Source organism: Amphichorda felina (assembly GCF_050947745.1).
Source record: "Amphichorda felina strain 45539 chromosome Unknown scaffold_8, whole genome shotgun sequence".
Taxonomy (NCBI): Eukaryota; Fungi; Ascomycota; class Sordariomycetes; order Hypocreales; family Bionectriaceae; genus Amphichorda; species Amphichorda felina.
Window position 1 is genome coordinate 303,376 of NW_028145042.1, and position 226,904 is coordinate 530,279.

The 226,904-nt window shown below is 54.8% G+C and overlaps 72 protein-coding genes and 1 non-coding gene across 73 annotated transcripts; 38 read left to right on the plus strand and 35 right to left on the minus strand.

Moving 5' to 3' along the window:
- Positions 1 to 1,787: 1,787 nt before the first annotated feature.
- Positions 1,788 to 3,742, minus strand: MgPP2CL-1 (phosphatase 2C-like domain-containing protein; the record flags this gene model as incomplete). Its single annotated transcript, XM_083197142.1, has 2 exons — positions 1,788 to 2,348; positions 2,408 to 3,742. 2 exons carry the CDS (start codon positions 3,740 to 3,742, stop codon positions 1,788 to 1,790), a joined length of 1,896 nt encoding a protein of 631 aa, XP_083046610.1.
- A 2,100-nt stretch (positions 3,743 to 5,842) lies between these two features.
- On the minus strand, positions 5,843 to 7,321 carry ACO1O0_007775 (uncharacterized protein; the record flags this gene model as incomplete). The annotated part of the gene is made up of 1 exon (XM_083197143.1): positions 5,843 to 7,321. The coding sequence occupies one exon, from the start codon at positions 7,319 to 7,321 to the stop codon at positions 5,843 to 5,845; it is 1,479 nt and encodes a 492-aa protein (XP_083046611.1).
- A 959-nt stretch (positions 7,322 to 8,280) lies between these two features.
- On the minus strand, positions 8,281 to 9,140 carry DID4 (ESCRT-III subunit protein DID4; the record flags this gene model as incomplete). Its single annotated transcript, XM_083197144.1, has 4 exons — positions 8,281 to 8,424; positions 8,477 to 8,734; positions 8,804 to 9,079; positions 9,135 to 9,140. The coding sequence occupies 4 exons, from the start codon at positions 9,138 to 9,140 to the stop codon at positions 8,281 to 8,283; spliced, it is 684 nt and encodes a 227-aa protein (XP_083046612.1).
- Positions 9,141 to 9,609: 469 nt separating this feature from the next.
- On the plus strand, positions 9,610 to 12,339 carry FZO1 (mitofusin; the record flags this gene model as incomplete). The annotated part of the gene is made up of 2 exons (XM_083197145.1): positions 9,610 to 11,941; positions 11,993 to 12,339. 2 exons carry the CDS (start codon positions 9,610 to 9,612, stop codon positions 12,337 to 12,339), a joined length of 2,679 nt encoding a protein of 892 aa, XP_083046613.1.
- Positions 12,340 to 12,775: 436 nt separating this feature from the next.
- Positions 12,776 to 14,009, minus strand: ACO1O0_007778 (uncharacterized protein; the record flags this gene model as incomplete). Its single annotated transcript, XM_083197146.1, has 4 exons — positions 12,776 to 12,946; positions 13,042 to 13,711; positions 13,777 to 13,916; positions 13,980 to 14,009. The coding sequence occupies 4 exons, from the start codon at positions 14,007 to 14,009 to the stop codon at positions 12,776 to 12,778; spliced, it is 1,011 nt and encodes a 336-aa protein (XP_083046614.1).
- Positions 14,010 to 14,643: 634 nt separating this feature from the next.
- Positions 14,644 to 15,193, minus strand: tom22 (mitochondrial outer membrane translocase complex, subunit Tom22; the record flags this gene model as incomplete). The annotated part of the gene is made up of 2 exons (XM_083197147.1): positions 14,644 to 15,023; positions 15,106 to 15,193. 2 exons carry the CDS (start codon positions 15,191 to 15,193, stop codon positions 14,644 to 14,646), a joined length of 468 nt encoding a protein of 155 aa, XP_083046615.1.
- A 5,996-nt stretch (positions 15,194 to 21,189) lies between these two features.
- GDH2 (glutamate dehydrogenase (NAD(+))) lies at positions 21,190 to 24,606 on the plus strand (the record flags this gene model as incomplete). Its single annotated transcript, XM_083197148.1, has 3 exons — positions 21,190 to 21,493; positions 21,547 to 24,469; positions 24,528 to 24,606. 3 exons carry the CDS (start codon positions 21,190 to 21,192, stop codon positions 24,604 to 24,606), a joined length of 3,306 nt encoding a protein of 1,101 aa, XP_083046616.1.
- A 1,598-nt stretch (positions 24,607 to 26,204) lies between these two features.
- Positions 26,205 to 29,616, plus strand: BUD14 (SH3 domain-containing protein; the record flags this gene model as incomplete). The annotated part of the gene is made up of 6 exons (XM_083197149.1): positions 26,205 to 26,232; positions 26,484 to 27,181; positions 27,236 to 27,674; positions 27,725 to 27,798; positions 27,846 to 29,501; positions 29,554 to 29,616. 6 exons carry the CDS (start codon positions 26,205 to 26,207, stop codon positions 29,614 to 29,616), a joined length of 2,958 nt encoding a protein of 985 aa, XP_083046617.1.
- Positions 29,617 to 30,885: 1,269 nt separating this feature from the next.
- RPL32 (60S ribosomal protein eL32) lies at positions 30,886 to 31,604 on the minus strand (the record flags this gene model as incomplete). Its single annotated transcript, XM_083197150.1, has 4 exons — positions 30,886 to 30,994; positions 31,071 to 31,192; positions 31,271 to 31,395; positions 31,565 to 31,604. 4 exons carry the CDS (start codon positions 31,602 to 31,604, stop codon positions 30,886 to 30,888), a joined length of 396 nt encoding a protein of 131 aa, XP_083046618.1.
- Positions 31,605 to 32,114: 510 nt separating this feature from the next.
- Positions 32,115 to 32,785, plus strand: RPS16 (40S ribosomal protein uS9; the record flags this gene model as incomplete). Its single annotated transcript, XM_083197151.1, has 3 exons — positions 32,115 to 32,186; positions 32,273 to 32,344; positions 32,495 to 32,785. The coding sequence occupies 3 exons, from the start codon at positions 32,115 to 32,117 to the stop codon at positions 32,783 to 32,785; spliced, it is 435 nt and encodes a 144-aa protein (XP_083046619.1).
- A 2,985-nt stretch (positions 32,786 to 35,770) lies between these two features.
- On the minus strand, positions 35,771 to 36,346 carry ACO1O0_007784 (uncharacterized protein; the record flags this gene model as incomplete). The annotated part of the gene is made up of 2 exons (XM_083197152.1): positions 35,771 to 36,105; positions 36,148 to 36,346. 2 exons carry the CDS (start codon positions 36,344 to 36,346, stop codon positions 35,771 to 35,773), a joined length of 534 nt encoding a protein of 177 aa, XP_083046620.1.
- A 1,499-nt stretch (positions 36,347 to 37,845) lies between these two features.
- On the plus strand, positions 37,846 to 38,599 carry ACO1O0_007785 (C-terminal helicase domain-containing protein; the record flags this gene model as incomplete). Its single annotated transcript, XM_083197153.1, has 2 exons — positions 37,846 to 38,354; positions 38,410 to 38,599. The coding sequence occupies 2 exons, from the start codon at positions 37,846 to 37,848 to the stop codon at positions 38,597 to 38,599; spliced, it is 699 nt and encodes a 232-aa protein (XP_083046621.1).
- An 877-nt stretch (positions 38,600 to 39,476) lies between these two features.
- ACO1O0_007786 (AAR2 protein-domain-containing protein) lies at positions 39,477 to 40,772 on the minus strand (the record flags this gene model as incomplete). The annotated part of the gene is made up of 1 exon (XM_083197154.1): positions 39,477 to 40,772. One exon carries the CDS (start codon positions 40,770 to 40,772, stop codon positions 39,477 to 39,479), a length of 1,296 nt encoding a protein of 431 aa, XP_083046622.1.
- A 3,396-nt stretch (positions 40,773 to 44,168) lies between these two features.
- ACO1O0_007787 (uncharacterized protein) lies at positions 44,169 to 45,770 on the minus strand (the record flags this gene model as incomplete). Its single annotated transcript, XM_083197155.1, has 5 exons — positions 44,169 to 44,197; positions 44,262 to 44,600; positions 44,753 to 44,984; positions 45,183 to 45,409; positions 45,512 to 45,770. The coding sequence occupies 5 exons, from the start codon at positions 45,768 to 45,770 to the stop codon at positions 44,169 to 44,171; spliced, it is 1,086 nt and encodes a 361-aa protein (XP_083046623.1).
- Positions 45,771 to 57,410: 11,640 nt separating this feature from the next.
- On the minus strand, positions 57,411 to 59,760 carry DBP2 (DEAD-box ATP-dependent RNA helicase DBP2 domain-containing protein; the record flags this gene model as incomplete). The annotated part of the gene is made up of 6 exons (XM_083197156.1): positions 57,411 to 57,574; positions 57,626 to 57,754; positions 58,205 to 58,312; positions 58,363 to 59,331; positions 59,386 to 59,507; positions 59,606 to 59,760. The coding sequence occupies 6 exons, from the start codon at positions 59,758 to 59,760 to the stop codon at positions 57,411 to 57,413; spliced, it is 1,647 nt and encodes a 548-aa protein (XP_083046624.1).
- A 967-nt stretch (positions 59,761 to 60,727) lies between these two features.
- Positions 60,728 to 62,608, minus strand: NDE1_2 (uncharacterized protein; the record flags this gene model as incomplete). The annotated part of the gene is made up of 3 exons (XM_083197157.1): positions 60,728 to 60,801; positions 60,860 to 62,170; positions 62,239 to 62,608. 3 exons carry the CDS (start codon positions 62,606 to 62,608, stop codon positions 60,728 to 60,730), a joined length of 1,755 nt encoding a protein of 584 aa, XP_083046625.1.
- A 2,527-nt stretch (positions 62,609 to 65,135) lies between these two features.
- On the plus strand, positions 65,136 to 66,599 carry ACO1O0_007790 (uncharacterized protein; the record flags this gene model as incomplete). The annotated part of the gene is made up of 4 exons (XM_083197158.1): positions 65,136 to 65,480; positions 65,544 to 65,811; positions 65,872 to 65,891; positions 65,946 to 66,599. 4 exons carry the CDS (start codon positions 65,136 to 65,138, stop codon positions 66,597 to 66,599), a joined length of 1,287 nt encoding a protein of 428 aa, XP_083046626.1.
- Positions 66,600 to 66,774: 175 nt separating this feature from the next.
- On the minus strand, positions 66,775 to 69,079 carry THI20 (trifunctional hydroxymethylpyrimidine kinase/phosphomethylpyrimidine kinase/thiaminase; the record flags this gene model as incomplete). Its single annotated transcript, XM_083197159.1, has 11 exons — positions 66,775 to 66,813; positions 66,874 to 66,953; positions 67,040 to 67,252; positions 67,344 to 67,452; positions 67,512 to 67,577; positions 67,639 to 67,789; positions 67,855 to 68,014; positions 68,092 to 68,488; positions 68,565 to 68,647; positions 68,739 to 68,923; positions 69,027 to 69,079. 11 exons carry the CDS (start codon positions 69,077 to 69,079, stop codon positions 66,775 to 66,777), a joined length of 1,536 nt encoding a protein of 511 aa, XP_083046627.1.
- Positions 69,080 to 69,598: 519 nt separating this feature from the next.
- On the minus strand, positions 69,599 to 73,919 carry ACO1O0_007792 (RICTOR family protein; the record flags this gene model as incomplete). Its single annotated transcript, XM_083197160.1, has 3 exons — positions 69,599 to 71,359; positions 71,411 to 72,911; positions 72,967 to 73,919. The coding sequence occupies 3 exons, from the start codon at positions 73,917 to 73,919 to the stop codon at positions 69,599 to 69,601; spliced, it is 4,215 nt and encodes a 1,404-aa protein (XP_083046628.1).
- Positions 73,920 to 75,297: 1,378 nt separating this feature from the next.
- Positions 75,298 to 76,245, plus strand: ACO1O0_007793 (urate oxidase; the record flags this gene model as incomplete). The annotated part of the gene is made up of 2 exons (XM_083197161.1): positions 75,298 to 76,081; positions 76,139 to 76,245. The coding sequence occupies 2 exons, from the start codon at positions 75,298 to 75,300 to the stop codon at positions 76,243 to 76,245; spliced, it is 891 nt and encodes a 296-aa protein (XP_083046629.1).
- Positions 76,246 to 76,655: 410 nt separating this feature from the next.
- Positions 76,656 to 77,272, minus strand: MRPL23 (mitochondrial 54S ribosomal protein uL13m; the record flags this gene model as incomplete). The annotated part of the gene is made up of 2 exons (XM_083197162.1): positions 76,656 to 77,180; positions 77,252 to 77,272. 2 exons carry the CDS (start codon positions 77,270 to 77,272, stop codon positions 76,656 to 76,658), a joined length of 546 nt encoding a protein of 181 aa, XP_083046630.1.
- A 516-nt stretch (positions 77,273 to 77,788) lies between these two features.
- CCS1 (copper chaperone CCS1) lies at positions 77,789 to 78,729 on the plus strand (the record flags this gene model as incomplete). Its single annotated transcript, XM_083197163.1, has 4 exons — positions 77,789 to 77,794; positions 77,864 to 77,993; positions 78,052 to 78,129; positions 78,203 to 78,729. The coding sequence occupies 4 exons, from the start codon at positions 77,789 to 77,791 to the stop codon at positions 78,727 to 78,729; spliced, it is 741 nt and encodes a 246-aa protein (XP_083046631.1).
- Positions 78,730 to 81,666: 2,937 nt separating this feature from the next.
- On the plus strand, positions 81,667 to 83,529 carry ACO1O0_007796 (uncharacterized protein; the record flags this gene model as incomplete). Its single annotated transcript, XM_083197164.1, has 4 exons — positions 81,667 to 81,681; positions 81,739 to 81,888; positions 81,956 to 83,443; positions 83,509 to 83,529. 4 exons carry the CDS (start codon positions 81,667 to 81,669, stop codon positions 83,527 to 83,529), a joined length of 1,674 nt encoding a protein of 557 aa, XP_083046632.1.
- Positions 83,530 to 84,020: 491 nt separating this feature from the next.
- MSE1 (glutamate--tRNA ligase MSE1) lies at positions 84,021 to 86,080 on the minus strand (the record flags this gene model as incomplete). Its single annotated transcript, XM_083197165.1, has 5 exons — positions 84,021 to 84,911; positions 84,975 to 85,235; positions 85,290 to 85,679; positions 85,735 to 85,845; positions 85,901 to 86,080. 5 exons carry the CDS (start codon positions 86,078 to 86,080, stop codon positions 84,021 to 84,023), a joined length of 1,833 nt encoding a protein of 610 aa, XP_083046633.1.
- A 1,379-nt stretch (positions 86,081 to 87,459) lies between these two features.
- On the plus strand, positions 87,460 to 88,919 carry XDJ1 (uncharacterized protein; the record flags this gene model as incomplete). The annotated part of the gene is made up of 4 exons (XM_083197166.1): positions 87,460 to 87,499; positions 87,560 to 87,618; positions 87,688 to 88,776; positions 88,827 to 88,919. 4 exons carry the CDS (start codon positions 87,460 to 87,462, stop codon positions 88,917 to 88,919), a joined length of 1,281 nt encoding a protein of 426 aa, XP_083046634.1.
- A 405-nt stretch (positions 88,920 to 89,324) lies between these two features.
- On the plus strand, positions 89,325 to 90,119 carry dot2 (ESCRT-II subunit protein SNF8; the record flags this gene model as incomplete). Its single annotated transcript, XM_083197167.1, has 1 exon — positions 89,325 to 90,119. One exon carries the CDS (start codon positions 89,325 to 89,327, stop codon positions 90,117 to 90,119), a length of 795 nt encoding a protein of 264 aa, XP_083046635.1.
- A 613-nt stretch (positions 90,120 to 90,732) lies between these two features.
- Positions 90,733 to 91,617, minus strand: ACO1O0_007800 (Mpv17/PMP22 family protein; the record flags this gene model as incomplete). The annotated part of the gene is made up of 2 exons (XM_083197168.1): positions 90,733 to 91,110; positions 91,174 to 91,617. 2 exons carry the CDS (start codon positions 91,615 to 91,617, stop codon positions 90,733 to 90,735), a joined length of 822 nt encoding a protein of 273 aa, XP_083046636.1.
- An 877-nt stretch (positions 91,618 to 92,494) lies between these two features.
- Positions 92,495 to 94,405, minus strand: ACO1O0_007801 (uncharacterized protein; the record flags this gene model as incomplete). The annotated part of the gene is made up of 4 exons (XM_083197169.1): positions 92,495 to 93,221; positions 93,281 to 94,057; positions 94,114 to 94,192; positions 94,345 to 94,405. 4 exons carry the CDS (start codon positions 94,403 to 94,405, stop codon positions 92,495 to 92,497), a joined length of 1,644 nt encoding a protein of 547 aa, XP_083046637.1.
- A 650-nt stretch (positions 94,406 to 95,055) lies between these two features.
- Positions 95,056 to 96,787, plus strand: ACO1O0_007802 (glycoside hydrolase family 47 protein; the record flags this gene model as incomplete). The annotated part of the gene is made up of 3 exons (XM_083197170.1): positions 95,056 to 95,062; positions 95,150 to 96,612; positions 96,668 to 96,787. 3 exons carry the CDS (start codon positions 95,056 to 95,058, stop codon positions 96,785 to 96,787), a joined length of 1,590 nt encoding a protein of 529 aa, XP_083046638.1.
- Positions 96,788 to 100,440: 3,653 nt separating this feature from the next.
- On the minus strand, positions 100,441 to 102,276 carry TYR1 (prephenate dehydrogenase (NADP(+)); the record flags this gene model as incomplete). The annotated part of the gene is made up of 4 exons (XM_083197171.1): positions 100,441 to 101,486; positions 101,567 to 101,678; positions 101,743 to 101,803; positions 102,155 to 102,276. The coding sequence occupies 4 exons, from the start codon at positions 102,274 to 102,276 to the stop codon at positions 100,441 to 100,443; spliced, it is 1,341 nt and encodes a 446-aa protein (XP_083046639.1).
- A 383-nt stretch (positions 102,277 to 102,659) lies between these two features.
- Positions 102,660 to 103,748, plus strand: ATS1 (regulator of chromosome condensation 1/beta-lactamase-inhibitor protein II; the record flags this gene model as incomplete). The annotated part of the gene is made up of 1 exon (XM_083197172.1): positions 102,660 to 103,748. One exon carries the CDS (start codon positions 102,660 to 102,662, stop codon positions 103,746 to 103,748), a length of 1,089 nt encoding a protein of 362 aa, XP_083046640.1.
- Positions 103,749 to 103,808: 60 nt separating this feature from the next.
- ACO1O0_007805 (Rad9-domain-containing protein) lies at positions 103,809 to 105,406 on the minus strand (the record flags this gene model as incomplete). Its single annotated transcript, XM_083197173.1, has 5 exons — positions 103,809 to 103,961; positions 104,013 to 104,626; positions 104,682 to 105,045; positions 105,097 to 105,234; positions 105,293 to 105,406. The coding sequence occupies 5 exons, from the start codon at positions 105,404 to 105,406 to the stop codon at positions 103,809 to 103,811; spliced, it is 1,383 nt and encodes a 460-aa protein (XP_083046641.1).
- Positions 105,407 to 106,861: 1,455 nt separating this feature from the next.
- Positions 106,862 to 108,074, minus strand: ACO1O0_007806 (glycoside hydrolase superfamily; the record flags this gene model as incomplete). The annotated part of the gene is made up of 4 exons (XM_083197174.1): positions 106,862 to 107,538; positions 107,590 to 107,821; positions 107,874 to 107,898; positions 107,959 to 108,074. The coding sequence occupies 4 exons, from the start codon at positions 108,072 to 108,074 to the stop codon at positions 106,862 to 106,864; spliced, it is 1,050 nt and encodes a 349-aa protein (XP_083046642.1).
- Positions 108,075 to 108,786: 712 nt separating this feature from the next.
- ACO1O0_007807 (nucleotide sugar dehydrogenase) lies at positions 108,787 to 110,199 on the minus strand (the record flags this gene model as incomplete). Its single annotated transcript, XM_083197175.1, has 2 exons — positions 108,787 to 109,560; positions 109,612 to 110,199. The coding sequence occupies 2 exons, from the start codon at positions 110,197 to 110,199 to the stop codon at positions 108,787 to 108,789; spliced, it is 1,362 nt and encodes a 453-aa protein (XP_083046643.1).
- Positions 110,200 to 114,415: 4,216 nt separating this feature from the next.
- ACO1O0_007808 (chitin synthase-domain-containing protein) lies at positions 114,416 to 117,100 on the plus strand (the record flags this gene model as incomplete). Its single annotated transcript, XM_083197176.1, has 4 exons — positions 114,416 to 114,496; positions 114,562 to 115,208; positions 115,285 to 116,287; positions 116,402 to 117,100. The coding sequence occupies 4 exons, from the start codon at positions 114,416 to 114,418 to the stop codon at positions 117,098 to 117,100; spliced, it is 2,430 nt and encodes an 809-aa protein (XP_083046644.1).
- A 2,060-nt stretch (positions 117,101 to 119,160) lies between these two features.
- On the plus strand, positions 119,161 to 120,803 carry ACO1O0_007809 (chitin deacetylase; the record flags this gene model as incomplete). The annotated part of the gene is made up of 6 exons (XM_083197177.1): positions 119,161 to 119,342; positions 119,392 to 119,456; positions 119,515 to 120,183; positions 120,264 to 120,438; positions 120,495 to 120,668; positions 120,737 to 120,803. 6 exons carry the CDS (start codon positions 119,161 to 119,163, stop codon positions 120,801 to 120,803), a joined length of 1,332 nt encoding a protein of 443 aa, XP_083046645.1.
- Positions 120,804 to 121,435: 632 nt separating this feature from the next.
- On the minus strand, positions 121,436 to 126,551 carry ACO1O0_007810 (uncharacterized protein; the record flags this gene model as incomplete). The annotated part of the gene is made up of 5 exons (XM_083197178.1): positions 121,436 to 124,944; positions 125,010 to 125,253; positions 125,318 to 125,476; positions 126,017 to 126,026; positions 126,085 to 126,551. 5 exons carry the CDS (start codon positions 126,549 to 126,551, stop codon positions 121,436 to 121,438), a joined length of 4,389 nt encoding a protein of 1,462 aa, XP_083046646.1.
- Positions 126,552 to 127,852: 1,301 nt separating this feature from the next.
- ACO1O0_007811 (uncharacterized protein) lies at positions 127,853 to 128,869 on the plus strand (the record flags this gene model as incomplete). The annotated part of the gene is made up of 1 exon (XM_083197179.1): positions 127,853 to 128,869. The coding sequence occupies one exon, from the start codon at positions 127,853 to 127,855 to the stop codon at positions 128,867 to 128,869; it is 1,017 nt and encodes a 338-aa protein (XP_083046647.1).
- A 240-nt stretch (positions 128,870 to 129,109) lies between these two features.
- Positions 129,110 to 130,608, minus strand: ACO1O0_007812 (uncharacterized protein; the record flags this gene model as incomplete). Its single annotated transcript, XM_083197180.1, has 4 exons — positions 129,110 to 129,987; positions 130,130 to 130,299; positions 130,360 to 130,477; positions 130,551 to 130,608. 4 exons carry the CDS (start codon positions 130,606 to 130,608, stop codon positions 129,110 to 129,112), a joined length of 1,224 nt encoding a protein of 407 aa, XP_083046648.1.
- Positions 130,609 to 131,966: 1,358 nt separating this feature from the next.
- On the plus strand, positions 131,967 to 132,563 carry ACO1O0_007813 (uncharacterized protein; the record flags this gene model as incomplete). The annotated part of the gene is made up of 1 exon (XM_083197181.1): positions 131,967 to 132,563. One exon carries the CDS (start codon positions 131,967 to 131,969, stop codon positions 132,561 to 132,563), a length of 597 nt encoding a protein of 198 aa, XP_083046649.1.
- A 343-nt stretch (positions 132,564 to 132,906) lies between these two features.
- On the minus strand, positions 132,907 to 133,006 carry ACO1O0_007814. Its single transcript has one exon. It is a non-coding gene; the product is annotated as a tRNA-Ser (tRNA).
- Positions 133,007 to 133,209: 203 nt separating this feature from the next.
- Positions 133,210 to 134,190, plus strand: ACO1O0_007815 (ketopantoate reductase family protein; the record flags this gene model as incomplete). Its single annotated transcript, XM_083197182.1, has 1 exon — positions 133,210 to 134,190. The coding sequence occupies one exon, from the start codon at positions 133,210 to 133,212 to the stop codon at positions 134,188 to 134,190; it is 981 nt and encodes a 326-aa protein (XP_083046650.1).
- Positions 134,191 to 136,381: 2,191 nt separating this feature from the next.
- On the minus strand, positions 136,382 to 137,005 carry ACO1O0_007816 (uncharacterized protein; the record flags this gene model as incomplete). The annotated part of the gene is made up of 1 exon (XM_083197183.1): positions 136,382 to 137,005. One exon carries the CDS (start codon positions 137,003 to 137,005, stop codon positions 136,382 to 136,384), a length of 624 nt encoding a protein of 207 aa, XP_083046651.1.
- A 1,034-nt stretch (positions 137,006 to 138,039) lies between these two features.
- Positions 138,040 to 138,522, plus strand: ACO1O0_007817 (uncharacterized protein; the record flags this gene model as incomplete). Its single annotated transcript, XM_083197184.1, is given in 2 exon segments — positions 138,040 to 138,116; positions 138,135 to 138,522. 2 exon segments carry the CDS (start codon positions 138,040 to 138,042, stop codon positions 138,520 to 138,522), a joined length of 465 nt encoding a protein of 154 aa, XP_083046652.1.
- A 635-nt stretch (positions 138,523 to 139,157) lies between these two features.
- RPL34B (60S ribosomal protein eL34) lies at positions 139,158 to 139,819 on the plus strand (the record flags this gene model as incomplete). The annotated part of the gene is made up of 3 exons (XM_083197185.1): positions 139,158 to 139,195; positions 139,300 to 139,423; positions 139,631 to 139,819. 3 exons carry the CDS (start codon positions 139,158 to 139,160, stop codon positions 139,817 to 139,819), a joined length of 351 nt encoding a protein of 116 aa, XP_083046653.1.
- A 626-nt stretch (positions 139,820 to 140,445) lies between these two features.
- On the plus strand, positions 140,446 to 141,170 carry ACO1O0_007819 (NADH dehydrogenase 1 alpha subcomplex assembly factor 3; the record flags this gene model as incomplete). Its single annotated transcript, XM_083197186.1, has 2 exons — positions 140,446 to 140,899; positions 140,962 to 141,170. The coding sequence occupies 2 exons, from the start codon at positions 140,446 to 140,448 to the stop codon at positions 141,168 to 141,170; spliced, it is 663 nt and encodes a 220-aa protein (XP_083046654.1).
- Positions 141,171 to 148,078: 6,908 nt separating this feature from the next.
- On the plus strand, positions 148,079 to 150,131 carry ACO1O0_007820 (uncharacterized protein; the record flags this gene model as incomplete). The annotated part of the gene is made up of 6 exons (XM_083197187.1): positions 148,079 to 148,357; positions 148,438 to 148,636; positions 148,700 to 148,738; positions 149,342 to 149,785; positions 149,928 to 150,072; positions 150,128 to 150,131. 6 exons carry the CDS (start codon positions 148,079 to 148,081, stop codon positions 150,129 to 150,131), a joined length of 1,110 nt encoding a protein of 369 aa, XP_083046655.1.
- A 4,673-nt stretch (positions 150,132 to 154,804) lies between these two features.
- ACO1O0_007821 (uncharacterized protein) lies at positions 154,805 to 156,187 on the minus strand (the record flags this gene model as incomplete). Its single annotated transcript, XM_083197188.1, has 1 exon — positions 154,805 to 156,187. One exon carries the CDS (start codon positions 156,185 to 156,187, stop codon positions 154,805 to 154,807), a length of 1,383 nt encoding a protein of 460 aa, XP_083046656.1.
- Positions 156,188 to 157,441: 1,254 nt separating this feature from the next.
- On the plus strand, positions 157,442 to 158,758 carry ACO1O0_007822 (Alpha/Beta hydrolase protein; the record flags this gene model as incomplete). The annotated part of the gene is made up of 1 exon (XM_083197189.1): positions 157,442 to 158,758. One exon carries the CDS (start codon positions 157,442 to 157,444, stop codon positions 158,756 to 158,758), a length of 1,317 nt encoding a protein of 438 aa, XP_083046657.1.
- Positions 158,759 to 160,354: 1,596 nt separating this feature from the next.
- Positions 160,355 to 162,281, minus strand: ACO1O0_007823 (multicopper oxidase-domain-containing protein; the record flags this gene model as incomplete). Its single annotated transcript, XM_083197190.1, has 3 exons — positions 160,355 to 160,474; positions 160,558 to 161,286; positions 161,355 to 162,281. 3 exons carry the CDS (start codon positions 162,279 to 162,281, stop codon positions 160,355 to 160,357), a joined length of 1,776 nt encoding a protein of 591 aa, XP_083046658.1.
- A 1,122-nt stretch (positions 162,282 to 163,403) lies between these two features.
- Positions 163,404 to 165,749, plus strand: ACO1O0_007824 (Cupredoxin; the record flags this gene model as incomplete). The annotated part of the gene is made up of 6 exons (XM_083197191.1): positions 163,404 to 163,683; positions 163,768 to 163,900; positions 163,979 to 164,364; positions 164,436 to 164,572; positions 164,641 to 164,919; positions 165,003 to 165,749. 6 exons carry the CDS (start codon positions 163,404 to 163,406, stop codon positions 165,747 to 165,749), a joined length of 1,962 nt encoding a protein of 653 aa, XP_083046659.1.
- Positions 165,750 to 166,993: 1,244 nt separating this feature from the next.
- On the minus strand, positions 166,994 to 168,165 carry ACO1O0_007825 (uncharacterized protein; the record flags this gene model as incomplete). The annotated part of the gene is made up of 4 exons (XM_083197192.1): positions 166,994 to 167,072; positions 167,184 to 167,567; positions 167,650 to 167,936; positions 167,992 to 168,165. 4 exons carry the CDS (start codon positions 168,163 to 168,165, stop codon positions 166,994 to 166,996), a joined length of 924 nt encoding a protein of 307 aa, XP_083046660.1.
- A 4,386-nt stretch (positions 168,166 to 172,551) lies between these two features.
- On the plus strand, positions 172,552 to 174,159 carry ACO1O0_007826 (ankyrin repeat domain-containing protein; the record flags this gene model as incomplete). The annotated part of the gene is made up of 4 exons (XM_083197193.1): positions 172,552 to 173,043; positions 173,098 to 173,183; positions 173,247 to 174,055; positions 174,113 to 174,159. The coding sequence occupies 4 exons, from the start codon at positions 172,552 to 172,554 to the stop codon at positions 174,157 to 174,159; spliced, it is 1,434 nt and encodes a 477-aa protein (XP_083046661.1).
- A 1,023-nt stretch (positions 174,160 to 175,182) lies between these two features.
- ACO1O0_007827 (triacylglycerol lipase) lies at positions 175,183 to 177,048 on the plus strand (the record flags this gene model as incomplete). The annotated part of the gene is made up of 1 exon (XM_083197194.1): positions 175,183 to 177,048. One exon carries the CDS (start codon positions 175,183 to 175,185, stop codon positions 177,046 to 177,048), a length of 1,866 nt encoding a protein of 621 aa, XP_083046662.1.
- Positions 177,049 to 177,368: 320 nt separating this feature from the next.
- Positions 177,369 to 179,110, minus strand: PHO8 (alkaline phosphatase; the record flags this gene model as incomplete). Its single annotated transcript, XM_083197195.1, has 2 exons — positions 177,369 to 179,030; positions 179,108 to 179,110. The coding sequence occupies 2 exons, from the start codon at positions 179,108 to 179,110 to the stop codon at positions 177,369 to 177,371; spliced, it is 1,665 nt and encodes a 554-aa protein (XP_083046663.1).
- Positions 179,111 to 181,394: 2,284 nt separating this feature from the next.
- Positions 181,395 to 182,788, plus strand: ACO1O0_007829 (RICIN domain-containing protein; the record flags this gene model as incomplete). The annotated part of the gene is made up of 2 exons (XM_083197196.1): positions 181,395 to 182,559; positions 182,616 to 182,788. The coding sequence occupies 2 exons, from the start codon at positions 181,395 to 181,397 to the stop codon at positions 182,786 to 182,788; spliced, it is 1,338 nt and encodes a 445-aa protein (XP_083046664.1).
- A 534-nt stretch (positions 182,789 to 183,322) lies between these two features.
- ACO1O0_007830 (uncharacterized protein) lies at positions 183,323 to 185,275 on the plus strand (the record flags this gene model as incomplete). Its single annotated transcript, XM_083197197.1, has 2 exons — positions 183,323 to 185,025; positions 185,104 to 185,275. The coding sequence occupies 2 exons, from the start codon at positions 183,323 to 183,325 to the stop codon at positions 185,273 to 185,275; spliced, it is 1,875 nt and encodes a 624-aa protein (XP_083046665.1).
- Positions 185,276 to 186,310: 1,035 nt separating this feature from the next.
- ACO1O0_007831 (uncharacterized protein) lies at positions 186,311 to 186,835 on the minus strand (the record flags this gene model as incomplete). The annotated part of the gene is made up of 2 exons (XM_083197198.1): positions 186,311 to 186,735; positions 186,784 to 186,835. 2 exons carry the CDS (start codon positions 186,833 to 186,835, stop codon positions 186,311 to 186,313), a joined length of 477 nt encoding a protein of 158 aa, XP_083046666.1.
- Positions 186,836 to 186,955: 120 nt separating this feature from the next.
- ACO1O0_007832 (uncharacterized protein) lies at positions 186,956 to 187,348 on the minus strand (the record flags this gene model as incomplete). The annotated part of the gene is made up of 1 exon (XM_083197199.1): positions 186,956 to 187,348. One exon carries the CDS (start codon positions 187,346 to 187,348, stop codon positions 186,956 to 186,958), a length of 393 nt encoding a protein of 130 aa, XP_083046667.1.
- Positions 187,349 to 188,198: 850 nt separating this feature from the next.
- Positions 188,199 to 188,792, plus strand: ACO1O0_007833 (uncharacterized protein; the record flags this gene model as incomplete). The annotated part of the gene is made up of 1 exon (XM_083197200.1): positions 188,199 to 188,792. One exon carries the CDS (start codon positions 188,199 to 188,201, stop codon positions 188,790 to 188,792), a length of 594 nt encoding a protein of 197 aa, XP_083046668.1.
- Positions 188,793 to 189,329: 537 nt separating this feature from the next.
- Positions 189,330 to 190,988, plus strand: ACO1O0_007834 (amidohydrolase 3; the record flags this gene model as incomplete). Its single annotated transcript, XM_083197201.1, has 1 exon — positions 189,330 to 190,988. One exon carries the CDS (start codon positions 189,330 to 189,332, stop codon positions 190,986 to 190,988), a length of 1,659 nt encoding a protein of 552 aa, XP_083046669.1.
- An 888-nt stretch (positions 190,989 to 191,876) lies between these two features.
- LIG4 (uncharacterized protein) lies at positions 191,877 to 194,897 on the plus strand (the record flags this gene model as incomplete). Its single annotated transcript, XM_083197202.1, has 2 exons — positions 191,877 to 191,980; positions 192,041 to 194,897. The coding sequence occupies 2 exons, from the start codon at positions 191,877 to 191,879 to the stop codon at positions 194,895 to 194,897; spliced, it is 2,961 nt and encodes a 986-aa protein (XP_083046670.1).
- Positions 194,898 to 195,021: 124 nt separating this feature from the next.
- On the minus strand, positions 195,022 to 195,499 carry ACO1O0_007836 (uracil phosphoribosyltransferase; the record flags this gene model as incomplete). Its single annotated transcript, XM_083197203.1, has 2 exons — positions 195,022 to 195,428; positions 195,490 to 195,499. The coding sequence occupies 2 exons, from the start codon at positions 195,497 to 195,499 to the stop codon at positions 195,022 to 195,024; spliced, it is 417 nt and encodes a 138-aa protein (XP_083046671.1).
- Positions 195,500 to 196,600: 1,101 nt separating this feature from the next.
- On the plus strand, positions 196,601 to 199,883 carry ACO1O0_007837 (CrcB-like protein-domain-containing protein; the record flags this gene model as incomplete). The annotated part of the gene is made up of 4 exons (XM_083197204.1): positions 196,601 to 197,734; positions 198,668 to 198,866; positions 198,918 to 199,518; positions 199,586 to 199,883. 4 exons carry the CDS (start codon positions 196,601 to 196,603, stop codon positions 199,881 to 199,883), a joined length of 2,232 nt encoding a protein of 743 aa, XP_083046672.1.
- A 142-nt stretch (positions 199,884 to 200,025) lies between these two features.
- Positions 200,026 to 201,036, plus strand: ACO1O0_007838 (uncharacterized protein; the record flags this gene model as incomplete). Its single annotated transcript, XM_083197205.1, has 2 exons — positions 200,026 to 200,219; positions 200,505 to 201,036. The coding sequence occupies 2 exons, from the start codon at positions 200,026 to 200,028 to the stop codon at positions 201,034 to 201,036; spliced, it is 726 nt and encodes a 241-aa protein (XP_083046673.1).
- Positions 201,037 to 207,646: 6,610 nt separating this feature from the next.
- Positions 207,647 to 208,555, plus strand: ACO1O0_007839 (class II aldolase/adducin N-terminal; the record flags this gene model as incomplete). The annotated part of the gene is made up of 1 exon (XM_083197206.1): positions 207,647 to 208,555. One exon carries the CDS (start codon positions 207,647 to 207,649, stop codon positions 208,553 to 208,555), a length of 909 nt encoding a protein of 302 aa, XP_083046674.1.
- A 203-nt stretch (positions 208,556 to 208,758) lies between these two features.
- ACO1O0_007840 (Zn(II)2Cys6 transcription factor) lies at positions 208,759 to 210,972 on the minus strand (the record flags this gene model as incomplete). The annotated part of the gene is made up of 3 exons (XM_083197207.1): positions 208,759 to 209,730; positions 209,790 to 210,601; positions 210,693 to 210,972. 3 exons carry the CDS (start codon positions 210,970 to 210,972, stop codon positions 208,759 to 208,761), a joined length of 2,064 nt encoding a protein of 687 aa, XP_083046675.1.
- Positions 210,973 to 211,638: 666 nt separating this feature from the next.
- On the plus strand, positions 211,639 to 213,212 carry ACO1O0_007841 (major facilitator superfamily domain-containing protein; the record flags this gene model as incomplete). The annotated part of the gene is made up of 2 exons (XM_083197208.1): positions 211,639 to 211,780; positions 211,849 to 213,212. The coding sequence occupies 2 exons, from the start codon at positions 211,639 to 211,641 to the stop codon at positions 213,210 to 213,212; spliced, it is 1,506 nt and encodes a 501-aa protein (XP_083046676.1).
- An 865-nt stretch (positions 213,213 to 214,077) lies between these two features.
- Positions 214,078 to 215,100, plus strand: ACO1O0_007842 (uncharacterized protein; the record flags this gene model as incomplete). The annotated part of the gene is made up of 1 exon (XM_083197209.1): positions 214,078 to 215,100. One exon carries the CDS (start codon positions 214,078 to 214,080, stop codon positions 215,098 to 215,100), a length of 1,023 nt encoding a protein of 340 aa, XP_083046677.1.
- Positions 215,101 to 215,330: 230 nt separating this feature from the next.
- On the minus strand, positions 215,331 to 217,251 carry ACO1O0_007843 (uncharacterized protein; the record flags this gene model as incomplete). Its single annotated transcript, XM_083197210.1, has 8 exons — positions 215,331 to 215,534; positions 215,594 to 215,702; positions 216,067 to 216,202; positions 216,266 to 216,390; positions 216,447 to 216,644; positions 216,715 to 216,844; positions 216,905 to 217,035; positions 217,097 to 217,251. The coding sequence occupies 8 exons, from the start codon at positions 217,249 to 217,251 to the stop codon at positions 215,331 to 215,333; spliced, it is 1,188 nt and encodes a 395-aa protein (XP_083046678.1).
- A 714-nt stretch (positions 217,252 to 217,965) lies between these two features.
- ACO1O0_007844 (uncharacterized protein) lies at positions 217,966 to 218,696 on the minus strand (the record flags this gene model as incomplete). Its single annotated transcript, XM_083197211.1, has 2 exons — positions 217,966 to 218,444; positions 218,516 to 218,696. 2 exons carry the CDS (start codon positions 218,694 to 218,696, stop codon positions 217,966 to 217,968), a joined length of 660 nt encoding a protein of 219 aa, XP_083046679.1.
- Positions 218,697 to 219,221: 525 nt separating this feature from the next.
- On the plus strand, positions 219,222 to 221,279 carry ACO1O0_007845 (uncharacterized protein; the record flags this gene model as incomplete). Its single annotated transcript, XM_083197212.1, has 1 exon — positions 219,222 to 221,279. The coding sequence occupies one exon, from the start codon at positions 219,222 to 219,224 to the stop codon at positions 221,277 to 221,279; it is 2,058 nt and encodes a 685-aa protein (XP_083046680.1).
- Positions 221,280 to 221,706: 427 nt separating this feature from the next.
- Positions 221,707 to 222,638, plus strand: ACO1O0_007846 (fungal specific transcription factor domain-containing protein; the record flags this gene model as incomplete). Its single annotated transcript, XM_083197213.1, is given in 2 exon segments — positions 221,707 to 221,715; positions 221,730 to 222,638. Coding segments are annotated over 2 exon segments (918 nt in total), but the record flags the coding sequence as incomplete, so codon positions are not given.
- Between the last annotated feature and the right edge of the window lie 4,266 nt (positions 222,639 to 226,904).

The following is a 226,904-nucleotide window of genomic DNA, read 5'->3' on the forward strand; positions in this document are numbered from 1 at the left end:
GTGTGAAAGAGAGAAAATAGCAATCGAGCTGAGCTCGTTCACGGGAGGGGGAGGGGGGTTTTCGAAACAGAAGCACAAGAGAGCGGGTGTGAGCGAGAAGTGCGGGATGGCAGCGACTGCTGAGACGGGACCCTCGACAACCCCCAGGACCTTGAAGCGAGCAGCCCGGCAAAAAATCCCAATTGAAGGTGGTTTTCTGCAGATCGACACCGAGCGTCGGGCTCTGTTCCACAGCGAGCTGCAAGGGTCAGACGTTGGAGAATGAAGGCTAAGGAAGGTAGGCAACAGAAAAAAAAATGAGCGACTGAGTGGCTCGGCCAGCGGTTCAAAGCAAGAGAATATCCCACCAGCAGCAGGAACTACAGCAATTGACCAAGCAGACTTCTGGATGCCGAAAGAATGAATTTGCAATTGGGAGTTGAGTGTTCGAGTTCAGCTGCTCAAGGATCCATGGATGGTTCTTCGCGTTAGGGGCTCGGGGCCTCACTACCCATTGCCCACCTGCAGTGGCGTTGCCCAAGTACAGCACTATGTGCAGCTATCCACAGGTGCTGTAGCGCAGGTGGGCTGCTAGTGCTGCGGCACTGTAACGGTGCAACCAACTCACTGTGAGACCCGAGTGTGAGACCCGTCACCCAACTGTGAGCACTGAGAGCTGGACGTTAGCCTCGTTAGGTAGTGTAGGCTCATACTACTATAATAGTACTCGTAGTATCCGTACTAATAGGTGGCAATACCTCCGTACCTACGGTAGCAGCGGGGACGCCCGGCCGAGCTCTTGGCGTCCCAGCCCCCAGCTCAGGGGTCTGATCACACTTCACACCACCACCAGTCCACCACCAGTCCACCACCACCACATGCAGTTGTCAATTTGAAATGAATCCAATTCGGATTTACATATGACCTGCCCTACCAAGAGCATCAAAGGGAATTGCCCTTGGGCCCAATAGCGTCAAGCCCACCCGTCTCGCAGATTTGCCTGTGCTAGGTGGTCTCTTCTCCGGGCCTCCTCTAGTACCGCCAATGACACAGAATATTCGTACTAGTACTCCGTATTCCCACGATCGATCTCGAGTGTGAGATCACATCTCCCTGCTCCAACTTTGCTTCTTCCACAGTCACACACTGTCACTCCCCGTTGCATCCGTAGTTCCGCACCCGCCCCGGGACGGATGCCCGAGTCCGTGTCCCCCCTGCCTCCCTGTCTCCCTGTCACGCTGTCTGGCCCTGAAATCGAGAGTCAAAGCGCCCCGTCAAACCCACGCACCACCAGTGACCACAGCAGCCAGCGAAACAGCCCACTGCATGATGCAATGCATCTCACACATATCAGCCAACACACACACACATCTCAGTTAAGCATCACAAACGCACCATCTTGGTCAATTCATACCCTGCGTGTCTATACTTCGTACACAGCCCAGAAACGTAGCTACCAAGTGGTGCTAAGTAGTACTACCAAGGGCAAAACAGATCAGAATGCAGATCCTTCCGTATCCCATACAACTGGCGAGCCAAAACGGCTGTCTACTGATGAACCAGCCAGCAAAAAAAAACAAAAAAACACAGAATACTTTGAAACCACGCAATAACAGAAACAATAGTATGTAGTAGCAGCAACTCAATTCGTCAGAGGCCATATTTTGTTCGTGCGCGATCCTTTAACCCCCTCTTATGCTAGCCTGCTTGTGTTGTTTAACCCCCTCCAAAAGACAAGGCACATCCTGGCAGATGATGCGAATAACAAAAGAATTTCATACGTGGCACACAGCGAGCAAAGGAATTGCTTACGACTCCTTTGTCTTCTCTGCAGCCTCTTCTTTCTCCGTCCCGGGCTTCAAAGTGTCCTTGTTCTTCGCCTCGGTGTCCAGCGCGGGCTGCTTCGCCTTGTTGCTCTCCTCGGGCTTGTCCTCATCCTCCTCCTCCTCCTCCTCCTCCTCCTCCTCGTCAGAGATAGTGCTAGGCTCCTCCTCCAACACGGCTCCGTCAAGAGTCGTTGGGATAAACTCCTCCTCGCCTACCGGTATAGGATCGTGCCCGCGTCCGCTATTGCTGGGTGATACGCCTACCGCGGGGGCGCTGCCGTCGGCAATCTTTTGCTTAGTCTCGCTGACGAGCTTGTCCACCTCGCTGACCTTGGCCGACCCATTCTCCGACTCCACGCCCCTGTCTCTGTTGTTCTGGCTCTGAATCGTAGCTTCCTTCTCAAACCGGACGACCATGCACGACAGGTTGTCCGTGCTGAAGCGGCTGAGCGCGTGCTCCACGAGAAGTTTCGCGGCAGCCACAGGATCCTGGATATTCCGTACTAGGTCAACGGCTTCCTGGTCGCTACATACGTCCCAAATCTAGCCCCCTCTGTTAGCATAGAAGCCCTCAGTACAAAGTAGCATGCAAAAGCACTTACACCGTCGCAAGCAATAATGACAAACTCGTCACTGTCGGGCTGAATGACCGTCTCTGTCGTGTAGGGATGTCCTGTGACGAGGTCCTTCATATAGGCATCGCCAAGCGCTCTTGTAACAGCCAAGACTCCATTCACGCGGTTGTTCAGTATCAGACCGCCGGCATTAGCAATACGCCGTCCCTCGTTCTCGTCGCTACCCTTATGATCGTATGACAGGCGCAGAGCCTTTCCAGAGCGGCACAAGATGATGCGTGCGTCTCCAACATTGGCCGTGTACAGGACCCTCTGACGGGTCGCAGTGGGCTTTAACCGAGCGTGAGCCGCCTCCGCAGATGGTGCGCTGGCGGCTTCAGGGCCGGTGGGCGTCGCATCCTTGTCCTTGTCCTTCTCAGACTGTTTGTCGTCTTCGGACTTGGAGCTCTTGGAGGCTTTGGAGGCGGCAGCGGCAGCGGGTGCAATGGGCTGAGAGCCGGTCGCAGATCTATCACTAGGCACGCGATCTTCCCAACGCAGGACAGCAATGGCCGCCGTGCAGCCGCTATTCTTCACCGGCAGCTTCTCCAGCTGGGCGTCGACGGCGGTGAACGTCTGGTCCAGGAGTTCAGGCATCGGGGTGTTGGGGTTTTTCCTGACAGTGTCCTCTAGGATGACATGCACCTTCTTGCCGCACCAATCGGCGGCAAAGGTCCCTGCGTGCCCGTCAAAGATGGCAAAGTAGCCATTGTCCGACTCGACTATGTCCTGCTGCGTCGAGTCGGCATCGTCGGACTTGTCGGACTTATCATTGCTCGACCCGTCGGTTGCGGGGGCGGGGGTGGGAAGGAAATTGTAGAGGAACGCATGCGTGTCCTCCATCGTCCGGCGGCATTTCTTGTTCCTATCCTCCCAGACGCCGACGCGGAAGGTCGATTTCGGACCGGGCACGGACTCGCCGGCCGAGTTGTTGTGGGAGCCCTGTGGCACGGCCAGAGCGGGATCATGCTTACCCAGCTTCTGGATGGGGGTCTGGGCGCTCAGATCCGAGTTGCTGCGGCCGACCTGGGCGAAATTGAGCGTGTTCTTAGCTGAGGCGAGGAGGCTGCTGGCCTTGCTGCTAACGCCGCTACTCCTGCGCTTCTTGTCGTTGGAGCTGCCATTGTCGTTGCGGCTGGGGGGACTGCCGTTGCCACTGCGCTTCTCACCGCTGGCGGCCTGGTCGGTCGTCTTGATCTGGGCCGGGGCACTGTTGGGGCTCGAGTCGGGGGGCGGGGACCTGGGCTTGGAGTCGGGCTTGTTGGGATCGGACTCGGCCTTGGAACCGGGGGAGGAGGTGGAGTTGGAGCCGCCGCCAAACATCCTATTCAGCAGACTTCCTCCTTGGGAGGAGAGACTGCGACGCTTGCTGCCTGCCAGTTTGTGGATCGGGGACGGGAGCACGCAGGGCAGAGGGAGACCGACGACTAGGGTCGATGATGGTGCAGGTCACACTATCCGATCGGTCGAGGTCGAGTCAGTGACGGAGGGCGCAGATGGCGGACGTTGGAACGTCGAGCCGGCGATTGGGGGGAGGCCTGGAAACGTGGTGTGTTGTCGCTTAATTGCCACAGGGGTGGGAAACAGGGGAGAAATGGGGATTGGAGATGATGCGGTAGGTGGTCTGTCGTATGTAGTCAGTATGTGGGTGGTGTCGCAGGTGGTGGTCGTGGCCGTGGACGTGCAGTAGCTGGATGAATTGTCAGGTGGGAGACTGGGAGCATGGGCGGGAGCTGTGGGGTAGCGGGCCAGTCGCCAGCCGTGGGCGCGTGGCTCATCAGTCGCCAGGCTGTTGAACAGTGAACGGGCTTGAGGCGGTGGCCATCCTGGATGCTACACCCCACTGTAGCACGGGTGGCGGAGAGCACTCAAGCGGGTGACGTAGGGCGTGGTAAGGCTGCCGAAAAAAAGGACAGGACTCATTAGTACTATGCTTTGTGCAGGCACCCAACCTTCTATTGCTTTTCGTGCACCTATTGATTTATTCGTTGCATAATTCGAGGTCTGTTCCTTGTATAAGTACGAATACTAGGTTACCTCCTTGGTGTTTGAGCCGTTATTTTCTCTATACTATTCGATAGGTTTTTCCCCTTGCATCAGAGACACCCATTCACCTCCACCAAGACCACGTCCGCCCGATCCATTCGGCATCTCCAGGCCACCTAAGTAGTGCGAGTACTCTAAGTTAGCTTCCTGATTACCAAGCAGGTCCCTGCTTGTCTGGCATTCTCCTCCGTCGTTTGATTGATTCGCTTGGGTATGTGCCTTGCCTGCCTGCCGCCTGCCACAGCGCCAACTGTACTTGTACTCCGCACCTTCATCCGTCTCTGTTCAAGCAAGCAGCCGGAAAAAATAACCGAGACACAAATGGTGATAACTAACTTAGTTCAGCGTCCGCTATATTAGGAATAGCGCCCCCGCCGCTTTGCTCAGGTCCTCACCCTGAGCACCACCAGCAAAACAAGACATCTACTAATTAGCTATAATACATACGGTACCTCTATTGGGAAGCACACGCACATGCCATATGATCCTCCACTATATCCGCATAACGACTAATAAAATAGGTATTCGATCTTGCTTTTCATTACCCTTTGACATAGACAAAGCAGAGGTCAAAACTAGGCGTAAATCTTAAGCCGTTACTATTCGCTTTTCGAACGCCCAACTTGAGCCAAGTTCAAGTTCTTCTACTAACTCGGGAACCCACAAGGTTCTTACCTAGGTAGGTAATAAAGCTAAATATCATTAGCCTACAGTGCTGCCCCAAGACAAACGGTGCAGTCAGAATCCTAGTAAACAACAACACTACACAGCCAGCGCAACAGTGGCCACGATCTTCACCCGCTTCCTAGTCAAAGTCGTGGTCTCAAGGATGGTGAGCGACGCCTCGCCCGGCCGCGCAGAGGCACTGTACGGACGTAACGGACGTGACCACCGTGACCTAGGTCTCATGCGCGCCAGAGTTGACACCTCCCCACATGTCCGGGCACGTTGTTCGCGTTCCGCTCTTGGGCCATGATCCGAAACCCCTCATGGCGCTGATTTCTCGCCCAAAAGAAGCAGTTGCGGGCCCCAGGAAGGCCTGCGTCTAGCTAGAAGTCAGTCTAGCCGCCAAGGACCTTGTCGATGGACCAGCGCTGATTGTCGCACAACTCGTCCCAACCCATGTTGCAGAAGCACGTGTACGTGATAGCGCAGTCGCAAGTTGCCCCCGTCGCCTCCGTCATAGTCCACGCCGCCGCCGAAGATCCAGCCGATCAAGCCGCAGATCAGGCCGGCGATGAAGCCGGCCGCGGTGGCGGCGCAGATGCCTCTGCCATAGCTTAGCTATCTCCTGCTGGTCCTATTATTGAGGGTTTATCTCACTCAACTGCTTACCTCGAGAAAAGAAAAGAAGAAGTTGTTTTGAATCCACCACGATCACCAGCTCGACGGGATTGCATAATCCGCCCAATCCATCGTAGCATCCTTAAACACCTCGATTGAGCCCTGCACCCCGTGCGGCCCGACAGACCAGACCTCCCGCTCGACCAGGTTTGCCCAGTGGTCCAGCAGCCGCTCCAGGCGCTGGGGCCGGTTTGGGTCTCCCCCAAAAGGCTTGAATCCATGCTGGAACAGCTCATCCGCTGCCCTACCCTTCATTTCATCCCCGCTACTGGAGCGCGCGCCGTACAGGTTAAAGGGCAGCGGCAGCCGGAACGCCTCCTCGGTCACCTCGGGCTCGGACCGGACGACGCACTCGCTGTAGACACCTGGCGGCACGCGGGACGGGAATGTGATGCCGCCTGGTACTGTGCGGTGCCCGTCGTCCCAGTAGTAGCGGAACGAGGACCTCCAGCCTGAAACGTCGACCTGCGGAGCGCCCGCCTCGCTGAAGAAGATGTACACGGGCGGCACGATCCCCTCCCGCTCTGTGCCGTCCCACTGGGGGACGCGCCGGGGCAGGTGGGTGAAGGACTGGGCGGCGGTGAAAGCGGCCGCGTCCGCGGGGGGGATGGAGAGCCCCGGTGCGATCTGTCGGATGTGCCGGGGACGGTGCGCGAGGCCCAGGAAGGCGCGTGCAAAAGAGGGATCCGTGATTTTAGCTGCGTCCATGGCCGCGGGCGTGAGCAAGGGCTCACTGGGACGGCTCATGTTGTCATCGTCGACCGTGGCGCCGCTGTTCTGCCGACGACGTACCTCTATGGCGTCGCAGAGCCGATCCCACGCCGCGACGCACCCCGTTATCTGGCCATGGCCATACGGCCGCCACTCCCAATTCCCGATCCTGACGCTGCCGTATAGGGTCGGTTCGTCGGCGGAAGAGGCGACGACCTTGCCGAGGCGGATCAGGGCTATCCAGTTGGAGAGGATGGTCTCCAGGGGATGCCAGCTCTGTGGGTGCTCATCCACTGGAAACGCACACTCCGTGTCGTCTGGGTGCACAAAGAAGGAGGCGAGGTGGCGGCCCTGGTGGTAGAGCATGCCGCCGCCTGACTTGCCGCCGCAGGCGTCCATGTGGGAGACGTACAGACGCACGATGGAGTCCTGGGGCTCGTCCTCATCGTCGGCCGTGTTGTTGTCGAAGAGGCCATAGAAGTCGCTGTCTGGGCCTGGCATGCCTTGAACAAAGAAGAAGAGAGGGGTATCGGGAGTGCGTGCTATAGCGAGGAAGGCGGCCAGGGAGGGATGCAGTCTTGGACGGACGGCCTCAGCCGCGTCGCCGTGCGTGCTGAAGTAGGTGGCGCGGCTGCCCTCAGCGGCTGGGTCGAGCCGGCCATCGGCCGCAAGGCAGTAGTCAACGAGGTAATTATGGAGGGCGGCGCATCGCTCGTGGTCCATGCCATCAAGATCTGTCCTCGGTGGATTGTCGGGCGTGACGAGCTGGTCGTCGATACTAGAGAGCTGGAACTCCGGCATGGCGACGTTGGACAGCTTCTGCCTTCTTCTATTGTTGGGAAATTGTGTTATGAAAGGGGATACCCATATATACTATACCTCTACTCCGTAGGGTCGGGAGATATCGTAATTATATACTATTTGAACCACCGGGATATGCGATGACATATTAGGTCAAGAGCTCACTGAGATTGGGTTTATTTCTGGACTCGCTTATGCTCAGTCTAAAAGCGGCGTTGCCTGGGTCCCGATTGAATAAAATAAAATCGCTGGTCAAATCCATGGTCAAATCCATCTACGTGGTTACTGGGCCGCCTTCGATATACAGCTGGTGTGAGCGCGGCAACGTCCCTCCAAGTGGGATTTGATAGATGTGTCTGTCCCGCCTACTTAATACCTAACCAGACTGCCATATATCACATCGCCCTCTAGTAATACAAAATCAGTGCGTGGAGTACTCGCCGAGACATAGAAATCCCAGGCGGCCTGTCTCAGACTAGTCAAACAATGAAGAATAATCTGCCTATTACTACGGAGTAGTATCTCTGCGAAGTGTTATCTTCTAGAAACTTCGGCCCTCACGATGTATTGGCTGACCAGGAAAGCGATGCAACCCTAAGGTACCTGGTAGTTCGGCCTCAAGGGCCAGGCTTCAGCCAAGGAGCCCTGGTGCTTAAACATGGGCACTGCTTAATATAACAGGTTTTTGCTTGAAATCGTCCAATATACTGTCGCTAGACCTATACTCCTGGTAGTTCAAAGTGTACGTCAGTGCCCAAACGCCCCATATCGCCATCTTCTACTGTTGCTCTCCTGCAATGCCTCGACAAGCTCACCAATAGCATGTCCGATCTCCTCTATTCCACATATCCCACTGATCGAGGGCAATCAATGAGTCCAGACTCTATTAGCACATTGGTCACTCTGTGGCCTCCAAAGCTCATCGACCAAAACATGAGCTGCCCGCCTAACCCAAACATCTACTTCCTCAGACTGTCCAGCCGAGCCTGGAGGTCGTCGTCGACGGGATCGCCTCCACTTGGGCCTCCACCTCCACCAACTGCTTGGGCAATCGGGCCCTCCGCCCTCGTTTCGGCGCCTATTGCTGTGGGCGTCTCTCCGAGCTACAACCGCCTTGTTAGCTCTCCTCATCACACGGTGAACAAGTTGACTCACCTGTTGATTGAAATCAACACCAATCTCTTCCAAGACCTGCTCAACCACCTCATCTCCTTCCTCCTCAACACCCACATCCATGGCATCGTCGACAGCATCATCCATCATCTCCTGCCTCTGTTCCATGATGTCGTTCTCGCGCTCAAACTCCATGGCTATCCGCTGGAGCTGCGGGAGATTCATCGACTTGTTCATACTCCCTAGTGCCATCGTAGCGCCTTTCATGGCCTGCATCATCTGCTCGTTCGTCCGGTACGTCTAGATTGCTCCCATGTCAGCCCCGCGAACCCTCCACGGCGCACACGATTCAAGGGCGGCGCCTCTTACCTGAAGACGAAGAGAGATCTTCTGCAACTGGCTCCGCATGCCGTAAAACTTCTCAATGTACCGCCGCGTGCGTACCAAGTCCTTAGCCTGTATCTTGCATGCTCCCATCTGCCCGTTCTTGGCGCTCGTCTTTATTTGTTGGATCAGGGTCTTCTCCTGCTTCTCCAGTTTGACACGGGTCTGGTCTAGCTCCCGGATGGCCTTGTCGAGCATGCGCTGGTTCTTGCGCAGACGCTCAGCAGGCGTCATGCGCTTCCCAAACGCCCATTCTAAGATCTGATGTCGATCAGCATTGGGGGCTATGGGACAGGTGTAACAGAGACACCCTTACATTCATGATGCTCGGCAGAAATACAATGCGTCGTCGGAGAGATGGTATGTGGTTGGATCGAGGGAGTGGCTATCGTGGGAGTGATCGTATGTTCGGGGCGTGGCCACGGAGTCAGAGAGTTGAGGGCGGTGCCTGGCAGGTCGGTCCAACGCCCAAGAATGCGCGACGTGCAACCCACTACGTAATTGTCGGGCAGGCTTCCTTTCACGGGCGATTCAACCGCTTGGCGCTGCCCTCACATGATAAGATGATAGCGCCGTTTCCGACCTTTTGCCGGCGACACAATTGGTGTCTCACCCCATCTCAACCAATCAAGACTGGCGGCCAAAATCGGGGCCGCGGTCGCAATGGAGACGTCAATTTGCCTCTGTTGCCCCGAAATCATGCCACGGTGATTACCAAGGCAACCAACCTTCAACTTTTTGTCCTACAACCCACCTCCCACGACCATGCCGCTCGAACAACCCACTTCATCATGAGCGAGGACGACTTCTCCGGTAAGGGCAAGGCCCCCATACGGCCGGAATCCAACGACGCCGGTGCACCAAGCGACTCGAACTCCTCGGCTTCGAGAATGAGATACGTGACGGTCGGCAACGGCACCACCTCCGAACACGCGGCGCGGCTGCAGAACATGCTCGACGTCGATTCAGGATACGGAGGAAGCATAGGGGATGAGGACCACCCGGGCATGGCCGCCGCTGCCGCCGGTGGCCACTATACCCGACCCCAGTCTGGCGCCATTCACCAGATGTGGTACAACTCTCAACGGGCGAAGCTGGGACGGTCCATCAACAGGGTGCTAGAGCTCCTGGAGGGACTTCAGGATATGAACACGGCGTGGCCGGCGCACTATCCCTCCATCCAGCGGGCTGGAACTTCATCGCCCGAGCGGCCAACTTCGCGCCCTGGACTACAGCATTCCAACACATTTATGGGGGATGTCGACACCCGCAGTATCGAAGCCGCTCCCCCGACCCTCCGGCGATCTATGACTTGTGCTGAGGATAGCACCGCCGAATCTAGCCGTGCTGCCGAGAACCGTCCGGCTCCAGAACCACGCTTGGTCACCCCCCAAATCGCCCAAGAGTTCTCCATTCTCAAACTAGACTTGAAGCTGGGCGCTCTGAGCCAGGCTGAATTAGTACACTCTCTGGAGAAGAGCTCTATAGCGTCACTTTTGGATGGAAAGATCAGCACAAGCATCAAGCACCTACTCTCCTTGCGGGAACGGATCACCGACACCTCCAGTAAGGTCTTGATCACGGGCGACCTCAACGCCGGCAAGTCCACGTTTTGTAACGCCCTACTCCGCCGCAAGATTCTACCTGAAGATCAGCAGCCATGTACTGCCATATTCTGCGAGGTGTTGGATGCGAGAGAGAACTCGGGCATTGAGGAAGTCCACGCCGTCCACATGGACACTGTCTACAACCGCAACGACGAGTCAACCTACGAAGTTTTTCCTTTGAAAGAGTTGGAAAATATTGTCATTGATAACGAAAAGTATACTCAGTGCAAGATTTATGTGAAGGATACGCGGACGATAGACGAGTCACTACTAAACAATGGCGTGGTGGATATTGCTCTCATTGACGCCCCGGGTCTCAACTCAGATACAACGAAGACAACAGCCATCTTTTCTCGGCAGGAGGAGATTGACGTCGTCGTTTTCGTGGTATCTGCTGCCAACCATTTTACGCAGTCTGCCAGGGAGTTCATCTGGGCGGCCGCAGCCGAGAAGGCCTATCTCTTCATCGTTGTAAACGGATTCGACGGTATCCGCGACCAGGGCCGGTGCAAGGAGAAAATCTTGGATCAAGTCTCGGGGCTCAGTCCAAGGACCCACAAAGAATCGTCAGAGCTCGTCCACTTCGTGTCCAGCAACGCCGTCCCCGTCGGCCCATCGCCTCCGGGCGGACCTAGCGGTAGCGGAAGCAGTAGTGGCGGTGGCGGAGACTCCGACCCTGGCGATGACGGTGGCAAGGGCAAGGGCAAGGATCTGGATAAGGTCCGCGACTTCGAGGCTCTAGAGCAATCCCTACGCAGATTTGTCCTAGAAAAGAGAGCTCGGTCAAAACTTGCCCCGGCGCGGACATACCTTCTCAACATCCTTAACGACGTCAACACACTCGCGACGGTCAACCGGGAAGTGGCGCAGTCGGAATTCGAGCGTGTAACCCGGGAGCTCAAGGAGCTGGAACCTCAAATCGAGTCGAGCAGGAAGGCGAGGTCAGAAGTCGGCGACCAGATTGACCACAACATAGAGAACACATGCAAGGAGGTGTACGACCACACCCGGAGAGAGCTGACATCCGCCATCGACTATTCTGGCAGTGCCCACTACGATGTCCCCTACCCTGGCGTCTTCGGGGCGTTCCAGTACGCCGAGGACTTGAAGGAGGCGATGCTATCTCACATTGCCGAGTCGGTCGACCAGTGCGAAGAGTTTGCCCGTGCCAAGTCGGTGCAGGGCGTCAACATGATCAAGCAACTCGGTATTCTACATGTCGGCGATGAGTTTAACAACCTCACATTCCGGCCGGACGTCATGTTCCGACGGAAGCGCGATGCGCTTGCCCGCCAGGTGGATATTCCCACCGAGCTCTGGGATTTCGTCGACTGGTCGACGCTCATTCAGCGGCAAGAGAAGTATGCGGGGACTGGCATGGCCCTAACAGTGGCCACAGCCGTGGTGCCTCGGATGATTGGGATGAGCACTTGGGTGGACCAGGCTATGGCGGCAACTCGACTGCTGGGCAACGACGGCCTACGGCACTTGATTCTGCCCGGCATTTTCGCGGCTAGTGAGTGACGGAGATTCTCAATTGAAATAAATCGGGCTAACATTTTTACAGTCTTTGCCGCTTCTGCATATATCATCCAGCAAATACCAAACTCACTGCCCCATCGTCTCGCCACCAAGATATCGACACAGCTCGCCGAGCTCGATTATGTCCACGGCAACTCATCCCGCATCGCATCATCCGTGCGCCGCGTGCTGCGCGTCCCTGCCGACAATCTCCGCGTCGGCCTCGACCAAAGCGTCAAGGAACTGGGCACCCGCCGCGAGGAGACAACCAAGGTCAAGGGCGAGAGCGACCGGGCGTCCAAGTACTTTACGCGACTCGTGAGAGACAGCGAGGAGCAGCGCAATATGGTCATGGGGGTAGATCTGGATAACCCTCCGCAGGGGTCGGTATAAATGACGTGATGTGGACTGGTATGGCGTTGCAGCGGGTGGCTTGGATGTTTTTTTATACGGGTATCTCACAGTAAGGCCCAAGGCGGCCACTTATTCTCCCCTAGGTTCATTGTACATAGTTGGCACATATGGTTAAGACGAGGTTACCCCTCCAATCCCGAAACTATTTGAAACAAACAAATGCTTGCTCGTATATCATCTATCAGTGTACCATCATCTATCAGTGTACCATCATCTATCAGTGTACCATCATCTATCAGTGTACCATCATCTATCAGTGTACCATCATCTATCAGTGTACCATCATCTATCAGTGTACCATCATCTATCAGTGTACCATCATCTATCAGTGTACCATCATCTATCAGTGTACCATCATCTATCAGTGTACCATCATCTATCAGTGTACCATCATCTATCAGTGTACCATCATCAATCATGACCACATTATATCCCTAAGTCGTTGCTTCTCCTCTTCCCCTCCAAAGATTGCATCAATGCTCTGTCTCGCGAGTGAGTTGACCTCCGCCTTGTCCAGCTTGAAGTGCTGAGCAACGAGGCGATACTCTTCCGACAAGGGGCTCCCAAAGACGCCCACATCATCCGTCTGGCAAACAGGGTCAGCTCATCGTCCCATCACTCACTCACTCATTCACATACACACACACACACACACACACCGCACGGAGAAAATCAACTCACCCCCAGTGATATCCTCGGCCCCTCAACCCCCCTCCACTCGCCAAAGTGATGCCCCTCAAACCCACCCTTCACCATCCCCGCCTGCACGTTGCAGCTCAGGCACAGCTCGAGACACAGGCCCCTCTCGGCAATGACCCGCCGCGCCGCCTCGTCCTCCCAGATGACGTGGCCCAGCCGGTCGGGCCGCCACGACAGCAGCTCGTCCAGCTCCGCCCGCGACCCGCTGGCCTCGGCCTCGGCGAAGTGCACCGTGATGCCCAGCCCCTCCCCGCGGGCGCGCCGGAAGACGGGCGTGAAGAGGGCGACCTCGCCGCCGGGCCGGGCCGTGGGGTCGCCGCATAGGTCGATGCCTGCGACGCGGCCGCGGTGGCGGAGGGCGAGGTCAAGGACGGACGTCGCGGTGGGGAGGTCGTGGCGGCGGTCAATCGAGAGGATGAGCCGGGTGTGCAGGGTGGAGTGGCTGTCGGCCTCGAAGGCGGCGATGGTGTCCAGCAGGATAGAGACGTACTCGTCGGCGGAGAGATGGGGCGTGGAGCGCGGGGTGGTGCGCAGCTCGAGGTAGACGACGCCGTCGCTGGCGAAGTCGCGGAGAACCGAGGTGGTGGCGTAGCGGATAGAGGGCGCGTCGGTAAGGAGGTTGTAGATGTAGCTGCTAAAGAGGGGGAAGAAGCTGACGTGGTGTTAGTTAGATGCGTCTACCTCCAGATCTGCTGCGAATGTGATAAGTGGGCGCACGTCTTGAGATCGTAGTCATGTTTGCCCTCAGGCATGACGATGAGGGGATCCTCAAGATCTGTCTCACCGGCTGCCTTCTTCTTGAGCCATATCTCATGGAGGCTGCGTCTGGAGACGCTGCCCGTAAGATGAGCGTGTAACTAAGATACCATTAGTTTTTCTTTTCCTGCCCAGAGAAATAGTCATTTTGAGGAATTCCTCACTTCGATTTTCGGGAGTGCTATAAAGTCCATTTTAGTTCATACTATGTATGTAACTTGGGGTTGGGTAGGGTTGGGCATACAGAAACCAAGTGAGGTTCGTTGAGATGAAACACCGTTCCACTCGACAACTGCTACCCTACAGCACGGCGTGCTCAACTTTGGTTTAGAACTACGACAACCACACGTGGAATGAATAACTTTTGTAGTTGACCTCTACAGTGAGTTGCTCTCATAGATTTGCGTTAGTGTTTGCCAATTTGTTGTTTATTCCGTGTTACTTTCTATTAAGGGGCATACCACTAGCGATATCGAGGACCCCTGGAACTGAAGTGAGATACAGTTCAGTCCAAGCACAAAGACTTTAGCACGAAGATTTGACAAGACCCAGATTCACTGCCAAAATGAATTGAAGTCTAGGATGACAAAATACATGAGAAGACACCATTTCTGGAGATGAGATCGCATACACCGGGCCTCCTACAGCCTCATTTACCCGCGTTCATCCCCATAATTCGTCAAGCGGTGCCGCCGGCCAATATTTCCAGCCATGCCATTATTATACAAGCGTCTTGGGGCGAACTGTACCCTTCAACGCAGTGAGAGTGCAGAGACCAGCCCCTCACCACCACCACCCTCGCCCTCCTTCAGCACATATATTTCTGATTTACAGGGCAGGCTTGGCCTGGCCGTCACCAATCGCCGCGCCGACCTTGTCCGCCGTGGTCTGGTCGCCCTCAGAGCCGGCCGTCAGCAGCTCGCTGCCCTGCTGGCGCATGTTATACTCCTGCTCCATGGCGGTGAGCTGCTGGTCCTCGGAAAAGGACAGCGCAAAGGGCACGCCGAAGAAGAGTGCCGACGTGGTGATGACCCACGAGGCTTTGCCGCTAAACGACAGGGCCGTCCATGCGGCGCTCGAGACGGTGTTGAACTTGCCCGAGACCCAGCTGCGCGTCGTGGGTGGGATGATGTCGCGTAGGGCGTATAGGCGCTCGGCGAGCGTCTCTTCGGTGGGGTCGTACTCGGACTCGTTGGAGATCTCGGAGTCTGCAGGTGCGGAGGTTAGAGACGCGGCCGGGCAATCAGGAGTGTGAGAAGAAGCGCATTCTGCGTGCGGCGGCTGACGTACCAGTATCGGTGAAGTCTTCCTCATCAACATCGGGTCCAGGCTGGTTGCCCTGGAAGTGCTCGTCCTCAACCTCGGTGAGAGTGACCATGTTGGCGGTTGGTAGGTAGTTAGGATGTGAAGAGTCGGTAGGAGGAACTGCGCTGGGTTCTGCGCAGTTATTTGGCAAGCCGGAGCTGTTTCGCTGGGGTCGATGCCGAGTTGAGTGGCGTTGAAGCTGGTCTCAGCTGTCCAAGCTCAGTGTCCGAACTGGGCCGTGTCGTCGAAAATTAGAGCGTCGCGAGTATTCTGCCGCTGTCTCTATAGCACAGGAGGCTTGGGAAGGACTGGAACCTGATGGTGTCGTGGGTTAGAGGTTGATAGGGGGGAATGGATGGTTTGGAGCTGCGTCACGATACGTCGGCTCGAGGCTCAAAAATTTTGGGCTGGTCCTGCCGACCGCGCCAGAGACCCACGATAGTGTTTAGCCGAGCTTTCTACGTCGATCACGTGCACGCATTACGATGATGATACTGGGCGAGCACCTATTCTTCAACGACTCTCAAACATCTTTGCTTACCAAATCTTCTTCAGTACGGTAAAGGTATCTCCGCAATTGTGGTCTATCCTTCCTGTCATCTACCTCTTGAGGGATCCTTAGGCTCTTGGGTTGGCTCCCCCAGAAAGTCACACCTTGTTGGTAGGAACCAGAGGGCGATGCCAAGACACAGCTGAGTGAAAAGAAAGCTGCACAGCAATACTTCGCGTATTCAAATCCCACGGGGCTGCATCAGATCTGTTTACAATGCAGGTGCAGGAAACATTTTGCGATTAGTTATGGGGTCTTTGCCGGGTCTTCACTCATTTAATAGGTAGCGAGTGAGCTTTGCCAAGCATTTCCCGTTTGCCCGTCTTAGGGTCCGCATAAGTCTCTTCCAGTTGGCCTGCTGCATAATAGTACGGGCCACCTGCGAAGCTACTACCTACATACGCATGTATTCGTACATGTACTACGTATTTGTACGTACCTGCAAAATTATCAATCCCCAAAACGCCTTATCTGCAGAGACCCCGTCTACATGCCAGCCAACGCCTCTTCGCGAGCTGCTGGCACGCAATCCCGGTCAGACCGTTCCCTCTCCCCCCCAGCTAACGAGTACGATATTACCTTGCATTGGCGTTGGGCTCATGTACATGGAAAATGGTGCAATACAGATATCCATCCGAACAACGAAAAAGGTCTATCCCGTCATTATGATGACCACGTGGCGGAGACAATTTTCTATGAACGTTCTGTCGGGCCAACCTCCGCTTGTCAGTCGTCACCCAATGTTGGGTCATATGCCTCTTAAGAGGGGGAAAAGAAGCCGGAAATCATAAAAAAAGGTATACTACTTATATAAGCTTGGAAAAATAGGTATTCTATATTATCATATGTTAATATGGTTAAAAGTTATATTAAATCAATCAATATGGGATGGAAGGCGTTGAATTGCATTGGATTGTACGAAGTACTCCGTATTGGGATTGAATAGTGCATTGTGCCTAACATTATCATCACCTGACGACTGGTCGTTGGACCAACGTGGCTGGGGGTGACGGCTCACCGGGTCTGTTAAGATGACCAAGTCGGTGAGGTTCGGTCTAGCACGAACCACCAGTACTCGTACTCCGTACCTACCCCGTAAACTACTGTAAGACACGGTCCTGGTGACCTGAAAATTTGGGAACAAACTAGTCGACAATACCAATAGAAAGGAATGCGCGTCCTACAATCTGTGGAGTTCGGTGAATGTCCGTTCTCGACTCCAGTAGGGCGCATTGGCGGTGGTGGCGGTGCGCTTCGTGTTTTAGCGCCAGTGGACCTGGAAGGGGCAAAAATAGAAGCAACTAGACATGAATGCGAAGTGCAAACTCGGCCATCCGGAGCCCCCAGGAGGACCAACAGCAACAAACTTTGGACGTCCCAGAATGTTTGTGCCCAGCAAGGTTCCTGAATAATTATGTAACAAGTTGGAAGCGCCAAAAGGGGGGGGGCGCGTGACGAATTGCATACATAAGCAGTAATCACAATTGCATGCTCTCGACGGCATGAGAATCAGGCACCGACACGCCCCCCGGTGAAGAATGGGAATGCCAGATCTGAACATAAAAAAAAAAGTCTCTGCCGTCCTCGTGATGCAGTGCCGGCGTTTAGACTGGGCCATTTCTGGGGACGACTGTTTTGTCGATGCGGGGTGCAGGGGGGCCGGGTATCTTACCTAAGGGGAAGGATTTGGTAATGGCGTGCCTCTGGCTGCCAATGCCCAGGTGCAGCGGCATCGCCGGGCGGAGCAGTGGGGTGGTGTGACCTGCAAAATAATTCCATCATGCTAGTCACATACATCTAGTACGTACGAGTACGAGTACATACGTGATACGCAAGAAACATTGTGGAAATTTGCCCAGGAGTTTTCCTTCTCCCAGGGCAAGGGCTAGGCTGGCCAGGCGGGGTGAGGGGGCCGTAAGTGGTCGACGCTCGGGGTTCTTGGCCTGGGGTAGCACTGGAGCGGTACGAGCAACGTATATTACGGTGTGTTGCTGCACAATCATGTAACCTGGGGGTAATGGAAACGGGCCGGGGAGAAAGCTGGGGGTAATGGAAATCCGATTTGGGAAACCGGGCGGCGCGGATGACTATTGACTTACTGTAGGGTTGACGCCGTGATCTGGTCAGGCCAGCACGCCTTGCCGGCCGAGTCGCCCGGACGGTGGGGCCCGTGAGCTCCGGCCAGGGCGGAGGAAGGGTGCGATGGTGCGGGACTGCGGGTACAGAGACACCGCTGTGGCCAAGGTACCGGTACGTATACGGCATGGCACCACTTTGCCGACGGCCGCCGACTTCATGCAAAGAAGAAGGAAAAAAAAGAGAAGTCTCGGCTTTCGTGATGGTGGGTTCGCTACCCCAGGTCATACTGCTACTCTCCTACGAGCGTAGCGCTCTGGCAATCTGGTTCCTGCTTCCGCAAGCGGGATTGCATTGATCATGGGAGCCCGGCTGGCGGGTCTATCCGGCAACGCCAAGTTCAAACGGGCCAGAGAATCTGGGGAAATCCTACACTGCAGCAGTGCAGGCGAATAGACGGTGAGGGTAGACAGGTCACCCGACCCTGAGACGGACGTGGCAGAAAGGGGTGGGCTGGTCTCGAATGGTTTGTCTGGGAGGAAGCCCGTCGATCTCAATGGGTTTGGTGTTATTACAATGTAGCATGGCTCGGTCATGGTGCCCGTCTACGAGTACGACCCATGAACATCGGATCCTCCATCCGAGACGCACGGATCTGGCGGACGGCTGGACGCAGCATCCTGACGGGTCGACTTGTTCACAATCACTACTGTGGCTACGAGCACGGGACAGCGGGTAGGGATGGCGAGATGGTGAACCTGTTGGGATGTTGCACAGGAGAGCCTTGGCTGGAGGGAACGCGTAACCACACTGAAAAAGGGTCTTGCAGATGCTCTTGACACGAACTGCCCTCGTACTTGTAGTGATATGTCCGGGTTTCAAGTGTCTCACAACTTGGCACCAGCTGCTCGCGATGACTTGCAGATGGAAACGTGAGGGCCGGCCAACCAGCTAATTGGGAGCAGCCACGGGGTCTCCACGACGAATGCAGGGAGAGACAAGTAAGAACGGAGAACAAGAGCATTGGAGGCCTGGAGGGCCTCCGGTGACGCCGCAAGAACGGGTCTAGAAAAAGAGTGCTTGCGTGGAAATGCTGTGTAGTATGTACATTTACCTACCTTTACCATGTAATCCTAGTACATGAGCCTCGAATAGCCGTCTGCAATTGAGGCCCAACACGCCCGGCCAGGAGGTGTAGCACTGCAGCTGAGGGCGGTTCCTGAGTGGTGATCGGCCAGGAACCAGACGCTCGGGCCAGGCGAGGGGCTGCATGATTGCTACTTGGGGTATAGCGGTATGTTGTCATTTGGTAATAATGGTCTCGTTGACATTGAATTTTTCAAGTCTTGTGAGATCATGATCACGATTGGATCCCCGCCTTTTTTTATCCCCTCTGCAATAACCTGGAAACTGGGCGATCTGGAAGTATTAGCTGTCTCTCAAGGGGGCGTCTCTCTTTTTTTTTTTTTTTTTTTCCCCCCCTCCGTGTACCGTATCTGGGGATGCAACGGCCTGGACTGCCTGAGCTGGATTATTGGTAGTAGAACGTGCCGTTGGTGGTTGGGGTTTGAGAATGTTCATAATGGGGAGGGGTCTTGGGCGTCTGTCAAGTAACGACTAGGATGAGGTATGGAAGGGTTGAGTTGTGACTGGCATATCCAAGTTGGAGGGTTTTCGATGCCAGGTTCCTGTCAGGATCGAGTTTGTGGTACGTACTATGTACTCATGTACTACTGGTCGCGGCCCACCAAGGCGAGCCTTCCCCATGATCATTGATGACTCGAAACCAGGCAAGTGCCAAGTGGTACCTGGCTGGACGAGGCGGGTACGTATCGTGGAGTACCTCGACCTTTAGTTTTGCGGAGAGAAGGTGCAATCAAGTTGCGGACGACCTGAAGGGAATCAAGTTGGGCGCACTACTTAAAGGGAGGCCAGCCGCTACTAAGATGCTCGTGCCTGAATCTGCCTGCCACAAGTCCCTCGAGTTGACAATCATCCCCATCTATCACCATTCAATGGATCTATGATCTCTACTGTCACTGGCCTTACTGCCATGGAATCATCACCCTCGTCACAATCCCCATCAACCTATCTGTAAAGCCTGCTGCTTGCTGATTGCCAGCATCTCACTCATCCGTTCTACACCTTCACCCGTCTGGCACTATTCTCGGCGCTCATCTATTCTCCGTCTTGCATCTCAGCCTCACTGCAGGAGCCCGCCCTTCCGCCTTTTCGCTTCGACCTATTGACTTCATCGGCATCCGAAGCCGAGAGATAAGACTAAAAACACGCACTCGTATCTCTCTCAAAGGTACGGTTACAGTCCTCTCTGCCCGTAGCCGCTCTCAGCCGAGGCCTCCTACCAGTGGGCCGCCTCTGCCAGTGTTCTGGAACCGTTGTGGAAGCTTCGGGGCTGACGAGTCCACTGGATTGGCCTGGGCCGAATGGCAGTGCTGCACTACTCCCAGCCTGGCAGCGCTGAGCTTGGGCAAAGCCGAGTGTGAGAAGCGTGCTAATCGAATCCAGGCCATTACTCGCTTTTCGCCTCCCTAGGATCCAATTGATCTAGGAATACAAAAAACACTCCCTCCGACCGCAAACATCCCTCCTTGGTCCCTTATCTCACTCTACGTTGCTTTTTATTTGACCTCGAGTCTTTGTTCCGTTTGCGGCAACCCTGGAGCAGAAGTAAACCCTGAATTTCTGCGCCGCCACTACCAATTCAGCCGCCGTCCAACTTACATTGGACGACGCTCCAATTCTGATTGAACGGCCCGTTTCAGTCTGATCGACAGATCGGAGGAACAGCAAGCGCTCTATAGAAAAGACCAAAAAGGAGCACAGCAGCTTCTACGCACGGTATGTACCCACTGTTTTGTCTCCGGAGCTGGGCTTTCCATCAATGCCATCGTCCATCCTTATCAGTCGGTGATGGTGGTGATACGAGATGGGCGCGGCGGTGAAAGCCTCCTTCAGCGGGCGCCCCGGGCTCTCTACCCGAGATAACGCCCGCCCTTTTTGACCTGCTGTTGGGGATTTGCCTGCCACCATCTCTGTCGCCACTGCACCGGTTTGTCGGATTACAGCCGCGTTGGGCCACTTTACCACTGCCGCAAGTGTGGCGCCGTCAGATCGCCATGCCCCCCCCTGGGATCGGATGCGCGGACCCTCGTCTGGGGGATCCGTCACTCAGGCCGTGCGGCCGTCAACAACACGTTGACTCACCCTGGCGTGAACTTGGATGACTCCTAGCTCGACCGCCATTGTCCGACAGTCTTATCTGACCCTCGGGTGCTGGACAACTGGCTCGTCTGCAATATATAGCACCGTCATTAGCATGGCCCGTTCCCTTTCGTCGTTACCTTCCCCTTGAGAGGCATCATTGCTTCTCGTCCTTCGTCGCTTATACCACTTCAACCGGGGCATCTCCGCTAGCCGGCAGGATGCTGGCCCTTTCCATTGACACGGCTAACCTGCCTCGCATCGATAGGTTCCCGGAATACGTTGACCCCTTTGACTTTGAGGAACCAGCTCCCATCATGGCGGCCACCAGCTCCCCGAAGCCCAAAGCCCTGGCTAGGCTCCAGTCCGACTCCGAGTCGAGTCGTGGCCCTTCTCCCCAGCCGACGCACTTTAGCGTCCCACTGAAGTCTCACAACCACCACAATGGTCACCGAGTTCTGCGGTCGGCCACTGTTGGCTACATTGCTCCTGAGTTCCAGGGCAAGGTGGAACAGATGAAAGCTGGTATGCTTAAGCTGGCCCACCTCGCAACTCGTCACCTACTTACCACCTTACAGTCAAGGAGATTATCCTGCAGGCGGCCTGGATCCCCGAATCTCTCGTCGATGAGCAGATCCGGTGGTTTTATGAGAAGCTTGGCATCGACGATGTCTACTTCGAGATTGAAACCCCCCTGGTCATTGCTAACCAGATCACCTCCCTTTATGCGGCCAAGATTGCCGCCTCGGTCCGCGAGGACAAACAGGAGGAGATCCGTCTTGACATGGAGGCCAGCGACCATGCCATCTACATTGACACGAGCGAGCCGGGTAGGGCCCGGGTAGGAGGTCCCCGGTACGAGCAGCGCCTTGAGGCCAAGTATCTTGACCACCAGGGCAAGACAAAGTACCGCGTTGAGACGTTCCGTTCACCTGCTGTCATTGGCGATAGCCCGTCCTCCAAGTCTACTCTCCGTTGCTACTTCGTCTACCAGTGTCTCTTCAAGCAGAAGCCCGAGGAGACGGATCCTAACGAGACTCGCCTCGAAGTCATTGCCGACCATGGGTTCTGGCAGAAGGCTACCTCCAATACCAAGCAGATCTACCAAGAGATTATCGAGCTGGCAGTAAATAGGGCCGGACCTGTCATTGAGGTCTTTGACATTGAGGGCATGGCCGAGAAGCGCCTGGTCGTCGCCTTCCGGTCGCGTACTGCTCGCGGTATGTTCTCGGCTCTCAGTGATCTGTATCACTACTACGGCGTCACCAGCTCCCGCAAGTACGTGGAGCAGTTCGCCAACGGCATCACCGTCATGAGTGTGTACCTTCGACCGGCTATGAACATTGAGGGCAACTACCCGCACCTGGATGAGTCGATCCACCAGATCACCAAGGAAATCTCCCTCTTGTACTGCATTCCCCAGAACAAGTTCCACAACCTGTTCCTCACGGGAGAACTGAGCATTCAGGAATCTGTTTATGCTCATGCCTCCTGGGTGTTTGTGCAGCACTTCCTCAACCGCCTTGGACCCGAGTACGCGTCACTGTCGGAGCTACTCAGCACCGACAACCCGCAGGCTGCCCTTCTTCTGTCTAAGCTGAAGCGCCGTCTGCGTACCGAGACATTCACTCCGGATTACATTCTGGAAATCATCCAGGCCTATCCTGGCCTAGTCCGCGCGCTGTACGCCTCCTTCGCTCACATTCACCTCGCCGTGGGGCCTGAATTCGACCAGCACTTTATTGCCCCTACGCCCGCCATCGAGGTCCTGTCGGACGAGAAGCTGCAGGACAAGATCTCCAAGACCGTGTCTAACGAACACGACGAGATGGTCATGACGGCCTTCCACGTGTTCAACAAGGCTATCCTCAAGACCAACTACTTCACGCCCACCAAGGTGGCGCTCAGCTTCCGCCTCGACCCGTCCTTCCTCCCTGCTGCTGAGTACCCCAAGCCCCTATATGGCATGTTCCTGGTCATGGGTGCCGAATTCCGAGGTTTCCACCTGCGGTTCAGGGATATCTCCCGTGGTGGTATCCGCATCGTCAAGTCCCGCAGCAAGGAGGCTTACGCCATCAATGCCAGGAACCTGTTTGACGAGAACTATGGCTTGGCCAACACGCAGCAGCGCAAGAACAAGGACATCCCTGAAGGTGGCTCCAAGGGCGTGATTCTTCTGGACCCCAAGCAGCAGGACAAGCAGCGCGAGGCTTTCGAGAAGTATATTGATAGCATTCTGGACTTGCTTCTGCCGGCACAGACACCCGGAATCAAGAACCCTCTTGTTGATCTCCATGGTAAGGAGGAGATTCTCTTCATGGGTCCTGATGAGAACACAGCCGACCTGGTGAACTGGGCGACGGAACACGCCCGTACCCGTGGAGCACCCTGGTGGAAGTCGTTCTTCACTGGCAAGTCGCAAAAGCTGGGCGGCATCCCGCACGACAAGTACGGCATGACGACGCTGTCAGTCCGTGAGTATGTCAAGGGCATCTACCGCAAGCTCGATCTGGACCCTTCGCAGGTCAGAAAGATGCAGACTGGCGGCCCCGACGGCGACCTGGGCAGCAATGAGATTCTTCTGGGCAACGAGAAGTGGACAGCTATTGTGGATGGCTCTGGTGTCCTGGCCGACCCGAACGGCCTGGACAAGGAGGAGCTCGTCCGCCTGGCCAAGAAGCGGGCAATGATCTCCCACTATGACATGAGCAAGCTGTCCAAGGATGGTTACCGGGTGCTGTGCGAGGACAACAACGTGACGCTTCCCAACGGCGAGATTGTGTCCAACGGCACCTCATTCCGCAACACGTATCACTTGCGGGACACTGGCATGACAGACGCCTTTGTGCCGTGCGGAGGTCGCCCCGAGTCCATCGACCTCATCTCGGTCAGCAAGTTGATCAAGGACGGCAAGTCGACCATCCCATACATTGTCGAGGGCGCCAACCTTTTCATCACCCAGGACGCCAAGCTGCGTCTGGAGGCCGCCGGGTGCATCTTATACAAGGACGCGTCTGCCAACAAGGGCGGTGTCACGTCGTCATCGCTCGAGGTGCTCGCCTCGCTGTCGTTTGACGACGAGGGGTTCCAGGCCAACATGTGTTGCGACGCGAAGACGAGCGAACCCCCGCAGTTTTACAAGGACTATGTCAAGGAGGTCCAGGCCAAGATCCAGGAGAACGCGCGGCTCGAGTTCGAAGCTATTTGGCGGGAGCACGAGAAGACGGGCATTCCGCGATCTATCCTGTCGGATCAACTGTCGTGGGCCATTACGGACCTGGACGAGGAACTCCAGAAATCGGAGCTGTGGTCTAACGAGACGATCCGGCACGGCATTCTCCGGGACGCGCTTCCGCGACTGCTGCTGGAGAAGATTGGGCTGGATACGATTATCAGCCGTGTGCCGGAGAGCTACCTGCGGGCCATCTTTGGTAGCTACCTGGCAAGCCGATTCGTGTACGAGTTTGGCGGCCAGCCCAGCCAGTTTGCCTTCTTTGATTTGTGAGTTTGATTCTTGTTATGACACTCACTTGACCCTCTTTAGCTAACAATTTTGCAGCATGTCGCAGCGCATGGCGAAGATCTCAGGCATGCAGAATGGGACTGAGCAGGTCCGCAGGATGTCCGTTAGCGGCTAGATGACCTGTCTCGTGGCTGTCTCTGGATTGGCAGATTCGGGCCGCCCCTGTTTTTAATTTGCTTTTGAGTGACATGATCTGGCGTCTACGAGTAGAATTGGGGACTATTACATTTATTATTACATCGTCTATGGATGCATTCGAGCAGGTAGAAAAAAAGAGTACGCCTACGGTGGCGGAAAAGGATTGGGGTTATGACAACACCAACGATTATTCCAAAAGGATTGATACTATTGGAAGAAGATATAGGATATAGCATAATAGCATGAGCAATGGCGCCACTGCGAATTGAGTGGCTCGGCTTGACTTGATGAATGAATCTGTTTACGCGGGTTTGTGATGATATATTGAGTACCTCGTAACCGTATCTTCTCAACAAAAGCCACAGCGCCAGCGGATGGCGGGTTGATGGCTGGCCGGGTTGAAGACAAGATGGTGAAGACGCGGCAGCGCCAAAGCGCGTAAAGGAGGCTGAATGATGGAGAATTGCTTGTGGTTCTCTCAATGGAGATGATGGCACGCCTTCCAGGGGCGGGCCAATCAGGAGATGCCGGGATGGGCGAAAGGGAAGGGGCCGCCTTCGTCTCATTCCAGAGAGATTCCCGCGGTTTCATCCCCCTGCTGGGCAGCCACGGCGACGGGATGCCTTGCGCTATGCTAGTTCTGGATGTCTGTTCACGGGGACAATTTTCAATTTTCAATTTTCAACGATCGTGGAATTGGCGATGGGCCAATTGGTGAAGGTCGGTGTACGAATGGCTACCTAACGTACCCGTATACACAATCGTGTATGGATTGTTCATTACATGCTTGGGCGCCAAAGCATGTTGGGGATGGAGGAGAGGGCAACATTGGGCGCTGCCAGAGGACGGCATGGCTATATGGGCAGACATGCACGCAGCATGGATGGCGATGGAGATGGAGGACGACACCCTGGGCAGCCCTGATTGTGTCCTGATTGTGTCCTGATTGCCGATGCGAGACCACCTCTCTCACCTCGGTCTAATGCGCCCTAGAGCAAGCTGCATTGCCAAAACCGCGCGGATAAGCAGATCGAAGGCCACGTATCCGGATATGTATCACCAATTGAACGGCAGTGTGTCTGAGAGCAGCAGACAGTGGGGAAGCTGACGGGAAGCGGGAGGGACTGGGAAGAAGCTGGAGGGGAAAGGGAGGAGCTGGAGAAGATGGAGTGCCACTGTGTCAGTGGCCCAGCGCGCCAGGCCTGGGCAGCCACCAGGAACCTGAGGTGGCCAGTGCCCAGTATTAGGTGCCCAGTGCAGGACTCAGCGAGGTGCCATTCGCTCCACCAAAATTCCCAAACCCCAGTCGAAGCCACCCAAGACTCTAGGCACGGCCGCTCGAGCGCCAATGCCCAACAGGGGGAGACGGGAGCTGGCTAGAGTGACTGGACTCCAACTCTGAACTTTTTGGAACCTCAACGACGCCGACGCCAGCGAACGGGGTACCGAGTGCCGAGTACCACGCGATACAACGGTCCAAGAGAGGGGTGCAGAGGCCTTATGCTCTGCCCTCTGGTGCATTGCTTTGTTCTGACCGTCTCTCTGCCCGACGCTTGACCTCCTCCTCCGGCAACCATGACGAGACCCTCCATTGTCCGCGCCGGTATGTACCTCGCTCCATCCGTACCTTATTACCTACATCTTGGCCGCAATGATTACGCCCGTCGGGCCGCTCATTAAATTTCCCTGACTCTGCCTGCACTGACCGTGTCTGTGCCCGTGCCTGGCCGTGGCTTGTGCCAAGTCATCCAGCCGAACCTCACATCTTTTCCCTGTCTCTCCATAACCCCTGGCCCTGGCCCAGCCTCCCCCGACACGACGTCGACGGGCAAAACAAAGCTGACACCCCGCGAGACACAATCGACCTCCAGGACCACGACGCCCCCTCCGCCAAAGACCACCGCCAGAGCCACCGTCCCACCGGCGCCCACCAGGCCGAGACACTGCGCGAGGTTGCCCACGAGTCCGCCGAGGAGCACGCGCGCAGCCCCCGTCTGTCCTGGAACGACGCCGCTGCCGCCGACAACAACACACGCCCCCAGGAGGCCCACGGCCAAGACGACCTCGCCGCGGGCGTGAGCAGCAGGATGCACCAACAACAGCAGCAGCAGCAGCAGCAGCAGGCCAACCAGCAAGAGCAGCAGCAGCAGCAGGAGCAGCAGCAGCAGGAAGATGACCTCGCCGTGTCACAGAATGGCGGCATCAGCTCGTCCGACGAGGGGGACCTTGACGGGGACGACCTCGACGACGATATGATGGACAGGATATCGAGCTCGCCCTCGATTGAAGATGGTGCGTACAACAACCCTTCGACCTTGCAGGCCACGCGAGTGCCGTCCTTGCCGTTGCACCTCCCCGACAGGAGGCCTAGTAGTTCTGGGTCATCATCCTCATACCTTGACGCGCCCGAGTATCTTCCCCTGGGGGCAGAGGAGCAGGATAGCAACAGTCATCATCTTCTGCGCCGTGAGCGTGACGAGAACGAGAACGAGACGAACAACAACGACGACGACGACGACGAAAGCTGGTTATATGGAGCTACCACTGGTCTGGTAGGCGCTGCTGGTGATGGGGAGCTGGAGTTGCATCTTGCGCCACACGGTTAGGAGCCTGCGGTCGAGGACAGGCTTCTCGCTGGGGAGATGAAGGAGGACGCGGTGAGGGCTCACGACGATGGGACGACTCTCGACGCCCACACATACGGCTCGAGCGACTATAGCTGCCCGGACGATGGTACGCAAGAAACTAACGACGATCATGATGGCGCGCCGCTCATGATCCCCTACGAACCGTTCTCCGATGCAGATGATGATGACAGCGACTACTCCTTCCCTGACGATCCTCGCTACATTGACTCTGGCTTGGCCGCGGACTGCTTACATGATGCTTCAGAGGATATCGATTTCGAGTTTGTCTACGCTCTTCACACGTTTGTTGCCACCGTCGAGGGCCAGGCCAATGCCACCAAGGGTGACACTATGGTCCTTCTTGATGACAGCAACAGCTACTGGTGGCTGGTCAGGGTTGTCAAGGATAGTAGCATTGGTACGTTTCGCTATTGGCATCTAGTGGACCACACTCACAAATATCATTAGGCTACCTACCGGCCGAGCATATCGAGACTCCGACTGAGAGGCTGGCGCGACTAAACAAGCATAGGAATGTCGATGTAGGTATCGTCCACGCATCTTGCTGCCCCCCCACTAACCCACCTAGTTATCACAAACCATGCTGGGCGACCAGGCTGCCAAGTCCAAGAACTCGTTCAAATCGATACGGAAACGCTGGAAGTCGGTCACCTTTGCCGAACCCACGTATGTGGATTACACTACAGGCGATTACTCGAGCGACGAGGAGGACATCGAGGACCTATTTGGCCAGGACATTTCGGTGCAGAAGGAGGACCAGCAGGACCAGCAAGAACAGCAGGCGACACAGCAGACTGGTGGCGACGCTGGAATTACGGATGAGGGTGCCAACGTGGAGCCCCTGCGGACGCGATCCTCCAAAGAGACCAAGGAAGAACCTAAAGAGGACACCATCGAGGAAGTCGATGAGAGAAGTAGCGAAGAAATCATGGACGGTAGGACCGAAGGCCAGAGCAGGTCGAGAAACGGCACACTGCGCAATACCGACTCCTTCTTCAAGGACGACACTGTTGAGACTAAGAAGATCTCCCTCACGCCTAACCTGCTCCGGGATGATGGTGCTCCTCGGCCCTCCACCGACTCGATCACATCTAAAGATACCAAGTCGCGTCCCAGCCTGGATTGTAAGATCGAGAAGGAGCTCGTGGCCGACAAGGACAAGAAGAAGAGCAAAGACAAAGATAAGGATAAGAAGGAGAAGGATAAGAAACCGAGCGCTATCCGAAACTTTTTCTCTAGAAAGGATAAGAGGAGGACATCGGAGGACGACGACGGGGAGTCCTTTGGCAAGCGCTCGATGGATGTGGGATCAGATCCCCGCGAAAGCGAGGACCCGGCAGCAGACGAGGTGCAGTCGCCAGACAAGACCCCAAGTCGCAGCCCGAGTAAGCTGCAGAAGCAGCAGCCGCGGACGGAACCATCGCCCTCGCATAGGAACTCGATGGTGAAGAAGCCGCCCCAGTCTGACATCTCATCCCACTATGTCGAGACCCGGACCAACGATGTTTCCAACGTGCCTCCGGCCTCGATGCGCATTGTGGACCCGGAGACACAGGAGACCAGGGAGGTACCATCCAACCAGCAACAGTCGTCGACCCACGACGACTCAGGGATGGGTGGGCTTGCCAACTCGTTGCTGCCAAAATCTGGCGCTTCTGGCACTGCACCTAAGCCGCAGAAGTCGGCCATGGCCAGGGCGCGGCTGGAGCTGGACGAGTCGGACAGCTCCGATGTCGAGGAGGCTATTCTACAGTCCGCAGCACCAGGGGCTGCCGAGGAGAAGGCGCTTCGGCCACAGCTGCCGGGAGCTTTCCCCGACAGCTACCAGACGACGACGAGTGTGTCGACCGACAGGACCATCACGCAAGACCGGAGGCAAGGCGGGGAACGCTTGTCCGAGTCACCTGTCGAGGTGTCGCCGGTGTCACCGGTATCACCTGGCAATGCGTCACAACCCCCTGGCCTCATGGCAGACTCTCCCTCACGCGATGACCCGCCATCTCCAGACTTGGGGCAGACCAATGGGACACCCAAGGACGAGAAGGAGGGGCAGCATTCGTGGGACGACACCAAGCTGCGTGCCTTCTTCGACGCGGGCGACCACGTCAAGAACCTGCTGGCGGTCGTCTATGATACGTCAGATATAGATCACACCGGCCACGATCATCCCATGGTCAACGGTCTCTTCCGCGAGCAGAATGCCAAGTTGGCCGAGATAACGACGGTAGGCTATGACAACCTAAGAACCTAAGAAACTGAATAGCTAACTTTGACAGCAACTCGACAACATGCTCGGCGACTGGCTCGCGAGGAAGCAGCGCTCGAGGGGCACTTTGTAACGGCACTGACGATGACGATTTGGATCTTTAACTCTTCTCCCTTTCAACCCCTTGTTTTACTTGGCATGATTGGCGATAGAATTGAAAAGAAAAGAAGAGGGCCAAGTCTCCTGGGGAGTCTTCCCATCTTTTTCTTCTTCTTCACACCTTGATATGTTTGGCTTGGCGTCTGGGCTACACGACTTGACGGAGGGCCATTCTTGGTACTTGTCTGTTTGAAACTCCAATTTCGTTCTGGGAGGATATGTTTTTTTTGCTATGGGTATGGGTTATGATGAAGCAGCTATTACAAGAAGAGGGAATTGATCGATGGTCGTTGCATTACGCTACAGAATGCCTACTCGCACGAGGAGCAGCCCCAATATCGTTGCCCCACCGTCCCAATAACAGCCATTGAGAGTATTCCTTAGGGCAATAAGGCAACCAATGTTAACTGCCCACCCCAGAAGGTATAGAAACGTGAAGTCGAGAGTAAAAGACGATGAATGGGTTGTAGCAGGTTACCTACCTGGGCGTGGAAATGGCATGGCAAAGCGGCCAATGATACATACAAAGTATTATACGCCAAGCATGTCATTGGATCCTTCCGGCATGGAAACCGTTGTCCTGTACAATAAACCGCCGAAAGACTCCCCCCCTTTGTCCTGTTTGAGACCAATGGTGCCGATGAGTACCAGAAAAGCTGCTATGTTGGGCATTGGGACTGGAGGAGACGCGCAGGTACGAAGGGCTGTGACGGAGCTCTGGACGGGACAAAGAGTGGGGGAGGAACGAAGCGAGGTGCCTGGAGATGCAGATGGCGGAATCATATGCCAAACGTGCCAGTTTGCACGACGAGCCAAGTTGCGAGGTGCCCAGGGATGATATGAGGATCGAGTATCCTGACCTTGTGGCAAGCCTGATCCGGAATGAACAGCCAGATGGACGTCATGCTGCCCGTATTCTCTCACAATGCCCTCATCGACCAGTCACATAAATCACCATCAGAGCTCATCGGTGCCATTTCATCGGCGGTGCGACTTTTTATTTTCCTCTCTAGCACAGAGCCAGGCAAAAAGCCACGCAAAACCTGATGCACCGTACGCGCGCAAAAGCATTTCGCCCCAGTTCCGTTTCGTGTCCCAACCGGAAAGTGTGTTGTGTTTTGTGTGTAAAACCCGTGAAACTGCCCTTCCCGCATACAAAAAGCCCAACGAGGTCTTCCCTGTTGGGGCCTTTTTCCTTCTTCCCCAGTGCCTCCCCCACCGACGTAGCACGTTCGAACTTCGTTTACACCTCGGTGGTGACCTTGGCCTTGGCGTTCGTGACCTTGACGCCTAATTGCTTCGCGCGGGCAATGATGTCGATGCGCTTGCGGGACGAGACGTTGTGGGCGATCCTGGGCGGCCATGTTAGCTTTTAAGTCGCGTGGAGACAGCCCCAAGCTGATGGGTTTGGGTTTCAGCGGAACGTACTCGGCGGCGTAGGAGCGGTTGTGCATGAGCAGCAGCTCGACGTCCTTGACATTGCTGACGAGGAAAGCCTTGTGGCCGGAGGGCATCATGAAGCGGGTCTTCTTGTTGGTGCGGAAGCCGATCTGCAGGTCACGTCTTGGTCAGCTAAACTGCTCCCCCTCCCCGATGTTTCACACATGACGTTGGATGGTGGAACGTACGCTGGGCATGACCATGGTTCCGCGGAAGCGTCTCCGGACACGGTTGTCGATACCCTTAGGCTTGCGCCAGCTGGGGTCGACGCACTTGAACCGGTCACTCTGGTGACGGGCGAAGCGCTTCGTGCCTGCACCACAAGACCAGTCAACATTTCCATTCGGTCAGAACTTCCCCATGCCACTCCTCCCTCTCACGTCATCCAGTCGCCTCGTCGTCTCGTCGGCAAGAGGGATGAGGAGGAGCAATTCCTCCTGCGTGGCATCGTCGACCGGGGAGGGGCACAAGGTTGAACGTACGCTTCTTCACGATGGGGACGTGCTTCTTGGCGGAAACCATCTGCAGAGCCGTAAAATTAGCAACGTCTTCAATTAAATTCCTTCGTCGTTTTCGATCTTGCAACGTACCTTGACGGCGAGATTGTCGTGGGTCGGATGGTTGTCGAATTTGTCGGGGGATCGGGGCGTTGAGGTTCGTCGACTTCCAAGGCGAAATTTTGGGCAGAACGACCAAGGCCCGCGCACGCGCTAATTGGGGGTGCTGCAAGGGCTTAGGGCTTCTCCCCTCGGAAGCAAAGTCACGTGGTATGACAAGCACAACTTTTTTCCACGCCAGGCAGGCGCGCAAGTTTGGGTGGGAGGTGCGAGTGGGGGACCCACCGCTGCCCGTCCCCTTCCCCCAATGGGGGATGGCGCCTGCAGAGGGCACAAACCCTTCCTCTGGCAAAAACTCGTGCAACACCCTCGCAACTTGTTGTTGAAGCGCCCCTACGACGACGACCCCGACCGCCCCAACCAGCTGCTAATCCTAACCCTCGACAATCCCCGGATCCAAAGCAGGACAGCAACCATGTCGACGACACCGCAGCGCGTGCAATGCTTCGGCAAGAAGAAGACGGCTACTGCCGTCGCCCAGTGCAAGGTCCGTCCACCAAGAAAAAAAAAAGATGCCTTCGACCATGGCGATATGAGGGGAATGGGGACATTGGGCTAACGTGTTTATGACAGGCTGGTAAGGGCCTCATCAAGGTCAACGGCCGCCCTCTGCAGCTGGTCCAGCCCGAGATCCTGCGCTTCAAGGTACGACACAATCAACCTTCCCCCCGAACGAGACCTTCCCAACAACTCCCGACTTTTGGTGATGGAGCCTGTTTGAGATTGTCCCTCGTGGGATGAAGGGGGGAAACACTGGGGTTATAGAGATCCTATGCTAAAGATCCCTCACCACAGGTCTACGAGCCCCTCCTCGTTGTCGGCCTTGACAAGTTCGCCAACCTCGACATCCGCGTCCGCGTCACCGGTGGTGGTCACACCTCGCAGATCTACGCCATCCGCCAAGCCATTGCCAAGTCCCTCATCGCCTACTACCAGAAGTTCGTCGACGAGCACTCCAAGAACCTGCTCAAGCAGGCCCTCGTCCAGTTCGACCGCACCCTCCTCGTCGCCGACAACCGCCGCTGCGAGCCCAAGAAGTTCGGTGGTCCCGGTGCCCGCGCGCGCTTCCAGAAGTCCTACCGTTAAAGGATTCTTTTGGGCGCAAGGGAAGGCAGGAGAGTGGTGTGTGTGGTTGTGGTGGAACAGCATCAACAAGACACGCGCTTACGTGGGCGGTTTGTCATGGCAGGCGCGGGCAAAAACGGGATCGGAGTCTACATATCTCCTGGCCAGGGGATGGGTTACCCATTGGCATTTGCGTGGCCTTGCTTTTGGCGGATTGTAAAGGGTCTGACATGCAAATGAAAATCTTCAAAGTTCACGACATGATGTGATACCGCAATTCGTGCCGATAGAGGGAGCCCATGCGCTACACGATGACTTAACCAGTGCCACAATTGATTATCTAGAAAGGAAGCAAGCTGAGCATTGGATTCCAGGTCCCTTACTTTTGTACGGGCAGTGCCACCACAATCACGTGCAATGTGATAATGCCCGTCTTGGGGCTGACTGTAGACCGATGGTAAAATATGATAAAAATCGCAGGGTTTATTCTAATTATTCTTAAAGTACGGAGTATGGAAGCTATTGATAGAAGTGCATGGCCAAATTCTGGTCATAATAGGATGATGCGCCGAAATCGTGGGAGTTGTTCCCTTCATCGTTAGAGTCAGAGACGAAGGGTGGGATGGAACGGACGAGTTCGCTCTGATCATGGTTACTGGTAAAAGGCATGATGGAATCGGAGCCTTCTGAAACCCAAGGATCCTGCGTAAAGGTTGTCAGCGCCTGTATGACTCGAACCGCGAGAAGTAGAAACGTACATGTTGGCTATGGTCGATGGCCCGCCCTGGTTCGAGTTAGAGTCGTCCCGAGGAACTGAAGGTGTAATAATATTCCCGTCATCATTCTGCCCCGGTGTCCTGATAAAGTTTGGTTCTCGTCGAAGCTCGGTGTCAGGGTTGCTATGATGTCTTCTCTGGTGGTCCTGGAGATTCCTAACAGAGGGATAGCCGACATCGTTATATATGCAACGCTCCCAATAGCATTTCAACGCTTTACAATGACGTGCTTTCTTATGATCCTCAAGTTTGGCATGGGAGCTATATCCAGATCGGAAACGCCCACAGCGTCTGATGGGGCATACGAATGCAGTGGGTCCGTAGTCTGAGCGAAAGGCAAGCAGTTCTTCTTGGCTTAGGCCTTGGTAGGAGTTATTCTAAGAAAGATAACGGACATATTTCTTATAGTGTGCATCTGCTTGCGAGAATAGAGTTCTATCCAATCCCAAGGGATTGACACCTGTAAGTAGTAGGGAAAGAGTCAGTTAACGTTGCGGGCCGCAAGAAAGTTACTTACCTGGTCTATTCTTGGTTTGTTGATCTTCCAACGTTTTGCGGAAATTGAGGAATTGGCGGACCAGATGCTGGATTTCCGGCATGGAATCTACTCTACCAAGACGTAGGCCCAAATCGATAGACGGATCTTGCAAATGAGCCGATGGAGTGGCGTTGTGAGACTGCACAAGTTGGGAATGCTTTGCACACAATTGCAATGCTTGTCTCACTACTGAATCCCGAGTTCTAAACGGCAACGAAGTGCCGTCTTCGAACATCTCGAGTAAATGATGTATCCAATGCTCATTTGCATAGGCTTGAAGACTAAAAATTTCGAGGCCAGTCCAGATCACCAAGTCCGAGCGTGGGATATCATCACCAACATAATCCAGGGCCTCTATCAGCTGCGAGATGCAAGCAAAAGCGATGTCCTAATGGGCGGTAAGACTCGATATGAAAGGTCCGCCAGCGTTGCTCAATAAGTGCCTTATTAGGGGGTGTCAGTCTCAGTAGTGATGCAACTTGGGCCGAAATACTCACTGAGCTACTGTGGAGTGTATCATTGACACAGTACCCCGTGGGCCATCTTCTATCAAGGGTTTGCAGATTTCGAGGGCGTTGGGGAAAGGGCGATTGTCTCTATTGAGGCTCTCTGATCCCTCATGGAGGCTCGTTCCGATGAGAACTTCATACTTCATGATGCTGCTTCCTTGATTTGAAAAGAGTAGCCACCCAAAGATGCGCCTAACTCTCGCAAGGCTGCTTGGGGAGCATCGGTCCCGGATACTGTTCAGGACTTTCTCATATCTAAAGTAAAATAAATATCCACAAAACTGTATTGATAGGAATTTTGTACATACAGTGCCCCCAGATCCTTGGGTAAGGAGTCGATAGTTGCTCGCAACTCTGCCATGCTGGCGGAGGAATTAAGCAGTGATAGAACAAGGCGGACCCAGAGGAGCATGCCTGATCAACCGGTTCAACTAGTTAGATCAGGACAAAGATAGAAGCGATGTTGAAATTACCTCACCTTCGGATTTTTGCAATATCTTGTTCCGCAGTTCCTCTATGACGGGAGGACCTATGGCGATGCCAATGTTTTCATCCAGGTCTCTCAACGGGCTCGTGACAATGACCCCCACATCCTTCTCTATCGCGCCCCTTGCGTCTCCAAGGAATAGTGTACTTTTTTTTTTTTTTTTTTTTTTTTTTTTTTTTTTGGAGAGAAGTTGGCGGATATGAGGGAGGTCTTGGCCTGATATCAATAGCTTGCAGGGGCGATAATTGGATGCCTCTGTCAGGTGTATGAGCTCGTTGATTAGGGGCTTGTGTTCACTTTCTGGAAGTTCATCAATGCCGTCCACTAGGAGACGGATATTATGGAATCCCGCCAGAATTTGGGCAAGTGCATCTTTCAGGACCGAGGCTGAAGGTCGCCGACCTTTGGCGAGATACTCATCGTAGAAAAAGGGTATCGTCTCTGGGGCAATTCCCATGACCTGTGCGGCAAAGGCCCTGAAGATGCGAGCTGTGATTGCATGGGGCTTTGGGTGTTGATCGCAGAAGAAGAACAAGACTTGGGTTATTTTCTCCGACCGAAGAAAAGATATGATCTTTGAGACCAGGACCGATTTGCCTTTAGCGGTGAGTTATTGGGCTTTTGTGACGATTTGTTCTTGTACTCACCAGAACCTGGTTTCCCATATAACCACATGACAGGGCTTAACCGGCCGATTTAGAGCCACGATCTGAATTTGTCATTCTCAGTGATCCAGTGGCCAGTTCCAGGGCAGCAGCGCTCCTTGAGCCATTCGAACTTGAGGTCTTGGTCGTCGTCGCCAGTCTCAAGCCATCTCATCAGGGCTTGAGTCTGCTCCAATTTCCACTGTTCCTCTCGGACAGCGGACTTCTCTAGGGCCATTCGTATCCATATGCTTGCATCTTGAATATCAAGGGATGCGGCTTCCCTGTCGATCAGCGCACCAACTCGTGATGCTTTCGATAAGATCGCCGAAACGACTTTCAAATCACCCCCATGCGCAGGAGAAGAAGATTTTCCACGCTGCTTATCTTAGCTAGTCATAGCACTAACGTTGTGACTTGAATACTCACTTGGTTGCCGAATGAGAGCATATACCTTGCGGTGGAACTCCGCGATGTCTTCATATAGAAAGCCGAACAGCTGCTGGAAGTCGTGATCTTCGCGAAAGGAGTCGCCTAGACTATACAGCCGTGGCAGGGAGTTTCCTATCTGGGCGTATGCGGAGAGTATCTTGTCTAGAATCTGCGTGTGCTCAGAGACAGCCTGCATGAGAAGTATTAGAGTTGCTAGACCAGTACTAGCCAGGGGCAGGTACTATAGACTGACGATAAGGATGAATTTGACGGGCACCTACTCATGAAAGAACCAGGTCAATTAAAATACCCGAGGACATGCAATTCGGTAAAGAAGATCTCGAATGCTTACCCAGATATATGGCATAAGTGGTACGCCATTGCACAGGGGATCGATTGCCTTTGAGTAGCACTCGACGGCGCTCTTGTCTCCTCGCATTTTTGGACAGCCTCGACGATTCACGAGTATAACCTTCCAAGCTCCCAAGCCACCGCACCATTTCCGTTTGGGCCGTTGGCTTTAATTGTTGCTACTTTGTCCGCAATGCCGCCACCAGATCGTCGTCCAGCTAAGAGGATACGATTAGAGGACTCGAGCTCTTTCACCCCCTCGCACGATCCGACTCCGAACACAGATCCAATCTGCGCTCCTATTGCACGCGAAAATACCGTTGGGACCGTTTGTTTCGGAACTGCATGAGATATCCCTTCACACCAGATCCACACAGAATGGTCTGACCCGAAAAGTTGACCGCGTTGGCTGCCCGTGCCATGACTAAAGCCACCGATGGACAGCCTTGCTTTATCAGGACACCGCTCAAACTGGGTCTCGATGGCGCACTCTAGTCCTTGGAATCTCACCCTACCTACGGTACCTTGGAGACCTGCGATGCCTAATTGCTGGAGTTATTCAATCACGGGGAAATCGAATTCGAGATCCTGTGGATGCTCGAGCGACCACGGAAAAGTGCCGATGCCAAAGACAAAGTTGCAGTTTGGGCTACCCTTTATGGACCCCTAGACCTTGCCCGGGACCTTTGTGAGGCCCTCAAAAAACTTCATCTTTACTTGTAAGACCCAATACACGCGATAAGAGACTCCGCGTACTTCAATCCGTAGCGTTTCTTCAATGAGCCTGGCACCAGAACCACCAATCTCTACGCCACCTCTTCGGATTGTGAGCAGCGATCTGCTGTCAGAGATGAGCACTTTGTGGCCACAAACCTGCTAGATAGACTCATTGCCGATTCCACTTTGCATGAGACCCCAGGATCGCCGTATCTTTTAACTGAACTGAAGAAGTAAAGAGAGCCGAATCATATCCCCGCCTGTGATATATAAGCTGACAGCACTCAGGCACCAGAAGCAAGGTCTCACTTTTAGGATCCGCCGAGAGTCAGGCTGGAGACTGCACCCAAAAGGCCAGGACGTCTGGTCTCAAGGCAATGACCAAGTTGGACGTACGGTGCAAGTACCCATGTCCAGTGAACCTAGGCGCAATGAACTCATGGGTCTAGGTACATCAACAATGTTGACTCATCCTCGCATTACCAGGAGCCTTCAAACTTTAGAGGAGGGATCATTGCTGATCTTATGAGACTTGGAAAGACACTTAGCATAATTTTACTCATAGCTCATGACAAAGTCCTAGAGGGGGAGTCAGGACTCAGAAACCCAAGTGGCGAGATGTTAGCCATGCTACGACGGGCCAAGAACACGGTTACGCTACCGCACCGAGAGGACCGTCGGCGATTTCTCAAACTCAGTGTCCAGGAACAACATGCCTATGATGTTGCGAAGCAGAACGCCATTGAATATCTCGAAGATGTCCTTGCCTCCAGCAAGCCCCAGGAAGGCTACAGCAATGCACTTCAGAAAATCAATGCCCTCCGACTCATCTGTGAGCAAGGTTGTTCGCCCTCCATTAATGCAGAAAACGCGCCCCTGCTAGCGTCCGGAACACCAGATGCATCCTCGACACCAAATACCACGATGGGCGATGCCGAGGGCGACAGATGCGGTTTGGAGACGGAGGAGGGCTCCTCCAGCGACATATCCCCCCATCTTCAAGAATACTCTATACCTGGCCCCAGTCCATGTTCCTGGAGCCCAGAAGCCAAGCCGCCACACCCCGTTGGGCAGCGGCCGACAAAGATTCAAGCTCTGGTTGAGGATCTCCAAGGGTGCGCTTCTGGGACAAAAAGGTATGTGCCCATGTGCTAGTCATGATGGCCTTTTCCACTTGACTTACAATCTCAGCGTTGTCTTTTCATATCGCACAGCGGTCCTCAACCTCGCCAACGCGGCTCTCAGCAACACCGGCATTAGCTGTGTCCAGATCGATGGCAAGTCCAACCCCAAAATGCGAAGCCAGGCCATCAGTGTCTTCTCAAAGAACGAGACAACGCAGGTGCTTCTTTTATCCTTGGGCTGCGGTGCAGTTGGGTAAGCCCATGCCATCTCATCACATTGATCAGAATGAGCGGATAAGCTAACTTTTGCGTTGATTGACCTCTTACTGCGGCATCGAGGGCATATCTCCTGGAGCCACAGTGGAATCCATCCATAGAAGAGCAAGCACTTGCCAGGATCCACCGCATTGGACAGACTAAAGACGTGACAGCGATCCGTTTTGTGATAAGCGAGTCAATTGAGGAGGTAGGATACATGGACTTTTGATACGGGAGGATACTAATGTGGTACAAAAAGCATGTTCTGAATATACAAGATGGAAAACAGGACCTCACAGAGCTCCTCAGTCCCATGCCCGCCAATGGTGGCCGAAGCACAACCAAACTGCAGGTACTGTGACCATAGCATTGTTGTCATAAGAGCTCCCGTCGCTAACAGATCAACGTAGCAACTGCGGCAGCTCTTACGCTGAGCCCCGTGGCTACGACAATTACTACTGCCACGAATAATACACCACCCGCCTCTCTGATATCGAAGGCATCGTGGTTTTGAGGAATGGCACGTGGGCCAACGAGAAAGACGGACCCTCGACGAGGCTAACAACTAGCAAGCACTATATCTACCTAGATAGCCCTCTAGTATATAGACAACAGCTGAGCCACAAGAAAGGCTCAGAGTAAGTAACGTCAAGGTGAGAATGCCTAATTGTTCCACAGTTTGATCATTTATACTTTCCCGGTCCGTAGACCGTAAGGATCGTTTCTCCTAGTACCAAACTATGCTATTGATACTAATATATACAATGCATCATTTCAAGTCTCTCAGTCCAGAGGATTTCTCTCCTTGGTCCTCCGTAGCCTCCCATCTCCTTCCCCGGTCTTCTTCCTCCTCAGCCAACGCACCGCGCTCCGCATCTAGTCGGTCCACGAGACGAGCCCTTTCTCCTTGCCAGTATCGTCCAGCTCCACAACCTCGGGCGCCCACTCACCCCTCTCATCTTCGGCAGCGAGCTCCGTCATCTCTACTTCCACCTCTTCGCCGTCCTCCGTCATCACCATGCCCCTACGTACGTAATTCTCCTCATGAAGGTCCCAGTCCAGCGGGGGCCCGGCTACCACAGCCTCGATATGAGCGAAAGCCAGGCTGACGCGCATTGGATCCTCGGGCAGATCATCAAGACGCCGCTTGTAGACTGTGAGAGCGAGGCGCAGATCGCGTGCCTGGGCATCGCTGTAGTCTAGAACGGAGCTCTCGAGGTAATGGAGGTTGTGGGAGAGCTGAGCGGCGATTGTACGGAAGAGAGTTGCAGCGAGGGAGGGTCGTAAAGTAGGAAGAGTGTAGGCCCGGAGGATGATCTTGAGGAGCGTATACCACCACTGCTGCATGCAGGCGTCGTTGCCTAGGTGTGTGCCCACAAGATAGGCTAACTGAAACTCTCCAACGAGGTCGTCCTCGGTGAGTCCCTTAGCGAGGTCGTCCAGCAGAGAGAGGATATACGTGGTCGAGTCAGTTGCCTCGAGGGTGCGTTCTGCACCGGTTGCGTTGGTCGAGTAGGTCTTGGAGAGTTGGGAAAAGGTAAAATCAAGCTCCCGGCCATGGAGAAATGGGTTGGTTATGCGCTTGTCCAGCTCAACCTCGGCGGCCATGAGAGTGGTACCCTTGACGCGATCGCCTGTATGAGTGAACCAGTCGCCGTGGTGCTGCCCAGTGATGCGATTTAGAACTTTCGCTGTGACGCAACCGCTTAGCTGGTTCCAGATCCTTTCGTTGCCAGCCGCTGTCGGACCATGGATATGACCTCGCGGTACTTCATTGACAGCCGTGGGATCCGCGTAGGGCACGAGCTTTGAATGAATCGCACTGACATTGTCGGCCTGGATTCGGGCCTCTGATCTGGTTGGTTCTCCAAGCACCTCGTTGAACCTGTCCCACTGCAGCACGTGGACCTGGTTCTGGGTGGTGCTGGCAATCCAGGCGCCACAGCGTGTCGACCCGGCGTTCGGATGAGCTACCCAGATAAAGTGTGCGCCAGGAGGGATGTCTCTCAGGCCACCAAAGTGCTTCGCAGTAAATGAGATGCAGTCGTAGCCGATGTTGAAAACCTCGGGTAGGTCCAGGACCAGGACAACGTCTCCTCCACCCATGGCGTGGGTAAGCATGGCGGGGGCATCATAAGACTCATCGCCCTCTAACGGAGGTGGCTCATCCATGGTATCTTCTTCACCTCCCTGGTGAACCTTCAAGCTCCCAAGAGGATGTGGCCCGACGGCGGGGACAGAGGCGTGGGATGTGGTCGAGTGAGCGTCGGTCGAGTCAGACTGATTCAGGCCGCGACGATTCCCCTGTAGCGATATACTTCTGGTCTCCATTAATGCGTAGTACAAACAATATGATGTCTAGAGATACAACGCGATGGATGATTTGTGCGTGTTTTTCCCAACCGAGCTTGAGTTGGTCGAGACAGGCGGGCCGGATGTTGTCTCCAAATTCGAGTTTTGGTGGCGAGAACAACTTGAGACAAAAGCACCACCACAGCTGCCATCAACTGCCGATTGAGCCTTCCATTTTTTTTGTCGACCAAGATGCCGAAATATTGCTGCCAGGTGCTACCCAGGTGAATTCTGAACCTTCCAAGTTCTAGGTTGCGTCATGAGGGTATGCCGTTGAGGTAAGGTCACGTGACACTCTAATGAGCTGCTTCGATTCCATTACACAGTTGCTTGTCTCCAGGTGGTAGTGGACAGGTTTAAACAGCATGGTGGATGTTAGTTATTCTGGCTTCTACAATCTTGTAAATTGCTGCTGTGTGCATAGCGCAAACACTTTACAAACCTCACACATAACGGCCCAAGCAAGACATCCTCCAGTCTTCATAACTGTCAAAGTTGGTTGTCCAATCTGATAGCAGCACAAAATCTTACTCTGGTCTTATGGGCATAAGCCCCTTCCCCAGCAGCTTTGTCAAACACAAGCACAGCCTCCACCAAGGCCTTCAACAATATACCGTCCTCGTCATCGTATTGGAACTCATCTTCATGTGAGAGACCCCGCGCCACAGACAAGATGAAACAGACCAAACCAGAGGAGGAAAAGAGGCTGTACATGAGAACTCATGTAAGTCAACCGAGGACAAGACATGAAGTTGAATCAAAGTTGTGCCATGCCGCCGCAGCGTACGTCATCCCCAGATTTGGCTTCCCCAAACCGACAAGAACCCTGAAACCCCCCCAACGTACGTCCCCTCGCTCGGCAATGCCGACGCCATGCTCGGAGTCCCCGATGGAAGTTACAGAAAGGTACGCCCCGGGGAGCCCCACAAAGGCAGACGACCGGAGGCGGAGGGCTAGAATACCGCCAGCCTTACGACGGCTGCTTCCACGTATGGCCGCCGGCAGGGAAAGCCTCATTTGCCCCCCCATAGAAGCAGATGCGGCGAAATAATCTCGGCAGATAGCAAAGTTTGCGTTGGGAGTCAACGCACCTTGAGAGACAAAGTCGGGTCCTTTTCTCGGGGGTCTTCCCCTCCCATGGAAGGCCCAAAGACAGATGTGTAAGTTTGTCGTCCTGGAGGCTCAAGCCGAGGAAAAGCCCTAGGTGAGACGGCCATGCCGTGAGGCTTTGTCATGCGATAGTACCGAAGGTCGTCCTGCCCAGTGGGGTATTAATGCAATGCGCCCGACGTTGTTGGCAGCCAACATGCATGAAGAGGGTGAGGTGGACAAAAATAAAGCGGCACCCGGCCCCCCCGAGCCCGTCGCTAGCTGCTGGGCCACCAGCAGGGGGAGCAGCACTACCGCTGCCCAGCTAACCTGGCGTGGTTATTTTTTTTTAGTGGAGGGGGCGTTGCAACCACCCTTTTCCACATCGTCGGGAATACAGGCCTGGCCCAACGTGCTCCGATCGGACGGGTCGCGCTAGGGGCTTTTTTTTAGACTGCGTCGGCAGCGTCGCAGCTGGGTTGCTGTAGCCTGTCTCGGCGATCGCCTCGGCTGGTAGCGCATCGGTCGTGCAGATGCTATCTGTGCTGGTTGTGGTGCATGGGATTTGGTGGCGTATTGGAGGTTGACAAACACCTAGGTGATGCGAATAGATGGTAGACCACAACGGGATACTATTCGTACCCGGTAGCAATTGATTCATCGTCGCCAGTGGTGCTGGATAAATAGACTAATAATGCGAGGAATTGATTGGACCAATTTTAAACAAAGGTTCAAAAGGAAAAAGCAAGTTGCCCAGTTCTCATTGATGCACATAATAATGCTCAATAGTACTATGTGCGAATACGGATGCTTACTGCTCAATTAACTCGCACCATGGTGATACCACTACCGCTCTACATACATAATACCTAGTACACATCCAGCGACCACTCAACTCCACACAACTCACCCCAGATCGACACATTATATGGCTCCCCAGCGGCGCCAAACCCGACACCATTCACGGTGCCCCCAGCTCGCCTGCACGGCTCGTCGCTAGCCCGGATCTAATCTAGCACCCGTCGTGACACAAGCCCCCCCCCCCCCCCAAATTACCGACGCTATGGGACGGCCTAAAACAAGGGCCCTAAAGCAAGACGGTTCAGATCGTCAGCTTGGTGCTGGCCCTGCTGGGCGGGTTCCCTGGCCGGCGCTCAACCGAGATGCTAAAATAGTGTCCCGGCCTGTCTCAAAAGACTCGATCAATTCCACTCCCTCGGGCCTCGATAGTCCATACGCTTGGCTCATGTGTCACGTCATCATGGAGGGGTTGCCGTCGTATATATGCAAAAGTATAGAGTACTGTACGATATTGACCCTGCGTACTCCTGAAAGACTGTGGTAATTGAATCTAACTACATACCACGTTTGTGCAACATCGTACATTTTTTTTTTTGCAAAACGACTGGCTGGGCCACCGCTCACTCGGCGGGCTCCCTCCATGCTTCTCCCCCCATCTCCCCGACTCCCGGTTCCCTGACGCAGTGACAGCTCGTGATACGACCCCACGCTCCCATTCTGCTGTGCCTAGGAAAAAAAGAGAACGGTTGCAAGTTAAAAACAAAACTTGCCTCAGCAAGATATGCATGAACCATTTTGGGCTATCCTTGCCGCCCTCAACATCATCGCGCCGCGGGGCGCATCCGGGCCAAGATCGAGTCTCGAATGAAAATCAACTCCAAACCGACTCCGCCTCCCCTTGAAACCGAACAAGGCAAAAAAGACACCCTTCCCCCGGTGAACCTTTCCGCGCAGATGCAAGTCTCCCCATTGCTCCCCAAAATGCAAGACCATGAAAAAAAAAGTTAAAGTAAGTAAGTCGGATCATATCTTCAAAGAATCGACTCCGAGCCACCCTAGACCGGAAGGCGGATACCATGGTAGTGTATGCCATCACGGCCCTGCCAAACTCAGCAAGGCTTTGTGGTCGACAGAAAGCAAGGAGCAGTTTGTCATCGGGAGTTGTGTCGTGTCTAATAACGGTCATCAAGTGCCGGCCTTGACCTCAGTCGAGCAGTGCAAGACGGCAATGCAGTAAACTCCAGTATGATACAACAAGGTTCCGTTCGGTGATGGGCCATCTTCTGACGTTCCTCCTCTAAATCGGGGGATTGACTTCGAGACCCTTTAGTGGCTGTGAGGCTGCCCACCATTCGCTGCTCCCAGGTCAGCTAAGTTATCCCCAAAAACGCATCTCACCAAAATATGAGCCCAACTCACCTTGATTATACATGCCCTGTTGCGGCTGCCCATACGGGGAATGCGGGGGAGGGTAGTTGGGATACATGTGACCCTGGTAGTCCGCCAGGCCCTGCTGAGGTACACTGCCCGATGGCGGCGCAGGGTATTGAGTCGGCTGGTATCCGATCGGGGGGAGGGTAACGGGTCGGTTGGTAGGATAGGTCGAAGTCGGCGTCCCGTCAGCAGCTTGAGGGTCTTGCCCGCCATTCTGTGCCGCGGCCGCCTGAGCTGCTTGACGCTGACGTTCCTCCTCAGCTTTACGCTGGTTTTCCTCCTCCTTCTTTCGGGCCTTCCACTCCTTTCGGATTTCTTTGAATTCTGTGCAGTGATGTTAGCTACATAATCCTCCAAATTTCACTGAAATCCCCCTAGCTCCAAGCGATAAGCTAGTCCGCTAGCTACTCCGATATGGGGGTATCCGAGCCGCTTCCGGAAAAGTAAAAATAAAATAAAAAATAGTTGGGGCGTACCTTCAGGAGTTCGCTTAGGTCCATGCGACTGCATGGTAACGTGGGCATTGAGGTGGTTCAGAGTACCGTATGCTTTTTCGCAGCCATTCCATCCGCACTTGTACATCCGCTCAATCTCCTCGTAGCGTCTACGAGGTCGCTTGTGTTGCTGTGCGCCGGGGATCGGAACAAACGAGTACACCTTGTGAACGATGTCAGCGGTGTGATTCCCTGTGTAATCCGTTTCGAGAAGCTCTTGACTTGTCGGGGCACACCATGCAGGCGATATAGTCGTCTGACCCCCTTCCTCTGGATGTTATCGGCATGCACCGGTGAATCGGTGGCGATGATTGGATGTTCCGTTACAATGCCAGAGGGCAAGGGTCAGGCGGGCCGCATCTGCCAACGCCGCTGCGCAACAACATAACACTGGGATATGATTTAAACTCACCTGGCTAGGGCGCTGCTGCGGTGCCGAAGCAGGGTTGTGGGCGTAGACGGGGTGGCCCGGAGTCAATGGGGGAGCTCCATGCCCACCGTAACCTCCCCAATCCGGACGAGGCTGCGCGTACATGCCGCCACTAGGGTGGGAGTAGCCGTGCGCCATATCTGGATTCGGGGCGTACGACGGCTGCTGCCCGTAGGGGTAGGAAGGACTCGGCGCCGCGATGGACGGATCTATAGGTGCATTGTTGTCAGATCTAACCGCGGGGGGTTGATGATGGCTTCGCCCATCTGGCTGGGGCATAGACGGACTGTTTGGTTGCTGCTGCGCCATACCTCCGCTGCTAGCGCTGCCGGCTGGATGGTATGGACGGTGCAGTTGTTCTGGGAAGGATCCTGATCTGCCCGACGGGAGGTAGACACCGTACTCGGACGTGGGAGTCGCGGAGGTCGGGTAGTTAACTTCCTGCTTGACCGGCTGTTGCGCAGCAGACGCGTGATCTGCCGTGGAGCTCTCAGAATTGGTGTCGCCGGGGTTGCTGGGATAGGGCGAGGGCAAACCTGACTGCGAGTACTCGTTTGCGCCTCGGTCCATAGGGTTGCGGGGGTCGAGGAGCGTGTCGATGACGGCGAGCTTCGCGGGAGCCCAGGTCAACGTTAGGAGCGATGTGACGATAAGCTGCTGCTGTCAACCAAGCTGTGATGCGAGTGTCGACTTGGCGCCAGGAACATGCCCACAGATCGACTCAACGGGGGGTAGGGCGGTGGTAGGGCGGTGGCCGGCCAGGTTTAGCTCCCAAGACCGCGTCAAGCTGGTGTTTCGTCCAAAAGCCTTGATAATAATGCGAGAAAAGAGTATGGCTGAGCGCTCGGCAGACTTGCGGCCGCGCGGTGGTATATGTTGTGGGCGGCGCCGACGGCGGCAGCGGTAGCGCGGATCCAGAGGCCAGGGCTCCCGACTGTCGGTTTGTGGTCCGGGTCTATGGTCCTGTGGATGGACACTGGGGCAGTGGACACCAGGAGCTAGGCCGAGTCCTTGGGCGCGGATCTTGCTGGGGGGTGGGACGGCAAGGATGATGACTGCACTGGGCCACTGGACTTCGATCACAGGAAGTCGAGGGGCTAAAATCGCCTGGTGCAGAATGGGGAGCGCGAGACTAATATAGTGCGGTATAGGCTGGAGTCTGGTTGGTGTGGCTCTGCCGAGGGTCCAGGGCCAAGGGAGTCTAGCGCGCTGGCTCCGAGATGGACCTAAAATGGAGGGGAGGGGTGTGTGCCAGACTCGAGCCACTGCCCACAGTTGACTCGCCAGGCGTCCCGATCGGCCTTGGGAAGGGGGGTGTCGGTTGTGGAAAGCTTCTGCTTGCGCGAGGTGGATGGACGACGACGGGGAGTGCGGTGTGCGGGGAGCCGGAAGCAGCTGAATTTTCATGCGATTTTGGATGGACGAGATTGGTTCCGGATTCCAGCGAGAGTCAGTGAGCCTCTAACGCGCACAGCGCATTCGCAAATGGGAAATTTGTGACCGAATGCCACCGACAATGGCGGCGCCGCAATGAGAATGGGAGAGATGTGAGAGCGGCGGTGAGACGTGGGCAAAAAGGTGAGGTAAGAGTGAGCTTGGACTGAGCAACTCCCGGAGGCCAAATCCCAGCTGGGGGTCTTTGCCTCGTTGCCTTCTTGGGGGGGGAACCCAAGCACCGCCGACCGCTGCACCAGGCCAGGGCCACCACTGTGGTGGGATTTTGCGCTTATCGAAGCGATGGTATGATTGATGAATGAGTTCCAGGTTCGCAGAGGGGGGCGTGTGAATCGGGTTATTTCCGTGGTACCAGACCCAGAAAGCCCCAAGCGCAATGGTGGGCGTTTCCACTCGTTCACACACAAGGATGTCGCTGTTTGGTTTATCCTGACTCCTATACGGATACAGTCGATCGCCTCTCCACGGCGCGCTTCTCCTTCTGGTGCCGGATCTGCCGCTTGACTCGCGCAACCCACTGATACGAGCGATAAAATATCCGCCTCGGTGGAACTGGGGAGTCTGGATGGAAACAGTCCCTGGTGGCCTGGTGACTCTGAGACTCTGAGACTGTGAGAGACTGACGAGCGTTGAATGAGACGACAGCGCGAAGGACTGTGTGGGGAGGAAGGAACAGAAGGCAACGGGCTTTCCAGCTGGCTGGCTACCTACCTACTTTACGACTCGTAGGTACTGCTGATTTCCTGGCAGAAATTTGAGGGCCTTCATCAGGTGCACACGGAAGATGGGGAGCGCGAGACAAAAAAGAACCCTGGCCCCTGCCGACTCGTTGCAACTTGCATCTGCGAGCAGCTGCTGCTGGGCACGCCGCACGTCCGTGCGGAGTACGTAACTCACGATTCCCTCCCCTGCCCCCAAATCAAGTCACCGGCACACTGCAACTTTGTTGGAGTGCTGGTCAGATTGGGTCCAGGAGACGGGCAAAAGGAAAAGGCAGAGATCATTGTGGTGGCCTGCTGTTGGCCTCATAACGTGGCTAATAGGTACAAGCTGAGCCCTGGAGTTGGAAGTCCGCCGACTGTTCAAGATAGGTTGCCAAATGTCAGACGACTTGGCCGCTGTGACCCCCGCTGGACCCGCGAAACGCGTGCCCATGTCCCCGAAGCCTCCCACGTTTCTCTCGTGGAGGCGACAGGAACGAGATACTCCACACATGGTCGGAGCAGACGCCGGCAGACGCAGCGTGTCCTCATCGCCTCGAGTTGCGTTGGCAGTGTCGAAATTTGGCGTCGGGGCCATGAAAGGCAGGGGTATGGCAGCTGATTTTGCCAGCCGCGAGAGCCTGCGACACGATGTCCGAATTTTTGGGCCGCAAGAGGTGGATACGGAGCTGGTGATGTCGGTAGCCACGGCCCACGATGTCGGGTGTGAGCTGAGACTCGCAAACTGGGAGGCCTGGGTCGCGGAATTGGTACAAGCAAAATTCCCAGGGTTGTGCTCCGCACGCGGCGCACAGTGTGGTCGAGGATCCCATGCCGTGACAGATCTGCGTGCATTCTGACAAATTAGCCAATCACGTTCTGCAGTGGCTGGTTCCACTGGTCCAGGGTGCCAGTGAGAATGTCACTGAGCGGACTCGGGCGGAGCAGGAGTAAGTCTTGGCAATACAGGTGGACATCTAGACATTGCTCAAGGGGTGTTAAGAGAACGAATTGCAGAATAGCTTCCCTGGTCTGCCAAGTTCTCATTGCGCGTCATGCTTTGCCGTAAATCGACATGAAAGGCGCAAAGACAGCGTGCCACCAGGGTGGCAGGGTAGCAGATGAACTTCGAAAACAATGGAACATGCGAATATGTTCGGAGTATCTGGTCTTGGGAGGCTAGTGAGGGGAGCAGACATCCATCCGGGTGTCTTCCTCACCGACAGATGACAGGCCGCCATGGAAATTGCCGCAGAACCAGGGGAGTAGGAGGGAAACAATCCGTGCTCGTTCGCCGTCCCCTCAACCCGTTTGGGGATGATGGTCCAACTTGTGATGAGGTGATGAGGATCAACGGCGCTGATGTGACCTCTTCATTCACTCACCATCGCCGTGCCGAGCTCGGACGGACACATCGCAGTCAACTACCGTCGCATACTGTATACGAGTAGCACTCGTAGCTATTACTATTGTGCATATCAATATATATTATACGCCGTATGTAGTTGAGTAATTGTAAAGTAGAGGTGCAAACGGTCCCAGCATCGTGGTTCAAAAGGCTGCGCTAAAAATTGTAGTGGCACGCGAGCGCTTGTTGAGAAGGATAAAAACACAAGCATCAATTCCCCGTAGAAAACACATCTGAGCGACAACGACAGTATCCATTGGTGTGCCGTAGAGGCTTGAGGTTTCGTCTAATAACCTCCGTTTTTGCGATAGTATTAATTGACGACTCGACGGTGAAGAGGAAATTGGGGACGAACAGCTCCTTCAAGACGGCGGTGGAGACGTCGGATCGGATTGACAGAGGGCGCGCGTTCATGGTTCGACTCTCGACATTTGACAGCTGTACTATGTAGCATCTTAGAGACCTGTTGTTCAAACTGGTAGCGTACATTGACGCGCACAATCTTTCAACGACAGCCCATCGCCAGGTTTGGTCGCGAAATCGCGTTTCCTAATGTACTCGTACTTCGTACTCACATGATTGCATCCCGTCGGCAAGATCCAGCGGTGACACAGGAACGGGACTGCAAGACCAGGGTCTGGCCAGAGGGAGGGGACGGCTGGGCGGCGGTTCCTGCCAACTTAGGTGTCGGGTTGACAACTTGGATGTTGAGCTGGGTATTGAGGAGGTGGGGGGCAGCCACCGTAAGTCGACAAGATCGCCACCTCCAAGTGCACTGCAGAGTACGTACAGACCAGGTGATCAGCTGCATTCTGTGGCCAACGCAGCACATCACGGTGCGGCAGGAGAAGAAGCAAAACAAGACAGAATCCCGTAATGGGAGCCATACATTGTGAGGGTGAAGACTTGGCCACTCGGCACCGTGGGATCGTCATGTCACTTCTGCATGTTGCAGCGCAACCGAGAATCTCTTTTTTTACGGGCACCTCATGAACAGCGATTGTTATTACGACGCCGGCCCTTCCTACCTTTCAAGCAAGGTGCATACGTAGGTCCCTGTAGGAATACCCATGTTCCTTCTGCTTATGTATCAGTTGCCACTGCTAGCCAGTGGGAAAAAACCTCCTGCCTCCCATTGCAGACGAAAGACCATGCCTGGCGGACCCTTAACCCAACGGCTTTGCTGATGCCCGCTTACGAATACCATGCCTACCTACCTAAGGTATGTACCTACAAATAGCAAATAGTACCTCACTATATAACTTTAGCGTTGGGAGGACAGGCAGTTTAGGTTATTGATTGAAGAAGAAAAAGAAATCATCTTTCTTGAGTGTTCGCCCAATCCTCCAGGGTGCAGAGTTAGGCTTCCATTCTGATATGAAGACGGCGTTTTTACAGAAGACACCAAGGCAATCATTACGGACTGTGGAACGAACTTATTATGGTGCTCCCCGCGCCAGCTTGGTGCCCCTGTTGGTCCCGAAAGCAAGCGCAAGTGCGCGCATGGTCAGCACATCACCCGCCGGGCTATCGCCCAAGCTGGTGCAGTGGTGGTGACCCAATTTGCAAGCTACAGTAAAAAAACACGTGCCCCAAGATGGGCCTACTGCACCGTAAATCATCCCCTGGCCCTAGCGAGTTCCACGCTACTGATTAGTGATTAGTACTCGTGGTCTTGGTAGTAGTAGTACCACTACCATGGCGCTTCTCTGTTTCCCCAGCTTAGTAGCGTCACTATAATATAATATATTTACTATTACTTATGATGCTGTCATTGACCAGTGCGTCAAGCTCACATACAACCTCACTGTCGCTGACCTGCGGCCTGGGACACACAGGAGCGATAGAGGGAGTCCCAGTTGACCAGCGCCCCTTCCACATCTCTCCAGAGTTCGAATCACACATACTGGGAGGCAGGTAGTACCTGCAGTGCCTTACCGCCACTACCTTAGTATTTTATACGAGTATTTGCCTGAGGCGCCATTGCATTCGTGCCTCCTCCCAGCTGGCGATTTCACACGTGACGGCGTGGAAACTGGCGCACACCCCCAACGACGGAGGGTCACCATGTCTCAGCTCGCCACGGTGAGGCTACCCGCGTTGGAGGCTGCTGTCGAAACCCCCATTCGCCGTGGTCGACCACCCTCGTCACCACCTCCAACCAATGCAATGCAGTGGCCGCCGGCATCTCGCCCACACCCCTCTGGGTATTAAGATACAGAGCGCCACCGCCCAATCAGAAGTCCTGGCTGGACTGTCGCCACGTACGAACGTACGTACTCGTACGTACGTAGTCCACGTTCGTCCAAGAAACAAGGCTCCAGTCAAGAAGGATGGCTCTAGAACCGACCTAGTGTGTCAACCCAGATCAAGCGACCCGAGAGCTCGGTAGAGGCTAAGACGGACTCGAACGCATTCGAGAGGCACAGACTACATAGTACATACTACTCCAAGTGACGCCATCCATTGAAGCGAGCGTCGGAGATCAATCTGGCACGACTATCCGTACAAGTATATATCACACACGCGTGCGTACTTGGTAGGTACGTTGGCTTCATTCTGCCTTTACTGTCCGATGCCATGCGCCATTGGTTCCATTAGAGGCTGTATCAACAACGGTGGTTTCCATGCTCGAGGCTACGATTGTCAGTGTTGGCCGCAGCTTCGTCTGTTGTCATACACATAAAGTGGGATGCGAGGATCTCGGAAGGGCTCACGTCCTGATTCAACGTTGTGCACTCTGTGGCCCATCGTGTGTCAACGGTGTTCCAAGACAGCCAACTGGGGCCTCACGTGGTATTAAACACCCTGCCAATGGCATTCGACTTTCAAGAGAGAGCTGCACTCTTTTGCCATGTTCCTGTTGAATCAACTCGAAGCTTCAACACGGTCCATCGGGGTGTCACTTCACGGTGTCAATCCTGCTAGCTGGCTTCTATCTTATATGGGCGAGCAGTTTGGTCGCAGGAGACTGTTTGAGGCGTCGAAAATCAAGTTCTTCCGCCACAGGGGGAACCCCTCAGCCACTTATCTGAAACTCCATCGAGAGACACATCCATTCCCAATGACAATCGCAGGCCCAGCCGATACTGCTTCCTTTCATAGCTAGATTTATTCTGCCGAAGATTTTACTGCCTATTACGCCGATTCTCCGCTCCTGTGCCAGCAAACTTCTCGGGCCATCGCCCCTGTGTCGTTGAGACGTTGGCGAACAAATCGACAGGCGGACGAGGTGGTTGGACATTGCCATTGATGGGGGCCGAGATCTACAAGGGACATGGTTCAGCCGTCCTCGACCCTACCACACTAATAACGGGGTGCATTAGCTGGTACCGAGTGCATCCAGGAACGTGCGAAGCTAGGGCAAGCCATGGGAGTTGACGGACGATGGTCGCAGACTAAAAGGCGACGGACACTGTCACGCCAGGCTGCTAGCACTCGGCTCTTAGATCTCGGATCTGTTTCATCGCTCCAAGGGACCAGTCCACAGCATGAAGAGATTCAACTCCCAGCCGATTCCTCATCAATCTCCCTTGGACTCCCTTGGGGATTCGCGAGTTCCAACCTCGTGCCTTTCGCATGGCCGGAATCCTGCTGGTCTGTCGGCATGGGCACCCTTTCCCCTTCCCACCTCGTGATCAATTTCTTCATATCCCGCAATTCTCGCTGACCAATCTGAGGGTCAGTGACCAGGGCAGAAGGCCCCACTCTGCGTCCAAGATGAGATCGTGGGTGCTAGCCATCGTCAGATTCTCTCGCACAGTACGCTGCGACGCCGCACAAGAATCCTGGCCCTGGCAACCCTGGACTCCTGGAACCATGCCATGCAATCCGCCACACCACCAAGGATCATTTCCATTGTGGGTCAATGCGCAAGTTCTGATCTGCACCAGTGTCTGCCAAGACACTACGTACCTGTGGGCTGATGATGAGTGCACAGAGTGAATTGATTGAGAAACTTGCCAAGCTCGTCTTTTCAAACGCTCCAGGGCGAAGACCACTTTTGTTGTTGTTCAGCGCCCGCGAAGTTAATATGGTCCTCATCTGATCAAGAGGGGCGAGGCGCAGGTTCTGCAAACGCAATTTCCGGACCCGGTGGCGTGGTTTTGATGGCAGAAGTGCAGGATCACAGGGCCAAGGCGAATCTATCTTCAGAAGGAGATGAAATTCTTGCGAGATATCGCTAAATCCCAACCTCTGGTCACCGCACGATTTCCGAATGAGGAGTACCCAGTTATATCAACACATGGTTCAAGGACTACGAGTATTCTTCTTTCAAACTTCGACGAATACAGAAGTTAATGGGCCTATTCGACCAAGTTGACCAGTCGGTGATATTGATGGGAACTCTAACTGCGAGTAGGCTTCTTTCAAAATATGGCTTTGGCCGTGAAGCCGATTTCTTCACGCACCCTCTTCCCAACCAAGATATGCCGACGTATTCAGCAGGCAAACAACCGTACTCCCGATAGCTGACCCGCAGGCTCCAAGCTTTTGACTAATAAAGCAACCCAGAGTGATTAGTAGTACTGATTGCTCTCGGAACATCGCTCAAGATTCGGGCCGCACGGACGCGAGAATCAGATACTACAAATAGCAGCCATGCAAAATCCTCCAGGTCACCGGCGAAAAAGGAATGCCATAAACTTTGGGCACGCATACTCTGCCGCGAGCTTTTGTTGCATGTATCTATAATAGCCCTCTCATCACCATGTATCGTCCGGATGCGGTGCCAACATCGTTGACAGCTAGATCGAGTTGTCACAGCTCATTACATTGAAACATTTCGACTCCACGATGATAGAACGGTACTCGTACAAAGGTTGCGAGAGCATGCACGAACTAACACGGAGTGTTCGGTATTATTACGGCAAACCGACTGAGAAGACGGATTGTGGCATTCAACCCGTTGTGGGCTGGGTTACGGATGTCGCCAACTTGCCCGCCCCAGTTGGGGGTGCAGACTGCCAAGTCATCCAATCATCGACCATGCCATTTCAGGTGGCATCTGCTTCCCCTCACATAGCCCCATCTCGTGGAGTCGTGGTTGTCAATGTCATGCTGTCATCCAAGGGCGATGAGCTGAGCCGAGCAGTTTCCCGTTGGGTAGGTCGCCGACTCGCCTGACAAGGTGGAACATGGGATCCTGCTTTTTGAGACATAATAGGAGTTGAGCTGAGCGGGCGTCAAAAGGAGGGGAGGTAACAAGAGATTGGGACCGGCGCCAGCTCCGGCAGATTTTATAGGGCCCTCCGAGTCCTCCGAGTCCTCCCCGTCCACGAAGTCCCTACTCGTACAGAGGCAATCTGGATCAGATCGCAGCCAATTCCTGCCCCCTGGCCGCTGGCGGCGCTGGCGGCTATTATCCCCAGGCCAGTTTGAGGACGTTGGTGATGGCCACAAAGCGTGCTTGATTTACCGCGTATCGTCCCAGATAGGCCGGGGAAAACATGAATCAACCAACGCATCATGGCATCATCACATCAGAGGACGGGATTTCTGGCCCGCGATCACCTTGCATACCTACCTTTTCGGTGTCCTCGCTGGTCAGTACCACGTACAACCGTGTTTTCTTTTTCGTGTTCGCAGCTTGACTGACTTGCCAATTGGGATGGAATCAACCTCTGCGTAGCACCGAGTACGGTCGGAATACAAGTTGCGTATTTCTGTGCGGCGAGATATACTCTGCTTCCATTCGTCCACACCTCAATGCAACCTCCACGTCTTCCCATGGACCATGGCTGCGTCCACGGAGGCACGCAAGGCAAATTGAATTTGGCTTTTGATGGCTGCACGCCCCCCCATCGCCCCATCGCCGCATCGCCGCCCTCGGTCCAAGAAATGATTCAGGCGACGACCAGGCCTCGATGGCATCTATGACCTGTTCATCGCTTCTGCTATTTCTATCAAGTACGGATACATACTATGTAACCGTGGTGTTTATTTTCCGTTCAGCCGTGTTCGCCCCCATCAGCGCACCAGGTACCCCGTACCGCCCCCGAGATCATGGTCTCCCGCGTTGTTGTGGTTGTTTTTTTGCGCAGGATTTTTTTTTTTTGTTTTTTTCTTGGGGTCCCAAGAGGGTGGATTAGACAAGGCCTGAGGGGGGGACTTTTTACTCCGGCCGGCCCCTCATTGTGGGCTGTCTCGGTTTCCTATAAGTAATACATGAGTAATTGGGACGGACATCGGGAATTCTTGGCTTCTGGTGTTGCGGCTCTACTACGGATACTACTCGTACGTATCATAGTATCGTAGATGGGGCTTCCCGCTTCTCTTGGCCATCAACAAGGGGGACAATTCCTTTGACCACTCCTCTATGGCGGTATCCCTCAAGTTGTACATACTTAGTATGAACTACTCGTATACTAGTAGGCACGCAGGGCAGTATTAGGGCAGTAGGGCAGTAGGGCAGTAGGGCTCGCTCATTAGCCTCGAACCATTGGGTAGTTGCCGCTGGAACGAACCCGATGGGCCCTGAACACCTGGTACCTATCTGGCTTTGGCTTGTCCTGGTGTTTGACGAGTAGCGCAAGCCACACGCTCCCACCCTAGAGCACCCGCAGTGCTATGTATCATGTGCCAGCTACCGCGCCGTTGCCCGTTGGTGTAACTCAGCGACCCTGCCTCAGGAAGAACCGGCCAGCAAACCCCTGGAACTCCTTCAGGCCGATGAAGATGGCGCTCCTTTTGTGGCGTCCGGTTGCCTCGATTGGGAGCTTGGGAGGACGGGGTCGCCGCTCAACCTGTTATCATGACAACTGACAGCAGCCCTTGATAGGCACACCAAAGCACCATGACTCGACCAACCTAAAGAGCGCGGTCGTGGACTTCCTTCCCCTCAGAGTACCTACCTCCTCAGCCATCATCATCTCCACGGATACCCGGCACTCTTCCAGCCGTGACGAACGAATGGTCTTTAAAGAAGCTACTTATCCCGTAGCCCATCCCCACCCACCTACACCCGTACCTGCCCAACCAGAGAAACCCCGCCTGACTCGTTCAGGCGTTCCCCCATTCCAAGCCACGGGAAACTGGGTTTGAGCACGAAGCTTGTCACACCCAAAGGGTGAAAGGGAGGTGGTGAAGCCTTCCGTAGTCGCAAGCGAATAAATCAATCGGGGCCTTGCGCGTTCCCCGAAAGGTCATGCATGTGTGCCGCCTTATGGCGGAAGTTTTTTTTCTCTCAGAGTTGGTATGTATTGAGGCAGAGGACGTGGAATGAACCTTTGCCGATAACTTAGTTGCTAGCGAAACTTCTAGTATTGAAAGAGAAAAAAATTGTTAATCGAGAGAAATACCGGACGGGGCGGGAGAAGGAAAGGCAGAATGACAGAGGAAGGAAGCATTCTCTCAGGCGTCGAAGACGATGAGGTAGGGATGCAGTGTTGTGTGTGTGTGTGTGTGTGTGTGTGGTTGGTATGCCCATCGCATACATGCAACTCGTGAACCACCAAGGAGAGATTCGTATGAGAGATTCGTATATCCCGATTCCACAATGCGATACTATCTTGTCCTAACTAATAGCTTTTGGGACCGAATATTCAAGACCTGGAGTGATGTTTCTTCAACCACTAACGGGTGGTATGTTAATATCCCTCCGGACGTAGCCACCATGCTGTCACAGTGTTCCACAAACAAGTTGTAAATAGGAGTGACCGATCAACCCCTGTACAGCCATCTAAAAGACGAAATCGAAAGGGCATCGTAGTGGAAGAAATCTCTGTTCTTCGCTGACATTCTACTATCCCGACATGCCAAGTCCACGGGCATCAAACATCAATGCCTTCCGGATCGACGAACTACAATATGAAGACATGCATGCACATAGGGGGGACAAATACGTGTCACTCGGGATCATGATAGATGTTAAGGTAGTTGCTTCCATGTGTGCAGGCACGGTGAATAAGGATGGAACGGAACACGCTCGCACTTGGTATGATTATGGAAGCCTCCTCTCCTCGATGTGGAAGACAGTGGATGTCGCGTCAACCCTCTCAAACTCGCTTCCACAACAACTACGGCATACGAAAGACGCGAGGAACTCTTGGAGAGTGTCGATTCAAAAGCGTGAAGGTTCTCGAGGATGATTAATTTGTGCCATTAACTACACGATTCTAATTGCCCAGCCTGGTTCCTCAGAGAAGAAACGAGGCTACAAGAAACAAGGGCATCAGTAACATCAGGCAGAACTATCAACAGTGTCTCTGCCTATCTCCATGATCCACCGGCCATAAAGAGGAGCAACGGAAGTGGTTCGCCACTCTTCTTCCAATCTAGTCTGGCTTCGAAGGTAAATGAGAAGCCATCTTGCAGTATGCATAATCATCCAGCCAGGCCGGCCCTAAGAGTAGCAAATAAAAACAAAACAAGAAAACATATCTGACGCGCAGGTTGCGGGCCCAAGTCTAGTCGAAATCCGTGCCTGTCCTCTACCAAACGCCGGTGGTTACCTCAAACGACCAAAGGAGCTGCAAAAGTGTCCAGTCTCGTTGCTTTTGGGGGTGCGTAAAGACGTTGCTGGGTACGTCGAATATTACCGAGCGGTGCCACTATAGCCATTTGCCTTACCATCTGCGGTTACCCACGGGCATGTTGTTGGCGTTGGCTTCAGCTCGGTCAGCTCGTGGTTGTCGGTATGCTGCTTCAGTGTCGGCGGTACCCACCTCTACCACCACCCCGTCCACGTCCATAACCACCGTATCCACGGCCACCACCGCCGCCGAAGCGGGCCATCTCAGCGAGGCGAGGATCAATCTGCTGCTTAGCCTCCTGGAGGACATTCACAAGATCACGCGCCTGCTTCTGGTCTGCAAGATTGTAAGTCAATGTGTCGGGGGAAGAAGGGGCAGGGGACTCACTGTCAGTGGTGAAGAACGTGATGGCGGTACCGTTCGCGCCGGCACGACCGGTACGGCCAATACGATGAATATAATCCTCCGAGTTGTTAGGGTAGTCGTAGTTCAGCACATGGGTGATGTTGCGAACATCTTGAAGAAAAAAAAGAAAGGTTAGCAGGCGAAAACGGGAGTGTATAGCAACGTTCCAGCGGGAGCAGATGTGGAAGGGCAGTTAAATATATACTGCGAGATCTTCACTCCTTGGCGGATTGGGGCAATCCAAGTGCGTCAAATGCCATCCTGGGATATGCGGTCACCGGGTCCTCGGGACTAGAATGCCTTGGGAGACAGCTTTGATCGGATCAAGAGATGCCACCTCCACGCTCGTACCACGGGAGTGAAAACGGTACAAGAGTGGAAATACGAGTATAGCAAAGCAGAGCTACACCACGGATCAAGGCCCCGCGGAATGAGAACCAAGTGGACACGTTCATGTCAGGCAAGTTCGCGCAATCAAGAGAGCCCCTAGACACGAGAGTAAAGTACAGCGATGTACTGCTGGAAGTTGCCATGAGGGAGGGGGGAGGGGTTGGTACTCACCAATACCACGCGACGCAACGTCGGTCGCAACCATGACGGGGCTCTTGCCCGACTTGAACTGGTCAAGGACCCAGTCACGCTCGTTCTGCTGCTTGTCACCGTGGATCGCTGGAGAATGTTAGTTAGAGCTGATAAAAGTGAAGGCGGGTCGGACATACACAGCGCCGGCCAGCCGTCCTGGCGCAGGAAGCGGGTGATATCATCGGCAACACGCTTGGTACCGACGAAGATAAGAATCTTGTTCTCCTTGTTCTCCATCACCTTCTCAAGATGTTTGATCATGCGGTCACGCTTCTCCATCTCGCTGACAACCTCGACAATCTGAGTAATGCGGTGGTTGGCGGCGAGGTCCAGGGATCCAATGTTGACCTGGATGAAGTCGTTGAGGAAGTCGGACGCAAGGGCGCGGACCTCCTTGGGCCACGTAGCAGACCACATGAGAGTCTGACGATCAGGGCGAATCTGTCCGATGATCTTGCGGATCTGAGGCTCAAAACCCATGTCCAGCATACGATCAGCCTCGTCGAGAACCAGGTAAGTAACACGACGAAGGTTGGTCTTGCCGGCCTCGAGCATGTCGATCAGGCGACCAGGAGTAGCAATGCAGACCTCGACACCTCGCGAGAGGTCGCGGATCTGAGGTCCCTTGGGGACACCACCATAGACGCAGGTGTTGCGGATGCGAGAAGATCGGCCAAACTTGGTGATCTCCTGCTGAATCTGGACAGCAAGTTCACGGGTGGGAGCGAGGACCAGTACAATGGGGCCATCGCCAGGAGCGAGAAGAGGCTGGGCGTTGATGTGCACGATGGCGGGCAGGCAGTAGGTAAGGGTCTTGCCGGAACCGGTCTCGGCAATACCGACAACGTCGCGACCAGAGAGAGCCATGGGCCATCCCTGGGACTGGATAGCAGTGGGGGCAGGGAAGCCCTGTGCCTTCACCTCGTCCATCACATAGCGGGGGAAGCCAGCCTCGTCAAAGGTCTCAACGGGCTTGGGAACATCGCTGCCAGTGACAGCCATCTGGTGCTTGCGACGGAAAGCGTCGACCTCAGGGGGCGAGCGCTGGGCAACCTCGGCGTTCTCCTTGTAGAAGGACTTCTCGAACTTGGGAAGGGTAGAGAGATCTGCGAGTTTGTTAGAAACAAGAGGGTCATGTCGAGTTGGAGACAAGAACTCACCCCACTCCTGCTGCTTGAGGCCAGCACCGAGTGCGCTCATGCGGTCGCCGCCGCCGCCGAAACCACCACCACGGCCTCCTCCGAAGCCGCCGCCGCCGCCGCCGCTGTAGCCATTGCGGTCACTAAGAGTGTGAGCCATGGTTTATCTGATGGAAATGCGCCGATGGTGATGGGAGGAATACTCCTCATCGCCATCGCGTGCAGGGTTGGAATAACTTACCCTCCACCATAGCCACCACCACCGTATCCGTTGCGGTCACCGCCGCGGTCGCCGCGATCACGGCCACCATAGCCGCCACCGCCGCCGCCGCCGCCGCCGCCACCGTAACCACCACCTCCGTATCCACCGCCGCTACGGCCACCGTATCCAGACATGTTGTCGTGTGAAGGTCGGTTGTGGGTTGTCGCGGAACCTGTTGCCACGGTTCTGCCTGAAGATGAGGGAGGAGAGCGCGTCGTTTGCTCTGGATTAAAGACAGACGACAACGGGTAAAAGGCGCAAAGTGATTATCCCTCAACAGTAGAATGAAGAAGAAAATGAGTGCAGACCAGAAAAGCCGGTCGTTGATGGGAGGAGAGGATGTTTGTTGGGAGAAAGTTGCAAAGGGGAAAAAAAAAGGCACGGCGGCGGGCTGTTTAGAAGGGCCCAAAAAGATCTTGCCCATTTTTTTTGCCGCTAGGCAGGAAAAAATGGCAGTGCCAAGCCACGCTAGCCCGAGTCAAGCAGGAACGCTGTACTTTGTACCTGACAATTTTTCTCTGGCGGTCTGCTTATCTAATCAGTTGTTCAGCTATGCCTACCCTGTGCCTCGTCATTCAGTTCATCGTAAAATTGTGGACAGATTTGGTATATCTTCTCTGGGGTGTTTAGCTGAAGAGAATACATCTCCGCTTTCGAGGAGATATCGAGATTGTGCCAAATGGATTGTGCCTTGTAGTAATACGCACTATGTAACATGTCTGAGGAACCATGTTACGTACGTTTCTGAGTACACATGCAACAACAACTGAAAAGATGACAACACAATACGAATACTCCATAGAGGTCATGAAAGTCCACGTGGGCTGTCTGAATAATTAACAATAACCAGCTGTACATACAAAGAAGAAAATAGACAAACAGGGCATTCCGGATCCCCAAAAATCCCATCTACGCAGGCATCTATATATCCATGTTGAAAGAACTCTGGTCTATAAGTCTATTCCCCAAGACGCACGCTCAAGCAAGAATCTGCTTTACACGTCTCTCTCTCTCTCTCTCTCTCTTTCTCTCTCTTTTTCTCTCTTTCTTTTTACTTTTCTCTTCATGTTTCAAAAAAGACATGTTATACCGTGTCTTTCCTTATTCTCGGGAAACGTCACGGCCAAAGGCCTTGGACTTGAGCCAGTCGACGATGACAAGGACTCGGTTGCGGGCTGGTGCTATGTTAGTCGCAGGACTCGTTGCAAAAAGTTGCATGTCGGTGTAACTTACTGCTGAAGCACATGGACAGGTAGGCGCTACGCCAGAAGAGGTAGGTCATGCTACCGCCGGTGGCGAGGTTGCCGTTCCACCAGCTGACGTCGGCGACAGCCTTCTCGCTGCCAATGTAGGCCAGGCTGCCTTGGTGGGTATACTTGAAGGGCTTGACGTTGCGGATCTTCTTGAGCTGGCGTTCGAGGGCCTCGATCTCGAGGGCGGCGTCGGCGGCTGAGGTGCCGCCGGGGCCGAGGTTGAGGCTGCTGCTGAGCTGCTGGATGCGGGCCTCATGGCTCTCAGTGCGGGCCATATTGTTGAAGAGCTGGGCGAGGAAGTTGCCCTCCTGGGCGGCGACCTGGGCGGTCGGGGCGTAGCCGGCGACGGCGCAGTCGCCAATGGCCCAGATGTCACGGGTGCCCTGTACGACGAGGTACTCGTTGACGGCGAGGCCGCGGCGCGAGCTCTTCTGGGCGGGGATGCTGCTCATGAGGTCACGGACGAGGGGGCGGACGGCGTTACCAGTAGCCCAGACGAGCAGACCGTAGGGGATGGTGACGCGCTCCTTGGAGCCATCGGGGCGGCTGATCTCAGCCTCGACAGCCTCGGGAGTGACATTCTTGACCATAGTCTTGGTCTTGATATCAATCTTCTCCTCGCGCAGGGTGTTCTCGGTGTACTCGATGAGCTGCTTGGAGAAGGACGGCAGGACGTTGGGCAGGGCCTCGATCAGGGTGACCTTGAAGTGGGGGCTGATCTCGGGGACGAGTCTCTTGATGTCCTCCTCGAAGAAGTCCTGGAGCTCACCAGCGAACTCGACACCAGTGGGGCCACCACCGACAACGACCATGTGCATCAGGCGGCTGACCTCCTCGTCACTCTGGTCCTTGAAGGCGGCCGTCTCAACGCAGTCCATGATCTTCTTGCGGATGCGCTGAGCGTCGCCAATCTCCTTGAGGAAGCAGCTGTTCTCCCGGACGCCGGGGATGCCAAAAGTGGCGTTCTCGGCGCCGACACCGATGACGAGCATGTCGTAGGGGATCTCGGTCTCGACGGTGGCGCCCTTGACCTCGGAGTTATCAGTGACCTTGACGACCTTGCGCTCGGGGTCAATGCTTGACGCCTCGGCCTCGTAGTACTGGACGGAGGTGCGCTTGCGGCGAAGGATGGCGCGGACAGGCTCCATGATGGAGCGGTGCTCGATGGTGCCGGTGGTGCATGACGGCAGCAGGGGAGTGAAGAGGAAGTAGTTGCGGGGAGAGACGACGACGACGTTGTAGTTTTCGGTGTCGAGCTTCTTGAGGAGGGAGACGGAGCCCCAGCCAGTTCCTGAAGTGCACAAGTTAGCTACGAGGCACGGGCTTGGTGCAGCGCGGGAGTCGGAGGACGGAGCTTACCAAGGATGACGAGGGTCTTCTTGTTGGGATCACGCTGGTGTTGCTCATCGGGGTGACGATCCTGGTAGATCTCGTAGCAGGTGTATCCGAGGAGACCGAAGACGGACAGGTATGTGATCCTCCATGTCCAGCGGAGGGTCTTCCGGAGCTTGCCTGGCTTGGGCTTGGGGGCTTCGTCGGCGTAGGCTCTGCGGAATGCGATGCGGCCGGTGTTATTGAGCTTGAGGGAGGCGGAGGGCCTCGCGAGCGGCCTCAGGGAGGTGGTCCTCGTTCCCCGGGGCATGTTGGAGAAGGCCCTGGTGGCAGCGCGAGCACCTGGGGCGAGGGCGACGCGCCCAGTGGTGGAGGCCAAGGGCATCATCGAAGCCATGGCTCTGGTAGAGGGAGCCATTGCGCCTAAGCTCAGATGAGCGCCAATGCTTGGGACGAGCGACTGTGAACCCAATTCGGGGGGAGAAAGAAGGACGCTTTGGATACGAATGAGGGAAAATAGACAGCGAACGGGATGGGCAGGCTGCGCTGCTGGCGAGGGAGCGCGATAAGGAGCCTGGGTGGTGATGGCTGGCCTCCTGGGACCCCCGTGGACGTTTTTTTTTCCCTCTCGGGCCGTTCAGTGGTTCACAGTCACAACCGGACTCCTGGAGGACACCGCTCCAGGCTGTTTGGCTGGTGTCAACGGGCACCGAGTACGTACCAGGGCCGCGCTCAATCGGAGGGGCCGCGTTCCCACCTTTTGCAATTGATAAATGATTCAGCCGAAAATTTTAGCAAGCCTGCTAGTTGCTGGTACGGGGCGCTCTGGCTGGGCGTCCTCCAGGTTGACTCATGCCCTCTGGCTGGGCGTCCTCCAGGTTGACTCATGCCCTCTTTAATACTTGAAGGGTGTATATAGCATGTTTGGAAGGCGTCACGAGTACTGCTGTGTATGTAGGTCAGGCGTCACTATTTGAATTCGTCTGGCTGCGACTGCGACAATGCTGTGCACAGATGCCGCTCCGGGACCTCCCGGTGGCTCTGCTGCAGCTACAACCAGCTCCGTACAGACCCGTGGGCAATTACAGGCTTACAGCCAGCTACGGCCAGCCTATGTAGTCAGTAGTACTTATTGTGTAGGCCGAGGCTCGTGAAAGAGCAACCACCCATCCGGCTTCTGCTGGTAACTGAGGGATCCTCGGTGAGTCGGACACTGTCCAGTGTCTGCCTCGAGGGCCACAGATGTTAGATGGGGGGATGAATCCATCAACTACCTAATACTATTACATACCATTACATACCATTACATACTACATATAATGTATGTAATAGTAGGCAGCTTTCACCCACAGACGGGCCGGTGTTTATGTTGCTAGCGCCGTCGGGGCCTGGAAGCCCGCTTGAGGTTGAGCCCGGGCAGCATGCCGAACCCCCCGAGAAATGTCCATAATGATAGTATTACGGATACATACGTACTCGTAGACACCCAGAGAGACTCGGGCTGATGGAAATCGATAAGTCTAGTAACAGCGAAGATACCGGGGTCTTTGCAATTTCCAATCTGCATGTGGTCCGCCGATTCTCGGATATCGTCATGCTACATGTCCAGCGGATACTACAAGTACACAAACTGGGTGCAGAGCATGTGGTCTTCGACCTCTGACCTCTCCAATGTCTCCATCTAATGAAGGCCCATTCGGTTGATTAGGGCGGGCGAATCACAGGTGCTCAGTTTCTCATATGCTTGATTTAGCCGCGGTGGGCCTCGCCGCCGCCTCGACGCTATCGTAAAAGTAAGCTTCTGAAATTGGGGACCTGGATCGCGTGCTAGCACGGCCAATTCAGCCTCTTCAATCTTGCAAGCGCACAAATGAATGCCCGTGGCAGATGCGATGAGGTCGGGCTTCCCATCATCATCAGGTATACTCCGCACTTGCTGTCCGTATGTACTTAGGTACTGCTTTGTTGGAAGCGGGTCCTTGGCTGCCTTGAAGGAACATCCGTACGAATAATAGCCCTTGCTTTGGGTGGTACGAATTCGTCTACCAGTGTCACTTTCAATGCAAACCGCAATCAACCACCACCTCAGGCGCCAAGTATGATGCCAACCCTTCATCGAATGTCCGGGCAATATATTCTATAGACTGTTTATCACGTGGCGTTCTGGACTCGGCGAAAACCCCATCCTGCTATCCTGATACCTCCTCTGCTCCGCTGTCGGCCGCTGAAACGCGACCACAGCACCTCGTCCGAACCTGAGACTTCTGGCGTTCTGTCTTCTGACAGCCTCCCAATAGACTTTGCTCGGTGTTTCCGCCTCATTGAACTGGCACGCTGGTTCTTTGCCAAGCAGGGCGTCAACTCAAGATCCGCGTCGCAGGCCTGCCTCACCATCCCTCGTCACTCTCCGTCACCTTTGGGCCACGGCGCTTCGGCGGGTCACTGAGCGCTGGCCTGCCCAAACAGTGTCATCGCGGGTCCAATGGCGTCGGTAAGCTGAGCTTTCTAGTTCGTGTTGTAGGCCTCCCGCACGTCTGGCATGTTTGATGTCCATCTCAACTGCTGGGACGAAGCCCCTGATGGCGACAACGCGGGCAATTGATGCCGAGTGGTATAGCATAGTCATTCCCAGGACAGGTACGCTTGCGAGGCGCAGGGGAGTATGGGATTTCTTTTCATCCCAAGGTCCCGCTCGATGATGATTCTCTCTTTCCTTTGAACCCTCGCGTTGATCGTCGTCCCGTCGTGGAGTTGTCACCGCCCACCCTCGCTTTCCACCCAAAGGCTGGCCCTTCATTCATTTCTTATCCTGCAAGTTGTTTCTGCTGCTAGGAGGCTGTAGCACCTTTGTTCAAGAATAATTGACTTATATTTGTGAGATAAACGCCTCTGAGGTCTGCATATGTGGGTACTGAGGCGAGAAGATGGCTCCCGCTTTTGATGAAAAAGACGGACGATTCTCATTGGGGATGTTAGGCGTGGCTTCTGGTGCTGGCACACCCGCCCCCCATCCTTGGACGACGGGTGATGACAGTGATGAAGGGATTGAGCTAGAAACACAGAAGAGACATCGAGAGAGGAGGTCTAGACGTCGACATGGCGCGAGACGGGAGATCCCTACAGTCACTTCAACCTTTGGCGTCGGCATCCAGACGGTCCCTAGCTCGGAGACGACATCTGTGCAGCTGTCGGGCGCCCCGGCCATTATCTCGGCGACGGTTACCGATGGCGTGGGGCCATCTCCTGCGCCGTCCTTAGGGAATGTTCCTGTAAGTATTATAGTAGTATGCTGTATTAGACTATGGGCCTATCAAAAAGCTCACACTTCATAGCCTCCTCTACTGCCGGCGGTGGACTCCGACGACTCGGGACCCGATTCCGAATCTGAGGATGAGTCGTCTACTCTCGCTCCGACTTCTACTTCCGCAGTGGGAGGTTCCGGCACTAGTCTCCCACACATTGGGACAGCCACAGGCCCGTTGTCAGTCTCAAGCACGGGTTCATTTCCAGATGGCAATGCCCCGGCAGATGCCGCCCTGACGGCCCGCCAGCGCCATCACAGGTCTGTCGAAACGGCCCTGACTGTCGTGGGCTCTGTCGGTACGTTGTTCACACAGCTCTAACTGGGATGATGTTGGAAGCGCTGACACTCCTCCCTAGCTGGCGTGGTCTGTATTGGAGTGGCCATGTGGTTGCTCTATAGGCTTTTGAAACGAAGACGTGATCGTTTACAGGGGGTATCAACACCAAAACGCAGCCGGAGAGCGCGCTTCCTAGCCCATGTACCCGCCATCAAGACTCGCTTTGGCAGCAGATCTTGGTTCAACATGCATGATCCCTACGTGGATGAGAGGGACCCGCGTTTTATTCCTGGAAACGACGACGACCTGCTCGGGTATCTACCCAACAAGCCTCCCCCCGCCGCCGTCCCGCAGATGAGGACCATCCACGCCGACGAGGCAGGGTATTACAACACCGCCACCACTATGCACCCCGCCGATGCTCACCAGGGCAATGGGGGAATGCCCTCCCCGGACGAGGCCCCCGATTCCCCCACAGAAACTCCCCTCTCTTCCGCCTTCGGTAATGGGACCTACATGGCTCCTGCGGAGCGGCGGGCCCCACCCACCGAACGCCGCCCCGAAGAGGATCTGCCCCCTCCTCCGCCCGTCGCCCTGTATCGTGATACCGTCTACACCGAGTCCTCGGAGGCCTCCTCAGCCCCACGATTCCGTACCGTCAATTCATGGGTGCGGCACCAGAATGGCCGTGTACAGCGTGTCCCACCACCGCCGGTCCCGGAGCAGGGGTATGGGTTCATGATGCCAGACGGGGAGGAGGCGAGGCGCGTGGTGGTCGCTCCGCAGGGCGTTGGGTATGCGACGTAGCGCGTGAGCTGTGGGATGTGTGTGTGTGCGCGTGTGTATAATTAAGCCTATTTTCTGTCCATAGGTCACTGCAATATAGGGGTGTCTATGTACAGTCCCTAAATCCGTCTTTACGGGATTGACTTGTGTGTCTCTCTTCCGTCCTTCAGTCTCGGCTGGCCTGGTCGACTGAGCCTTATCTATAGGGAAACATCTCCCAGAACCCAATCTCCATCTATAACATCACGGTTAGCCGTCACACTTGGGGGCGATAGGGGCAAGGGGCTCCTCTTACCTTTGTAGCGTGTACGAAAATCTTGACCAGCTCCTCCACCCGCGACGGCGATAGCTCCACCGCATATTTCTCCAGCAGCTCTGAACCACCAATGAATGTTAGCAAGCCAACTCGATGTGTCTTGGTCGGAACGGAGAGAACTGAGAAAAAGGGAGGAGGAGCGCACCGGACCCGAGCCTCACGGCCTCGGTGTAGTCGTCGGCAAAGTAGTTCTCGATCCACGCCCAGTACGTGTTGCCCTCGCGGCGGGTGTCTTTGTGGTCGCGCAGCATCTTGGCGACGGCAAAGTACCCTAGCAGGCAGGGGGCCATGGCGACCTGCAGGGCGAGCCAGTCGCTCTGGCCGACGTCGAGGACGTAGCGGGTGTATGCGGTGCATGCTTTGGGGCAGTCAGTCAAGTTTTGCCGGTTGTTTGGGGGGGAGGGGATGAGTTTGGAAGTTGCCAAGCTGGGTGGAAGACAAAAACTGACCTTGGTGTTCCTCGGTGGTCTGCATCTCGGCGAGGGAGATGTTGAACGATTCGCAGTACTTTACGTGGAGTTTTGTCTCGGTCATGATGTGGCTGACGATTTCGCTGGACTGTAGGTCGATGAGCGCTGTTGTCCCATGCAAGAAGAATCATCTCGGATGGCCCTTACCCTCGATATGTCCACCATATTCTGTGCCTTGTACGCAGCTAGAGCGTTGGCCCTCGCAAACTGGATCTGTGCCCCCTTGTCAGAAGGACCACTGGTGGCATCTTGGAGCCGGATATGCAAAACTCACTAGGTAGAGGTAGTCTTGCACCATGTAGCCCTTGAAGGACTCTATGGGCAGCGTGCCGTCGCCCATGGCCATAACAAAGGGATGGTGGACAAACCGGTGCCACACATCCTTGACGTCTGGCCGCGAGAGGAGGTACTCGAGAAAATAGCCCCTGAGAAATCGTTAGTCGAGAGTGAGCACTATGAAGCTGGCAGCCAGTAAAGGAGCACAACGTACGGCGAGAAGGGCAGGGTGTATGTCGAGTGGAAGTGGTTCAATGGCCCATGACCGCCTCCCAGCCCCGGTGCCGTCCGGATGCCCGCCTCAATGTACCGACACGCCGACCTCACCGCATCAGGGACAGCCGAGCCCTTTGCCATGCCCGAGGCAATCGCCGCTGCAGACGTAAAAAAAAGATCAGTGTCTGCCCCACGGCGTCTGGCCAATACTCATATATCGGCATGGGTAACTCACACGCCAGCGAGCACCCCGTCCCGTGCGTGCTCGTGCTGTCCTGCCAGGGGCTCTCCACCCTCACGACATCGCCCTCGCCTGGGCCGACCAGCACATCCACCACGACCTGCTCCTCATCCTCACCTTCGCCGCCCACGGCCATGTCCCGCCGGCGGAACGGCCGGTGCCCGCCCTTGACGAGCACCCACCGTGGCCCCAGCGCCTGGATCCCTCGCCCCAGCGTCTCGAGGTCGGCTGCCGAGCGGATCTCGCCCGGGTCGGCGCCGGTCTCCCGGAGGATGAGGGCCGCCTCGGGGATGTTGGGCGTGAGGACTGTGGTGAGCGGCAGGAGGTGCTTGATGAGCTGTCGGATGGCCTCGTGGGGGAGGAGGGTGGCTCCCGACGTCGACATCATGACCTGTAGACACCTCTCAGTTCAAAAGTTGCTTTTCAGATCTTAGGCAGGCAAGGGGGAATAGGGGTGGGGGCCGTACCGGATCGACCACCAGGTTCTGGATGTGGTGCTTGGCCACGACCTTGGCCACCATCTCAATCGTATCCGCCGAGGCCAGCATGCCTAGCTAGCTGGTCAGTCCCACCCATGGCCATACTATCTCATAAAGAAGGAGTGGTGAGAGAGAGAGAGAGAGAGAGAGAGCACTACTCACCCGTCTTGACCACATCTGCGCCCACGTCCTCCAAGGACGCCTCAATCTGCTTCTCGACAAAGGCAGCCGGGATGAGATGAATGTCGCGCACGCCGCGCGTGTTCTGGGCCGTCAGCGCCGTCGTGGCCGTCATGGCGTAGCATCCATGCGCCGCGATGACCTTTTGGTCCGCCTCGAGGCCACTGCTCGTAGTTCCATAGTCAGCTCTGCTTGCTCACTCGATGGTGATGGCGATGGCCATCGCGATGAGATGATGGCTCATCGTGGGGGAAGACAAGAGTCACTCACGCCCCGCCGGAGCTGTCTGAGCCGGCTATGACCAGCACCCTGCCCGGCGCCATGACGATGATGTCTTGGGCGATGGTGGGCGTTCGGTGCTGAGAAAGTGATGAGAGATGGATTCGCGATGTTTGCGTGTTTGCGTTCAATGGGTGTTGAGTTGGAACTTAATTCTCCCTTGGCTCCAGGTCGCGGTGGGGCGGCTACAGCCGGCGCGATTTACATCATAAGGTAATACGTACGAGTACTACGAGCACTACAGAAGGGCTTGGAATTATCCAGACATGAAAAGTGCTGTTTATTCCACGTACTAAGGTAGGCTCTCATCCAACGCACCAGTGTATTTGCACAAGAAAGTCCGCATTCAAACCCCTCCACCCCCCCTTCAGCCCGAAATATCACGAAATTGACGACTCCTCGCTCAGACGGAACAAAAATAAGCTAAAACTCCCGGACCAACCCCCCCGTTTTCCAGTCGCACCCGTCATCCGCTCTGTAGGGGCTCGTCATGAGTTAGTTGATCTTCTGGTCTCGTATAGTAGTACATTCATGTCAGCTCCGTGTTGATTTGGAGCCCGTCGTCATCGACGTATGTTCAGCGGCGCCGGGGCCATGCTGGCCCTCATATCCGTCGGCTCGCTGATGCTCCTCTGCCTCTCTGTGCGGTCATCCCCGGAGCTGCTCTCGTCCCCGCCCCCTCCCCTGCCGTTGCTTCTGTGAATCCCGAGGCGCTCACCACCGGCCTCTTCTTCCTCGCTCTCCTCCTCACTGTCCTCGCTGCTCTCGCTGTCCTCATCCTCAAAGACAATTAGCCGCATGACGCTCTTGTCAAACAGGTCAATCACCATCCGCCTCACACCGAGCCGGTAGTGGTTCCACTCCATGAGGCCCATGACCAGCTTGAAGAACTCCTTGCTGTGGAAGGCGGTGGGCTTGCGCTGCTTCAGCTTCTGCAGCTCCATGAGCGCCTTCTTGTATAGCACCATATTGCCCAGGTCAACGATGAGCTCGAGGATGCGATTGTTGATTTCATCCTCGGTGATCAGTGGCGGCGGCTGTTCACCCGGGTCGAGCGGCGGCCGCGGCGGCCGAACTGCGGGCGGGTCCTGGATGGTGCGCTGGGTATCGAGAATTGAGATACTAGCGATAGTCTCGGCCTTCCAGGGCACCATGGAAAGGAGCTTCGATAGGTCGTTGGGTATACACAAGCCTAGCGAGTGGCCCATCGGTGTCGTATTTGAATCCCATCCGTGCTCCGACAGGATTTCTAACCCGTGTGTCGATCGGGAAATTAGACCAAGCACGAAGAATGCAGTGCCTCGCAAACTCATGACCTCGTGGGTCTCTGCTATGGTCATGATCCGCTCCACCACGTCACTGCTCTCTAGAAAAGGAGCACCCAGCTCCATGGACCCTACATTTCCGACAGCCCACAGGCAACCCTTGACCTTGGTAACCAGCTCTGGGTCTTTGGACTGCATACCATGGGCGCGAATGGTGGCGACAAACTCCTCAAAATGGCCCTTGTCGCTCAGTAGTTTGCAGCCCTCCTGGGTGCGAGTGAGCTCCCTGTAGAAGTGTGGCGGGACATGGCTGTCGTGGAAATCGGCCTCGACCTCGTCATCGTCGAATAGACTTATGCGGTTGGCGTGATCATCAGGGTCCACGAGGAAGTCCCTTGCTAGGCTAGCCTCAATGACGTTCACGTAGGTATCGTTTCGACCTAGAAACCAGTCGTCCATCTCGTTGCTGATATAATCCAGGCCGTCTAGATAGTGGTACCCGATCGAGGTGGACAGAAATCGAAGAAGCAACGGTGCACCAATCTCACCCAGGTGGTCCAACGATGGCCGGCTTTCAACAATGTACTCCAGGCACGTTTTTCGGTTACATGCCTTCTCAAGAATCTTGATGGCGGTTGCACACACGTCAACCTCTGGATCATACAGCTGCGTGACAAGATGCTGGATAGCCCATTTAGATGGATTCATGCCCCCGTTATTGTTGATGGAGGGCACTGGACGGATGGCGTATTTTCGAAGAACATTCGTGGCATGTATGCGTATGTCCTTGGTCCCCGCTGTCAGGGCCTTCGACAGTAGAACCCGGGGGTGGCCTTGGACACTGTAGTCAAAATTGGATAGAAGAAGCTTGATCAGGTCGGGCCGCTGCTTGAGGTCAACAATGTGGTACATCATGTTGAACATGCGCCATCGCTCTAGGAGCTGAAGACCCCGAGGGTCGCCGCTCAGGACTCCGAGCATGGGGAAGTAGCCGCCGCTTAGTGTGTCGATTAGTCGCTGTTTGGAGAACATGGGGAATTGCGCCGTCAGTCCGCTTGTCTGTACATGGTTAGCATCTGAGTTGCACTTTCGTCCTTATTGAGACAGTACCGGATCACACTGAGCCAGACACTCGGCAATCTGTCTCAGCAGCTTACTATCCGCCAAACACCTGATCCCCTCTGGCGACTGAAGGAGAGAGTGCATCAGCGCACACCCGACCCTCACGTACTTCTGGGTGCCCCTCGTGTTCTTGCTGTCTGCGAATTTATACTTGAAGGGTCGATAGAAGCTCATAATTCTCTTCATAAACTTGGACGCCTTGATTGCCTCTTCCAGGCGCTTCCCAATCTGCAGTGGGCCGTCGACAATTCGAAGGATCACGTCCCAATTCCATTTCCCCCAGTTGGAGTGGTTGAGAACGCCTGACTCGACGAGGAGCTGGCGGAACGTGGTGTCGTGAAATGCAACCGAGGGGTTGGCCTTGGGCTGCTCTTCTATATTGACCAGGTCGTTCAGGCTGTTGTTCGACGGTAGAGCCCCTGCTATCGAGCCGGACGGGGCACTCCTGTAGAGCGTCCGGCTGACGCTGCTGATCTGGTAGACAATACCCGATGCAACAAAATGATTATCGCTCTTGAATTGTGCTGCGGCAGTGAAGAGCTCGGGAAGCAATTGCAGCTCGGCGTTCCAGGAAGGCGGCAGCAGGCGGCTGGCCAACTTCAGCACCTCTCCTATCAGGAGCGTCGTCTTACGTTTTAGCATGGGATCCTCCTCGGACTGTGCCATCTGCAACAGACTCTGAAGAAGTCCAGCTTTGATGAAGATGGCGAGTAAAAGTGCCGTGTAGTGCTCTACAAAGTTCTGCTCCCCGCCCTCCTCATCGATATACTGGGTAGCCCCTCTTTCTTTGAGGCCCGTTGACCTGAGGTTCGCCACACGGCCGTACGTCGTCAGCCTGCGTCCTGCTAGGAAGGACGTTGCCCACGCAGGCGGCTTGATTCTTAGCAGCGAGAAGAACAAGTCCAGCACTGTCTCTCTGATAGTGGCATTTGGGAGGACCATACTCGTTATGAGTGACCGAATGGACCGGAGGTCATACATGGCTAGAGTCATGAGTCCAGACCATGACTTCAGTGCAGTGGAGATGGCTTTAGAGTTCTGCTTCAAGACGTTCTCGTTGCTAACGAGATGGTCTGTGAAGGCAGTGAATAGCACCTCAAGTCCATACCCAGGTTGCACGTACTTGCGCCTTTTTGGGGTGTCGAGGAGGAACAGAAATGCGGCTGCTAGACTCTCAGGAGCCTTGTACGTCCCCTCTGAAAGAGCCTCAGAGAGCGGGCCCATGCCGCCAGATGCAAGCAATAGACGGGGATCCCGGACTAGGATTTCGGCCAATGTCTCAATACAGATTGGCCGCAGGCGGTCGGCATCCTGGTCGGATGTTTGCATGTTTGGTCTGCGATCTTCCCCTGTCTCAGCGACGGCCACTATCGTGCGCACAATCGCTCGGGATATTTCCTTGACGCCGTCCTTGACGTCCAGAAACGCGCGGACAAACTTGAGCGCCTGCTCCCGCTCCACGTCCGCCTTGCGGTAGTTGCTGAGGGATCTGAAGTCATGAGCTTAGGGTTCTTCTTGGGAGCTATGTGCCAGGGGGCATTTACCGGATAACTAGAAAATCAGTGTTCAGGCTCCTGATGGTCCTCAAAGAATCACGGTCAGAAATGGCGTATCTCGTCATTCGGTAGCCTGCGGCCGCAACCTCACGGCTCTCGCTCAGCAACATGACCTGCATGCGCAGACCAAACACGGACCACACCAGATCGTACTTGAGCGTGGGGTGGCGCTTGAACAAATCGACGAGCTGATTTGCGCGGCTCACGTAGTACTCGGGCATCATGCCCTCTACCTCCAGAGCCTGGAGCAGCTCTGTAAGCGCAAATGTCGGACTCTCAGACGACTCATCGATGTCGGACCCAACCCCGGACCGGGAGACGCTGTGCGGCGAGCGAAGCCCGTTGGACTGGTCGCGGTCGCGGTTCCGTGTGGGAGTCGTGGGTCGCGGTGCCTGTTTTGTGCGCTGCGTGTCCGAGATCTGCTGGCGCAGCTTTTGGATGCGCGAGTTGCTCGCACTGAGCTCAGCCTCGACCCTGATGCGCTGCTCCTTAGTCTGCTTGGCCTTTTTGGCGTGGAGAGCCTCGAGCATATTTTCGCTGCCCTCCCGGATCTTCAACTCGCGGTTTAGGCGGTCCTTGAGCGCCAGGATGGCCTGCTCGGCCGCGGCCTCGGAGTCGTCCTCGTCGACCTTGTTCATGATGCTGCCCGGGTACGTGGACCCAACGTCCATGCGGCTCCCCGCGCGGCTCGAGGTCATCTGGCTGCGCAGCTCGGAGCTGAAGCTGCCGGGGGCGAAGCTGCCGGCCGATCGCTGTGAGGACGCTGACGACGGATTCCTCCCCGCGGTGACGAGGCTGCCGGGGGGTTGCAGGCCACCGCCCGCACCTCCTCCACCTCCACCATCACGGTCGTAGCTGGAGCGGCCGGGCTTCTGCTGCGACGAGGATAGGCTCTGGGCCGTCATGACCTTTTGAGTCGGCGTCGAGGAGGAGCCCACCATGGCGACGGTGTAGGGCCCACCGGCTGGGACGATGCCCTGGTGTGGTTTTGGGGCATTCGTCTGCGAGCTCGAGGGCGGTGGTACCTAGGGTGGTGCGCGAGGGAGGTTCGGTTGGCGGGGGTCACGGGCCCATTCGGATGCGGTGTGGGAGCGAGGGTGGTGGATGGTTGTCAAGCGGAGTAGCTAGATCGAGTCGGAGGGTTGCGATGCGTGGTTGGGAACCTTTGGGACCTTTGGGTCGCGGTTGTCGTTATCGTATCATGGATTGGAGGTGGAGTTGAAGCTCGTTGTGGTTGGGGGCCACAGTTGAGGTTGCGCAGCGGCATAGCCAAGTACGTACCGTGAGGCTGGAGCTGTGGCTCACCACGGGGGGAATGGAGGAGCACCCGGGCAACCAGGGTCTTGGCGTGAGCCTTGAGCTACGACAGCATCTAACTTGCGACTACGGAGTTTGTACGTAATCTTGTCCAAGAGGCCCAGTATACGTCGTACTAACATGTCAAATCCATATGAAATCCACAAGGCCACAGCTTTGGGGACATTTTGGCATTTCCCGTTTCGGGTTGATGCTGGCGGACGTCGTATGCATCTGAGATAAGACGGCCTCGCAGATCTCCGAAACCCCCCGTTCAATGTTGCTGCATTGGTGGTGTCAGCTTGTAGAAAGCCCCTTCAAAATCATGCCATGCTCTGGGCTACATGGAAGGTGTATACCATGACTGGACGCATGGGCTGGATTTTCATGGCGGTTGAAATTTCTCGGTCCTCGCTGGGTGGAACCCAGAAGCTTCCCCAGTGCCCCAGATGCCTCACGGGTCAGGCCATGTCCAGTCCAGATGGTTAATGTTACGGATGGGCAATTGTAGCAAAAAGCCAGCAAACCAATGGAATCGACGCAAGGGCTCCCCAGGGCTCATGGCATCAACTAATGGATTCATGGAATACCACCGGATGGATCTGGGCCGGCAGATAAGGCGAGTTAGTCGACTGGGGGCACCTGGATTGCTGGATCGGTGGGCGGCGCTGGGAGGGCTTCGGCGGGCTCCGGACAGCCTCCAGCGAGTCCAGCCTGTAGCTGCAGGGACCGACCACCTGCCTCGTCCTGCCGTCCTGCCTCCGTCTTTGACCGGGGCGACGGAGCCCGGCGATCGCGAAGTCACCTCAAACCGCCTGCCCTTCATATATCTCACGTTGCATCCCCATCCATCTCCCTTCCTGTCCCTCTCCGCACTCTGCATCCTCTTGCTGAATCACTCTCCCGGTGTCTCACGGTCTGGTCTTTGTCGGCAACCCTGCCCATCGCTCTCATACATCCACCTCTGAACCTCTCATCTCACTCACTCATCCACCACTTCGCCTCACCTCACAACATCCTAACATGCCTCACGTCTCCGCCGCTCGCTATGGCAAGGACAATGTCCGCGTCTACAAGGTCCACCGCGACGCCGCCACCGGCACCCAGTCGGTCGTCGAGATGACCGTCTGCTGCCTGCTCGAGGGCGACATTACCCCTTCTTACACCAAGGCCGACAACAGCGTCGTCGTCGCCACCGACTCCATCAAGAACACCATCTACATCCTGGCCAAGCAGACCTCTGTCACCCCCCCGGAGCTCTTCGCCTCCACCGTCGCCTCCCATTTCATCGAGCGCTACTCCCACATTCATGCCGCCCACGTCCGTGTCGTCACCCACCGCTGGACCCGCATGGACATTGACGGCAAGCCTCATCCCCATAGCTTCCTGCGCGACAGCGAGGAGAAGCGCGCCGTCGAGGTCACCGCCCGCCGCGCCGAAGGCATCGCCATCGCCAGCGGCATCCAGGGCCTGACCGTCCTCAAGAGCACCGGCTCCGCCTTCCATGGCTTCGTCCGCGACGAGTTCACCACCCTGCCCGAGACCTGGGACCGCATCCTCTCCACCGACGTCGACTCGACCTGGAAGTGGTCCAACTTTGCCGACCTTAAGGCCGTCCAGGCCGCCGCCCCCAAGTTCGACAAGGCCTGGGAGGCTGCCCGCAGCATCACCCTCAAGCTGTTCGCCGAGGACGAGAGCGCCAGCGTCCAGAACACCATGTACAAGATGTGCGAGCAGATCCTGGCCGCCGTCCCTGACGTGGACAACGTCACCTACTCGCTGCCTAACAAGCACTACTTTGAAGTTGGTAAGTTGGCGGTTCTTCCCGTTCTCTCTGAATCGCACCAGCTGACAAGAATGACAGACCTGAGCTGGCACAAGGGTCTCAAGAACACTGGCAAGGACGCCGAGGTGTACGCCCCGCAATCCGGCCCGAACGGCCTCATCAAGTGCGAGGTCTCTCGCTCGTAAGTCCCCACGGCGCAGATCTTGTGAACCCCTTTGAAGCTAATTTGGTCTGCGGTAGTGACCAGAGTGGTACCCGGGCTAGGCTGTAGTTGATGACACCCCATGTGAGACACAGGATGGTGCATTTTAGGGAACCTGGGCTTCGGCGAACTTGGCGCATAATACGTACATACTAGCAAATAATGATGACTTCGATATGAAATCAACCGTATTACCTCTTGAAATTCTCAGTTTGATGGCGGGCATGATGAGGAAAGCTTTGTTGCTCGGGTACCCAAGGAAATGCTCATAATGCCCTGTTGTTTTCCTCATACACTTTCCCAGCAAGAACCCATTTTATCTCGCGGAGCATATAATACAAATAGTACATAAAATTTTCTCAACCTCTCCCCGTCCCCTTTACAATGCTTCCTCTATAACCTCTTCGTGTCCGTCTGCCTTATCCTCTCGACGGCCTCCTCCCACCCAGGCCCACCGACAACCTTGCCCCCAAACCGGATCAGGTTCTGCTTGTACGGGTGCGCGTCGCCCTCAAACGCCTTGAGCCTCGCGAGGCGGCGGTCGCGCAGTCTATTCTTGGGTAGCATGCCGCGGACGGCCTTGCGCAGGATCTCGCTGCCGCCGTGGGCCTCCATGAGGGCGTCCATGGTCAGCGACTTGAGCCCGCCGGGGCGGGTCGTGTGCCGGTGGTACTCCTTGCGGTAGTACTTGTGGCCGGTGATGTGCAGCGCCGCGCAGTTGGTCACAACGACGTAGTCGCCGCAGTCGGTCGACGGGTCAAAGATGGGCTTGTGCTTGCCCATGAGGATGACGGCGATGCGCGACGCCAGCCGGCCCAGCGAGGGGGGCGTGACGTCCACGCCGGTCTTGGTGGACAGCGTGGGATGGGGCTTCGTGGCGGAGACCTGGTGCCATACTCGCGAGTAGGCCAGTCGGGTCTGTGAGATTGCAATGGGTTAGCCAGAGGGAGTAGGATGGTGGTGATGCGCAACTTCAGGGGATGGCTTACCAGCCCAACGTTTTGAGACATGCTGGAAAAGGTCGAGGGATCAGTCCCTCATTCGCCACTCTCACCGTCGTCTCGGCAAGGCCCCAGCGACGTTTCGAAAGGTCAATTAAGGGCTGTGGTTGTGCCGTGTCGTCGTAACCAGGTCACGATGCTCCTTCGTCTTCGTGCTGCATGCTCGAAAGTTTCGATGCTGAGTCAGCCGCGACATTCTGACTCCAGTCACGTGAAGTCGCGGAGCTCCGAGGGGCCCCACACCGGGTGCCACCGCGAGCTGTCGGTCCAACTCCACCTCATGGACGCGGGCGGATTTCAAAGCAATTGCGTGGAGAAGAGGTAGGAGCGGCTTTTTCAAAACGATGACTCTTACATATGGCATTTAAACTCGCAACTCCGTGGAAGATTACACTAGCGTCCGGTTTACTAGCTGGATACGGGACATATTCCTATCTACGACGACGCCAAACCGGTGCAGAAGTCTTGCCATCCATTGCCTCGGATACGTCAGTGCCTGGGCAACAATATATCCCTGTCAACAAGATGACTGTAAATCATTCATTTCAAGTAAGCTTCTCATCTGGTCTCCGACGTTTTATGTTGCTGATCAAACGGTAGACACTCTTCGCCGTACCCCTCTCGTGCGAGGGCTGCGTCAAATCTGTTTCAGACTCGCTTTACAGCCTGGGCGGTATCACCAAGGTGGAGGGCAATGTTAAGGACCAACTCATCTCTGTAGAAGGGTCTGGTAAGTCATGCGCCGAGGTTCTGCACGATTGTGTGGTTGAGACTGACACTTTCCCCAGCTGCCCCGTCGGCTATCGTCGAGGCAATCCAAGGTACAGGGAGGGACGCCATCCTCCGCGGATCAGGAGCATCGAATAGTGAGTTGCAAAGCGCTATGGACCATCGTATAATCTGTGGAGTTCTGCTTCGAAGTGTGCTAACCGAGTCTAGGCGCTGCCGTCAGCATCCTCGAGACGTTTGTGGACAAGCGGTGCACACAGAATGAGGGCACAGACCGTGAGGTCCGCGGCCTTGCACGGATGGTCGAAGTTGCCTCCGGACACACTCTTGTTGACCTGACAGTGAGGGGAGTCGCACCAGGGACCTACCACGCTTCGATCCGCGAGTACGGCGATCTCAAGGACGGCGCCGAGTCCGCAGGCCCTGTGTGGTGGGGGACCACGCCCAAGGAGGGCGAGGAGCCCAAAGGCGCGCTTGGTGTGGTGCAGGTTGATGAGGCAGGACGGGGCTCTGCCTTTGTGGACCATCCGTTCCACATCTGGGAGACTATTGGGCACGCCATGGTGCTGACGAGGCAGGATGAGGGGGCGGGCCCGCTGAAGAATGACGAGAACACAGTCGTGGGTGTGATTGCACGGAGCGCTGGTGTTTGGGACAATGACAAGACAGTATGCTCGTGTACGGGCAAGACGCTGTGGGAGGAGCGCAAGGACGAGGTGGCTAAAGGGATGTTGTGAGGAGTGGATTCTTGATATTGGATGTAGCATGCCGTGATGAATTAACATGGAAACGAGTTGTGCGATGCCGCATCTGCCATCATTGCCACGAGCGTCGATGTCTTTACAAGCAGGCCCCAGTTGAATTGTTCTGCAGACGATATTCGTTATTAGTACAAACATGTGGTTCGGTAATCAAACGAGCTGGGAAAGCTCCGAGGAAGACTAGACTGTCGATATGAATAACGAGGGTAAAGATTAGAGAATAGTAAACGATGTCTTTCATCTCGCTAAACAAGCCATGTCTACTTGGGCTACTGGTTACAGACTGCCATCCCGAAGCCAAAGACTTGTTGCCGGATAGTGATCGTTACAGTTATTACGAGTTGGCCTACTAAAGCCAAATATTTGGCGCAGGGCAGAGATCGCAGTTCGTGGCCAGGGCAGCCACCCATTATGAAAGAGGTACTTATTTCGTGGAGTACTGACAAGGGTGAAGCATGTTGGTGATAATCTTGTGCTCTGGAGTTTGGACAGGGTTATCGGTGATCCCACGTGGAACACGGTGGGCCCCGTGGGCACTAGTACGAGTACTAAGTTAGAATTAAGGTGAGCACTGAAGCCGGTATCGCTTACCTTGTTGCATGGAATCATGCAGCGGGGCCTTGGGGTCCTCAAACAGACCAACAGACAACAACGGTTTCGCCATGTTGCACGGCCCCGAGGGACCGGGCACTGACCCATTCCATGTACATGTTGGCCAACTCATGCGACCGTTGGGGCTGGGAACTGGCAAATGAGGCTTGACTAGTGCATCATGGGAGGTCATAAGCTGGGAAGCGCTGAAGGTGATACCGTGATACGAGTGGTGATATCACGTTTCTGATGCCAACGGAGAGCTAAGATCCAATCACTTTGGTGATGGGCGAGAAGCTGAAAAGTGGCATTCGGGATGGGCCACGGGCTTGCACAGGTCAAAAACCGGAGGCAGAGTCCATCTTGGCAGATTGGCAGAGACCATTGAATCAAACACTGAGGCCGATCTGAGTCGAGTCGAGCTCTGGACCATCTTGTGGCGTCGCTCTTTCCGTCCCAGGCTGTCAACTCGCAAGGTTGATCGATGGCCCCACCTTGATTCTCGCCGTCCATCGCTCCTCCCCCTTCGCTCCTTGCCAGCGGATTGCGGTGTGATGATACGACTCCCCTCATCGCAATTCGCTCAGCTGCGCCATCCAGGGTTTCTCGGGCAGAAAAGACCTCATGGAAGATCACGAGCCACAATGTCAATGAGGCGGTCACCACGATGGTCTCTGCGTCAACCAGCATCTGGGGAGGAACTGGGGCGGGCGCTTAATGGCAGGACGTCATGGGTGCACCCTCGAGACCAGATGCAGGTCGCACCATGCGGAGGAGCCCCATGCAACCCATCATGGGCCATTGCCATTGAACGACGGGCAAGATCGCACGCGCTGGGCTCTTTGCCCCCCCCTGTCGCTCCCTCCGTCCCTGGCAACCTGGCTGCACGTCCAATTGTCCATCTCCAATCAGTGCGAGGTGGCGGGATGCAGGTGCAACGAGCAATGTCTCAATTCATCAGGATGACTGACTGTCGGACGATTGGTTGAACACATAGAAAAGTACGATACCCGATTTCTCAAAAGCTTTGGTTTAGCATGTTGGCAGTGCGAATATCTAAATGCACGTCATTCAGGCACGCTGCCGTTGATATCTGGGGTTGAGGAAGATGCAAATGCGAAGCGAGAACCTTGAAAACCATGGCCACTATCGCAGGCTTCTCAAGGACGGGCGGCCAAATGCCGTTGCACTGCATGCCGGAAAGCTTCTTCCATCGCTGCCGTGGCAAGGGGGTCTGACTTGCGACGAAGCATCGACTTGAGAGAAACAAACCCCTGCACCCCCAGCCAAGGGACTCAAGGCGAGTTTGAGAGTCTGAGAGACTGAAGAAGAAGGGCAAGTGTGATGCTCTTTGCATGAGAATTGGGCGGTGATATACCCACTAGCCCAATTTTCTGCTCGTCCTGGGCATCACCTGTTCTCGACAGAGCTGGCTTCTCTCTGCATCGAATCCCCTCGTTTTCTCCTCATCCGGGACTGACTGTCATCCACTCGTTTGGCTGTTTTGGCTGCTTGTCTGCTGTTAATCTCCTCATACTACTGCAAGACCAGGCCATCGTCACCTTGGCTCTTTCGATAGTCTCCCCAACGTCTTGTCGTTCCTTGCCGTGCGAGACACACATCATTGGCCCCGACGCTCGTCCTGCTAGGCGAGGTCTTAATCACAGCCAGCATCTCGGTCTCGCATTATTAGCATATTACAAAAATATACTGCAGCTTATTCAGATCGGGTAATCAGTCTTGGCTCGACCGCCGCGAGAGAGCCTCGTGGTTCATTCTTGATCTCTCGAACCCAACCAACAACACCTGAAGACGATATCAGGACGGCCATAATACATAGTACGTCGCCAACTGGCGGGCAGTTTTGGAAGAGACTAGCTCCTGAGGACGACGATCGGCCGCCCCGGTCATTGCCATCCCTAGCCGTTGCCAATTGGCATCACACACAAATCTCTGGAGCCGCCGACTGTCTGCCAAGCCACCAGGCCGTTGTGAGTAGCCTGTGCTTGGGCCAATTGCCACTGCCACACCCCGCCCCATCCCGGTCCCCGTCCCGGTCCCGCCCCCATCCAGAAGGGTTCCAAGCGTTGCAGCAGCCAGAGGCAGTCCAGGTGCCCGTCGAAGCTCTTTTAAGCGCCCAGCTGCTGCTTTCTGGAAGCTGCGTCGCTCGCTGCCCGACCTGCAGATTCTCTGTCTCAGAAAATTCGCTCCTCTCTTGGGCACTGGGAAACGCTGTTATCTTCTCATCATTTCGAAGCGACCGACTTCTGCTTTATTTGCTTTGCGCCGGGCTCAAACGAGAACTGCGCAGCGGCAGTAGCCATGTCGTTGAAGCAGGTTCGTCAGCAACAACACACTGCACACTGAGAGCACCAGAGACTCACCACCGCACAGGAAATCGAGACGTGGGTTGCCGCGCTCGCGCGCTACGATAACAATGAGTTCGACGATGCTATTGCCGAGTTCGACAAGATTGCCGATACGAGCAAGATCCTCTTTAACATGGGCGTTATTCATGCTACCCTCGGCGAGCACGAGAAAGCTGTAAGTCATGCTGCTCCCAAGTACGACCAAGTCGATGGGCTCCAGGCGACTAACCATGCCACGACAGGTCGAGTGCTACCAGCGCGCCGTGCGATTAGATCAGTACCTTGCCGTCGCCTACTTCCAGCAGGGCGTGTCCAACTTTCTGCTCGGCGACTTTGAAGAGGCTCTCGCCAACTTCAACGATACTCTTCTTTACCTCCGCGGCAACACTATGATCGACTACGCCCAATTAGGTCTCCTCTTCAAGCTCTACTCGTGCGAAGTACTCTTCAACCGCGGGCTGTGCTACGTGTACTTGCAGCAGAAGGAACCGGGTATGCAGGACCTGTTGTATGCCGTCAAAGAGAAGGTGGTGGAGGACCACGACGTGATCGACGAGGCGATTCGCGACGAGGCAGATGGTTACACCGTCTTCTCCATCCCCGTCGGCGTTGTATATCGGCCAAACGAGGCCAAAGTTCGAAACCTCAAGACGAAGGACTACTTGGGCAAGGCAAGGCTGGTTGCTGCGTCAGATCGCCACAATGTCTTTACTGGGTTTGCCGGCCCTGAGATTAAGAGCGTACGGTTCCTACCCTCCCATTCGCCCCTTCCAACCATGGCTAACTTCTTCCAGTCTTTTAGGGCAGAAGTTAGGGACGACCGCCCACCGGACAACATCTCCTTTGGCGCCAGCAACCTCGTCAAGCCTGGCCTCTCCTCCCGGCGACAAGCCTCCGAACCCCCAGTCAACCGCAACGTCTTCCCCCCGACTCCTCCGCCCGAGAACGAGCGCCAGCCCTCGCGTGGCGCCTCCGTTCGCAGCGGGAGTGTCAATGGACAAGGTAGCCAGAAGCCCCAGCTCGCCAAGCTCAACATTCAACCCCAAGATTCCAACCGCCGATACGAAAAGGCCCCTTCTCCGCCCGATGCACGACCCCGGCTGGGCCGGTCCGCGTCTACAACTACCGCAATGGGATTCTCTCAGCGTGATCGGGCCCCATCGCTACATCGCCGACCTACAGCCCCTATCGAGGAGGAGGGTAACAGCTACCCCGCCGACGTGTACGACATGTACCAAGCGCCCCCGCAGCGAAGTTCCAGGGGCAACAACAGGAACTACCAACAGGAGAGGACACGACAACCCCAGCAGCAGCGCTACATGGAAGACGACGATCTCGCTGGCTCCGACTACGATGATGGCTCTGTCGACGAAGGCGAGTTTGAGATGCTGTCCAACCGCCGCCCCACCGTCCCAACTACTGTATCGTCCAACTCATCATCATCACGCTCCCGTCGCGGTCCTACCGTGAGTAAGATCCGCGTCAAGGCCCACGCTGCCGACGACGTACGCTACATCATGGTCGGCGTAGCCGTCGAGTATCCGGATTTCCTGGACCGAGTGCGTGACAAGTTTGGCCTCGCAGGTCGCAGGTTCAAGATCAAGATTCGTGATGAGGATATCCCTGATGGGGATATGATCACCATGGGAGATCAGGATGACCTGGATATGGCCATGGCGAGCTCGAGGGCGATTGCGAGGAGGACACGGCAAGAAGTAGGGAAACTGGATGTAAGTCCAACCCCCCACCACCCGGGCTGCCTGAAAGAACGCAGTTTACTGACTTGTGTGTATAGATTTGGATTTTTGAAATGTAGACGGATGGATATACCCACACAACCTCAGCGGACTTTGATTTTCCTACTGGTTTTTTTTAACGCGATCTGGCATCTTAACGACGTAATGGTTCTTATCACTATACTACTTCTCCTCACTTACTGGAGCTTTCACGACCATAACTAGCATCATTTTTTTTAATCCTTTGTAACACCGTCCAAAAACTTTGTTTTTAGTTAGCTAGGTAGATAAGAGGAGGATAGAGAGAGACTGCAAAGTCTCCTTTTTATTGTACTTCTTGAGAGTATGATTGTTCCTGGTGACTTGGTCAGCGCAGATGATGTGCTTCTCACAATGAAAGGTCGCTATAATATTATGTTATCCTGACCCTATGATGTAGTGTACATGGCCCTCCACTTACACTCCCCATTTGTCCACCTCTACCTATCTATAGTAATTTACAAAGTGTAAGATATTAGATCCGCGGTAGCCGACGGAGCAAGTCTTGCCGTCAGAGCCACAAATCGGAGCGTTATTGTGTTTGTTTCTCCTTACTGTCGGTCTGTTGTACGCTCTGCTGGACGCTCTCCTGCTTGCCGGCCTGTCTGAGGCCGGCTTCCTCAATGCTCTGACTCAGTTGGCATGTGAGGGCATTCACCCACTCTGGATCACATTTATGTGCCTCGTCCAACCACTTCTGCGCCAGCTCGAACCTGTTCTCATTTAGGAGCTCGGCTTTGCTGGCAACCTCCTTGACGCGATGCTGCCACTCCTCGTGCCCCAATATGGCGAACATGGTACTAGCATCGTGTGTGGAAACATTGTGGTCACCCGCCGCCACAAAACGGTGTTGACGGTAAATGTGTTCAGATGCGATTGGGTCCGTGGCGGCGCCGTATATGTGGCGCTTCATCTCATCTACTAGCATCTTTTTGTCGCCCGATACCCAAAAGGCATGGGTCCCGGTTACGTAGAACAGCGAGTTGATGACGAGTTGAAGGTGGTCTCCAGGGTCTAGTAGACCGCGTTTGTAGAGCGTTGTCGGGACACGCCAGAAGTAATAGGGGTGATCTCGGACTAGCCGCAGCATGTCGCCGCGATGCTTGTAGCGGCCTTCCATGGCCTCGAAGATGCGGCGGAGGTACAACATGCGTGTATCTTCGGACTGGAGCATCGGTACAAGAGTCTTCGCGCCCTCCCACATGACACCGGCATGGCCTCGGAAGGGCCCTTGAGTAGCAGGGGTAAGCCTCTGCACTTCGTCCCACACGGGGCGCAGGATCTTGTCCTCGATGATCTTGCTTTCACTCTCGTACAGCTCTAGCGAGGGGTCCGCTATCATGGCCTGGTGATACTTGACTTCGAAACCGTCTAGCTTCTCTGGATTCAGCTTGATGCCGCCCTTGGTGAACTTAAATGTCAACTATGGGTTACGTTAGTAGTCGAGTTCGTCACGGCAAATTGGCACCCGAGGGGGGAGGCCCACAGCTTTTGCTACCTCGTCCATTGTCCGAGGCATGGCCCTGTAGCCAGGCACGAAGGAAGAGCCGAGGTTTGCAAGCCAGGCTTGCATCGGCATGGCAGTATAGCCTTCTTTCTTGTATCTGGAGACATCAGCGCTCTCATTGCGTTTGCTAAGTTTGCTTCCATCTTCGTTGACAAGTAGGCCAAGATGTGCAAAGGTTGGCGGGTCCCAACCAAAGGCTTTATACAGAGCCAAGTGCTTGGGCGTCGAGATGAGCCATTCCTACTATCGAGTCAGCATGTAAATCCCGGGCAAGTCCTGTCAAGGCAAACCAACCTCTCCGCGAACAACATGGGTGATCTTCATTAGGTGGTCGTCGACGACGTTGGCTAGGTGGTACGTTGGGTATCCGTCTGTCTTGAGGATGATAAAGTCCTCCTCCGGTTCCTTCTTCTGAAACCGTCCGTAGATGGCGTCCTTCAGTCCAAGGATCCCAAACGCATCACCCCTGAAGCGTACTGTATGGGGTTCCCCAGCAGCGGCGCGCTTTTTGGCGTCGTCGGCCTCGACAGAACGGCAGGTTCCGGGATAGAAGGTTGATAGGCCGGCCTCGTGACGCAGGAGCTTCTGCTTCTCGAGGTCTTCCCCCTTACAGAAACAACGATATGCGTAACCCTTGTCAATGAGTTGCTGGACATGAGATCTGTAAATCTCAAGACGCTCCGACTAGAGGGGAACTGATTAATCCTAATGTCAACACGACGCCCAGAAGCGCACTCACCTGTCTGTAAGGGCCGTGTGGTCCGCCACAATCAGGCCCTTCGCTCCACTCAAGTCCGAGCCATCGGAGATCCTCGATGATGCGCTCCTCAGCGCCAGGGACGAGACGTTTCTACCGACGTGGATTAGTTTTAGCGCCCTCTCTCCGTCCATTCCCGAGGACCCACCTGATCGGTGTCCTCGATACGGAGGATGAAAGAGCCTCCGTTGGACGCAACCGAAGCCAGGTTGTTGAACAGAGCCGTCCGGAGAGAGCCTAAGTGAAGATAGCCTGTGGGAGATGGAGCAAATCTTGTGCGTATGGGCTTCTCTGTTGTCTGTCCAAAGACGAGACTTTGGTTTTTCATCTGCCGCCTGTCAAGGCCGCTGCCCAGCCGCCCTTTCTCAGGGTTCGTTATATTCCGTATCTGACGAGTTTTTGGACGGTTTATTCTTTCATTCTCAGTTTCTCGAATGACTTTGTTAAGATTGGCGGCAATCATGGGGTCCCATAAGACTAATGCTGAAGGGCTGAACAAACGGCGTTGAGGAAGCCATGGTTGGCGGCATTGAGGGCAACGGAGGGCCCTCGTGAGCCGCGACCTTGCTGGTAGCGTGGCCATGTTGACCCGGGGGCAGAATACGTTAATCCCAAGTTCGTATACTCCAGGAGAGCGTCAAAATGGCGAGATCCCTGAGAACTGGGAAATTTTGAGGCGCGTCGCGGTCACGCCACACGTGGCGCTCCGATAAGATAAGCGTTACGCCACGCCACCTACAACTGAATCGCCTAGACTAGCATACTACGTAGGTACGCGTAGAAGCAACTAAAGACTATCGAGGGAATGCAAAGATACATCAGAACTAGACATATCAAAAGCAAACTTCCTGGTAGTGATGATTCAGCTCCTTGTACCAGGGCTGACTGTGGGGAGAACTACCCGTGCACTACGCATGAACCATTCATGGCGGGCTGAAGACTAAGCGTAATAGCTGTACAGGTTCGTTGCACGTGGCCCAGTTGGAAAAGAGTTTTTACCGTGTCAAGCAATATGTACCGTCATCGTCAGACTTCAAAGAAGCTCAAGCAGCCAGCAGCAGACAGTCAAGTTGTTACACGCACCCATTGGGACCCCTGTGGCCGTCCGTTGTTATCATGGATACAATTTTGTTCGTGTCGCTGCACCAAGTGGTAATCATCTTCTACACCCTTGATACTAAACGCAAGGCCATTTTGGATCCGAATGGGAGATTGGTGCATCGTATCGAAGGGAAATGCATCGCAGAGGTGATCTAAATCCTGAGCATCACTGACATGGGTGATTTCAGCGTGAGCAAGAGCGGCGACGCTAACTTATGTACCCAGCCAGGACGCTAAAGTGCTAAAGTGTTGTACCTACTATCCTTACTAGTAGCCAACTACCTTAACTGGGTATAGCCGTTGTGAGCTGCTCGCGCGACGTGTGTCAACGTCCTAGTCAGCGAATTTCGCGAAATTTCCACGATCTTGGCTAAGCTGCTGGGCTTTGCGGACTTTAGCGGGCTCAAATAGGCATCGTTGGAGGCGATCTTTTAGCGGTTGCTCAGCGCCGCCAACATTTCGAGTGGCTGACCCCACCATCCACCCTCCCCCGTTCAGCGGCCTTACGCCTCACCGAAATCTTTTTCCTCCAAACGTCTTGAGCGCAGATCGTCTTTCCAAAGTCACCGACTATTGGAACCTACCTATCGCCAGACACTGCCTAAAATGGACGGATTCGCCATGGAAGAGGAGATTGATCTCTACGGTAAGTCCACGAGCGTTTGATCCTCCGCCGCTGTTCGTTGGCTAACGCGAAGGGTCTCAGAGGTGCTCTCTATCGATAAGGGTGCTTCTGTAGAAGAGGTCAAGAAGGCCTACCGCAAGGTTCGCGACCCCAGCCCCAAGCACCTTTACCAGGGCTTCTAGGGACGCGAAAGACTGACATGGTCACAGGCCGCTCTCAAATACCATCCCGACAAGGTCGCCGAAGACCAGCGCGCCGAGTCCGAGATCAAGTTCAAGGAGGTTACCCAGGCATACGAGATTCTTAGCGACGATGACAAGCGCCACCTATACGATACCCACGGCATGGCCGCCTTCGACAAGTCTAGGGGCGGGCCCGGCGGCGAGGAGGTCGACCTGAACGATATCCTCTCCCAGATGTTCGGTTTCAACATGGGCGGCCCTGGCGGCCCTGGCGCTGGACCCGGTGGCCCTAGGCGGCCTCGCAAGGGGCCTAACGAGGAGCAGGAGTACAAGGTCACGCTGGAGGAGCTCTACCGGGGCAAGACGGTCAAGTTTGCCGCGAACAAGCAAGTCGTCTGCGGCACCTGCAAGGGGTCCGGCGGCAAGGAGAAGGCCAAGCCGGCGTCTTGCGACCGGTGCAAGGGCCATGGTATGGTGGAGGCGATCCGGCAGATTGGCCCCGGCATGATGCGCAGAGAGACGGTCCTGTGTGACCACTGCTCGGGATCGGGCAGCGTTTTCAAGGAGAAGGACCGCTGCAAGAAGTGCAAGGGCAAGCGCACGGTGCAGGAGAAGAAGGCGCTCGAGATCTACATTCCCCGGGGCTCCATGCAGGGCGAGCGCATCATCCTGGAGGGCGAGGCGGATCAGTACCCCGATCAGATTCCTGGAGATATTATCTTCACGCTGGTCGAGGAACCTCACGACGTCTTTACTCGCCTCGGTTACGACCTGTCGGCCGAACTGAAGGTCTCGCTCAGTGAGGCGCTGGCCGGATTCTCGCGCACTGTGCTCAAGCACCTCGACGGACGAGGTATCGCGATAAACCGCCCGCGGGGCAAGGTCCTCCGCCCGGGCGACTGCCTCAAGGTTGAGGGAGAGGGTATGCCGAAGAAGAGGGGCGAGGCTAAGGGCGACTTGTACCTGCTGGTCGATATCGAGTTCCCCGAGGATGGATGGCTGAAGGACGACGCGGCCTACGAGTCCCTGAAAAAGATGCTTCCCCCGCCGCCCGCACCCATCCAGGCCGACGAGGTGGATGAGGTCGACTACGAAGACGATGCAGACATTGAAACGGTAAGAAACCCATCCTCCGACCCACTGTTGGACCTGACTGACTGTAATAGATGGGCGAGAACTCGGGCGACCCCCGCTTCGGCGGCGAGTGGGAAGAGGAAGAGGACATGGAGGACGGCCAGGCGCAGTGCCAGACGCAATGAACGGGGCGGAATAGAAGCGGTTTTAGAAGCCAGCAAGGGTAATGACGTGACGATGGCCTTGAAATCACTCGATAGACGGCATAATGGCGGTAGTGGCGGCTTGGGATCATTACCGCCCTACAGATTTCTTTACTTGCAAAGCGCGCGGGGCGCCGGGCAGATAGATGACTTGACAAAAGCATGTTCAAAATTCTACGGATTCGCCTGAAATCAAATTATCACGGGTCGTCTTGTGTGTATTGTGTGTATTATATCTGAACTCGTATATCTTGCTGACATGATACCCCACTACCGTCATCGCCTCCCACCTTCCTTCTGAGCTCCAACCCCAACACTCCAAACCACCCTCCAACATCACCACCACTACTACGTCGCACGCATAACACTTCCCACAAACCGCCGAACATGTCGCGCAAGGGCGTGGGCATCGGCGCCTTTGACCGCTCACGCCTCACCTCGGCGCACTTTGCCTCCCACGGCTCCAACCTCCGCGCCACCAACACCGAGGCGCTCTCCACGCAGCTCTCCGTATTCCGCTCGCTGCTCCAGCAGTTCGCGCAGACGCACGCCAAGGACATCCGCTCCGACCCGGCCTTCCGCGCACAGTTTGCCCGCATGTGCACGGCCATCGGGGTCGACCCGCTGGCGTCGTCCTCGGGCGGCGACGGCGGCGGTAGCAGCAGCAGCCAGGGCCTGTGGGCGCAGTTGCTGGGCGGTAGCGTCAACGACTTCTACTTTGAGCTGGCGGTGCGTGTGGTGGAGGTGTGCGGGCGGACGCGCGGGGAGAACGGCGGGCTGATTGGGCTGCGGGAGCTGAGGGAGCGGGTGTCGCAGGGCCGGATGGAGGGCAGCGCGGCGGTCAGTGAGGACGACGTGCGGCGGGCGGTGGAGACGCTGAAGCCGCTGGGGGGGAGCTACGCGGTGCTCAGGGTCGGGAGGAAGGAGTACGTACGGAGCGTGCCGCGGGAGCTGAGCACCGACCAGGCGGCGGTGGTGGAGGCAGTGCAGGTGCTGGGGTATGTGAGCGTGGGGATGCTGAGGGACAACCTGGGTTGGGAGAGGGCGAGGTGTCGGACTGTGATTGACGACCTTGTGTCACAGGGGATGTTGTGGGTGGATAAGCAGACCAAGGGGGAGTGGGAGTATTGGAGTCCGAGCTTCATGGTCGACACGGATGGAAGTGTGGTCGAAGGCGACTGAGACGAAGCCGATGGGATGCACGACAGACACCACAACAAGAATCACCGCGGTTGTACTGTGATCGGAAGTTTACAGCGGCTCCTACTTGCCACTCGGCCCTCATCTCGGCGGAGGTGAAGACACCTGAGCTGCCAAGATAACTATCGGAGCCGAGCCTCGGCCTGCGGCTGAAGCCGAACGAACCGAATACTCATTACATCGGAGCAACGCCGTCTTGGAAAGAACGGCCCAGTTCAGGAAAAAGCCCCCGAGACGAGGACTGCAGAAGACAACACTGCACCATATAGAAGAAGAAGTATGTGTATATCCAAACATCAGAGCATCAATAGTCCCTTTCTACCATGCCAAATACATGAACCATAATAACGTGGTAAAACCGGGCCAAAATTTGTACAAAAGAGCTCTTAGACAGTCATTAATCACCGCCTAACCAGCCTCCACGCCTTTCGCTCCAAACCATTCACGGCCGTTTATCAATGTATACAGCCCGCTGTCGCAACAAGAAAAATGAGACGAAGAAAGGAGCCACAAGAGCAGAGCAGCTCTCGCTCAACTCAATTCAACTCATCTAACCTCACACACCACTCCGTTTTCACCCTGCCGGGCGTATCCCTTAGTAGGCCGGGTTGGGGCCGGGGCCAGGACCCATAGGACCGGGGCCCATGGGACCGGGATACTCGTCGGGGCGGCCCATGCTGGGGGCGCGGTTGTCGCCGTAGTGCTTCTTGCGCAGGGCAGCGAGGCGCTTCTTCTTGGTGACGGTGTTGATGTAGGTGCCAATGACGAAGGACACAACGTTGAAGAAGGGGACCCAGAGCTGATCAGGCAGGAACTGCTGCGCGAAGGCGAGGCAGACCGGGGAGGTGATCCAGGAGACGCGCATCACCTTCCAGAAGCCGACCTTGACGGTGGCGCGGACCTGATGGTATGTGCGGGCACCGGCGATGAGGGCCATAGCCACGAGGTAGACGCTGTTCTGGATGGGAGCGATCTGTTACTGTTAGTGCGGGATGTCCATTGCAGAATTGGGGGTGTCGCGAGGATCTAGACGTACAATCAGGTTGCTGACGAGGATCTGCATGATCTTAGCCTTGAGACTGGTGCGTCCGCGGAAGGTCAGCTGCAGGAGCCAGATGAGAAAGTGGCCGAGCGGGGCGCTGACGAGGGCGCCGTAGGCGGCCATCTTTGGAACGCGCGAGGTGAAGTAGTTGCCATGCTTGTTGCGGTCCTTGGCGAGGAACGAGGCGAGCAGCTCCTGGGTTCCGGCGAGGGTGCCCGAGGTGAGCATCTTTGTCCGCAGCGGATTGTCCTCGAGCTGCTTGATGTAGGCGGCCAGATAGCCCTTGGTGCCGGCCATCTCGCGGCCGCCAGTCAAGGCGGTGCCGACGGCGGCGGCGATGGGGTGCTTCCCGCTGGTGCCAGGGATCTTGCCATCCACGGCATCCTCCAAGATGCCCTTGGCAACCTGCTTGGTGTCCTTCTCGAACCTGACCGACATGGTCGCTCGTTTTCACGGAACCGCCGAGTCAATGACGTCGCTAAGGATCGGGGGCGTAAAAAAAGGGATCTGGGGTTGTTGAGACAGTCATTAGCAATGGAATGGCCCCGTCGGGTTGTCGTTGGAATGTGGCGATGGCTGGCCAATGGATTTGTTTACCCGCCAACGCAGCCCAACGACCGTCTGATGCGCAGTGTGGCACCTCATCATGTCTTGAACATGAGGTGCATTGGGCTGCGAACGACACAGGGGGACGTGGCGCACAGTCGAAAGGGAAAATACTCACACGAAGAAGCGGCAGGTTCGTCGTCGTCAAGCGTTGGCGATGGTTGTCGTGGAGCGATGGGGGATGGGGGGAAGAAGGTTGGGGGCGTTCCTGCCGAGGAGGGTCAGAGGGCTGAGGGTCGTCGTGTCGCGACGGTGACGCCGGGGTACGGAGGTTGGCGCTGCAGTTAGGGGGGGCTGAGACGCCACACCATTGGCTCAGTTAGTCCCCCCAAGACCGAGGCTCATGTGGGTTTGTTGTTTTCTCACCAACCACCAGCCACCATTTACCACCGATCAACCACCAGTGCCACATCTCACCAGCCACAAACCCATATACGGCCGGCTCCCGGCGACGTAGAGTCTTGACTCGAGACTGTCAAGCTTCATGGATCCCCTCCGATGTCGTCTGGACAGTGGAAGTCCCCGAAGATGGCGTTTGTTCCAGCGAATTTCATTTCAATTATCCATGGCCATTACTGTTGAAAAAGAGGGAGGCCTCAGACGTAGAGACTTTAGGTCTCCAGGCATCTACTGGGCCTGACGAGCTCTAAATTCAGGTGTTGAAGATGAGATCATTATCATTACTGAATTAACGTGTGTAGCTAGGTACCTATCGTCTGTTTGCATGCCAACTCGAGCGGGCGTCCAATTCATGGTACAGCATTCCCTCTCCTTGCATTTCGAAGGCTTGGGGTCGCGATCCTGGCACCTCCTGGGGGATATATGGGTTGAATCCGGCCCCGGACTTATAATCAACAATCTTTTCTTCGCTAGAGCCCTGTAGGTGGTTGGATGGGGCAACATCATTTGCACGACCTGGTCGTCTCTTCCACCGGCGCACGATGAAGAAAACTGCGATTCCTAGGATAGCCAGGACACCGATGCCGCCCCCAACCGCACCTCCTATGATTGCTGCCGGAGGTCTAGAGCTATTAGATGGACCGTTTTTCTCTGGGGAATCCTGTGTCTCCTCGGGGGCCGCCGATGGAGTCCCAGATGGTCTCTGAGATGGCTGGACAACGCTTTGGTCATCGTTACACTGGCTCGCCGCCTGTTCGTCTAGCACACGGACGAGGTTGCTCGACGACGACGGGTTGGCTTGCCACAAGGTAAATGTATTGGAGTCGTGGTTGACCATGAGGTATGCTGCGGTCAGGAAATATCTTCCCAGCGTCGCCGGCTGGCCGCCCACTGCATTGATGAGCAGTTCGCGTTTTGACTTGTCGACAGTGCGCTTCCCCTCTCGGTTGATGTCAACGAAGGGAGTGAGAAATTGGTTATTGGGGACCCGGATCTCAAGTCCGGAGTCTAAGTGGAAAGTCAAATCGCCATCAAATCTGACTAGAGTTAGAATGTGAAAGAGAGCGGCAAGGCAACACGAGAAAGGGCCACCTACGCATTATTGGGATCAACTAGTTCAGCTGACCAGTGCAGGCCGAAGGAGTCACCCTTCTTCTTCATCCCCGTCGCTTCTATAAAGGCGTCGTAGATGGAGGTAGGGGCCTCAAAGAGAAACTGTCTCTGCGGTACTATGCACAGCGGGAGAGCCGTATTTGACGGAAATATGCTGCGGTCTTCTCCGTCCCGGTAATTGAGCTGGATGTCCCTCACTAGGACCTTCATGCCAGTCCAGCACCCCGAGGTGCCATCAAAGTCGGAATAGTCGAGTGCCGAGGTGTAGTTATCCCCAATCACCTTCTCTAAGTCGTAACCTCCGATGACGACGGACCCGTCAAGCGGCTCGTCAATCCACATCCGACCCCAGAAGATGGACCAGACACGGGAGCCGATGCGTCCGGCGCTACGCAGGGCATTGAGATACGTCGAGTTGGAGCCCATCCCCAGAGAGTGTAAAAAGGTATAGCCGTGGTCCCAACGCAGTCGAGGGATTCCGATGGGGTATTTCTCGAGGGCCTCACTGCCGTTGAGGGACAGGGTATCGATAGCGCCCAGACTGGTCGAAACCAGTTTCTTGATGCCATGCTCGGAGCCCTGGAAGGCCGCCTCTTCAGGAGCACCGCCTGCCTCTCGGATACCGCTTTCCTTCAAGTAACTTTTGGAGTCTTCTTCTTGGAAAAGGTTTCCCCGACGGATCTTGCAGATCAGGTCGTTCCAAATGATGGTTTTATCGCAGAATGACTGATCATCGTAGATCCAGGTATTGTTCAACTCACTAGACCATGTCAGCCAATCCAAAGGCGGAACTCAAAGGACACAACATCATCTTACGGCCACGGTAGTAGGACAATGTGTTGGGGAGGGTCGCCAACGGTTGCCGGGATGCCTCTCATGAACGAGCCCTCGACATCTGGAAAGACTTGCACGTCAGTTAGGTCCAGAGCGAAGGGCTCTGCATCACAGGGCGGGTTCCCGGAAGCTAAGGGAAGTAGAAAGACCCAGAGACACCGATGAAGAAACATGGTCGACCTTGGTGGACTTGGACGATGACTCTGGTGATACCGCATAGGCTTAGGAACCACGTTAGGGCATCAGGTTTGATATATTGCTCAAGGAGAGACATGGAAGAAGAGACAGGTGACACAGAGCACAGCGGCAAGAGGCTGCATTTTGGTCAAACCTCTAGGATTCAAAGGATTTCATTTCGTTGCGTTTCGAACACCGAAAACGTCCAACCATCATCGCATCCACGTCGCTTGGGGGCGAGCGCGTAAACCCATGGGCCCGAGGCTGGGTGCACTCCAATGGGAGCGTCGTAGGAAGACCCTACCAACAACAATTGGCGCGATGGATGCATTGGGTGGCCGAAATTCGGGAAAACACGTATGGCGTCTTGATTTGTCTTCAAGATATTCGCAGAGTGTTGGTTGCTCTGTTGATACCATTCTGCCAAGGCGGGGGTACTGGCGAGCCACTTAGACGACGCAGAGAAGCGCTGCACAGGACCAACAACTTTGGTCAGGGGTGTTGGAGATCCATCGATACTCCTGAACCCTGGCATTTTGGTCAACGCCCATTGCATCGCTATTCTTAGCATTGTCTAGCTAGCGGCTACTTCCTCGTACCTAGTAGCTTGAGCTGCAGCTGCCAACAGGCACCTGACATACGAGTACCTAGGCACGATGCAATATTACTGAGCTGCCATTCACCTTCACCTTCACCTTCGTCCGTCTGCGAGCGTGGGCGCGCCCAAAGCCAAGCAAACTCTCCGCGATGCCACGTCGAAGCTCGCGGTTCGTCACCTTAACGGCGACTGTTATATTCGTCTTTTTCATTGTCCACCTCTTCCAATGGTTGTGCTCCCCAGCGCGACCGCGCTTCGTTGCGAGTAGCTTCGACTGGTCGACCGCCCACGAATTCCACCCTCCGGGCGCAATCAAGCAGCTTCCAGAGGGCCAGCCGCGCCCGATGCCACGCGTCCAGGCGCCCCCCAGCGCGTTCAAGAACCCCTCCAAGCGCGATCCGCGCCGCGACGAAGTCCTCCGCGTCTTCAAGCGCAGCTACAGTGCGTACAAGCAGCACGCCTGGCTGCGGGACGAGCTCGCGCCCATCTCGGGCCACGGCAAGGACAACTTTGGCGGATGGGCGGCGACGCTGGTCGATACGCTGGATACACTGTGGATGATGGACCTCAAGGCCGAGTTCTACGAGGCTAGTGCTGCGGTCACCGCCATTGATTTCGCCAAAACGTCGGATGGGGCCGTCAACCTATTCGAAACCACAATTCGGCATCTCGGTGGCCTCCTCGGTGCGTATGACCTGAGTGGCGAGAAGACTTTATTGCAGAAAGCTACTGAGCTTGGGGAAATGCTATATAAGGCGTTTGATACTCCCAATCGGTTACCCGGGTTCTGGCTCAACTTCCAGGAGGCCCGTGATGGCGCCCAGCTTGCGGGCACAAATGACCCCTCAGCTTCGCCAGCTTCTTTGTGTCTCGAGTTCACACGGCTGTCGCAAATTACGGGCGACCCCAAATTCTACGATGCCACAGATCGCGTCACCAGATTCCTCGAGCGCGTACAGCATCGCTCTAAGCTGCCAGGACTATGGCCGCGCACGATAGACTTCCGGAATGAGCAGGTCAACATAGAGCAATTCACCCTCGGCGCGCTCGCAGATTCGCTGTACGAGTATCTCCCCAAGATGTACGCCTTGCTGGGTGGTCTCGACCCCACATACGAGACCCTTTACCGCAGTGCTTCGGAGGCGGCGATTCAGCACTTGCTTTTTCGTCCGATGCTTCCGGATGGCAGGGACATTCTCTTCTCCGGTGATGCGACAGTAGTGGAAGAAGGCGGGGTCGTAAAGATTCCAGAAGGTCAACACCTGACCTGCTTCGCTGGTGGCATGTTCGGACTGGGAGGCAAGTTGTTCGGCATCAAAAACCACGTTGAGATTGGTGAACGTCTGGCTCGCGGCTGTGGCTGGGCATATGGCCAGTTTCCTACCGGTGTGATGCCCGAGATATTCAACCTAGTCCCCTGCGATTCCCTCGGTGGCTGCACTTGGGATGAGAAGCGATGGATTTCGGAGGGCGATACTGCTCTCAACAAGGGCTGGATGAATGCCCGTGACCCTCGCTACATCCTTCGCCCCGAAGCGATTGAAAGTATTTTCATTCTTTACCGCATGACGGGGAATGAAGAGTTCAGGGACATTGCTTGGGATATGTTCCAGGGGATCATCAGGTCCACTGAGACGCCTCTTGCGTATGCTGCGATCCGCGACGTAATGGAGTCTGGGACGCCGACCAAAGAGGATTCCATGGAGGTGAGTGCCCCGCAATATGATTTCACACGATGGCAAAGCTGACAAAACGTTACAGAGCTTCTGGCTCGCGGAAACCCTCAAGTACTTTTACCTCATCTTCTCGCCGCCAGACCTGATCAGTCTGGATGAATACGTGCTCAATACCGAGGCACATCCGTTCAGACGCCCTAAATGAGAGGTTCTGTGACACATGACTAACATTGAGCTGGGAATTACCCAAGAAGAGTAGATATTAATCTGCAATAACCCCGCGAAAGCAGAAGAGCAGAACTGCAACTCGCTGGGCGAGGAGGCTTCCCCGCTTTGGCGGTGGTTCAACAGCTACGCCGCGGACCTGAGTAAGAAGGCTTGGGGCCTGGTGGCCCTCACTCCGCATGATGAACTGGGGGTAACCGTTATATCTATACTCTGTCCATTTGTGAGGGCAGTCTAGGTGGTAGCGCCGGGACTTTGGGTGCACAAATTATTGCGTCAAGCTGTAGAGGCTGCTCCATTACGTATGGTGCACGCGGAAGCCACCAGTATCTCGTCGGGAGCGCGGCTATATGTCGACCGGAGAGGCTTGATCCACAGGGAGATGGAGATTAGCCTCAGTCTAGTTTTCTTATGGCTGCTATGTATGCAATGAGAGGGAATATATCTTCCCACACTATCCATAATGCAAACCTATAATAACGCAGTCGGCTAGTCTGTGAACCATCTATGTTCAACCAGAGGTTCTTGCCCAACACTAGGCAGGGCATTTGGCACAATGCAACAATTCGATCTTAGGATCAGCTCTACTAGTATAAGCTACGTAAAATCCATGGTACTACAGTCACTGGGACTATGTAGGTATGAGGATCCATCTATAACAAGGGCTTGAGCTGGGACCCAATGTGGCGGCTAACCTTGGCGACAACATAATAACACAAGTACTGGCAGTAACTGTATTTAAGAGGTCTTAGGGTTGCATCAGGTTGGTAAACAGTAATCTAGAGTCAGATGCCTTCTTACGTGACATTCGTATGGCTTCTCGAGCGGCTCCTCTACTGCTAAGTACCAAATACGTCCTCATACAGTCAGCTGGTAGTATGGATCTCCGCTTGCTTGACTGCGTTGAGAAGTCTCGAGATAATGGAGTGGGCCGATCCAAGTACGCCCCGGACACCAATAAAATCGTTTTCTCAGCCTATACTCAGCCTTGTGTTATTTGCCACCGGAAATTATTATCGACGCCCAGTGCCCTTGAGGCAAAGGGTTCAGTACTACCTGGGCACCGCTCTTGTCACGACTTTGCTCAAACACAATGTGAGCTGGAAGATACGCAAAAACAGGAAGGATAAGAGACAAGGCTACATCAATAGAGAGAGGTTTAAGTAACTGGAGTTTATATCTTCCCCTGCCCCTAAAAACAAAACCAGGGGTTGAAACCTAAATTTGCCCTCGCCTGGCAGGCTTAGACCCGCCTCAGCTCGCAGTGCGAGGCAACTGGCTGGACGTACTCGTAGGTGGCAGCTTTCAAAATGTCGCACGTGGAGTTAAAACACTTCCTAGGAGTAAGAACTTAGCCTTGAAAGTCGTAACGGGGTCACGGGAACTCCTGTTTTGGTGTGGACAGACACGCGACTGCCACATCGATTCGATTTCCTGCCGCGCTCAGGTCGTTATCACGAGGCGACTTCCCATTCCCACAAAGGGTAGGATCGTTTACTACCTACTTATCTCACCTTCACTGACCTTTTAATGCTTCTGTGGCAGAGGAGAACTACAGTTGTCGAACTGCGGTATCCCCGGATATTTGACAGTCGACGACGCAGTGGAACATACATCGTCCACCATCATTCTAGTATTTTGTTTAGTGCTTTATTAGTATTTCTCAGGAGCGACTCGCGCATCGAAGCGAGGGAGCTTCAGTTGTTGAAGTTCACGTGGAAGCTCGAGCAGACACGCGTGTTGTCCTTCGCAGGGCCATACAGTTACCATGGCAATGTGTCCATCACCGAACCTCCCGCCGCCACGGTCTAAGCCGCTATGCAGTCACATTACCATGACACGCGTCTACTCGCACGACTTGATCTGCCACTCGTGCCATCGCCCTGGGCCGCTCGGTTGGTTATATCTCTGCACACAGGACCTGGAAGACATATTCGAGGATTCAGCCGCCCGAGGATACCAGGTATGATCTGCATGGGCCCCGAAACTTCAACAATTGTGTCGCTGATTCCGGTTAAGATTGGTTTTGACGAGCTGGGAGGCATTCTAATGTCAAGATCGAGCCCAAGGAGCAGAAGCGCCGCTGTCCGAACGAATGTGTTGAGTTTTCTTGACGAGGTCTCCCCAGAGCAACTCTTTAAATACCGACCTGACCAGATTGCGACAATACTCAGACAGCGTGATGAGGTACCATCAGTACTGCCATAGTAATTAGCCCACGATTGACTAACAATTTCCAAGGTACACAAGGCTATTGCCCGAGATAAACTCCGAGATGACCGGGGCCACATGAGTCGCATTAGCAACGGTCAAGGATGTGGGATCCCTGTGACCCCGACGAACGACCAATCTCCATGGCTCCCTGAAAGAGGCCAGGAGTGTCGCTACATGGTGTGCTCAAGATGTCGACCGGGAGCAGCGGACAGATCGTTCCTAAGCTTGGACGCGGTGGCAAAGGGCGAGATACTCCCCACTTCTGCCTTAGGATTCGGATTCGACGTATTGGGTGGACGGCCCATCGTGGACTCCGAAGTCCTCAAGACGATAGGCAACAGAAAGTCCCCCCAGGTGCGTGATTAGCGCTAGATCTTGGAATACCTAGCGATGGTAAACCCAGCGGCTGACGATATCACAGCCTAGCCTCAAAACACCCTGCGCGGATACTTCTGCCGGGTTTGATATAAGCATCATGGAACTCCTGGCAAAGCAACTTGTCCAGAGCCAGCATCCCCTAACAAAGGGGAAAACAAGCGACCGAGGAGAGGATTTAGGCTCGCCAGTGAAACCACTGCCATCGCCAGGTAATGTGCAAGGGCAACTTAAGCACTCCCCGCGCTGTGAGAATCTGGCAGATTTCTCTCATACCAATGGGGTCCCTAATCAAGCGTACGCTGTGCGCCCTCCATGGACACCACCTCCATCTCCTAGCCCTTATGGTACAGAGAGTGCGACTGAGACCCATGCTGTGGGACTTGCGGCGGAGAGAAGCATCTCGAACGGCCGAAGGTGAGTACATATGGGGGGTACTCCGTACCTAGTGAGAACGGACTAACATGGTCAAGCTCAAACTCCTTAAAGATCAACCCCGGCGTGAGAAACCAGCTGCTCACCTCGGTTCCCTCTACCAGTGCCCTACAACGTATGGCCCAATGGTCGGATTCTTTGGGCGATCCGATCCCACACCTCGACGAGTCCGAATACGACGTTGGGTTGACGCTTCCGTTTAATGAGGTGTCGTTTGAGGTAGCCTGCAAGACTCCTCTAGGAGCGCCGGACTGGGACGAAGATCTGTATCTTGAGCGTTCCATGACCCCAGCAATTGAGCCTCGGGGCCAACAAGAGAAGTGCACGCCGGGACCTTTGCATGTTGATCACGGGATCGCTATGTTGGAGGAAAGTGTAGAGTCGGCAGTGCCCGATGTTATCACACAGGTGTAGAGATAGGGTTGCTTTTTTCGGGTTAAAGAGGCGTCAGAGTGTTGAATGGCGGCGTATAGGGCAATGTAGGATACCCAAGGCAGCAGCTTGCTTTTGTTGATGTCCAGAAACTTGTTAATGTCCGTTTCTACCTACCTATGCAGTTCTCCCGTACCCTGTCGCGAGATCCCCTTGTCATGTACTATTCTCAAATAATTATCCCTCGTTAGCCCTGACACCCTCCATAATCTTCTTCATCATTTTGTTCCCGACCACCTTGGCCTCCTCAAATCGTGGCTGGAAGAATTCCTGCGTGCTGAGGAACCGCTTCTCGTACGTCTCGAAGTGCCCTATAGCGACGCACTCGGCCCAAGCCCGGGCGGCAAACGTGAACTCGAGATCGTCACTGCGGTACGTCAGATCCGACACGGCCGTGCGCAGCGTCTCGTCGAGCATGGCCGGGTCACCAAACAGGTGCTCCGTGACGCCGAGGCGCAGCCGGAACAGCGGCGTGCTGCAGATCATGTGGTCATACGGCACGATGCCCAGCGCCGCCCAGCAGTCCACCATGGCCAGCAGGCTGAGGTGGTTGTTGGGTCGCGAGGCCGACTCGGCCGTCGGCGTGCCGAGCGAGAAGGACGACAGCACGTCGGGCTGGAGCAGCGGCCGCGAGCCCCACGTGAAGGACGGGCCGAAGACCTTGTCGCGCGCCGCGTAGACGCGGGCCCGCAGGCCCTCGAGGTCACCCTCGAGCATCAGCTTGTAGAGGTCCGTGACGCTGCGGGCGTACTGGGCAATCTGCTGCTTAGCCTCCGGGTTGAGGATGGCGAGGCCGGCGTAGACGTGCCACTTTTGGCTGTAGATGCGCAGCATAGTGTTGATCTTGACGTTCTCGATGCCGCCCACGTAGCGCGCCAGCTCCCAGGGGAACTGGGTGTTGGCGTGCCAGGCCTTGCCCATGGACAGGAAGGCCGCGTGGGTGACGGCCTGGGTGTCGGCCGTGATGCGGTCGTGCTCGCGCGCCGAGAGGTAGACGAAGCGGGAGCGCAGGCACGAGAGGACCGTCTCGACCTCGCGGAGGGCCGAGTCGGGGGCGCGGTGCTGGATGAGGACGAGGGGCTGGCCGGCGGGCTCGACGGTCGGGCCGTGGAGTGAGTGGCATGAGACGATAGAGACGTCCTGGGGGAGGTGGGCTTCAAAGGCCTGGATCTCGGGCGACTTGCATGACGTCTGGCCGCCGACGATGGCGCCGAGCTTGGTAGCTAAGAAGAGACGTGGACGAGTCAGACGACCAGGACACAACAAGAATACAGCAGAAAGGGTTACAACTGGGACGGCATACAGGGCCCATATTGGGCAATCACACGGTCAATGACGGCAGCCTCGACGCTGTAGATGATGTAGTCGCTTGCGCGGGAGACAAAGTGGCCGTTGCGGCATATTTCTATTCTGTTCTATAGACGGGCAGAGCTCAGCGTGGGCACGACGAAGCGGGACAGGCTAGAGCACGAGCCGTACGTTGCTGGCATATTCTTGCTTCAAGCTATCATATTTATCGTCCCGGTCGCAGGCCATAATTCTGTCACACCTGTCAGACTACCAGAGCGGCATGCGCATGGGACAGCAATCCTATTCTTTTTCTCCAGTTAGCTTCAGGCCAAGTCAAAAGTGGTGAAGGTAATAAAGGAGGAATGAGTCCACGGGTTCAGACAGTTGTTATTAAGGTAGCAAGCGTTTACATCAGTGATAGCCCAGGGCGTGTCCAATGACCGGAACGGCCACTAGACTGCCCTGAGCCATACTCGAGCCAAATGCGCTCTAGTCATCATTGTGGAGGGTAGAGGTAGAAGGGGAAGGGGGGGAAAGAGATTTGAGACTTACCATTGAAGAGATTGCAGGCTTCAGAGCGAGCATTCACAATGAAACTTACCTCCAGCCGGCGGCAGACAGTCTCTCGGCATACATCTTGCCCATGTCGCCCATGCCGATCAGACCCACGACGAAGTTCTGCATCCCTTCCGGGATGACAAACTCTGGCACGGGAGAATCCATTGCGCTGGCAGCTCAGTCGAAGCTGTGTGCTAGACCATCAATCACATGCTGGTGCAGTGTCACCTCATAGAGATCCCCTTCGTGGCCAAGAGTCGGGCGAAGGAGGTCCCAAGAAGTGTGTTGGTGAAGGAAGCTGGAGTGGAAGCTTGAGAGGAAATTTTGTGCGAGGTCACTCTAGCAGATTGAGGGTTCCCGTCTATCTGCATAGCGGAATTTTCGCATTGCATTTATGCAACTTGCACCCCGTTAAGCCAATATATCTCCACTCATGGGCATTTACCCAAGTTAGGTACATAACCTACGAATAAGGTGCAAATGACTGTGCTCTCCCCACATGAGCGGCCTATTCAATCATTCCCATGTGGTAAGAAATCAGCTTAGCCATGAATGCTGTTTTCGCAATTGGTTCAAATGGCTCAGGCCAGTTGGGAATCGGTCACAAAGAGGATGTGTCCGTCCCGAAGCCCGTCCTCTTCCACCCATCTCAACCAAGCTCCCCAGTGGCCAAAGTCGTTGCAGGAGGGAACCACACTCTTCTTCTCGCAAAATCTGGACAAGTCTACTGGAGTGGTGACCCGAACAGTGGAGCATGCGGTCTAGGGCCTGAACCAAGCGTGCCGGTATTCCAGGAGATCAAGTTCGCCAAACAGGGCGACGCCGAAGTTGGCCGAGTTTCCCTGATAGCCGCAACATGGGAAGCGTCCCTGGTCGTGGCACAGGATGCCCAGGGGAAGAACACTAAACTTTTCACTCTTGGGACGGGAATGAAGGGCGAACTCGGTGCCGGGGAGCTCATGGTGCGAACGCCGACGGCGACCCTCCTAAAGGATTTCCCGCCTTTAGGAACGGAGATTGTGGACCTTCACGCTTGCATGGGACATGCTGTCGCTGTGCTCAGCAATGGAGAGGCCTATGGATGGGGGAACTGTCGAAAGGGCCAGGCTGGAGAGCGGGCATGTGTTTTGCATACGCCTCACAAAATCGAGGGCGTTGGATTCGAAGTCCGCAGAGCCATTTGCTGCAAGGAGACAACATGCTTGTTTGGGGACCCTGGCAGTGGGAAGATGCAAGTCCTGGGCTCTGATAAGTGGAAAATACGCTCGACGGCTCCCTCGAACGCTCCAGCGTGGAAAGATGTGGGAGCCAGTTGGGGCAATGTCTACGTCCTAGCTCAAGATGGAGGCCTCGAGGCCTGGGGCCGCAACGACCACGGCCAGCTTCCGCCTCCCAATCTTCCGCCGCTGAAGAAGATTGCCATAGGAAGCGAACATGTTGTTGCACTCACTGAGAGCGGTGACGTCCTCTCCTGGGGATGGGGCGAACACGGGAACTGCGGACCTCAAGTCGAGAATAACGATGTCAAAGGCCGGTGGAATGTCATTGCGTCGTCAAAATTCATACCCGAAGGCTTTTCTATAGACACCATTGGAGCTGGCTGTGCTACCAGCTGGATAAGCATTACATCTGGCTGAAGTGGCCCCAGACGTCTAGGCGCGGGTGTAGCGATGGTGAGAGCCTCTGTCGCGGACCCCTTAGTCAGGGAACAGTGCTAGGTTCTTAACATCCGATAGCCTCTGTGTCGGCTCGAGATATGTCGATTCGGCATCCCCCTGTGTCTCTTGCGGCGGCTCAGGACCAGTGGTCTGCCTATTCTCCATTCGGCTCATATGCAAGGCAGAAGGGTTCTGTTCAGTCAGCTTAGAGATACCAGTATGAGGGCGCCCAAGCGCACTTACCGGATCAGCACTATGGTCCCACTCCAGCCTCGCATTGTCCTCGTCATCATCCTCATCTCTAACGGGCTCCCACCCCTCGTCTTCGACAAAGAGGCTCTCCGAGTTGTTGGTCGCTGGAGGAGGCTGCTGGGTTGGCCGGAGGTCAAACGCTCCTATGCGTGAGGCACTGGCCCTGGTTGCACTTGGCGTGGGGTTCAGATGCGGTCGAGAAGCTGGCGGTGGCATCTGGCCCTGAGGTTCTGCGCCCTGCGGATGTGCCTCGGATGGGGCCACACTAGTCCTACGAGAGGCAGCCTCCAGCCGAGGGCCTGTGTTGTGCGATGCCGCATTCTTGCGGCCCTTTTTGGTTTTCTGAGCGGGGTTGGTGCCGCGCTCGCCAACCGTCATGATGAGGAACTCGCAGGAAATGGCATCGCTCGAATAAGAAAGCTGAATGGGGCGGGCAGGGAGAGAGTAGCAGGCTGAGAGGTCGTTGCCCGTGATACCCGCGTGTTGGATGATGGCACGGAAGTCCTTAACAGATATGACAATGTGGAGCTTATCCTCGACGTCGATTTCATCAAACTCGTCAGCCTCGATGGCAATGGAAGTCTGCAGTGGCTTCTTCAAGACGGCTACGTCGTGCGTTAGTCTCAATGCCACTACCAGCAGGGAGCTCCCTACACATACCCTCCTCGCTCATAGTCTTCTCGCTGAAACATGTGAAATTGACATGATCGCCGTCAGTATTAATATCAAGGAGCTCAATTCCAGGTCCGAAGTGATCCATCAGCTGCCGTAGAGTCCTCGATGAAATTGTCCAGTGATGCGGGGAGTCTTGCTTGTTAAACTTGGCGTGTACCGGCACCGAGACTTCGAAGGGGAGGCGGTGCGTTGAGGTGAGCCCGTTCCTAAAGATGATGCGCGCTATGAAACGGCTAGAGATTCCCTCGCCATCCTCGATAGCTACATCGCATCGATCAATAATAGTCTGCTTCTCGGCGTCGCGCTGTGACTCAACACCGGCACGGCTGCGAAACAGTGATATCAATGCCTGCGGCGGGTGGTCAGTAGTTATTCTGCGACGCCCCAGTCTATCACTCACTCGAATATAGAGTGTACAATAGAACCTATCGCGGTACTGGCTACTTCCATGATACTGGTAGCGAGAGAAGAACTTGTTGGTTTGGAACTTGAAGCTGGCATAGGCAGACTTGGAGGTGTTCAGTGTAGTCAAGACAAACTAAGTTCAGGTTAGCATCTCAACCAGTAACACACATGGACTAGTGATGTGCACTCACCGAGTCCTTGCGGGCCTCGAGCGAGACGTCGTCGCTGAACTTGTTGAGGCAGATGAGGGCGTCCCGAAAGGCACTAACGCCCTCCTCGCTCAGCGTGAAGTTTAACACAGCCATAGCCCATTGTTGTTTGAAAAATAGAGGCCTTCAGTAGAGGAACATGTGACCAGGGGACAATAGGATACCCAATCAAGCGTGGTCATACCATCCTTGATGGCTCAGCGCGGCACGTACTGGAGTTAAGGTGCGGGTGGGAAGACGCGTGGTCGGTTGAGGTCGCGTTAAGTGGGAGCCCCACCCGCTAGCTGCATACCCGCCTGGAGCAGTATGACTTCATCGCAAGGTACAAGAAACAAGCGAAATACATACTACTACTAAGTACCACGAGTATTACATAGTACTAGTAGTAGGTCCTAGTCTGCCCGCTACGACTTGTGACCTGATAAGCTGTCTCTCGCAGTCAGACAGAGGGCTCATTGAATGAGGCAGAGCTTGAGGGAAGACTCGCGCCATGTTCGTGTAGCTTTAGAAGCGTTGTGCTAGTAATGGGAAGGACACTTCAGAGTACATGCCATTGATTGATTGTATTAGGTTCATTTAGGTATATCATAGAAGCAGTTCAGCCAAGGGAATCGATGCAGGTCCGAATCGTTAATCGTGTCGCTCATAAATCAAACTCCACGCCAGTGGTACCCATCCCAGTGTCCTCTCTCCCTCTGTCCATCGCCTCCTCCGTAACTTCGCGCTGTCCCAACAGGTCTCTCAGTGCCGTTTGAAGCAGCTGAACTTCCCGAGAGAGAATCGCCAAGGCCCACGACGGACGCCGTGTCGATCAACGTGTACACTGGTGCCAAAGTGCCTGGTGCCGAAGCCCTTTGCCCAAAAGAGACCCATTGTGGTGGCTGTTTGGTGGGGTGGTTCTAGGTGGTCGGTTTGGGTAAGCTGTTAAAACTCCCGATATGGTCAGCTTCGTCCTCCAACGTCAACTTTATGCTGCTAGCCTACAAGAAATATCCTGCTTTCGGTGTCGAGAGACGTTGAATAGGGTTTGCAAGGAGAAGGTGGGATTGGGATTTACCGATAAAGGCTGGGGACGATCACCTTTTATTGCTACCTCGTGCTTGGTTTTGGGCCGGGTTGGGTTCATGCCTTGATTGGCGAAACGCATGACGAAATGGATGTGGCGGTGCGACACCAGCGCCTCGTCACCCATCCACAACGCCCACATTTCCTCCTGCGACGCCATTCTCGCCCTTCTCCAAGTTCTTCCATGTACCCATTGGTTGCGTCGACATTGTACGGAGTACACACACACACAGATGGTCACAACCCGCGACAACAGCGCCAGAGCCGAGACATGGTGCTGCAGCTTGCAACGTCCGGCTCAGCTGCGCCCACATCGGGCCACATGATGCTTCATTCGCCAGTGACTTCCGGACAGCGCTACAACAGGCAAAGCGGTGGTCCCCAAACGGTCTTCAGCCTCTGAGTGGCTTGCCCCACGCAATCGAGAAGCCCGCATGCCACGGTCATATGAGCCGGTTTATATTTCAAGGACGTGCTCGGTAGTTCTCAAGAGGCGAGCTCCCGGTATCCCGCAGCAACAAGACTGTCAACGCCCGGCCTGTCGCCAGCGCCCGACCAGTAGAACAGGCCTCCTAGCCCTCCTTCCTTGACGAACCTGGACTTTATCGCCACCGTAGCCGGCACGTCGAACGACAGAAACCCCTTGCCTCCATCTGCCGAATCCACATACGAGGCCGCTGCCACGCGCTCATCGACGTCCGCCTGCTTGACCCATTCCTCCGGCATATCGCAGTAGTCCATTTCGCCCCCGTTTGAGAAAGGCTGACCCGGTCCCCTTGCCTTGGGGAAGTATCGGGCATATGCGGGTACCCCCAGAAGGATCTTGTGTGCTGGAAATCCACTGGACAGCACGTATTCCACCCCGCCTGAGCAGCACTTTCGCAGCGTAGGGTAGACATGCTTGAGGTCACGCCCGGGAGGGAGGAGCTGGGCTTGATGTCCCGAGACGTCTGTCCATGCCCCAGTGAAGTCGTATCCCATCAGGTTGAGGAAATCGAGGAGGCCGCCCGCGGCTGTAAGGTCAATGTGCTTGAGACAGTATTCCCCTACGGGAAGGGCCGATGTGAGCAGATATCTCGGGGACGGTAACATCTCGCGGGTGTCTTGTAGGAGGCTGACAAAGTTCTGGCCCTGGCAGGGCTCAGTTGGGTGCTCCCAGTCAACTGCCAAAACGAGTCAGCCTTTTATTCTTTCCAAGCGAATGTGCCTCGTACTATCAACTCCATCAAACCCATAGCGGTCGCAGAATTCGCGAGCATCCCTAGCAAATGTCTTCCTGGCCGCGGGGTTGGCCGCGAGATTCGGGAACTCGGCACTTCCAGAGCCGCCGCCCACAGAGACCAAGGTCTTGAGATGGGGGTTCTGTCTCTTCAGCTTGGCGAGTGCGGCAAGACATCCCTTTTCGCCGTCTACGTCCTTCTTGAGGTCCCCCCAGTCGTCCAGGAGCTAAGTTGTGAGCGGTCGTTGCCGTCCTTTCGCGGTATGAGAGCGAACTTACCCTGAACGTCCCATCCTCGTTGACGCTTTAAAAGCAATCAATTAGTGGGCAGGCGCGGTGACGCATGCTGGCTTGCCTCACTCACCGAACAAAAGCGTAGAACACATGAGTTGTGACGCTGAGGTCGAGGCATGACGGCGGTTTGCCCTTGTAGACTCTCCAGGATGGATAGTAGACTGCATTGACGCGAGCCTGGGACATCTTGGATACTTTGGCACAGACAACAGACAATAAAGCTAGAGGATATTTGACTGAGGGGAAATGTGGCCGCAGGGAAGACGTGTCGTCCTGCCCACGCAACAGGCCCGACTGCAGGTATAAGTGTCCGTGATGCAGGATGGCCGTTGCCACCCGACTGGCCACAGAGCAACCCCAGGGGTGGCATGTGATAAAGAAACGCTCCCCGTCGTTGTTACCACGAATAGTCGTTCTTCTAGATTCACCCCTCCGCTTAGCTCGATTGATACTTCGAGTTGCTACTACTGCTAGATGACGTGCGGACGGACCCTAACTCCGGCAGATATTATGGTACGGCTAGGAATATCTGGATATTTATGATGAATAGTGTAAGAATCTATATAAGAATTGTTTTATGGACATGAAATAACGGGTATTGCTTTTTGGTGAGGTTAGGATCCCCCATTAGCCGTTGGGTCCGAGTCTTTTGGTAGCTGGCTAGACAAGCCCAATCAGATAATTGTAGTTCGGGGTACACACAATATTTCATTGCACAGTTACTTATAGGGAAGACACTCGTAAAGGACCAGAATGTCTATAGTCTCTCATTGCCAAGGTAGTCTTGAATGCCAGTGTCGTGAGGGCTGGATATAGGGTATCCACGTCATGTGATCGGGACAACAGAGTCTAGAATGACCGAACCGCCAGCCGCACGACGTCAACCTGGACCTCTGTTCTATCGACACCACATCTCCACTCTCGCGTCCCTCAGCTCATTAAGAACATCAAAATCCATGTCGCTTTGGCGAAGAGCGACAACAACCAGAGCAAAAGTCTCTAGAACATCCTTGCGCCACTCCTCATCGGCCAGCCGCGGGATTTGGGGGATGGCGTCCTGAGCGACCCGAGCATCAGCCCAGACAACCTCAACTTCTTGAGAGACTGCAAGATGCTTGGCGACCTCGAGTCCAGGCGAATTACTGAGCGATGACTGCCCTGCCTTGAAGGCCATGCCGACCACAAGCACCCGGGGAAGCCCGACAGGCTTTGGGCCCTGTCGCAGCGACGCCAGGGCCCTCTCGGCGATCCTCCCCGGCCGTGACCACATGGTGTTTGTGGCCGCCTCGAGGAGAGGGAAACTGCTGTTGGAGAGCAGGTAGAAGGGGTTCACCGGGATGCAGTGGCCCCCGACGCCCAGGCCCGGGGTGTAGGGCATGTAGCCGAAAGGCTTGGTCGACGCGGCACCGCACACCTCGTACGGATCGATTCCATGCGAGATGCACGCGTCAGCCATCTCGTTGGCATAGGCAATGCACACCATTCGCTGGCAGTTCTCGTAGAGCTTCATCATTTCTGCAACCTCGGGCCTCGAGACGGTGACGACGTTGTCGAAGATGGTCCGGTAGACGCGGCTTATGGAATCCAGGGACCCGGGAACGACGTCATCGAGACCCGAGATGATCTTTGGAATGGATTGGACGGGCGGATGGACGCGTCCGGGGTCAACTCTCTGATGAGGCTGTCAGCACTGGCAATGTTTTCGAAGCGGGGAAGGACTTACTTCTGGGGACATGCCGGCAAAGAAGCCACTGGCTTGGGCGAGTGGACCAAGTAGCTGGCGGGTCATACCAACAGCAACGGAGCTTTCGACGACAATTGTTGACCCCCGGCGAGCGACCGTGCCGACCGTCTTGATGGCGTCCCTCAGGTATGACGAATCAATGGTTCTGTCTGGTCTTAGAAGCGTCGGCACCGAGATCAGGAAATGCGTGGCCCTGGAAAGATCTCTGGAGTTTTCGGTGAACTCCAAAGACTCGTTGTCCTGGTACTGATCGCGGAGCTGGCGCACCCTAAGATGGGAAACGTCGAAGCCAATGACATTGTAGCGCCGCGAGAAGGACTCGACAAGATGGGTCCCCACGTAGCCTACGCCCAGAACGGCGATTACCGGCTCATCGTCTGGCTGTACCGGGGTCGAAAGGAGGCTGAGCTCGCTGTGTCCGTCGCTCACAGAGGTTGGAGGCGTGCCGGGGTAGAAATCTGCCGTCAGGTAACTCCACGGAAACTCCTCCCGGTCAAAGGCATCGGGGACCTTGGGCTCGAGCTCCTGGACCTCGGCCTTGATCTGCGCAGCCAGAACCTGAGCCATGTTGACGACTAAACTAAAGAGAAGCAATGGGGAGAATAACGAGAAAGATTGGCTATGGCAGGCCTATGGGGCTCTGGCATTCATCTACCTAGGAACGATTGCTATTTCTGTGTCCTGCGGGGTGGAGTGAAGGGTTTGGCTTACACGTTTCAAGTACTCGGTACCTTCGCACAAGTGATGGAACGCACGCCCGTGGAAGATTTATATTGGGCCGTCCTCTTGAACTAAGCAAGGGGCATATTCTTGTCTATAGCGTCAGCAACCGGGATTCTTCGGCACAAGTTGACAGCTGGATCGTGCCGCAGTACAGCTTTCGGCGAACCTCCTTGGTACAAAGCTATGGTATATCCAACGTGCGGCATGTGCCACCTGGAATCACAAGGTTCCGGCGCCTGGCAACGCTGCAACAGATCTCTGCGAGAGATCTTTGATTCGCCTCATGCCCCACTATGGCAAGAGATCGTCGGCTGGCATGGAACCGATCAAACGACAACGGTACGAATGGGCCGCAGCCGCTGACTCTGTACCTGCGCGGGCTCGGGATTCCGTTAGGAGTCAAAAGAGCCCCGTGACAAATTCCGTCGCCAAGGGTCTTGGGCGACACATCCTCGGAACGCTCGACGACCAAAGGCGCAAGAAGCCTTGTGGCGACGGGAAAGGCTCATGCAGTTTGATGGTTTGAGAGTTGGGTCCAAGCTTAAGATCAGGGCACTCCAGACGAGGCTCTGGATGTAGCATTTCATCAGCGTGCTTGGCTGTCTCTGACCCTGACTCGGGAGCTTCTCTAGCTCTGCTAGCTGCATGCTGCATAACCATGCACCCATTGCGATGTTTCCTGTTCACAGTCGTTCACAGGGGTGATGCTACTCACCTGTTATTGGTGAATGATGGCGATCAAAGTCTATTTGCATCGGGGGATCAGCTCGCATCCCAATGCCCTGCGGCAAGAGCACGGCTCAACAATCTCACCAAGGTTTCCCTGAGACGACCAGCGCACCGAGAGAGGGGGCTTGGTTCGATACGAGAAACAGTCCTCTCTGCAAAGGGATTGCTCACAACCTGTCTGTGATGGCATGCTCGCGTTTGGGGCGTTTCCACCTACATGGGTAGATGCAAGGAGTCATCGGGTTTGGCGGTTAGTATTACTTTTTTAGCCCTGTGGGCGGACATGGGACGGGAGGGGGCGTTCCCGTTCAGCTTTGGTGACAAACTGACAACCAACAGCGTGGGTTGCCGATCATTGCCTCGGGGGCGGAGCGTTGTCGTCGCACCGGCCAACGCAGCCGCTCGTATTGTCCTGGGGGAGGTCACCTACCGGTTTATTCGTGCGATGAACTGTGACCTCGCAACATCGCATCCTTCGTCCGGCTGCCGATGGAGGGCGGAAATTGAGGGACTCAAGAAACCGCCCGGCGCGAGATTTGTGATCTCGCAACGTCAGAATTAGTAACGACTCGTGGAACAGGACAATTTACGTACTCGTACGTACAGGAAACCCGGAACCGTGGCCCAACCACGACCCCACGCGATGCAGGTACTCTTCTACAGAACGTGGCGGAATCCGGCGCGCCCTTCTTGTTGTGTTATAGCCAGGCGGGCTCATCCGAGTGGTTGATCTGCCGGTTGACCGGGAAATCGTGCTGCCAATCCAGATATCAGATTGTGTTGCGCTGTGAGTGCACGAGTCTTGGGCTGCCAGCCAGCCTGCAAGCCCGCAAGCCCGCAAGCCAGCAAGCCAGTTCCTGGCTGGGTGTGACCTCTCCGTCTCCGAGGATCATCAGGCAGAGACGGCGGCACCTGCGAAGGGGCACTTCAAGTGGCGTGCTTCTGTGCCGGCATTGGGTTTCGTGGCGAGCCCGGTATTTGCAGCATCACTACGGAGTACGGAGTATCACAACCGTCGAGGCGAACGATGAGGAGATGCGCCAAGGCTCCGATGTATACTGGAACCACTGAAAGTCTCAATTGGGAGGACTTCTTGGCACCGATGAGCGAATGAAGGCTTGGGATCTCGTTTTAGTGCTACGACGTCATAACAATCTGACTCGGGATATACTCGGGATATTTCTGTAGTAAAGAAGCTAGGACACTAGGCAGGGTTTGAAAAGAAAACACGAAGAGGTGACGTGATGCCGAGAAATTGCCATACAGCAGCATCACCGTACATTGTATTAACAGCAGCTAACCAAGGTGAGCAGGCGAACGGATTAGCCCCCAACAGTGGATCCGAGGTCACCATTGCGGTTGAAACTTCCAGGGGCGAATAACACTCGTAAGAGAGTGCCAATGTGGACATTATTACTGCATTCTGCACACGTAGGGAGTGTGTGCAGCGAGGTGACGGGATCCCAACTTCGATCTCAGCAGAGCAGACAGTGAGTGGGCTGTACTAACCAGGTAGGTATGTACCTACATGGATCGTGCAGCCCATCGCCAACCCAATTAGCATCCCTGGAAGAGGATTCTGCATTTTGCATTCTGCGTTTTGCATCTTGCCTTTTTGCATCTTGCAGGCCGTATCCACAACAGTTCTGCAAGTCTGTGCAACCAAGTTGGTTGTGCAACGTCCGCCGCTGGCTTTGCAGGCTGATGACCTGACCGACCTTGCAGCTTGACCAAAGCCGTATTTTAGCAACTCGGTGTAAGACGGCTGTGTAGCGCTGGAGCCGGCTCGCCTCCCGATTCGAAAGCTCCACCCATACTATTGTGATCTCTCGGCTCCGATTCGAAGCTCGGACGGCAGTTCCCTGGCCGTTGAAGGATTTGGCGAGCGGCAGCAGAACGATGGATGCTGAGCGTCTGTTACTACTACTACTCCTACTACGAGTATGGAGGTATGTACTATGTAGCAGGGGGGGGAGAGGTTGTGGGGGGCGTGCGTCGATCCGTCGGAACGTGTTCCCTGTGGCCCAGCGCTGCACAACAGCGCGGCTCAGCGGCTGGATACTTGGCATAGATCCTGGGGGTTTCCAATCTTCTGCGGGCCCCACCGTGACTCCCGTCGCAAGGTCGTCCCCCGTACGTATACGGAGTAGTGGTAGTAGTATTAGTGGTGCTCGTAGTAGTTAGTCGGTATTCGTATCCCCCGTGTCACCATGTCACCGTGTCGTCCATGATGATTCAGGTCCCCGGCTTCCATGGCCTTTGCCGTGAGCTAATTCGGTGGCGACACGGCGCCACACCGAGAGTTTGGACTTGGGACATGCAGCCGGGAGCTGGGGCCCATGGCTGTCTGTCCAACTGTTGGCGACCAAGACTCGCACTAGCACGAATATGCCCAGATGCCCAGCCCAGACAGTCCGGTAATATTCCCGTTCCCGGCGGCGGCGGCGGCGGCGGCGATGGTGTGCTTTCTCCGCCTCACCATCAACGTGGCACGGGAATCTTCACAGACGGGCGGTGTAAAAGGAGATTGTGTTTCTGGTCTGTTTCCCTAGCAGTACCCTCGGGATCAGGGATACGGGGCCACGATCCCCATCACGGGAGGCAACAATGGCCATCTGGCAGAAGTAAGGGACTGGTACATGCCATGTAGGTATATCCGTACGGGGGTCCTGGGCAGTATCCCTTGATGGAAACGCCATGATCAACATGGCATCCTGGTGTCGACTACCTACCCACCCACGTCGTATGTATGTACCGTTCTCCTGCTGGGCCTCCCCCCTTCCCCCCCCCTGGCTCCTTATCCCCTGCGCAAAGTCCCGGGCCGCCCACCGCCAACTTGGCACGCCCATGTACCCGTCCCGAGCTGCTGTACTCATACTCGTACGCGCGCACATAATAATACATACCACTCATAGCAACAAAGCTGGATCGTTATTTCTGGGGCCGTGCTATTAGTGTTGGACGGACGGACAGCTCACTCGACTGATCGGCGCGGCCAAGGTACGGCCCGTATAGCTGGGCAACGGGACCATTCGTTTGGGCTCTTGGCCTTGGGTGTCTTTCTTGACATTGCTGACCACTCGGTTTCTCCGGCCGAAGTTTCTCGTCGAGCGTCTTGTGTGTGCGCGCGGGACGACAATTGCTGGCCTGTGAGCACTCCTTTAAAGTTGACTGCCATGCTGGTTGCTCGGAGATTTTTATACGATAGGGACCCTTGAAGACGAACAAGTGGTTGACGTCGACGATCGTTCTTGACTGGTCACACTCTCTGTTCACCTCGGCAAGAGTCCAGCGTTCCATCAGGGCCAAGTCCTTCTAAAGAGGCTTCGCCATGGAGTCTATCTCCAAGACGAGAGCGCAGGAGGCAGGATCTCCGGCGCTCAATCGCAGTCCCAAGTCAAATTCTCCCCGGGTAAGCTTGGCAAAAAACCACCTCGACCATGCCCCATGACAAATTCACTGAATCTTGATTACTAGGAAGCATTTATGGAAGGCCCTGAGAAGAAGACCCTGCCCCCTCCGCCGCCGCCAAAGTTCAGTGCCGCCCGGAGTCCATATCCTCCCACGAGGCAGGGAAAGTTCCCCATATGGGACTCGGAGGAGTCCGACGCCAGCTCGACGGGACGACATGTGATAAACCCGAGCCCCTTTGAAGACACCAACGAGTCCTCCGAGAGCACGCAGCCCTCGTGCTCACCCTCGACAAGGTCGTCCCTCTACCAAACCTCATCCAACACCACGCCTGCGCTCCCCCAGGACCGTCCCCAGCGGCTCTCGCGGGACCACTTCAGGCCTTCCGCGCCGCCGGACAGGCAGATCAATGCCCCCGACAGCTCCCTCACTCCTCCCGGCCCCTCTGGGCCCTCGTCAAGGCGCTCCAGCGCGCGCGTCGACGGCAGCCCCAGCCCCCAGGTCGCGCCGGTCGACGAGATCGCCCCCGTGCCTCCCGTCCACCCGCTGCCCCCGAGCCACCTGGCCGAGACGACGAATGCAGCGCCGGAGAATGCTGCCAAACCAGAGACCGCGACACGGTCACAGGCGGAGGCCGAGGCCGAGCTGAAGAAGGCCAGGAGGAAGATTACGTTCCAGAAGTACCTCGCGACAGCGGGACTGATCGGACTCAAGTGCGTATCCCCCCCCCCTTCCTGTGAACTGATATCGATTTTGCCCGCTTTCCGTCTGCTAACCGCCAGCCTGCAGCGCGCTCTTCATCTTCGCCTCATGGTGGTGGGCCAAGTACTACTACGTCTACCTGCCGTTCATCGCGTTCCCGCTGGCGCTCAACTGCGTCATGATCGTGTCGCTCATCTGCTTCAAGCTGCGCAACACGGTCCTCCCGGAGAGGGTCATCGAGCCGGACCACACCGAGGACCTGGTCATGATCATGCCGTGCTACAACGAGACGCTGGAGGAGTGCACCAACTCTCTCGACTCGCTGGTCGACCAGGTCGGCGTCGAGCACCACAAGAGGGGCATCATGGTCGTGTGCGACGGGCGGGTGCGCGGGCCGGGCATGGAGAAGTCGACGGCCGACCACCTCCTGCAGGACATCTTTGTGGACGTGACGCACCGCGAGAAGATCAGGAATGCGTACCGCGGCTGGGACGGGTCGCCGATGGACGTGGAGATGTCCAAGGGCTTCTACAAGGGCGTGCCGTACTACTGCCTGGTCAAGGAGCGCAACCAGGGCAAGCGGGACAGCCTGATCGTGGTGCGCTCGTTCCTGTACAAGTTCAACGTGCGCAGGACGAACCCGGACATGGTCTTCTCGCCCTACTTCTTCCAGTCCATGACGCGGTGGCTCACCAGGGACGTGGGCGTGGAGCAGGTCGACCACCTGGTGGGCATGGATGCCGACACCATCTTCGACAAGCACTGCATCGCGCACCTGCTCAAGGAGTCCAAGTACCCCAACACGGTGGGCGTGTGCGGCTACGTGGCCGTCGACTTCTCCGGGGGCAACTGGAACCTGTGGTCGCTGTACCAGAACGCCGAGTACAGCATCGCCCAGGGCCTGAGGCGCCTGCACCAGTCCATGGCCACCAAGAAGGTGTCCTGCCTGCCGGGGTGCTGCCAGCTGCTCAAGATCTGCGACTACACGTGCGGTGACAAGGTGCTGGTCGAGCTGTTTGGCTATCATCCCAAGCCCATGGACGGCATGCTCAAGCAGATCCGCGCCACGGCCTCGGAGGATCGCAACCATGTAAGCCAAGCAAACACCCCCCCCATTCTCCTTGCTGAACACCCCCCTGGCATTTTTTTTTTACCTTGGCCCTCATGCACAATGCCCCTCGCTAACATGTATGCCTCCCCCCAGGTCTGCCTCATGCTCACCACCCACCCCGAAGCCCAGACGCGCCAGGCCCTGCGTGCCATGGCCTTCACCGACGTCCCCCACTCGTGGAGCGTGTTCCTGTCCCAGCGCCGCCGCTGGTCCCTGGGCGCCACGAGCAACGACCTGCTGCTCTTCACGTCGCGGCACTGCCAGTGGTTCGAGCGGATCCTGGCGCTGTGCAACGTCATGGTGTGGACGCTGAGCGTCTTCATCGTGGCCGCCATCGGCTGCATGATCGTTGCCTTCATGTCCCAGCCCTGGTGGATCATCCTGGCCTTTGCCAGCATCATGATCGTCCCGCTGCTGTACTACCTCGTCATGGCCGTGTGGCTGCCGCGCACCATGCGCGAGCGCGTGCAGTACCTGGCCGGGCTGGGCATGTTTGTCGTGCTGGGGCCGTTCCTCAACCTGTTCGTCCTGGTCTTCTCCGTGTACAACATGGACAGCTTCGGCTGGGGCAAGACACGCGTGGTGGTCCCGGACGACGCCGACAAGGACAAGGTGGCGGCGGCGGACAAGAACACCACTACCAGTAATAACAGCGAGTCAGACTCGGCGGGCCGCCAGCAGCAGACCGAGAAGGCTGCGACCGGGGACGAGGAGGCCAACGTGGGCATGCCTGCCGGCGTCCGCAGGCCTGCGCCGGCGCATGTACCCCCTCCTGCGCCAGCAGCAGCATAATAGCAAGAAACAGGTCGCCGATCCCAAACGGTGGGGAAGGCAGGGCAGTCATTCAGGCCAATACATTGGGCTAGCAATGGAGAGAGATGCTCTTGTGTGGTTGGCGGAGGATATTTCGGCTGGCTACATTTACGGGGTCAATGGTTGATTGGGGGGGCCGGCCTCTGGTGACACAAAAATGATGTGATCTTTTTTTCTCGACCAGGAAAAAAGAGGGCTACCTAATAATTCAATACTACCTTAGATATTAATGAAATTACATGGGGATTGGCCATCGAGATTGGCCATCGAGATTGGCACTCAAATTTCGGAGCTTTTCTGTCGTGTTGTGGTGTTGTGGTGGTGTCTTGTGTGGTGTCTTCCCTCCAAAACACCCTCTGGTGGTCTCCCTCTGGCTGTGATTCGCTGGACAAGTGCCGTGCTGCCCAAAGCGGTAATTGGCGACGGGTGCTTATTCACCGTGGCTTCGGGTCTCCCACAACACGGTGCCTGGAAAAGGCGTCCATCCCTTGGGTGAATACTGATCACAGAGAAGCTTCCATTTCCCCAGTTTCAGCTGGATCCAACACGCGGTGGATGGGGGCACAAGCACTCTGTATGCGGCCGCCACGGTTGCACGCCCGACAAGTCGAATACGGGGTGCGACGGCAGCAACAACACCTGACGATGCACGACCAAGCACATCCAGTCGCCGAACAGGGTACGTGGAGTGTGACCGTGAGGTTGCTACATGGTCCCCCTGTTTGAATGTAATAGCGGGAGCGAGGTGGTCATGACTTGGTGATCGATCCGCCCGCCCCTGGCCAGACAGCAGGGTTTCTATCCGATTCGAAGGCATCCTCCCCAAACACACCCCAGTCGTTGCTTTTTGTTTTTTTCTCTCTCCGCTCATCTCAGCTCAGAAGCATTGCCAGCGATGGCTAATTCATGCTGCAGCCGCCGCCCGCGGGGTGCTGGCCCCATCCGGGCTAACATTTCCAACAGGGGATCCTGACCAGTGCGTCTTGTTTGTTGGCCGCCCGGTTTCGAAATAGAAGTGATCGGCAGTCATGCTTCAGCTTGGGCCTTGAATCGACAAAAAAAGCGAAAGTGGTCAATAATATACCAACCCTTCTCTTTCTCCGTGTAGCCATTCTATGGTTTGCTGTTGAATAAAGATCAAGGCTACGAAACAGAGTCTCACTCTCCACGTTGTGAAATGTATGTTCTTCAGTGTCTCGGGTGTTGTTGGAGATGTCTCTCGCGCCAAGGTTGGCCAAGCAGAACACTTCCCAATGCGCTGTCCAGGTGCGGAGAGGGGGGGGGGGGCCTCTCTGCATGTCTCATCACGATGCAGCCCTGCTTTGCTCGGGTATAAGAGGCGGCAGCCGCGTTTGGGGCCTGCAGGTGCATGGCCATGCCGTCAGCCATGGCTGACACATTGTCACACATGTACACCCCCTTGCAGATCGAGCCGGATAATACGAGCTACTGCTGCATTGTAGGTATGTGGGCTTCCGGAAAAATTCCCGCTCGAGGAGGTGAGCTAGATATTATGCATAATCGACTCCGGGAGGAGGAGAGTGCAAAATCCTTGGACCATGCTCGGCGGGGAAGCCTGGGATCGGGAGGAACACGGGCAGGACTCGAAGCCACACCAACATGGAACATGGGCGGCGCAAGATGGCTGGCCCCATCGCCGAACAGCAAGGACCTTATACCCAGGCCGAGCGAGTTGCGAACCCGGTCACTCCCGCCTCTTAGGATCTGAACGTGCCTGCATCTGAGCCGCGCCGGACTCTTTAACGCACAGCTCTGTGGGGGATCTTGGCTTTCCCCGTCCTCTGCTGTCCTCGTTGAAACTGGGACGCTGATGATCGTAGAGACACACATTCTCTCACCTCTCACAACGGGTATCACGGCGCTTTCAAGTTCTGACCAGAGACATGCGGTACGCTCCACTCGTCGCGGCGGCGGCTCTGCCACTCGTCACTTCGGTCCTCGGGACGCCCTCCGGCTCCTCCGGGGATCGCGTGGCGAGAACACCGGCCGTGAAGGGAGAGGAGCCTTGGGAAGGTCCAATGAGGAGGTGGGCTGAGGCGCTCAACGAGGCGATCCGGAAGCGCCAGACGTGCGGTGAGGACGTTGGCGACTGCCCGGACGGCGAGTGCTGCTCTGAGGCTGGCTACTGTGGCTCGACCACGGCCTACTGCAAGAGTCCCCAGTGCCAGATCGCCTTCAGCAATGGCAACTGTGATGCTGAGTGAGTGACCTCGTCTGACGCTTTCTTGGGAATTGCTAATCGGTGATAGCGAGCGTCCCTGTGGGAAGAGCACCGAGGACACGCCTCGACACAACGACGGGGAGGCCCCTTATGGTGAGTGACTTGCTCCTTGTACTCTTCTGCAGACGAAAAGATCTCTAATCCTCCACAGGCCAGTACATCAAGACCTGCACCGAGGACAATGCCATTGCTCTCACCTTCGACGATGGCCCCTACCTCTACACCAACACCCTCCTGGACCTCCTGCGCAAGTACGACGCTCGCGCAACCTTCTTCGTGACGGGCAACAACATTGGCAAGGGCCGCATCGACGATGAGTCGACGCAGTGGCCCACCATCCTCCGGCGCATCCACGCCGAGGGCCACCAGATCGCCTCTCACACCTGGTCCCACGAAGACCTCTCGGCCGCCAGCGACGACCGCCGCCACACCGAGATCATCTACAATGAGATGGCCCTGCGCAACGTCCTCGGCTTCTTCCCGACCTACCTGCGCCCGCCTCGCGGCACCTGCACGAGCGACTCGGGCTGCCTGGACCTCGTCACCGAGCTGGGCTACCACGTCGTCACCTGGGACCTGGACACCAAGGACTATGCCAACAACACCCCCGACAAGATCCAGACCAGCAAGGACATCTTCGACGATGGGTTCAACGGCACCGTGTCCAACATTGTCCTGAGCCACGACTCGCAGAAGACGACGGTGGAGGAGCTGGCCGAGTACATGCTCAAGGCGGCCAAGGAGAAGGGCTTCAAGACGGTGACGGTGGGCGAGTGCCTGGGCGACCCTGAGGAAAACTGGTACATCAAGTCGAAAATTGGTGAGTGAACTTCCTGGAGAGCCCTGAAATCTGCCAAAGCCCCAAATAGCAACAAAGTACTAATGAGGCTGGCGAACTAGAAGACTCATGTGAAATCTCCGAAAAGGTCCAGGAGCCTCGCGACGACGCCGTCTCCAGCAAGGCCAAATCGGGCCTCACCCTATCCAAGGACGGTACTTGCGGTGAGAGGAGCAAGAACAAGTATACCTGCCAGGGCTCCGACTATGGCGACTGCTGCTCCTACAACGGGTTCTGGTACGTTGAAGTCCCACTCACATTACAACATTTCATGCTGACACATGCCTCAACAGTGGCTCCACATCTGGATACTGTGACGGAGGCTGCCAGACAGACTTTGGCAAGTGCAACAAGTGGGAGTGCGGAGACGAGCTCATCGTCTCGGAGAATGGTCTCTGCGGTGGCTATACCTTCCAGACGTGCCGCGGCTCGTCGTACGGTGACTGCTGCTCCACTTTTGGTAACTGGTACGTCTCCAACTGGTGGTATTTCGGAGGGCGAGCTTCTTGGACAATGATACTAACATGGATTATAGCGGAAGCACGGACGAGTACTGTTCCAAGGACGATGGCTGCCAGTCAGACTGGGGGACTTGCTCCTAGTCACTGTGAACTGGTATCCTGTGGGGGCATTGCAGATTGTTCCTAAATTCGTCGCAAGTGTTCGATAATTTTGACGAGGGGCACCCCTTATAAATGCGAGTAATGTAATGAGGGCTCGCATGTCGTTCTTGCTGGCCCGCCATACTTGAATGAGTACCTCTGGGGCAGTTCAAGCCGCATCGCCCGTCATCTCGTGATAAATTAGTAGGCATTGTACGAAGTAGAAGACCCAACATCCACGCCCGGCAGCCCATATCTCCGATTATCTCCAGCGCTTCTGCTTTTTCCACCTGCACCGCATAGTGTATAATCTTCTTACCCTCTCCTCGCCTATTGAAGGTGGTATACCCATGCGTCCAACAGGAGTCTCATGGAGCCGTGAAAGCTATGCATTGTCCTTCTTTGGCGCGGGCCGGCATAGCTGACACGCTATGTAGAAGACCCAGCGTGCAAGTCTTTCTTGTAGCTAATCGATTGTTCTATTAGTCGAACCTTGGACATCGGGGTGTGACAGGCACCTTATGAAAGGCTGTGCAAATATCTGATAATTATGTGATTGCTCTTCCGACTTGCCACCTAGACTGTCCCCTCATGGGGCAATGGAGACATGTCTTTGATTGCTTGCATCGCCATCACTCCGCCGTGGTGTAGCGAAGAAGCAGTTTCTCGATCTCGCCGCGTTCATGCTTTTTAGCTGCATAGAGCGCAGTGAGTCCGTTTTTGTTCTTCGCTTCCACATCAACGTTTTCAGCGTCGAGTAGCAGTAAGACAATATCCTTATGGCCATTCAGAGTTGCCCAATGCAATGGCCTTAAGCCAGTTAGATTGGGTGCATTGACATCTACCCTCCCCGTCTCGAGAAGAATTTTCACAACGGCCGTATGTCCAAGCATAGCCGCTTGAGATAGAGGCGTCATCTGGATGTTGGTTTGGGTGTTGATATCTGCTTTCCCGATCCTAAGGAGAAGCTCGACTGCCTCCTTATATCCACAATCAGCAGCGCAAAAAAGAGCAGTGCGCCCCTGGCTATCTTTAGCGTCGCTATCAATCATTCCAGTGTCAAGTAGAAGCTGAATAGCGACCTCGCTTCCTGGGGTCATAGAAGCCATGTGTAGAAGTGTCATCCCGATCTTATTCCGCGGGTTGGCACCGGCCCTGAGGAGAATCTGGACCGCCTCCTTGTGCCCACTCCTATCAGCGTAAAAGAGAGCAGTGCGGCCCTGGTTATCTTCCGCGTTGATATCAATCATTTCAGTGTTGAGTAGAAGCTGAATAGCGGCCTCGTTTCCTGGGTTCATAGAAGCTATGTGTAGCGGTGTCAGCCCGGTCCTGCTCCGGGAGTTGATATCTGCCTTCCCGGTACCGAGGAGAAGTTGAATAGCAATCTTTCTTCCTGGTTTCATAGCGGCTATGTGTAGTGGTGCCATCCCCGCGTTGGTCTGGACGTTGACATCTGCCTTCCCGGTACCGAGGAGAAGTTGAATAGCAATCTCTCTTCCTGGTTTCATAGTGGCTATGTGTAGTGGGGTCATCCCCGCGTTGGTCTGGGCGTTGACATCTGCCTTCCTGGTACCGAGGAGAAGCTTGATTGCCTCATTGTGTCTATATTCAGCGGCGTAGAAGAGAGAGGTACGCCCTCCGTTATCTTTCGCATCGATAGTGACTCTTCCAGTGCTGAGTAGAAGCTGCATGACCTTGCTTCCTGGATTTTTGGCCGCCATATGTAGTGGTGTTCTCCCACTTTTATCTTTCACGTTGACATCGGCATCTTCTTGATTCAGCAGGATCTCAGCAATCTCCACATGACCAAGGTCAGCTGCCCAGTGCAGAGGGGTCTCTCCATTGACGTTCTGGGAGTTCACAAGGACTCCGGGAATAGTGAAGAGCATGTTGATGATAGGCACATGGTTAGAGTCGACGGCCCGGAGAAGCGGTGTTACGCCAAAATCATCCGGCGCGTTGACATCAATCCCTGCTGCGCGAATAAGAAGCTTGACCATCTCTTCGTATCCACAGTCAACCGCTAACAAGAGTGGTGTCGTCCCCTCAACAGTATCCTTGATATTGACGTTGACATCAGGCATAGCAAGAAGGAATCCTACCGTCGATTCGTCCTTCTTAAAGATTGCCAAATGAAGAGATGTCCAGTACCGGGTTGTCTCCCTGTTTTCTCGACACTGTAGATTGATGTCGACATGACCAGTATTGAGCATTAGTTCGATCATGGACCTCTGACGAGAGTAAATAGCACAATACAGTGGTGATTGCTCCTCATCATTGAGGGTGTTTATGCAAGCTCCTGCGTCAATGAGCTGCCGTACAATCTTCTCATGGCCTTGATCTGCAGCCAGGTGAAGCGGCGTGAGGCCACTGGCGTTTTTTGACTCGATACTGACAGCCCTTGTATCAAGCAATCTCCGAACCGTGCCATCATGGCCGGCCTTAGATGCCATGGCTAGTGGTGTATTTCCACTTCCATCCGTCTTGTCGATTTCCGTGACTTTCTCGGGGTCGCTTTGAAGTTCGTCGAGGATCCTCGATAGCGATCTTTCTAATCCTTGGCTGGCGGCTAGTTGTATAGGTGTGACATGCTCGTCGATAGGGGAAGAAAAGACAGGGGCAGCATTAACTACCGATTGCATCCAAGTTTGAAATAGGAGTTTTGGTGGACGATAGAAAGACGGATCAAAGCAGCTGATGGGTCCTGGAAGAGCCTCTGCCCTCTGGGCATGTGTAATTGCGTTGAACAAGGCATATCTGAGAAGTGGGAACCCCTTGTAGTACCTTTCGAGGCTTACTTTGCTTGCGTGACGGATCTCATCCATAACGAGATACCGCACGCAGCAACGGAAAACCAAATCATGTGCCTCTCCAACCACGACTTGAGGTGACCTTTTGGAGCCTTCGACAGACGAGAGGCCCTCGTTTAAGAAGAACTCCCGAACAGAGTGGTGGATAAATTGAACGACAGGTTGGTTAGACAGAACAACCTCTGCCAGGCCACAGCTGAGCACGTTGACCCTCTCACCCATGCTCTCCAGAGGAATGAAGTATTCTGAAGACTCGCATTCCTTCAGAGATTTATACTGACCGCCTGGATTAATTGCCATTGCCCATCGAAGCTCTTCTGCTGACAAGGGTTGGCTAGCACAGCAAAGCCACTGCATCAGTCTGATAGAGGCGGGTTCGCCGGTCATTTTCTTCACAATCTCCCGATACATCTGGTCCAAGTCCTGGGGTGTATGCTGAATCTCATCTTCGATGGTATTTGCTGGTGTCCAGTCTCTCTCTAGCTTCAGAACCTTCTCAGCGACAAGATGCGCCCAGAGAAAAATGCCCGCGGCCCCTTTTGTGACAATCGCCGAGAGGTGGGCTGCGCGCTCAGTGGAAATGACGGGAACTTCGGCAAGCCTTTGGCGGATGTAGGTATCTATATCCGGCCCATTCTCATCATCAAGAGATATTTTCAATCTATATTCGTAGGCCAGAACAGGGTAGTTGCGACAGGTGAAGAAGATGCCCAGTGTGTTGTTGGTAAATGGTAAACTCTCTAATAGTTTCGTGAAAGACCTCACTGCTTCTGTTGCTATTTCTTCGCTGGCTTCATCGAGTGCATCGACAAAGATCATAACCTTATAGACCTCGAGTATTTGCGGGAGTGATGTCGTGAGGAAGTCCCATAGTTGCTTGTAGCTCCATTCCCACATCTTTCCATGATGGCCCTTGTTGGCTGACTCGGCCTCGTAGGCCTCTGTCAGGACGCGAAGGGCTCCAGGGAGTTTCATCAGGATTTGATGGAGGAGGGACCGCAGGAGACCTAATTCCGTATTTTGAAGTTGGCTGCCGCGGCTGTGAAAGAAGAACGACAGAACTTGAGGATTGCCGTCTTGCCCACCAGCCACTCCGGTGACGTTTTGTAGTGCATACTTTAACAGTGTCGATTTGCCTGACCCTGGCTTGCCTTTGATCCAGATCAGGCCCCTACTCTGTGATAACCATTCTTTGAAGCTAGCATGGTCAAATAGCCAGCTGCAAGTTCCCTCTTTGGCGTCGTCAATTTCTTCGTATCGACTGTCCATGCCTCGAAAAGCGAGCGATCGGAGACACTCTTCTGTGCAATCTGAATGCGGCTCCTGGAGGTCTACAAGAATATGCATTAGAAACGAAAAGCAGAAGTTGTATGAAGTTCAGTCAGGATTCACTTACTGTGCACTGCGAACTTCCGGGGGACGTCTCTCCTTGCATCAACGACGAGATTCTTTAGATACGACGACACTATTGTGTATGAAGCATTGTTCCTTGAATCGTACTTTATGAGGTCGGAGTGGTTAGCATCAAGTGGAATAGCGACTGATCCGTCAGAAGACGCGGAGCCGGCGCTTGTGGCAGACCCCCGAGTTACGAGTAATTGAGGCGGCCCCGTCTTCTGGATAGTCCCGTCTGGGAGGGTCTGAACCTTGTGTCAGTCCCAGTGTCCTTCGTTAAGCCTGGTAGCGGAGTTGAAGGATTTATACCTGCACCGTTGGGCTTTCCTTTCGCTCGTAGAAGTTGACCATACGGTACTTCCCGCAATACAGCTCTGAGAAATGCGCAGATATTCTGTCGAGAAAGGCGGATGGCTCCGAGTCAAGATCAACGACCAAATTACTTATGAGGCTCTCGTTAGGCTGACCCTGAACAATACTTTTCAGCTGTTCGTTCCGCAGGCCCCAATGTGGGACGCCAAAGAATAACATGCCGTAGCAGGCTTCAGGCAAATTACATCTCGAAGCGTGCTTCTGGTGGGCATGAACCAGAGCCTGGGGTGGACAGGTGGAGAATTAGCGGATGGTCCCTGATGGGCTTCAACTATACGGTGCTGTCCACGACTCAACGACTCACCTCTTTTACCAAGAGCCCGCCAAGGCTGTGGCCGATAAAGATAACAGGCCTCTTTTCGGTCTTTGAATTAAGTCAGCTTTGAGTCATTATAAGCCAGCCATTCGACTCACCCCATCTTTTTCACGAAAGGCTATTATGCTTTCCAATAACAACTGTCCCATCTCTTTTATGGATTGCTTAGATGAGCTTTCCTTTAATGATGAGTCGTAACCGTATAGAAGAACCCGGACCGGAATAGTCGGGCAGTCCAGAGGCAAGTAATCGCGAATCCAGACATCGTTGCTGCTAGGGGATCGCCATGACCCTAACGCATGACTTCCCAGCCCAGGAACAGCGATCAAGCTGTACACACCATGTCAGCACTCCCAAATATGAGAGGATGTGATAGTGGAGCAATTACTCTACTCGATTCTCATCGGTCCCTAGGGACTCATAGAGAGGCGTTATGCCGGAGAAGTCACAGTTGTAGTCGTATCTATATTTCTGGCCGGCTTTTCGAAGTTCAGCAACGAGCTTAATGGCGGATATCGAAGTACAAAACGTTGTTGTTGAGCATAGTCGATCCTCAGTTCGCCGTTCGAGCGAGTGCACAATGACCGTAAGGTCGATGGCCTGTCGTAGGTCGGCGTCGGCCTCGGTGATGGATTGGAGAATGGATCGGAGTTCGTTCTCAAGCGTCTCTTTCGTGTGGTCTGGGGGGATCTCGTCGATGCGAAGGGTTAGGAACTTGAGCTTCTCTTTTTTCTTAGGCGTTGCCGCCACCGGCTTGGCTGACTGGTGCCACCGGGAATCAGAGGAATTGGAGCGGAGCAGTATGGTGCAGATGACCACCACCAGCAGCACGGTGTAGAAAGACCTGTCCGACATTTTATGCCGGCCAAATAAGGCCTAAAAGGCAGCAGTCGGCGGGAGCGAACATAGCTGTGATACCGACGGCTGCATCATGGGCTAGGTAGTAGATTAAACATGAAAAGGCAGAAAATGAGACGGGAATTATGACGGTTGGGAAGGCGGAAAGGCTGAGAGAACGGGGAGCTGGGAAGGAACGATGCTGATGACCTCGGCGCAGGGGCCCAGGGAAGGCGCGGGTCGCCAGTGCACCACCATGGGACACCGAACAGGGCAGGAACCATCCACATCCCCGCGCTCAGCCTCCAAGCCTAGTTCTGTACTGAGTAGGTAGGTAGGTGGGTTGTCGAGCCCCTAAGTTCTCGACATCAAAACAGCCATACTCGAGCAACGAAGCTGGGGACTTGTGCAAGTAATTGTATGATTACAAGTGAATCATTGTCACACAAAGCTTGAGCTTATTCACAGCTGCTTTCTTGCCATTCGCCGGACGGTAACCCTTTAAACCCATAGATCTTATCATGCGCCGAATTGGAGGCCTGCATGGGCCTCATAAACGAGGCTGGCGTATTCGTATGCATCTCTGCCTCCATCTTCTACATACTGTCGGTATCCGGGTGACGGGAAATCCGGGCTAGTACTTAGGGACGCACAGCGTTTAGAAGGTGCTGACCTTCGTTTTACTAGTGTCCATAGTACTCGTACTCCGTACTGCCATATGAATGGCACAGGTTACGACACATAACCTTATACGTGTATTGGTCTGATCATCCCCGCAGCGCCGGCGACCCCATCGCTGCCGGCGCTGGTGCCAGACAGCCCCACTGCCTCCGGAGCCGAGAACAACTGGAGCTGAGCAAAACTCGCCCCCGTGGCGCTGCAAAGGCTGGAGAAGTATTACCTGCGCCTGCTTTGCACTTGGCTATTCCGGGGCGAGATTTCATGGCGGATGACCGCGTGCTGGGCGGCCTCCACCACCCAACGTGCCGACCCTACAGCCTCATCCGAATGGTAGGCGGCAAAGAAATCATCGCAAAGTGTAAAACTTACTATATCATGGCTCCTCCATGAATGCTTGGAACAAACATGGGCGCTATAACTGTGGCGGTGTACAAAGTACATGCATGAAGGTTGCAGTTCCCATAACCCAAGCCCCCCCAAACCCGCCTTTTTGGCGCCCGAGGATCCTTGAAACCTTACGGAATACAGCCAGGTACGCGTGTCGAGCATAGCGGGAGTTGGGATACGCAGGCAATATGTGTGCAGTATCTGCTCTCTCATCATTCCCATTCAGCGCCGTAACATATTTTAGCGGCAATATGATAGATCCAGACTTCAAGTTCCATTACGCAGAACCCCGGAGCGGGTCCGGGGCCCCGGCCCCACCCTTCCACCCAGACCATCAGCTCAACGGCGAGCTCGACGACCCACGAGCCCCGACACTCCCGGGTTATCCAAACCTGCCGCTGAAGGACAAGCACAGACTCTGGGATTTCCTCCGCAAAGAGTTCTGGGCAGAAGACCTGCACCGCATCGCCGACAGGCTGTGGTGGATGTCCAAGCAGGACAGTAGCAGCATCTCCCCGATCCACCGCCAGACTGTCAAGCGGAGGACCATCATTATCACTGAGGATCCCAAACTGCACCTCGTGTGGATCCACGATCGTATTTTCATAAAACCGCTCCCAAAATATATCCTTTCCCATTACTTTTGGCTGGACTATTTTTGCCCCGATACTGCTGGCATCGACAGCCAGCAGCAGGACAACATCCGCCGAGCAGCATTGGGCTATCTACGGACATACATCCACCTCATACGGTACGAGTCAGACTTTCGCATGGCCCAGGATGCCTCCCTACGCCTTATCCCTTGCGATGTCAGCTGGGAGCAATTCTGCGCCCTGACCTCGGACCTCTCCCGCATCACCGACCATGACGTCTCTGCCCGCTATCACTTTGGCGAGATCCGCCTCACACGTCTCAACTTCTACGCCCCCATCACTCTCGGGCGGTGGGCCTACCACCGCGTCGAGTACCAGTCGGCCACCTACTTTTCCCGCTTCTACGGGCCGATACTGTTCCTTGTGGGAATGTTCTCCGTCATCCTCAGCGGCCTGCAGGTCAGCCTCGAGGTCGACCAGAGCTACGCGCTCACAACTGCAGCGCTGGGGTTCAGCGTGTTTGCCATCCTGGGCTCCCTGGTCCTTCCATTGACCCTGGGGATGATTTTCCTATACAAAACAGCCATGGAGTGGAAGTTTGCCATACATGACCGTGTTCATGTGCTGGAAAAGAGGCGTGCCACGATGGAGGCCAAAGGCGACCAGCTTGTTTGAACTGTACAGCGCACGATCTGTTGTGTAAATTTACCTTCATACATAGATTGTTTTATCCGAATATACGCCAAAAAGGTAAATTCATATCAAAAACCATACCTATCCCACTGGAGCGGAGGGGGTTCACTCTTATGTTATCAGTTTCTCACCTCCCCAATAGACTCAGATAGAAATGCTAGAAAGCCCTAGGCACTCCAGCGAGCAATAAAATATATTCATATCAGATTGCTCCAGCTAAGACTAAACCCCCTGAATATCCAACGCGAGCTTCTTCCGTGCCCTTGCCGACTGAAATTTCTGCCACCACGACCATAGCATGGCCGTCGCCACGGTCAGCGGGACGGCAATGATCCAGAACCACCAAAATTCCTTGGCCACGCTGAACCCCATTTGGGGGTCGTACGAGAAGAAGGACATGTCGAACAAGGCGGCCGTGAAGGTGGCGGGCAGGAACGCCATGGTCATGACGGCTATCGTCCGCATGGCCGTGCTGTCGGCCAGAGTCGCGTTAGAAATCTGCAGCGACACGCCCGAGTCGAACTGCGACACCCTGTTGAAGGCCAGCTGGATCTCGTTGAGCAGGCGCTGCTTGTTGGATTCCGACCGGTGGCGCAGTGAGTCGAGCAGGTGCTCGAAGAAGAACAGCCTCTCGTGGACATTCTGGTATGCTGCCCGGGCGACCGCCTTCTTGCCTGGCGTTGGGAGGGCGTCGGATGTTTCCCGGAAAGATGCATGGCTCTTGATCATGATCTGGGCTGTCTTGACTGCCAGATTTAACGTCTCGATGCCGTGGATGGCATGCCTAGCGATGTCGTGGAGCCGGGCGTAGTCGGGTTTGGGCTTCTCGTCTGGCATGCTGGCCGACCCCCTAGCCTTCTCTGTATCTCGTACCATGGTTCGGATGGACCAGACGGATCGATTCTGTATTTCAACAATGTCCTCTAGAATGAAAGGGTATATCCAGAAAGGATCCATGAGTGTTTTCGGCTGCAAGTTATCCAGGATCATGCCTGGGAGTTTTTCTTGGAGATCCCCCGGAGGTTCAAAGACGAGAACTGCCGTCTTCCCGGAAGATGCTTCCCAATTGACAAACATATTAATCTTGTACCAGATATATTCTTTATTGGGAATTTTGTGATCAAATATTTTGACAATAAAGCGCACCCAGGAAGCTTGCACATAGTCAGCAAATGGATCATTGCGTGGATGGTCACACATCAATTGTATGGCTAGCTGGGGGCGGGCAGCAAGTGGACATACTCATCCCGGTGATGTTCCCATCGTCATCCGTGTGGGTTTCGCAGCCAAGATATCCGTTAGATTTCCTAGAGTAATCAGACCACCAGATCCTGGGTATTTGGAACTGCTCGCTGAGGGCATCGCGGCACATTCTGTGGCCGTCCTTGCGAGCAATGTCCGCATGGGCCAATCTGCACGCCGTCAGTCAACGAGTTTGAGCCCCGAGGGTGACCAGCAACAGATCTACTCACATGATGGAAACATCTGATTCTTGGATTTTATCAGCAATCCGCTGGTTAAGGCACAGCTTGTCCTTTCCGTCGCTGTCTGTGTCCTTGAGGCGGCCATACTCCCGCCGTATTGGCGATCCTGACGGATGAGGTCAGATTTGATTCAGAAGCCTGTGGATGCACTTCGTGCAACCATACGAGTACAACCATACCTCTACTCCATAGGAAGATCGGGTACTTGATACAGATTGGGGGGGCGCTAGTGGGCATTCTGGCGGTTACTTTGTGTCCAAGGATGGGAGAATTGAGGATTAGAAAAGCGCCCAGGACTCGGGCCCCCGGCCCCAAATGAATGGGGACACATGATACAAGCAGACGTCTGCCCCTGTCTCTGCCTTACGCGGCGGAGATGTCTGAGGCGTGCAATACGGCCCAATAAAACCCCCAGGGCTGTGTGCTGCGCCAAGATCTGCATCTTCTGCAGACGCTTCGGTAACCAGACTACAGCCAGGCGTCAATTCGTCAGGCGCTGACGATACTCCGCCATTCCAACCAACAGCCCATTACACTTCCCCCACGACTCTACGGGGCACAACCCAGACAATTGCCATCACGAGATACCCTCAGCCCCGACCAAGTTTCAAGTTGTCCCAGTCTAGCCAGTGCCCGACTGCCAAGTCTGGCTTTTTTCCCCTTTTTTTGGACTGCATTCTTTAGTATATCTTTTTACGTCCTTTTACCAATACCTTACTTGCACGATTACATCAACCACACGGTGGGAGCGACAGACCCAAATTGGGGTCTATCCCCTTCCCGCACATCCATCTATGCGCCCGACTACACACTTTCAAGTTGACAAAACGAACGCGGGCAGCAAAATCGTCCGGCTAATAATATGCCAAGCGACCTTGCCACCAGGCAGGCCGTAGTAATGAAAAGTATACCGGGTGGCTTATACGATGGCTTACTCCATAGTATGTAAGCCGAGACAAATACGCGGCAAAAGTCGGACATGGCCAACTCCTCCACTACAACGTCCTTGTAGTCTATACAACATCCAATACCAAGGAACGGCCACACTATTAATAACGCACAATCGATTGTTTATAATCTGCATGGCAATCCCTCAGAGCTTTCTAGATGCTAGTAGCTGCTTGGAATATTGGCTCCGGGCTGGGGTACGGGATATGCCAAACCGCAAAGGGCAACTGCAATGATACGAGCGGGCTGGAATACGAGGTGACAATGACATGGTCTGAATGAAATCATCACCGCCTCCGTTCCCAAATGCCGGTGAACCGGTGCCGTCACCCGTCAGCCGTTGTCATCGGCCAAGACACGATAGTAAATGCCTCTACAGGCCATAGGAATGTCGGGGATGGCTGGCATCGAGCAGGAAACAAGATCTTCGGCGAAGTATGACCAGCCGCCCGTTAAAGGGATGAGACTTCCAAGCGTGGGGCTAATCGAGCTATGAGCCGTCCTTTTCAACTATAAAGAGGCCGTCTTCCCATCGCTCTTGGACGAAAAGTTTACTCAACATCTCTATCACTCGTTTTCTAAGCACATTAAACACACTCGTTAAACGTCTCATCACACCTCGGCCAACCCTCTACCTCACCTTCAAGATGAAGTCCTTCGCCATTGTCTCCTCGCTGCTGCTCAGCGGCCTTGTCTCTGCCCAAGATGAGCAGTCCGAGCCCTTCAACCTGGTCATCAAGTCCTCTGACACGTCCCTCGACGGTCAGAAGGTCTCAGCCTGCCACGAGGGTGCGGCCATCGAGTCGCTCTGCCTGCTTCGCGACACTCAGGGCTCTGAATTCTACCTCAACACCACCGAGGGCAGCGTACCCCCCATCGATGGATACGAGCCGACCGCCAAGCTGGTCTGGAACCTGCCCATCGGCAGTGACCAGATTGTGTCCTCGCCCATGAGCTTCTACATCAACGAGGCCACCAACATCGCCCACCCCCAACTCCAGCCCAGCGATTCTTGGCAGCCCATCACCGTCGACGAGGACGACAACCTCGCCATCGTCAGCGGCCTCGACGACACCGTGACCCCTCCCGTCGTGGGCGCACCCTTCGCCCTCCACAACTGGTACGTCTGCCAGACCAACTACGGCTACCAGTACGAGACCGTGAACTGGGTGCTGGGCAACGACGACGCCCAGCCGCAGAACCCCAGCTGCACCAAGGTCGGAGTTCACCGCGAGTATATCTAGGCTGACTGTCTGTCGGATGGAGGGGGTACTTGGTTAGATGTACTTTGGAATCTAATTTTAAAGTACCCCAAGTATACGGATGATGGCCTAATGAAGAGTAGCTGCACGGAGGAGGACCCTGGTAAAATATTTATGTACTTTGCAGTACAGAGAATAGGTACTATACAATCAATAACATGCCGGGCATACTATGGATATAATCTTTAAACCTCAGGCCTGTTCCAAGTTTGGTTAATACCTACTACTATATACAGTGTACCACCTAGTGCCACAAATTCGCCGGCTTTTTCCGGTGACTTGGTTATCGGCGTGTGGGACCGAAAAAAAATACAAAAAAAAGAAACGACATGGGACGGATTTGAACCGCCGCGGCCGAAACCATGAGATTGCCTTTTGGAATAAAGAATTCGAGTCTCACCCATTAACCACTCTGGCACCATGCCTGTTGTGTTTCTGTCCGAATACGGAGATACTGTGACATTTCTGATTGAGGACCAAGTGTCCATCTCCGACAACAATCCACTCAGGTTGCGATGGCAAGAAAAAAAGGAGATTGAATCATACCCGGGGCCCAGTCCGGCCCCCAACTGCTCCGATGCCGCACCGGTAGACAATACATACGAATAGACATCGATCATTGATCACCATGAGCGACCTAAAATTCCTCGTCGTCGGGTGCGGCGCCGTCGGCATCCCCTACACTTGGGTCCTGGCCCAGAGCGTCCCTGAGACCAACATCTTCGCTGTCTGCCGTTCCAACCGCGACGTCGCAGCCGACAAGGGTCTGCGCATGAACTCGGAAGTCTGGGGCGACAACCTGCAGGTCAAGCCCGTCATTGTCGGATCCGTCGCTGAGGCCGTGGAGAGGAACAATGGGCAGGCCTTTGACTATGTTATCGTCAGCACGAAATGCCTCCCACCCTTCTCCGCCATGCCCGAGTGCATAAGGCCTGCTGTCGAGCAAGGCAGGACGAGCATCGCGCTGTTCCAGAACGGCATCGGCATTGAGGACCACTACGCCAAGCTGTACCCGGGGAACCCCATTATCAGCGTCGTCGTCTACGTCAAGACCAACGAGATAGAGCCGGGCTATGTGCACCACATTAATATCCAGCACCTGCACATGGGCACATACCCAGCGTCCGCACCAAAGGCCCACAAGGACGCGATGAGCAGACTTGCGGCTCTGTACAGATCGGGAGGCGCATCGATAGATGTCCACGACGACGTCCAGGTCGAGCGGTGGTCCAAGGCCCTCGTCAACTCGGTGTGGAACCCCGTCACGGCCCTCACACGGCTGGGTGACGCTGCCTTCCTCGCCGCCGACTCCGACGCCGAGGGAATGATCCGGGATGCCATGAGGGAGACGGCCGCCGTTGCACAGGCTTGCGGCTTCGCCTCCGTCAACGACGAGCTTGTCGAGTTTCAGCTGAATCGGGCTATGAAACGAAAGTTTCCGGGAGTAGTGGCGAGCATGATGGTCGATGCAGTGTCAGGGAGACGCATGGAGATTGATGCTCTGGTCGGGAACATTATTGAGATAGGGAAGCAAAAGGGCGTGCCGACCCCTTTATTGAAAATGCTCTATCTCCTGACAAAAGGTCTGAATGAAAGCACGGTGAGGTGACCACGGCGGACTACTTTGTCCGGGGCAACCTCTCCGCTTGGGATCATTTGCCAGTATATAGACATAGAATAAGAAGCTAATAATTAAAGAGAGCAATTTCGTAGACGCGACCAGCCAGCCTAGCAGAAGATTACTACAGGCACACAAACTCATGGCTACAGCGCATGCTTCGCGAGCCTTGTGTGTTCGAACATCTCAAAAGAAACTTGCTCTAGAATTTTATCCTTCTTACGGATAAAATGATGCCAAGTTCTCACACTAAGTGGTCCAAGATCCTCAGTTCCTCGTACTGTAGGTACATGTACGGATACCTACCTACCACTTAGTAGGCAAACATGTTTGCTACCACCCCAGGGCAAAAGTTCCCAGGAATGGCAGACGGGAGGGAGCGATTGGAGGTACCACAAAAGACGGCAAGGAGCTTTATCTCGGGAAGCCTGCGCATCATCGGTACCGGCTGGCGTTGGGCCAGACACCCCCTCAACCTCAACGACACCTAGGTTCCATTAACGTTGGCCGATCTCATTAGTTGCTAGATTGGTGGATGCCGCCAATATTTAGCCGGCACAATAGTTCGACCATGCCAGTTACTGATAGAGCGGGACAACCATGTAATGGGGGATTAAAGGGGGCAGCAACGGTTCAGCCCCAAGAAGTATCCGCATATATCCCCGCCGTCCTTCAAAAACTCTACATTTATCCAATCTCGTCTTGAATTGTCCCTAGAAGATTCCTCTAGCCATACCGAGATCTCTCTCGCCGCCTAGTTAGGTCTCCTAAGTAGAGAAAAGATTGAACATGGGGAAACTCCTGAGCTGTCTCGTGGCCTCGGCCCGTCCCAGACAGCCGGGACCATAAGCGCCGACGGCACACAGACAGGGAGAAACCAACACAGACAGGGCAACCTAGGTGTCACTTCCCGCATTTCGGGTCTGTTAGGGTCACACGCAGTCACACAAAGCCGTCGAATCCGCCGAATGGGCGGCCTTAGCCCTCTGTCGTGCGTGATCTAACCTCGCCCACCGCCAGATCCATCGCGGCGGTGCCTGTACAACCCGAATCCCGTCCATTCCCCATTTCCCATCCCCCCTTTTCTCCAAGGCGCCAAGTTCTGCTGGTGAAAAGAGACCGGCCAAAGCCCCCGAGCTGCGCCAATGGGCTTTTCCCCGTCCCAATCCATTCCATCGCATAGCAAACAACCCCCCTACACCGACTCATGTGGTGCAGATGCCCGCTTAGAAGCCCTTGACATTGGACGCCACCGCCAGTAGAATGGATATTGTTTGCCACAGTGTGCAGGAGTGTCAATCTCTTCCTCCAGGCTGCCAGCCTCGGCGGCGGCCAGCCGGACGCGACGCATTCTGCGGAGGGGATAGCACGGCGTTGTCCCAGAGGTGACTGCTATGAACCCAGTTAGTTGCCGTTGACGGGGGCAACCGGACGCCCGCAGGATTGTTGATGATCCGGGGAGGATGCCAATCACTAACCACTCTTGCTCTGCTGGGGCCTGGGTACACGTAGTTCACTCAGTGTCATTGCGCGCGGATAAAGTGGACAGTGAACCCTGTAAATGAGCAAATATAGGTATCATCCGCCTTGCATCATGTGCCAGAAAAGAAACAACAATACCGGTCCACTCCAATACGGGACTCCTTGCCATGCCAAGGCTGTGAAGACGATCTGACCCTTGCCGCGCACGAATTACCATTTGCCTTCCAGCGCGAGAAACCATTCTGTCTGGTCTGAAAAGGAAGAAAAAAAAGAGGAGAAACACCTGGATCAAGCTGAAAAGAAGAAGAAAACATCCGTCCGTCCCTAAATTCCTGGCGCGCCTGAGCAAACTGCGGTAGTAGGTGTATAAAGACCACGACAGTGTATAAAGCCGCCCCAAAACGCCTGAGCAAAATCCTCCGTAATACCGTCCTACTAGTCCTCAATCAATAATTCCGGTCACCGATAGTATATAGACCGTATTCGTGGCCGCGAGCCACCATCCATATACCGATCTCCATTAGCCGCCTCGTCGAGAGGTCGAGCGGGGCTCGCTAGCTGGGTTGCCTGCACCGACCCCTTCAGACACATCAGCAGCGCCCTCTGCTCCAAATCTCGTGTGCATTGACTTTTGAACATGAGGTGAGAGCAACGCCGATGAAGCGACCGGGATAGATCCCGATTGTTGGGTCTGGTTGTCCTACATGACCGTGGAAGCCAGCAAACGAGACTCGACGTCATCCATGGGCAGGCCATCCATCCGCGGTCCCTCCATGCCCTGGATGCGCTGCTCAATCGCCTGGAAACGGGGCTCGTAACCGCCAGCGCGGGCTTCGAGGTTCTCCATGCGCTTCTCGATGTGGTCAAGTCGCTGCTCGATTCTCATCAGGCCGTTCATCATGTCGTGATTCAGACGGTCAATCTTGTTCGTGAACGAGCGAATCGAGGTCGCTAGCGGGGCATTCTCAGGCGTCGAGGGGCCATTCTGCGCGCGTGGCTCGTGGTTGTGCCGTGCCTCCTGCAGCGCGAAGCGCCACTGGTTACCGAGCTGGACCTCGCAGACGGCCTTCGCGCGGAAAGGGCAGTCGATCTTGCGGGTGGACGGGTTGCGCTTCTTGGCTGTGCTGCTGTACTTGACACCCCCGCGGTCGCAGACAAGGTCGTACCGCGTGGGCTTTCCGTCGCGATAGTTGGAGGCGCGCAGCTTGACGATGCCGTAGCCCTGATCCTTGGCGACGCGCTGCACCGACGTCATCAGGTCTTCAAAGGTCCGGAAGATGCCTTCTGGAGGGGGAAGGAGGGAGGGCGGCGGTGTGCCCGTCATCGCGACTTGGTACGCCGTGGTTGCGGCCTTCAAGGCTAAAGCCTTGGGGGTGACAGCCGGGGAAATGAAAGAGGGGGTACGTCCCACGGCGATGCAGAGACGACGCTCTGCCTGCCTCTCACAAAGAGGGCTTCAAGTGCAGATGGGGGGTTGAAGAACCGGAGAATATGGTGCGCCTGGCTTAGCGCGTTGGTCACGATGCGGCAAGCGTAGGTATCTAAATGGAAGAGGCTGGGCTGTGAGGATTTTTCCAATCCGCACTGTTGACAAGTTAAGGTTTGGTGTTGACCCGGTCTGAGCGCAGGACCCATTCACAGTCTGAGAAATCGCCCGTCATCTGGCGCTGCCATTGGCCCTAGTGCTTTTCAGTGGGCCCCTCTGGAGCTCAGTGAGTCCCCCCTGCTGAACAGACGCACTGGGTCGCTGCATCACTGCATCGCTGCGCCTGGCCGTGGACCCGTCGTCCATTTCTGGTGTTGCTCTGCGTTGGGCATGGGCTGCATGGCAATAGTCGAAAGCCACAAGATGAGGCAATCAGTGCATGTGCAACGGCGGAGCTCCGAGATGCAATAAATTTTCTGGAGATTGAGCTCTCAGATGCCTTCGTTGAGAGCATCATGGTCGGGCCACGTGATCTGCTGCATCTCCCACTACCTGGACTTACCCTGCAACCTTGCAGAGATTGTGTTCAAAAACTTGTAATATTTGAGCATGTTATCAGAATCAACAACCTAGTTAGAACTGAATTAGAGTTGTGGGGTGTCGAGAACTATAATTATCTCTGTCATTTCCGTTCGGGGTTGATTGTTGCGTTTAGAACCTTAAAAGCAGCGTCTCAATCTGCACAACACCACCTTTGCAAATCTAATCCCGTCTCATCTTGACATCAAACTCGCTCATATCCACTTCCATACACCCGCCAAGTAGAACACGTCACTCAAACAGGCTGTTGTCGGTTATCACCTCATTCCATATACTGATAGTCTACGTCCACCCTAGCGTCATGAGCCAACAACAAACCACAGCCCCCCAAAATGGTGGGAATCAAGGGGTCTGGGACGAGTCTCGGGTTGAGGACTCTGTCCGACGCCTCAACCTTCTTCAAGCCAAGGTACGCTACCCGTTGAAGTTTGATACCTGAGGATCTAAACTGCATGATGGAACTTTTGCTGACCGTGCCTGCTCTCAAGGCCCGAGCCTTGCGTGAAACCATTCCCAAGATGCTCGACCCGTTGGTCCAGAAGCATGCATCCCGTATGGACCCAACCCAACGCGACACATATTACGCCCAGGAACTGACACCGCACGCTGCAGCAGAGGCACTGTATAATGCATTCATGAAGGCCGTCACAGACGCGCAGGCGGACATCACAGACTTCACCGAGCTGGTACGGGATGATGAGAGCAAGGCAATCTTCGCCCAGGCTCTCAAGAGCCAGCAGGAAGATCCGACGGACATCAAGTCCTGGAGACACAAGGATCATCCAAGCTGGTACGATCTGAATGGCAAGTCGTGAAATCAAGGAACTGGGTTAGGTCCTTGCCCACCTTTGCCCCCCAGCACATAACGTGTCCTCTTACGACGTTACGACTTTATCAAGCATGCTCCCTTTTATGGCCTCTATATTCTACTACGGAAGTCCATAATCTACAAGACCAAGATAGTAATCCCAATTGGAACGCTTCCTATAATATCTGGCGCCCGTGCCTGTTCCAACGAGACAAACAAACAATGGTGTGTGGCTCTAGGCTTGAGGAATCAGGCGTAAATTGCGTTGTTTGTCATCTTGCTAACACAAATGAACCCTCCTACTTGTTTGCTCTGCCTAGTAACATAATGTCATAAACTACTAAGGTACCTATGTAGCTGGAAGCTTTTTGCCTCTGCAATTGTTTGCTTCAATTTCTGCGGACGTCCCGCACGGCGCCTACCATGCATTTCCGGGCTGATCTCGGCCTGGCCTGACGTCGCAGGGTCGACTCATAAGTCACGTGCAGCCAAGGACACCCCACCCCGACGCCCTGTGATTCGCCAGAATAGCGGGCACAATCAGTCTTTCCACCCACACAAAATTTCCCACCAAATCTCGAAATTCGTCGTTCCTCTTGCGAGATCCTCCATTGCAACTAACCACCAGCAACACCAGCAACAATGGCGTCCAAGCGTGTCACCTACCGCCGCCGCAACCCGTGAGTCTTGGGTCCCCGATCGAATAATACAACGGCGTCGCATGTTTTGTCGGCGCCGCACGCTTTCCAACCGAACTCTGGGACTGACGCGGATGTTATCACAGCTACAACACCCGGTCCAACCGGACCCGAGTCATCAAGACTCCCGGTGGTGACCTGCGCCTTCTGCACATCAAGAAGCGCGGCACTGTCCCCAAGTGCGGTGACTGCGGCTCCAAGCTCTCCGGCGTAAGTGCCCTCCGAAACATCGACGAACAATCGCGGCGAGACGAACTGGCGAACCGAGGGGAGGATCGAGGCTGGAGATGACACACACCCGGGGAACTACCACCCGCGTTGTTGATTACCCAAACTCCTTCACTCTCTCGACCTCGCCGATTGCCCGCCCTGGATTGTTCAATTTGCAAGGCAACACAGAGACTAACTGTCTCACAGATCCCCGCCCTCCGCCCCCGCGAGTACTCCCAGATCTCCCGCCCCCAGAAGACCGTCCAGCGTGCCTACGGTGGTTCGAGGTGCGGCAACTGCGTGCGCGACCGCATCGTCCGCGCCTTCCTGATCGAGGAGCAGAAGATTGTCAAGAAGGTGCTGAAGGAGCAGGAGCAGGGCCAGAAGAAGAAATAAATCAAGTGTTTTTTTTCCTGAACGCACTTGTCGAATTGAAAATAACTCTTTCTCATGGCTACTGTCTTCGCGATGATGACGACGGAAAGGGAGCGGGCAAGGAACTGCCTTGGGGGGTGTCTTCCGGTTCATTGCTTCGGTGTTCAATAGGGACAAAAGGGACTGCATGATACATCATCCGGGGCCCGGACGGAATGGCGGGTCTTGTGCTGTCTTTAGGGACTGCTTCCTCTTGGTGGTTTGGAATGAAACGATCATCAAGCTGGCCTGGCGTTGTTTTCTCCCACGGTTCTGTGTGTGCGAGATGTTTGAGCCCTCAAGCTGTGGACCCTGGAACGGCCGGATCGCTAAAGTCCCATCCGAATACTTCTAGTGCCCCGATGATATCGTAGCATTATGTGCACAATTCTGTAGAACGTAGCTCTAGCCTTGTCCTCATGAACCGTGTGGCTAACCAGACCTCTGCGGCTCATAATAATGACGTGCAGCACTCCAAAATTTCGGTTGCGGCCGTCCCCCGCGACCCGCCATCGAATCTCCCAACGTACAGCTTGTACCCAACATCTTTCGAGCCACCCCGTAAATAGGATGCTCGTAACGTCAAACCTTTCGAATCATTCTTCATAATGCGCAGTCTTCAATTGCAGCGCCACACTGCGCGCGCACTGCGCTCGACCTTCCAACCCTCCTCGACAACGCGCGCCATCCGTCCCATCCTCCCTCTCGCCTCCGCCCTTAAGTCCTCGACGCCCAGCGCGCCCTTCCACACGTCGCCGTCCCGCCGCAAAGGACGAGAAGGTAATCCCTCGCAACATGAGCGTACAGACTTCGCCAGCTTGGACGTGCTGGGCAGCGCACCCGTGCCTTCAACGTCGGTGGACGTGTGCATGTACGACGGCTTCGGGCTGAACAGCGGCATTACAATTGGGGACGGGGACGGCGCGCTGCTGGTCAGCGGAGAGGCCTTCTCGTGGCGCCCGTGGGAAGCAGTCGGCGAGAAGAAGCTGCTGAACAAGAAGGGACAGCTTGAGCTTCCGAGGAAAGCGTTTGGTGTGCTGGATGTGCTGTGGCCGAGACCTGGTACGTTGGCTCTGTGATAGATACACGCCTACATGGGACAGAAGAGCTAACTGAATGGTTAGACCTGCTGATCATTGGCGTTGGCAAGGAGATCAGGCCGCTGAGTCCGGAGACGAGGATGATACTCGCTGATATGGGGCTGCGGGTAGAGGTGTTGGATACGAGGAACGCGGCATCGCAGTTCAATATGCTTGCAACAGAGAGAGGCGTCTCCGACGTTGCGGCAGCGTTAATACCACTCGGATGGCAGGAAGGGGTTGGCGCGAAGTGAACATATACGAGCAACACTGTATTATATTGTGACTACATGGGCTTATCAAGGGCAGGGCTTACAGATGTGGCCATTGAGATTTTGATGATGTCAAATAGCGGGACACTTGATAAATCCTGTTTCTTGTTTGAATCACACATTGCTCGATCATTTTGGGCTTGTCTGTGTATTGTCGCATTAGGTTGTTCATGTAGTAAATGCACCTATATCTCATGATTCTTTCCTCGATTAAACTATTTCTTTTAACCATCGAAGATATTGTTTAAAATGCCATGCTTTCATTTTTAAAACAAGAAGCCTAGATATTCCTAACTGGAGTATTATTTAAAGGTCATGCGATTTACATAGAGTACGTTCATATATTTCTTGATGTCAATTTGAATAGGTTCAGGGTAGCCCCGAAGCACAAATGGATTCCCCAGTCTACCGGAAGTAAAGAGAACTTTGAAATAGCGACCAAATCTGACTCGTGAAGGATACTTATTGAATGCAAAATATGCATTATTTCTAGTAGGATTTGAAGATATTTTCAGTGCTCCCGTATCCGTAGATCTTTGCTCTATCGCCACCACTTCTCACTAAATAGCCATCAAAATTCCCCGGTTAACCACGTTAGTTGCATATGAGACTAATCGCCAATTGCTAAGTGAGAAACCGGTGAAAGATGGCCAAGATCCAAAGCAACTTTAGTCTCTTCCGAGAAAGAAACGGCTTGAGCTAATTAATACTACTAAAATTACGTTCTTACGCGGGAGACCCCGTTTTCAGAGACGATCAAAAAGCGTAGACAGGGTCTCTAAACGGTATTAAGATCTTCCTGACTAGCACCTGAAATATTTCGACTGCTTATGAAGAACTACTATCGAGAGCCCGTCTGGCACCTTCCGTCGTCTCCAAAAACAGGGGTCGCCCACGTATGTCCTACTACTAATCCCTTTAGACTACAGGTGTGACGGCCTGACCCCAGCAGAGCTCAAGCAGTAGCGAGCACTTCTGCCATCAGAGGCCGTAGCCGCTATCGATTACGAGTCAACAGGCTATGAAATAACAAGCTCCTATCCGGACTGCTGTCAGTACGTGATCTAGCTACCTATAGACAAGGTCCGTTGCCCGCCAGTGCGTTTAAAGAGGGTGAGCGAAACTGCTCTATTGCTGCGAGCCCTGCCTTCTAACCATGAGACCTGCCTCGCTATTAGGCCTCGCAGCAATACTCGTAGCGGTAGGGCGGCTCACAGTAACAGAGGCAGGCGGTGCAACGTGCTGGTCTCTACCCATACCCACTGGGGCCAATCATCCGTGGATAGGTAGCAGGGAGTCACGCCAAGGCTGACTAGTACTTACAAAGGTTCCGGCCAAAACTAATAAGAGGTTAGTATTACCTGTGGTGAGGTCGGCACGATCAATGTGGAACGAATGTGTGGATAGACCTCTGTGTGTGTAGGTGTGTATGTGTGTGAGGCAGGATGCAGATCCTGCCCACAGTGGCTAATATCTAGTGCGGGGAGGTGGGGCTCCAGGAACGCCGGGGAGTTAATACATGTCATAGCAATTTTAGTCCCCCCCGAGGGGCCCTCAACCCAGGCTGAGCTCACCAACCAATATCTAACCTTCCACGGCTACGTGTTCCCGGGTGCAAAACAATCGTCTGCCAGGCCCACCTTGGTAAGGTGGCCAGACTACCGACTAAAATAACGGGGCGTCAAGGTTGCAAGTTTGGCGAATTAATACGGATACGGGATCTATATTACAACCTCGTACTTGGGGGAAATAGGGAGGGGTGGCCGAATCTCAGTCCCCCCAAGTACTTCATATACACAACAATTTTAGTCTTCCCTAAGGGAGTCCCGGCCCGAGTCAAGGTCGTCAACCAATAAGAGGTAGCTATTATCAGAGTTTGAATCAATGAGGCTGCTCACTAACTCAGCAATGTCATGTTACTATCTGTAGAGCAAGAAGTAAGGGTTAGCAAGAAGTAAGGGTTAGCAAGAAGTAAGGGTTAGCAAGAAGTAAGGGTTAGCAAGAAGTAAGGGTTACTCTTGCCAGCCTGGAATCGCTGTACATTTGTTTCCCCCCATGGCACTCTTTATCTCTGAAGGAATCTCTGGGTCAGTGGCTATCTGTATCATTCTAGATCCCTTTGCCGTCGTATAATCTATATCTCACCTTTATGCAATGTGGCTTTGACACTAACTAACCAACTAGGTAGTACGAGTAGATAATATGCGCGTATTTACATGGGCACTAGCAATATTGGAAAACTATCAGCTATCCCATATGATATAAGTTATCCCCTGTTGAAAGTCAGGTGCCCTGACTCAAGGGCAGCCTGTAGCCCTACCTTCTGTCACAAGGTAGGGTCGGGTATATGTATAGATTCTTAGTTTATTAAATCTCTAAAGTCTCTTAGGCGATAACTCTATATAAATTGATTCTCGTGCGATCTACCCCTTGATACCTCTACATATACTAAATAGCCCCTGTGGGCAGGATCGGCATCCTGCCTCACACACTACAGACAGTTAGCCCAATTGATCCATTTTGAGCCCATTCCTCTTAGTTCAACATCCCTTAACATAAAGTAAAGAGACCAAGCACTAAGACGACTGTGTATCCATATCAATCACATCTGGGACCTCTTCGAATCCTATGGCTGCAATTTGCTTTTTCCATTGTTGCTGCTTCCTCATGTCCTGTTCCCCGTCAGTAAAACTCGAATGAAGTGTGCTGCAAGTATTGTACCTCTTCCACTGTGCCTCGAGTGATGTATCTCGTAACGCGAACTTCGCTTGTCTGGCCAAGCCGGATGGCCCGAGCAATGGCCTGTTTCTCGACACTGGGGTTCCATTGTAGCTCGACGATAAATATCCGGTTGGCGCAAGTGAGGTTCAATCTGCTCAAACCAGTTATGATCATGTTCAGGAGGATTGCTCGCCGCTAAACTCACCCATAAGCCCCAGTGCCCGTTGTCATGATCAGCACAGGATCCTCTTCGCCGTCTGCGAACCGATCGAGGTTGAGTTGTCGTTGATGAAGAGGCGTGTTCCCGTCGATTCGATGATACGGAATCCGAGCCCGATCCAAGTGTATCGCTACCAGATCTAGAGTTCGAGTCCAACAGGAAAAGATGATGCTGATGCACTGGTTAGGGTACATCTATGAGCGAATATGGTGGGTGCACTCGCCTCTTGGTCGTCCAAAGATCCTTGCTTACATCTTGAATAAGGGTCTCCATCTTTGTCGAATGACCATTCGCATTAAAGTAGTATGCCTGATCGTTGTCCTCCGGGTCTATCCCGGTAGAGGTATTCATATTGACCATGTCAGAAGCTTTTTTGCTCCCTTCTGGGCCATGATGTGGGACACAAATGGGGCAACACCTGTTCTGAGAACTAATCCCAGATGCCATGGACTGCTCTATGCACTCAGAGCACAATATGTGAGCGCACCGGTTTTTAAACATGCCCTCGTACCCACTTGATCCTTGAAATGGCATGGGATGTTGACATCCGGAGCACTTAATCTCACTCTCACTGCCTCGCATACTCCCAAACACGTCTTTCTCGTCTCTGTAGCTTCTCCTTTGCCACGAAAATGGCTGCTGAAACGTTCCATGGTTGCAGAGGATGCGCAGCTGCAGTGTCGCGTGAAATAAGCTGAATTTAGAGCTCTTCTCGTCTTCCCCGACTCGGTGCCTGATGGCCCTCATCATTATGCTTTTTGTATTGTTGTACTGCCTTTGCTCATCGTCGTTGAAGTCGAACATACACTCAAATTGCCTCACCGAGGGCAACTTGAGGACATCTTTGGTGCGACGCAAGCATAGGGCTTCCAACAACATTACCAGGCGTTCTTTAACTCTGATTGGGTCATCTGCCGTGTGCTCAAATGCTGTTTCTATCCACTTGCGGAAGACAGAGGCCTTGCTGAAAGGTTCGACGCGGATAAAGGCGAAGAGGGTGCCAAGGTCGGCAAGCTTGTTCTGGATGGGGGTCCCAGTTAAACACCACCTAGAGTTGGCGTGGAGGGTCGAGAAAGATTGGTAAAATGCCCCAGACGAACGGCGGATAATGTGGGCTTGATCGCTTGGTTGGCAACACCTGCATTAGGGGAAGTGTTGGCGATTTACCTTCATCGAGAACCACCATGTACCAGCCAATCAGGTGCAAAAGGGCTGGTTGCTTTTTGTCCTTCTGGTACTCCAAGGCAAGTGTGTTATAAGTTGTTATAACTATATCAGAGTCTTGGATAACGTTGAGGTCTTTCGGTCGTTGAGAACCATGGTATGTGATCACCTTGATGCCTCCTGTCAAATGTCTAGAGCGTTTAGCATAACAAATATCCACCATGTGGGCTTGTAAACTAACTTTTCAATTTCTTTCACCCAGTTGGTGATCAGTACTAAATCAGTAAGTGATTGGAGCGATAGACCTTTGCGGGACTGTTGACTTACAGCTGGCTGAAACCACAATGAGGGTTGAGCGAGAGTATCTCATCCGACGTTTGTTGAGTTTTTCGTCATTCTTGGGCTGTTTAGCCCACTCGATACCGTCATCTAGAGTTTTCATAGCTAGTGCAAGCGTCGAAAGCGACTTTCCCATTCCCATCTCGTCAGCTAGGATACCGCCCCCCTTCTCTTCGGGCCTGACAGGCGTCCTGGCCTTTGTGATCCTATGTTGATACCTGTTTATTTGATTAGCCATGCTTCAATATCAACATATTGCGCTTTGTGCTCACTGTGTTCCCCCCTCCAATATAACCTCTCGCCAGAGCCTATAGCCCTCGTTGATGTGGCCCGATTCTCGCTCTAGCATGAAGGCCAGTGCTTCTTGTTGATGGCTAAGAGACTTTTGTTAGAATGTGAGTGAGACTTGGAATAGCATATGAAGCTGAAGGATACCTCAGAAGCTTGCTAGTGACTCTATCTCCTCCTTCAACCATGTCAAGATGCCTGCTATTGTCAACTGACTTGTACACCTCTTCCACCATCTTCTTAGCTGCTCTTCTCTTGCCGTAGCTTTAGATGCGCCTTTAATTCCAGGTTGTTGAAGATCTATTGTTGGTTTGGCTGCAGACTCGTCAATGTCGATTTGCAGAAAGTGCGGGTTGTCGTAGGTGATCCCGGGTCTCATCTCAGTTGGACGCTGCAGCCACAACTTGCCAGCAGAGAGCTTGTCCCTAACACTCGATGATTCCTGTCGCGGCCCATAAATATTGATGTCGATTTTGGCCCTGGCATCGTTGGAGTTGTGGGCACGCGTGATGATATCAACTAGGTCTGACTTCCGAGCCATGGGCTCACATTCGATGTTGGCCATCGATAGGATTTCTGCAACAGTCTTGGATTCGACGGATCGGAGATAACCAAACTCGGTCTGATCATGCGGAAACTGCAGTACAACGATATTTCGTCGCACTATGGGCGTGAAACGCTGATACGCGGCGTGGGATGTGTGCAGCGCTAAAGCAGCTATTGCCATATCTCCCATCAAATTGATATCCAAGGAGTGAAGCTAGTTAATGAAATAAAATCAGTCAGCCCATCATAAATTATCATTGAAATAAACATATCTACTTACCATCCCATAGCATACTGTCGACTCTTTGTTGCTCTCCTCCATTCTTACAACAGGGCCCCCCTGACCAGGCATTATATTGGAGGGCACGCTGTCGTGTGAGTCTTCGGCAAGATGTGTTATCGAGTTAGAACCTGTTGTATTATTCAAGGCGTCTGGCAGAAATGGAGTTTGTGAACGATATCTCCCAAAATGATTCGGGTCTAACAGCGATTCCATGTCAAGCATGTTGACAAAGAGGCTGTCATCAGCATCGAATACAGCTGGGTCGTGGTTCCAGAAAGATTCATCACCACCCATGATTGGGAAATCGCTGCTTCTGTGCTTTTTAGGTTTTGCTTTGTTGCAATAATAGAGTGACGATTGATGTGGTGTACCTGATAGCGTCCATATCCCTTGATACGGCGAACTCGCTCCTCATGAACGACCCATTGTAATCATTCCCAATATCCATAGAATTACCGATTTGGATAGTACCATCATCAGTTAAGAGGATTTGATTCAAAGTGGGATTGAAATAGACATCATCTACAATACTGGCCGAATTCTGGTCTCGCTTCGGGCGCCTCTCCATGGTTGATGAATGGCCGATGATGATGGGCTAGGATGCTGTGGAATTTCCAGTGGTCTGGAGAAGTTGTTTTCGAAGATGAAACCATGGAGACACGAAAGATGACGAGTTTTAGCACTGCATGAAGTAGGCTGTGTGATGTTTTGGTGGCGATGAGGGTGACATCAATGGGGCTGTGAGTATGAGCGCCTCGAACTGCCACGTCACATGCAGCCATGCACGAAGACTTTTGCACTTTAATGCAGTGACACATTACGTTTGGTGTAAGCGAGGCTCGTTTCTGGGCGCGATGTGTATATGTAAGTAAGGTGCCTGAGAGGAGGGAGCGGGGTGCCTGTACGAATACTTTGTCGTCGAAGGGGCGTGTGCGTTCTCTACATGTATTTCCTTCTACACCACAATTTGGCCCTTCATCTCGATTCTCTTCTAGTTGAGACGTGCTATGGTTTTATGGGTCGCCTTACACCCGGTGCGCGTGATTCGCATGCTGTTGGTTTTCTTACAAGCCCATGAGCGGCAGGGAAGGCAAACTATACAGACGGGCCAACATGCATTTTGTTGCATTTATGCACGAAAATTCACTACACAGCCTTGTTTATGCTAAAGTGAGGCGAACTGAATGACACTCTACATGTGAGTCGCATAATGTCTCCCAGCCATTTCATTGACATGTCTTCATCTTGTATTCGTCACCGCCAAATCCCGCTGATGATGCTAGACGTTGCGAATGGTGAAGGTAGTAGTATCACAACAACAACATCAGCATGATGGGAAAGCTGGACCTCCGGGTGGAGGAGTTTGAGGGAAAGCTGCGGCCCACCGACAGGCAGGGATTCAAGACAAGCACATTTGAGGACCTGCAAAGAGAATTATCTACCATCCAGTCACAGCAGGACAAGACAAAGACTTTAATGAACATGAACCGGATCCGAGACTTTCGCGGGGGAATGGAGGAGCTCAAGAATTCTTTAGAGTTTTCCAAGGCCGGGGACGTTGAGAAGGCAATGGCGTACGTATGGGGCCCCATGCGGTTCTTGCTGCAGGTATGTTTTCAATCTCTAGGTACAACCTTATAGCCCTACAATTGCATGTACTAGTTTCTTGCTGACATGTTATGATAAAGCGTACTAGTCCCATAGAAAAGGCCTTTGACAATGTGCTGGATGTCTACGAGCAGCTCGGTGCCCACATCCCACCGTTATACCAACATGAACGGCTGTTTCAAGAATTTCCAGATTTGGGAGAGTGTCTGGCAAGCATCTACCAGGAAATCCAAGAGTTTCACGCCCTAGCCTACAAACTATTTTCGCTTAGGCCTGAAGGTAGGTGTTAACCACTTAAGTGCTTACGGCCAAAAGTGAACTGGAGCTGAAATACAATCTTAGTGTGGCAGAAACTTTACCGGTCTATCTGGAAGGACCTGAGTAGTACTTTCAAGCAGCTTTCCAAGTCTTTGGACGCTCACACCTCATTCCTGGAAACATGCTCAGCGAGACTCCAGGATACGAGTAACCCGTATTACGACTCTGCTTACGAGTCAACACCTCACCAAAGACCAGTAGAAAGTGTATGTACTGGTCGAGAGTTTAGTCGTTATCGCAGCGATATCAAACTTGCCTGGGAGGACTTCAAAAATCAAGAGACGAAGAGAAAGACAAAGCAAAGGGCAAGGATCAAGACTTGGATTTCGTCCTCCAATACAATTGCGGATAAGCATCGGCAGTTTCAAGAAACCAGACAGCTTTGTCCTAGGAGTGGGCGGTGGCTGCTGAGGAGTTATCCTCAGCTCAACTATTGGATGAGAGATGAGGAGCCACCAGAATCAGCCGTTTGGCTTCATGGGAATATGGGATTTGGTACGAACAGCTGTATCTCTAGGTGTCAGGCAACCCTTCGCTGATCTTGACTAGGGAAAACTATTCTGACATCGATCTTGGTGGATGAGTTGAAATCTCTCAGCGCAGAAGGAAATACTGGTCACGCGATTCCACCGAGCAGTAAAACCTACTATTTCTACTGCCAGGGAGATGACAATGAGCAGCGTACGTACCTTGACATCCTCAAGGCTATCCTGCAGCAGATGGTGGATGGTGACGAGTACATGTTACCTCTGTGCGATGACAAAACTGCCCATGAGGGGGTTGAAAACTCAGCCAGTGTTGAGGCGGTTCAGACACTCGTTGAAACCTTCATCGAGTTCAATCCGAGACAGTACATCATCATTGATGGGTTAGACGAGTGCGAGGCTCCTGATATTCGTCGCACTGCCGACTTCTTTAAACGGCAAGTTTCGAGGTGCGACAACAATATCAAACAAGGCCAGCTACGGGTGCTGTTCATGAGCCAACATATGCCCGAGATGAGCCAATTCATGCCTGAGGACGACGCAAGTATCCCACTTAAGGATGCCGACAACGCCGACGACATTCGATCCTACGTGAAGGCGCGGATATTGGAGTTCTCCGAATCAGGTAATAGCTGCGGGGGTTTCAACCTCTCGGAGGCGGATAAGGCGGAGATAGAGAATAACATCTGTCGCCATAGTCAGGGCAAGTTACCCTCTCAGTCAGTACACTCTTACAACCATGATCTAAACTGACATGTTTCCTCTAGATATGTTCCTTTATGCTCATTTAGCCATAGAACATCTGCTTCAGCAGCAGACAAAGGGGGATCTCCTAGAAAAGATCAAGACAGAGATGCTGCCCAATAAACTTTCGGAACTGTACGGCAACCAATTCCCCTTACTTGTGGAAAGGTATAATATTAACCACTCTTTCTCAAGATATGAAAACCTCATAGGATCTATCAAGTTGAGACTCAGGGGTCTGCCCGAAGGAAATGCTCAATGGGAAAAGGCGAAAGTTCTTTTAAGTTGGGTCGTCTGCGCCAAAAGACCTTTGGAATGGCGAGAGATACAATCGATCTTGTCATTTGACGCAGTCAACAACCGAGTCGACTTTGATAATAGGATGGTGCGACACGATGTACGGAAATATCTTGGATCTCTTGTGCACTTGCTGGATGGTGGTCGTATTCGACTTGTTCACTCAACAGCACGAAGGTAGGACTGACGTCCCTTACTGTGATTGCTTACATCGAGTATTAATGGTTTGGGTGAAAATTAGGCACATTGTTAACAACAAGTACATCAACGAGCAAGAGGTTCAATGCAAATTGACTGCACTTTGCCTTAGGTATCTATCTTTGCCTTGCTTCGTGTCTGGCTACGATGATTGCCAACGCCGAGAAAATGCTCGTCAGGGCTGGTTCTCATTTCAAGACTATGCCTGTTCAAACTGGCACCATCATATGGAGACGTTCATAAGGAAATGCAACAGTCTTCGCGATACCCAGTATCTGATAGAGTTTGCCGACGCTCTGGAGTTGTTCATTCAAACCCATCGTCACGATCTCACAAAAGGAATACACAGCGAGTTAGAATGGGACCTTGTTGAGGGGTTCCAAAACAACTACTTCTATGATGACCTCCTTCTTATCTGGAACCACATCTTCACTCATCAGAAAAGTTCTTTTGAAGCTCGCAACGAGGTTGGAATTGCCCAAATTGGAAAAGCGCTCGACGACAACCGTGCTGTCCTGGAGATCAACTTCGTTCCGTCCGACCGTGCAGAGAACGAAGACTCTATCGGAGACTACTATGGGCCAAATCTCTTCAAGTGCAAAAGGACCTTGTGCCGCTTCTTCCACATTGGGTATGATAACAAAAAAGCGAGAGAAAATCACGACAACCGACACGACCGGCCATATCCGTGCCCCATCGGGTGCAACATAGCTCCGATAGGATTCGCGATACTCAAAGATAAGGACAGGCATATTCGAATTTACCACCCCGAGCTGACAGATTGTCCCTCAATGTTTGAAACTCCAAATCGTGGAGACGAGAATGGACGATTCTCTTGTTTGCTTTGTAGCAAAAAGTTCACGAGGAGGGAGAACTTGAGGAGCCATGAACGCAGTCACTTTGGTATGCGACCGTATAAATGCTCGGTGTGCGAAAAGGCATTTGCGAGGCTGCATGACTGTAAAAGACATGAGAAGAACAAGTCGTGTAAGACTGTTCCTTTGGGCAGAGGTGGTTAGTGTGTACTGCACACTTGGAGTAGACATATGAACACATAGGTAGCATGACCTTTGCTTGTATTATGAGAGAGGTTGATGCAGACTTCTAAAAGATATTAAAGGGAGCAAAAGCCCTGCGCCAATGCTGTAGTTAAATCGCAACAAGCTATATAGCTACCAGGCAGCAGCAATCATGCACAGGCGCCGAGGTCATCGGCATCTATCGTTTTACGTTTAGGATAGCGTCTTAAGTTGGGACTGTATCGGATTTTATAGCCATGTGCGCACTCTCTTTGAAAATCACCCTGAAAGTAGATACAAGTTCGCTTTACACAATCTTCGGTTCAATGATAACCTCCTGAGTTGCAATCGCGTCCCAGACGGCCATGTCCGTAAATATGACCAATCCAATCCTACGATATTGTTTCTTGGCAGTTCGCAGCACTAGTAAACCTACTCCTTTTCGGCGATGTTCCCCGACGCATGATGCCCCTAGAAGAATATATCCGCAACCATCATCCGATAATTCCTCTGTTGATGCCGGATTTTCCAGGTCAGGTCTCTCCAATATAGAGCCAGCCTTATCCGGGTCGACGTCGTCAGAACGCAAAACTCGACAAGTCAGCGCTACAGTAGCCACCGTTAAGGTCTTTACCTCAACGTCTATTGCCTTAAATGGTTCCTCGTAGCAAATTTCGCCGTCGATTGAGACCCAGGACCAGCTAGGCGCCCTATTCAGATGCCTCTTCTTAACTCTCCTAGAATCTGGTCTATACCATGCCAGCAACTGCACGAACCAACTCCTCCAATGACCATAGATGTTGGTATCGCGCCATAGTTTCTCCAACTCGCTTGTAATCCCCTTGATGGCGCTTAGCCGGTCTTCCGGATCCTTCAGCTCCCTTTGGGTGTACTGTTGAATGATGGTTTTCCAGAGATAGATCTTGTCAAAGTCAAACGATCCGAACTAAGGCTCTGCACTGTTATCGAACATGGCCCATGGAAGAGACTCGAGACGTTGATGGTATTCCAATCCTCGTGCCGTGCCGGTAACGCTCTGCAGAGAAATCTCCTTGCATTGCCAGAGAAGCTCGTAGTCAGAGAAGATCAACATGCGTGAGGACAGCATAAACTCCTGCAATGTCCAGCCTCTTTTATCCAAGGGATGATCAGGATCGTATGGCCTCGTAGAGAGATAAACCGTCCCCGTTTCGCGGTTAGGCATTGGGATCGAAATAGAAGTTTTGGGGAGATAGGTCGCAGGCTTGCTTCCTATCCTATGGAGGAAGCCCTCTGAAGAGCCTTTGGCCACACCGGCGGCTAGAGTGATGGCGGCATTCTTATAGATCATCGCCATTTTAGATATTTCCCTCGCCTTGTCCTCTTTATCGTCTTGGATGATGCAGAGCGCATCAACCCAAAGGTATCTGAAGCCAAGTTGGCGGGTGACGATGATGGCATCTTGGATAGTCTGAGGCAGAGAATCTAGCTCGATTTCAGTTGTCAAGTCTTGCACGCAATCTCTTCGGAGTTGAACTGGTTTCGATGTCGTATTGGGATTGGGTTTTCCCCAGCAGTAACTTAGAGCCAAATAAGAGCCGTGATTGTCTGCTTCGTTTAACTGAAGGTACAGAGGAGGACCCGAGCTTCCGGGGTAACCGACATTTAACACACGAGTGGGAAGCATAGTGTCTCTCGAGTATCGACATTGTTCATGGCCCTCGTGTAGCGCGTCCGGTCGCATACAGGTGTGAATGAGTTGCTTGGCTGCGGAAATCACAGAACTGCTGTGTACATCTCTGTGCAGCGGCCTTCGGGGTATCAAGGTAGATGCCGCATTTGCTAATCTGCATCAGATGATACTCGCTCGGCCCAGGCTGTGAAGGAATAAGATGAGCTTACAGGCCTTGGCAAAGGGATATATCCTTATTATATCGGGCGCATCATCAAGATCTCCTTGCAAGACATCGATACCAGGAAGCACTTTCCCACTGGTGGCGTTTCGGTTACGGAAGATTAGGCGAGCATCTGGTGCCCAGCGAGCGGCGCATTGCCAAGAAACAAGATCGAAAACGAGTCGACACAAGGGACAGCCGTTTGTCCAGGATGTCTTGAGCTGGTCGAGGGTGTGATGGGCAAAGCCATGTGGAAGATTGAGGTCAACGAGGCCTTTATCGGAGAACATAAGTGTGCATGAAGCGCATAAGACAAGGCGTCTTTTCTTTGGACGGGTTGATGTTGCTACTCCCTCATTTGAGAATTCGGCATTTGGTCGCTTCTTGCGCCGCCCACGGACTACGGATTTGGGCATATCGTGGAGGTGTCGGTGTGTATCTCCACGTTAGAATAGATGGCGGATAGATAAATTAGGTCCGGTGAGTTTGGCGAGGATTGTCCAACAATTTCATTCGGAGTCTAAGACGCGGGCGTGGGTAGTATGGCTCGTCAGGCAGCTTGAGGGGTCGTAAACTCCTGTGAAGGATTGAGTTTCCAATGCACAAAGTAGGCAGCACGAGGATCAAGTGTGGCTGACGGCCTAATACTACTAATACTACGTGGCGTTGGGGCCCAGAATTGCTGCATCTAAACGACCCTGGAGAGGGACTAAAATTGCTGTGTCATATGAATTGGGTGCGGGTTAGAGGGGGGACGACTGGTGTTATTAGCGACTTTACCTCGAAGGACAAGGCGTGCGATATACCTTTCGCTCATAGACAAGGTGTCAGTGCGCAATAAGTAAGTAGCAGTTAATGACGCGGGGACGATACCTCTTGAGATGTCAGTCGTCTCAACTGCCTCGATCAAAGCGAACCGCGCAATCTCACCAAGGTACATGCCACTGACTAGCAACTCCATGGGCTGGAAATCGAGCCGGGAGTGATCCTCCTATAGCTGACGATCCCACCTTATCCAAGGCATAATATCGTGCCCGAACATACCCAGCTCGGTGTTGATAATGACACAGCTCGCATCTTCGAACCATCTAGGGGGTTTTTACGCAGAAATTTTGCTATCTAATAGCAAGGACAGAGAGGTAGAGGGCCATATTGAGGCCCGTGCTGAGGATAAGGCCGAACATCGTGTTCAAACGTGGGTTAGGATCCAAGGAGAGTGTGTGGTGGAGGGTCGTGGTAGAAGTGGTGGTAGAGTAGAGGGGCGCGATCATCGGCGGCGACAAGGCGTTACCTAACTTGAGTATGTATATCATCTAATTTAGATTGATTCCCTTATAGTTCTCCCTCGCTAGTCGCACTAATCGGGGTCAGGTGAATTTCGAAGGGGGCTCTGATGGTCACAACACTCGTTCGTTACCTTGCCCAAGACGGCAAGGCGTGGTCAGGTATATTGCGGGTAGATATATATCGCAGTTTGCTTGACTCATTGCAAGGTATGCATATGATTCACTACTAGCTAAACCGACTAACCGGGTCAGTAAGTTGGCAGACTCTGAGAAACTGTTCCTGTATCCAGACGACTTGGTCCCCACGCAGCCCACGACAGATGAGCTCTCCGCCCTCCTTTGACAGCACTTTGATCAGGCTATTCAAGTGGAGCAGTGCGTGCGAAGGGCCTTGAACCAGTATATGTTGCTTGTAATCGAGGAGACTCATCGCCTGATCCCCTCGGAGATACTGCGTACGCACGGCTTCGTCCAAGTCTTGGTCGTGGTAGTTGGGGATTCTGATCGCTGGGTCCGCCAAGTCGTGCATGCCTCCGTGATTTTGGCGGTTGCCCAGGTAAAACGGCATGGACCGGCAGATGGAGTCCACCAACTCCCTGCCGCGATTGGGATCTGGGAAACTGCATTCCTTGGTAGCAATCGAGATGGTTTGCTGCAGCGCCTCGGGGGGCGCTTTCGCAAGCAGACAGAGCTCCATCCGCAGGACCATGAGCCGGCAAACGCGCCATACATTCCAGATCGTGGCAATCTGGACGTTCGGGTATATATCGCAGAACCCGCAGTAAGCAAAGGCGTCTTCTTCGGGTTTTGCATAAGGCTGCCATGAGGCCGGCACCAACCGAACCCAATCCAAGAGTTGTGCATCAACGGACGCAGCATCCTGCCACCATGTCGCGAGGGCCAGACCATCCAGGTCATTCTTGGCCAGCCCGCACATGAAGGTGGATAGTCTCTTTTGCAAATTGGCAATCGAGAGCCCGATCATGTCCAAGACGGCATTCGGGTTAGCTGGCATAGAATCGTCCCACCCCGCATCGAACCAAACATCCAGGCCCGAGGTGTCGTCCGGTTGCACTTCCATGTATGTCGACACATCACAGTGCCGCAGGTAGCTCCTCAAGTATGCGCGGCAATCCGAGTCCGGGACGCTCCCGGTGCCATGTTCGAGCAATGCACGGGCCCCGTCCTGGTGGGCGCGCATGGTACGCTGGTGCGTCGATCGAGCAGCGAGGCTCTCGTAGAAATGCATCAAGATAGCGCTGAGGACGGTGCTGTCCTTTGACCGCTCGAGGGGATCATTGAGAGCTGCTTGCAGGCGACTCAACGCCCTGGTAAACGGAGGATGAGGCGTTCGATAGCTGTTTGTTGGGGTTTTCCACAAACTCCAGAGCTTCGTTGACACGGCGGTCAGGGCGGTCGAGAGGACAGAATCCGGATGCTCCTTGGCTATGACAAGGAAAAGAGGCTCCAGAAAGCCCTGGGTCGAGCGAAAGCTGCGTCCTAAGCCCGCGATCGAGGTGAGGAAGAAGCAGACAGCGGATGATTCGTCACTGGGGGTAATCGTTGCTGGTATGACAGCCTGCCTTGTCCATCCTGGCGTTGTCGACATGCGAGGGCTCCTGGACCGTGATGTCTGCGAAAGGAGCCTTACACCAGTGCCCTGGTCCTTGAACCGAATCCTGCCTGTCTTTTTCTCTGATTCGTAACCTCCACACACCCGTCGCAGCCGGAGGCATTCACGACAGCTTGGCCTGTCCTCGTCGCATTTGACGCGTCGTTTGCGACATGTCCAGCAGCCCTTTGAGGGGCCGTGGTTGACCATGTCTGCTGCGCAATGATCACGACGACCGATGTCGCTTCTGGTTAAGAGTTGCCACGCGGCAGGTTCTGTTTGCGATTCGCCGCATCTAAAGGACTACTCGATGGGTTGACTAAGTTGGGGGGGGGGGACCACGTAGGTCACCCGTCTGCCCGCTTGTCAAAGATAGTTGGTTACGAAGGTGTCGCGGTTACGGGAGTTGTAGCCGTCTGACCAGCGGGCAGACGGGTGGCCTACGTGGTCCCCCCCAACCTGGTCAACCCGTCGAGTAAGTTATAGATACTCGTACGGAGTAACGTCGTGCGGAAATTACATAGCGTTGCGAACGAATCATAGATCATTAAGCTGATGAAAGTGGAGCATCAGCCAGTTGCTCCAATGGAGTTACCAAGCAGCCCCTGACAGGGACTGAGCTCGGCTTGTTAGGAACGCGCACGCACGCATTTCCCTCTGTAGACAATAAGGCAGATTTACACCACTCTATGACCACAATAGCTACGCGTGACATAGATCTAGTCACGTTTGGTAGCCTTCGGACAGGTGGTGACGTATAATAGCGACTCATTGCGGAATTCAGTGATGAATCGATGGTCCTGGCCTTCTCATCTGCCGGACTTCCGTTGCTGGTAAGACTTAGGTCTTACGGGCTGGGCTATGCTACGGATACTATGACAGTGTTTGCGATGGGAGTTGCGAAAGCTGTGGGGCGGCTGCAGCTAGAGAGGGGCAGAGCATTACAAGGCGACCAATCGCAAAGAAGTTGCCTTATCCGTCCTAGTCGTCGCGGTATTAGCCACGATAGCCTCGTGGTTCCCGGGTGCGCAGCCAGGAAAACACCAATCGCAAACAGGCTCGATGCACGGCTGGTGAATGGTGTAGGTGTGGATTGGTTATGGGCTGCTCCCGCTGGAACAGATTGCGAGAACAAGCAAATGAAGATAAAAGGCAGTGCATCGCCGAGAACATTGTAACATGATCAACACCGTCATCAGCAACTCTACCCAGTCTTCTCTACTATACACTTGCTTCTGAGTGCCTTTCACAATGAAGTCAACTTCCCTGTTCAGCGCTGTTCTGCTGGGGGCAACGGTAGCCTCAAGCTCCATTCTCCCCCGCGACTCTGGGCCATCATCTTCGTCAGAGGAGCCGGACGATCCCGTCATCCTCTTGAGCAAGGATGAAAGCTTCCATTTCGAGCTGCTCTTTACCCTCGGAAACACCATATTCGAGGCTGGCGACGTCAACGACGCCTTGAACGCAGCGAAAGACATCCAGGCCGGGAACTTCACCAGCTGGCTTGAGACCTTCCACGCGTTGGCCGAATACACCAAGAAGCAAGCCGAGGATGCAGACAATGCGTACGACCCATTGAACGTCCGGGAAGCCTGGTTCGCCGCATCGAGCTACTACCGTCAGGCCGACTTCTACAACCATGCGAACTGGACGGACCCTCGTATCAATAGCTTCTGGCTCGAGCAACGCGCTGCGTTCGACAAGGCGCTTGCTGCACTGCCCGTTCCTGGCGAACGCATCCAGATCCCGACCGACAACTTCACCATTGAAGCAATCTGGTACACAGCCGCAGCCGACGGGGCCAAACGGCCGACCTTGGTTATCGGCAACGGATACGATGCAGGCCAGGAGGATTCCTACCACTCGTTCGTCGTACCAGCCTTGGCCCGTGGCTGGAATGTCATGACCTACGAAGGGCCAGGGCAGCCCACGGTTCGCCGCAATGATGACATTGGTTTCATCCCTGACTGGGAGAAGGTTCTCACGCCAGTGATCGACGAGTTGATGAATCGCAAAGGCTGCTTCGTCGATGAAGACCGGCTGGTCCTTGTTGGCGTTTCAATGGGAGGGTATCTAGCCGCTCGTGCCGCTGCGTTTGAGCCTCGAATCAAGGCTCTTATTCTTAATGGCGGCGTGTGGTCTGTTTACGATGGATACGCCGGTCAGATGACCCCGGACCTGAAGGAACTTCTCGCCGCGGGCAAGCAAGAGGAATTTGACGAGGCCGCCCTGCCGCTCTTGGATAGCCCACAGGTGCCTACAGCCATGCGCTGGGGTCTAGGACACGGACTGTGGTGCTTCAAACAGCAGTCCCCGTACCTATGGCTCGAATCGCTCAAGCAGTACACTCTCAAGGACGTTGTTGACAAGATCAACGTACCCGTCCTTGTCGTCGATTCCGAGTTCGAGGGGTTCTTCGCTGGCCAGCCGGAGGTTGTCAAGGACGCACTCGGCGATAAGGCAACTTACAAGTTCTTCAATGGAACAGCTGGATATCACGTTCAAGTTGGAGCTGGGCAGGAGTTGAATAGGTACCAGTTTGCCTGGCTAAACAAGACACTAGGGTGAGCAGGATTAGCTTCAATGTGTCGCGACCCGGCCTGGAAGTTAGACAAAGAGGTCATCTGTATTATCACAAGCCTAGGGAGCAGCGCCGGATAAGGAAAGACTCTGGATTTTCTATCTAATGAGTGACTAGAGGTTGGTTTTTTATAGTTGATGGAAGCAATAGATAAGGTATAGATCCGTAACGTTGATGTGACTGATCTGATACAATCTGATACTATCATGTGACATGTATTAGACCGCAATAGATGTATATTGGGCGTGCTCGAACCGTACCCCTGGCTGACAGCATTTGCCATCGAACCTCATCCTCTGTTCGCTGATTGTTCCTTTGCATCTTCCATGCAGGAGCCTAGAACAGGACTTGACCGACTCCGTGCTCTCCTGACCCCCACTTACCAACACCCCATGGTTTAAGTCTGCGTCTTTACCTACCTACCCAGGATCCCCTTCCCACGCTGCAGTCCGCCCCCGCCCCTTTCCCTCTCGTGGGGTAACTAGCATGACAGTAAGACTGTCACGCCTGCACATCCGCTGACGGATAGCAAGCTCGACTTTGGAGCGCCTTTGAGCCGTCGAAATGTTGGATGGTGCTTTGTTTACAGGACAGCCTCTACTCCTGTCTGGTTGATACCACCCATATCGACACTTAGCCCAAAGCTGATATCCCAACCAAACGCCGTCAGCGGCGTATCTGTTCCCATCTCCCGTATCAGTACATCTAGATAAAGCTCCCGAATATCTCTGTGCTACCGATAGCAGGAGCTTCAACACTACCGTCAGGATACCCTGCCATCCCTGACAAATCATTATCCGTTGTAAATAGCTGGTCACGACGAAGCCTAACACTCCTGGGGTCTGAGGACGTACCACTTCCAGAAGTACCGACAGACTCTGGCTGACACGTCCCGGCCTCAGCCTGGCACCCGCTGCCCGCCTCTGTCTCTTTCTGGCTAGCTGACAATCTCGACCCCGATCTAACATTCGGAGAAGACTCTCCTTTTCCGCCCCACCAGGCAAGCTCCCTGGGGCTTCCCCTAAACAACGGCACAGAAACACACTTGGATCCTCTCCTCTCCTCGTGCACTCCACAAAAATAAGGCATACCAAGTGCATCTTTGCGCCTCCAACGTAAATCTCTCCCGATGCAGTCGACTCTCCCCCACTTTTCCGTGCAAAAGAATGATAACTGTGCGTCACCGGTCACCCCAAACATCTTCGTACGCCACGAACGATCAATGCGGACAGGCTGCCTGCCCCCTTAAGTCAGGACACCTGACGTTCAACACATCGGGTCCGCTGGCAATAAGCTATTATCGCGCTCTCACGGCCTGTTATTAGAGACAGCGATAGAGCACAGACGATATTATCGATTCGACTCCTCATGGGGTGTTCTGCGCAGCATGACGCACAACTAGCAAGACGGGGCTGAATTTACATTGAGGGTTCAAGGTAAGGTAGTCAGAGCACCAGAGAGCGACGTGCGACGGCGCCAGTTGACGTCTTGTCACGACAGACGACTGGCATCTCTCAAAAGGTTAATAACATGCCTATCCCTAACATATGTGATTCACTCCCCCAGTTCTCCCTCATTAATGATTAATCGAGGGGCCCGTATCGGACTGGAGGAACAAAATCAGCATGCGTCATGTGCTTGACATGCTCCGGAACCTCGCCTAGCTCCTCCTGGCCCTCTAGAAGCACAATCTGCTGGCCGGCCTGGCGTGGTCGAAGAAAATGATCATGTCAGCAGGTGGTCGGTCCGATAGGAGATAGAGAGAGAGAGAGCAGTAGGGGCTTACAGCAAAATGCGGGATCCGGTGGCAGTGTAGCATACTCATGGCCGGGAAGCTTATGGTGTACCTCAGCACGATCCACGAGCCGGGCTCCCCCTCGAGCTTGAAGCCGTCGCGGAGGGGCGGGTCGACCAGGTTGAAGCTGTCGGGGGCCTCGAGCAGGGCAGTCGCGACGTCTGGCCAGCGGAAGCCGCCGGAGCCGGAGCCGATGAACCACACCTTGTGGTTGTGCTTGTGGAACGGGTGCATGCCGGGCGCGCCGTTCTCGATGATGATGTCGACGGTCGAGCCGTTCCTGTAGCCGCCCGTCGTGGTCTCGTCGCGGGAGCCTTCGTTCCACAGCGAGGGGGGCATCTGCTGCCGAAAGCCCTGGTGCGGCGCCGACGCGAGGACCCAGGTGCTGGCCTCGGTGCGGTTGGCGACGAAGCGGACCGTGTGGTCGGAGGTGGGTGGCGGGGGCCGGGCCGGGAACGGGGTGATCTCCTTGATCGGGTCTAGGACACGGAGGCTGCCGTCGCCGAGCATGTTGCCCACGAGGTCTATGGAGGGCCTGCTCTTGGGGAGCACCATGATGCCATCGACCCGGTTCTCCTGGACCCCGGCGTACCGCAGGATGGAGTGGCCCTGGATAACCTGCTCGGGGGAGACGGACGACATGCGGATGGCGTATTCTCCGGGTGTCTGCGTCAGCGGGACGAGGATACTGATGCGCTCTCCCATGTTGAGGTCGAAAGCCTGTTTAACGGTTTAACCCCCTGTTGGAAGTAAAGGAGAAGGAAGGGGTGGTGGAGGAGGAGCCTCACATTAACCTTTCTGGGGACAACAAAGTCCCCATCCACGGCGACAACCCACATGTCATGCTCATCCACCGACACGCGCAGCTCATGGTGGACACCGGTGTGGATAAAGTTGACAAAGACGTACTCGTCGCCGTCGCGCGCCTCGACAACCTCATAGTCGGTAAAGGTGTCCCGGCAAGGCTCCGAGTTGACGTACGGGGAGCTGGTGAAGGAGGACAGGCAGCCCATACTATCACGCCCCTCGCCTCCGTGCTCGCGCAGCTCCTCGGGGGAGAGGCAGGTGGTACGGCCCCTGTTGTTAGTCAGGACCGATACGGCACAGTTGGGGGTGACGCCGGTGTCGCGGAACATGAGGATCAGGGCGTCGAGGGTCTCGAGGTACCAGTCGGATGTCATAAGGTGGTGCGGACTGTCCTCGGCGCGCTGCATGGCCTCGACGAGGTGGGCGTCTGGGGAGATGAGGCTGTACGGCCTCGGGCGGTCCCTGGACGGGCGGATCCAGATGGCTCCGCGGTGGCCGTCGGCGAAGACGGGGCCGAAATGGCCGTGATAGAAGTAGGCGCCCGTCTGGTTGCCGCCAAAGGTGAACTCGTAGGTGTAGGATCCGCGTGCCTCGATGGGCCACTGGGTGACTCCGGGCACTCCATCGTTCCAGAAGCTCCCGTCCTGGTATATGCCGTGCCAGTGGATTGCCGTCTCGGTCAGCAGCCTGTTCTCGACGTGGATGCGGATGGTGTCGCCCTCGTCGCCCTCAATGACGGGACCGGGAGTGTCTCCGTTGATGGTTAGGTAGGACCGGGGATGGCCGTCTTTAGACATGTGCGCGCTGGAGAGGGTAAAGTTGTACTCGCGGACCTGCCCGGCGCTGGCGGAGGCGGCACAGGCCAGGGCCGCGGCCGCGGTGATGAGTTGGCGCCCTGGCTTCATCATTGATGGCGATGAATCGGATATGATACAGAACGCGAGTGGTAGGAGTACTCGTCTGGTATAGCAGACCCGGACGGAGACTGAGATGGGCGAGGGGTTCAAGGACCGATGCAGGCTTCGGGATGCCTTTAAGAGCACTACCTCAGTAGTTCGTGTTCCCGCTGCACCCTTCAGCTGCCAACAGCCTGAGGTTTATGTTCATAGCATAAATAGAGACGGCAACTCCGTCAACTTGACCGAGGGAGCGAGTCCTCAACTGCCCCTCCTCCCGCTAGGTCTACTTCGGGAGTGACTATCGCCCCCCAGCAACCTTAGTACCAACGCTCGCAGGGGTAGTGTAGTCCCACTTACGATGTGGACTAGTAGAGGAGGGCAGACGTGCAATTGGGTATCTTGCCAAGGGAACCGATGTGATAAGGAAGTAGACATGTCTGCACTAGGGCTGATAGACACTTAACTTGAATGCAGGTTACTACTTACTTGTGATTATACATACTAGTAGTTGGTACATGCCTGTTATTATCACAATCTTGTAGCGGTTGCTCCGGGACCGAGCCGAAATTCGTCGGAGCAAGGAACTAACTACTAAAGGCAGTAGGTATGTAGGGCGGCGGAGTGCTCAAGCTTGTTGAACCTGTCGAGAGGCTCCCATTAATCCTTCGGCAGTTGTGCTCGTATGCTGCGAATCCACTATGGCTACTAATCATTGATGTACTAAGGTAGTTGTGAGCTTCGACTCTCGGACTAGTTGCTGATACTGCGTGGCGCTAGCACCACTACTTCTAAGACAATGTCTTGGACATACCGTTACTCCACACGGCGTTTAAGCGGTGCGGATACTACGATACCCTCACGGGTCCACTCCACCGTACACTACTGCGCGGGGCCCCCGATCACATAGTGGGGTATGCCGGAGGCAACATGAAGAGACTCAAGGAGAGGGCCACCGACTTGGGCGGAAGACTGCCTGGGGGGATGATTGGGCAGCGTTGAAACCGCTCCCGGGCCGTCGCATCCTTGACGTCTGGTTATAAGAGATTCGCTCGCGGTGGGCGGCGTACCGTACCAGCAGTCCAGCACATACACGACTATCTCATCCTTGCCAGCAGAGGATATTGACCGACAATGGAAGAAGAGAAGCTTCCTCGCCCATCCCACTCCGCCCGCCCTTGGGTCCAGCGATGGAACGGGTGGAAGACGCTGAGCCTCGTTACGCTGACTGCGCTCCTGGCCTCGTGCGCATCGTACCTGGTCTGGAACCAGCAGCTCGACGCATGGTTGGATACCATCGGATTCGGACTCCATGGCGTTGGACCCGTTGATGCCAATGGCCAGGATGGCGGCGGTATATCACCGCGGACTCTCAAGTATCACTTGACAGTCGCGGCCGCCTGGCGCAACCCGGGTAAGTGACCAAACCTGACTACAGTACCTGACTATGTCTGCCCGCACAACTGCTGTAGCGATCAGCGCTGACCTGGCAGTCAAGATGGCGGCAAGTGGCGGACCATGTTGGTCGGCAACGGCGCTTCGCCGGCGAACCCCGTCTTCGAGGCGGTCGAGGGCGATATCATGGAGATTACGCTGCAGAACGAGGCGGCGGTGCCAATATCTATGCTGTGGTGAGAGCCCCTGCTGGCCACTTCAAGTCCCGAGTTATGCCAAGTGAGGCTGACTTATATGTCGGATGCTCATCGCAGGCACGGAATTCACCATGCAGACGGCGAGACATGGCACGACGGTTCCGCCGGTATCACCATGCGGCCGCTGCTCCCACGGGCAAACCGCACCAGCATCATCAAGACAGCGGGCAACTGGGGCCTCAAGTACTTCTTTGATCACACCACCACCATCAGCACCGACGGTGCGTACGGCGCCCTGTGGATCCGCCCAGCCGCCGACCGCCGGCGCCCGTACCACCTCGTGTCGGATGATGAGGGCGACAGGCAGGACATGCTCGCCTCCGAGCAGACGGCCGAGCATCTCATGTTCTACAACTGGCAGCACAAGCCCACCGACCAGATCCTATCCCAGCTGCAGGCCGAGGGCTACGACCCATACTGCTTCCAGTCCATTCTGGTCAACGGTGAGTGCATGTGACTACCTCTGGATCCAGCAGGCCACCCGCTGATATGCCGTCTGGTACGCATCGCACAGGCAAGGGTCGCGTCCACTGCAAGCCTGATGACCTCGCCGAGATCGACGGCAACCCCGTGGATGAGCACGGCTGCGTCCTCCAGGCCTCGGGCGCCGTCGCCTATCCGACCTGCACGCCCTCGCAGGCCGACTACGAGGTAACGTGGCACATAAAGTAAAGCACTGGAAGAAACATGAATGGAGAGCTGATAGCCAGCAAAAACAGGTCGTTGAGACCCGGGGCAGACGCTGGCTCATGCTCAACCTGGTCAATCCCGGCTTCGAGCACCCGTACCGCATCTCCATTGACGACCACGACATGTGGGTTGTCGCCAACGACGGCGGCTTCGTCAAGCCTGTCAAGGTCCAGGCCCTCACCCTGACCAACGGCGAGCGCATAACCGTGGCCGTCAAGCTGGACAAGGAGGCCACCGACTACGCCATCCGTGCCTACGCCCTAAGCCGTCTGCAGTTCATCCAGACCTACGCCATTCTGCGCTATCCAGTATGTTAATAACACTCCCTTAGAGTCCCTCCCACCTTGATGAACATGAATTGATGTGCTGACTCGGTATGCCTCGCACATAGCACAGGGACATGGACCGCAAGCACGGGGAGCCCATGCCGCGCCCATCCGAGAACAAGTCGCAGCTTAACCTCGACGGCACGCTCAAGGACGTGAATGTCGCGCTCCTCGACAAGTCCCGCCTCCAGCCCTTCCCCCCACTTGCCCCTCCGCAGGGGAAACTCGGGGAAGCCGACGTGACAATGCACCTCCGGGCCTCGGGCGTCCCTGACTCTCGGAACCCCTACATCACCAACTGCAGCCTCAACGGAGCAGCTTGGCAGCTCTGGCGTGCGTTCCGCGAACCTCTGTCCATCGGAGGGCCCCGTCAGAATTGGACACACCCGATGCCCGTGGCCACAGGGCTACCCCTGGGCAGTGTCGTGGACATGATCGTCGAGAACGACCTCCCCGCCATAATCCCGCTGAACAAGCACAACGATGCCCTCTTCCAGCTGGGCTCCGGCGACGGCGCCTTCGAGTGGGAGGACGTCGCCGACGCCCATAGGAGCGGCGCCGCCATCAACCTCGAGGATCCGCCCCTGGCCGTCATGCACGAGCTGCCGGCCAGCGGCTGGATAGCCCTGCGCTGGCGCATCGACCAGCCGGCCATGACCAGCTTCCACGCCTTCCGCGCCAGGTTCTTCGTCCAGGGCATGCGCCTGGCCATGTTTGAGGGGGACGACCACTGGCCCGAGATGCCGGACGAGGTCAGGGACCAGCCCGCCTTCGAATTCGAGATTGGAGACGACGCCGGGGTTTTCGATTAGACGGTACATGTTCGTTGGAGCAGGCAGGCTGGGCGGCTCCGGTACACCAGCCAGTTAATTCTTTTTGCGTGTTAATAAAGTGTTTCGAGTCTGAGAGGATCGAGTCTCCCAACTGGGGCTGGCTTGTGGGATGATGGGGCCGGCGAGTCGAAAGCTAGTACGTTGTGTACAGGGCGTGGACTGCCCTTTGATGGCCCGCCGAGAATCTAGTTCACCTGCCTCTTAACATCCTCCAAAGTAGAACTCTGTACAGTAGTCTCGTATACGGCATTCTGACGTCGGCGGAAGAGGAAGACGCTGCTTATGTGGCGTTAATGTATGTCTTCTCGCGGGCCTTGGGGTAGAGAATCGGTGTGGTAGCGGAAGTTTATGTATATCTCACTGTAATTAGTATTATACAAGGTGAGTATCCTCTAAAGATCGAATCTATTTGATATCCTATGTAGCCCTCATATTATTAACATAATCTCTGTAACCCTGTCCAGCTAACCGCAGGAACAAGAATAATGAACTGCGTCGACAACGCCTATGAGAGCCACAAGTGTTATTGGGACAGTGTAGGTCGGTAGCTACACATAGACTACTCATGAGACACTCGCAGCACTCCCAGCAGAGCATATTCCTCTTAGCCATGGCAGCCAAATCTGTCGATGTTGCTGAACGAGAATGTAGGTAGAATTTGCTGCTGTACGACAAGGGGTAGTCAGATACATCAGCGTCGTAGTCAAAGAAGGAGATGCCCTGTCTCTGCGGTGTTGGTTGAGGGATTTGACCAGGAGGCGGGACCTGCAATTGTGGAATCGAGACTTCTGACGATTCAGCAAATTCCAATTTTTGAAGTCGCACACGTTGGAAGTCGCCTGGTGTGACAGGTATGCTCGCCACGGCCGTCGTGTCTTGTCTAACGTGAGTCTCATCAGGCCTATCGTCACCTCCTCGGCTGGCAGGGTCCATGTGCGGTGTCTCGATAACCTGCTTCTGCACACGGAACCACATGCCGCAGTCCTCCATTTTACTAGTAACGGTTAGTACATACTTTCGAGGTGCCCAGGGAAAGATTTGGGTTACATACCATTGGATATTCACATCTCGTGGTGATTCTGCCACTGTGTGACACCGAGGACAAGCACCGACAACTACTTCAGTGCTTTGAAAGATCATGCTCATATAGACCTTCATGCCTCTTCGCAAGCAACGATATAATGGCAGGTCTTTGTTGAGATCTCGGCCAGTGGCGCCCTCTTCTAGGGCGTAATCTTGCCTTTGAACCATATCATGGCCCTTCTGGCCTTTGAAGCAGCCGGTAAGCAAGCCATGTAGCACCTGGACCATTGTCGGCGTTAGACAAAAACTAAAATACCCTCGTTCAAAGGGTTGGAGAACATACTCACATGCCATTCAAGAGAATCTATCCACTGAGCCGGGATTTCAAACCGTCGTCCTAGAGAATCCTCAAGAACGACTGGCGCCCCTCTGGTGGGATCTAGAGGGCGGAGGAATGTGGAATTCGAGGCTGCGACCTGAAGATTGATGACGTTCTGGGAGACCTGTACTAGTAGGTTCTGAACCTCGGTGATGCCCTGTAGCGCATCCCTGGCCACCCCTAGAGTATTAGAATTTTCTGTCTCCTGTGTCGCGAGCTTCTGCTTGATTAGGCCGAGCTTTTTCATTTGCCTGTCTGCGCGTTCTTCGTTCTCAATCTTCTGCGTCCGTAGGGACTGGAGCGTTTCTTCTTGGCGGATTTGTGCCTGTGATACCAATTGTTCAACCTCGGCGATTCGAGCCAACATGGTGGCATTATCAACCCGTGCGGATTTGCTTGCGTGGCACCGGGTTAGCTTGTGAACCTGCGGGTAATGTAGGGTGAACGAGCGGGCATGGAATTAAAAGGGCTCCTTACTAGGCGGTCAGGCTCATCAGCAGTGAGAGTTTCTGGGTCCCTTCGTGTAGCTTATTCCGGAGCACCCCAAGCTTCTGCGGCTCTCGCATGCTCCATTCGATGCGCTTTGCAATATCTTGAATCTTCTTCCCGGACCCTCCCACACCAAGACTGTTTCCGTACCGCAAGCGGAAGTGTTCGAGGGCTTCCTGGATATGTGCCGTGCACTCATCGACGACCAATCTGGAGATATCGTCGAGGACTTGTAGGGACGGCGAGAGCTCGTGTTGCTGATACGTCGCAACGACCTACAACGCAATCATCAGCAGAGAAGGACCGGCTTCGAGACAAGGGAGAACGTACCTGCATCAACATGCGCACGAGGACATCGAGGTCGTCGCGGACCTGCTGGTATTCCTTGGCGCTCGTGCCCGCCCCAGCCTCGCAACCTACGCCGACGGCGCGGCCGAGCTGGATGGCGAGCTGGGAGAGCTGGATAATGTCCCCCAGGCTGCCGAACGTAAGAGCTAGCTTCATTACCGTATTGGAGATGGCGCCGAAGCGTGATGATCCACGGATAGGTTTTGCAGAGGCCAGCGGCTGCAAATGTGCTGGCAGAGGAAGGCAGCCTGATTTAAGTGTCCAGATACGGCCTTGGGGGCCTCATGTAACTAGTGCGTGGCTGTGCGGGTGTGCATCGTAGTCACAGCACAGTCCCAGTCCGCCTTGCGCCCACTGAAAGCCATTACGTAGAATTAAAACCTACCATCCTGTAGGTTTCCGACGTGCAGTACAGTGAAGCGTAAGATTGTGTAGGTTAGGTTACTTATCCGATGGAAGCCAATGGTACATGTACGCATGGGAATCCTGACAGGGTATACGATACTGATTAAACCTTTAGCTATATCCGATCTTCTCCTTTTCTTTTCGCCAGATTTTCTCCCGTTCCCCTAATAATATGATTTCATGAGAATTATGCCTTTCTCAAGTGCTTGACATTGGGACAACGCTAAGCCGCTAACTTTACGTTGATCAGCACATGCTTTTAACGGCTGTCTTTAGGCTCTTTTGTCTTTTGCTATGTCAGCTGTACCATTATTCTAAACGTTACTAATACTGTGTACCCGAGCTCCGCTATGGGGATTATGCGTGCTCGGTAGATCACCCTCTCTTGACGACTCTTCGGCGCGCGCCTATGTTGGAGATGAGAGGCAGGGGAAACGCTTTGGTTGGGAGGATAAAGGGTAAGCCATTGCGGAAGTCTTCGAGTTGCTCTTTGTCTGAGAGGTCTAGCTTTCCGTCGCGAATTTGACCGAGAACCTCCTGTAAGAGGTTTTTTACTAAAGATTTTTGGTTGTTGGAGTGGCTCTCAATGGCCGGACTCGGGGACATGGTCGCGGGGTGTGTGTCTTGCGAGAATGATGAGGTTCACACAAAAAGGGAGGGCCTTGAAAGAAATAAGCTACTCAAACCGATGACGTTCGGATATATCTGGGCACATACATGGAGTATCAGCAAAGTACCTGGAGGTCTGTTGCAAAGGGTAGAGGGACTGGAGACCCTTTCAGGTTTAATATTTGCCTCTCCACAAGGTCCAGCCTCCATGAACATGGACCATCAATATGCGTACGCCGGGCAAGCTAACAATAGTACTACTCTAGTACGTAAACAGGGAGCCTTTAGGCAATTGCCACTATAGTAGGTGGCGAATTGCAGTGGTATGTTGCCATTAGTTTGAAGTAAACTCGACTATTGATCCTCTTGATTGGTATGCTCCCTATTATACAGGACAGTCGAGACACCCCGGGCCTCCAGGAGTTATAGACATAACCCCTTATCATACGTACATTGGGGGTGATCTTCCACCTTGACCCATCCAATGCGATGAACACGATCGATCACGGTCTCAGAAACACGGGGCCAGCAGCGGTAGTACACCCTCCGGAGGGATCGAGTATCGGGGGCCATCAAGTACTGTAATGGTAAAAAACAATAATTGGACTCCTCCTAATCATGACTCAACAAGATCCCTACCTTCTGGAGGCGTCCAGATCTTGGCATAGATTCCCACTCCCCCACGGTATATAGAGTCTGGTCCTCTGCGCGAGTTTTGTATTCTTCCTGATTTAGGTATCCGAAGTCTTCTGCAATAGGCCAACTGGAGGTCTCATCCTTTAGCCAGAGGCGCATAACATGACGAGATACTGATTCTGCCGCATCTTCCGAGAAGGCGGATCTAGCATGCATGATGGAAAGGTTGTTGATGAGCAAGATATCTCCCGATTGTGTATCCAGTTGGAAGCCGTGCTCCCATGCACTATCCCTGAGAGCCTTGAGAGCTCTAATCTTGGCGGCGGAAGCCATTTGATCTTTACTGGAGGCCTTGCTGTCGAGGGCAATAAATCCCCTTGCGTAGTTGATCTGGGGCCTGCCGGATTCAAAAGCGACAAGTGGGCGGTAGCTGACGAGTTTGTCACCATCCGGGTCCCGGTTTGGCTTCTCCCATTTCCATTTCTTGCTGAGTTCGATAAGAGAGGAAGGATCCGATCTAAAAAGCGAGTTGTAGATGCTCCAGAAGCTTGAAAGATACAATCTGCCACCCTTTCTTGTTTGATTCGCTAAGAAAAGCGCAAGAAGTGGACCAGAATCTACATCACTATGGAACTCCTATGAAAAAAAAAAAGAAATCTCAGCCATTTCTTTGTCAATAGCGTGCTACAATTGAGTTTTTGACTAACCTTGGCTTCGGCACGCTCCGCGTCGGTGAGAACCTCACCGTTCATCTCATCCTTCTTTTCGTATCGTATGTGGTCTTAGCAAGCCGTTAGCAATGCTACCCCGAACCCATAGGGGATGGCAGCAGTACCAATAAAAGGAGCTCGTTGACCAGCAATGTGAGCACAAAGGCCAACAAACAAGAGAACATGTTCTTCATCTGTGAAAGAAGAAGGGTCGATCCCACGAACTACAACGAAGCCGCGGCCGTAGTTCAAGGTTTCGTTCATGAGCCTCAGCCTGGCAGATAACGAGTCGGGCAAGGGAAAGGTCTCCCGGTTTAACGCACCGCGAGGTAGGTTGAGTGCTTGGATAAGTTAGCATGATGAAGGAAGTCGTGTGTCTAGGAATTTGCTTTGCTACCTTTGAAATGGGATATTGCGCTTCTGACACTGTCAAGCTCGGAGGCGTCAAGAAGCTCAATGTATGTCTCGGGGGAATGTCTGTATTGCTTCCCATGCCAGGCCATGTCACCAGCCATAGAATCTGGGAAGTCATCTAGGGGGGATGGGATAGAACCCATCGTGAATACAAGCGAATAGCTGCTAGGAACTTTCCTTTGGCGGGTTTAACACAGGAAACGATATATTCTACACGGGGAATATCCAACCGAAGTTTGCCTCTGCCCCCTTATGTAGGTACATAAGGGCTCGTAAGGCAGCCGAATAATGCGGACATCCCCGCAGCAGCCCGCCACATTTACTCGCCTTACTCCTTGCCTTGCACAGCACAACATGCCGCGGCCCAGCCTTCATCTCTCGGTGCTGTTTGGTCCCATGGTGCCACACGTGGCACGCGATCATTGGAAACGAGCCGCCCAAGAAAAGTTGGAGGGTTGCGCCATTTAGCGTGACAGAGTGACTGAGGGCATCCCAAGCCTGCGAACCAGGCTGATGGAAAGCTTTGGGAGAGTCTTCAAGTTAGCAAGCGACGCTTCTCCAGCTAACAGCTGGGCCACTCGGAAAGAACGCCAAATCTTGTAGGTAATAGATTGCCTTAATCCTTTACTTGGCAAGCTTGAGGCTATCCTGAGGAGGGATCTCAGTGCTTAGACTCGTTGCGCCGTTTGGCGACCTTGGCGAATATGCAATCTGAAGAAGGGGGGACGGAGACTGAGGGGCGGAGGGGAATAAATGCATAGGTTCCCTAAGCGGATGATGAAGGTGGCCATCCACGAGATAGGAGATCCCCCATTGGTGGTGATTGGTGGCTGATAATAACAATAATTGTGAGGTGTTGGTTGGCAAGGTGCGTCAGGTTCGCCCAGCACACATTGTACGGAGTAGCATTGCATCCATACCTGCCCAAGAATAAGTCTCGGAGGTATTATAATCTACTTCTCGCGCTGCACAACTATGCTGTGAAATGTTCACCGCGTCAGTACATGTATGCTGTCCTAACCCGCGCATCCGTTCCCCTGTTGCCCACACCGAGTACGGATAGCACCGCACCAAATACTCCGTACAGATTATCCGTACATCAGTCTGCAATGGATCCTCTATCATTAACAGCCAGCGTGCTCACCGTTATTGGGGCGGCAGCCGCCACTGCGAAGACGGTGTCAAAGCTCAAGTACCTTGCTACAAGCTTCCGCGAAATTGGTTCATTGGAGAGTGGAATCTTCGACTTGCATAATTTTTTCTGCCAGGCCAAGGAAGCCATTTCCAATCAGCCCACCGCCATTTTCCCCGTGCAGCGATTGTGCAACACATCCGACAGCGCCTTGTCGGAGCTTGCTGAGTTGCGGACGCTCCTCGAGTATGTAGACGGCGCCGCGAATCCGACTTTGGCCCGCCTTCGTTGGCTGCGGCATCGAGAAAGAATCAAAAGCCTGGAGGACAATCTCAGTCGCCAAAGGACATCCTTCAGCGCCCTTCTGACGGTCGTCACAGGGTAAGACAACAAGTAACCCCCGCCTGTCGCCCAGAGTTGAGGTGCATAGGTTATGGGGAGGAGGAGAGGAGGACTGCTGACATTGCCAGGATCAATGTGTCTCAGAGCATCCAGCAAATAGATCAAATCCAAACCGACAACAAAATCTTTCACCAGCAGAGGCAACAAGAGCACCAACAGCTCACCACTGTGGTTAATGACCACCAGACACTTCTCGCCAACATTTTAGAGAGAATGCCGTCCTCCAATACAGATATGAGCCATGTGCCTGGTGACCCTGAGAAGGCGCTTGGCCTCGAACCGAGCCCCTCGCTGCCCATGATGCAGATTAGAGGAGGGCCTCTGAGGCAGTCCAACTGCAAACCGCCTTGCAGCTGCCCTTGCCACTCACTGAAATTCTTCGCCCCGAGTCAGAGCCTTCTGGGTTCTTTGTTCGCCGGGTACTCCAACTTTCCGCAGCTCACAGCGCGATGTACCGACCCGGCCTGCCGCAGGGAACAGAAGTCGGTGGCGATATTAAGCTACATCTTCCCAAGCTGGGTCTGTGCCAGAAGGGTATTGGCTTACATGTGCCTGGCCAAAGCGACAACACCCCAATTCTCTCTTCGATTCTCCTCGGTGCTCCCTGCCAACGCAGATGTCTTTGTGTTCGCCGCAAATGGTAACATTGCTGGTCTCAAGGAGCTCTTCATGCAACGCAAGGCTAGTCCACACGACACGGACAGTGCTGGGCGTACTCCGCTCCAGGTAGATAAAAACTCACTTGATTCTCGTGGAGATACAGCTTGCTAACCTGCATAGCTCGCTATTTTTCGCGACTTAGTCGATACTTCTCGGTTTCTGATACAATCTGGTGCCGATATCCATGCTGGAGACGTCAAGAATGTGTACGTGGCTCCTCCGCTGCTGGAAAAGTTGCGAGTTGGAGTAGCTGCTTATATTACTCCTAGAAAACCAATTGATCACGCATATCGCCTTGTTCTTTCGAGGAGGGCGTCTCGGCCGGTCGAACTCCAAATCCTTTTCCCCGACAACGCCGACCATGATTACATCAATTCCAGAAACTTCTCTCCCGTACACAAAATTTTGTTTGGTATGGGGAGACCACTCACGGTGTCGATGCTTTCGACATTGATGGAGATTGACCCAGCCGTCGATGTCAATGCCCGTGATGCAATGGGCATGACCCCGCTATCTTGGGCAGCAGACATGAATGATGCTTCTGCCATCGAGCATCTACTGAAGGCCGGTGCAGACCCAAATATCTCTGACAATCGTAGCATGACGCCTCTCATGCGGACAGCAGATGACCTATGCATGACGCTTCTACTAGATGCTGGGGCTAGAATTGATGATGCGGACCTCACAAACCAGACCCCACTGTTCTTCGCGGCTAAATCCCCGCCGTGTGTCAAGTGTCTCCTTGACCGAGGTGCGAGCCTTAACATTGTCGAGAACACCAGTGGCTTTACTGCGGTCCACGCGTCCGTTCACGATAACAGAGATGGCGCGGTAGGTCTACTCCTCGACTGTTACGCAGACTACATGATACCGGCCAAAGATGGATCCACACTAGTTCACACGGCCCTCCGAGTTGCGAGGGCACCGACGCTGCAGGTGCTGGCGGCAGCGAAGCTACAACTTCTAACACCAGATACGAAAGACAACGAGGGTGTGGCCATCTCAGAGTTGGCGAAGAGACGTGCGACTGAGGCTCCCGAACTGTTGGAGTTTATTCTGCCTCTGATCGATTCCTTGGGTTCGATGGAGGGGGAGACTGGATGGACCGGCATGGATGACTTGACAACAGCTGCAGAACTTCGATGGTGGGATAGGAAAGAAATCGCGACAACGATTATATAGATTGTGACCCCTTCGATGCAATCAATATTTTTTTAATTCTATATGCTAAGCCGAATGAATGAAGCGTTTGGTCCATAGACACACTCCGGCCGCAATAATTAACTGTGATAAGGGACATAGCAGTGTTACTGGGGCAAGAAGAGATGGTAGCAGTGATATGACGACCTTTGGCGGCCATGTCACCAAACTCAACTCTATGCGGTACTTGTTGCAATTGTGCCATGGAGCGTCGCTGGCGTGCTTGTACGCGCCCTCTAGGAGCTTCACGGAGATTGGAGGAGCCTGGTAGTAGATTAGTTAGGTTGGAAAGAGTGTGACGGAGTACGTACACGATAAGGCGTCTGGGCGATTCGGCTAGCGTCCCACCAGCCATCAGCAGCAGCAGAGTACATTAAGGCCGGGCAGGAGTCGCCGAGATGATCTCTGTAGGAGTATTCCTCCTCAACTTTCTTACAGTGTGTGGGACGGTGATGGTACCGGTGGGAAGATAGCTGGGGGTCGTGTAGAGGACGTAGCGCACCCACTCGACCTGGGCGTTGTGGTGTTGATGGCTTCAACCACTTACATATAACTAGTACTTCCTTTGTCACAGGCAGACCTCTATGGGCCCCACTTCTGTGGCCCCTCAACAACGACCTTGTTGTGGGTCCCATGTTCGTGTCCTTGTGCATAGCAGTCTTATCCCTAACTCAGCGTCCCTATTCTTTTTAACCCCTTCTAATTTCTATAAAAATCAGACATACTAGAATTCCTTGCCATAGGGCAAGTTATGGCTTCGTATCATAGAGAGTAATAAAATTGCGAAGAAGAAAGAGATAAAATTAGACTATCCGCAGGTCCGTTGACTAACACGCACGTGACTAGAACACGCGCATTCCAACGAGGCTGCGGCTACAAGGCTCTATGGCTGGGCCAGCGCAACAAGCAGCCTTTCGTGCACCAACCTCCACCTCGACCTCACGACGACTCATCGGCGGCCGTCACCCCCCGACGCTCTCCGAGGGAACGAGCCTGGTAGCTCGCATGGATCCCCTCTCCTTCGACCCCCACCTCACGGACCCTCCGCTCCTGAAGAACCACTCCGAGTTCAAGTCGTACAAGACCAGCCGCTTCGAGTACCCGGAGATCAGAGTCTTCTTCCGACAGCATGCCAAAGCCGACGAACTCTACCGGTCCAATGGGCCCCTGCCCCTCCTGGTATTCATCCCAGGCCTCGGCGGCTCGGTAGCCCAGTTCCACCCGCTGCTGAACAGCCTGGTTGATCTGGGGCCCTGCCTGTCCATGGACTATCCTGGCGGCGGCCGGTCCAAGTTTGCGCCGACGTCATGGGAAGCATACACACCCGAGGCGCTGGGGGAGCTGCTCGAGACCATCATAGAGGACTACCGCGACATGGAGGCGGAGCAGACTGTGGTTCTGATAGGGCACAGCATGGGGACGGCGTACAGCGCATGGCTGGCCAATGCGAAGGTACCCCACACAACTCCCCTGGCCAAGTACGTCGTTGCCGTCGTCGGCATCTGCCCGGTCGCTGGGCCGGTGAATGAGCACGTGGCGGCGTGGGCGCGGCGGCTCATGTGGGTGCCGGGCTGGCTGTTTGATCTATGGCGCACGTGGGACGGTATGGGCGGGCCCGAAAGCCCAAGCGTCAACCGGTTCGTGGGGGAGGATGCCGAGACGGAGCTGAAGCTGCTGCAGTACCGATACAACAAGCAGAGCCGGACGCCCGTGTGGCGGAGGATGTTTTACGGCGCGCTGCCGGTGTACAAGGACGGGAAACCCGAGGGCGGCTTGTCGAACTTGACTGTCTGGTCAGGTGTTGACGTCCCCGTGTACCTCATCGCGGCCGAGAATGACAAGTTGACGCCTCCGGCAGAAACAGAAAGGATTGTCGAACTTTTGACCAAGGGCGAGAGCGGCGCAGAGACGGAGCTATCTGCGGGCAACGAGGCGCTGGGCGTCGCGTCCGCATCGCCTGTCAGCGACTCGAGGAGCCCCAGCGCCCACCTACCACAGAGTATCCACGACATCACGGACGAGTCTTTTGCGCGTGGCAAAAAGATACCCGAGCCGCGCAGCACAGAATCTGAGGACACATTCGACCAGCCGACCACACCGCAGGAGACACTGGCAGATATACCCCCCCAGCCCCGCGTCCCGAACAAGGTCGTCCAGTCCATCGTCATGCCCGCCCCGGCGACGCACGCCGTGCTGTACACGCCACGCTCCGTGCGCGCCATGGCCGGCCTGATATCCGACTTCCTCGCCACGCACGTCACGGGGCGGCTCTCCCTGGCATGGCAGCTGCAGTACCTCTCCAAGGAGGGCAAGTGGGACGTCAAGAACCTCAACAAGTGGAAGTCGGTCAACCCCGTCTCCGAGGTCATCGGCCCCGCCGAGGGTCCCATCTTCCGCGCCATGAAGACGCTCCGCGAGGCCGACGACGTCCACTGCCCCAGGGAGTTCGTCGCCCACTGGGGCGCCGTCATCGGCCACGTCGTCGACATCTCCAAGGACCAGCCCGTCTACGACCCGCGGGGTCTCGAGCGCGCGGGGATCCAGTACCACAAGTTCCCCACCGTCTCCAAGATCCCGCCGCCGGCCCACGAGGTCGAGGCCTTTATCCGGCTCATCGACGACCTGCGGAGCCGGCAGGCCGAGGAGGGCGGCGCGGCCGACGGCGGCGAAAAGAAGCTCATTGGCGTGCACTGTCACTATGGATTCAACCGCACGGGGTACTTTATCGTGTGCTACCTGGTAGAGCGGTGTGGGGTCGGTGTCCAGGATGCGATTGACATATTTGCGACGGCGAGGCCGAACGGGATCCGGCACTCGCACTTTTTGGATCGGTTATATGTTCGGTACAATGTGGACGCTGCTCTGCAGTAGCAAGCAAGGATGCCTTGGTTTTTATCTTGGGGCTTGGAAATTGAAAATTACGGGGACATGGCGTTCAGCATTAAGCCTCAAATAGGCACTTCGGAAAGGCAGGATTGGCGTTCAACTCGGATAGAACATTCAAATCTCAATTGTTCTTATATCTACTCTTAGACGTGCTAATGTATTCCCACGCACAGTGTATGTGGTCCAGGGTGGCTGTCGTATAGCTGGTATATCTCCCCGTGTACTAACAAAATCCAGTACTCCCAAACACCGTACGCAGAGGCTGAGATGCGTAGACAGATAGCAAGAAAGCAACAAGTTTGGAATCAATAAACCTTGGCAGGGGTCATGTAATGATCATACTCCTCCACAGCTAGGTCCGTCATAACCTGGGCACCACCCAGGTCCATCTTGTCCTTGAGCTCCTTGGTGATCTCATCGACGTCGACGGACAAGTACTCCCTGAGGAAGCGACCCACGTCCGTGTTCTCGACATTGCCTCGGATGGCCTCGGCACCGGGACCGCCGGAGCTGTAGATGTTGACATCAACAGCCGAGTGGCCATGCGTGCTCCAGCCAACGTGTGCGCGCAGAGAGATGATGGCGGCAAGGATGTTGGTGGCATCGTCGGGGTGCTTGGCGAGAGCAGTGAGTTCCTCGTCAGAAGCGTCGGAGACACCAAGGCCGGGGATGATGAGCTTGTTGTTGATCCACGACTTCAGGTCTGCTTCGGATCCGACGTCGGTGGAGGAGACGTGCGCGGCGAGCTTGCTCGAGAGAAACTCGCACGACGCGGAGGCGTTGGCGAGGGCCTGGGGATACCAGTTGTAGACAGGGTAGTGGCCAGGCTCCTGAAGAGCAACGGAGAGGCCGCCTGTCTCATGGTCACTGGTGGCGACGAGGACAGTTTCAGTGTCGGACTGTTCGATGAAGTCAAGGACGGCCTTGAAGGCCTTGTCGTACTCGATGACCTCACGGACCTGGGCGGCCGGGTCGTTGATATGGCCGGCGTGGTCGATGCGGCTGCCCTCAATCATGAGAAAGAAACCCTGCTCGCTGTCGGCGGTGGCAATCTCAAGGGCTCTGAGAGACGTCGCCGCCATCTCGCTGAGGCTGGGGTAGATGTCGTTCATGTTACGGCGGTCGAGCTCGAAAGGGATGTCAGCGGGTGCAAAAAGACCCATGAACGGCAGCTCGACCTTGTTTCCACCGTCGAGTGCATCAAAGCCGGCGCGGTTGTCGGTGTAGGTCCAGCCGTACTTTTCCTGGGCCAGCTTGGTTACATCGAGATCGTCTTGGCGGCAGCTCCCCTTGGTGGTGTTGGGAAGGAAATGGCACCGGCCTCCACCGAGGAGGAGGTCGACTGAGCGGCCAAGAACACCATCTCCAACCTCATGGAGGGCGATATCGTCCTGCATGGCCCTGAACATGACATGGCTGGCAAAGCATGCGGGGGTCGCATCGGTAATGTCGGTCGTGACGGTCAGGCCAGTCGTGTACCCGGCCCTCTTGGCAGCCTCCAGGACGGTCCCGCATGGCTCGTAGTCGGGTGTCACCGAGATGGCACCGTTGTAGCTCTTCTTGGCGCACGAGAATGCGGTGGCGCCGGCAGCGCTGTCGGTGACGAGGGAGTTGCTGGAGCGGGTACGGCTGGTCCCCCAGAAGTGGCGGTCTAGGGCGAGGGTGTCGTCAATGGGGAGGCCGTCAACGTGCTGGCGGAAGCTACGTGTCAGGGAGAGAGACGCAGGGCCCATGCCATCCGAGACCATGAATACAAGATTACGTTTGGAGGAGGAGTTATGGCGGGGCTTGGTCTGGTGGCGGTGCTGTGCCCAGACGGCGAGGACGATGAGGGCGGCCGTGACGACTAGGGCCCATGTGAAGAGGATGATTTCGCGGATTCGAGAGGAGCGCTTGGAAGATTTTCTGAGGGGGCCGTCGCTGGTGCTTTGGTCCCCGTTGGGAAGGAGAGGGCTGTGTTCGGACGCCTGTGTCGTACATTGTGTCAGTATGGGATGCAGATAAGGCGTCTGGGGATTGCAATGCGACAAGGAGTTGGGCTCACCATGGTTGCGGTTCGCTGTGCAGCAAGGGCGGTGGCCCCAGGCACGAGGCGGGGATGGCGAGGCAAGCGACGATGTCGGATGCGATGAGATGGAGCTGAAGCGTGAGGGGAACTGGAGCTGGAGCTGGAGCGGAGATGACGATGGGGACTTGGAGTTGGAGCTCCTGTGGATTTATTAGGGCGGGCGAAGGTGGACCCTCTTGGCTGTGGGGGAGTCACAGTGGGGGGGGGGGATGTGCCAATGTGGCGATCGGTTGCCAGGGTCCCCGCCCTGCTTCTCACTGTGTTCAGGGTCATTTGACTTTGGTGCCTGCGCCATCAGCTCAACTCCGCGACGCCATCAACTCTCGTGCCCGATGCCGCCCACCCATTTGCATCACATGGCATTTTCCAAGGGCGGCCTGAGCGGCGGATGGACCGCGTCCGCATACCAGAGGCCCGACCATCCGCCTGCACTGGCTCCAACACCCTCAATTTCTGTGACCGGTGCGACTCTTGTGCCACAGGGTTGATGGATAGGTAGCCGTATGTCTTGCAGGCTCCAAGCTGGCCGATGGCTAATAGGGCATGCCATTGCCGCTAATCTTCTGTCTCGGGGCAGCAGAAAAGCACATATGCTTTGCTGGGTCCTTCAACACGGGCCATCCGCAAACCGCCCACCCATCCTAACTACTTTCCAAGCACACACGCCTAAGATCAAATTGGGATTGTCGATGGATTTTTGTTTATATTAAGCCGGTCTTGTTTTTTTGGCAAGTCAATCGGCCCGGCACGTGGAGTTGTTACCCAGCCTTTCGCAGCTGGTACGCTATTCTTAGGCTTGGTGCCTTCATGGTGGTATGATGGTGGTATTGGCACGACTTGTCAGACGTCGGCCGGGTCGAGGATGTACAAACTGCTTCAACCCTCCCGTCCTCCACCAAGCATGCTACCGGGCGAGTAACTCTAGGACGTAACCTTACCAATGGACGTTCTTGGGGAAAAAAAACCATCGTCCCACTGAGCTCACCCAGCGATCAAGATGAGACCTCTCATCATCACCGTCGACGGCCAGGCGACATGTGCCAATATGTCCTGTTCTTTAACTGCTGCGGCTGCTACGGACCACTCTTCACTGGAGACTGCTGCCACCGAATTATTGAGCAGCTCCATCGGATACACCAGCCCGAGGCCTGGCAAGGCAACGCGAAGAGCGAGCTACCCTTTGAGCTGCCAGCTGAGTGCGTGCCTAGTTGGCAGAACACGAGGATCGAGGGGAGCGGCACATCCTGCCAGCTGGTGGAGTTCTGCCCGGCCTGGATAAATCCTGCCTGGCCGTTTCGTCGATGAAGAAAGTGTCATCTGAGTATCAACAAGTGTAGAATTCAATAGTGCACGACAGGACTCGGCTTGGAAGCTGTCGCTGAGAGCGTGTACGTGGTAGGGACAATTCTGCACGGGTGCTTCTCTTCTATATGGTGAGCCAAATGGTCTTCTCCCCAGCCAAAGGATATGTGAATAACTGATACCCCAGATTATTGGTCCAGGTTACTCTGGTTTCGCAGTCGGAGAGCAAATTGGTCTGGTCGTACCTTGGCGTTTCACTTACACGCGGTGTATGTCAGATGGGTGGCCATCCCCACAAGCATTTTGATTTTCTATATCCCGTTAAGAAATTTGAACCATCATCAAATCATAGTTGTTGACACGCGCGCGTACCAGCTTGAAACTATTGGGCGTCTTTGGGGAGCTTTTTCTGCGTTTGCTTGGGCGGCCCAGCGATCGGAGGCCTAGGTCGCATCGTGGCCGCCGCCTCCCGCCGAGCCAATCGCTCCCAGTTCTGCGCCCAGCCTTGACATGTTTTCAAACGAAATGGTGAGACAGGGTAAGTCGGAGACTTTTGGTGGTATGAGTGGTATGGCCGATCACCACGCATTTTGCGAGCAACCCGACGTCCTGCTTTTCTTGGCTGAAGTCGGAGAGCGTCATTAGGGCGACAAGGGCCAAGAAGACGCCGGCACGAACACGCCGTGAAGCGCTTGTGAAACCTGTGATATGCTGGGCAATGGAGCTTCTGCATTAGGATAAAGCACGAGAATGAGCGCTGCTACAAACTGCTGCCCCCGAAGTAAATATAAGGTTGGCAATGATGAGGCTCCCGGCTATGCTTTTGTGAAATCCTCATCTCCACACAGATACTGTCGTTTCCGCCACACTAGCGAAGACTCTGCTGGTCAGAGGTTCATCATTACTTCTTGACGCTCCTTTTCTATATCTTCCAGTTTGATCCATAAATCAGAAAGGAACCATGCCATTCAGATCGATGGTCTTGCTTTGCGCGGCTGCGCTCACTCTCGCCAACCCCATCGTCGTCCGCCATAACCGTCATAACCGTCACAGACACGGGAAGATCGACCAGGACGCATTCGACGAAGCCCACCAGCGTGATGACACGGCCACACGGGCCTTCTCAGACATTCAGATCAAGACATCTGAGGGCAAATGCCTCTTTGTCGACCTCGAATCAGGGGATTTTCGCGCCAACCTGACGCCCATCCAGACGGCTGGCTGCGGCACGACCGACGGGCAAGGCTGGGACATTATCACGTCGGGCAAGCACAACGACCAGGAGGGCTTCGTCCTGATTGTGAGCACGCTGACGCAGGCATGCTTCAGTGCCGACCCGCGTCGCGACCCGGGGTCCCAAATCCACCTCTTCTCATGCGGTGGCAGAGCCGATGGCAGCGGCGAGGTTTCTGACTCGCAGCTCTTCGCAACTGATGGGCCGGTGGGGAACCTCAGGCTGTCGCCGAAGAATGGTGCCGGATTCTGTCTGATAGGGAGCGGCGACGCTGTGGATATTGTGAGATGCGATGCGGACGCACCGGAGCAGAGATTCGTCCTTGGGGATGCTGCTACAGGCGGAGAGGGAGGAGGAGGCGGCAGTGATGATGACCAGCTCACCTCATCGACCGGTGCTACATCGTGTACGAGGGGCTCTCGCCCCACAGCGACTGCTACTACTATGACAATTTCGCCTCCCCTTAGCACTCCGGGCTTGACATCCCCGGCCGGCGCTGGACCGACGGCGAACCCCACATCAGCGTTGCCCGTGTCCCGCGCCGGGGGCAGGCTGGATCCCTCAGCGGCCGCCGAAGCTCACGAATTCGACGACGGAGCCACGCGTGATCTGCAGGGCGTTCACGTGCGCTCCTCGGACGGTCGCTGTCTGTCAGTGGACCCCACGGCGGGAGACTTCCGGCAGAACTTGATCCCCGTGGCCATGGCTGAGTGCGCGGCGGACGAGGCCGGCCAGAAATTCGATATTGTGACGGCGGGAAGGCACAATGACGGGAAGCTCGGTCGGGCGCTAGTTGTGAGTGTGTTGATGAAGGGGTGTCTGAGCTTTGATGGGAGGAGGAAGGATGGTGATACGGTGACTATGTTCTCATGTGGTGGGAGGGCTGCAGGAGGTGAGTACTACCATCATCTCTCCTTTGGAGAATACCAGCGCTGACATTCTTCGTAGATGGCGAGACGGACAATGCGCAGCTCTATCCCTTTGACGGATCCGATCAGATGATCCTGGAGCCGGCGTCGGGCAATGGACAAGTTTGCCTGGTTGCTGGGGAGGATAGGCTCGAGTCGGGAGAGTGTAGTGGTGGCGGGAAACAGGTCTTTGACCTGGTGGGAGCGCTATGAGGATTCTCCTTTTCCTTCAAAGTCCACGGCTCGACTTGGCACCTGAAGCCGAGATAATTGAGTGGATGCCGTGGGTGTCGAAGTCAAAATGGGGGAATTCCGAAGTCGGATTGCTAAGATTAACGAACTACATAATATGGCTGAAGCCCGACAAATCTCAAAGCGATTTGAAGCTCTGGTCTCTGGGAAAACCTTAAGTGGAGATATTGCAAAAACTCAATTCGACTCTCTGAAGGCTCAATTACTTTCGCTCTGAGGCACTAAAAGTGAGATGATGTTATTCTTGTAAACGTGCCAAATAAAAAGCTTAACTGCATGCCAAAGTGCCATCTGCACGGACTCGATACGCTCTCCACCAGAGGGAGGAAGGCTGTCGCAGAAGTGCCCCATCTCAATGACCTCACCATCAGCATCATCCCTATTCAAGGACAACCCACCTCCAAATACGGATACCATGCATATAATATGATGGGCTGATAGCACTATTTAGCTCTTACCTATGAGCTGTGGCCATCGGCTACGCCAGTCGCCACAATGGCTAGTGACGAGCGCTCTGCAACGGGCGAAGCGGCGACCACCGCAACATCGTCCTCAGGCGCAAACGCGAGCAACACCAGCAATCTTAGCGTCGACACGGGCAACATGCCTCCTCTAAACACCTCTCCTCAGCAGCAGCAGCAGCGTCTCTCCCACTCCGACTCGATCGTCCCCGACCTACCCCCCGTTGCCGTCTCCCCGACCTTCCTGCGCCGCCGCAACACCAACAGCACCTCGGTGCGAAGCCCCAACCGCCAGCGCGCTGCCACGTTCCGCACCGTCGAAGACTTCGACGAGCTTGATGCCGCTTACCACGAGCGCCCCGGGTGGCAGCCCGGCTCAGAGCCCGGCTACGACCCCAAGCTCCCGGACGGCGGCCACGCCTCCATGCCTACCTTGAGCGCCTCCTGCGAGATCACCGTCGTTGACTTCTCCCACAACCACGTCGAGAAGCACCACTTCGACAACCAGGGCTTTATCGAATTCATCGAGCAACCCAAGGACGACTGGGTCAGGTGCCGTTGGATCAACATCAACGGGCTCAGCTGGGACGTCATTCAGGCCGTCGGCACCAAGAAGGGCCTGCACAAGCTGGCGCTCGAGGACGTCATGAACATCCGGAACCGCACAAAGGCCGACTGGTACCCCAACCACGCCTACATTGTCATGACCTTGCAGAAGCTCGTCCACCTCGTCGATGAGGATGATGGCTCCTCTAGCTCCAGCAGCAGCAGCGCCCACGAGGGCCGACGGTCCCTGTCTGTGCTGCGCGAGTCCTTCAGGGATTTCTGGCGCAGCAGGCGGGAGGAGCACCACGCCATGGACAACAGCTTGGACGACTTGGAGAAGGACATGATGGGCACTGTAGGCGGCGCGTCGCGCATGTTCCCCAACGGGACGGCTCTCAACGGGACGTCTATGCTGCGCACTCTCCAGCGGTACCACTCATCGGGCAACGGCGCCCGCACCGAGTTCATGGAGCGCCACTCGTCCCTTGCGCCATATAAGATGGCCATCTCGGCCGAGCAGGTCTCGATATTCCTCACCGCGGACAACACCGTCATCTCGTTCTTCGAGGTCTCGGCGGGGGACGTCGAGCGCCCCATTTTCCATCGCCTCAGCACGCCTGGCACCACGCTCCGCGAGTCGTACGACGGCTCCATGCTCGTCCAGGCCATCATCGACGCGACCATCGACCTGGCCATCCCCATCACAGCCGTGTACACCGACATCATCGGCGACCTGGAGCTCGACGTGCTGACCTCCCCCTCCATGAACCAGAGCCGCAGCCTGTACATCTGCATCAGCGAGATCAACAAGATGCTAAGCTTTCTCAGCCCCATCGACAACCTGGTCAGCGTGCTGCGCGACCACAAGACGTACCTGAGCCAGGACCGCGCCATGGAGGAGCTGCAGAACCCGGCCACGGGCGTCATCGTCACGCCCATGACGCACACGTACCTCGGCGACGTGCTGGACCACTGCATCATCACGACCGAGAGCCTCAAGCAGCTCAAGCAGTCGTCCGAGAACCTCATCAACCTCATCTTCAACACCATCTCGGCCACCCAGAACGAGAGCATGAAGCAGCTCACCGCCGTCACCATCATCTTCTTGCCGCTGACCTTTATCACCGGTTTCTTCGGCCAGAATTTCCCTGAGAGCGGCTTTCCCGAGATCAAGCACGGCATCTGGTACTTGTGAGTTGTTCCAATAATGATAATCCTGAATATGGTATCATCTGCAGTAATGGTATTTAGGCTGACCCTTATCAACAGCTGGGCATGCGCCGTCCCAACCGCCCTGGCCACCATGCTCATCCTGATGCGCGGCATGATCTATGCTTGGATCGTGCGCATCATCCAGAGGAAGCACATTGGCTCCATCCGCAGGAAGAAGAAGAAAAAGAAGAAGAAGCGGAGCGCCCAGATCCAAAACAGAGGTGGCTAATAGAGCGGAGGAGTTGTCGGTTGGTGTCCTTGTGTGTCTGTACTGTGATGTGCCAATACCCCAGCGGGAGCGTTTGTGTACTCTGTTGGTGTGCGGAGTTATTTTTTGGGTCGTAGACTTTACTGCTGGATAGAATCCCATTGATGTGCCAATTTAATTAAGGTCCTCCCCAAGACGGCTTGGGAAGCCTAGCTGTGACCGCGCTCACTCTACGATATCACGAACATGAGAGTGGATGCTCTTGTGAGATGACAATTACCAACTCTAGCATTGGCACTAACGACTACTAACTACTATAGTGTCTCTAGAAAGCCCTGTCGCCTTTGGCGCAATATCAGTTTGGTCGTGCTTCCTTGCTAGTTAGGATATTCCTGCCAGAACAAAACAACTTCTCGACAGAGCTCACGGCCAATATCCCCACATCTTTGGACTACAGTTGACTGTGTCTTCTGAACTCTTTGTATTAGGGTCAGCAGAGTCTGTTGGTTGCGCATATGGGTATTGGTCAAGCTGCAACCAGTCCACGGCACCCTCTAGAGCAAAGTCGGCGGCCTGTGCTGAACTCTCCGTGTTAGAATCAGCGGGCTCTATTGATTGCAAGTTCTGATATTGGTCAAGCTGCCACCAGTCCGTGGCGCTCTCTAGAGCGAAGTCCGCGGCCTGTGCTGAACTCTCCGTGTTATAGTCGGCGGACTCTGTTGATTGCCAGTGCGGGAATGAGTCAAGCTGCGTCCAGTCCAGAGCCGTCTCTGGAGCAAAATTGATGAACTGTTCAAAAGTCGAGAGAGAGAAGTCGGTGGCCTGTCCTGGACTCTCTGGAGCGAAGTCGTCGGGCTCGTGTGGAGGCAAGAACGGGAATTTGTCCAGCAGTGCCCAACTCAAAGCCCCCCCGTCTCTGTACTCCTTGGCGACTTCCAGCCATGATTCAACCAACTGGTCAAGGCCGAGCAAGTGCATGGAGATGCGGAACTTTTCCTCCCCGCTCAGGTGTGCGCGGTCTCCGGATGCCATCCGCCCGAGCTGCTCCATAATGTCCTAGAAGAAGGTAGCCTCGGTGTGTGCGAGGTCAAAGATGGCAAGCCCCAGACGCAGCCAGTGCGACGACAGGTCGTACGATGGCCGGTGCGGGTGCCAGGGCGCGTAGCGCAGCATGGCCAACACGTTGGTGTCGCCGATTCTTTTCTCGAAGCTGAGGCCGAGGCATTTTTTGCAGTCTTTTGAGTGGAAGAGTTTTCTCAACTCAGGCAGATCCATTGCCTTCCACAGGTTCTTGAGGCGACGCAAGAAACCCTTCTCAAGCAGAGGTAGTCGCAGGTGCACCTTGTATTCAGGCGCAAGGTCTTTGATAGTTTCTATTGGTGCCATTGCAAGATTGGAGTAGCGACTGATGAAATTCGATGTGTACTCTGGTGGGATGATGTGTTGGATGAGGCAATCCTCGAGGAGCCAGGTGGCCGCAACTATACGCCTCATGTGCTCGATAGTCCCGTAGCAGCTCTCAAACTTACCATTCAGAGGCCCGACGAGGACGGAAATCATGCTTATCGAATTGACGTACATGCGGATTCTGGACGGGAGCGATAACATGATGGTATGGATCGGGTGGTGTCTACCCATGGCCCATTCTTCTTGGGTCAGGCGAGACAGAATCGGGGTGCGCAGTTTGGTCGAGAACCAGCACTACTCGGTCGGCGAACTGGTGTTCAACTTGTTCTTGGTAGCCCATCCGATTGTGAATGTCTTATGAGGACCCATATTCTTGGTGTTGGTATTGATGCTTGGCTCACTGATACGGCTCTCTTGCCCATTGAGGGGCTCCTCCATGACAGCGCCTAGGGGCTCCCCGTTTAAGTTGGAGTCGGCGATAATTCCAGCGATGGTATTAACGATTTTGGCTCCCACCTCCATGTTCTTGTAGGCAGTCTGTGGTAGTTTGTGGCAGCTCGCCTCGTCTCTTTCCAGGTCGGAGTTCTCGTCCGCATCGGTGGGTTTAGTCGGGGTGACGAAGAACTCGAGTTGGTAGTAGGCATAGCTAGGCCGTATAATGTCTATGTCATGGACGACGGTCGACATATCGGGAGATATATAGGCGGTTACAGACAATACTTGATATGTGGTGTATGGAATATGTGTTTTGTTCTTGTCCCGGCGAAGCGCACCAGGCACAGATGGAGAGGTTACTGGGTGTTGTCAAGTTTGGTTGCCGAGTTATGCAGCATCGCTGTTTCTCAGGCAGGTGTCAGTCACTTCCATCCCGTGGATGTGGTTTGCAGCCTTAGAAAGGACCAACCATGCTATTCGATATCTGCGAAATCGAGGCTTTGAAGCTGAGGGAAGTAAGGGACCTTGTGCCTGTCTAACTAGGTGCTTTTGTAGGTATAGATATTATTAGCAGGTACGAGTAGGTATTTACGTATAATTTATGAAGCAAGTCAACACCCAAGGCACACTAGGTACATGTAGTTGTAAACACCGCGCCATATTGTTTGTTACAGGGTTGGTGCCTCAGACATGCGCAGGTAGGCCTCACCTTTTCCTCCTCAAGAGATTTGATTTCCTCGCTCTTCCCCGTATACCTTCTTAACAGCTCGTGACCGCCAGCATGAATGCATTGACAATCCATTTCCGTGGGATAAGGTACAGGAGGTACAGAGAAGCCTGGGCACAATCGCCGCTCACCGGCATCGTGGCAATCCCTCGAGCGTACATTGCGGCTGCGCATCGTCGGCCATATGTGAGACCACTGGTGAGTCAAACGGCGAGTCCCTGTCACTGCATCGAATTCAGACCAACAAAACTAAACACTAGCTAGTCTTTGGGTATTAAACCTCAAACCCCCCGACATTTGTCGCGTGGGCTCCAATCGCACGCCTTCCATACCTCCAGAAAGGTTCATAGTGCACGCGCAGAGAGCCAGCCGATCATGGATCCCGATGTCGATATCATTGAGAAGTGGGATCGGGTTGTTGGCGCCATCGACAACGCCACGCGCGACGCCTTTCCCGCCAGCCCTCCCTTTGACCCGTCAAACCCGTCCACCTTCCAAACGTACTGGCACAACGTTTTCAGCCATGTCCAAGACGCGGTCGCATCAGACACCAGCATCCCAGAGTTCCTCACCGAGCCTCCGGTTAGGCGCTTCACCGTGAGTTTCTTCGACGGCAAACACGGGCTGGGTTGCCCTTGCTGCCTGCCGGAAGTCGACTACGGCATCGACTTGCAGAATGACGGTGGCGTGACCAAGAATGACCTTATGAGGGCGTTCATCGAGCACGTGTACGGCGAGGAGACCCCCCAGATCTACGCCCAAGAGGATGGGGAGCCAATCGACTGCGGCGGTGTGCTGGTGTACACAGCAGACTGGATGAGCAGCGGGCGGAATGATGATGGGGGGAAAATTGCTTATGGCTCCATGTTTGAGCCGGAGGACCAGATCGCGTGCATTTTCATGTATTGCTGTGCGCCGGAAAGGTATGCGGAGAATAAAAAGGATGGTGAGCCGGAAGCTAGGCTGTAGACTGCTGAGCTCAAGACGGAGGATAGACAACTCCTCATGGCTGTACTATGTATGGGACGGATACGGATACTCTTGTATATTTATTAAAGATCTCTCAGCTCCATTGGCCAAATACAAGACACCAGCTTCAAACCCGATCTAGTGGGCCACAATCCCAGAATTCTAGTACTAACAGTCTATTACTAACAGTATCGTACCATGTATATGTACTCGTAATAGATCGGTGTCGCGGAATGAGGGAGTTGCCCAATTGGGCGCCGAGGCTCGGGCACCGATTGCGGCCGGTGGTGGGGAATGGGAATGGGGAATGGAGACGAGGGAACGAGGGGAAGAAGCATCGTGAACGCCTCCGGTTAGGCGGCTCTGCTAGGAGGCATTTTCCCCTTCCCATACATAGCTACTAACATCCCTCCCTGGTTTTAGGTTCTGACTCCGGGACTAATTCTGGCGATTTACAACCGCCTCCAAACGCCCCCAAACGCCTCCCTCCATACGCCCAACACAATCCACCATCTTGCTCCTCACCGGCTGTGCAACATGGCCGACACCAACCATCTCGTCCTGTTGAATGGGCAGATCTACCAATCGCCCCCGGGTGGAAATGACGCTGTCACACCATCCTTTACAAACTGCATGGTGGTCAAGGACGGCACCATCCAGTATGTCGGCTCCGAGACAGATGCGCCTGTCGTGGCAGCCAAGGAGGCCGGCGCCGCGACCAAGGACCTGGGCGGCAAGAAGGTCCTGCCCAGCTTCATCGACGGGCATTTGCACCTGTTACTTCTGGGTCAGTCTCTCACCAAGGTGGCCCTAGATGGCAGCAAGTCTCTGGAGGAAATTCGCTCCCGCATCAAGAAGGCGGCCGAGGCGGATCCTTCGGCGACGCGTATCTTTGGACGTGGATGGATGCACTCCATGACCCCAGACGGCGTTGATGCCAGCATGCTCGATGATCTTGACCCGAGGCCCATCTTCATTGACACCAAGGACCTGCACTCGACGTGGTGCAACAGCGCTGGCCTGGCCGAGGTTTGTAAGGTCATGGACATCGACCCCAACGGCGCGACCCCGGATCCTCCCGGCGGCTCCATCCAGCGCGGCGCCGACGGGAAGCCCAACGGGGTCTTCAACGAGAGCGCCGTGTTCGAGATCATCTGGCCCTTTGTCGCCCAGGTGGCTTCCATGAAGGAGAGAAAGGATGCTATCAGGGCTGCCATCACGGCCTTCAACTCGGTCGGCTACACGGGCATGATTGACATGGCCATGGACGACACCATCTGGGAGCCCCTGATTGAGCTGCGCAACGAGGAGGGACTTGGTGGTATGCGCATAGCCGCCTACTGGCTCATGAAGCCCATGAAGAAGGAGGAAGGCCTCGAGGCTGTCCTCGCCCAGGTCGACCGCGCAGCCGCCCTGTCCAAGCAGTTTGGCGCATCCGACTGCCGCATCATCGGCATCAAGATCATCTGCGACGGCATCGTCGACGCCTGCACCGCCTCCCTCACCGAGCCCTACTCGACCGGCATCCACCCAGGCCCCATCTGGCCCGAGGAGATCCTCCACCCGGTCGTCGCCCGCGCCCACGCCGCCGGCCTGCAGGTCGCCCTCCACGCCATCGGCGACCAGACCATCAGCATGGCCATCGACGTGCTCGAGCGCAACACCAACGCGTCCCGCCGCCCGCGTATCGAGCACATCGAGCTGGCCTCGGCCACCGACGCCGCCCGCCTCGGCAAGCTCGGCATCACGGCCTCGATCCAGCCCGTCCACGCCGACCCGGCCATCCTGCGCGCCTGGCCGCGCCTCCTGGGCGAGCACCGCTGCTCGCGCGCCTTTGCCTACCGCGAGTTCGCCGACGGCGGCGCCGTCCTGGCCCTGGGCTCCGACGCGCCCACCGCGCCGCACTTCCCCCTGCCCAACATGTACGTGGCCACGACGCGCCGGTCGTACCGCGAGCCCGAGTGCGCCGACGTCGTGAACCCGCACTTTGCCCTCACCGTGTGCCAGGCCGTGGCCGGCGCCACCGAGGGATCGGCGTACTCGTGCTTTGCCGACGCGTGGACAGGTAGCCTGAAGCCTGGGCTGAAGGCGGATTTCGTCGTCTGCGACGTGGAGCTGACGCCTGAGAAGCTGATCCAGGGTAAGGTGGAGGAGACGTGGTTTGAGGGGAAGCAGGTGTTCAAGGCGAGCGAGTAGATTGTTTTTTTGAGCTGATGCGAGCTCTGGATATACCCCTGTATCCTGGCATGGCATATATCCACTACCTCATTCAGATAGTATAGTATTATTAATTATTAACCTGGGATAAATATCGTCACTCCTACTGCGATGGCCATCTCACACTGAGCTAACTTATCTGCATGTAAGTTGGTCCATGGCGATTAAGTCGGGGTCAGTCAAGTACCTAATTGGTACATATAACCTTCCTATGCCATCTCGTATAGCACGAGGGCAGTGATGCCTCGGATCCGCCCTATAATATCATGATATCTAAAATACAGCGCCCCGTCTTGTGTGGAAAGCACTTGACCGGCTCCATGAATTCAGTCTGTGCATACCTTGGGCTGCTTTCCTGGCAGTTGTGCAATGGGTGCCGGACTTTTGACTGATATGAAGACGCCTGGTTCTTTGTTAATGCGCCAGGACTCATGAGATATAGTGTGTTAGTTGAATCGAAGGTCTTTGCAAAATGCGCCTCAGTCGCACCTTGACTTTCGTGAACATCAATGGTGACGTTTGGATGCGATGAGACAGAACTTTCAGTGAGTTTTGGGTGTGCAAGCATGCTGTGGAATGGATGAGTCAGCAGCACCTGCACTGTGGAAGCCAACAGGGATGCGTCATTCTCGTGCGCTTCTGCCTGGTGCTCACTGGATCCAACAGTGGATAGACCCAAACATTCAGCTCCCTGAGAATCACGAGACTCCAACCACGACCTAAACCCGACGCGTTGGCAATTCAGTGGCCTTCAAAAATGATGTGAAGCATCCATGGACATCTTTTCTCTTTCAAAATCCGAATCCTGCCCCGATGATCTAGCTTTACTGGCGTGATTGTTGAAGATCACAGCCTCACACCACCATCATGAGCGACGCCACGCCCATCAGCGCCGATGCCATCAAGGAGGATGAGATCCAGTATGGGTCCACTGGAATGACAAGAGAGGAACTTGACGAGAAGTCCGTACGGTTGCTCTCATCGGCCTGGAAATAATTTCTTACAGCTCTCAGGTACCCCAATCGTCCCAGGAACCACTCCAAGACGCTGGCATTTTCCGACCTGTTCAAGGAGCTGTTCAACCCTCTTAATGAGAACAAGCAACAGCCCGCAGGCGGTCTGGCGCACAAAAGGGGCCCTCGAGGAGCCACGAAGCTCTCGCCCCACGAGCAGCGACGCCACATCATCGAGAGGTTCATCGCTCGATGGCGCAAAGAGGTCGGCAACGACTTTTACCCGGCCCTGCGGCTAATCCTTCCAGACAAGGACCGTGACCGTGGCGTCTATGGTCTCAAGGAGAACGCCATTGGCAAACTTCTTGTGAAACTTATGAAGATCGACAAGAACTCCGAGGACGGGTACAATTTGCTTCACTGGAAGCTGCCCGGGCAGACCACAGCGTCGCGCCTCGCCGGTGATTTTGCGGGACGATGCCTTGAGGTCATTTCAAAAAGACCCATGAGGACTGAGCCCGGCGACATGACTATTGCCGAAGTCAACGAGCAGCTCGACAAGCTGGCTGCATCGGCAGGTGAAGCCGAGAACCTGCGTGTCTTCGAAGTGTTCTACAACCGCATGAATGCCGAGGAACTTATGTGGCTCATCCGCATTGTCCTGCGGCAGATGAAGGTCGGCGCCACAGAGAGGACGTTCCTCGACCTGTGGCATCCGGATGCCGAGGCTCTGTTTAGCGTTTCGTCAAGCCTGCGGAGGGTGTGCTGGGAGCTGTATGACCCGGATGTCCGACTCGAGCAAGAGGAGGCTGGTATTACACTTATGCAGTGTTTCCAGCCCCAGCTTGCGCAGTTCCAGCAGTCCGCATCGTTCCAGAAGATGACAGAGCTGCTTCGTCCCACCGAGGACGACCCCGAATTCTGGATTGAGGAAAAGCTAGATGGCGAGCGCATGCAGATGCACATGGTCGAAGATCCGAGTCACCCTGGTGGACGCCGATTTTGCTTCTGGTCAAGGAAAGCAAAAGACTACACCTATCTATACGGTAACGGTCTTCAGGATGAGAATGCGTCCCTGACGCGGCATCTGAAGAACGCCTTTGCTTCCGGCGTGCGCAACCTGATTCTTGACGGAGAGATGATTGAATGGGATATGGAGGTGGATAAGATTGTCCCCTTTGGGACGCTCAAGACGGCTGCCCTCTCTGAGCAGCACAACAGGTCCAGCTCCGACTCTGCCGGGCGTCGCCCTCTCTTTCGGGTCTTTGATATCCTTTATCTCAACGATAAGCAGCTGACGCAGTACACACTCCGCGACCGTCACCGCGCCCTCGAAAAGGCTATCAAGCCAGTTCATCGCCGCCTCGAAATCCACAACTACACCGTGGCAACGAGCCCCGACGCCATCGAGCCCCTTCTGCGAGATGTGGTCGCCAACGCATCCGAGGGTCTCGTGCTGAAGAACCCGCGCTCCATGTACCGTCTGAATAGCCGCAACGAGGATTGGCTCAAGGTGAAACCAGAGTACATGGACGACTTTGGCGAATCGCTCGATTGCGTCATCATTGGAGGCTACTATGGCTCCGGCAGACGAGGCGGCATGCTGTCCAGTTTTCTATGCGGCCTGCGTGTGACTCAAAACCATATACAAGCTGGCGCCAATCCTGAGAAGTGCTTCAGCTTCTTCAAGGTCGGCGGAGGTTTCAAGGCCGATGACTATGCTGAGATTCGCCATCGCACAGATGGAAAGTGGATTGAATGGGATCCTAAGAACCCGCCGTCTGAATATATCGAGTTGGGCGGCGGGGAAAGCAAGCAGTATGAACGACCGGACGTCTGGATCCGTCCCAAAGACTCCGTCGTTGTCTCCGTCAAGGCCGCCAGCGTTGGCCCAAGCGAGCAGTTCGCCCGCGGCTTCACCCTCCGATTCCCACGGTTCCGACGGCTGCGCCTCGAGCGGTCTTGGGACACCGCTCTTTCGCTGGAAGAGTTCCAGGACCTCCGGAAGAAGATTGACGAGGAGTCGAAGGAGAAAGCCATGACAATTGAGAATCGAAAACGGCGCAGCACAAAGCGTGTCAAGCGGGAGCTCGTCATTGCGGGCGATGACGCAGCACCCGCAGAGTTCGAGGGCGAGAGGACCAAGATATTCGAAGGCCTTGAATTCTGCGTCATGTCCGAATCTCTGAAACCCTTCAAGAAGACTAAGACGCAGCTCGAGTCCATCATCAGGGAAAACGGCGGCATCATATCGCAGCGAGCCGCCCCCGGCACCAACATGATCCTCATTGCCGACAAGAAGGTCGTCAAGGTGGCCAGTCTCATCAAGGGCGGCGGCGTCGACATTATACGGCCACGGTGGATCCGGGACTGCCTCGAGGAGAGCGACGGGAGCTTCCCGCTGCCGTTTGAGCGGGTCCACCTGTTCCACGCTACGGAGCAGCTCCAGGCCGCGGCGGAGGAGAACACGGACCAGTACGGCGACAGCTACGCGCGCAACGTGTCCGTGGACGAGCTCAGGGACATACTGGCGGATATGCCAAAGCTCGAGGATGTTGAGCAGTTCAGCAAGGGCCAATTGCTGGAAGAGATGGAGGAGCGCGGGAGGGGCTTGAATGATATGCGGAGCATGATCTTTCAGCGATGCGTCGTCTACTTCAAGGCAGCTGAGGAAGGCGATGAGAGGCTGGCGCGCAAGCTGGCCAACTACGTGCGGTATGCTGGAGGGGTATGCACGGATAGCATGGAAGAAGACGGGCTGACGCACATTGTGCTCGTGGGAGAAGACCCAATGCAGGTTGGGGAGATTGCAGATGCTGTCCGAACAGAGCTATCTACACGGCATAAGCTGCCACGGTTGGTATCTGGAAAATGGGTCGAGGACTGCTGGAGGGAGAAGACACTTGTTGACGAGGAACAGTACGCAGTGCTGTAATAACAGAACGCCTTTTTCATGCTATGGGATGGTATTTCATTCCCAAGGAACCCATTTCCCAAAAAACATGTCGCCACAATGAACGCCCTGTGCCCCTCTCCCCCAACTCACACACTTCTAGTTCTTACTTGCCCATCGCCAGGAACAGCCTGTCGCCGACATCGCCCAGCCCGGGCTTCAGCATGCCCCCCTTCGTGAGCTCACCGTCCACGCCGGCGATCCACAGGTCGGTGCCCTCGGGCCACTCACTGGCGGCTTTGCGCACGCCCTCCTCGGCGCCGACGACGCTGAGGACGAGGATGTGACGGGCACCCCACTCACGCAGGGTGCTGACGGCGGCGGCACAGGTGCCTCCCGTGGCGATGACGGGGTCGACGACTATGGCGAGGGCGCTGGGAGAGGCGTCGCCGGACGCGGTGGGGACGTGGTGGGGGAGGTTGTTGTAGTACTCGACGGGGTCGAGGGTGGTGACCTCGCGGTACATGCCCAGGTGGTGGACGGGCACGGGGTTAGGCAGCATGGTTTGGACTCCTGGGAGAGGAGGGCAGTTAGTTCTTAGTTCAGCGTGGGAATAGGTGTCTGGTGCGCATACCCTCCACCATTCCTAGGCCGGAGCGGAGGATGGGCACAATGCAGATGGTGCCTGGGGATATCGTGGTGGTTGTGTACTCGAATCCAAGAGGCGTTTGGTCCTGATACGTGTTAGTGGACGTGGCCAGACCAGAGGTGTTAGTGGGCGCATGCCTTGGGTCCGTCAGCCGTCGCAATGGCGGTGGAGAGGGCCTCCGAGGCCAGAATGAGAGAAATCTCGTGGATCAGCGTCTTCACATCCCGCGCGCTGGCCGACTTGGAGCGCAGCTGGCTGAGCTTAACCAAGAGGCTAGGGTGCTTGGAAACGTGGACGTTGGACGGGAGGGACGCCATGGTCGTCTAAGATATAGGATATACGTCTATAGTATGGTTGTCAAGGTACGTCTCGCGGTGGTGAGACGGGACAAAGTCAAGGAGGAGAGAGAGAGAGAGGAAGAAAGAAGAGAAAGAAGAGGAGAGAAGACGGGAGAGATCAGGAGGACGGCGGGATCAGGAAATCGGGAAGGCGGTTGGAGCTCAGGGTCGGAGGATGTGGGGTACTATCGAGGGGCAGTGGTGGTCCAGTGACTCCAGCGCCTGAGTGCCCCAGTCAACCAGGGCCGTACAGGCAGGGCGATAAGATAAGCCAGTGCTGGCTGCCGCTGCGGGCCGCTGAAGTGTCCCACTGTGAAGCGGAGGTCGCCGACTTGCACTATCAGCGACGGAGGGACTGCCGATGGAATGTCTCGCCCGCACCGCATTTCGGTGCTCCGAAAAGGAGCGTGACGAATCCATTGCTGATGAGATTGACGGGAATTTGGTTGGATTTGGATATTCACCCTTATACGGAGTACTCCGCAGGCGAACACTATGATGCTGACTTTGAGACATTGGCGGGTAATTCTCGGCCGCCGGCCACGATAGCGCCAGATCCGCTATCGCAAAGTCCGATCCAATTTGGAAATGGCGGCATGACCTCATCTTATCTTTTGGCTTGCTGATGCTTAAAGATCCGTACTCCAACTCCAGTCTTATTATCGCGATCCACCGAGACGCCTCGCGCGTCGGGAGTTTTGCGACGCGACGATCCATACCGGGCATTTCGGTGTGAGCCGACATGCATCATATGCATTATGTCCCCCCTGCAACCTAACGATAGAGCCGCCTCCAGGGGCTCACAGGGCGGCCAGAACCGGAGTGAACAAGCTGCTATTGAGCTTCAAGACACCCAAGCGCCTTCGACGGCATCAGCGCAGACCCAGGATGGCTCTGCAAGACGCCCCTCCCAGTACTCTGTCCCCGACAACTGGGCAAATCTGGACGAGGTGGAAGCGACAAGCCCCGTGGAAAACGTGAGAGAGGCGAACCTCTACAGGCACCGGAGCCTGGACCAGGTCCGGAGTCGTGAGATCGAACGCCGATCCAGCCTGCGACGCGATAGTAGGGTCCTCCCGCAGAAGGGAGGCATCCTAGAGGGCGAGGCAAAGCCCCAGGTGTCCAAGTTTGCTACCCAGCTATTCACGCTCTCATACCTCATCTTCTTCTCGATACTGGGCACACTGGCGCGTGTCGGGTTGTCGGCCTTGACAACCTATCCCGGCGAACCTGTCATCTTTAGTGTCCTGTGGGCCAACTTTGGCGGCAGTCTCGTTATGGGCTTCCTCATGGAGGATCGTAACCTGTTCCACCTCGAAGTCGCCGGGCCCAATGGCAGCAAGCCGGATGAGGAGAATGGGTCCGGATCCGACCCGGCAGTCGACCTTGCCGACGCAAAGAAGGCGCAAATGGCTGTTAAGAAGACGATTCCGCTTTACATCGGTCTAGCTACTGGATTCTGCGGTAGCTTCACGAGCTTCTCTAGCTTCATTACCGACGCCTTCTTGGCTATTTCGAATAACCTTGTCACACCTGGCGGGCCAGACCCACCAACTGGGCGAAATGGCGGCTACTCATTCATGGCCCTCCTAGCAGTCATCATCGTAACCATATCTCTTTCGCTGTCGGGGCTGTTTATTGGAGCGCACTTGGCAATTGCTCTGGAGCCCTTGGCCGTGACAATTCGCAATCCGCTCACACGCAGGATTCTGGATCCTCTTGTTGTACTACTAGGCTGGGGTTCGTGGCTCGGTGCCGTCTTGCTCGCCATCTTCCCGCCGCACGATTTCTGGCGTGGCCGTGTTGTCTTTGCCCTCGTCTTCGCGCCCCTTGGTTGCCTTGCGCGTTTCTATCTCTCATTGTATCTGAATGGGAAATCTGCGACATTTCCCGTAGGTACATTTGTCGCCAACATATCTGGAACCGCCATCCTGGGTATGGCGTGGGATATCGCACATGTTCCCATCGGAGGAGAAATAGGATGCCAGGTTTTGCAGGGAATTGAGGCTGGATTTTGCGGGTGTCTGACGACCGTATCCACGTGGGTTGCCGAGCTGAGCAGCCTGCGGAGGAAGCACGCATACGTTTACGGCACAGCGAGTGTTGTGTCTGCACTAGTGCTCATGATTGCTATAATGGGAGGGTTGAGATGGAGTGAGGGATTCAATGGGCTGATGTGCTCGACATGAGAGACAAGGGCTCTGATCGTGGTTTCCCCAAACGCGGCAGCATTTACTACTAGGCACTATCTAGGAAGGAAGGCATTGTATATTTACCGCATTTCAGGCCATCAAAGTTAGGCAGCCGCCTTCCAAATTGCCCCAATTCCATACTCTGGATTGCCTGCCATTGCGCCAGAGTCCTTTCTTCCTGGAATCTATCCTCAAGGCCTTGTCAATGTGCCAGCCCCCTCCACTTGGTATATGGATGGACTCCCTTACAAAGGCAGCAACTGAGTTTCCAGGATGAGCCGAGATACCGGAAGAAGGACTTCAGCAGCGGTCGAGGCGCAACTGCTACAGCCCTGTGCCACTTCGCCAACGCCATCGCCAACGCCATCGCCAACACCATCACCATCTCCATCGACGACGGCCCTTCAGCCTCCACCCAGGCCGTTGGCAGGAACCCTAAACTTGCCAATACCCATCACGAAACCAGTCTGCAATGCCCCAAGGGCGTTGGAAGACGGCGCTAGCGCTTTTCCAATAAGACGTTGTGATAAACCTGCAACGACGTTCTGCCCCCGTTGCTTACTCGTCGAAGTGGGTTGCATAATGGCTAGTTACAAGATGAGAGAGGCATTGCCTTGCTGACGAGCCACCCAGTACTGCAGCATTGAATGCCGCCGCCGGAATTGGGCGAAGCACAAGGAGGAGTGCGGCTCCTTGTATGCCGAAAATTCCGAATGGAGTCAGGTGAAACCGATAGAATTCTGGGGTGGCTTTGCAGCTGCTAATGTCATCAACATTGCCAACAACGAAGGTGTGCACTTCGATGGTGCTCTTCGCCTTCTTCTCACAGGCAGTAAGTCTGATTGCATCTGCGCGATGGAAGGCTGAGTAGTGACCCGTCCAGCTTTCTCCATCCGACATTTCATCTACAGCGTCTGCAAGCTCCCCCAGCAGACATCCGTGTCGTTTGATCTTTTCATATCACAGCCTCCAGGTCCGCACCTTGCACGCACCTTTCTTGCGCTCGCCCTGCTCCTTCCGTCGGGCCATGAAGCTGACGACGAAAACTTGGTTCGATATGCTGAGAGTGCGATCCACATGCTGTACTCTTCGCAGATCCCTCCCTCGGTGTATGAGCTGGCAGTGCGCAGGGGTATCCACGGCTTTGAACAGGCTACGAAACAGGTGGAAATGTCACCCGATTTCGGCGGAATAGGCGCAATACCGGTGACCGATGTCATTTACGGTCCGAAATGGACAGTCAAAACGGTATTCCAGCCAGCTACGTACCTCGACACTCTCCGATACCTCAAACCGGATGGCGTTCCTGTGAACTTTCACTGCCAATCGCTGAGGAAATGGGACTTACTCACCAAGCTTGAGCACTCCGATTTGTCCCAGGCGCGAATGGCCAAGTCCAGGTTCAATGGCATGTGCAGATGGCGAGAGGATAGTATACTTCTGCCTTTTGGGCATCCTCGAGATGAGTTTCAGCAGCCGAATCCGTGAGATGCCTCGACTGTTCCCATTTTCCCATGTTGCGGAAGTTGCTGACCAGTTTTTCCAATGCAGCATCTTCTTCGGAAAAGGATCAGAAAACATCTTCCCCGGAGGAGCAACCGGAGAGCCGTTGTCCGAGTGGCCTGCCGAACTTCTGGACCATGAGGGGGGCCTAGCACCAAACGACGTCTACGGTAAGATGTTTTACTACCTCCGTGACCTCTTTGTGGACTTCCAAAAGCGTATCCAGAGACTTTCACTTAATGTCACAATCCTCGCGAGTAATTATTTTGCGCTGCCAGCTGTAATTCCCGCTCATATTCTGGGCAGTGGATTTGATCGCATCGAGGTGAGATTGACCACAGACTAACAATGGTTGCGCGCGTCGGATCTATGTTAATAACATATCGCAGTTGGGGGACGAATTAGAGAAGAATCCGCATCAAACGCTCCTAGTCCTAAGCGCTCTTCTTAGGCATCAGGATGTCAATCCTCACGCGACAGCACTCACTATGACCCGGAGATACGAACTTGACGACGAAATAGGCTTCTTAAAAACAAGATTCGCTGGAACACATGTGGATTTATATGCAGCACCCCTCGACCGCAACGCCAACTGGGACGCTGATCGAGCCCAGAAGCAAAAGATCTGGCGACGATTCTTTGCAGTGCTTCTTTTCGAAGATTGGGATTCCATAACAGAGAAGTACGCCATTCCCTTGTGGTGTAGTGGAAGGGGGACTTGCTGACCTTGCCATTGTAGGGCCCTTGGTAGCCCTGCGTATTTGGCATGGAGGTCTGAAGGTGTTGTAGAAAGCATAATGGATGGAGAGTTTCTCGGTATCCAACGCCGGAAGCGACACAGGGTGATGACCCAGCCATGGCCTTGGCGGCTCGTATGGAAGGCGTCGGATACACCTCCGGAGCGGGAGGTCAACCGATGGATAGGGTGGGCTAATCCACAGGTGCATCTCTGGCTGGAATGGCGCAGAGTTGCCAACACGTCGGATCATCTCTATGCAGAGTGGTTGGTTCGTGCATGCTACGCCAAACGAAACCTACGTGAGCCGTTCGACGGCCACTTTGAAGAGCCTTCCGCGGAGCAAGCAACTTATATGTCTTTTGAAGAGTTCTCGGAGAAGGACGGATATAATCAACGCACCAGAGACTTTTCTCAAATCTTGGCTGAAAAAATGGCGGAACTGCAGCGTGTTAAGAATGAACAATTGAAAAGCGACGTGAAGGGTGAGGGTAAAAAAGGGGGCGGGGACAAAAAGGAAAAGAAGAAGGAGGAGATATATAAGCGGGAGGGAAAACATGAAGAGAAGAGGGCTCGGAAAAAGAACCAGGAGGGGGAACAGGAGGAGAAGCTACAGCAGGATAAAGAGGAGATGGGGGAGCAGATGGAGGATGACAACAAAAGGACAGAGGACCACTCGAAGACTGGAGACGATAACAAGGCGGAGGGTGAGGGCTGGACCGATAATAAGGGTAAGACAGAGGGCAAGGATAAGAAGGGCTAATTTTAACAGGGGGTATTGCTATGCTACCTATCTCGAAATAGAGAATAGACTGGACGTATCAGCTACGTCGCCCTTATAACGCACACGGTGTGGTTGCAATAGGTCCTAGTTCTATAGCATAGGTACTAATTGTAGAGACACACCTAGGCTTTACCAGTGATTTATGAGACAGATGCTAGATCAGTTCGGGTGTATGGGGGTCCCAAAATTGTCGACTCGCTGATATCGGTGTGTGATGTCTTCATGATCCTTGATGATGATATTGGTAATCTGGTTGGTGAAATTTTTTCTTAATGCCTAATTCCTCGCTCTCTGCCCCCGAATTCTGGGATTGACCATAGTGGCAGTGCATTGGCGATTACGAGCTTGGCTCACTATGCACAGGAGGAGAGGCATGCCACAGACGGATTTCGCCGTAGGTAGTTTTGGATTATGGAAACTCGGTCAGCTTGGGTTTTCAGGGCGTTGGAGACTAAGAGGGTGAGTACGTTGATGGCCACAAATCAGTGGATGGGAACTGATCTCGAATAAACGAGACGAGAGCCTGGCTACCACTTTTCCTTGACTTCATGGCGTTCGCTCCTTAGATCAAGTGCGTGTTGATTATCTTGCTTTGCCCCCATCCCCAGAATCCTAACCCATCTTTACTTTGAAAATGAACGCTGTAGCATAGAGTCATCGCATTCCCTCCATTGGTTGGTGATCCCTGAGCCTTCACCTGTTTCTCCAAGGGGCCTCATCCCGGTTGGAGCTTCGTATCTGCTGTTGACTCTAGAGTATCATAACTTCTGCCATGTGGGCGCGAAGAAATTGTAGTTTCTCACACCTTAGCTGTGTGTGGTGGATTCTGTTCCACTGGCAACCCGGTCCCTTCAGTTATTTCAAAGATGCTGCGCGGCTTGAATCCTACTTGGCTTTCTGTTTCTGATTGTTGCCGCTGAAAGACACAGTACTCGGGGAGATTCTCCTGATTCCTGATGATACGTCGGCCTTAGTTGGTGGAAGAAGGGGTTCTTCGTACCAGACGTCATTTGGAGCAGCTGAAGTTCTATCGGACAGAGCCGTCTGACTTTTGGCCCATGGTACACATGTTAACGACGGGAACATTTTCGATATCCGTTTGCATTTGACCCAAATCAGGGTCTGATACACCAGATGCCACGTGTTCCCGCGCCGTCTGCAGGGAAGTGGAAATATAGATTGTGATGGGATTCTGGACCCCCTGCCCAGTATATAGGCTGGCCTGCTCTAGGTCGTGATGCGTTCTTCACACTCGTGTAGAGTACTCCCGGTACCACGTGCAAAGTCCACACCGGTGCACACATTGGAAGGGAGGTAGCGACAGTTCAGCCTGCTCGAGGTTGCCCTTCCACGAATCTGAATCAACAGGTACTGCATTTCTGTAACCCGGGGGCTGCTGTAAATGGCTAATCCCCGATCAGACGTCCCCTCAATCGGTGCCACCATGTTAGCTCACGGGACTGCCAACGTTTCCTCGCTGACGCCGTTGGCATGATCCCATCCTGGGTTGTGTAAAGGTGTTTAACTGGCAGAGACATAAGAATAGGCACCGGGAGTTCGGTGGTGATCTTGTTGAGAGATCCAAAGGGACTTCTCTGCACCCCTTTGGCAATATAGCCCCTTGAGAGGCAAGGCGAGGCTGGCCGTGACGAGGAGTCACGAGGAGTCACATTTGACGTGTGTGTCTTTTTCTGTGCTGTTTATCAGTAATTTTCGCTGCTAGGCTATGTCGAAAAGCCACCCCCGAAGACTTCTCGAGGTAAGAGGCGAGGTCCTTTGGTCCAATCCCAGCGTACGACGAACTTCATTCCAGCATCTGCTGAACGTGTTTTCAATGGTCGGAATAGTAAACTTCAGGGCGGAGCTCCCAGTCGACGCTGCAGCGGCTGCGCTGATTCAAATTGAGAACACAGATAACATCTATGCACCAGCAAGTTCTAGAGGAGGCACCTTTTGGTTCTATGCGACCCCAGGCGGAGCTGATGTGTGCTTTTCCAAACTATATAAGGAGCATCGCTGCTGCAATGGGAAATGTGCTCGCAGGGAAGCGGTCCACGGACTGGTAAATATGAGGTCGCTGGACATGCCCAGTTTGGCATTAGACGTCAAGGAGTGGCTGATGGGATGATGCTAACAGCGAGGGCCATTGTGCCCCTTCTTTCATTCTGATCTCCTTTCCTCTCAAGGAAGCTTACTCGAGAATGATTCAACCATATCTCCGCGTCCTCAAAGTCACTGTCCAGCTCCCTCCGGTTCCCCGGGCGGTTGTTGCAGCTCCTCAGGTTCTATCCCTGCCAGCTTATGCGCGAGCTTCGAACTAGTGTTTTTGGCACTGGTAGCTGACCAGAACGTCCCCCGTTTCAATTGGCGTGTTCCAACAATGCTTCTAGTGACATCTTTTGAACAGCTTGACTTCCATTATGGCTCATGGTTCGTTGGTTCGTCTTTGGAGGACACCGCCCACTCTTGCTTTGTAGAGTTTGCGTTCAATGCAGTCACAAGCAACGAATGCCCGTCGGTCAAGGGACAAGCCAGCACTCATTCAAACCTATACAGTGGATGGTGAGTGCTTTCAGGTACAGCATGAGGGCCGTAGGACGCTATCTACCCGAGCTTCGCACGCTTTTTTACCAGTAGCTTCAGACGGAACGATAAACGGATGGCAACGAAGGGATCACCCTGTCCAGTCGCAGGGGACATCTCCGCATGTCAATCGCCACGGTGTTGAGAAACACAATGAAGGCATGAGTGGCGGTGTGAGGAGGGTTGCGCACGGGAGTCACTGATCATGGGGCCCGTGGCACTGAACTACACCTCGTCGTATACTATACGTCGTCGCGATGGTGGTCGGCATGTTGAGACCAGACCGGAATCCATCGTCGTGGGGCCTTGCAACCCGAGTGGCTAAGCCGGGTCAGATCACGATGCGCGGGGGATAAAGGGAAGATTCCATACCGTGGGTGATGGTCCCTCCGTGTCCGAATCCAGACTACCTCATCAAACGTGAAAGCACCTCTACCCTCGTTTCGTTGGTCATGGGATTACAGCAAGATCTAATCCAGGAGACGTCGCCGTCTGTGGCCTTTCCCCTGGAGTCAGACGCGGAGAGGGTTCGTGGAGATGTGTATCATCAAGGAAAAGGGTTTCGATACTAGATACTGTATTTATGACAGTAGTGTAGCCTTGCCTTTCTGTTGTCGAATTGATTCCTCTTCTTGCTGGATGATTTGTTTGTTCGATGGGCCTGGTGCGATACAGGTTGTCTACTAGTGTCGGCACCCCATGCCGTCGATTGTCCTTTTCCGTTGCCGTAGAATCTGTTTGCTTCTCGCTAGCTAAAAACTGACCGAGATTCTATCCAATTAACGGATTCCTTCAATTTCGTTTGTTCTCTGCTCCGGCACTATCCCCGAGGGCTTTGGTAGAAAACACACCGAAGGGCAAGCTGCATCATGCAGCCTGCCATATCTACTCCGGTCCCTTCAAGGTTCGGTAGATAGGAATGTGGAGAGCACAAGGGTAAATGTTTTCTTCGAGCGGTAATTTCATGAAACCGACTGTCGAAATGTCGATCGCTACTCGTACGTTTAAGAGTCGCGTGGCGAAGCCGGTGCTGGACGAAGCTGGATAAAGGCGTGTATGTACGTGGGCAAGAGATGGTGCATATCGAGGACTATAAAATCGTGGCCAAACAGCGCAGATCCTCAACCTGACCATGGACATCTCGGCGTCAGACAAACACACGCTGTTTTCCACACGGCTAGATGGTCATCGTGTACATCGTGGGGAGTTGCTGGTGTACATCACCCAGCGCCGTTCGCCGCCTACCCGGGAGCTAAAAGCAAAAAGAAGAATAACAGCCGCAGGAACCGGATGTCAACGAATTTGTGCACGCTAGTGAGTGCTGAAGATCACATAATGCCCTGATCATATGTTTAAAAGTTCAGTCAAAGCTGATACGAAGTGAATGGTCTGTCTATTTGTCGCTGTGCTGGGTTGACAGAAATGAACTTGAAGACATGGATGCATCATTTACATCAATGAACATATATAGACAACACAACGCCAGACATAAGCAACACTACACCAACAATACCTAGATTATATACGAACAACACAGATAAATAACTGACGCAGCCTGTAATTTTAGTCCAGATTCATTTTCCTAATTGTGTTATTAGGACCGATTGCCGCTCGAACCCCCAGCTCACGTGCAAGGAGGTTCAGCTTCAATCATCAAATTGGCCTTGCGGGGCTGGCCCGCCGCCATCAGATCCTTTCCCAAGATCCTCTCAAGCTGCCTAGACTTTCAATGCGTTGACATACGTGTACTCGAAGTCGGCCAACTAATCTCGTACAACGGCTTGCACCGAGTACAAATACACTCCGCTCCAGCATCGCGATTCCATTTGCCTGTTGATCCTGGAACCCTCGACCTGGCCGGACGACCCGCTCTCAATCACTGCAAGGATACCCCCTTGATGGCTCGCGAGAATTCATTACCTTGTCTTACACGTGGTCCACAGAAGACGGCGACGCGTCGCTGTCAAGATCTCTATTATATGGCGACACATACTCGTACATCAGAACCACCACCAACTGTGAAGCAATCCTCCGGAGGCTACGCTGTACCTGGCCTAACGAGAATAAGCCCCTCTGGATTGACGCTGTATGCATCGACCAGTCCAACCATGCCGAGGAGGAGGCCCGGATTGCAATGATGCGGCGCATCTACAGCCAGGCTGCACACGTCGCCATGTGGGTTGGCGAGGCATCCAAAGGATCATAGATCTTTTCATTCAAAAGGCGAGCAGGTCTTGGCCCCACGAGTGCGTAGTCTGTGGCAGATCATGCAGCGGCCTTGGTGGGAACGTGTGTGTGTTCTCCAGGATGTGTCCCTTACCGCAAAGTCATCTGCTTTGATATGTGGAAATAAAGCAGAGGCTTTCCAAAATCTGGCTATAGTCTTTGAGAGCCTGCAGGAAGAGATGAGGTCACAATCCGTCCAGGAACACAAGTAAATCCGCGAGTTCATACTGCACTCTTTCCACCAGTTTTATATGCGAGACTGGTTCCAGGAGAACCGCAGCATCAACAGCAAGCCATATACTAAAAGGCCTTGGGCATTCTCAGCGCCACTTGCACCTGTCGCGCGCCCGACCCGCGAGACAAAGTATACGGCATCCTGGGCTTCTTCAGCGACCAGGACTCGGATCCGGAGAACATTCTGCCCCGCCCGAACTACAAGAAGACGGTAGCAGAGGTCTATGCAGAGGTCTCCCGGGCAATCATCCTCCACACCGTTAGCCTGGATGTCCTGACCTACCGCACCGACTGTTACTACGACCAAGCGGTCCCCAATCTCCCATCCTGGGCGGCCTCTTGGAATACCACTCCCCTCAAAAACCTTTGTGAGGACCTCTTCAACGCGGCCAACGGCTCCTCGGCTATATTTACGGACACCGGAGATGCTTGGACCCTGCGGCTGAGAGGCGTCAAGGTGGATGCAGTCATGAATACCAGTTTCGAGGACGAGCTACGTGGGGTCAAGTATCAAATCCAACTGTGGTGTGAATGGGCCGACCTGGCATATCCACTGCCATATTATCATCCAACAGGCAGAAACGTCGAGGACGCCCTCTGCACACGCTCTGCTGGGGGATGAACCAGCGGGGGGAGCGCCTGGCGCAGGAAGAGTATCGGTCTGCATTCGACGCCTGGGCCAAGATTCTGACCAAGCACGGACACGCTCAGTGTGGCCGCTAATAGGTTGTTTGTGGATGATGCAGTCGCTACTTTCGTTAGAAGGGTCATGGATGCAACGTTGGGACGCGACTTGGGGTTCACAAAGTTGTTCTGCCTGGCCATGATGCCGATTACGGTCCGGGACGGGGATGAAATTGTCATTTTCAGCGGTAGCAAGGTGCCCTTTGTCGTGAGAGCCGAGGGGGATAGATACAAGCTCTTAGGTCCTTGTTACGTACACAGCATCATGGATGGGGAGGCCTTCCCGAGGCCAGGATTGGCATCAGATGGGCTGGAATGGTTTACGCTTGGCTAGATGGCAATTCCCCAGCCAGCCAAGATCACATGGGAGGATCATCGGTTGAAGGCATCCTCCCATGGGACGACAGTTGGCCATGCCACGGAGACTCGCTCTGTCTATCTCGCTCCGTACGACCGCGAAACCGGCCGAAACCATACCGAAATCTCCACAATTGTGGTCTGGAGCGGGAAAGCCACGCCGATGGCACGTCTAAAATGGATTCGGCCTGGCTTTCCTCTTTTACCCAAACCAATGACCAACCCATTGTCCACAATGCCGTCTGGGGCCGCTCTCTCAATCCAGATGCCGGTGGAGAAAGGGTGGCATGATGGCCATGACAAGTTGCTCTCACAAGATTATTGAAATACTATCGCCCATCTTCCCGAAGCGTGGAATCGCCAGTTTACTAGTGTTTGCTAGAGCCAGTCCTTATCAGCATTTCCCACTCTTTGCCATTTCCGGTGGCCCAGACTCAGCCATATCAAACCAAAAAGTCTGTCTTGCACACCTGACAGGGTATCATTACCTACCTAGACACCAAACATGGCGCCAGTCTCCAACAGCGACCTGGCCTCGTCGACGACCACAACCGTCGCCGTGGCGCCAGAGAAGAAGAAATGGCGCCCTGAGGCCAAGCAGGAGCAGACGGCCCTGGAGGCTCTGTCGCAAGGAATGACCCTTGAAGGCATCCCCAAGTTCCCGTCCTTCCACGAGCACCGCACCCACATCCTCGAGCACATGGCAGGCGCCTTTCGCATCTTTGCGCGCAACGGCTACACCGAGGGCATGGCCGGCCACATCTCGGTCCGCGACCCGGAGAACATCCACACCTTCTGGACGAACCCGCTGGGCCGCCCCTGGGCCCTGCTGCGCGCCTCCGACATGGTCCTCGTCGACTACGACGGCAAGGCCATCGGCGGCAACATGAGCAGGCCGTCCAACGCCGCCGGGTTCCTCATCCACAGCGCCCTGCACCAGGCGCGCCCGGACGTCAACGCCGCGTGCCACGCCCACTCGGTCTACGGCAAGGCCTGGGCCACCTTTGGCCGCCCGCTGGAGATGATCAACCAGGACGCGTGCATGTTCTACGGCGACGCCCAGGCCGTGTACGAGGACTTTGGGGGCGTCGTCTTCGACGAGGCCGAGGGCAGGCGCCTGGCCGAGTCGCTGGGGCCCCGGGGAAAGGTCATGACCCTGACAAACCACGGCCTGCTGACCGTGGGGCAGACGGTCGACGAGGCCGCCTACCTGTTTACCATCATGGAGAAGAGCTGCAAGATCCAGCTGCTGGCCGAGGCGGCGGCCGCCAACGGCCTGGTCAAGAGGATCGTTGACGACGATGTGGCTGAGTACACGTTCCGGATGACGTCGAGCGCCGAGAGCCTGTACTGCGAGTTCCAGGGGGATCTGGAGGTCGAGGATGTGTTGGCGAATGGTGATTTCCGCAAGTAGATTTGCGGAGGGGGAGGGAGTGTTTTGTTTTGCTTGTTTGGTTTGGTTTCTTATTACTACACGATTATGAGTATATATATATATATCTATATGCAGCGCACGCCGCACATGAGCTGGCTGCATAAAATCAAGATGCCGCAAGGCTCCATGTCACTATTACAACTCCCCAACTCCTCGAGGCCTCTTTACATAAACCCCACCCATCAGGTAAGGACCAGGGACAACTGCCTGCGGCCAACATAGTCCATCCAGGTCATGTGCTCGTGGGCCCCCTCGGCCCGCCTCGCCCTCCACAGGTCCTGCAGGGTATTCGCGGCGAGCTCAAAGTTGCGCATGCCGCTCAGCCTGGCCCAGGTGCGCAGGTGCGTGTCGAAGCCGGCCTGCAGCGCCGGGTCGAGGGCCTCGGCGCCCGCGATGAAGCCGGGCCACACGATGCCGCAGTTGATGAGGGAGAAGCGGCGCTGCTCGCGCTCAAACTCCTGCAGGTGGGCGAGCGTCTTCTCGGCCCAGGGCTGCAGGAGCACCGTGTTGAGGCGGCGCACGCGCCGGTAGAAGAAGATGATGGCTGCGCTGTGGAAGGCCGCGATGAGGTGCGCCATGATGGCGCGGTTGGCAAAGGCCGAGGCCGGGTCGTTGTCCTCGAGATCGTCGAAGCTGGGGGGGCTGCCGTGGTCGCTCCAGGCGCAGATCTCGGCTTCGAGTTTGGCACAGCGGTGTTCGAGGTCCGAGGTTATGGACAGCTCGGGGTAGCTGTTCTGGAGGGCAGTGATTTCGTTGGCGAGGAATGTGGCCCGCGAGATGAACGAGATGAGCTCCTGGGGGAAGCCATATATGTCCTTGAAGTAACCCGAGGTGGTCGGGCTGTCGAACTCGCCGAACAAGCCGAATTCAAAATCCATGCCAATATACTCATCGAGGTCTCTCCCCAGGTACATGCTGTGTGTCCTCAGTGATGGAAACCGCATGCCCTCGACGGGGAGCGACGGGCTGGCGAGGAGCTGCCTCTCCGAGGGGTAGATGTAGGTGCTCTCCTCAATGACGCGGAGGAACAGGTAGATGGAGTGAAGCAGCTTGACCTTCTTGGATTTATTGGCCTTGGCTGTCCCACGGAAGCCGATGAACATTTCAGCGTTGAGCAGGTATGAGCGCGCCTCTTCCTGCTGACCGGTGACGACCTGGAGTACTTTAATGAGCCTGGGTAATTTTCAGATGAAAGTGACCAATATTCACTTACCGATATTGTCACCATGGTGAGTATGGCCATCAGTATGTCCTTGTACTTGGAGCTCTTCTCCCCAGCCAGCTCCGTCTCACACGTGCGCTCCAGCTCCTTCTTGGCGCCCTGGCGGAAGCCCTCGCCGATGCTGCGCATGTAGGTGGTGCTGCCCCTCTGGTCGCGGTTGATGTTGTCCCAGTTGAAGGCGCTCACGGCCAGCACCGAGTACAGTAGGGACGTGTGGGCGTGCTTGGTGGTCTTGAAGATGCTCAGCTCGGCCAGGGCGGACAGGGCGCGCGGGAAGTGCAGGATGCTCCAGGGGGACTTGCGCACGCGCAGCGGCGAGAAGAGCTTGCCCATCTGGGACTTGTAGTGGTCGAGGAGGAAGTGGGCATGGGTGGAGATGGAGGACTGGAAGTCGTCGGTGAGGTTGTGGTGGATGTAAAAGCCGAGAGGGAGGGATGGGGCCTGGATGACTTCTGTGCTGTGATGGTACGAGAAGTCGAGGGCGAGGTCCTTGTCGTGGTCTACATCGACAAAGACATCATCCAGGAGGGTGAGACTGGACGGGTCCGGCTCAGGAATGAGTGTATCGATGATGCGAGGATCCAGCAATACATCCTGGATACCGCATGAGGATAGGCTCGAGCTGTCCGGGGTCCTGGGGGCCTCCTCTGACCCTGGACCGTGGGCCCGGAAGACCATGAAAGGCCCGTTGAGATTCACCATCTCATCCTCCGAGGCCAGGTCGAGATGCTGCAGCACCTGATCCACCTGGTGCTCATCTACGAGACGCTGAATCTCCTGAGACATGGCTGCTCGCTCCGGCTCTGCACGGGGTGATTCGTCAGCGCAGCGTCCTGTTGCATACTCGCAGCGAGGTCTCAGACTCGCATATCACGCGGCCCTCGGTTCTCATACCAGTAAACAGCACACGGCGGCTGTGGCCACCGTCATTGTCGCTGCTGCTGTCGCGCGGGCCTCCACGGCCCCTGGGCGAGTCATAGTGGACGAAGCGAATCTTGGCCTCGTAGCCACCGCAGCCCAGGCGCGAGCGCAGGCACTGGCAGCAGGCTGGGCGGGTTTCGTCGCACTTGACCTTGCGTGTCCTGCAGGTCAGACATCCCCCAAGGGAGCGGATTCGGGTCGTGGTGCGTGGAGCCGCCCTCGTGGTCGTGGAGGTCCTCCGATTGCCTCGCATGCTGCGGTGCGCTCAGGCAAATCTGGGGAATGGGATCAGGGTCTGAGGGGGGTCCAGTCTCCAGGCCTTCCCAAGCGACCTGTGATTATCGGAGGATTCGGGGTGTCTTGCAGCTTGCTATGAGATGGGCGGGCAAGGCAGGCCCATGAGGGATGATGAGGCCCATGGAGTTGGTCATGGCCGCTTCGCTTAGACATGCCCCCCGAGTTGGGATCTCGTAACCTCGTCCGTTGGGCCAATTGAGTTGCTTGCAATTCATACCCGAGATAATCCATTGATAAGCGGCACATGGCCCCAATCCGCCGTGTCTCCACTCGGCTCGCTCTGGCCTGCCGACAGTTCGACTCCAACCCAGCATGGAGTCGCATTGGGGCAGCATTAGAGTAGCCTCCACACGAGGTGGGCAAGGTGGGCAAGGTGGGCCGGGCTAGGTCAGTGGGACTCCGGGCATCGCTGCGACCTGTCAGAGGCTCAACGTTATCTGTGAGGGCCATGCGAGACAATGCGAGGCCATGGGCCCAGGGTCGACCGTGTGGAGAAGAGACGGCATGCGAACCGGCATCCTGGGGTTTATATATGGGCGCTCCGACACGGCGGTCCAGCTGTCGCATGTCGCAAGTATCCCGACTTGGTCATTCTCTGCACCTCCTCCAGATTTCACCAGCCATGGCAACGACACAAGATACCTACGCGGCCGAGAAGGTCGACGGCGATCTCCACACGGGCTCCCTCAAGGATGTCGAGTCGTCTTCGCCTGCCGAGCCTCAGAATGCTGGCATCGCCGATCCCGAGGCTGAGCGCTCCTACGGTACGTTCTGGCAGAACCACCAAAAACCATTCATCTTGGGAGACTTGACCTGACAACAATGCCTGCAGTCCGCAAGCTGGACCTGTACCTGCTGCCGTTCCTGACCCTCATGTACTTCTTCAACTCGGTCGACCGCTCCAACCTGGGCAACGCCAAGACCGACGGCCTGGAGGAGGACCTCAACTTCAAGGGCAACGAGTACAGTCTGCTCATCCTGCTCTTCTACATCCCCTTCGGCACCCTCGACCTGCCCCTCAACCTGCTCACCAAGAAGTTCACCGCCAAGTGGGTGCTCCCCACGCTCATGGTCGTCTGGGGCGGCATCGCTACCATCCAGATTGCCACCAAGAACTTTGCCGGTCTGCTGGTCCTGCGCCTGATCCTGGGTGCCGCCGAGGCCGGTTTCTTCGCCGGTGTCGTCTACTACTTCACCCTCTTCTACAAGCGCTCCGAGCTGGGCTTCCGCATCTCCATCTTCTTTGGTAGCGCCCTGCTGGCGGCCGCCTTCAGCGGTTGCATCTCGTACGGCGTCTTCCAGATCGAGGGCACGCGCCTGCACGGCTGGCAGTGGCTGATGCTGATCGAGGGCATCCTGACCATTGTCGTCGGCGCCATCGCCTTCTGGTGGCTCCCTGCCTCGCCCTCGACGGCCTGGTTCCTGACCGACCGCGAGAAGGCTGCCGCGCTCGCCCGCACGCTGCGTGACGGCTCCAACAAGGTCGACACCAAGTTCAGCTGGAAGGAGTGCTTCGAGATGTGGAAGGACTGGAAGTTCGCCATGTGGCTCATCGTCTGCTTCACGTACCCCGTGGCCTTTGCCACCACGTCCAACTTCCTGCCGCAGATCGTCCAGCGCCTGGGCTACAGCGTCATCAAGACCAACCTGTGGACCGTGGCGCCCAACGCCGTGGGCTTCGTCGTGCTCCTCTTCGTGGCCAAGTCGTCCGACTACTTCCACGAGCGCACGTTCCACGTCCTCGCCGCGCTGGCCACGTCGCTGGTCGGCATGATCATCCTCATCGCCATCGACGTGCTGGAGCACCGCAGCGTCGCGTACTTTGCGTGCTTCCTCATGGCCGCGGGCGCCTACACGCCGTCGTGCCTGGTGCAGTCGTGGCACAACAACAACAACCTCAACGAGAGCAGCCGCGCCGCCACGACAGGCCTGCTGGTCGGCCTGGGCAATTTTGCCGGCATCATGTCGGCCGCGACCTTCCGCGTCGAGTACGCCCCCAAGTACATCCCCACGCTCATCACCACGTGCATCTGCAACGTCATCGCCATCATCAGCATCGCCTGCCTGGGCGGCTGGATGAAGTGGGAGAACAGCCGCCGCAACAAGGAGCAGGGCGTCAACCTGCGCGCCCAGGACGTCGACACGTCGGAGCTGGTGGATGGCGAGAAGTCTCCCAAGTGGCGCTACTTTACCTAGACCGGAGGAGGATGGCCCCGTCATGTACTAGTAATACGCCAGCATGCTGGCAAGGGGGAGGGCGCATGTGTAATGCCATGTAACTAGATAGCTGTGGAGCAACGCTCTGATGATTGGATAATACTACCACTATTCTGTTCACTTTGAACGTCTCTCCCTGGCCACAATTTGACCTTGACACTTTGATCCGGGGGCTGCTATATCGCCATCACTGCATCATTCAGCAGCGCGCTTCTGTGTGATGGTACTCCATGTGACTCGGTTAGCGATGGCTTTTGGGACTATTACAAGTGTACGACTCACGAGGCTCCAATTTACCATTACACGAGGCTATCTGGTGGAGAGCAAATGAATGGAGCCAGGCGCTAAACAACCCTTGGCTTGGGCCGAGGCCTGGGGGTTCCGCGTAGGACCCACGCTGTCTCCCCCTCGTCTAAATCGTCTTAGTTCTCGCAGAAGCGCCCGCTAGAATGGCCGTACGTAATTTGGATTGCACTTGCAAGACACTGCAAATGTGTAATACCGACTTCGCTGCTTGGCTCGGATGGGATTGACCATGTCATGGCATTGCCACGTGCGGAAGAGTTGGGGCCTCGGGGAAACTTGCCACTTCTCGCCGAGCACCACACGGCGCACCGGTCGGCGGTCTCACCCGGGGCCGCATCCGATCCGGGATCGGCGATACCGGCCACAGCAACCCAGGGCGATGCCGGCCTGCTACATGAAGCTGTACAGAGTGTACGGAAAAGGGCCATGTAAAAGCATAATATGCAGTCGTTCCTAGATGAAGAAGAAGAAGACGATAGCTTAGCTTACACTCGTCACTTGATAACCCCCTGAAAACAATTACAAAAGTAAACCAAAGATGAAGCGCCACCACGTCGTCTTCCTCGAGGCCGCCAACGCGCCGCACGTGGCCTTCAGCTTCCCGCACACATGCCACCGCCACGCATACACACAGCCGCACGAGATCCTCCCGCGCATCCGGGACGCCACCATCGTCGTCACGGGCGTCACGCCCATCACCCCCGAGCACCTGGCCCAGCTGCCCTCGCTGCAGTGCCTGGCCATGACGTCCACGGGCTGCGACTGGCTGGACCGAGAGGCGTTCGCCACCGCGGGCGTCACCGTGCTCAACTGCCCCCAGAACAACGTCGAGGCCGTGGGCGAGCACTTCCTGGCGCTGTACTTTGCGGCGCGCAGGAAGGTCGTCGAGGTGCACGGGGCCATCACGGGGGCCCAGAGGGGGTGGATCCGCGAGGGCTCGCTGACGCCCCGGTGGGGGCAGGGGCCGCCGCTTAGCTGCCGGCAGGAGACGCTGGGGATTATCGGGCATGGCGCCCTGGGTCGCCATGTCGAGGGCCTGGCTAGGGCGTTGGGCTTCAGTCGTGTCTTGGTTGCCGAGCGCAAGGGCGCAGGGGAGATACGCGAGGGGAGGGTGTCCTTTGAGGAGCTGATTAGGCAGGCGACGACAATTGCTGTCTGCTGTCCAAAGGAGGCTTCGACGATTGGCCTGATTTCGGAACCCGAGTTCGAGATGATGAGGCCTGACGCGTTGCTGGTCAACATCTCAAGAGGAGGAGTCGTGTGCGAGCAAGCATTGGCGACAGCCTTGAAAGAGGGCAAGATATTCGGAGCCGCCACAGATGTCCTTGAGACGGAACCTGGTGGTGTTGGGACCACTCCACTCATTCCAGATGTCGCAAATGGTGAAGCAGAGGTTCCCAACCTGACCATAACCAGCCATCTGGCTTGGTTTTCGCAGCGGACGTTGGAAAATTTGCAGCACATGCTAAGACTGGGCATAGAGGGCTTTGTCAATGGGACTCTGCTAGAACCTAGCTCCAAGGGCACTGCGATTGTACATGGAGGTCAGATTCTGCGATAGAGCGTTGGAGTTTACGGTGGAGGGGAAAAGCATTGGATCTTCAGCTGTAGTCAACTCATACAGTTTATCACGAATAACAATTTACGTCTTTTTATGGATTAAAGCCATATCCCAAAATTATAATGGTATTTTTTGCTATTATCATTAAAACGCATATATACAGTTGCACAATCACTACCTCCCGCAAAAACTGAACCATTCCGACCATACTAGAGGCAACGTATTTGCTTCTACGAACATGTGAAGGGCTTGCCAACCGCCCCAGAGTTATACGCATCCACAATACTTTGGATGGTGGTATAGGTGCCAGAGACGGTGATGAACAACCCAAGCACCACAGTAAAGATGTGCAAGCAGCATGTGGCCATCTTGACCTTACTCTCCTTTCGGCTCTTCCACTCCAAGCTGAGACCCATGAAGGCAGGAATGACGAGCTACAAAAAAAAAAAAATTGTTAGACAAGTTTTACTTTTGGGAAGAATAGTGGACGTACACATGTCGGGGCGCAGCAAAGTGAGCCGATGAGGCCGATGAGGTAGCTAAAGAAGGGGACAGCCCCGGCGATGATGAAGGCCACGGCGCTGATACCGATGGTTGCGCCACTAAAGTGTGAGAATTAGTATTTTCACCATTCATATAGTCCCTAACTAGGTCTACTCACAGCCATGTCGCCCAATGGATAATGGTGTTGCTCTGCAGGTGCTTTGTGTCGCGGAGAATCCGAACAAGAACCTGACGTCTAAATTAGCGGAGGGTCTATAGTAAGTAGACAGAACGAACGTACAAATTTGGCGGCAAGATGAACCCAGAGCGTAGAAGTCATGATGAAACCAGGAATAGAAATGCCGTACGCAATCTTCTCCAGGGTCCCGCTCGCGCTTCCCAGCGATGGACTCGCGACGTACTGCCCGCAGTACCTAAATGGTGTCAGCGCCCAGAAAAGGATGTGAAGGACATCACACTTACACGTAGACAACCACGCCAAATGAGATGTAGCAAGCAGCCAGGAATGCCTGGGATGTGTAGAGGGACTTGGTGAATAGCTTCGGACTTCTCATTTCAGCAATGACGGGCATGAAGGTGGGTGTGGAACCGAAGCCAGCTGAGGTCACCGAATTAGTACTCATCATGCACACGTTTTTATACAGACCGGATTTTATCTTACCAAAAAGATTGATGGCTGCCACAAGGCCGGGGACGAAGCCAGGATGTCCAACGGCGAGGACCTCCATCCCGACGGGCCCTTCCTGGGGCGCCGCGGCAGGCCTGTCAACCTGAGTGACACCAACACTATAAGGGCAAGTATCAGAATTATGGGCATTTACAGACAGGAGTGAATGACATACACGACGATGAACACAGCGGTAAAGATGGAGGCGAAGCCAATCCACGTCAGAATGGCCAGCTTACCCAGAGTCTGGATACTCGCCAGCAGCGCGGTGCACGCGGCGGCAACAAACGTCCACACGACCATGCAGACGTGGCGGCTCGAGAGGACCTGGAATCCCTGCGCGAGTCCGATGAAGCCCGATCCCGTGGCCAAGCTGTTCAGTGCAGTGGTCAGTTTAGTCTACATGGAGATCTTTCTCATGGCGGATGTTGTTTTCGACTCACATCCAGGTCAGGAGGAAGAGAGCGCCGGCAACATCGCGCGCAATGGGCCCGCCAAGGACGTCAGCCGCGTCGGCGATGTTGTGGACACCGGGGTTGCGCATGCGAAAGGCGTACATGATGTAGGCGTAGTCTGGGGAATCTGATGTTAGATGTGGGCGTCCCTGTCATAAGAGGATGGGTGAAGGCATACAGGTCGTCAGTGCACCCCATGCGGCCAGAAGCACAATGCCGGGTCCATAGCCGACAATGCTGAAGGCTGAAGGGATCGCCAGGACACCGGTGGCGAAGCATAGCTTCATGAGGATGACCGTCGTACGGATCCTGTGTAGAACAGGTCAGTTTGAGTCGGCTGATGTGTGTAAAGTTGGACGGGATCACAGACCATCCGAGGGCACGGTATTCCGCCTGCTGGAAGACTTCTCCATTCTCGTCGGCGGCCTCAGTCTTGGAGTTTGAGCGGGCGATATCGATTGTGTCGTTTGCGTAGCCCGTCTTTTCAGACGGAGTGGAGACGGAGTCGGTCTCATGGGCGGCCATCATGTGTGATGAGATGCGGACAGGTTTCAATGGATGTGTATAATGGGGAGGATGGAGCTGGACAAGGTGATCAGATATGCCCTGCTTTATGAATCCCATGAGGAAAGAGAAACGTCCATTCCCCTGTTATCAAAGTGACATGCTGGGACCGATGGATCGTGGAGGTCTCGATGATTCATCCTGTCATACCACGCCATCGCCAACCCCACGGCAGGGGAGTTTATCGACGAGCCAATAGCCACGAGCGCCGCTCCAAGTCTGGGGAGATAAAGTTCCAGGGGCACAGACTATTAACGGGCCCAGACAGACTACGACAGTGGCCCAGTCAGCTGGGACTGTGGGAGCTTCTGGCGGCGATACGGGTGGAGCCAAGCCACAGGGCCTTTGGCCCATCAACACAGTGGACGAGCCCTTGTCTAGCGCAGAATCCCGATGAGCGCGGATTTCCGCTGCCCCTTTGTGCCCAAGAAGGGTCAGAAACCCGGCCGGGCAAAGTGGGGCCGGGACCGACCCGGTTCATGCCGACATCGCTGAAAGCCGCCGCTAGCGGATTCCCGTCGTCAAGCCGAAGCCGCGACCGGAGGGGCATTGGACCGTTGTACCTATAACGGTGTAATACTGAGATTGATGGTGTGGCATGTTGCGATCAGAAGCAGTGATAGTTCCTTCAGAAAGCGGTGCACTATTGCGTACTATTGATGCTCCCAAGTCTTCTCAGTTAGTGCTGAGCCCCTTGACCACGTACTCGCTCCCTCCCAGGGCCACAGCCTGCCCCTCGGTCCATACCTGATCCCCCGTCTCCAGCACCTCAACTGCCTGCGCCGCACTAGGCAGGTTGTCCACATCACCAGATTCATACGACATGCTCCATTTCCCACTGGAAGCTTCACGGTCTTCGCGGCGCACAGCGAATCCTCCACCGGGAATCTGCTGTATAGCCAGGTAGATAGCACCAACCTTTCCAACAAAGGCATTTCCATCTTTGCGCTGGAGGATCCAAGATGGCTCGGTGGGCGAGCGCTTTGCCGTGATGTCGCGCCAGATCTCCTCGTAGTCGGTCATGGCGCCATTCTTGTGAGGGCAGCCCGTCGTGCCGATCTCAAGGTCGTCTCCGTTGTCGAGCTTCTCGAAGTAGGCCTCATCCGCGTCGAGGATGCCGCTAGAATCGATGATGCGAGTCCACCGGAAGGTTGCTGCAGTCTGAGAGTCAGAGGATGTATTCTCTTCTAGCAAAGCGCTGTGGCGGTTGAAAGTTGGTACGTACGGGGTTCCTTCTTGAGAGCGATTCGCTCGCCGGCGCGACTCCATTGAATGGTTTGATCTTGCTTTGCGACTCGGAGATCGATAAAGTAGCCACCGACGTTGAGGGCGATGGTTGTGGTGTCCTCGTAGGCGGGCTCAGGGAGCCACCGGACGCTGATGCGCTGCACGGCTTGGGAGGGCATGATGGAGGACTGATTTATTCGTAAGATGTACTGCGATACTGTTGACTGTTTCAGGCGAACAAATATCATGTGAAGGAGTTTATGTCTGGCCCGTTTCTATCTGAGCGCTTCAACGGTGGAGGAGTGGATGCAATGGGGCGTCAAGCCTCCGTCACGCCGCCGACCCCACCAAGGCACTGGATCTGGCAGACCCGATTCATTACGTACCGGATTCGCTAACGATTGCATCTCGCAAATGATACGATCATGTCGAGCGGGTAAACCAGTGCATTGATCAAGCCATCATAGCGCCTCGCAGTCCCACATCGCCTAGGGCTGGGCGGGAGAGAGTCGGCTTCACTTGAACACTCAGTCTTAGTGGTGTTTTGGTGGTGCGGGGAGCTCAACACCGGCCCCCTTTGCCGTGTTCTGATAAAGGCAAAAGCTCCCTCGCGCCATATTTCCACGTGTTTGGACCCTACTTGGACCCTTATCCAGCTCCTGTCCCTCCGATCTTTAACAAACTCCAATTATATGCAAGCAATCATGGGCCAGCTCAACCTTGTCGAGGCGTCCATTGACGACATCCAAGCCGCTCTCTCATCAGGGGCGCTGACAAGTGTCGATCTTGTCGCCAAATACCTCCAGCGCATCGCCCGATATGACTGCCAGGGCCTGGCGCTGAATGCCGTGCCCATCCTGAATACCAATGTCTTTGACGAGGCCGCCGCGTCTGATGATCGCCGAGCTTCCGGCGCATCAGCACGGAGTCTGGAAGGCATCCCTTATACCGTCAAGGACAGCTACAAGGTCAAGGGCATGACAGTGGCGAGTGGATCGCCGGCGTTCCAGAACCTCATCGCCAATGAGGATGCCTTCACCGTCGGTGCCATCCGATCCGAAGGAGGTGTCCTGATGGGACGAACCAACATGCCTCCCATGGCATACGGCGGAATGCAGAGGGGAGTCTACGGCCGGGCAGAAAGCCCTTACAACCCCGACTATCTCGCCGCAGCCTGGACATCCGGTTCTTCAAACGGCTCAGCCGTCTCCACGGCCGCTTCCATGGCAGCCTTTGGAATGGGCGAGGAGACTGTCTCCTCCGGACGATCGCCCGCTTCCAACAATGCCCTCGTCGCCTACACGCCTTCCCGCGGCTGGATCTCCATCAGGGGTAACTGGCCGCTCTATCCTACCTGCGATGTCGTCGTTCCACACACGAGAACCATGGACGACATGCTCAAGCTTCTCGAGGTTATCACCGCCAATGACTCTACTCCCCATGGCGACTTCTGGCGCGACCAGCCATTTGTTAAGCTGGCCGAGCCCTGGAACGGCTCCAGCCGCTCCGATATCTTCCGCAACGCCGCCTCATCTACATCACTAGCCGGGCTGCGCATCGCCGTCCCAAGCATGTACATCGGTGGTGCCGCTCCAGAGAAGAGCACCCCCGTCTATACCAGCGAAGGCGTCCAGGAACTCTGGAAAGACGCAAAGAAGGAACTCGAGGCCCTGGGCGCCGAGGTCATCGAGGTGCCCGACTTCCCTGCCGTGACAGCCTACGAGCACCCGGACCTTCTCCCCGAGGGCGCGCCCCGCCTGCCCGAGAACTGGAACTGGTACGAGCGAGGCCCCGTCGTGGCACACGCCTGGGAGACCTTCCTGCGCGCCAACGAGGATCCCAGCCTGCCCAGCCTCGCGACTATCGACGAGATGGACATCTGGCCGGACCACATGCGCACAGAGGCCGAGCTGGCGCATCTGCCCGCGGCGAACATGCTGCATTGGGGGAAGCTGGCCGGTTACGTAGAGAAGGGCTCGTCCATGTACGAGACGGAGAACCTGTGTGCGGCCCTCGAGGCGCTGGAGGGCATGCGGAAGCGCCTTCTGGATGACTACCTCGTGCAGAATGGGTGCGACTGCGTCGTGTTCCCCTCGCAGGGCGACGTCGGTCCTCAGGACGCTGACGTGAACCCGGAGTCGGCAGCTCTCGCCTGGAGAAACGGCGTCTTCTACAGCAACGGCAACAGGGCTCTGCGTCACCTGGGTATTCCCTCGGTGACGGTGCCCATGGGTACCGTCAAGGACAAGAAGATGCCCGTGGGGCTGACCTTTGCGGGACGCGCCTACGAGGACGAGCGTCTACTGAAGTGGGCGAATGCCTTTGAGAAGAAGACGAAGCTCCGGAATGCGCCGGGTCACACGCCGCCCCTGCCTTCGGATGTGATTGAGCTGCGTGAGCTGGCTACGGGATCGACACGGGCGAAGCGACCGGTGCTGGATGTGAAGAGCTGTGTCGCTGTACCAGCTGAGTCTGGACAGGTCCGGGTGGAGACGAAGGGATCGATAAAGATGGACCAGGCCGGTGAGCCAATGTTGCAGATTACGGTGAACGGCGAGAATCTTCCCCGGGAACAGATTACTCTGAGCGCCGTGTCTGGCGACAGCTACGAGTTTGAGGCATGGGCGATTGCTTCTGCGCCCGTGGAGAGGAACGAGAGGGAGAAGACCCAGGTTCCTGTTGCGCGAGACAAGACCATGGTGGTCGCGCTGGCCAGGGCAGCACCCGAAGGGTATCCCGCTGGTTTCTTGGCCTTGGTATAGATGTGTTACGTTTAGCAATTTGATCCCCATGATTTTGTTTACGTACAGGCATTACGCCATAGTCGGAGTCGCGTGTCGTGACTCGCGTTGGTTTATTCCCACTTTTCTCCACGGGGGCGGCCGCTGCTGGAGCAGACACCCAGGATGCTGTAATTAACGGACATCTCTCCTTTGTCCATGGCTCGCTGCGCTAAGAATACCGGCCCTGGAACGCGTCCGTTTTGAGCTGCCATGACCAGCCCTCCGTCTGCGCCGATGGGTAGCATAACGCAATGAACGGCATGGGCAGGACATCAACGAGGAGACACCGGTCCACGCCGGCTTGTGCAAGGTGCTACCGCCTGAAGCAAAAGGTAGATATCTGCACTGCCAATTTGTAGTAATCTTGCGTCTGATATTTTGTCCAGTGTGACCGGGGAAGCCCCAAATGTCTGCGGTGTGCGAGAGCAGGAACAGATTGCACTGCCGTCAATCGGCAGACGTCTGCGGAGCTTCCAAGAAGGTATTAGCTACTCATGGGTACCTGATGACGATGAGAAGGCTAACTGGTATTGTACAAGCATCGTCCAATTTCTTGAGCAAAGGATATCGGAGCTCGATCGTCTCCACGCAGCCCCCGATCAGTGCGATGGCGATCACCATGAAGCCGTCTCAACAAAGGCCGCGGCTGATCAGTTCCTCAAGTTTGCTGAGTTCTCCATCACAAGTCGTATGAGGTCAAGCATGGTCACAGACCAGCCCAACCTCTTACACGCAGCAAAGCTGTTCTACCCCTCTGAGAGACCCCCCTTGAAAATTCCCATCCGCGGAATATACTATGATGTCCGGCCGAGAACCTCTGGACGTGCATACAATACCCAGTTCTCTCACTTACACGCCCTCAAAATCCCTGTCTCCGTTGCGAAACGCCTGTTTGCCAACTACCGGAACGCCATTCTTCCACAATTCCCATGCTTCATAGAGGAGCATGTTGTCGCATGTTTCCAACAATTCTACAGCGAGCCAAGCTCTGATCCGACCAAGACACGACTGGCGGACTTCGTGGTTCCCATGGTTTTGGCCATTAGCTGCCTCACATCCAACAACCAGCACTTTTCAAAGGTCGCTGCTCTGAGCGAGTCTCTACAGAAGGATGCCATGCGCCACATCTCTCTGCTTAGGCATTCATCTATCCAAGCGCTTCAGTGCATTCTTATCCTCATTCAGCATGCTTTACTTCTACCCTACTCTGCAAATCTATGGTATCTGGCGGGAGAGGCGATGCGCATGGCCGTCAGCCTTGGACTTCATCAGGAGCCGCATGCGAGTAGCGTCGCTGATCCAGCAGATGCCGAGTTTCGCAGGCGGCTATTCTGGATGGTCAGTTCATACGCTCTGAATTCTTTTTGAGGCCCCTGCTAAAAATCTACAGACGTATCAGCTTGACCGAACAGTCGGTATTTCTGCTGGATGCCCCGTTGCGCTCAACGATGACCATATCACAACCCAACTTCCCTACAACGGCGGAGGTCGTCACGTAGATTTAGAGGAATCACTACGCCAGGCTTCGCCCGGGAAAAACGCGACGCAATTCCTGATACACTGCCGGGTTCGTCTCATACAATCTGAGATCCACCTCGTACAATTCTTCGACCACCCTCTCCCCAGCGATGCCGAATCTTATGATTCCTGGGTCCAGACCACAGCGGACCGGATCCAGAAACTTGCCATCGAGATTGCAGCAGATTCGACTACTCCTCCATGGCTCACCGCGGCAACCCATCAGTGCCAGGTTTTGCTGTACCGGCCGTCCTCCAGGAACATTGCAGTATCTGAGAGCTCCCTTCTCAATGCGGTGATGGCATCGGTGCAGCTCATCGATCGATACATGAAGCCAGCACAGACTGGAGGCCTAATTCCTACGTTTGAAATGGCCAACAGCTCCTTTCAGGCAGGCATGGTCCTGTTCTACGCGCTTCGCAACCGTGCTGACGAATTGACCCATTCATCTATCACTGCAACTGTCCAGAAATCACTTGAGGCACTTGGACAATTGTTTGTATGTTCTTATAAAAACCCCCAATGCTCTTTGGTGCGAGACATTCTCACATTTCTCAGGACACGCTTTCGCCAAGGTGGCCTGCGCTGTCCGATACGGCACACTACATCAGAGAGCTTATTGACACTACTTCGCGCAATCCACTGGGCCATAATGGAAACGCTTATGACATCAACGTTCTAAAAGAGCTAGATTGCTTGGTGACCCAAAGACGGATGCACAGCATCCATCACAGAAACATCCCCTTTCCGCATCAAGATAAGCCCGGTCCCATGTCTGATACAACCAGCCAAGCGAGCGAGGACTTCCCCAATGACGATAACTGGTGGCATGCCTTCATACATGACGATTCTTACACGGAGGAAACCAACTTTTCACCTTCAAATCCAATACCTTCCACCAGCATCACAACCCAGGAACAGCCACCACAAGCCCCAAAGCCACAGAAACAGCGGATCAGCCGTCATGACACGAGTGTTGAGCTTGAGGAGATTATCAGTGCCATCCCTGCTTGCAGCTTCTGTCGCGACCGGCACATAAAGTGTCACCAACAACTGCCGGCATGTAGAGAGTGCCTCCGAAGCTCGCGGGAATGCCTGGTTTACGACCCCATCATGGATCAAAACGTCTCTTTGAGGTATGCGATCCAACAATCAACACCTAACATCTAGGTAGACAACTGATGGCCTATATACTGTAGGCGCATTTCCTTGCTTTTTGAAAGGGCCAAGTCCCTTACAGCGCTCACCATGGCCTCAACGCCGTCCTACCTCTCAAAGCCAACTATCCCTGATCAGGTAGTATTATTAGGTTTACAAGAAGGCAATTGGACCCTTCTTACTACCAATCCACCAGAGCCACTCCAGTCTTTTGCGTTATTTGGCCCTTGGAGCGCCCCAGAGTGTCTCCGAAGGCATCTGAATCATAACAAACCGTTCAAGATCCCTCGGAACCTTGAAACTGCCATCGATCTGGGAAGTTGCCCGGATCATATTTATCCAATCCCTGATGCTACCCTCCCGCCTTTTTCGGTGGCAGAAGGACTATTTCGACTCTTTTCCCGTTCCGCGAACGTCTTCTTCCCGGTTTTGGAAACAACAATGCTTGACCACATACTCTCAACGGCATACAAGAGCGACGGCGAGGAGTCCGTCAAACCTACTTTGGATCTCTTCTATTTGATTCTTGCTATCGCAGCTCTCATAGGAAAACGAAATGGGCCCTCTATCGCAGCGCAGGCACGCTCGTGGTTTTTGAAGGCCATATCATCCATGAGCATGCAATGCGACCACTCCTCTCTACTGGAAAATATAATATTACTTCAGAGGACGCTTCTAATGTGCGTGTTTCTTCTTCTCAGTCCCGAGTCGGGAGACTTATGGCGGCACCTCGGCTATGCCATTCGACACTTCTTCGACTTGTCGCACCGGCCCTTAACAGAGGAAGAAGAGTATCGTCATCTTATTTGCACATTGACAAGGACGCTTTACTATCTGGAAAGGTAAGCATGTGCTTTACACAGGGTTATGAAAGCCATCTTACTCTTTCCTAGTCACGCCTCCATCGCTTTTGGACGTCCAAGCCTGCTCACTATCGGAGACGATCTTAGAAGAGTAAGATTTACATGGACAACCTCCGCACATCAACCACATCTAACAGATCTCTAGGAGCTAATCGAAGAAAATGCAAAGACTCTCGATGAAAGGATATCCATCTTCTCCTATTTGATAGCATTCCGAAAAATGCAGATTCACAGTGCACTTCTTCAGCATGCATCAAACTCCGACTTGCCGCCCCAAGAGTCAGATACCTCTTCCAGCGACTACCATAGCTATCGTCGTGGGCTGGATGAGTGGTTTGTTCAATGGAAACAGCTACTCTCGACATTGCCGGAGGATGGACCCAACATGCAATTACTAATGTCATGGGGTCAGTTGAATTACTATCACGGGGTCTACCTTATCTCGCTGGTGTGGCCGACTCCAGGAGGAAGGCCCTCTCAAATCTGTGAGCCTGTTTTCAAGGCCGCTTTACACCTAGCCCAGCATCAACATTTATTTGCACAGCCAGGCCCAGGGGCCTCTGTTGAGAGCCTACCCATAATCTTCCCAATGAGCTGGACAAGCTGTCATTTTGCCTTGCAGCTCGCACTCACATCCCTTGCTAAGGAGAGTATGGGTGCCGAAGAGGAAGATAGAAAGTTGGTGCTTGGACAATGTCTACCGCTCATTCTGTTGTTGGAGACTGAACCGGACAACCTTTTGACAGGCTCGAGCTTTTTACTTGAAGAGCTGTGCAATGGATAATTTTACGGACAGGAGCATTCATGATCACAAATATACCTGAAATTTCAAACCCTATCGAGCGCCCTAATATGAATGTTACACCAACGGGGAAGCCCGTTGTTAAGTGGTTACCCGACATTCAAGATGCTACTTGCCGTTGAACATGGGGTCATAAAAAACACTTATCTTTGCGTCAATGGGTTTTCTTTATTTATATTAGAGGCAGTGGAGTGTGTAGAGTAGCTTTATTTGTTTATTTATTATTGATGGATGCAAGGATCTTGTGTGTGTGTGTGGATGTTTTTGCCGCTTCCATTTGTGTTTATGAAGAATATACACGGAACGCACAACTCGAAAAGACCGTCTAGAGCATATAATTGATAGGCAGTGGTTGAAAATAGAATAAAAACCAAGTTTTGGGTCTATACAAGGAACAGCGATCTTATCTGGAAAATCTAGCAACGGGTTCAAGCCCCGGGGAGTCTGTGATACTGCACCAATGCGTATGGCTGTCGATATTTATCGACTGGAGCCCTTTTCGGTACTATAAAGCAGCCCAAGAGGGTCAAATCAAGCCATGCCCATCGCGGTATCCTCCAGCGAGAAGAAATTTTGTGACACAGGGTGTGAGAGCACGGCGAATTGTTCGCCATCGTCAGCAAAGTACCACACGGGATGGAACTTAGCGCCTGTCTCGCCGATATGAGTCACCCCGACTCTTGAGGGAATCACCTCCACTTTACACACATATTACTTCATATATTAGGCACTGCTTCAGAAATGCTAGGAAGCTCTGACGAGAATGAGTTTGATCTTGCGTCTCCTGCTACGAACAGGGCACGTAAAGCCATTGACTTACACAATTGGAAACTGCATGTAGGTGTAAAAGGTACTATAGTTGAAGCATGATAAGGCGGTTTAATCTTGTGCTAGCTGTCCCAGTAGACTATCCTAGCAGAACTACCCTTTCTTTGTGCCTCAAATATACAGGGGCCAAAAAAAAAAAAAAAAAAAAAAACCTGCTTAGCAGATACCATTAAGTTCGAGAAATGCCTTCAAGCCAGGAATGCAGCTATTGCAGCTGCAGAGCTATGAAGTGTTAGCTATATAAGGTTGAGATCGATCTCGGATAGCCTTACCTCCGCTCTAGCACCACCAACGCACGCAAGTATTCCTGGAATATTGCCAGTCTCAAGAGCCGTAATAATGCAAAACGAAGCCGCAATAACAGTGCGGCAGCTTCCGATATTGCATCTAGGGTCATCCAGGTTGAGGGCTGTGTCAGTTTTAGTATTAAATCTA